Below are 288,358 nucleotides of genomic sequence, written 5' to 3'. Positions count from 1 at the left end.
GCACTCTATACTCCTCTGTAAACTGGCTATCTCTGTATACCTGGCGCAAGACCCACTAGTTATTGATGGTTAATTAGAAAACTATTTTAGGCCTCACTCCCCCCAATCTGAGATGCCTACTGCAACCCTCATCCTCCACACAACCACCGTTCTGCCAGTCACATTCTGTTAAAGGTCCCCAAATCACAAACATCGCTGGGTCCCTCCTTTTTTCAGTTCGCTGCAGCTAGTGACTGGAACGAGCTGCAAAAAACACTCAAACCGGACAGTTTTATTTCCATCAATATATTCGGAATCAATCATGGCCACTCTTGCTGACACTTGTGGCTGCTTCGTGTGATGTATTGTTGTCTCTACCTTTTTGTCCTTTGTACTGTTGTCCATGCATAACAATATTTGTAACAATGTTTGTGCTGCTACCATGTTGTTTTAGTTTCATGTTGTGTTACTGCCATGTTGTTGTGATGGTGTGTTGCTGCTATGTTGTGTTGTTGGCATATTGTGTTGCTGCCATGTTGTGCTGTCATGTGTAACTGCCATGTTGTGTTGCTACCATGTTGTTGTCATGTGTTGCTGCCATGTTGTGTTTTCATATGTTATTGCCATGTTGATGTCATGTTGTGCTGCTGCCATATTGTGTTGCTACCATGCTGTGTTGTCATGTGTTGCTACCATGCTGTGTTGTCTTCGGTCTCTCTTTATGAAGTGTTGTGGTGTCTCTCTTTATGAGTGTTGTGGTGTCTCTCTTTATGTAGTGTTGTGGTGTCTCTCTTTATGTAGTGTTGTGGTGTCTCTCTTTATGTAGTGTTGTGGTGTCTCTCTTTATGTAATGTTGTGGTGTCTCTCTTTATGTAATGTTGTGGTGTCTCTCTTTATGAGTGTTGTGGTGTCTCTGTTTATGTAGTGTTGTGGTGTCTATCTTTATGTAGTGTTGTGGTGTCTCTCTTTATGAGTGTTGTGGTGTCTCTCGTTATGAGTGTTGTGGTGTCTCTGTTTATGTAGTGTTGTGGTGTCTATCTTTATGTAGTGTTGTGGTGTCTCTCTTTATGAGTGTTGTGGTGTCTCTCGTTATGAGTGTTGTGGTGTCTCTGTTTATGTAGTGTTGTGGTGTCACTCTTTATGAGTGTTGTGGTGTCTCTCTTTATGTAGTGTTGTGGTGTCTCTCTTTATGTAGTGTTGTGGTGTCTCTCTTTATGTAGTGTTGTGGTGTCTATCTATATGTAGTGTTGTGGTGTCTATCTTTATGTAGTGTTGTGGTGTCTATCTATATGTAGTGTTGTGGTGTCTATCTTTATGTAGTGTTGTGGTGTCTATCTATATGTAGTGTTGTGGTGTCTATCTTTATGTAGTGTTGCGGTGTCTCTCTTTATGAGTGTTGTGGTGTCTCTCTTTATGTAGTGTTGTGGTGTCTATCTTTATGTAGTGTTGCGGTGTCTCTCTTTATGAGTGTTGTGGTGTCTCTCTTTATGTAGTGTTGCGGTGTCTCTCTTGTCGTGACGTGTGTTTTGTCCTACCAAGAGGCCTTTTGCATTTCATTGTAAATAAGAAGTTGTTCTTAATTGACTTGCCTAGTTAAATAAAGGTACAATATATATATATATAAAATAAAAAGACAGAATAAATGTGAGTGAAAGAAAAGCAGAAGAACAGTATTCAGTCATGAGGGTCAAGATAAAAAGAAGCAACACTAACCTATATATTCCCAGTTACAGTACATGGCTCTGATTTCAGATAGGTGCTGACACGCTCTGGCCTTCTTTCTGCTTAAGTTATTTTTCAGCCTATTTAAAGGCTAATGTGGCCCTGCTGTTCCGTTCCATAAGCCTGATGCCAAACAGTTTGCACAACTCAAGATCATAGTCTGATATAGCTAAGACATGTCAGGGTTTGAGGTAGTCAGATTTAGAGGCTAGGCCATTAGTCATGCGATAGCCTACAGCACTGTCCGTACCAAGCCAAAGTTGCTGACTTGCAAATCAAACTAGCTACTGTAATTCATTCTCAGTGATACATGGGAGGGATTCTTACACAACTGATTACACAGAGGAGAATTGAGATGAATGATAACATATCAACAGCGGTACATGTTTGGGAGGAGGTGGCTGAGGTAGCGCTGAAGGTAAAGTGCTGGGAGCGCGTGTAGGAAGAGGGGGAGGATAGATCAGCAACACAGACATGATTAATCGATTTGATCCACACAACAGTGAATAATGACCTTTATTAAAGTCATCGGTGCTGACTAAGGAATAATCACCTAACCTTAGGGGAACAATTAGTTTATATCTTGATTGAACATGGGGTGGTTCATTTCCTTATACTGTATATCCCTCAAACTCAACCTTTTTTGTATTGTTGCCCTCTAATCAAGAACTGATTTAGACCTGGGACACCAGGTGGGTGCAATTAATTATCAGGTAGAACATAAAAACAGCAGGTTCCAACCCTCGTTGGTTAAGAGTTGAATACCCCAGCTGTATATCACTGGACTGGCGCCACGACCAAGTTTGTAATGGAATCGGAAAATAAATCTAATTACCACATTTTTTACATTGACGTCATGTTGGTCCTTTGTTGCTCAGCTGGTAGAGCACATCGCTTGTAGTGGGTTTGATAAGTAAGCATTTCACGGTCAGGTTGTTGTATTCGGCACATGTGACAAATAACATTTGATTTGAATTGATTCCCAGGACTACCCATATGCAAAATGTAGGCAACCATGATGAAGTCGCTTTGGATAAAAGCGTCTGCTAAATGGTATATATTAGATAGCTGCTTTATAGCCCTATTTACTTTCAGCTAACTAAGAGGCCGCTTTGACATCACATTTTTCAAAAGGGCCAAATAATGACAGACAATCTCGATATTAGAAGACAGAGACAAACCAAACGGGACTTCAAAGCCAATTATGTGTTTAAGTGTTTTCAGGCGGCAATACTTAGGCCCAGTAGTTTTTCCCAGACATCTCCATCCAAGTATATTTCCAGGGTAAAATATCCAGCAACACCGGTGGGAAAAAAAAGTCAATACCCCCTAAAAGCCTTTCATTAAATGCATATCCATTTGTCTATGCAGGGCTGCCAGGGTGAAGTCAATGCTGGAGGGACTCCAGTCCAGTGGGTTTTAAAAGCCAACTGTGGGCCTTCATTTCCTGTGACCAAACCTGCTTCATTATCTCTGTGTGAGATTCCAAGCCATTAGCCTTGTTTCGATTCTCTCCGGCTGCTCACACGGATAACAGTACCTGACACACTTTAATCTTTCTCAGTAAAGCAGAGACAGAGAATTAATCATGAACCCTCTTTTGACAGACAAAAGAAAGCATGACATGATGTTTTCCTTATGTACAGATAATAGCCAAGGTCATATCGGACAACATGGCATGTTACTTTCAGTCTGACAGAAGAAACATTGGGTGCAACAGCTCTTTGTGTCAAGGCAGCATTGGTAAAACCATGTTACAAGAAAGGGCTGCCAGTTGAACCAAATTTTGTAAGCACTTTCTTTCAGATACAGTCATGTCCAAAATTATTGGCACCCATGATAAAGATGAGCAAATGTTACAGATGTACTCTCCATGCGTTGGGTTTTCTCAAAATAAATCACTTCGGCCAGTGGTCCCAGTTGAGCATAATTTATTTCTGTTGTTAAATGGGAAACAGCACGTTAGTTGTGCAGAGCTTAACGGTATTGATGACTGTCGATGGCAAAATCCCTTGCATCACATTTTCATACTGGGTGAACAAAATACAAAAATACAATACAAAATATAACATGTGTAAATACCTGTTGTTAAATAGGAAACAGCACGTTGGTTGTACAGGACTTAACGGTATTGATGGCAAAATGTAATGGTCACAAAATATGTGACCATTACATCGGTGTATGCTAGCTAACACACTTATTTACAGCAATCATATGCCAAAGCACATCCCAGAATGCCCCTCAAATCCCTAACAGGTACCATATACCCACACATGTATAAATGAGTAACGGACAGCAAACTTGTACACATAGTAAAATAGAAAATAAAAAACAGTATTCAGAACGTGACCTACCCCTTGCATCACATTTTCATACAAGGAAGACCTGACGTTCGCGATCTCCCCCTATCTGCAAGCGGGGCCAATCACAACACACCTTATTGTCCTCAGAGTTGAACTAACCAAAAAGAATGCTTGAACATGAAATACACATTTCTTTAGAGACAAGTGGAAACATAACCAACCCTGTTACACAAAAAATAATTAATAGAATTAATAATTTAAATACTGAGCTATATTGTATGCTCAAAAAAGTGAACAATTATATTATTTTATACTAATACAAATATTTTTCTTTCTTTTACATTTTTTTACCCCTTTTTCATGGTATCCAATTGTTAGTAGCTACTATATTGTCTCATCGCTACAACTCCCGTACGGGCTCGGGAGAGACCAAGGTTGAAAGTCATGCGTCCTCCGATACACAACCCAACCAAGCCGCACTGCTTCTTAACACAGCGCGCATCCAACCCGGATGCCAGCCGCACCAATGTGTCGGAGGAAACACCGCGGCAACCTTGGTTAGCGTGCACTGTGCCCGGCCCGCCACAGGAGTCGCTGGTGCGCGATGAGACAGGGATATCCCTATCGGCCAAACCCTCCCCAACCCAGACAACACTAGGTCAATTGTGCGTTGCCCCAGTCTCTGGTGGCACAGCTGGCGCTGCAGTACAGCGCCCTTAACCACTGCGCCACCCGGGAGTCCCTACAATTGCTACGAGAAATAGATTTAGTTTAACCAGTAATAATTTTGCCTTTCAATACTTCACCTTGCGAGGATAACGGCGCAGCCTTTTTCTAAAATGTTTTATGAGATTGGAGAACACAGAACACATTAGGATGGATCTTAGACCATTCCTCCACACCACAGGTTTTCAATGGGGTTCAAGTCTTTTGTGTTCAATTAACCATTTCTTTGTGGATTTTGATGTGCGCTTGGGGTTATTGTCTCGCTGGAAGATCCACTTGCAGCCAACTTTCAGCCTCCTGACAGAGACAATCAGGTTTTTGACTAAAATGTCCTGGTACTTGTTTACGTTCATGATGCCGCTGCCCCAGGACCACTGGAAGCAGAATAGCCCCATAACAACAAAGATCCACCACCATATTTTACAGTAGATCTGGGGATCTTTTCGGTATATACATCTTTCTTTCGACACCAAACCCTGTACTGATGTCCATGACCAAAGACCTATATTGTCATGACAAACGCCTGGAGTTTGCTAAACGTCATTGGCACTTGGATTGGAACTGGGTGCTATGGTCAGATGAGACGAAAATATAGCTCTGGCCACGCACACCAGTGGTGGGTTTAGTCTCGAAAGAAAGATGCATATGCAGAAAAGAAGCCCGTACCTGCTGTCAATGGCAAGACGGGCAAATAAATCAGGCTTTGTTGAATGAGTTGTCTTGCTGCCAGAATCTAGACACTTGGGCCCTAGCAGTTTATGATCAGTACTTTATAGGCTTTCTTGAGGTCTACAAACTGATGTAAACCAACGTGAGCCAGATCTAAAAACTAGGGAGTAGAATTTCTATAATCACTAAGCATGCTATGAATGTCAGGTTTTTTCAATGTGAAGGAAGTATCCATTGTGGTACAACATTTTGGGATTCATATACTGTTATGGTTATGTTATGGCTATATAGCCTACTACTATGATTATGTTATGGCCAATTAGCCTACTGTTATGGCTATATAGCCAACTGTTATGGTTATGTTATGGCCATATAGCCTACTGGTATTGTTATGTTATGCTATATTCAATTACATTTCTTATCAATGCTCCAAAGTGGATAAGGTTGTTTTTCAACTGCTACACACACTCTTGTGACTCAATCTTATTTACCATTCCTTAAATGTTGTTTAAAAATATTGCCTATACTCAAGCTACTTCTCTGTGACATCAGTTAAAGGGGCAATCTGGGATTACAACAAGTTATATTTTTCAAGAATCAATGGTCCACAAATCGATGTACCAATTGCAACTACTGACTAGCAAACGGACACCAAACGTACTGACACCAAACGTACTGACACCAAACGTACTGACACCAAACGTACTGACACCAAACGTATCACGCCTTTCTGGCATTTCTGAAAGAAAACAAATTAATAAACAGAAACTCAGAAAATATTCAGGTAGACCTACATAACTTCACATATGTTTAGACATGACAAGGTGCTTTACACATCATCAAACAAGTAGACGAGTAGTCAAATCAAATTTTATTGGTCACATTCACATACAGTACCAGTCAAATGTTTGGACACACCCACTCATTCAAGGGTTTTTCTTTATTTCGACTATTTTCTACATTGTGGAATAATATTGCAGAAATTATGAAATAACACATATGGAATCATGAAGTAACCAAAAAAGTGTTAAACGAATCAAAATATATTCTATATTTGAGATTCTTCAAAGTAGCCACCCTTTGCCTTGATGACAGTTTTGCACACTCTTGGCATTCTCTCAACCAGCTTCACGAGGTAGTCACCCGGAATACATTTCAATTAACAGGTGTGCCTTGTTAAAAGTTAATTTGTTGAATTTCTTTCCTTCTTAATGCATTTGAGCCAATCAGTTGTGCTGTGACAAAGTAAGGATGGTATACAGAAGATAGGCCTATTTGGTGAAAGACCAAGTCCATGTTATGGCAAGAACAGCTCTAATAAGCAAAGAGAAATGACAGTCCATCATTACTTTAAGACATGAACGTCAGTCAATGCGGAACATTTCAATAACTTTTAAAGTTTTTTCTAACGTGTAGTCTCAAAAACCATCAAGCGCTATGATGAAACTGGCTCTCATGAGGACTGCCACAGGAAAGGAAGACCCAGAGTTACCTCTCCTGCAGAGGATAAATTCATTAGAGTTAACTTCACCTCAGATTGCAGCCCAAATAAATGCTTCACAGAGATCAAGAAACAGACACATCTCAACATCTCAACTGTTCAGGTGAGACTGCCAGGCCTTCATGGTCAAATTGCTGCAAAGAAACCACTACTAAAGGACAATAATAATAAGAAGGGACTTGCTTGGGCCAAGAAACACGATGGAATGGAAATCTGTCTTTTGGTCTGATGAGTCAAAATTGTAGATTTTTGGTTCCAGCCACTGTGTCTTTGTGAGACGCAGAGTAGGTGAACGGATGATCTCCGAATAGGTGGTTCCCACCGTGAAGCATGGAGGAGGAGGTGTGATGGTGTTGGGGTGTTTTGCTGGTGACACCGTCAGTGATTTTGAATTCAAGGCACACTTAACCAGCATGACTACAACAGCATTCTGCAGCGATACACCATCCCATCTGGTTTGCGCTCAGTGGGACTATCATTTGTTTTTCAACAGGACAATGACCCGAAACACACCTCTAGGCTGTGTAAGGGCTATTTGACCAAGGGGAGTGATGGAGTGTTGCATCAGATGACCTGGCCTCCACAATCACCCGACCTCAACCCAATTGAGATGGTTTCGGATGAGTTGGACCGCAGAGTGAAGGAAAAGAAACCAACAAGTGCTCAGCATATGTGAGAACTCCTTTAAGACTGTTGGAAAAGCATTCCCCATGAAGCTGATTGAGAGAATGCTAAGAGGGTGCAAAGCTGTCATCAGAGCAAAGGTTGGCTACTTTGAAGAATCTAAGATATATTTGGATTTGTTTAACACTTTTTTGATTACTACGTGATTCCGTATGTGTATTTTCATAGTTTTGATGTTTTCACTATTATTCTACAATGGAGAAAATAGTCCAAATAAAGAAGAACCATTGAATGAGTAGGTGTGCCCATACTTTTGACTGATACTGTATATAGAAGATGTTATTGTGGTTGTAGCGATATGCTTGTCACATATCATAGAGGGGGACAGATGTTGACATTGTATCTGTAGTTGTAGTTGCAAAGAACAATAACAGAGCTCATGCTCACCAGCGAAACTGAAGAGACTTTGATCTATTTTTCATTAAACTCAGGACGTCGATTCAACAGTGCTCCACTGAGAATCATAATAAATACATTTGTCAGAGGTGAGCAATTTGTTGATGGATTTTTTTCTCTTTGCCCCGCAACCGTAATACACAATGACCGAGTCTAAGCGAACAGTAGTACTGACGCGAGGCCAACAGGCCCACAGAGTGAATCACTGCAACCCAGCTTCTGTGAGTGAGAGCTCAACGATAGCAAATGCAGAGCTTCTGCTGCGAGTGTGGGTGTATACTGCCTTGATATTGAGAGACATTACTTACATGGATTTGAGTTGGAGGAGAAAAGACTCTGCTCAGCCATTCTACCCTTCACTTAGTCTGGCAGAGATTTTTCCTCTTCCTCCTCTTTAAGACCCGTTTTCCCTCCCTACAGGCATCTTTGAAGCACTCGCCCGAGGGTTTCTCAACGTCTGTCCACAACACGCTCTGTTTCAGTTGGACGCTGTTTGCAAATGTTTAAATGCGTTAGGGGAATTTTCAAACTTTTTAAAGGGACATTAACACAACGAAATGCACATTTTGTCAGATGATTCCAGACCTCAAAAGTTGTCCAATGTCTAGATGAGTCCAAGTCCCACACCATCGATAATGTAGATTCAGCTACTGTATATACCTCAAACCCAAATGAATGGAAAATATATGTACTGAACATTAGCCAGATAGTCAGGGATGACTTCGATCATGATCAGAATATCACTTGAGGTCTAAGAATATTGGACAAACTTTGATTTTGGAGTCTAATGTCGCTTTAAGCTTTAAACACACTGCAACATTTCTGAAATTGCAGAGTTGCAATACTATCGACTCTGTGAGACACACCAGGGGTCCTCCTTGCAGACAAGGGGATAGAAGGAACATGATTTGCAGCACTCTATGGAATACATGTCTCTTTACATCGGTGGCTATCAAATATTAAAGGAGCTTAAAATATGGTCAGGATGTTGTCTAGGCACCACCGGTTCACAGAGAGTGCCCATAGAAGCTTTCACAATGTGTGGACCCCGGGAAGAGTTGCAGCTGATGGGGATCCTAATAAACAATACATGATTAGTCTTGGAGCTACATTTCCTCACTGCGAAACACTGCCAAAATACTTTTTTACTGTTGCATGAATGATCTTCTTTTATAATGTCCCTGGGAAGGTGGCAATTATTTTTGCAGATATTAAAGTAAACAGCAAGCAGACAGCTGCCGTATTCTAAACAAGTTATTAAGTGCCATCTTTTTTAAATATTCTAGTTATTGTAGGAAACTGTGAGGGCCGATGTATCTTTGGAGCGTTTTAGTTTCAGAAGGTTCCAAACCCCTCCAAAAGGCTTGATGTGTTGCTCATGCACAAATTAGACCTGTGGAGGTGAGTGGAAAAGTTGCTTTTGAGATGTATCAGAATGAGTGACATGCATCAGAGGGACTGTCCTCAGAGAGAGACCATCACCGTGTGTTGTGACGGCCACCACACCGGAAACGGGCTGCTGTGTTCATCTCAGCTGCAAACTGCTTAGTGACTCAATTTGATGCCGCCAGCAGAAACAAGTTGCCCATCAGCTGGAGTGTGGAGGAATATCAAGGCATACTGGACCATGCCCACATGAACAACATATGCTGTGGCAGTCAAAACCTCAATTTGTGATCATAGTTTACTCTACTGGGACATCTAAATTGAATACAACCAGGTTTGATTTAATGGGGCCCTGTTCAGCTTTAGGGCTATATTCTATTCAGTCTATTAGGACTCTATTCAATATATTAAGGCTCTATTCAGGCAGCTAGGGCTCTATTCAGTCAGGTGTGGCTCTATTCAGGTAGCTAGGCCTCTATTCAGTCAGTTGTGGCTCTGTTCAGTCAGTTAGGGCTCTATTCAGTCAGTTAGGGCTATGTTCAGTCAGTTAGGGCTCTATTCAGTCATTTAGGGCTATGTTCAGTCAGTTAGAGCTCTATTCAGACAGTTAGGGCTCTAATCAATCAGTTGGGGCTCTATTTCTACTATGTCTCACCTACAGTAGTAGTCTGGTTATATTTTTCATTCCCTTACAATCACTTGTCACTTATACCTTCTACTGAGGATATTGATCGACCTTGAGGATAGAATCAAGACATATTTCTGTAAACGTCAAGACTTATCACTGACATGGATCTTGGGGTGTGACATGGAGGCAATATCCTTCTCAACATTTCTGGCTCATAGAAAATAGAACTGCTGTCACCTGAAGATTCCTTTATCTACTTGCCTTCAGAATGATAAGCACCGCAGGCTAAATATGTTCTGATGTTCTGTTTTTTTTTTGTGTGAATGTGTGTGTGCGCACATGTCTGTGTTGGTGAGTGAGTGTGGATGTGTGAGTGTGTGAGTGATTGAACAGGAATAGCTTGTGTAGTTCAGAATACCGTTGCCAAGGCAAAGAATAGAGAAGTATACTACTTAGCTATTGGCGCTATAAGCTAGCAGGCTGAAATTAGTGTGCCTCTGCATTGAATCACTTGGAAACCATCCAATGGAAATCACATTCACGTCCAAAATGAAAGGCCAGGCGAGAAGCATCTTCAGTTGCACAGCTTGGGGAGAGCTACTCAGTGTATGGTAAACAGTAAACTGAATGAAGGAGAGTTCCATCACACAGATGGACAATCTCCTGAAACTCTTTATCTCTTTTTCAAGTAGATTTCATTTAGTTGTCCAGTCTAGATTTGAAATTGAATTCAATTTAGGCCAACATCCAGCCAATAAAATGTACATTTTAATCCATTTATACAACCCACCGTCACCACCCTCCACCCCCACGCTTATACACAACGATTTGAATACGCAGTAAATGATAGGTGCAACATGCAGTGAGTGACATGCCATGGCCAAACTCCAAGGCTATTTAATCTAATCGCTATACACCACACTTTGGCTCCTGCGCTGTCCTCGTGAATAGGTCACCGGCAGCAATGATGACTCATCAGCCATCCATCCTGTCGGCAACACTGAGGCTCAGTGGGAGATCAGTGGCCCAACATCCTCACCACCAGCCAGCTCTCCATGGGAACCCCTCACCTCCCAGCTACACTCTCAAACTTGGCCATCACTCAGCAATTAAAATCTTCTCCAAGGGGTGTCTCTGCCAGTGCTATCTATCTCCACTCCCTCTGCCTCCTTGTAACTAGGCTGAGCCTGGCCTGGGTACATGAGGATGCTGAGGTGGACGTTTTTTTCTCATGCTCAGTGGGAGGGATGACTACATCACAGGATGCCAAGTTCCATCTCTGAACTTCTCTGTCATGACCACTACTATGTTTAAGTGCTAAGTGTTTATCCGAGCTCCAAGCTAGTAAACACTTACAGTACTAGACCACTGGTGGCTATAAGGAGGAACAGCATTGTGGGCATGTATCGGACCTATGTGGACAGCCCATACCGCTAGCAGCCCAATAGCGCACCAACAGTGGCTAATGGATAACGAAAAAAGCTGCTGAGCAAAATGAGCAGTGGGCCATTATAAGCTTCCTATCAGGGATGTTTCCTGAGTATATCAGCAATGTTGCACGACAGCAGGCAATATTCTTATGCAACGAAACCCAACAGCAGAGGATATTGACTCTATCACTACTGTAAATGTCATACACACTAACCCAGCCTAAGCTGCCCTGTAAGTCAACCCGATTGTGAGGACTCTTATGTGTCTCATCACACTGTTTCCCAAATGGCACCCTTTCCCCTATGTGGTGCACTACTTTTGACCAGATCCCTATGGGCCCTGGTCAAAAGTGGTGCACTTAGTAGGATATAGGGTGTCATTTGGGACACACCCTCAGACTGGAGCATTGGAGAGCAAACATTGGCTCTTAGCACCAGGGTGAACAACACAACAAAGCACCAGCATCCACTGGAGGGTCTACAGATACAGCCAGACTATCACTCAGCCTGTCTGGTAGCCACACACTCCTCCTCTGTCTGTTCCCAAGCCTTATTCGGACTCTGTTGAAAGTGTATTTGCATTCAAACAACAAATCCGCCATGCGTTTCCCATGTCACTGGGCTTGGCTGAGAGACCACCTTTTGTCTGTTGCGCATAATAGCTGGAGTGGCATTAGCGACGTCTGGAACAGTGACATTCTGGGAGAAGAATTGCCCCTGTGGGATTAACATAAACATTGACGCCAGGGAGAGAATGTGATGGAGGTTGAGGCCGTTGGTGGTTCAACAGTGCATCTGATTAGCATAACCAATCCTAACTGCGGCGTCAATTGACTTGGTTAGCATGCATGTTGACTTGGTTAGCATGCATGTTGACTTGGTTAGCATGCATGCTGACTTGGTTAGCATGTATGTTGACTTGTTTAGCCTGTATGTTGACTTGGTATGTTTATCCAAGGCAGCCTTCATCACAAGTTGTTTTCCTTGATTGCAAGTTGACCCCTACTAAAGTAAGAAGAGGATTTTAAACCCATGATACTCAGGAATGTCACAACAAACTACTGCATCCTTTAGACACAACAACAACAGGCTCTGAGCATAATAACAGAGGTTGTTCTAAAATGGACACCATACATTGGCACCAAATGAAGGTGACAAAATCTCTACAAAGCAAGGATTAAATCGGAATGCAATGCAGACTATCATTATTTACTATTCATATGACAAGATGATGGTTGTTGCTTAGTGCCTGGTGCGGTCTAAAGGTCAAGCTAAAGCCCTACAACTGATATTGTCAACTTTTGGATAACCTTATTTAAGATTGACATACCATTAGATAACATTTGTGGTTAGCACTTTTACAAAAATCATATTTGTGTTTTTAATACTCTGTTTACTTTGGGAACATCTCATTTGTAATGTCCTAATTGTTGGTCATTTTAGTTATTACATTTCTATATCTATTGTGAATGTCAATTATTAAAATCATGCAAAACAAATGTAACAACAAACAAAATTTTTACCAAGCCAAACTACATCAAGCATTTAAGTTGTTTACAAATTCTATTTCTAAGAGCCAGTGAGACAAGACTAGAAATACAGGACTAACACCTATTTTAGTTATCTCCCTGCATTGGCAAATCTGATTCAACTACTCAAAGGATAGGTCATTTGTGGATTAGTCGTGTGTCAGTGCAGGGCTATAACACAAATATGGGGAGCAATCCCAAATGGGATCCTATTCCCTATATAGTGCACTACATTTGACCAGGGCCCATAAGGCCCTATAGGGTATAGGGTTCCCCAGGAGAGGGGTTGGGAAACACTGTCCCACTGCCATAGGTACTCTTTGAATAATGGTCTCAAGTAAAACAAAAGTAGAGTTCCCTAACAACAAAGGGCTTTCAGAATGTGTGAGTGGTCATCCAGGCATTGGGTCGATTAGGGCAGGCAGGCTAGACAGGAAGCCGTCTGAACAGGCACCAGAGGGAGACTCAAATAGAGAGCAACTTTTCGGTTGCTAGTTTCCGAGCTTCTTAGAGTGCTGCGTGGTTGAGAGGAAGCTTTTTTAGCCATGCTAGGCTGATAGCTCAAGCCCCTGACAGCTGTGTGATTGTAGAGTGGCTTCATCATGAGCTGTCCAAGGTCCTGAATGACTTGGGGTGGTGCTGAAGAACAGCTTTCCTCCTGCTCTGTAGTGCCTTCAGCTGCAGGGCTGGAGTGACCTGGAGCTGTCCATGGTCCTGAAAGGCTGGAGGGTGTTGCTGAAAGACAGCTCCTCTGTTCTCAACGGTCCTTCTGTAGAGGCTCAGCGGTTCTGAGAGACAGCTTCAAGGTTTATACCCTCTCACAGTGGCACTTGGGGTTGGGATAAAATGTCAATATCTAATGAAAATGTCTGACATGTCAAGCCGCCAAGCAGTTGATGTATATGAGTGTAAATATACTGATGTACATGGAGTATACAAAACATTGAGAACATGCTTTTTCCATGACATAGACTGACCAGGGGTATCCAGGTTTAACTCGATATTTGGATGATGTTCTTAATGTTTTGTACACTCAGTGTATATACAGTGGCAAGAAAAAGTATGTGAAATCTTTGGAATGACCTGGATTTCTGCATAAATTGGTCATAAAATGTTATCTGATCTTCATCTAAGTCACAACAATAGACAAACACAGTGTGATAAAACTAATAACACACCAAGTATTGTATTTCTCTTTTCTATATTGAATACATCCTTTAAACATTCACAAAGTAGGTTGGAAAAAGTATGTGAACCCCTAGGCTAATGACATCTCCAAAAGCTAATTGGAGTCAGGAGTCAGCTAACCTGGAGTCCAATCAATGAGACGATATCGGAGATATTGGTTAGAGCTGCCCTATAAAAAACATTCACAAAATTTGAGTTTGCTATTCACAAGAAGCATTGCCTGATGTGAACCATGTCTCAAACAAAAGAGATCTCAGAAGACCTAAAATTACGAATTGTTGACTTTCATAAAGCTGGAAAGGTTTACAAAAGTATCTCTAAAAGCCTTGATGTTCATCAGTCCACAGTAAGACAAATTGTCTATAAATGGAGAAAGTTCAGCACTGTTGCTACTCTCCCTAGGAGTGGCCGTCCTGCAAAGATGACTGCAAGAGCACAGCGCAGAATGCTCAATGAGGTTAAGACGAATCCTAGTGTCAGCTGAACACTTACAGAAATCTCTGTAACATGCTAACATCTCTGCTGATGAGTCCACGAGACTGCTTTGCTGCCTCAGGGTCTGGACAGCTTGCTACCATCGACGGAAAAATGAATTCCTGAGTTTATCAAGACATTTTGCAGGAAAATGTAAGGCTATCTGTCTGACAAATTGAAGCTCAACAGAAGTTGGGTGATGCAACAGGACAATGACCCAAAACACAGAAGTAAATCAACAACAGAATGGCTTCAACAGAAGAAAATAAGCCTTCTGGAGTGGCCCAATCAGAGTCCTGACCTCAACCCGATGTGGTATGACTTTAAGAGTATGGTTCACACCAGACATCCCAAGAATATTGCTGAACTGAAACAGCTTTGTAAAGAGGTAAAGAGGCTTTGTAAAGATGTTCTAAAAGTTCTCTTGACCGTTCTGGTCTGATCCGCAACTACAGAAAACGTTTGGCTGAAGATATTACTCTCAAAGGAGGGTCAACCAGTTATTAAATCCAAGGGTTCACATACTTTTACCACCCTGCACTGTGAATGTTTACCTGTGTGTTAAATAAAGACGTGAAAATGTATACTTGTTTGTGTGTTATTATTTTAAGCAGACAGTGTTTGTCTATTGTTGTGACTTAGATGAAGATCAGATCTAATTTTATGACCAATTTATGGCAAATTTTGGCAAATTGTGTTTATAGATTCAATATTCATTATGAAAGCTGATTGATGTAAATCATTACTGTCTATCTTCTGCTCTGACGAATTGGGAGACTAGAGAGAGATTATCTTTTGAGCTTTTCTCTTTCAGCTCCCCAAAACATGAACACTTCCCTCCAATTTCTACAGTGGGGGCAGCATGTAGTCTCCATGTGGGCCTAGATGAGCTCTGAGCTGGGCCTTGATAACTGTCAGCAGTGCAGCATAGACAATAGGTTGCTAGGCGACAGCATGTCAGACAGGCAGGTATCTCACCTCTGTGTGAGTGAGTGGGGTAGTGTCAGCACCCAGGAGAAAGCCTGGCTCTGGCAACTCTTTCTCGCTCTGAAAATTGGTTTTGGAGACGAAAAAGAGCTGTTGACTACGTAGAGACGAAACCTCCTCCAGTACTGGCATATAAGTCTCGCTCTCTCTCTCTCTGTCGTTCAGACTGTATATGTTTGGCCTCTATTCTGCTAACAGTGTAAGTTTTAAAGGAATGTTCCCAACAATGGACACCATACAACTATAAGGATACTGCAGTTATGAAAGAACAAAGGAGGGATTACTCAGTAGAGGCAAGGCACTTTAAAACTGGTAGACTGTCAGGTCATCCTCGGACAAGGTTGTTATATCAAGTATATGAATATTTGTTGACCCTCTATAACAGAGTCATTTTAGAAAATAAATGCCCTGTGTTGTGCATCTTTGTAAAAGTACATTTGAATGTAAAAAAAATTCAGGTGCAACACATTACATCAGGAAACTAGAGGAGTAATCCCTTCAGAGAAACACAAAAAGGCAGAACTGATCATGCTCATCACACAGTCCTCACAGAATGATCCTATTGAGTGATATCCCCAATGTCTTTGATGTAAACTGAAATGGAAAATACTATAGCATGTACTAGTGACATATGTGAAATCTGTATCAGTATCTCAGCCAAGTATTCTTTAGCTGTCTGGTAGCTCTTTACACGGGCTGGGGGTTGGTCAGTAAGATCATTTAGCATTTTTCAAACACCTGAAACACCCTTTTCCTATAGTAATAATCATTATGCTTAATTCTATGTCTGCATATCTAAGCATAGCTCTTGAGCTGTCTGGATCCTCCTAACTGGTGTTTTTTTGTTTTTCAAGAAAATAAATATGCTTCTCTGCAGCTGCTAAAACAGGGGTAAAAGATTTTAAGGAATGTGAGTCTTATTCAGTACATTTAGTAATTGCATGCTTTTCTTAAGTCTACCAACCTTCCCAGCAGGCATGCCAGCTAAGATAGTTAGACAAGCTAGCTACTCTAACTTCATTGACAGCCTGAAATGACTTCTTGGTAGCTAGTTATGAGTTTGGAAAAGTGGAAACCTTTCTGGGCTAGCTAAAGCCAACTTCATAAAATGACTAGATGTTTTTTTTTACACTATCTGAAGGGGTACGTGACCCTGTGACCCCTATGAGCATGATGCCTGTGCTTGCAAATCGTGATCCTAATTGCTTGGAAGCCCAAGACACACCTCCCAAGATTTTTGCTGGCTTGACATCTCCTAGACATTTTCATTGGATATTGACACGATATGGAGTCCGATATTCCCCTCGGTCTCCACTCCCATCTTTATCCACTCCCATCCTTATCATAATACAATATTTTATGTGAATCCAGACCACAGGTCTCCCAACAAAATGTGTGATTGAATTAATACTTATATAATCCTATTTCTGGTATTTCCTGAGTAATGTGGTAATATGATATATTGTTTGGTACTCTGAAGAATTCATCACAATTAGTAGTCTAACTGCCTGGTACCAGGCAATATGCAGTGCTTGTTTCAATGAATCCCAAAGAAAAAAGTAATGAATAGGTAATGATTATGTAATCACCATGTTCGCATAGAATCCATAGATGTAATACCATGGTAATTGCAGGCTGTGTAACCAAGATTAAAAAATACTGTTCCATAGGTTACACTTTGCATGGATCTGAATAGATCAGCTTATCTATAGGGACAGCAGCAGTAACCTGCTAAGCAAGAGCTCATTTAAAGCAAGACCTATAGCCCGAGGCTACTTCAAAACGTGTTTGATACAAAGACAGGTTCTCCAGTCTTAAAGTAAAACTCAAGTGTTTAACTGTGTTTAGATCCACCACCCTTACAAAGGCAGCCTTAGCCGATCAGTGTGGGAGGGCTCTGAGTCGATTAACCATCCTGATTTGAATGCCTTCCTATTTGCATACACCAATGTGTATGGTATAGCCTTTTAACATTCTTCAGGATAAATCCTTAAAAAGAAACCTTGATACATTTTAAGGAGGCAGACATTTTCCCATTGAGGTCTTAAAATGTAATCCAAGTAACACTCTCGGTAGCCGATGTGAACAAAACCTTTAAACAGGTCAACATTCACAAAGCCGCTGGGCTAAACGGATTATCAGGACGTGTACTCAAAACATGCGCGGACCAACTGTCAAGTGTCTTCACTGACATTTTCAACCTCTCCTTGACCGAGTCTGTAATACCTACGTTTCAAGAAGACCAACATAGTCCCTGTGCCCAAGGAAGCGAAGTTAACCTGCCTGTGTCTACATCACCAACAAACTATCATTGTCCAAACATACCAAGACAGTCGTGAAGAGGGCATGACAAAACCTTTTCAACCTCAGGAGACTGAAAAGATTTGGCATGGGTCCACAGATCCTCAAAATATTCTACAGCTGCACCATCGAGAGCATCACCGCCAGGTAAGGCAACTGCCCGGCATCTGACCGTAAGACGTTACAGAAGGTAGTGCGAACGGCCCAGTATATCACTGGGGACAACCTTCCTGCCATCCAAGACCTATATAATAGGCGGTGTCAGAGGAAAGCCCATAAAATTGACCAGTCACCCAAGTTATAGACTGTTTTCTCTGCTACCGCAAGTCTAGGACCAAAAGGCTCCTCAACAGCTTCAACCCCCAAGCCATTTGACTGCTGAACAACTCAAAAATCGCCACAGACAATTTACATTGACGACCCCCCCCCCAAAAGCCTACCAGTGTTCCTGCCTTTCTCTACTTCCTGTTTTTTAGTTTTCCCAGTTTTAACCATTCTGGCTGCCCTGACCCTGAGCCTGCCTGCTGTTCTGTACCTTTCAGACTCTGCTCTGGATTGCTGACCTCTGCCTGCCCTTGACCTGTCGTTTGCCTGCCCCCCTGTTTTTGTAACCCGGCTGCTGTTAGCAGCGTGGCCTCTCCGGCCACCCCGGTTTCCCGGGAACCCTACTGACCTCCCCTGGAATGCTTCGCTGGAGAGTCAGGAACCTATCATGCATTTCTCGCGCAGTGTTCTCTCATCATCGAGCTGCAGCCCTCCTCCTTCCCCTCAGACTGCTCGAAGATAGCGTACCTCATCATGCTGATACTGATGTCTGGGAGGGCTCTTGCCTGGGCTGCTTCTGTCTGGAGGAGATTGTGACAGAGGTGAAGAAGGTTTTCAATTCTCTATTGTTCGGGAGAGAGGCTGCCCGGAAGTTACTCCAGCTTCGGCAAGACTCCCGCAGTGTGGCAGACTATGCGGTGGATTTCCGCACATTGGCAGCTAAGATTGCCTGGAACCTGGAATCACTGTTTGACACGTTTCTGCATGGATTATCGGAGGAAGTTAAGGACGAGCTAGCAGCCGGGGAACTACCGACGGATCTCAACTCGCTCATTGCCTTAACCATCCGGACAGATGGGCGGCTACGAGAACGTAGGAAGGAGAGGAAGTCCAATTCCACTCGCTCACCCAAGGATTCCACCTTGCATCCGAGGCATCCCTGAAGTCCCTGACATCTCCGTGGCCGAGAGAACCCGAGGCTACCCGAGTTCCCCGGAGAGTCTCCAAAGTCTGCTGATTCACCTCCTCCCAAGCCGATGCAACTAGGCAGAGCTAGGATGTCCCCAGCCTAATGTCTCCACCAGCTTCACACTGAAGAGTTGCCTGTATTGCAGGACTACTGGTCATTTCATGTCCTCCTGTCCACTAAAAGACCAGGCTCACCGGTAGGGGCGAGTACTCTGGTGGGCCATACGGATAACTTTTCCTCTCCCCTTACTTGCACCCCTTCTGGGCCATCCTGCTGTTGGGAAACCAGTCAAAATCTCTCTGGGTTCCACCCTCAGTCCAATAGCCAGTCGGTGCAAGCCAATCAAGACCTGGAGATGACTCTTCGCTGCCTTGTCTCCGCCAACCCCATCACCTGGAGCCAGCAACTCGTGTGGGTTGAATAAGCCCGCAACACCCTCCCCTGCTCTGCCACCGGAATCTCGCCTTTCGAGGAGTCCCTGGGGAAGCAAGAGGAAGAGGTCGGCATACCCTCAGCCCAGATGTTTGTCTGCTGCCGTCACCGTTCCTGGAAGAGAGCCCGGTCGGCTCTTCTCAAGACTACCTCCAAGTATCTGCAACAAGCGGAATGCCACCGGACCCAGGCTCCCCGGGTATTGTCTCGGGCAGATGGTAAGGCTGTCCACTCAAGATAGAGGTAAGGCTGCCCCTCCGCGTAGAGTCCTGCAAACATTCCCCCCCATTCCCCCCGTTTTATCGGCCCTTTCCCAATCTCCAAGCATATTTAATAAAATGTGTATTTTTTATTTTATTTGTTATTATTCCTCGCATACCCTACCACCCCTCCCCCAATTGGAGTAAACTAGTAAACAATAACACTTAGGCTTCTACCTTCCGTTTATATATATTATACACATTTTACAGACACAATCTATTTTACAATAGTTATATTTTGTATATTTTTAATCCTTCCTCTATTTCTGATGTCCATCCAGTTTGATTTGTGTTCGTAACTGTGCTATTTAACAACATTTCTGAACCTATATACATTTTACAGACCCTGTATGTTTTACATTGGTTATCTTGTTATTAGTCCCACCCTTCAACTACATTCAACCCCTCCCATCTATCTCTTAACACCATCCATTTTGGATTTCTATTTGCCATATATTTTTCAACTGTGCTGTGATGCTTCACAAAAGTACTGAACCTTTCTATTTTCATATCTTCTACAGATTGTAAACTAAAGACAAACATTTTTGCAAAAATAATTATTATATTATTGATTGATTGACTATGACTTTTCAAATCACCCAGTATTGCTATCTGCAGCGTTAGTTCTAGGCGAATGTTGGAATTCTTCAGCCATTCCTGGACCTGTGACCAAAAACGAGCTACGTGTGGACAGTACCAAAATAAATTATCTAATGACTCTGTCTCCTCACAGCAAAATCTGCAGAGTTGGGAAGATATTATCCCCCCATAAAACGTTCTATTGGTTGCAAGAATTACGTATACTAATTTAAATTGAAAAATTAGAAGTTTTGCATCCGGCGTTGTTTTGCGTGTCAATTCATTAACCATGTTCCATGGAATAGGTACATCGAAAATCACTTCCCAAATATTTTGCAATTTATATGGCACAGCTGTCAATCTTTTTGTCCCTAAATGAAATTGGTATACATTTTTGTTTATCACAATTTTCTGTAACCATTTATGTTCTTTAATGCAGGGCCGACAAACAAGTTCCTTACTTTCCTTGCCTTCTACTTGCCTCTTCCATTTTTTTGTGGTAATGCTGCAATTGGTTGTAATTTTGGGTAGAGCAGACATGTTCATATGTCTGTGTTAGCTTCGTGTGTGACATAACTCCACCAGTCCTATTTATGGTATAATTTACAAAAATTGATTTATCGAAAAATCACTTTTTTTAAAAATCAGTTAGTATGTTTGAGTTTAACCATAATATTTGTTGTATTATTTGTTCTGTCTTTTCAGGTGGTTTAAACTGAAATTGCAACCAACTTTCTAAGGCTTGTTTAAAAAATAATTATATTTTGGAGATGATTTCGTTTTCAAATAACCGAAAGTGAGCAGTTGTAATCTGAATAAAGGGGAAAAAGGCCATTCTTGAACATTCCTACTGTAACGTTTCTCCTCTTCATCTGAGGAGGAGAAGGAAGGATCGGACCAATATGCAACGTGGTAAGTGTCCATGTTAATTTATTAGAACTGAACACACAAAACAAAATAACAAAGTGAATGAAAGAAACAAAACAGTCCTGTCAGGTGAAACAACACACTAAACAGAAAATAACTACCCACAAATCATAGTGGGAAAACAGGCTACCTAAGTATGGTTCTCAATCAGAGACAACGATCGACAGCTGCCTCTGATAGGGAACCATACCAGGCCAAACACAGAAATACAAAACCTGGAACAAAAACATAGAATGCCCACCCCAACTCACGCCCTGACCAAACTAAAACAGAGACATAAAAAAGGAACTAAGGTCAGAACGTGACACCAACCAATTTACTAGAGAACCATTTTGGATTTAAGTATAACCTTTGTATGACTGATACCTTTAGTGAGAGGTCTAATACTTTAATATTTAATCATTTCTGCCCTCCTTAATATTTGTTATATAAATAGGCCCTTTTAATTTTGTCTGACTTGCCATTCCAAATAAAATATAATATTTTTTGTTCATATAATTTAAAAAGCAGGTCACTAGGTGCAGGCAAAACCATAAGCAAATAGGTAAACTGGGATATGACTAAAGAGTTAATCAGGGTGATTTTTCCACAAATAGACAGGTATTTTCCTTTCCATGGTAGCAAGATCTTATCTATTTTTGCTCACTTTCTGTAAAAATGTATTGGAGTGAGGTCATTTCTTTCTTTTGGGACATGTATATCGAGTGTGTCCACATCCCCATCAGACCATTTAATTGGTTGGTAAACTACATGGTAATGTAAAATTTGCATTTTTTAGTGATCTAATACGTAATATACACTTAATATACACTTATCATAATTTAGTTTTAATCCAGAGAGGATAGCAAAAGTATCTAGATCCTCTATGAGGCTGTGGAGGGATTCTAATTGTGGTTTTAAAAGAAAACATGAATCATCAGCATTCAATGACACCTTTGTTTTTAAGCCATGGATTTCTAATCCCTTAATATTATTGTTGGATCTAATTTTAACAGCTAACATTTCGATGACAATAATAAATAGATATGCCGACAGTGGTCAACCTCTTTTTACTCCTCTTGACAGTTTAAAACTTTCTGAGATGTTGCCATTATTTACTATTTTACGCCTTGGGTTACTATACATAACTTTAACCCATTTTATAAGAGATTCTCTAAAATTGAAATATTCTAGGCATTTATATATAAACTCCAGTCATATTTTATCAAAAGCCTTTTCAAGATCAGCTATGAAAACCAGGCCTGGTGTCCCCCGATATTTCATAGTATTCTATTGTTTCCAGTACTTGTCTTATATTATCTCCAATGTTTGATTAGGATGAACAATATCTGACAGTACCTTTTTAATTCTATGCGCCAAGCATTTAGCTAGAATTTTTGCATCACAACACTGATGTGTAAGAGGTGTAAGAGGCCTCACATTTTTTAAGTGGACTGGATCTTTATATACACCACTTGGATCCTGTTTCATTAATAATGAAATTAGACCTTCTTGTTGCGTGTCCGATAATCTACCATTTATATAGGAGTGGTTAAAACATGCTAATAATGGTCCTCTGATTATATTTAAAAAAGGTGTGTATACTTCCACTGGTATGCCACCCAGCCCTGGAGTTCTCCCCGCCTTAAAGGCTTGATTTGCATCAAGAAGTTCCTCCTCTGTAATTTGGTCTTCACATGAGTCTTTCTGTACAGATGTTAATTTTTACATTATTAATAGGAAAAAATCCATACAATTACCTTCGGTTAGTGGAGATGGAGACTGAAACAAAAACATATTCTTAAAGGACTTTATTTCCTCTTTCAACATATCATTCGGTGAATCATGTGTGACTCCATCATTTGTAACAAGTTTCAATACATTGTTTTTGGTAGCATTTCTATGTTGAAGTTTGAAAAATAATTTGGTGCATTTTTCCCCATATTCCATCCAGTTCCCTTTATTTTTTATAATCTATTACACTGGATCTTTCTTGAATAAGTTCCTCCATTTCTTATTGTTTTTCCTCTAACTTATTCTGTGCCTCTATGGTACAGGTTTTATTGCTATCTAACTGTACTGTTAGTCCTTCAATTTCCTTTGTTAATATGGACTCTTTTGATCTAAATTGCTTTTGTTTTATAGATGAGTACTGAATTGCATGGCCTCTAAAGGCACATTTAAAAGTGTCCCATACAGTAAGGGGATCTGCTGTACCTATGTTATGTCGGAAAAAGTCAGATATAAATTATTCTGTCCTAGTTATAAACAAGTTATCATCCAGTAGGCTTTGATAAAATGTCCAATATCCTCACCCATGTGGAAATTCTGTAAGAGTAATATATATGCCAATTATGTGATGATCCGACCGCAATCTGTCCCCTATCAACTCTTTTTAAACTTTTGGTGCCAGAGAGAATGATAAGAAAGTAATCAAGATTATTAGCCCCTCTGCTGTTCGTCTTCTGTTGCGGTCTTCTGTTGCCCTGTACCCTCCGTATACATCCCACTTTTCATGTGTCTAGGATTAAACCTTAGTCTCACAGCCCTTTGTCTCCTGTTTCCAGCCTACTAGCATTTTTTCCAGTGCTCCCATCTTTCTCTAGTTCCTGTTTTCTAGTTTCCCAGTTTTGACCATTTTGCCTGCCCTGACTCTGCCTACCAATCTGTACATTGTCACACTACCTTGGATTACTGACCTCTGCCTGCCCTGACCCTGCCTGACATTCTGTACCTTTCAGACTGTGCTCTGGATTACTGATCTCTGCCTGCCCTTGACCTGACGTTTGCCTGCCCCACTGTTTTTGTAATAAACTTTTGTTACTTCAAAACTGTCTGCATCTGGGTCTTCTCCTGTACCTTGATCAAATCAAATCAAATCAAATCAAATTTATTTATATAGCCCTTCGTACATCAGCTGATATCTCAAAGTGCTGTACAGAAACCCAGCCTAAAACCCCAAACAGCAAGCAATGCAGGTGTAGAAGCACGGTGGCTAGGAAAAACTCCCTAGAAAGGCCAAAACCTAGGAAGAAACCTAGAGAGGAACCAGGCTATGTGGGGTGGCCAGTCCTCTTCTGGCTGTGCCGGGTGGAGATTATAACAAAACATGGTCAAGATGTTCAAATGTTCATAAATGACCAGCATGGTCGAATTATAATAAGGCAGAATAGTTGAAACTGGAGCAGCAGCACAGTCAGGTGGACTGGGGACAGCAAGGAGTCATCATGTCAGGTATTCCTGGGGCATGGTCCTATGGCTCAGGTCAGTTGAAACTGGAGCAGCAGCACAGCCAGGTGGACTGGGGACAGCAAGGAGTCATCATGTCAGGTAGTCCTGGGGCATGGTCCTAGGGCTCAGGTCCTCCGAGAGAGAGAAAGAGAGAAGGAGAGAATTAGAGAACGCACACTTAGATTCACACAGGACACCGAATAGGACAGGAGAAGTACTCCAGATATAACAAACTGACCCTAGCCCCCCGACACATAAACTACTGCAGCATAAATACTGGAGGCTGAGACAGGAGGGGTCAGGAGACACTGTGGCCCCATCCGAGGACACCCCCGGACAGGGCCAAACAGGAAGGATATAACCCCACCCACTTTGCCAAAGCACAGCCCCCACAACACTAGAGGGATATCTTCAACCACCAACTTACCATCCTGAGACAAGGCTGAGTATAGCCCACAAAGACCTCCGCCACGGCACAACCCAAGGGGGGGGGGGGGGCGCCAACCCAGACAGGATGACCACATCAGTGACTCAACCCACTCAGGTGACGCACCCCCTGCAAGGGACGGCATGAGAGAGCCCCAGTAAAGCCAGTGACTCAGCCCCTGTAATAGGGTTAGAGGCAGAGAATCCCAGTGGAAAGAGGGGAACCGGCCAGGCAGAGACAGCAAGGGCGGTTCGTTGCTCCAGAGCCTTTCCGTTCACCCTCCCACTCCTGGGCCAGACTACACTCAATCATATGACCCACTGAAGAGATGAGTCTTCAGTAGAGACTTAAAGGTTGAGACCGAGTTTGCGTCTCTGACATGGGTAGGCAGACCGTTCCATAAAAATGGAGCTCTATAGGAGAAAGCCCTGCCTCCAGCTGTTTGCTTAAAAATTCTAGGGACAATTAGGAGGCCTGCGTCTTGTGACCGTAGCGTACGTGTAGGTATGTACGGCAGGACCAAATCAGAGAGATAGGTAGGAGCAAGCCCATGTGATGCTTTGTAGGTTAGCAGTAAAACCTTGAAATCAGCCCTTGCTTTGACAGGAAGCCAGTGTAGAGAGGCTAGCACTGGAGTAATATGATCAAATTTTTTGGTTCTAGTCAGGATTCTAGCAGCCGTATTTAGCACTAACTGAAGTTTATTTAGTGCTTTATCCGGGTAGCCGGAAAGTAGAGCATTGCAGTAGTCTAACCTGGAAGTGACAAAAGCATGGATTAATTTTTCTGCATCATTTTTGGACAGAAAGTTTCTGATTTTTGCAATGTTACGTAGATGGAAAAAAGCTGTCCTTGAAATGGTCTTGATATGTTCTTCAAAAGAGAGATCAGGGTCCAGAGTAACGCCGAGGTCCTTCACAGTTTTATTTGAGACGACTGTACAACCATTAAGATTAATTGTCGGATTCAACAGAAGATCTCTTTGTTTCTTGGGACCTAGAACAAGCATCTCTGTTTTGTCCGAGTTTAAAAGTAGAAAGTTTGCAGCCATCCACTTCCTTATGTCTGAAACACATTCTTCTAGCAAGGGCAATTTTGGGGCTTCACCATGTTTAATTGAAATGTACAGCTGTGTGTCATCCGCATAGCAGTGAAAGTTAACATTATGTTTTCGAATGACATCCCCAAGAGGTAAAATATATAGTGAAAACAATAGTGGTCCTAAAACAGAACCTTGAGGAACACCGAAATTTACAGTTGATTTGTCAGAGGACAAACCATTCACAGAGACAAACTGATATCTTTCCGACAGATAAGATCTAAACCAGGCCAGAACTTGTCCGTGTAGACCAATTTGGGTTTCCAATCTCTCCAAAAGAATGTGGTGATCGATGGTATCAAAAGCAGCACTAAGGTCTAGGAGCACGAGGACAGATGCAGAGCCTCGGTCCGATGCCATTAAAATGTCATTTACCACCTTCACAAGTGCCGTCTCAGTGCTATGATGGGGTCTAAAACCAGACTGAAGCATTTCGTATACATTGTTTGTCTTCAGGAAGGCAGTGAGTTGTTGCGCAACAGCCTTTTCTAAAATTTTTGAGAGGAATGGAAGATTCGATATAGGCCGATAGTTTTTTATATTTTCTGGGTCAAGGTTTGGCTTTTTCAAGAGAGGCTTTATTACTGCCACTTTTAGTGAGTTTGGTACACATCCGGTGGATAGAGAGCCGTTTATTATGTTCAACATAGGAGGGCCAAGCACAGGAAGCAGCTCTTTCAGTAGTTTAGTTGGAATAGGGTCCAGTATGCAGCTTGAAGGTTTAGAGGCCATGATTATTTTCATCATTGTGTCAAGAGATATAGTACTAAAACACTTGAGCGTCTCTCTTGATCCTAGGTCCTGGCAGAGTTGTGCAGACTCAGGACAACTGAGCTTTGAAGGAATACACAGATTTAAGGAGGAGTCCGTAATTTGCTTTCTAATAATCAAAATCTTTTCCTCAAAGAAGTTCATGAATTTATCACTGCTAAAGTGAAAGTCATCCTCTCTTGGGGAATGCTGCTTTTTAGTTAGCTTTGCGACAGTATCAAAAAGGAATTTCGGATTGTTCTTATTTTCCTCAATTAAGTTAGAAAAATAGGATGATCGAGCAGCAGTAAGGGCTCTTCGGTACTGCACAGTACTGTCTTTCCAAGCTAGTCGGAAGACTTTCAGTTTGGTGTGGCGCCATTTCCGTTCCAATTTTCTGGAAGCTTGCTTCCTTGATAGTTTCACAAGATCAACTCCCAATAAACTGAGCCGTTACAGGTATTTAGGAAAACAAAAATGATAAAGATTATGATCTCAGATTATAATCTCAGATTATGATCTCTATCGATGGATCAGATTTGTCTGTCAGAGCAAACATTCCTTGACTAACTGCTATTCAATTCCTCATTGATTAATAGATTAGTATGTATAGGGCTTTGATGGTGTTTGGGCAGCATCTGAGCATCACTCCAATGCATTAATGAACTAAAGGGGGGAAAAATCTAATCTCAGTTTCCATTTATGGAGAAATTGCAGGACTTTCACAACACAACTTTTGTTACATCAAACTGAATAAGGATGCAGACTTCAAAATGGGAGACATAACATCATATACAGTAGTTATATAGTAGTTTATAATGGGAGACATCACATCATATACAGTAGTTATATAGTAGTTTACAATGGGAGACATTATATACAGTAGTTATATAGTAGTTTACAATGGGATACATTATATACAGTAGTTACACAGTAGTTTATAATGGGAGACATCACATATACAGCAGTTATACAGTAGTTTATAATGGGAGACATCACATACAGTAGTTATATAGTAGTTTAGAATGGGAGACATTGTATACAATAATTATATAGTGGTTTATAATGGAAGACATTATATACAGTAGTTATATAGTAGTTTATAATGGAATACATTACATTAAATAGTTGTTTCTAATGGGAGACATTATATACAGTAGTTATATAGTAGTTTATAATGGAATACATTACATTAAATAGTCGTTTCTAATGGGAGACATTATATACAGTAGTTATATAGTAGTTTATAATGGAATACATTACATTAAAAAATCGTTTCTAATGGGAGACATTATATACAGTAGTTATATAGTAGTTTATAATGGGAGAAATCATAAACAGTATTTATATAGCAGTTTATAATGGGAGTCATCGTTAGGTATATACATCAAGTACTGAGTCGAAACCCACTTTGCCTCCAGAACAGCCAGAGTTATTTGGGGCATTCTACGAGGTGTCGGAAATGTTCCACTGGGATGTTGGTCTATGCTGATGAGATGGCATCATGCAGTTGCTGCAGATTGGACGGCCGTACCATTCATGCTGCGAACAGCCTGTTCCATCTTATCCAAAATATGCTCTATTGGGTTGAGGTCTGGGGACTGCGCAGTCCACTTAAGTAAACTGAACTTTCTGTCATTTTCCAGGCAATGTTTTTCCAATCCTCAATTGTCCAGTTTTGGTGATCACGTGCCCACGAGACGCTTCTGCTTGTTTTTAGCTGATATGAGTGGAACCCAGCGTGGCAATTCTAAACGGTTTCACAGAAGTGATCACCAATGGGGCTGAGTTCTTACCACCATCATAAAGGGAGGGGTTAGTATAGATAGAGTTTCTCAGTGAATGTAAAGCCAGTGAAAGAGTAGATATGAGACCTGGCCTTTACATCATAGAAGGATACACGACCCTCCTCATAATGCACAAATACCCCCATCTTCTGGGGGTTTCTGATTGAGATAGACAGGGACACTGGGGCCATAAAAAGCTGTGTACTCTTCATGACACAGCCACACAGACCAGAATCCATTGTCAGGGCTCAGTGTTCAAATCAAAGCATCGTTTATTTGCCACGTGCGCCGAATCCAACAGGTGAAATGCTTACTTACAGGCTCTAACCAACAGTGACATTTTTAAGTTAAGAAAAAGGTATTAGGTGAACAATAGATAAGTAAACAAATAAATCAACAGTAAAAAATACATTCCTTTCCAGTTGACAGACTCCCGGGCCACTCCCACGACCAGCCAGTCTTCTCTTTAACCTGTACCTCACAGTAGAATCTCCCTGAGGAAGGAAAAGCCCTCTTTTCCCAGGACACAGCCATACTGATCAAACCTCTTTGGGTTGTCAGGAAGATTATGTCTGGTGTCTCCACCTTTCAGTTGTTTCCCATCACCTGACAGGATGAGATAAGAATTTTCTGTGTCGGGGTCTAGTCTCATCCACTGTAAAATAAGAAATGAGTGTGTGTGTATTGAAATATAAATGTTGAAGAGAGTGTGTATAGAAATGTGAACTTTTGTGACCAGAACGTACTGTACCTTCAGACTGCTGCATCCCCCTCAGTTCTGTGGACACAAAAGATACCATTCTAGTCTGATGATCAACTTTAAATGAACAAAAAAAGTATTATGTCATGAAAGTAACCTTACCAACACTTAGCAGCACTAGATACACATGAAGTCGGAAGTTCACATACACTTAGGTTGGAATCATTAAAACTCGTTTTTCAACCACTCCACAAACTTCTTGTTAACAAACTATAGTTTTGGCAAGTCGGCTAGGACATCTACTTTATGCATGACAAAAGTAATTTTTGCAACAATTGTTTACAGACAGATTATTTCACTTATAATTTACTGTATCACAATTCCAGTGGGTCAGAAGTTTACATACACTAAGTTGACTGTGCCTTTAAACAGCTTGGAAAATGTCAGAAAATGATGTCATGGCTTTAGAAGCTTCTGATAGACTAAATGACATAATTTGAGTAAATTGGAGGTGTACCTGTGGATGTATTTCAAGGCCTACCTTCAAACTCACTGCCTCTTTGCTTGACATCATGAGAAAATCAAAAGAAATCAGCCAAGAAAATTGTAGACCTCCACAAGTCTGATTCATCCTTGGGAGCAATTTCCAAACGCCTGAAGGTACCACATTCATCTGTACAAACAATAGTATGCAAGTATAAGGACCACGCAGCAGTCATACCGCTCAGGTAGGAGACGCGTTCTGTCTCCTAGAGATGAACGTACTTTTATGCGAAAAGTGCAAATCAATCCCAGAACAACAGCAAAGGACCTTTAGAAGATGCTTGAGGAAACAGTTACAAAAACATCTATATCCACAGTAAAACGAGTCGTATATCGACATAACCTGAAAGGCCGCTCAGAAAGGAAGAAGCCACTGCTCCAAAACCACCATAAAAAAACTGACTACGGTTTGCAACTGCACATGGGGACAAAGATCATACTTTTTGGAGAAATGTCCTCTGGTCTGATGAACCAAAAATGTAACTGTTTGGCCATAATGACCATCATTATGTTTGGAGGGAAAAGGGGGATGCTTGCAAGCCAAAGAACACCACCCCAACCGTGAAGCACAGGGGTGGCAGTATCATGTTGTGGGGGTGCTTTGCTGCAGAAGGGACTGGTGCACTTCACAAAATAGATGGCATCATGAGGCAGGGAAATTATGTGGATATATTGAAGCAACATCTCAAGACATCAGTCAGGAAGTTAAAGCTTGGTCGCAAATGGGTCTTTCAAATGGACAATGACCCCAAGCATACTTCCAAAGTTGTGGCAGAATGGCTTAAGGACAACAATGTCAAGGTATTGGAGTGGCCATCACAAAGCCCTGACCTCAATCCCATAGAACATTTGTGGGCAGAACTGATAAAGCATGTTTGAGCAAGGAGGCCTACAAACCTGACTCAGTTACACCAGCTCTATCAGGAAAAATGGGCCAAAATTCACCCAATTTAATGTGGGAAGCTTGTGGAAGGCTACCCAAAACGTTTGACCCAAGTTCAACAATTTAAAGGCAATGCTACCAAATACTATGAAAGAAAGAAACAAATGCTGAAATAAATCATTCTCTCTACTATTATTCTGACATTTCACATTCTTAAAATAAAGTGGTGATCCTAACTGACCTAAGAGAGGGAATTTTTACTAGGATTAAATGTCAGGAATTGTGAAAAACTGAGTTTAAATGTATTTGGCTAAGGTGTATGTAAACTTCCGACTTCAACTGTACTGCCTTGAATTAACTTAACCCAGACAAGAATCCTCTTTGTCCTCACGGACCGATCACTGTGAACACTGATATCAGACCATTCCTTGGATGGAAGACGAGAGAGAAAACAACTTTTGGCTGAAAGAGAGATGTCTATTAACTTATATCAATTGACCAGAGAGAGTGAGGCAGAGGGAGAGAGACACACACACAGAAATAACAACATTAGTCATGGAGAGGAATGTCTGTTTATACCAAGTGACCAGAGAGGGAGAGAGAGACTCACCTGCAGGAGGTGGAGGTGGTCTTCAGTGTGTGAAAGCTGCTCAGTGCATCTCCTCTGTAGCTCAGTCATTTCCTGCTCCAACTCCTCCTTGAGACCTTTGGTCCGTCTCTCTGCTGCTTCGTCTCATTCTCCATGAGTTCAGCGTAGTTTCTCTCAATCAAGAGCTTCAGATCACTACTGGACTGATCTCTATCTCTCTGTCGGCAGTTCTCTTATAGAATTGGGGGGGGGGGGGGGTGTTCTTTTTGTTGTGTTTCTTCTTGTGGTTCTTCTTCTTGTTCTTCTTCTTGTTGTTCCTGTTATTTGTCTTGTTCTTCTTGTTCTTATTTCTTGTTCTTGCTCTTGCTCTTGTTCTTCTTGGTCTTGTTCTTCTTGTTATCCTTCTTGTCTTCCTCCTTATTGTTCTTCTTGTTATTGTTGTTCTTCTTGCTGTTCCTCTTATTTTTCTTGTTCTTCTGCTTGTTGTTCTGCTTGTTGTTCTTCTTGTTCTTCCTCTTCATCTTGTTGTTCTTCTTGTTCTTCTTACTCGTCTTGTTATCCTTCTTGTTGTTCTTGTTCTTCTGCTTGTTGTTCTTATTCCTGTTCTTCTTTTTGTTGTTCTTGTGGTTCTTCCTGTAGTCTTCTTCTTGTGCTTCCTGTTGTTCTTCTTATACTTCTTATTGTTGTTGTTCTTCTTCTTCTCCGTCTTGTTCTTCATTTTGTTGTTCTTGATGTTGTTCTTGTTGTGGTTCTTGTTGTTCTGCTTGTTCTTCTGCTTATTCTTCTTATTCTTGTTCTTCATGTTCTTGTTCTTCCTTTTGTTGTGCTTCTTCTTGTACTTCTTCTTGTTGTTCTTCTTATTCTTGCTGTTCATGTTCTTGTTCTTATTGTTCTTGTTTTTCCTGCTCTTTTTATTTTCATTTTTGTTGTTCTTGTGGTTCTTCTTGTAGTCTTCTTGTTCTTCTTGTTGTTGTTCTTCTTCTTGCTGTTCTTGGTCTTCTTATTCTTATTCTTCTTGTTGTTCTTCTTGTTATTTGTCCTGTTTTTCTTCTTCTACATCTTGATCTTCTTTTTGTTGTTCTTGTTCTTCTTGTTCCTCTTCCTCTTCTTATTGTTGTTGTTGTTGTTCTTCTTCTTCATGTTTTTCTTGATCTTCTTGTTCTTGTTTTTCCTGTTCTTGTTCTTCTTCTTGCTTGTGTACTTCTTCTTCTATGATATTAAAACAGAGATACACAACAATGCCAAGCGTCGGTTGGAGTGGTGTAAAGGTCATCACCTATGGACTTGAGCTGTGGGAACGTGTTCTCTGGAGTGATGAATCACACTTCAACATTTAGCAGTCCAACGGACAAATCTGGATTTGGCAGATGCCAAGAAAACGCTACTTGGTGGAGAAGGAATAATGGTCTGGGGCTGTTTTTCATGGTTCGGGCTAGGCACCTTAGTTCCAGTGAAGGGAAATCTTAACGCTACAGCATACAATGGCATCCTAGATGATTCTGTGCTTCCAACTTTGTGGCAACAGTTTGGAGAATGCCCCCATGCACAAAGTGAGGTACATACAGAAATGGTTTCCCAGACAACCTAGAAGCCTTGCCAAACATGGCCTTGTTCAGTCTTAAGGAAACGCTAAAGCACAATAAAGGCACCACTGAAACTAAGTAGCTGATCTACTGGGATACCAAACAATTGATTGTCTCCTAATGGAGAAACATCCATCTGTTTAGGTGGGACTCAACTGAAAATACAGGCAAGTTTTGGAGTGAAGTGAATGACTACACGGACTCTTCCGGGTCAAATCCATTTGAAGAACTGTGCAGAGCTGCACTCGCTGCCCTCTCCTTGCCACACTCAAATGCGGAGGTTGAACGGCTGTTCAGCCAAATTAGTGTGGTCAAGTCAAAGTTAAGAAATAGAATGTCACTGCACACTCTCAACTCTATACTCCTGGTGCGGTATGGACTGAAGCTCGCTGGTGATACCTGTTACCAGCATAAAATACCAAGTGAAGTTCTGCAGCAGTTTGGCACCACAACAGCTTTAAGGACACTCCATCCTCTTCTGCTGGTTCCAGCTCTGTGACAATGCAGTTGGACAGTGAAGATGATTTCCTTGCCAATCTATGATTCATCATATTTACAGTATGTATTTAAGGAGTGGACTTTCTGGAACTAGCGAAGACACACAGCTGATGGTGACAGTGTGCACTGCAGTGTCAACGAGAACAGTGGCAATATCTGGAGGATACCGTTGAGCAGCTAGCCAGCCAAGCAGCACAACAACCTGGAGAGAGCTGGAGAGAGATGCCTAGCGCACACATCATTATTTGGGTTAAGTTGCTTGTTCAATAAGATAGCATTTATACCTTGTTATTAGCTTGTACCTATAATTGTTGATCAGTTAGGTAGCATGTTAACTAACTACCAATACACTGCTTCAAACTATAATTGTTCAGAATGCGTAGGTTTACTAGTTAAAAAGAAAATAATTAAAATGTAATTGTTCAATAATGTGTAATGTGTTAAAAATAAAAATATCTGATCATATAAAATATGTTGTGTTAATATCATAAAAATATGTGATAATAAACAAACAAATCTAAACTAACGCCAAATCATATTTTTCGCCGAGATGGCCAGTCAATTTGAGTAACGTTATTGTGTATTCTACGTAATGACGCAGTTTTAAGTTATTACGTAAGGACGTCATCATGCAATGACATCACAATGTAATTTAGCTACTTTTAGCAACAAATCGACCTGCCCCCTAGCAACTTCCCCTGAAAATTAGTTGGCAACACTGGCCAGAACAGGTCTTTTCACAGTCCCCAGGTCCTGAACAAAATCAAGAAAACCTACAGTAGTATCATACAGAGCTATGAGTGCATGGAACTCCCTTCCATCTTATATAATGCAAGTGAACAGCAAACCTAATTTTTTAAAACTAATAAAGCAACACAACGCCTCTCCCCTATGTGACCTACAGTACTTGTGGTGTGTATGTACTGACATGTACACTACTGTTCAAAAGTTTGGGGTCACTTAGAAATGTCCTTGTTTTTGAAAGAAAAGCACAATTTTGTCCATTTAAATAATATCAAATTGATCAGAAATACAGTGTAGACAATGTTAATGTTGTAAATTACCATTGTGGCTGGAAACGGCTGATTTTTAACGGAATATCTACATGGCGTACAGAGGCCCATTATCAGCAACCATCACTCCTGTGTTCCAATGGCACATTGTGTTAGCTAATCCAAGTTTATCATTTAAAAGGCTAGTTGATCAATAGAAAACTATTTTGCAATTATGTTAGCACAGCTGAAAACTGTTGTTCTGATTAAAGAAGCAATAAAACCGTCCTTCTTTTGACTAGATGAGTATCTGGAGCATCAGCATTTGTGGGTTCGATTACAGGCTCAAAATGGCCAGAAACAAAAACCTTTCTTCTGAAACTCGTCAGTCTATTCTTGTTCTGAGAAATGAAGGCTATTCCATGTGAGAAATTGCCAAGAAACTGAAGATCTCGTACAACGCTATGTACAACTCCCTTCACAGAACAGCGTAAACTGGCTCTAACCATTAGAGTACATTAGAGTGTCTAGTTTGAGAAACAGACACCTCACAAGTCCTCAACTGGCAGCTTCATTAAATACTACCTGCAAAACACCAGTCTCAACGTCAACAGTGAAGAGGCGACTCCGGGATGCTGGCCTTCTAGGCAGAGTTCCTCTGTCCAGTGTCTGTGTTCTTTTGCCCATCTTAATCTTTTCTTTTTATTGGCCAGTCTGCGATGACTTTTTCTTGCAACTCTGCCTAGAAGGCCAGCATCCCAAAGTCGCCTAGTCACTGTTGACGTTGAGACTGGTGTTTCACTCTGTACATTATCTGGAACTTATAAACTCGGGCAATACCAAGTCGTCCATTATTTCATGATAATGTAGAAAGCGTCAGTGTTTATCCCTTACATGTATGTGTGTATGGCGACTGTGCATCCGGAAAGTATTCAGACCCCTTCAGACTTGTTCCACTTTGTGACGTTACCGCCGTATTCAAAAATGGATTCAATCGTTTTCCCCCCCTCATCAATCTACACACAAAACCCCATAATGACAAAGCAAAAACAGGTTTTTAGATTTTCTTTGCAAATGTAAACTCATCAAAAAAAGAAACGTCCCTTATTCAGGACCCTGTCTTTCAAAGATAATTCGTACTAATCCAAATAACTTCACAGATCTTCATTGTAAAGGGTTTAAACACTGTGTTCCATGCTTGTTCAATGAACCATAAACAATTAATGAACATGCACCTGTGGAACGGTCGTTAAGACACTAACAGCTTACAAACGGTAGGCAAATAAGGTCACAGTTAGGGACACCTAGGACACTAAAGAGGCCTTTCAAATTACTCTGAAAAAGACCAAAAGAAAGATGCCCAGGGTCCCTGCTCATCTGCGTGAACGGCGAGTCGCGGTTTTGTTTCACCAGGGGTGATGGTTGGATTCATGTTTATCGTCGAAGGAATGAGCGTTACACCGAGGCCTGTACTCTGGACCGGGATCGATTTGGAGGTGGAGGGTTCATCATGGTCTGGGACGGTGTGTCACAGCATCATCGGACTGCACTTGTTGTCATTGCAGACAATCTCAACGCTGTGCGTTACAGGGAAGACATCGTCCTCCCTCATGTGGTACCCTTCCTGCAAGCTCATCCTGACATGACCCTCAGCATGACAATGCCACCAACCATACTGCTCGTTCTGTGTGGGATTTCCTGCAAGACAGGAATGTCAGTATTCTGCCATGGCCAGCGAAGAGCCCGGATCTCAATCCCATTGAGCACGTCTGGGACCTGTTGGATCGGAGAGTGAGGGCTAGGACCATTCCCCCCAGAAATGTCCAGGAACTTGCAGGTGCCTTGGTGGAAGAGTGGGGTAACATCTCACAAGAACTGGCAAATCTGAGGCAGTCCATGAGGAGGAGATGCACTGCAGTACTTAATGCAGCTGGTGGCCACACCAGATACTGACTGTTTCTTTTGATTTTGACTCCCCCTTTTTTCAGGGACACATTATTCCATTTCTGTTAGTCACATGTCTGTGGAACTTCTTGATTTTATGTCTCAGTTGTTGAATCTTCTTATGTTCATAGAAATATTTACACATGTAAAGTTTGATGAAAATAAACGCAGTTGACAGAGAGAGGATGTTTCTTTTTTTGCTGAGTTTACATAAAAAACATAAAAATATATATCACATTTACATAAATGTAAATGTATTTCATCAATTTTAGAATAAGGCTGTAACATAACAAAATGTGGAAAAAGGGACCTAAATCGTTATGCACTGTATGTTTGGCTCTGTTAGGGAAGAACAGTTCAAGTAAGGTCAACAAGCATTTACAATGTATTTCTTCAAGAATCAATGGTTATACTGTGCCTTGTGAAAGTCCACACATCCTTGAAGAGTTTTCACATGTGAGATTGACTCCTTTACTGTCCAGCCACACCAGCTCAGGCTCAGGGTGCCAGCCTTCAGATTCACATTTAGAGTATTTGGAGCTGAGAGTGGAGAGACAGAGTCTGCTGGTAGGAAGGCAAACAAGACATGTACTGTCGAGCACATCGCTTTACGTGGGGTTCAAATAAGGAATGGGATCAGCTGGAAACATTCATCATTCAACCTATAGAATTTTGTTTTACAATATAGCTTTTTTATTTTTTATAGATTTGCTTTCCAATGAAAGAAGACAGCAGCTGATTGACCCATTGACTGTATAGACTTTAAACGTATTGACTTAGCTAGTTACTATACCATTCCTCTACCAGTTAGCTAAGATAGCTAGCAAGCTAACATTAACTTTGGCTGACGTTAACAGATAAACTTTGACAACAACCATGACCAGTCCAGAAATGAAGACAAGTTAGCTACAATGTCACAAACTAATTAGTGACTATGATGAAATACACTACTACAACTACAATAGCTACAAATACCTATTTTTAACTTTTTGGTATCTTCTCCGGCTGTTAACCAACTGACTGACTCTCACAACGACCGTTTGAAAGTCAGGTGCCGAGGCAGGCTCACGCTGCAAGGCAGACGGCTCTATCAGCAGAGGCCAACGCTGCTTGGATCATGTGTTTTTGGTTTCTTTTGAGGTAATGCTAGCTCCCTATTAAGGATACTTCAGCAGGCATTGATGTGGGCAACTGACGATACATGTTTGCTGCTATTTACTATGTTGAAAATTACAATCACAGATTTGTAAAAAAGTAAATCAATCAAATGTATTTATATAGCCCTTCGTACATCAGCTGATGTCACAAAGTGCTGTACAGAAACCCAGCCTAAAACCCCAAACAGCAAGCAATGCATGTGTAGAAGCACGGTGGCAAGGAAAAACTCCCTAGAAAGGTCAGAACCTAGGAAGAAACCTAGAGAGGAACCAGGCAATGAGGGGTGGCCAGTCCTCTTCTGGCTGTGCCGGGTGGAGATTATAACAGAACATGGCCAAGATGTTCATAGATGACCAGCAGGGTCAAATAATAATGACCACAGTGGTTGTAGAGGGTGCAACAGGTCAGCACCTCAGGAGTAAATGTCAGTTGGCTTTTCATAGCCGATCATTCAGAGTATATCTACCGCTCCTGCTGTCTCTAAAAAATTGAAAACAGCAGGTCTGGAACAAGGTAACACGTCCGGTGAACAGGTCAGGGTTCCATAGGCGCAGGCAGAACAGTTGAAACCGGAGCAGCAGCACGACCAGGTGGACTGGGTACATCAAGAAGTCATCAGGCCAGGTAGTCCTAAGGCATGTCCTAGGTCTCAGGTCCTCAGAGAGAGAGAGAATGAGATAATTAGAGAGAGCATTCTTAAATTCACACAGGACACCGGATAAGACAGGAGAAATAATCCAGATATAACAGACTGACCCTAGCCCCCGACACATAAACTATTGCAGCATAAATACTGGAGGCTGAGCCATGAGAGGTCGGGAGACACTGTGGCCCTGTCCCCCCGGACAGGGTCAAACAGGCAGGATATAACCCCACCCACTTTGCCAAAGCACAGCCCCCATACCACTAGAGGGATATCTTCAACCACCAACTTACTATCCTGAGACAAGGCCTAGTATAGCCCACGAAGATCTCCCCCATGGCACGAACCCAAGGGGGGGCGCCAACCCAGACAGGAAGATCACGTCAGTGACTCAACCCACCCAAGTGGCGCGCCCCTCCTAGGGAAGGCATGGAAGAACACCAGTAAGCCAGTGACTCAGCCCCTGTAATAGGGTTAGAGGCAGAGAATCCCAGTGGAGAGAGGGGAACCAGCCAGGCAGAGACAGCAAGGGTGGTTCATCACTCCAGAGCCTTTCCTTTCACCTTCACACTCCTGGGCCAGACTACACTCAATCATATGACCCACTGAAGAGATGAGTCTTCAATAAAGACTTAAAGGTCTAGACCGCGTCTCTCACATGGATAGGCAGACCATTCCATAAAAATGGAGCTCTATAAGAGAAAGCCCTGCCTCCAGCTGTTTGCTTAGAAATTCTAGGGACAGTAAGGAGGCCTGCATCTTGTGACCGTAGTGTACGTATAGGTATGTACGGCAGAACCAAATTGGAAAGATAGGTAGGAGCAAGCCCATGTAATGCTTTGTAGGTTAGCAGTAAAACCTTAAAACCAGCCCTAGTCTTAACAGGAAGCCAGTGGTTTTAGTCAAGATTCTAACAGCCATGTTTGGCTATAATTGAAGTTTATTTAGTGCTTTATCCGGTTAGCCGGAAAGTAGAGCATTGCAGTAGTCTAACCTAGAAGTGACAAAAGCATGGATTCATTTTTCTGCATCATTTTTGGACAGAAAGTTTCTGATTTTTGCAATGTTACGTAGATGGAAACTGTTTTATTTGAGACGACTGCACAACCGTCACGATTAATTGTCAGATTCAACAGAAGGTCTCTTTGTTTCTTAGGACCTAGAAATAGCATCTCTGTTTTGTCCGAGTTTAAAAGTAGAACATTGCCATCCAATTCCTTATGTCTGAAACACAGGCACCCATGGAGGGCAATTTTGGGGCTTCACCATGTTTCATCAAAATGTACAGCTGTGTGTCGTCCGTATAGCAGTGAAAGTTAACATTATGTTTTTGAATGACATCACCAAGAGGTAAAATATATAGTGAAAACAATAGTGGTCCTGAAACGGAGCCTTGAGGAACACTGAAATTTACAGTTGATTTGTCAGAGGACAAACCATCTACAGAGACAAACTGATATCTTTTTGACAGAAAAGATCTAAACCAGGTCAGAACTTGTCCGTGTAGACCAATTTGGGTTTCCAATCTCTCCAAAAGAATGTGGTGATCGATGGTATCAAAAGCAGCACTAAGGTCTAGGAGCACGAGGTCAGATGCAGAGCCTCAGTCTGACGCCATTAAAAGGTAATTTACCACCTTCACAAGTGCAGTCTCAGTGCTATGGTAGGGTCTAAAACCAGACTGAAGCGTTTCATATACATTGTTTGTCTTCAGGAAGGCAGTGAGTTGCTGCGCAACAGCTTTTTCAAAAACGTTTGAGAGGAATGGGAGATTCGATATAGGCCGATAGATTTTTTTATATTTTCTGGGTCAAGGTTTGGCTTTTTCAAGAGAGGCTTTATTACTGCCACTTTTAGTGAGTTTGGTAAACATCCGGTGGACTGAAAGATGTTTATTATGTTCAACATTATAAACGGCAAAAATGTGGCATGCAACCTTGGGTTAGGACAAAGAAATACTTAGACAGGAAATAGTAACCTATTGTTGACTTGGTGATGTAAGATCTCAATCTTGAATGAAACTTTGTCTATGTTCAGGTTCAGCAAAAATGTGGCATGCATCCTTGGGTTAGGACAAAGAAATACTAATGTCAAAATTACACAGTTGGAGATACAATTCAGAATTTACCCGGTTTAGATAAGCAGTTTTACTTTCTTCTGTCTTCTCAGAATGCACAGGCAGCCCATAGCTACTGTCAAAAGAAAATGTTAGATGTCTCACAAATATGAGGTGTGCTAAAAATAATAAATGTGACATTATGGAGACGCTTTAATCCAAAGCGTCAGCATGCATTCATTTTCCATTCATGGCCCCTGGAATCGAACCCACAATTATGTATTATTTTACTATTTTAAATAGATAATAGACTAAATTTGTAACCGTTTAATAGGCTATTGCAGTAATTCAACATGCATGGTTGTAGGCTGCATCCTTCAGCCTTGGTGCTGTAGCAAACAATCAAATGGAAGATATAGGCCTACGTTTTTAGAAAATACAATTATTCTACGTCCTAGGCCACAACAACAAAGTGCAACGAGGAATGTATTATTGTTAGGACACAACTATTGTCTTGACTGTAAACTGCAGTGATGTAGGCTAATTTGAATGCTGAAATAAAGTCCTGATTGTACAACCATTTTGGATCAGTTATGGGGTTATTCTTGACAGTTTAGAAGGTCCAGAAAATTACATTGTGCTGTCTGTGGTGTATTTTGTCAGGATGTATCGGCGTTTACAGAAAGGCCTATCATAGAAAAATAGGCTATAGCCTATGACACTGAGATGGGATACATTATCCTCGACAGACAGCACAAGTCGTCCTATAATTAATGTTGCCACCAGCATATGCCTAAAAATCGCTAATGCCATTATATTAAGTCAGGATTGGCCAAATGACTGAAATTAACAGAATTAGTATGAGTGTGGTAAAAAACGAAATTCTGTAGTAAAAATCTATTCATGTATAGGGTCCTTCTCCATCTAACAGCCTAATAGGCCACATTTTTGCTTACAAATGACCAAGCAAATTCAAGTAACCTTGATCAGACAACAATGGGCTGTGTGTTATGGACTGGTACCCTAAACCGCTATCATAATGTGTAAAATTTCAGAGATCTGACAGAATTTCAAACATTTAAAATGTACAGCAAAGTGTCTGGAACTATTTTGGAATAGCTGCAGAAAGTATTGTCAGGAATGCAGTCATTTTGCACATTTCCACACTGTTTGGCAAGCAACCGAAAGGTTGCTGGATCGAATCTCCGAGCTGACAAGGTCAAAATCTGTTGTTCTGCCACTGAGCAAGGCAGTTAACCCACTGTTCCCCGGGTACCGAAGACATGGATGTCGATTATGGCAGCCCCCCGCACCTCTCTGATTCAGAGGGGTTGGGTTAAATGTGGAAGACACATTTCAGTTGAATGCATTCAGTTGTACAACTGACTAGGTATGCCACTTTCCCTTAACAGATAGAAAACGTCATCCATGAGGTCTGACCTGGATAGCTATCCAAATCCAAATTGGATGTAATATCTGTCAATTAAAGTGTATCTGATAGGTTCTGTTTAAATATCGAATGTGGAAAGTTTTTAGCTCCAGATACAGACAGAGGGCGGTGTGCCTCGAGATCTGACAGCTCAACTCTCGTGTCACCCTTCCACTGCTTATAAAATGGCAAATGCCCTAGATATAATACAATCCTGCGGAAACAGGAAATCTGAATTATTATCTGGATTATAATTTATGGAAATGTTTGTAGGGGTTGATACATTTTTCATAAGAGAAAAGGAAGTCTGAAATTACAAAGTGGAAATTACAAACTTCAGAAGCTTTTTTAAACCTCAAATACACTACAAGTTTTAAAATGTCCTGCTTTGCAGGAAAGTTCTCCTGCAACAGGGTGATCCAATTAAGATCCTACATCTGTAGCTAGGCTAGCATATCTATCTTTCCAGGAGACAATTCCTTGGTCACACACTGTTCCTCCGGCCAAAATTGCCTCTTTATCCTTTATCCTCCTGTGATTATGTCCCAGAAAGGCATAATGGCAAATTCGTCTTTAAATCCCATTTAATCGGAAATTGATCAAGTGCGGTGACCACGGTAATTCACAATCTGGGAAGCTTCACCTTTGTCTAATTCCTTTTTGCAGAGAGAACCCCCATCCGACACCCCTGGGCTATCAAAGTGAGTTTAAGACGTCCAACACATTCAATTACTAGCACTGGTTTGACAAGGGCACTCATTCTCCTGGTCGGGATTATGGCCTATTCAGTGTCTTCTGATGGCAGGCAGTCTCAATCCGGCCAGACTAACTTTGATTAGCAAGGGATCACCAATGAGCTGCCTTTCTGATTGGAGACGTGATTGGCTTAGCCTAGTCTATTGACAGGGGTCATGTCGTAGTGATGTGCTCAGTTCATATCAATGAGTAATTTGACCTGATCACGTTTATAGCAGAATATGGTAATAGAACAATAAAAATGTATTCACACATGAGAGATGTAGTCAAGGAGGTGAAGAAAGTTTCCCTATATTTTGCATGTACATCACCTTGCCTCCACTCTAAAAACATGCAGTGAAAGACAGTGTTAAAAAAAGGACCTAGCCAATGTTTTGTACACTACCTTTCAAAAGTAGCAGACTAGGTCCCATCCCTGTCACTAACTAATCACTACTTCAGGAGAGATTTCTTTTGGTAGAGGCACTATGACAGTTAATGGGTTATAAAACTAGCCATTAATCTCTGATAGCAGTTTGAAGCTTATTATTTTACCCAGACTGGCGGCTCACTTCGTATCCATGGATACCGGCGGATGTCATGCAGTGTTGGTTTCACCACCTCTGTGCTAACAATTTCATATTAAGCAACGAAATACATTGTCCTCGCCTCCTCTCACATTATACATAATTAGTAATGTGTTTCATTCTTGATACAGAAGCTGTGTCACTGATCCATTGTGGGAAAGGCAGATGCTGTATCTTGGTTAGCCTTTGTGGTTTGCAGTCCTACCTGAAATTCCCTTGGATGTTTTTCAAGCCATCAGAGCAGACCAAACAAACACTGTCCTGCTATTATGCTGTCAATACCTCTAACGTTAAGTGGTGTTGATTGTACATTGCTATAATGACAATATTAAGGGTAAAGAGCCTGTAAGGGTTGTACATTCCGGGATGTGGGTTGTGTACCAAATAACACCCTATTCCATTTAATGTGCACTACTTTTGACCAAAGCCTTATGGGCCCTGGTCAAAAGTAGTGCACTATAATGGTAATAGGGTACCATTTGGAACGCAGCCCTGTTTTTTCCAGCGGAGCTAAGAGTAGCATGTAGCATCTGGTAAAGTGGGAACCATATTTGGGAAAAGATTGGACGGGCACTCACTGTGCAAATAACTCTTTGTTATCAGAAACTTGACGAAACACATTGAATCAACGGGGATATAAAATGGTTGCTTTCTCCATCAGTCTTCAGTCTTTAAGGATGTGTGTCTATATTGGTGTGCAGGTTGTCATAGGGTATTACCATTTTATGAGGTCTACATTTGGTCTTTCCTACACACCGGGCACAGACGTCAGTTCAACGTCTGGTTTTGTTTATCATTTGATTTAGTTGTCAACTAATGTGAATTCAATGTGAAATCAAAAAAGATGTGAACCATGAAATTAGATTTAGGTTAAAAGTTGAGTGAAAAGAAAAAACAAATATTCCCAAAATTCCTTTATGTTGATAACTTTGATTCAACGTCATCACATTGAATTGTTTTGTAGGAATGACGTGGAAACAATGTTGATTCAACCAGTCTGTGCCCAGTGGGTATGAACATAGGTAATATAGTGTTTTCTGATGTATTCAATAGGATTTTTTAAATAAAATGTTATGAAAACGTTTTTTTAAATTTGTATATATAATGATGCAAGTAACGTGTGTTCTATCACTATAATTTTACTACTGCCTTTTTTTACTACTACATATTCATCTGTTGTTTGTATTACAGAGTACATATATTTATACATGTTGTCTGTAAGTATACTTACTGCAAAACAAAATGCTTCTCTGGGTAAAATTAGGACTAGTGTACTTCAAGTAAAGAGGCTTCCCTGTTCAATATGTGAATGATTTCAGGAAATGAGGCGTATGTCACACGTCACTACATCACAGAAGAGGCATTTGAACGTAGACAAACGTTTTTTTTAGCAAAATGCATTTTTTTGGCAGAAATGCCTTCTGGAACATGTGAACTTTCATGTGCTTTAATAACAAACTTGTATTCCATCTGTACATACAAATAAAATTGCTAAATTACGAGCCTAGTTGGTTTAGCCACAAAAAAGACAGGAAAACAACATGTTTCTACGTTCTCTAGTTCAAATTATAAGAAGACATTTCCTAAAAAATGGCACGATGTCATCAAAAGTACTTCTTAGCCATTTCTAGGTCTGTCCAAAATGGCAACGTCTGGTTTCTTCTCGTACCTTCTCATGGCCAGATGACCATCATGATCAGCTAATATTATATATTTTAAGGATGATGACCAATATAGAACAAAAAAGGATGGCATGATTGGAAACAGGAACTAGCTATTTCCAGCTAAAATCAACTCCAGACAATCTCACGGGTGTATGAGTGAACTATTACCTGGCTTGCCACTGGAAAAAACTCTTTGAATTCGCAAGGGGTTTGCTCAGAGTGGACCCGTGTGTGCAATGATGCAGAGAAGTGTGATCTTTAGCCATTGACAACTGCATCTACCTGGGGCCTGCTATTTTGGCAGGACTGGTTGGACAAAGAAGAAGCAAGAGAATTACCTGTCTTGCCGATCTGTCGCCTGACTAGCTGTCTCTTTGGTGCCTGACTGGCTGCCTCTCTGTCGCCTGACTGGCTGCCTCTCTGTCGCCTGACTGGCTGCCTCTCTGTCGCCTGACTGGCTGCCTCTCTGTTGATTCAACGTCATCACATTGAATTGTGCATCTCGAGTGAAAAAATAACATTTTAAATGTTCAGCTATGGGGACTTCTGGGGACTGCCCTTTTGTCACGGAGTGTCAACATGCTCAAATGATTTAGTTTTGCATGAGAATGATCACCGTCAGGCTGCATATATTAAAAGGTTAGAGCTGTCCCTCCTTATCACAGAACCACACACCAGCTGACTGGCGGAAGGAAGCCGAGCGTATCCCAATCTCCTCTTTGTCACACTGACGCCGTTCTCTCCGAATACCTGCGCAGGTTAACAGAGAGGTTCTGCACAGGAGGACGGTCGCTGACACAAAGACGTGTGGTAATCTACCTATATTCACATTTCTCTGTGTTTCTCTTTCCTAGTATTATTCCTGCTCCCTCTGGCTTATCAGTATATTACTGAACTCATGACTTATGTATGGCGACGAAGGGTTATAATGCCAATAAATCCAAATGTTGTCAGGCACCGAGGCACACCATAAATTAAATATGAACGCTGGGGATGGCAAGGGTAATTTGTTTATCGTGAAGTTCTATGGGTAGAAGTTTCAAGCATCTGCGTCTATATATTAAGAATGTCTTTCCTCCTACATGTTGGGTAACATTTCAACTTCTCTGTTTATTATTCGGTGCAATGCATCCACAATGCTTACTGATTGTTTAGGCCCAAGGGAAATCTAACTAACTGGGCTTGTTGCACTAGGACTACTTTCTAAATAAACAGTACTGAGTGTATCTTCAATTATTTATTATGCTGAATTGATAGATCATTGTAACCAACGAATGCATTAGGAACAAAATTACCTGCTGGAGAATATTCTTATTTACTTATTTATTTGAGTTTGTTTGGAATTTTCTGCCTTGTCATTAAATGTGTACTTCTATTACAGAATGTTTTCCAAAGTTATATAAATCATGGTTACACATGTTAAATGATGGCTACACATGTCAAATCATTGTTAGACATGTCAAATCATGGTTACACATGTTAAATCTTGCCTGACAAATGCAACTTGTGATTGTGGTGACAGTGTCATCTAAACTGCAACATGCAGTTATCAGGAGTCATTTACTGCACTGCGCTTCAAAAAAAAAAGAAGAGTAGGCACGTTCTCAAAAGTGCACTTATCAGGAGTCAACTGTATACTCTCAAACCTTGTGTTGTCTTCAAAACACCAAACCCAGACCCGGCAAAACCTGAAGCCTTCGGTTACACCTCCATATATATTTGACACCGTGCAATAGGCCTGCTTAACTGTCCTGACAGGTAATCAACTGCAATTTCATGCGCTATTCTAATGCAGTCGTCTGACTGAATCCTGATGCTTTCCTCCTCTGCCTTGGCAGACAGCCAGGATTAGTTTTCGGGTGAAGCGTCTCGAGCGAGCAGCTCTGGGAAAGTGACAGGGTCATGACCTCCTTGCCACCTAGCTTCAGCGTGTGAGGTAATACACTCTCTCGCTCTCTTTCACAGGCACAGCCCTTAAGTAACGGTAAACCTCTGACCTTGCAATGATGGCTGTCTATCAACTCAAAAGAGTTGTGTCTGTGATTCTAATTCCCTGTAAGATTGATTGGCCCTAAGCAAATACGTTTTTGTGTTGTCTCCTCTAGAGTTCGGTCTTTAAAGCCCCCCTCCAGTGAAAGTTCAAATGCTGATATTCTTTGATTATTCAAATGGCTTGAACTAAAGTTGCTGTTTTGCAGAAGTCACTGTAGGTAACAATGAAAATGCACAACACAACAACTCCCAGGAATTGCTAGATGATTTATCATGACTTGTTCTGGGTCTTCTCTGCATGATCTACAAATAGTAGATGAAGCAAGTCATCAAAGTCAATGGTCTTCAATAAGCACATCAAGATGACAGAGGAAGACTGGGGGCTGGGGGGAGAATAAAACTCCCATTAAATCTCAACATGGACTCCTCAGATCTAGCAACAGAGAAAACATGCCCCTAGATGTAGAGAGATTTGACAGTGAAGCCAAAAAAAAGACAAGCGATGAAAAAAGATCTATGTAAACAAACCATTAGAGGCAAAAAGCCTACAAAGTCCAGAGTGGCCCTGGAGTTTTAGTCTCCTTCAAAGTCAACCCCCTGATGCTTTCAATATGAGATCACAGTAAAAGTCCTATAGTGCTGCTGTATTGTACTGTTACAGCGATTGAAAAATACCCTGCTGGAAATGCTATTTCCGGACATTTGGATGCAGCTTCGATTAAAGCCTGGCTTATTTTTCACTTTTAAAGATGCCATTTTTTTCTCCAGACTTCTGAAGGAGAAAGGCTAAAATGGTTCTGTGGCTTTGTGTAAACATGACAAGGCTGTAAAGCCACAGCCACAGCGAAAGGGAGTCTTAATACTGGGCTTGAAAGCTAGCGCATGCTGTTCTTTGGGATCACACTGTTTTGAACCAAAGCTGTTTTGAACCAAAGCTACTGCAAAATACAAAAACACAATCACTATACACTACATATTTGAAATTACATGGTTACGTTCTCACAGTATTGACAACTAGGTGAATGCAGGGAAACTGTTAAATATTCAAGGCGTCTGAAAGTACATTCTTCTTCCAGTGATACTCTTTCATCATGCTGTGTTTGTGAACGGATCACGAGGGAGACAGGCATCATCTCCTCTTGAGAACTCTCCTCTCAGCCTCTACTCTCTCTCTCTCGGTTTACCTTCATTTCTGTTTCCTTGCCCTGTGAAGCTGGGTTGCAGGAATCCCCGGTGAAAGCAACAAGATGAAAGTCTTCAGGCAAAAGCAAAGCTCGGCCCAAAGTTCATTGGCAAAGCAAGGAGAAGAATGACGCAGACAGAGGGGTATTTTGCAAAGAGAGCTGAGCAAAAACCCTAGATAATTTAAAGGTAGACAATGTCAAATTGCGTCTATTTCTGGAATCAGACTCCAGCTGGATTCAACTCACAACCCTAATCAAAGCAGAGCTGAAAATGTTTCTACCTGCTAATTCGTTCTACACATTGATATGATAGGAGTATCAAATACAAACATATATATTGGGCCAGTATCAAGAGCATAACAATATTGCTGCCAAGTGAGTTTACCTTTTCAATTATTATTTTAAAAAAGTGGAATTTGTTGGTCAAGAATATGGTTGAGGTTGCTCACATTGTAACAGGTTGCAGATGAAATGTCTAGGAATTACCGGACTACATTTTGAACAAACCTTAAAAATATCTTGAGTTGCTTCTGTGTTTACAGAACAATTAAGTCCCCAGCCCATTGCGCTGGCTATGTGAAATAAAGCTTTTCATACAACTCCAAAAACGGGACAATTTCTGATCTTTAAGCGTGTGTTACATTGCTGTTTGATCATGTATTTCCTTTCCAAGAACAAAAACTGTAGGCTACTCACTTTCATTTCACAATCACTCCACACACAGAGAACGAAATTCAGGGATGTGCTCTGTCTAGACACACTAAACCCTCCCAAGGCACTCCCTCCCACTCACCCTTCAAACACACACACACACACACACCCTCCACCACCTTACATACACACACTAAAACAATCAACACACACCCATGCTCTCACATCACGCTTTCATGGCTGTTTTCATTTCAGAACCCATGTTTTTGTGTCTATCGAGTTTCCCCTCCGTCTGTGAAACGTAAACGATCGGGCGGAATGTTTCTGAGTGATTCAACAGTGCATCAGTGTCTGGGCCAAACTGGCAAAACCAAGCGATGCATATTGATCAGAGCAGTCACACCTGGAGGAGTCAGGGAGAGCAGAGCAAGCACACTGCTGCTACGGTGGTCGTCATGACAAAAACTATACTGGTCGCCATGACAAAAGCACAGAGGAAGCATCAAGTGGCCACAAGAATATCTAAGCTGTGTCCACAGCACTTCCTGCATTGCAGTCAACGTTCATGCCGGAAATTGGTGTATTCTGATAGATGCACAAAACCAATGGTAACACTTTACATGAAGGTAATTATAAACCCTTTATGAAACCCTTTATGAGATTGAGAGTTTTTTTTTTAGACAGAACATTTTACGACTGACAGCAACATGCTGAACTGGGAGGTCAACTTACATTAGAATCATGTTATGTATAAATGGCAACTGAATGCAAAAAAAACATTTTCTGGTTGAAAACGGCCTTTGTGGCATCCATAGTAGCCTGAAACATTTATTCCAGTGTCAAAATTAACAAAAAATTGTAAGTAGGATCATAATACTCAGTATTTTGCAAAACTGTAAGATCTGTGTAACTGAGATCATCACGACTTACATGAGGGTTGTAAGACTAGGGAGAAATAGCTGCATGAAGAACAAGTTACACGGTGTGCGCTCTATCCAATCATATAGCAGCAGATGCTCTAGACATTGAAACAGACCCACCCATTACACCATGCCTCGGACTCAGACTGGTTTACATAAAACAATACATCGCCAATATTATGTTGAAAAGAACACTTGGCCGCTCAGCCCTTTATGGAGAGGCCACTTGCTGATGTGTATTATAGGGATCACTTGAGTCTGCCACTGTTTTGGGAAAAATTCGCAAGCATCTAGTGTCCCCCGCGACCTGTTTTGTAACATGATGTTCCAACTCTGGTAATAGATCGTGTGAAAATTGGCACAACAAAACATCACTGAAGCACACACACGTTGCCACTCGCCAGTGACTTGATTAGCTGATTTAGCTATGTGGCCTGGCTGCTCAATGTGCCTACTAGCTAATACTAGCTAGCTTCATTGACAAACAGAGATGGAATGTAGCTAGCTAGCGATTTTAGGCACTAATAAACAGCGTGTAGATTATACGTTATTTACGATAGTTCAGCAGCTTGCTGATAATGAAGTTGTAGACAGCAGTGCTCTGACTAGTTGTGAAATGTTACTTGAGAAATCAAAACCTGTAAAAATGCACGACTAAATGTAAAATGTAAAAATGTCTTGATTTATCTTAGATTAATTATGACTATTTTAAGAATTAGTAGTGGCTATGTTGTTGCTACTGTGCCTCAAGAGGGACGAACAGTAACTGCCAGAGTACGATAGTGTACATAACACACCCACATCGAACCACACACCCAAGACTCAAATTTCGTAATTCTTAATGGGCAGCAGAAAAATGTGGAATCGGTGAGTTCAGCCGCTCTTTAATGTTAAGCGTTATCAAACCAATTTAGAGTCAGCGTTAGCTGGCTGGAATAAGCCTGTGTTTTACAGTCGGTAATATGTAATCTCTCGTGCATGTATTCTTGTGTACAGATGGAACGACGAGAATCTGTCAAGGCTCACATTGAATTGTGTGTGCAACAGTAGTTCCTGGTTTTAGTAAATTATTATTTGGACGAATCAAAAATGGGCGTAGGTGGTGCGTAAACTGGCGCAGAGATTTTTAAACCCAGATGATAAACGGTTTCCAAATGATTCCACAGCCACAAAGTCAAAATTAGATATATTGTAAAATATTTATGAAAACAAACAATTGGTATTGTTTTGACCATGATAAACACCGGTAAATTCCCCCCAGAATTAAAACAGGACATGACATTTTTGCAAGATAATTCTACTTCTGGGTAACCAAGATTAGGTAATATAAGATTTCCATAAATATCATTATTTGTCTTTATGATGACGTCATACAGTCTTTTGCTGCCACATGAGGCTTGGATAGATCTAGCAGGACCTAGCTCGGGGGATCTTTTGCTGCGGCATCAGGGCTGGAGTCAGTGTAGTGGGTGGGTGAGGGAAAATTGGGATTTTCTCCTCGGTACCACAACAGGAAAGGAGACAACCGGCATCCCTGTCTCAGCCCCCCAGTAAATACACATCTAAACACAGTTCTCCTAGAATGGGTTGCCCTCAATTGAAGGACATAAACTGGGAGGGAAGAGAAGCTGCATATAGAGGTGGCCTGGGAGAAGAGAGGTAGACCCCGCGGCAGGCCAAAACAAGCTGTCCATTGGATCAATACTTCATTCCGCCTCAGTATTTTTAGAACGAGCTCCTTCGCAGCTTTGCCTCCCATAAATTGTTTGGCTCTCTGCCAGCTGCCACTTGGCAGACAGTCAGCTCCTGGAGGATCAAAGGAGAGTGTGGAGAGTGAGGGGGGAGTGGCGCCGCTGAAGTAAGCTCAGCCTCAGAGACACAGCTGGATCTCACCAGGGTTGCACAGGCTAATTCCATCGGCCGCGATAGCAATTGGAGAGGCTGCTGCAGCACCTTTACAAACGCTCCCTGTATCGCTGATGGTGGTTCTAAATCATGAGCTAGTCATGATGTGTAGACTGCACTGGTGTCTGACACCGCCAACATTGGAAGATACTCGAGGGTGTCCTAAAATGGACACTTTAATTGTTCTGCCCTTACTCCTTCATAGCGGCCATGAGAAGAATAACCTGTTATCTCACTTCATGGAACTACAACCTGTACTGACATCATCCTCCACTTGGGCCCTTCATTCCAAAACTGACTGTGTTATCTGATCATTAGATTAGACTAGACTATTCACAGGGGGAGGACTGTGGGAGAAACAGTGTTGCTTATTAAAACAGTGACACATTATTGATAGAGAATAAGTCGGTGTCTTGATTAAAGTTCAACGAAGGAAAGGAGTTTGTTCAGAAGGTTTATACAGGGAGTTAGCTTTGAATATACAGTAGCAGTCAAATGTTTTTACACACCTACTCATTCAAGGGTTTTTCTTTATTTGTACTATTTTCTACATTGTAGAATAATAGTGAAGACATCAATACTATGAATTAATACATATGGAATCATGTAGTAACCAAAAAAGTGTTAAACAAATCTAAATATATTTTATATTTGAGATTCTTCAAAGTAGCCACCATTTGCCTTGACGATAGCTTTGACCACTTTTGGCATTCTCTCAACCAGCTTCACCTGGACTGCTTTTCCAACAGTCTTGAAGGAGATCCCACATATGCTGAGCACTTGTTGGCTGCGGTCCAACTCATACGAAACCATATCAATTGGGTTGAGGTCGGGTGATTGTGGAGGCCAGGTCATCTGATCCAGCACTCCATCACTCTAATTCTTGGTCAAATAGCCCTTACACAGCCTGGAGATGTGTTTTGGATCATTGTCCTGTTTAAAAACAAATGATAGTCCCACTAAGCACAAACCAGATGGGATGGCATAGCGTCTCAGAATGCTGTGGTAGCCATGCTGGTTAAGTGTGCCTTGAATTCTAATGAAATCACTGACAGTGTCACCAGCAAAGCACCATCACATCTCCTCCATGCTTCATGGTGGGAACCCCACATGCGGAGATCAGCTGTTCACCTACTCTGCGTCTCACAAAGACATGGTGGTTGGAACCAAAAATCTAAAATTTGGATTCATAAGAACAAAGGACAGATTTCCACCGGTCTAATGTCCATTGCTCGTGTTTATTGGCCCAAGCAAGTCTCTTCTTCTTATTGGTGTCCTTTAGTAGTGGTTTCTTTGCATCAGTTCGACCATGAAGGCCTGATTCACGCAGTCTCCTCTGAACAATGTTAATGTTAATGTTGAGATGTGTCTGTTACTTGAACTCTGTGAAGCATTTGTTTGGGCTGCAATTTCTGAGGCTGCTAACTCTAATGAACTTATCCTCTGCAGCAGAGGTAACTCTGGGTCTTCCTTTCCTGTGGCAGTCCTCATGAGAGCCAGTTTCATCATAGCGCTTGATGGTTTTTGCAACTTCAGTTGAAGAAACTTTAAAAGTTCTTGTAATTTTACGTATTGACTGACCTTCATGTCTTAAAGTAATGATGGACTGTTGTTTCTCTTTGCTTATTTGAGCTGTTCTTGCCATAATATCGACTTGGTCTTTTACCAAATAGGCTTATTTTCAGTATACCATCCCTACCTCGGCCCAACACAACTGATTGGCTCAAACGCATTAAGGAAATAAATTCCACAAATGAACTTTCAACAAGGAACACCTGTTAATTGAAATGCATTCCAGCTGACTACCTAATGAAGCTAGTTGAGAGAATGCCAAGAGCGTGCAAAGCTGTCATCAAGGCAAAGGGTGGCTACTTCAAAGAATCTCAAATATAACATATATTTTGATTTGTTTAACAGTTATTTGGTTACTACATGATTCCATATGAGATACTTCATAGTTGTGATGTCTTCACTATTATTCTACAAACGTAGAAAAGAGGCAAACAAAAAAGAAAACCCCTGGAATGAGGTGTGTCCAAACTTTTGTCTGGTACTGTAGGTTTACCCTCATCACATGGCAAGCTTAACCTAGTTTGGATTTCAAGGCTCTGGCAAGTTAGCTATCAGTAGAACACAGAAAGTAGACATTTCAAGTCCACATTTCTTTCACCATTTACACCCTCCTTTGTATTTATTCGGACAGTGAAGCTAAAACGTTTCATTTGGATCTATACACCAGCATTTTGGATTTGAGATCATGTTTCATATTCGGCAACTTTACAAAATGTCACGAAGGTCATGAATATCGTACTCCCCCCAAAATGCTAACCTCCACTGTTATTGGTAATACTGAGAGGTTAGCATGTTTTGAGGTGCATGATCTTTGTGCCTCTAACATACTCTCTTATCATTATTCACAATTCAGTCATAGTTACCCGTAATCATGGTAGCATCCACATTAATGTAGAACTGTTTAGAAACATATTCTATTCGGATTTACAATAAAAGTGACTCCAAAATGACACAATACATAACTCACCATTCAGTTCCTATTGGGAAAAACATAAACCGAAACACAACCAAAACAAACTGTATATGCATACACGTTTGCAGAGTCACAAGCTAAATGTAGTCATTGCGTGCTAGGAATATGGGACTAAATACTAAACCTTTGACTACTTTCATACACTGTAAGTGAATTTGTCCCAATACTTATGACACCTTGAAATGAGGGGGACTAGATGCATCAAGTGCTTTAATTTAATAGTTCTAACTGGTAAAACAGATATGTATGAAAATACCCTCAAATAAAAGGTGGCATTCTGTACTGTCGCCTCAAAACATTTTTTATCTCAAATCCAAAATTAAAAGTTTTAACTTCACTGTTCAAATAAATATGGAGTAGAGTGTGTTCTCTGTGATATTTGATATGGACTTCTCTCAGGATCCTCTTCGGAGCATTACAATGTCAATAGCCTACATTCTCATGTGTGTTCAATTCAATTCACACCATCATGCTCCTATTTGTTGAATATTCATAGGACAACGTGCTTCAATACAAAGTGCTAGGTGAAACCCTCAGAGGTGTAAATTACTTTATCCCATGTGACTAGTTCCAGTGGTGTGGCTAATCAAAAATTAGACATGAACCAGAAACCTACAAATACAGTGAATCACAAATTAAACAATTAAAATAAAATATTTTTTCCATCATAAATTAAAAAATTTAATAACAATATCGACAACCTTTTAGTGTCTGGACGATTGAACTGATAATCAGCATGGACCTTTCAGGGAATCTAGCTTATAGGCTTAATACCAGGGTTAAAAGAAAATCTGTCATTCTCCATATGCTGAAATTAGTGTCACACTTAAGTCTTTTTGAATAATAAAAAAAACAGGTGTGTAAGCATGAATGAGTGAGTCAGCAAGGCTAAATGAGCCAGCAAGCAATATTCTCCTGCATTGGCTAAATGACAAGATTGGGCTGTGAATTGTTGGCTGTATGAATGTAATATCTTTAATACATTGGCTGAAAATCTTTGTGGTAGTGTACAAAAACTCACACTCCATTCGCCAATTACTTGAAAATGTGTTTAGTCATTTGGAAATATTACATCTAAAAAGCCTGATTCATAGACTCTCTGATGCCAGAGTAAACAAGGCCTGAAAGACTTCAGGGCTGTGGACATCCAAGCACTGCATTGAGGCAGAAATCTAAACCAGTCCTCTTCCTCCCTTTCTCTCTAGCCCCCCCCTTCTTTCTCCATCCCCCTATCTCAATTAAGATGCAGACAGGAGCAAACCTCATAGGTGAGAGCGAGGGAAAGAGAAAATAAACCTTAGGTAACGTGTAATCCCTCAGGCCTTTTGTCCTGCATATTCATGACTTGTTCTGTACCCATCTCATTTTTCTTAGTTTCATACTTTTTTTCTTCCTCAAACTTTTTTTTCAGGCATGGAAAAAAGGACAGGTAGGGAATGTTTACTGAACTTCTGAAGGACACTCTTGAGGGAGATATGGCACACCTGAGGGTTCCCATTATCAGCGTTGCAGAAATGTGTGAACTATTAGAAAGAAATGGGATGACCGCTGCTGTATTGCTTTCACTCTCGAAGGGAAATATGTCCAGTATTTTGCTCTGCCTGTTGTGTGGGAGGGTTGAAGGGGGATTGTTCTCGGTCTCAAGTGGGAGGTGTTGAACCACCATAGAAGACAGGAGAAGAAGAAGGCTCAGTGTTAATGTCATCAGTTTAACTTCATTGCCAGCTTTAACTCAATCACACCTCTCTGGGCTTAGTCTTTTGGGCAGTGCACCACCCTAAATTTCGGCCCAGTTATGCTATGATTCCTTTGCCATAAACACAAACTCAATGAAACATTCACTTGGCTGTACAAGCCACAATTAAATTAGCCACACACTCTCGGGAATGTTGCTTTTCAGTCCAACTGTTGCTTAACATCATGGTCTGACCTGTGTTCATCTTTGTCAAAGTGATTTCAGAAGACCAATATTCTGATTTGGTCATAAGTGGTTTCAGAAGAGCTCTACTCTGATATGGTCATAAAGTGGAGCTCTATTCTGATTTGTTCATAAGCAGTTTCAGAAGAGCTCTATTCTGATTTGGTCATAAGCAGTTTCAGAATAGCTCTATTCTGATTTGGTCATAAGCAGTTTCAGAAGAGCTCTACTCTGATATGGCCATAAAATGGAGCTCTATTCTGATTTGGTCATAAGCGGTTTCAGAAGAGCTCTATTCTGATTTGGTCATAAGCAGTTTCAGATAAGATCTATTCTGATTTGGTCATCAGCGGTTTCAGAAGAGCAATATTCTGATTAGGTCATAAGCGGTTTCAGAAGAGCAATATTCTGATTAGGTCATAAAGTGGTTTCAGAAGAGCGATATTCTGATTTGGTCAGAAATTGGATTCAGAAGAGCTCTATTATGATTTGGTCATAAAGTGAGTTCAGAAGAGGTATATTCTGTATTATCTGTGTGTAGTCATATCAATCTACCATTGATCCACAAGTAGTTACACAAAAAACGACATGCTCAGGAATGGCAATCTATTTGAAGAGGGGTTAGGAGATATTTTTCTATAGCAAGATGGGAGTGACATGAAACATGAAGTGATACAGAACTAAACCTAAAAGGTAAAAAAACTACCTATTATTTGAAAGGGATCATCCTCTCTCCTTCACCTCTTCTGCCCACATGGCTTGAAACAAAATAATGTAACACAATAGCAAAACGGAGAAATCTTTGTTATCCACATCAGAAAACAATCTCTGGAGCTGTTGTGTCATATTCTATCATGTACAGGTTTAGAATTCAAGAGTGTATTAGAACATTTAAGCAAATATATTTCTCCCGCTCCCCATTTCTACCACACATCCACAGCCGAGGAGCTGAACTTTTACAACTTTTTTGTCTTCGCCAAGGTCGACAATGCAAACATTTCTCATCAAAATATTAGCATTCTCATTTTGAGATGAACGATTACTCTGGAAGATGAGCTTAGCCATGTGCAATAAGAACTGACGCAGGTACACAGTGTGCAGAGAAGGCTAGACGACACCACGGGTCGCTTACATTAAGTTGTTTAACTGTCGTTGTGCCCTGGGGAAATAGTATTTTTTATTTAACCTTTATTTAACTAGGCAAGTCAGTTAAGAACAAACTCTTGTTTACAATGACGGCCTACCAAAAGGACTCCTGTGGGGACGGGGGCCTGGGATTAAAAATCTAAAATAAATACAATATAAATATAAGACAAAACACACATCGCAACAACAGAGACACAACGCTACATAAAGGCCTAAGACAACAACATAGCAAGGCAGCAACACATGACAACACAGCATGGTAGCAACACAACATAACAACAACAACATGATAGCAACACAACATGGGAGCAGCACAAAACATGGTACAAACATAATTGGGCACAGACAACAGCACAAAGGGCAAGAAGTTAGAGACAACAATACATCACACAATGCAGGCACAACTGTCAGTAAGAGTGTCCATGATTGAGTCTTTGAATGAAGAGATTGAGATAAAACTGTCCAGTTTGAGTGTTTGTTGCAGCTAGTTCCAGTCGCTAGCTGCAGCGAACTGAAAAGAGGAGCGACCCAGGGATGTGTGCTTTGGGGACCTTTAACAGAATGTGACTGGCAGAACGGGTGTTGTATGTGCAGGATGAGGGCTGCAGTAGATATCTCAGATAGGAGGGTGTGAGGCCTAACAGGGGTTTATAAATAAGCATCAACCAGTGGGTCTTGCGACGGGTATACAGAGATGACCAGTTTACAGAGGAGTATAGAGAGCATTATGTGGGTAATAATAACATTTGAAAAAGAAATCTTCTGCAGTTCTTTGATCTTCCACAACTTATATCTGCAATAATGTCTGACAGTATCCAGATTACCATCAAACAGTTTTTACGTGATTAAAATCAGAACGTTTAAAAACTTAATGTAGAAATGAAGTCACAACTGTCACCAGAAAACAGCGAAATGGTTTCGAAAATGGTAAGTAAAACATTTATTAATTAACAATAAAGGAAAATGTATATATATATATATATATATAATTTATAATAATACAAATAAAAAAATAGATTCAAATGTATTTGACTAATTACGCACATTAATGGAATATTGTTAATTTTGATAACCTGACCAATTATGTGATGCTATGTCGTCCAGTGATAAAATGATGCGCCATAATGTAGAGGAAATGATCCTTGAACGTTCATCACTCCTCATTTAATTCCACTGTTAATGAGATCTCACGAGTACGTGTTGCCAGAGCTTCAGTATCAACTGTGCAAGTTGAAAAAGTAAATGTTTATACTTCAATATAAAAGTCTACATAATCTATACTTTATTATAATTTATAGTTTTATAATTTAATCTTTAACCTCTTGAGGATGTTCTCTTAAACAGTGCAATTGATAAAAACATTTGTTTTATTGTTCACCTAACAGAAATAAGGGGAAAATGTTAGCACAAAGCTTCTTTGAAAACCTGTTGGGTGAGGGAGGATGAGTAAGCAGAGAATGCTGTAGTGGTCTTGGCTGTCTCAAAATGTTAGTAATTATCGCCTAAAATAGTCCCCGATTTTTCTTAAACTAGAAATTCTAAAATAGTCCCCGATTTTTCTTAAACTAGAAATTCTAAAATAGCCCCCCATTTTTCTTAAACTAGAAATTCTAAAATAGCCCCCCATTTTTCTTAAACTAGAAATTCTAAAATAGCCCCCCATTTTTCTTAAACTAGAAATTCTAAAATAGCCCCCCATTTTTCTTAAACTAGAAATTCTAAAATAGTCCCCCATTTTTCCCCAATCTAAAGAGATTCCACAACCAAGATGCATGACTGAATGGCATATATTGTATCCACTACAGAATCAAGGCTGCATCTCTGTACATTTAGCCATAAATAAGACATACAGCAGCTTAGCCCATCACAGTGGTCACAGCTAACATAAGGAAAACACATTTGACCAAAAAATTAAGACAAAATAACTTAACACATACATAGCTATTAGATTAAGGTGAGTAAAACATACATAACAATCCCATCTAATATCATATATTAAAAGTTGTGTGACATGCTGCAATCTGCAACTTCATATGCTTATTTACCAGACATGTTATTATTGGACATGGAGAGTCCTTTATAAGCATATGGATCTCTGTTCAAGTTCTTCAAGTTAACCAATCAGATTGTGTCAAATTAACTAACCGCTTTATACATTGGAATTGCATTCAGTATTCACAGGGACATTTTCCTAGGGGATATCTTCATGAAAGAAAACAACTTTCATTTAAGTAAGCAATTTATTAGTTCATTTTGTAATCTAATTTGATTAGCGTGTTAGGGAAAGGGCTCCCAATTGCCAATGATTAGGTTTCACAGGTCTGGCAGAAGTAGGAAGACATCAAATTGTGGATTGGAGCACATTTTTAGATTAGAAATCAAATGAGCAATACAGAAATAGAAGTGAAATATGGCTTCAAACAAAAATGTATTTATAAAAATTAACCGCTTTTAGATATGGAAAATGTAACCCAAGAATTAAGCTTTGTCCCCACACAGCAGGTGAATTATCTTTAGATTATCTTTAGATTAACAACATTCACCAAGTGAATCAACTAGTAATAATCCACTGTATTCACAAAGCTTTCACTGCATTTCTATATATTCCCAGAGTAAAACATTTGACATAAACATACAGTTGAAGTCAGAAGTTTACATACACCTTAGCCAAATACATTTAAACTCAGTTTTGAACAATTCCTGACATTTAATCCTAGTAAAAATTCCCTGTTTTAGGTCAGTTAATGACTCGTGGTGGTCTACAACAAGTTTAATGACTGTTTACATACACTTAGGTTGGAGTCATTAAAATGTGTTTTTCAACAACTCCACAAATTTCTTGTTAACAAATTACAATTTTAGCAAGTCGGTTAGGACATCTACTTCGTGCATGACAAGTAATTTTTCTAACAATTGTTTACAGACAGATTATTTAACTGTATCACAATTCCAGTGGGTCAGAAGTTTTATGGGGGGGGGGGGGGGGTGTGGCAGCATCATGTTTGTGGGGGTGCTATGCTGCAGGAGGGACTGGTGTACTTCACAAAATAGATGGCATCATGAGGCAGGGAAATGATGTGGATATATTGAAACAACATCTCAAGACATCAGTCAGGAAGTTAAAGCTTGGTCACAAATGGGTTTTACAAATGGACAATGACCCCCCCAAGCATACTTACAAAGTTGTGGCAAAACGGCTTAAGGACAACAAAGTCAAGTTATTGGAGTGGCCATCACAAAGCCCTGACCTCAATCCTATAGAAAAGTTGTGGGCAGAACTGAAAAAGCGTGTGCGAGCAAGGAGGCCTACAAACCGGACTCAGTTACACCAGCTCTGTCAGGAGGAATGGGCCAAAATTCACACAATTTATTGTGAGAAGCTTGTGGAAAGTTACACGAAAAGATTGACCCAAGTTAAAAAATGTAAAGGCAATGCTACCAAATACTATGAGTGTGTATGTAAACTTCTGACCCACTGGGAATGTGATGAAAGAAATAAAAGCTGAAATAAATCATTCTCTCTACTATTATTCTGACATTTCACATTCTTAAAATAAAGTGGTGATCCTAACTGACCTAAGACAGGGATTTTTTACTATTTTTACTGCATATATATATATATATATATCTATCTATCTATATACACACATATATATCTATACATACATACATACACATACACACACACACACACACACACACACACACACACACACACACACACACACACACACACACACACACACACACACACACACACACACACACACACACACACACACACACACACACACACACCTAAAATAATGCATATTAATTTAGGGTATGAAATAGTTGAATAAAGTTTAAATAAAAATGTTTAATTAAAATAAACAGCTTACGACCTGTGTATCCTATGGCAGGAAGTGGGAGGGAAGTATGGCTTGCTATCAGCTTGGAACACATCTACAGTACATCATTTATATAACCTATATAATGGATATAAGTGTATGGAGGACTATTAGAAATATAATGCAACTGGGATACAGCACTACAGAGCCGGTGGTCAATAGAAGAACTTACTACTCTACTGGGATAGAGCACTACAGAGCCGGTGGTCAATAGAAGAACTTACTACTCTACTGGGATAGAGCACCACAGAGCCGGTGGTCAATAGAAGAACTTACTACTCTACTGGGATAGAGCACTACAGAGCCGGTGGTCAATAGAAGAACTTACTACTCTACTGGGATAGAGCACCACAGAGCCGGTGGTCAATAGAAGAACTTACTACTCTACTGGGATAGAGCACTACAGAGCCGGGGGTCAATAGAAGAACTTACTATTCTACTGGGATAGAGCACTACAGAGCCGGTGGTCAATAGAATAACTTACTACTCTACTGGGATAGAGCACTACAGAGCCGGTGGTCAATAGAAGAACTTACTACTCTACTGGGATAGAGCACCACAGAGCCGGTGGTCAATAGAATAACTTACTACTCTACTGGGATAGAGCACCACAGAGCCGGGGGTCAATAGAAGAACTTACTACTCTACTGGGATAGAGCACTACAGAGCCGGTGGTCAATAGAAGAACTTACTACTCTACTGGGATAGAGCACTACAGAGCCGGTGGTCAATAGAAGAACTTACTACTCTACTGGGATAGAGCACTACAGAGCCGGTGGTCAATAGAAGAACTTACTACTCTACTGGGATAGAGCACTACAGAGCCGGTGGTCAATAGAATAACTTACTACTCTACTGGGATAGAGCACCACAGAGCCGGTGGTCAATAGAAGAACTTACTACTCTACTGGGATAGAGCACTACAGAGCCGGTGGTCAATAGAATAACTTACTACTCTACTGGGATAGAGCACCACAGAGCCGGTGGTCAATAGAAGAACTTACTACTCTACTGGGATAGAGCACTACAGAGCCGGTGGTCAATAGAAGAACTTACTACTCTACTGGGATAGAGCACCACAGAGCCGGTGGTCAATAGAAGAACTTACTACTCTACTGGGATAGAGCACTACAGAGCCGGTGGTCAATAGAAGAACTTACTACTCTACTGGGATAGAGCACTACAGAGCCGGTGGTCAATAGAAGAACTTACTACTCTACTGGGATAGAGCACTACAGAGCCGGTGGTCAATAGAAGAACTTACTACTCTACTGGGATAGAGCACTACAGAGCCGGTGGTCAATAGAAGAACTTACTACTCTACTGGGATAGAGCACTACAGAGCCGGGGGTCAATAGAATAACTTACTACTCTACTGGGATAGAGCACCACAGAGCCGGTGGTCAATAGAAGAACTTACTACTCTACTGGGATAGAGCACTACAGAGCCGGTGGTCAATAGAAGAACTTACTACTCTACTGGGATAGAGCACTACAGAGCCAGTGGTCAATAGAAGAACTTACTACTCTACTGGGATAGAGCACCACAGAGCCGGTGGTCAACAGAAGAACTTACTACTCTACTGGGATAGAGCACCACAGAGCCGGGGGTCAATAGAATAACTTACTACTCTACTGGGATAGAGCACTACAGAGCCGGTGGTCAATAGAAGGACTTACTACTCTACTGGGATAGAGCACCACAGAGCCGGGGGTCAATAGAAGAACTTACTACTCTACTGGGATAGAGCACCACAGAGCCGGGGGTCAATAGAAGAACTTACTACTCTACTGGGATAGAGCACCACAGAGCCGGTGGTCAATAGAAGGACTTACTACTCTACTGGGATAGAGCACCACAGAGCCGGGGGTCAATAGAAGAACTTACTACTCTACAGAAACAAAACAAACAATAACACAACAAAAGGAAGGAATACAAATCCAATTTCAATAGATTGTGCTTTGACACATTCAAATGAAATAATTTATAAAATTTACTCCATTACCCATTTTCAGCCCTGCTCAATAAATATCTGAACAGACTTCAGTAGAACCCACCACCTTAAAATATCTAAATCTTACTAAAAAGTTGTGCTTTAGTCCATACAAGAGACAAAGTTCCATCTGAGAAAAGATATTGCGTACCAAAAGGTGAATTTGAAAATGTTTGTATTAATTTAGCAGACACTCTTATCCAGAGCCACTTACAGGAGCAATTAGGGTTAAGTGCCTTGCTGAAGGGTACATCGACAGATTTTTCACCTAGTCTGCTCAGAGATTCAAACCAGCAACCTTTCGGTTACTGGCCCAACACTCTTAAACATTAGGCTACCTGCCACCCAAGTGAATGCTGCAATCCTAGAAGTCCAGTGCAGTGGACAGTACATTCCCACCTTCTCCTTCAGAGTGTAGGAGTGGGGCATCCAGAAGTCAACTAGGACAGTATCAGGACCACCATTACCCATGAGTCTTTGCCCTTCTCCTTAACCCCTTCCTGAAAGTTGAGAGCCCTCTGAGCCGTGGGCTTCCTAGGGCCTGCGGCTCTGCTCCATGGTGGTGAAGAAGAGGCAAATTGCAGCGGTGAGCAGTGTGTGCATGGACTCATACAGCAGCTTGGGTGAGAAGACGCTCCAGATGAAGAGGTGGTAGCGCAGGGCCGTGACCAACACCACGTAGGCCGCCGCCGGCACGGACCGCAAAAGGGCCAAGCAGTAGCATCCATGGCCGACCGCCACTGAGCTCCTGGAGAGAGGAGGAGAAAAGGGAAAGATGGAGATGAGAGAGGGTGAAGAGAGATGATGGGAGAGAAGAAAGAGAGATTGAATATCTTTCAATCAGAAGAATGGAAAAACAGATGTCACCAGCAGTCAAAACAACAAATGCCTACTGTACCTGACAAAACAAATGGCATTCGGCATGAGACATCGCAGGATTGAAGGTTTGCATCTCATAGGTCACGTTTTAAAGCACAGATTTGAGTACACCACGTGTACATTCAACCTCCACATCTAAAGTATTTGATATAAAACAAATGCTATTGAACCGAGGCCTGGACTCAGACAAATCCTAATGCATCTCTCTTAGCCTTGAGGCACATGCTTTCAATCAGCCTTTCAACCTGAGAACTTGTATCTCGTCTGTCTCAATGCTTACGTTTGCATTAGCCTGACATCGACTCCTTAGTACCCCTGAAAAGAGCCTGACCTCATTGTCTATTTAGATAGGGCTGATAGATGTCAGCACATGTAGAAAGTACAGGATATGACCTTCGACGGCAGCCTTTCAATTCAAATGAAAGGCAGAGATGGAGAACAAGTTGCACACTCTTCAAAGGGTTGCCCACAGTCTCTCATTCGAAACAATCAGAAATACAGAGAACTGTACAAGCTGTTTGCACGTTGTCCTTTTATACTCGCTCTCTTTCACATTTGATCTCTTTCACACACAAGTACACATGTGCACAAACACACATTCAATCGCAGCATCTGAAAGCTCCTCTGAGTCATTTCAATGCCTTTGTCGGTCTGAACAGAGCCACAGTTCATCCCATATTCAGACAGGGATATTGCAGCCAGGTGAACCCAAAACTCTGGAGGAGGAACTGCAACCAGGTAATCTCAAAACTCTGGAGATGGAACTGCAGCCAGGTAATCTCAAAACTCTGGGGGAGGAACTGCAGCCAGGTAATCTCAAAACTCTGGGGGAGGAACTGCAGCCAGGTAATCTCAAAACTCTGGGGGAGGAACTGCAGCCAGGTAATCTCAAAACTCTGGGGATGGAACTGCAGCCAGGTAATCTCAAAACTCTGGGGATGGAACTGCAGCCAGGTAATCTCAAAACTCTGGGGATGGAACTGCAGCCAGGTAATCTCAAAACTCTGGGGATGGAACTGCAGCCAGGTAATCTCAAAACTCTGGGGATGGAACTGCAGCCAGGTAATCTCAAAACTCTGTGGGAGGAATTTCAAGCCTGGGAAATTATCCCTCCCAAACAAATAAAGGCTAGCTGAGAGCTGCACTAAGGCAGTGGGTGGTAGTGTAATTTAGGGTAGGTGTTGAATCAAACACCTGTGGGTTTGTTTGTCTGCGTGTTCGCATAATCAGTGAGCGTCCCCACACAAGCCCCCATGTAGGTGCCAACAGAAATGACTGTACTTAGCGACACACACTGAATGTGTCCTTCTATATCACTCTCACAAACAGCTATCAATGCACATAGCACACACATTTTGGGCCAGAAGAAAAGTATTGAAACAAAGGTCCGGACCTGAAATGTATGATGTTTTATCGCAAATCTCTTTAGCTCACAAACCATAACGTTTTTTATATCAACTAACATTCACATTTGTAGCATTTACTCTGACAGTGACAATGCTATATGAACAGCTAATCAATGGGGTTTAGAATCTAAACATGATCAAGCACTAAATACATTTTAAACTATGTCATCTGCATAGGTGTGGAAGCTGGCACAATATTCAAAGATGATTTTGCTTAGTGGGAGCCATGTATAAGAGAGAAGTGGACAAATAATAGATCCCTGTTGGACACTGGTAATACCTGTATATGAATTCTGCTCTGTATCAGAGAATTCTACAGGAGAATATCAGGCCATCCGCCTATGAGCTGAAGCTCAGCTGGGTCATGCAGCAAGACAATGATACCAAACACACAATCACGACTACATGAAAACGGCCAAAATCCAGACCTAATCCCAATTGAGATGTTGTGGTAGGATTTGAAACTAGCAATTGACGCTTGAAAACCCACAAATGTTGCTAAGTTAAAAGTAGTTACACATGGAAGAGTGGGCCAAAATTCCTCCACAGTGACACCTAAAGGTGGAACAACCAGTTAATAAGTGTAAGGGGGCAATTACTTTTTCACACAAGGGCATTGGGTGTAGCATAACTGTTGCATAATAAATATGTAATTGTTGTATTTTGTTCATTCATGTTCCCTTTATCTAATATTAGGTTTTGGTTGAAGATCTGTTAACATTTAGTATAAAAAATATGCAAAAGTAGAGAAAATTTGAAAGGCAAATACTTTCTCACAGCACTGTATGTGTGGGTTACAGAGATGAGGTAGTCATTCAAAAATCATGTTAAACATTATTATTGCACACAGAGCGAGTCCATGCAACTTATTATGTGACTAGTTAAGCACACTTTTACTCCTGAACTTATGGGTTGAATACTTATTGACTCATGACATTTCAGCTTTTCATTTTTTAATTAATTTGTAACCATTTGTAAAAACAGTCCACTTTGACATTATTGGGTATTATGTATAGGCCATTGACAAAATCTAAATGTAATCAATTTTAAATTCAGGCAAATTCAGGCTGTAACACAACAAAATGTGGAAAAATTCAAGGGGTGTGAATATTTTCTGAAGGCACTTTTTTCTGTTACTCCTACACCAGAGGCGTATGACGCAAGTTACTGTATTAGGTGTAGTGTACTCTTCAGAGACTATACCCTCAAGGCATGTGTTGCTGTTCTGCTCAAGCGGCCTATGTAGCAGGTAGCATTGACTGCACTGGGAGTGTGTGTGCTCAGCTGTGGCTCCGGTCTGCCAAGACACACACAGCTGGTGTAGCAAACCACAACAATGTAATTATTACAATGATGTTGCGATGCAGAACAGGCCACATTACTCACACATGGGGCCTGATTCAACAAATATGTAATTAATCAAGGGATCCAGATGAATCCAACTCATTTTATGCCTAATATTACGTTTTAATGGAATGCACAGGTGTCATGAATAAAACTACAGATGATTACATAAAAGGTCTACATAACCAGTAGAAAGACATTTGTCTTGTCTTTGTTGTGGTGATCACGTCTCTGCGCTCTATACATCCCCATTCCTTTACAGCAGGAGAGACCTGTCCGGCATCTGCCGAATTAGGTGTCTGTTCATGTCCTGTCCTAGGCAAAGGTCTCTAGCTCCCTGATGAGGTAGTAATTGAAGGGCATTCCCCTCTTTGGAAATGAGTTCAGGCATTAGTCAAGCACCTTCACGCCTGTCCCACACCCACCCACTCTCCCTTTACTTCCTGTCCTCTTCTTGGGCTGGCTTTAGTATTGATCCAGTGCGCTCCCTCTATCATGACCCAGGGAGCAGGACTAAAAAGGGATGACTGCCTGTAAAGGAGTGTGGGATACAGGATGTGCGTCAAGGGATACCACCTATAGAGCTCTGGAGCGTTTGAGAATTGTCCCATTTTGACACTCAAAAACACAGCCCATGGCACAGGCAATGCGTTTGCACCACATATATTTTCCCATTTCTGGGTGCAGTCTGCACAGATTTGACCAGGATATATGTTTGAACTGCAGTAGCAAATGTTGGGAAAAGGGGTTATTGAATTCTCTTTGTTTGCTTTGACTACTTTGGAGCACTTTTATCCTGGTGAAAACATGGCCCTAGACAGATCCTATTCAACAGCAATGAAAACTTTTGTTTTATCTTCCCCTGTGGTTTTAGGGTTTCCCGACAAGGGCGGTATTGATCAAAGCCCATTTCCAGTATTTGGTTCTGTAGTGTGGATGCTGATGGGGCATAGTGCATTATAAATGAGCTGCATTGTGTCAGACTACTTAAGAGGTTCATTTATCACGCAGACGTCTCAAACTGCACTTTGTGAGTGGGGTCATTCTGGTGGAAAACTGCAGAGCTGGATGGTGGGGATGGAGGATGTGGACATGAATAATGAGAATTTACAAATCTCGGTCTGCTCGTATTATGTATGAGATACTCAGAGGGGATGGATTGTGTGAGGCACGTTTCCTCAGATGAATCAATTGGTTTATGACAGTGTTACAAATATGGGACTTTACTTGAACTGGCTACCTGCAAGAGCATATGTAAGGGATAAAAAATGACAGGCTGTCGTAGGGGGTTTGATGAGGTCCCCGAGGCTGAACTTCACAGTTAACAAACCAACAAACTACCTGTCGTTAATATTATTGATTAAAATAAAGAAGAGGGCCGTCAACTGAGAAGGTGACCAGTCTCAACTTGGCCACAGTTACGATCTGACACAGACAACATCATCGTAGAACAAAAATTGTCAACATATCAGTGGCTCTTGTTAGCAGGGCACAACTGACTGTCCTTGACTTGACACCAGCACCACGGGTGGTCCTAAAAGCCACCCAGATATGCAAATGGTGACATTTCGTGACATAGCGGAACGCGACTCGGTGACATAGAAGCAGACTCCCAAGGGGCGAGACAGGGAGTAATGGGATTAGGAATGTTCTCCTGCATCCGCACTATGATGCTAAGTCAAAGAGGGGATGATGTGACAGACAATTCTACCCATTTCTCTGCTTTAATTAATGTGTGTGAATGCATGTACAGTACCAGTCAAAAGTTTGGACACACCTACTCATTCAAGGGTTTTTCTTTATTTTGACTATTTTTTACATTGTAGAATAATAGTGAAGTCATCAAAACTATGAAATAACACATATGGAATCATGTAGTAACCAAAAATGTGTCAAACAAATCTAAATATATTTTAGATTTTAGATTCTTCAAAGAAGTTACCCTTTGTCTTGATGACAGCTTTGCACACTCTTGGTATTCTCTCAACCAGCTTCATGAGGTAGTAAACCTGGAACGCATTTCAAATAACAGGTGTTCCTTGTTAAAAGTTAATTTGTGGAATTTCTTTCCTTCTTAATGCGTTTGAGCTGATCCGTTGTGTTCTGACGAGGTAGGGGTGGTATACAGAACATGGTCTTTTACCAAATAGGGCTAAGTCCATATTATGGCAAGAACAGCTCAAATAAGCAAAGAGAAATGACAGTGCATCATTACTTTAAGACATGATGGTTAGTCACGAGCAATGGACATTAGCCTGGTGGAAATCTGTCCTTTGGTCTGATGAGTCAAAATTTGGGATTTTTGGTTCTAACCGCCGTGTCTTTGTGACACGCAGAGTAGGCGAACAGATGATCTCAATGTGTGTGGTTCCCACTGTGAAGCATGGAGCAGGCGGCGTGATGTTGTTGGGGTGCTTTGCTGGTGACACTGTCAGTGATTTATTTAGAATTCAAGGCACACTTAACCAGCATGGCTACCACAGCATTCTGAAGCAATACTCCATCCCATCTGGTTTGCGATTAGTGGAACTATACTTTGTTTTTCAACAGGATAATGACCCAAAACACACCTCCAGGCTATTTGACCAAGGAGAGTAATGGATCAGATGACCTGGCCTCCACAATCACCCGACCTCAACCCAATTGAGATGGTTTGTGATGAGTTAGACTGCAAAGTGAAGGAAAAGCTACCAACAAGTGTTCAGCATATGTGGGAAGTCCTTCAAGGCTGCTGGAAAAGCATTCCTCATGAAGCTAGTTGAGAGAATGCCAAGAGTGAGCAAAGCTGTCATCAAGACAAAGGGTGGCTATTTTAATTATTTGTTTAACACTTTTTGGTTACTACATGATTCCATATGTTTTATTTTATAGTTTTGATGTCTTCACTATTATTCTACAATGTAGAAAAATAAAGAAAAACCCTTAAAGTAGGTGTGTCCAAACTTATGAGTGTAAGTATATGTGTGTTCACAATTCCCTTTTTCCCTCTCCAAGAGCAGGACTTCAAAGTGGTCGTTTTCATCAATTATTGAAACGCTGGCGTGCATTAGGAGAAGGGGTCCCCCTGTTGGACTAGGCTTTACGATCTGCTTCGGCTGCATTTCGGAGCTAGTTATCACTCAACCTAATTGGAATTAGATGCCAGTAACAAAGAAGCTTAGAGGCCCCTTTAAAGAAGAAAAAAAACACCCACCCACAAACAGCTTTTTGATATTAACCACATCCTCCACCCCTTCTTTTTTCCATTCCATAACTGTTAGCTTATAGTGCTGTGATTCATACTGTAATGTACATTCAAGACACGGGGTAGCAACACTTATCTCATGTATTAATAATCACGTTCTTTTATCTTATGCTCTTTGAATTGTGCTCTAGGTGGCTAACTTGTTGCCGGAATCAAATGAATTAATGAGACAATCAATTAGGGGTGCAAGCGTTAAAACGATGTACAAAGTGTTCCCGGATCAAGGCGATCTCTTGCATCTTTGATGATCACTTTTGCATTTCCAAATAACATCCAGGGGTAGCTTGCTGCGCTGCTGTTTTGAATCCAAAATAAATTGGCATGTGGCCAAGGCGTTGTCATCGCATTATGATCCTGTCCCAAAAATTACACACTGCAGTCTCATGCTAGACGGGAAGAATATACTGTTCTCTGTTAGGTTACTGTGCTCTGTTGGGTTAATGTCCTTTTTTGTCTTTATGTATTATGGTACGGTAGTGCTCAATCAGTTTCCATTCCAGTTCCGTAAATCAGTTGAAATTCCATTCATGAACAATTGAATAACTGGAAAGTTTCACCAGCCTCTTGTTTTAGGCCGAATCAATGTTGTGAGTACATGGACGCCCTCCCTGCACAATAAAAAAAAAAATGTAATTCAACCTTTATTTAACTAGGCAAGTCAGTTAAGATCAAATTCTTATTTACAATGAGGGTCTAGGAACAGTGGGTTAACTGCCTTGTTCAGGGACAGAACAACAGATTTTTACCTTGTCAGCTAGGGGATTCGATTTAGCAACCTTTCGATTACTGGTCCAACGCTCTAACTACTAGGCTACCTGTGAGTACATGGACATCCTCCCTGCACTAAATCATCATGTTGTGAGTACATGAACGTCCTCCCTACACTAAATCATCAGGTTGTGAGTACGTGGACGTCCTCCCTGCACTAAATCATCATGTTGTGAGTACATGGACATCCTCCCTGCACTAAATCATCATGTTGTGAGTACGTGGACGTCCTCCCTACACTAAATCATCATGTTGTGAGTACATGGACGCCCTCCCTGCACTAAATCATCATGTTGTGAGTACATGAATGTCCTCCCTGCACTAAATCATCATGTTGTGAGTACGTGGACGTCCTCCCTGCACTAAATCATCATGTTGTGAGTACATGAACGTCCTCCCTGCACTAAATCATCATGTTGTGAGTACGTGGACGTCCTCCCTGCACTAAATCATCATGTTGTGAGTACATGGACGTCCTTCCTGCACTAAATCATCATGTTGTGAGTATGTGGACGTCCTCCCTGCACTAAATCATCATGTTGTGAGTACATGGACGTCCCCCCTGCACTAAATCATCATGTTGTGAGTACGTGGACGTCCTCCCTGCACTAAATCATCATGTTGTGAGTACATGGACGTCCCCCCTGCACTAAATCATCATGTTGTGAGTACGTGGACGTCCTCCCTGCACTAAATCATCATGTTGTGAGTACATGGACGTCCTCCCTGCACTAAATCATCATGTTGTGAGTACGTGGACGTCCTCCCTGCACTAAATCATCATGTTGTGAGTACGTGGACGTCCTCCCTGCACTAAATCATCATGTTGTGAGTACATAGATGTCCTCCCTGCACTAAATCATCTGTTTCAAGGCTTTCAATCTACCAAATCTTCTACTTCATCATTGGTCTGCTACAGTAAGACAAACAAGCTCAAAAGATAAACCCATGGTTAGCTGGTACCTGTGCTGTGTATGTTCGAATGAATCAACTTATGAATGTATCATCACTAATGACACTTACTGGTGTGAGGGGGCTGAGTGTACAGTAACTGACCTCTTCTCTGAGCTGAGGTAGCAAACCAGGTGCGCAGCCCAGAGCAGGGGCCCGGCATACGTGCTGAGGGCGGTGAGGAAGAAAGCCGGGGCCTCTACGTAGCTCTCCAGTCCCACGAAGCCCACCGAGATGTCAACCGTGGCAATGCTGTTGGAGTTCCCCTACAGACAAACAGCCAGCCAAACAGAAGATGTCAATTTTATTAAGCTTCATTTTCACACCTAGCCTTAGCTTACTTAGCTAACGTAGTAGTTAAATAATGTAGCTTAGTTAGCTAAAGTAGCTAACATACAGTAGCTAGTGTAGCTAAATACATTAGCTAATGTGACTATTTAAGTTAACAAAATGTAGCTAAGTTGGGTAACGTAGCTAACTAAGTTAGCTAACGTCACTAACTACATCTGACTTAACATTGGGAAAAATTAATATATGAAGATTACGGAATACACTCAATGTTAACTTTCGAAAGGAGTCAGAAGCTGATACTATTAAAATGTGTCGGTCTCCTGCATGCTCCTCCACTTCGCAGGTAGCTATTCAGAGCTTGTCACCTCACTGGCCTTGTAAGGGCTGCAGTGATGGTGTAAAAACTCCCCTCCACCTCGTCTCTCCTCCCCACTGTTTTTGGCCCAGTCTCTCATTCCCCTTTCCATTTCCTGACGAGGGCTCAGGTGTGATGGAAGAGCTTTTGCGATTGCCGCGGGAGCTGAATTAATTCACCGGCTGATGAGGGCCACTAGCTCCCCTCTCTCTTGCCTGGAGGGGTGGATGGTTGGAGTGAGTGCATGAGTGCTCGTGCGTGTGAAAGGACCCATTCTGTCAAAGAGCCTGACTAAGCCACCCTCCAATGGACAAGCTCAACACCATATTTTAGTGGATCAATTAAACTATTGAATCATGTATGTTCCACAGGGGCGACCATGGAGTGGCTACAATAGGAGTTTTAGGACATTGGACTGCTCAGCTTGGCCTACAGTAGGGCTGGTTTACAGCTTTGTTGAGACTAACCATTACCCAGGGTCAATAATTTCACGCATGGGCACCTAAAGTGGTAATTGGTCCTTCCTGACCCCTTCATAATGATCTGAGAGTGGTAACAAAGTGACAAAATCAAGGGGTTGGAGGAATTCAGGGACGCCAAAATTGTTTTTATCTGGTGAACACTGGGGCTGTGTGTGTGTGTGGGTGTGGGTGTGGGTGTGTGGTGTCTCGGGATGTTAGGTATTGTGACAGCAAAATATAATTGTACACTTGATTATGTTCACTGAAACAGAACGACATGAGGAAATCTAGAATACCTCTTCTATCCTGCATGAAAAAGTGACCTACCTACACACACAGAGTTGAAGTCGGAAGTTTACATACACTTAGGTTAGAGTCATTACAACTCGTTTTTCAACCACTCCACAAATTTCTTGATAACAAACGATAGTTCGCAAGTCGGTTAGGACATCTACTTTGTGCATGACAAGTCACTTTTCCAACAATTGTTTACAGACAGATTATTTCACTTATAATTCAGTGTATCACAATTCCAGTGGGTCAGGCGTAGACCTCAACAAGACTGATTCATCCTTGGGAGCAATTTCCAAATGCCTGAAGGTACCACGTTCAGCTGTACAAACAATAGTATGCCAGTATAAACACCATGGGACCACGCAGCCTTCATACCGCTCAGGAAGGAGACGCGTTCTGTCTCCTAGAGATGAACGTACTTTGATGCGAATAGTGCAAATCAATCCCAGAATAACAGCAAAGGACCTTGTGAAGATGCTGGAGGAAACAGGTACAAAATGATCTATATCCACAGTAAAACAAGTCCTATATCGACATAACCTGAAAGGTCTCTCAGCAAGGAAGAACCACTGCTATAAAACCGCCATAAAAAAGCCAGACTACGGTTTGCAACTGCTCATGGGGACAAAGATCATACTTTCTGGAGAAATGTCCTCTGGTATGATAAAACAAAAATAGAACTGTTTGGCCATAACGACCATCGTTATGTTTGGAGGAAAAAGAGGCTTGCAAGCCGAAGAACACCATCCCAACCGTGAAGCACAGGGGTGGCAGTATCATGTTGTGGGGGTGCTTTGCTGCAGAAGGGACTGGTGCACTTCACAAAATAGATGGCATCATGAGGTTGGGAAATTATGTGGATATATTAAAGCAACATCTCAAGACATCAGTCAGGAAGTTAAAGCTTGGTCGCAAATGGGTCTTCCAAATGGACAATGACCCCAAGCATACTTCCAAAGTTGTGGCAAAATGCCTTAAGGACAACAAAGTCAAGGTATTGGAGTGGCCATCACAAAGCCCTGACCTCAATCTTATAGAAAATTTGTGGGCAGAACTGAAAAAGCGTGTGCAAACAAGGAAGCCTACAAACCGGACTCAGTTACACCAGCTCTGTCAGGAGGAACGGGACAACATTCACCCAACTTATTGTGGGAAGCTTGTGGAAGGCTATCCGAAATGTTTGACCCAAGTTAAACAAATTAAAGGCAATGCTACCAAATACTAATTGAGTGGATGTAAACTTCTGACCCACTGGGAATGTGATGAAATAAATAAAAGCTGAAATAAATTACTCTCTCTACTATTATTCCGACATTTCACTTTAAAATAAAGTGGTGGTCCTAACTGCCCTAAGACAGTGAATTTTTACTAGGATTAAACGTCAGGAATTGTGAAAAACAGAGTTTAAATGTATTTGGCTAAGGTGTATGTAAACTTCTGACTTCAACTGTACCTCATTCACAACTTCATTTAGAAAAGGACTTCATCTGCTGTGTCTGCTTTGCACTCAAAATAAGATATTTCATAGTTTTTTTCCTCATGCATTTAAATATTTTGGGGGGAGTGCAGATCCCCCTCATCTAACGGTCCCTTACCTGGAAGTAGAAGAAGGCCTGTCCAAACCAGTAGTGCATGATGGTGGTCTGTGCAGCGTCGTAGTGGAGCTTCTTCCAGATGAACTGGGCCATCAAAGTCTGGACCAGCAAACAGCAGCACAGCACCGGCAGGTTGTGGGCTCGGAACAACAGGGCCACCAACAGAACCATACCACTATAAGAAGATTACTTTATTGTCCAATAACTATGTTTAATGAGTAAATAAGACACATAAGTGATTCTAAGCTGACTTGCATGGTTCAATAAAGGTTGAATAAAACAATGTATACAGGATTCAAACTTGCCACCTACCGATTGCTAGCCCGCCTCTCTATTCTCTAAGCTATTTGCCATGTAGTCTACCTACCTGTAGATTTCCCATAAGCCCCTGCTCTTCAGCCTGGCATCGGCTGTGATGACCTGGGACCGCAACAGGTCCTTGGAGCCCGTGAAGAGGATGCCCAGGACGAAGACATACACAAAGCGTGCCTCCACGGTCCCCCTGAGGAGAAAAGAGATGAAGTGGTTAGCCCGTTTAAAACATTGTTCAAGGAACTCAAGTGTCCAAGGGCTGGCCACTCCATCTGAATGCTCAATAACCTGTTACTAGCCCCAGGTCCAGTTCAGATTTGAATTAGTTTCACTTTATTGTCTTACTTTGTTGATGTAACATGTTTTGTCAGTTATTTTTCTGCTGTGCTGCAGTTACAAAACTTTTAAAAATACAGAAACACCCTCAACCTGCATTGGCCAGCAGCATACCACACTGCATGCCACTGCTGGCTTGCTTCTGATGCAGGGTTGGTCCTGGTCAGTCCCTGGATGGGAGACCAGATGCTGCTGGAAGTGGTGTTGGAGGGCCAGTAGGAGGCACTCTTTCCACTGGTCTAAAAAATATCCCAATGCCCCAGGGCAGTGATTGGGGACACTGCCCTGTGTAGGGCGCCGTCTTTCGGATGGGATGTTAAACGGGGGTCCTGACTCTCTGAGGTAATTAAAGATCCCATGGCACTTGTGGTGGTGTTAACCGCGGTGTCCTGGCTAAATTCCCAATCTGGCCCTCAAACCATCATGGTCACCTAATAATTCCCAGTTTAAAATGGGCTCATTCATCCCCCTCCTTTCCCCTGTAACTATTTCCCAGGTTGTTGCTGTAAATGAGAACGTGTTCTCAGTCAACTTACCTGGTAAAATAATGGATAAAAAAAAATCTGCAGTTCCCCTTACAAAACAGCCCCATCTCGATAAAGAAGGCAGCCATTTCGTGCCTCACTAGACATCAGTTATCTCCATGGAGAGACGTGAGAAGTTTATTTATTTATGAGTGTTTTACTCTCTCGTGGGCCCACAGGAAAAGAACACGGATAGATAAGGTCAAGTCTCCATTTGACAGCATAAAGGGGAGGTGAGTAGAGCTAAGTATACTCTGCTCAAACCTGGAGAATGAGGCCCAGTAGAGGGAAAATATATGTTGACTTACTAACCCAAAACAATGTGTTGAGATCTTACAAAATGAGCTTGCACACTTCAGATAATAAAAATCCAGACTTTTCCCCAAGCTAACGGATACATTTTCAACACCTCAACCTTTCTTGTTTGCAGCAATTCTTGTGAGGAGATGACTGATTCATAGTTCATGTGAGTGCTGATGGTCAATTTTTTTATTGTTATAGTTGAGATGTTTTTGGTCTATCTTGCTAGGCATAGCCTATTTTCATACTGTATGTATCTACCTTGTATCCATGAAGTTCAAGAAGTCCAGACCTTCATCAGACTGTAGCATACAATTCCATACTTTTTAAAGTCTTGACAATGGCTATTTGCCCGTAGCTTTTTCACACTAAGACCTGAGCAAGCTCCCTGTACACAAGATACAATACATCTGGATTCTAGATAGGTTGGGGAGTTGAAGGGCAAGCCAATCTAGAAACTGATATGATGGTGGTAAGTACACAGACAGTCATCACACAGAGCCCCTCTTATTATGACAGAGAGAAGGGTTTCTCACTTCAGAAATTCAGACAAACACCACTAACCTGGTAAAAAAAAGTAAAGAAAGATCAATACAAAGTCAGCTCCCCGGGCTTTTGAGTCAAGTTAACGTGGATACACATACATATGTGTGTTAGACATAGCAGAAGACACAAGGACATGTGCTTTGACTAAAACCCATACGGGTGAATGATCCTGATTCCTGTGCCTGTTCTTATGGAACGCACAACATTTTCTATGTCTTCGCTCATTGGGAAAAGGTACGACAACAGGAGACGACACGTAGCCTCCTGGCACGTAACCATGGAGACAGGGTTGTGTGAACAGAAGTCAGGAGTTTTTAGTGTGAGAAGCCTTAGGAGAGAGAGTGCAGACAGTCAGTCTGCCAAACAGCAAACAGACCGCCCACCCCCCACCCCCCCTCACACCTTAGTACAATATCTGCCTCTCTTTGTGTGTGTGTGTGTGTGTGTGTGTGTGCGTGTGTGTGTGTGCGTGTGTGTGTGGTGTGTAAGAGAGAGAGAGAGATAGAGAGAAGCATGGATAAGAATATGAAAATGAGCACTGACAAACTACCAGCTAGTGAATAAACATGAACCTAAACAAACTAAAAATACCATGGATTTTGGTGCTGCAGCAGTTGTTACTGCTAGCTACTGTACCTAGGGAAGGAGAGGCAGAGGAGAATGAGGTTACAGCTCATTATCAATAAAACCATGCTTAACTAGCGGGCAAAACATGTTGAAATGACAAGAGCAAAACAGCTTTTATGATGTGATTTAAACCTGTTTTGCCCACTGGGAAAGCCGTCACCAGGTGAACCTCACTTCCTAAATGAACAAAGTGTCGATAAAAGTAAAACACTCAACCCCCATTAATTTAGACAAATTCAACAAGGAAATAGAAAAAAGAAGAAACCGTCAATCTTCCAGACACTAATCAGCCTTACAAACAGGGCCGCCTTCTCGTCAAATATGACTAGACTGACAGCGTGTCCCCCAAAGGGACCAAACATCCTTGAGTTTTAAGGAGCCTGGAGTGATAGGAGTGGAATAAGGGTCTAGTTCACTAGGAGAGGGAGTCAAGCAGGTGTTGCCAATGTATTATTAATTCAGTTTTTTTTTTATTGCAACCCTCGTCCCTCAGATGAATGGCAAGCAGTTCCTTCTAACCCTGGAGTTGTGCTAGCTACAGCTCTCGCGTTTATATTATTCACATTTTTTATCCACACACAATTAGATGTGGATAGAATCCTTCTTGGCTTTTATGCTAAGCATGACTGGAAATCCTCTTCTTGTTGGATTTATGCTAAGCATGACTGGAAATCCCAGTCTTGTCAGATTTATGCTAAGCATGACTGGAAATCCCAGTCTTGTCAGATTTATGCTAAGCATGGCTGGAAATTCCAGTCTTGTCAGATTTATGCTAAGCACGACTGGAAATCCCAGTCTTGTCAGATTTATGCTAAGCATGGCTGGAAATCCCAGTCTTGTCAGATTTATGCTAAGCATGGCTGGAAATCCCAGTCTTGTCAGATTTATGCTAAGCAAGACTGGAAATCCCAGTCTTGCCAGATTTATGCTAAGCACAACTGGAAATCCCAGTCTTGCCAGATTTATGCTAAGCATGGCTGGAAATCCCTGTCTTGTCGGATTTATGCTAAGCATGGCTGGAAATCCCTGTCTTGTCGGATTTATGCTAAGCATGGCTGTGGGACTAACTTGTTTAACTGCGAGGATACGGAGGAATCAAAGAGTGCGTGGTTTGACAGGTTGCTGGTTCGAATCCACACAAAAAAATCTGTCGATGTGCACTTGAGCAAGGCACTTAACCCTACTTGCTCCTGTAAATCACTATGGATAAGAGTCTGCTAAATGACTCAAATGTAAATCTGTGTTGGGATTTTCCACAGGCGTCTGTGTGAGGGCTTGAGTTAGATGATATTGCTCAGAGCAACACAATCAGCAAATGAAATGAGCTGGAAATATGACAAATAAATGCCATGCTGAGGCCAGTGTGTGTTATTTGGTATGAGTGGCACAGATGGGTAGAGAACGAGAAAATGCCGACATGATGCCAGCCCCCTCGCTCTCTCTCTGCAGTGAGGAGGCACATGCTCTCAGGGGAAACCACACACAGAAATGCAATCCTGGTATTTAGATGCTGGCAGAACAACCATGCTAATAATACACTTGAATAAACTGACCAAGTCCATACCAAAAACCAGGGGAAGATTCTGAAGGTTTCTGGAGACCATGGACTGCAGTCAGTCTGTCTGCCTGCCAGTATAACTGGTTATTAAACAAGGTGTGTATCCTCACTAGCTTGACTGATGACAATATCCCACGTGATGACAATATCAGTCATCAAAATGCCATAACTGCCATCTTAGAGAGTAGAGCACAATGGATCAGTCAACTCTGTGTTGTTGTTTGTGTCGAACTGCTTTGCTTTATCTGGCCAGGTCGCAGTTGTAAATGAGAACTTGTTCTCAACTAGAATACCTGGTTAAATAAAGGTGAAATACAAAAATCATTTAAAAAAAGAGAGGACGTGTCTCAAAACCCAGACACCTGCCAAGAGATCAAGCATTAATGTCACTGACAGATTGCAAAGTTTATTGAGTAATGATCATTTTGTGTCACTTTTTGGGAGAACAGTTTAACTAGACACCTGCGTTCATTATTTGCTCATGAGTAGCATGCGGTAAGAGGAAAACATGAGAAACTGACATTGACAAACAGTAGTATCCTGGGTGCTCAAAGGCCTCTAGACTTTGTTTTCAACAGAGGTCATAGCCACGCAAAAATGAAAATTTAGTGAACAATTGAACAAATACTGGAGAGAATGTAGAAATACAATTTGAACATGGTCCTAGTTGATTCTGAAGTAATCATATGGTTGTGACAGAGGGAGGCTTAGAACAGGAGATTGTGGAAAGGCTATAGGCTGAATGTGAGTATGAGCTAATGATAGTTTCATTCTTATCCAGGAATGTCTTTAGAGAGAGAGAGAGACTGAGCCGTTGCTTATCATACCCATGACACCTGCAATCACCTCAGGTGTGTATTTGAATGCTTTGTGTGTGCGTGTGCGTGTTCACGCACGTGTGTGTGCATGTGTGTACTCAAGAGGTTCTGATGAAAGCCTGGAATTAATTTGCAACTTCATGAGGGATCTGAATGAATAAATGTTCCCAAATGAAGTGTCAGCACAACAAACATCTAATCAGGATCAAATAAAGGGGCTGCTTTGGGGAGGTGTTGAGCACTGCAGGAACCAATTGAGATGGTACTAGAAAACAGCCACAAACACTAACAGCGCTTTGACAGAACACACTCAACAGAACTTGTAAGATATTTCAGTCATTTTTGACACCTCGATTGAAGTGGTGTGTAGGTTCCATGTGCTCAGCAGTACATGTATTTTGAGTCATTTATGGAAACTAACTCAGGTTTAGTGGCAACTCTTAGGCTTAGAAGCAAGTGTTCTTGTAATAAATTGTCCAAACTATCAAGCTACAACCTTGATCTCTCATTGAAACGTTCATCGCTACAGTACTCAGCCCCTCTCTGAACAAGGTGGTTCTCTAGCATAATGAGAAACATGACATTAGCCTGGGTTTGAAGGAGGGTCACCTTTGTTCAAGTATCTCTCAATCTTTACATTTCCTCACAGGAATGGCAACATAAAAGATGGGATATGAAAGAAAAACTCCAGAAGAATGGAACTGAATTAGCACCGGGAAGTGATGATGTTCTGGAGCAAACGCTATGACATCTCAGAGACTACTAATGTCACTATGCAATAATGCTATTTGGAACAATGAAAGCATCCTCTACATTGGTTACAATGTTTCAACTCTGGTGCTTCACTGCATTTGTGTGTGTTTTCTGGGGGTGTTGGAAATAGACCAGAAAATACACAATTCTATTCAGTATGGTGCTGTAACACAAGTCAAGTGTGTTCAGATAACACAGTAGCCTCCCAGGGTCTCTAGGAGATGTATTTAATCACCACTCCTGTAATTCACATTAACTGCACTGGGCTGAGATATGATTTCACGTTGCCATTTAACAAGGGGATGACTTAACAGCGGGGCAGATAACTGCTTGTCACAAAGACTGGATGGTCTTGCCTGTGACTGGAGTATTCTACAATCCAAAGACAGTCAGTATGTCACAAATGACATTTACATTGAAAGCCAATCACATTTCACATTCAGATGTGGGCATTCTGGGGCCAGGCAATGTATTGTGTGACACCTGATGAAGCCAGCAAAACATTTAGATTACATTTAGGATTAGCTGAGCTAGTATTAGTCAATGTGGTAACCTGCACTTGTCTTTTCCTACTAGCACTGTCTTTGCTGATAACTTATTTATTGAGGAAATATTTGCATGCAACGACTGTGATATGTGGTTGTCTCACCTAGCGATCTTAAGATGAAAGCACTAACTGCATGTCGCTATAGACAAGAGCGACCGCTAAATTACAAAAATGTTAAGTGATGTACAACAAACACACAACGGTTTTAATACTGGCCTACCAATGCTATAATGATGTGAGGTGAATTGTAACATAAAAGAACATGGGAAAACCAAAAATAAATAACTTGCAGAATGAAAAACAGCTAATAAAACGTGAATCTATTACAAAAAAAGCTGGACGATTCAAAGTGCCTCTTAAACCATCTAACAGTTTGTACATATTATTTCCCAGAATGGCTTTCCTTGCACCGGAGCTACATGGTGACAATTTTCCTTTTTTGAATGACAATAAAAATGGTCTGATTGATGACCCCATCTGGTGGGGAGGTGGGGGGGGGGGACTCGGCAGCCTCTGCTGGGCCACATAAATCATGGCCGTTCATCAGGCTGAGGACGGGCGGCACGATATCGAAACGTGAAACAGCGGGAGACCCATCAATTCCCAGGCCCTTTTTTCCCAACATTTTTACAGTCGACTCTACAATTGGAGAATTTGGTGGAACATTTCCTGATGCAGGAGGAGAAGAAAAAGTGAAGAAAGGAAAGAGAAGGAGGAATAGAGGAAGAAATAAATATGGCCATTAACTCGATCCCTACAGATGTCATATCTTAATTTGACCCATTTCGTCACAGGAGGACAATAATCCTGCAGCAGGAGGATTTGAATATCTGAAGAAATATTTAGAATCGCCGCCAAGGGGCAGGCGGAAGCGGTATTTGTGTACAATTCACACCATACCTTATGTAGGCTAGGTGCAGGCTACAGCGTGTCTTCTGTCAATTCTTATGTGGATTATAATCAATTGTAGGGGGTAGATATATTTGTAGGGGGTATATATATTTGTAGGGGGTAGATATAATCAGATTTTTTTTTTAGATCAGATTTATTATATGTTCAAGGCAAGCAATAGGCAGAATAAATAATTGGTTTCCTCAGTGTCTGTGTGGTCAAGCGGTCACAGCCACTGACTACAGCAGATATGCCAGAGCCGACATGTGTTCGAATCCAGCCCAATGCCCCTTGACTCATGGATGAACGTCTACTTTTGACGCATTAATTCCCCCTGGTTAAAGGGTTAATTCCACGTGGTTAAAGGGTTAATTCCACGTGGTTACACGGTTAAAACAGAAACAACTCAATGGGTAAAAGTGTAGGCATTAATTCAGAGTGTTTAAAGTTTGGGGAAGGCTTCAAATAAAATTATTAAAAAATGATGTGCCTATGTACAATACATTGAAAAACTATCAGCATACACTATATGAGCAAAAGTATGTGGACACCTGGGGCCATTTTACTACCAATGTTTGTCTTTGGAGATTGCATGGCTGTGTGCTTGATTTTATATAGCTGTTAGAAAAGCGTGTGCTTGAAATAGACAAATCCACTAATTTGAAGGAGTGTCCACATACTTGTGGTGTATCATCAGTATTCTTAGTTCTTGCTAGGGCCTAGTGAACTATCGTAGCGCAGTAAGTCTAAGCAGCGTGCTCCGGCTCCAAGCCTCATGAGGTTGCGGCAGTTCTGGGCAATCTAGTCACCAGCCTGAGCCTATATTATGCCCACAAGTTAACAGAATTTATTTCAATGTTTTCAAGACGTAAAAGAAATAGTATGATCATTTAAACATGAAAGAAAAGTGTCTCAGTTCAACTAAATGGTCTTTGGATAGGCTGCATAAACATCTTGACACCTTTATGAAATTAAATATTAAAGCCACACAATACAGGCTTTCAATCCACACCAAAGACCAGAACAATATTGTCAAATTATACTAATTAGAAAACGTGGACAAGCATCAATACTGGAGGAAAGTTTATCGTTCTACAGTAGGCCTACATCTGTCAATCAACTGATGGCACAAACTAACTCATCAACTTAGCCAGGGAAACAAACAGGGAAACACACACACACACAGAGAGGCTAATGGGTATTGGAATATAATCAAATAACAATGAGCCTGCTGCATCCATCGATGGCACTAGATTATCACCAGCTGATGTCTCATTGAACCATTGACAGGGGCTAAATTCCCCCGCATAGCTGATCTCAATTGCAACCACTATTGGTCAACCCATTATGGCTCCCTAAAATATGTTGGTATTACTTGTGTCCTGCTTGCAACCAAAGTCTTTCAAGATACAGTTGAAGTCGGAAGTTTACACATACTTTAAACAGCTTGGAAAATTCCAGAAAATTATGTCATGGCTTTAGAAGCTTCTGATAGGCTAATTGACATAATTTGAGTCAATTGGAGGTGTACCTGTGGATGTATTTCAAGGCTTACCTTCAAACTCAGTGCCTCTTTGCTTGACATCATGGGAATCTAAAGAAGCCATTCTTGGGAGCAATTTCCAAACGCCTGAAGGTAACACGTTCATATGTACAAACAATAGCAAGTATAAACACCATGGGACCATGCAGCCGTTACCACTCAGGAAGGAGACACGTTCTGTCTCCTAGAGATGAACGTACTTTGGTGCGAAAAGTGCAAATCAATCCCAGAACAATAGCAAAGGACCTTGTGAAGATGCTGGAGGAAACGGGTACAAAATTATCTATATCAACAAACAAGTCCTATATCGACATAATCTGAAAGGCCATTCAGCAAGGAAGAAGCCACTGCTCCAAAACAGCCATAAAAAAGCCAAACTACGGTTTGCAACTGCACATGGGGACAAAGATCGTACTTTTTGGAGAAATGTCCTCTGTTGTGATGAAACAAAAACTCTTTTTCAGTTCTGCCCACAAATGTTCTATAGGATTGAGGTCAGGGCTTTGTGATGGCCACTCCAATACCTTGACTTTGTTGTCCTTAAACCATTTTGCCACAACTTCGGAAGTATGCTTGGGGTCATTGTCCATTTGGAAGACCCATTTGCGACCAAGCTTTAACTTCCTGACTGATGTCTTGAGATGTTGCTTTAATATATGCACATCATTTTGTTTCCTCATGATGCTGGTGTAGCCTACCCTGCTGATTTATTATTTTATTAGTTTACTACTTATGTTATCCAAAGTGTCTGGTATGGTAATTTCTTATTAAAATCAGAGGTAAAATATCCCTGGATTGTCCATAGTTGAAAAGAGTAAATATATCAAGTCAATCGAGGGGATTGAGTTCTTTGTGCCAGAAGGGTGTAGGCCAGAATCGACCCAACGGCAACAAGGCAGGCCTATATGTGCACACTGAAGGCAGCAGCCCAAACAATTTAACTAAATTTTTACCTTAGCCGACACTTGCACGTCGTAGCCTAGTGGAGACTGATATCTATCTTGTTATTAAGCTATATAAAACAACAGTTGTTGATGTGGATGGCCTCATTTCAGATACATTTTTGTACATCTGAATGTTGAAGTAATAGGGCCTCAGACTAGAATTGGAGCGAGAGAACATTTGCCCTGATCCCAATGACTCGACTGCTCCTGCAATGAGAGAAAGAAAACTGCTGTTGTTCAGGGACTGACAAGGCTCATTTGAATTTGCGGATGCAGCAGAAAAATTCTCTGCGACAAGAGTGTTCAAGTTAAGATCCGACATCTGTACCAACCAACTACTTACAGTGAAGACCATAAAATGTCACAGGTGATTCTCCATGATTTTAAAGTTAAGGAAATGACAAGGATAATTATGTCGTCATTGGGAGAGAAAAACAATACTGCCTAGAAAGCTATACCAAGAACCATACCCCCCCAAAATCTAAATGTTATTTTTTTTTGCTGTCAGTCAAGCCCAATTGTCCTTTAGACTTTGACCTACGAAACACCAAAAAAAATTCAGCCTGAACTATCATAACAAGACAGTGTGGGAGACCCTCGTTCTGCTATTTAGGTCAATGTGATAAGCCACAAAGGGATGAAGGGGTCGCATGCTACCAGATTAGCCTGGCTGCGAGTGACTGAGCCGGGGCCACCACTGTTGTAGACACAACTTAATGGAAATGCCAGGAGGTTGCCGCGGCGCCAGCATAAACACCTTCCCGCGGTGATTAATGACTCGGCGACTTGACACGGCGGCGTTGTCAATTATATGGAGTGTTGGTGTGCGCCTGGTACTGTGCAACGAGGGGTAAGGGTGGGTAGGGGTGAGAGGTTAGGTGGGAGTAGGTAGGAGTAGAGACAATGTCAAGGAGAGCGTGGAGGGGGAGGGAACATGTCTAGTAGGAAATGAGGAAGGGGGGTAGGATAACTGGGCAGCAGCACCTGAACACTCATTATTATGCTCTCACAGTCAACGGGGCTGTGGACAAGATGCAGCTGGCTGGGTACTAAGGGTTGATTAGCTGGCTGGTGATAGGGAGGGATTGAGCCAAGTGGCAGAGCAAAGGAGCTCCACATTTGGTCATTAGAAATCAAAAGCACGGGGGTAAACAAAGCGATCAGCCTCTCTGATTGGACCATTAATCACCTTGATACAGAAGGGCCAGGCTAAGGACATGAGCACAATGATCTCTAATCAGACAGCAATAAGGGGTTTCAAAGCAGTTTTCCCCTTGGGTTACTTGGCTACAAATGATTGAAAGGTTGTTTTTTCCCCTCGTCTTTCTTCCTCTGTGGCCTTGCTGTGTACTTTATGCTGATGTAGGCCATAAGGTATAGCCTTCATTAACAAGCCATGATGTGATCACATATCAAATGGCTCGAAAAACAGGCAAATACAACAGCATTTCTATTTTTTATTTTAGATGTCTGGCACCTACTTCCATTCTCCGTTTAAAGGCACTTAAATCTTTTGTTTTGCCCATTCACCCTCAATGTCACACATACATGTCTCAAGGATTAAAAATCCTTCTTTAACCCATCTCCTCCCCTTCATCTACACTGATTGAAGTGGATTTAACAAGTGACATCAATAAGGGATCATAGCTTTCCCCTGGAAAGAACAGGTGTTCATAATGTTTTGTACACCCAGTCGGCGAAAACTTACTTGGACATGTTTCCACCACCACGTTGCCACGGAAACACAACGTTGCCCACCGCCGCCCGGTAGCTGTATACACCCAGAAGGCCAAGGGCCAGGGCAATCTTGGACACCCAGGAACATCTCCGCTGGACCAGGAAGTAGATCAGAGCCAATGACAAGGCGGCGAACAAGGATAGCACCATCTTGTGTTCGAAGCTATAGAGACAGAACAGATATACATTTAAACCACTTCAAACTGTACTAATTACACACTATAGTTAGTGTGTAATTGCACTAATTTCACAATTAATTTGTTACACATCTGTTTTAAAAAATGTATTTGACTTTGTTCCGATGAACATTCAAAAATGAAAACAATCAAATCAAACTTTATTTGTCACATGCGCCGAATACAACAAGTGTAGGGCTTACCATTAAATGCTTACTTACAAGCCCTTAACCAACAGTGCAGTTCCAGAAGAGTTAAGAAAATATTTACCATATAAACTAAAGTAAAAAATAATAAAAAGTAACACAATAACATAACGAGGCTATATACAAGGGGGTACCAGTACCGAGTCAGAGTGTGAGGGTGCAGGTTAGAGGTAATTTGTACATATAGGTAGGGGTGAAGTGACTATGCATAGATAATAAAACAGTGAGTAGCAGCAGTGTACAAAACAAATGGGGGGGGGGGGGGGGGGGGGTCAATGTAATAGTCCGGTGGCCATTTGATTAAATGTTCAGCAGTCTTATGACTTGGGGGTAGAAGCTATATTGTATGCATTAAGATATTTCTTGTGGAGTTTAGTGCCATTCCAGGTTATTTCCTTGGACTCACACCACAGTCATACATTGTAAAATTGGAGGGGGTATTAAGAATGGCACATTTACTAGGGACGTGCAAATTTTCCTTTTCAAGATGATTCTATACGTATCTAGATATATGGGCTCTAATACAATACAGGAATGATACATTTTAGTTTGAATCGATTCGGTGCGATTCGGTTTGATTAGAAGAATGAATCGATGTGATTCGGTTCGATGCACTAACATTTGTTGCATAAACACATTCATTTTAAATTCTAAATTCAAATCTGCTGCTGACGGAGCGCATGAGCTGGATTTGTCTGGGTGGAGGTGTGTGAACATGTTTAACTATACTTGTGGAGACCAGAAGTCCCCATAAGAATAGTAAACATACAAAAAATGGACCAACTGGAGACATTTTGTTTGTCCCCCCACAAGGCCAAATGCTATATCTAGAGGGTTTAGGTTTCGAATTAGTGTTACGGTTATGGTGAGGAGGTAGGGTTAGTTTTAGGGTTAGGAGCTAGGATTAGGTTAGGCTTTGGGGTGTTTGATTTTTGTCCTTATTCACAGGGACCAAAGAGAACATCTCAAGGACCAAAGAGAACATCTCAAGGACCAAAGAGAACATCTCAAGGACCAAAGAGAACATCTCAGGAACCAAAGAGAACACCTCAAGGACCAAAGAGAACATCTCAAGGACCAAAGAGAACATCTCAAGGACCAAAGAGAACACCTCAAGGACCAAAGAGAACACCTCAAGGACCAAAGAGAACATCTCAAGGACCAAAGAGAACATCTCAAGGACCAAAGAGAACATCTCAGGGACCAAAGAGAACATCTCAAGGACCAAAGAGAACATCTCAGGGAGGAAGAGAACATCTCAGGGAAGCAATAGAGTAAGAGAGTACAATAACTTGAAGGAACTTGCTTTGTCTCCTTTCCTCCACATTATCTACCCTGATGAGAAATAACTGGACTGGTGACAACAAAAGCATCTACTTTTGTGCTTTCATCTACCCTTCTTTGCATTCATATCAATGCATTTGAAAGAGAGGAAAAAAGGAAGAGGAAGCCACAATCAACTATTGAGATGCAGCCTAGATATGCCAGAAGGACAGTATAGCCCTGGTATCAGGGCAGGGGGTTGTGTTGGGTAAGGGGAACAGACAGGCACCTTGAAGGAGGAACGATGCCGGAGCTCATTACCCACACAGCATAGAGCAGGGGGAATATAGGAAAAGGGGGCAACGGCAGACAGGAAAAAGGTCAGCTAATTCTAAATCCACAATACTCTGAACCCAGTGCCCCCAGCACAAGGCATTCATCTTGTTACTTGTGGAGCTGTGAGAATGCTAATGGTCAGAAAAACCTTGGGTTCAACAATGAGAACAACGGGTTCGCTGAAGGTTCCGCAAACTTTCTGCCACACAAGGTTTTTTTGTACATCGTTGAGTGATTCCGAATGTACAGCGGTCCACTGATAATCTGATTTGGGCTCGGATTCAGAGGCTATCTAGGCTTGTTATCTTGGCCCTAAAATCTGCCTTGAGCTTTCTTCACTTTAGAATTACAGGGCAGCCGAAGAGAGGCTTTCAACATACAATAGAAAGGAACAGCCTAATGCTACCTGCAGAGACAGCCAAGGATATGACTCATTTCTTTTAGCTCCTATGGGAGTTACTCCACTTTTATTTATAACCTTGATGTGAGGAAACTAGCTACCATTATGGTGCTGCAGAGATAATAAGGTAAGGTAGCAGGCTCTAATGGATAACACTCTATGCATTTTCTCTTGGTCTAAACAAGGAATGTTCTTTCATTCACTAGCCTAGATCCTTTTCCAAGGTACTGGGGGGTTCACCGAGTTCTCTGTATGTTCAGAAGCTCACCCACTTTTTTAGAGCCACACTTTTGAATGTCACAATTTTATTGAAACATTCCTAACACCTTACTCAGAGACCATGAGTATAAGGCATTATGATGATGCCATACTGCATTATATGACTTGTCATATCCATGTACAGTATGATCACCTTATGTCTTAAGAGCCCTAAGGACTGCTTTACCAGGGCAACACTACAAAGAAGCTTGGTAATGATCTCCTAAGTTTTCTGGCAAGCTAAAACTTCACTATGTTGTAGCTGTTTAAAGGCACAGTGCAGTCAAAAGTGTGATTTTCCTATGTTTTGTATACATTTCCACACTATGAGGTTGGAATAAAATTAATTTTGAAAATTACAATAATGCCTTTTAGTGCAAGAGCTGTTTGAAAAGACCACCTGAAGTTTCAGCCTGTTTTGGTGGGATTGAGTTTTGGCCTGCCTGACAAAACAATGCACTGACTATTATGTGACTAAAGGGCCATCCACACCAAGGAATTCGATATGACTATTATGTGACTAAAAGGGCTGTCTACACCAAGGACAATAAACTAGACAAAAATAGCATCAAAAATGAACACTGTTGTTAAGAAGCTATTTTTGTTTATTGTTGACCATTTTAATTGAAAACAATCACAGTAATAGTCAGTAGCCAGTCAGACATAATAGTCAGTAGCTTCTTAACAACTGTGATTGTTTTCAATTAAAATGGTCAACAATAAACAAAAATAGCTTCTTAACAACTCGAATCCCCGAGCTGACAAGGTACAACATCTGTCGTTCTGCCCCTGAACAGTTAAGAGCAGTTAACCCACTGTTCCGAGGCTGTCATTGAAAGTAAGAATTTGTTCTTAACTGACTTGCCTAGGTAAATAAAGGTTCAATAAAAATACATCAATAAAAAGCCATCTGCCTGTGTGGTGGTACTGCAGCCTTGAGGGAGCTCCAAGGAGGAAGAATGACCGAGTGGATACAATACATGGCTAGACAATGAAGCAAGTTAACCTGACTCCTGAGTGAGTAAGATGCAGCAAAGACCACCAGATGAAAATGACCAACAGAATGGAGAGAAATCATGTTGGAAACAAGGAGGAGATAAGGAGCTGTCTCAGGGGGGCTAAGACAAGGTTGAGTTTTATGGAACAATACCATGAGCAGTTCCTTTTGTATACTGATCATAAATATAAACGCATGCAACAATTTAAACGATTTTACTGAGTCACAGTTCATGTAAGGAAATCAGCCCATTGAAATAAATAAATTAGGCCCTAATCTATGGATATCACATGACAGGGCAGGGGTGGAGCCGTGGGTGGGCCTTGGATGGCATAGGCCCACCCACTGGGGAGCCAGGCCCCGCCAATCAGAATACATTTTTCCCAACAAAAGGGCTTTATTACAGACAGCAATACTCCTCAGTTTCATAAGCTGTCCGGGTTGCTGGTATCAGACAATCCCGCAGGTGAAGAAGCCTGATGTGGAGGTCCTGGGCTGGCGTGGTTACACGTGGTCTGCGGTTGTGAAGCTGGTTGGACATACTGCCAAAAATGATCATGCATATTAGCTTCTTGATATGCCACACCTGTCAGGTGGATGGATTAGCTTGGCAAAGGGGAAATGCTCAGTAACAGGGATGTAAACAAATGTGTCCACAAAATTAGAGATAAATTAGCTTTTTGTGCATATGGAACATTTCTGGGCCCTTGAATTTCAGCTCATGAAACATGGGACCAAAACTTTTCATGTTGCGTTAATATTTTGATTCAGTATACAACAGTCAACCAACTCTGGGGCGACAACCTTAGTACTGCCTGTGAGTCAGCCCTCTAGAACACTTACTCCGACTTGGGTCCTTCACAAGCTGATGAGACTCTCTAGTGCTGTGTGCAACACATGAATGCTGGAAAAGAGGCCCGGGGTGTGGGGGGAATCACTGCCGATGGCCTTACAAAGCAGTGGGGTGCAAAATGTTTGGCGTGTGTACCCAGAATTTTTATTAATTGGGCAAAAGATATGAACAGGCAAAAAGCTAACTAAAAAAGGCTGCTGCAAATGAAGAACATTTTATATATTCAACTTGCACTACAGTATATAGTAGTGTATGGAGCTCTGCTTATGGCAACATTCATCCTGAGTGAAGTAACACACAACACAACAATACACAGTAAGTATCAAACTTCAGCACACCCACCTGTTGAGCCAGTGTCCCAGGTCAGGCAGGTGAGCCCACTGCACCCCGGTCTGGTTGAGCGAGCGCAGCAGACGACAACACGCCAGGGTGAGCGGTGGGGTAGCCAGGGCCAACCACTTCTCCGAACCTGCATCCGTCACCCCCAAATCAGCTAACGGTGAGGCAACCGCGTCCCCCTCATTGGAGGGGAGGAGGTAGTCTTCGTCCTCCAAGCTCCCAAAGTTGGCACGGCGCTCCCGGAAGTACTTGCGACAGACGTCTTGGAAGACGACCAGGCAGAGGGTGTTAAGCAGGAAGTACCAGACCTGGTGCTCCTCCTCTACGAAGCTGCTGGCCGACAGGCTGAGGGTGTGGCCAGCCGTGCCCGCCAGGAGAAGAATGTCCAGCTCCGACAGAGACCACCCACCACTGACACCACCATGGGATGGAGACTAGGGAAGAAAATTAAAGGAGAGAGGAAGGGAGATTGAGCATAATGTGATTCTCTCTCTCAGGCCAATACTGGAATATAAACAACTAATTAAACAAACACATTGGTCAAATTAAGAAAGGAAACAGAATAGAGATGACTTCACAACAAAGTGATACAATTAATACAGAGTCACCTGAACTTGCCAAAATGATCAAGTTAAAGGAGGTAATTAAAATCAGGTCCATATAGAGGAACACAAGTGAATGGAGAAAGATAGTATAGACAAGGTCCCTCTAACACGATAACATATCAAAAACACAGATGACTGTGAGTGTGAGATCCTGTGTGTGTGTGTGTGTGTGTGTGTGTGTGTGTGTTTTCACCCCACACTGAGTTGTAAAATACTCCCCCTGGTCCTGTGAACTGCATCTTGTTGTTGACTCAGTACTCAGAGGGGGCCTAACAGAGTAAGTAAGTGCACTACTCTGAACCCGCTAAGTTAACACTGTCACTGGAGGCAGCAGGTAAAACACACAGGGACAGAGTGTTTACTGTGCTTCAGGGCAAACATCTTAATAACGTCAAAAGGAAAGCTCATTACAGTAAATCTAATGACTGATTGTTGAAATCTATTTACTGTTTGCATTATAATATTCATTTTTCGCCTCTCAGTCTCCTTCCAACAGGTTCAACATGTAAGTTGCAGTGATCCCTTTCACACTTGTGTGCAGGACAGAGGGGTGAGTGACGGCTCTCTGTGGCTTGTCACGGTAACACGCTGCTCCACAGCGAGCGGCTCGTCCTCGCCAAGCGCAGCTCATCCATCAACGGGGAGGAACGCACCTCGCGGCGAGCTCAGTGGAGGGGAAAACGTAATATGTAAACAGAGTGCTGTTTGTGTAAACAAAGTTTGGGGGGAAAAAACTAAATAGTCTTAGTCATCCCTCTATCCTGCCTTGGTTTAAGGTCCCTAAGCTGAGGGCACTTGAATCCCAACAAGATTAGTCTGGATTGGCTGGGATTTAATGTACTAATTATGGTATCCTAAATGGCAAAAGTCTACACCTCCTTTGGATTTCTTTAAAAAATGTGTTACAATGTGGGATTAAAATTTATTTAATTGTCTTTTTTTTCAATAATCTACACAAAATACTTTGTCAAAGTGGAAGAATAGTTGTTATTTTTAAGATAAATAACAAATTTGATAACTAAAACATAGTCATTGCATAAGTATTCAGCCCCTTTGTTTAAGCAAGCCTAAATTAGTTCAGGAGTAAAACAAGTCACATAAATTACATGGAAATAATAGGGGTTGACATGATTTTGAATGACTAAACATGCACCTGTTAGAACTTAAGGCTCCGTGGATTGATGAGGAATTTAAAAACTGTATGGTTGAAAGAGATGGGACAAAAGGAGTGGCTAAGTCTGGCTGCACATCTGACTGGCTAACTTACTGCGAAATTGAGAAATGGTGTGACTAAACTCAACAAAAATAAGCCAAAACTGTATTATGAAGCCAATATCAATGATATAAAGAATGATGGGAAAAATATTGAGTACTTTAAATGAAATTATGGTCAGAAAGACAAATTGAACTCCAACTTTTATCGAATCAGATGGCTTCTTCATCACAAAACATTTGATGTTGCCAATTATTTAAATTATTACTTAATTGGCAAAGTGGGCAAATTTAGGCAAGGAATGCCAACAACGAACAGTGAGCCATCGTATTCATGCATAAAATAACAAATAATCAAAGAAAAGCATTGCAAGTTTGAATTTTGTAAAGTTGGTTCGGGAGATGTGGAAAAATTATTGTTATTTATCAATATTGACAAACCTCCTGGCATTGACAACTTAGATGGAAAGATACTGAGGATGGTAGCTGACTCTATAGCCACTCCTATCTGTCATATCTTTTATCTGAGCCTAGAGGAGTCTTTGTCCTCTGGCCTGGAGGGAAGCCAAAGTAATTCCGCTAACCAAAGAATGGTAAAGCTGCCTTTATTGGTTCTAACAGCAGACCTATAAGCTTGCTGTCAGCTCTTAGCAAACTGATGGAAAAAAATGTGTTTGACCAAATAAAATGCGATTTCTCTGTAAACAAAGTAACAACAGACTTTCAGCATGCTTATAGAGAAGGGCACTCGACATGTACTGCACTGACACAAATGACTGATGACTGGTTGAAATAAATTGATAAGAAGATTGTGGATTCATAGCTATCTAATAGAACTCAGATGGTTTTCTTTAATGGAAGCTTCTCTAATGTCAAACATGTAAAGTGTGGTGTACTGCAGGGCAGCTCTCTAGGCCCTCTACTAATTTATATTTTTACCAATGACCTGCCATTGGCATTAAACAAACCATGTGTGTCCATGTATGCTGATGATTCAACTATACGCATCAGCAACCACAGCTAATGAAGTCCCTGAAACCAATCTGGTAATGAATGGTGTGGCTGTTGAACAAGTTAAGGAGACTAAATTACTTGGCGTTACCTTAGATTGTAAACTGTCATGGTCAAAACATATAGATTCAATGGTTGTAAAGACGGGGAGAAGTCTGTCCGTAATAAAGAGATGCTCTGCTTTTTTGAAACTACACAAAGCAAGTCCTGCAGGCTCTATTTAAAAAAAAAATGTATCTTGATTATTGTCCTGTCATATGTTCAAGTGCTGCAAAGCAAGACCTAGTTAAGATGCAGCTGGCCCAGAACAGAGCGGCACGTCTTGCTCTTCATTGTTTTCAGAGGGCTGATATAAAAACTGTGCATTTCAGTCTCTCTTGGCTAAGAGTTGTGGGGAGACTAACTGCCTCATTTATTTTTATAAGAAACAATAGGTTGAAAATCACAAATTGTTTGCATAGTCAACTTACACACAGCTCTGACACACACACACTTACCCCACCAGACATGCCACCTGGGGTCTTTTCACAGTCCCCAAATCCAGAACAAATTCAAGAATGTGTACAGTATTATATAGAGCCATTATTGCATGGACCATTTTATTGTTTTTACAGATAAACAGATAAAGCTACACCTCACGGCACAATGCCTCTCCCATATTTGACCTAGATAGTTTGTGTGTATGCATTGATATGTTGGCTATGTGTGCCTTTTGAAAAAAATGTACAGTGGGGCAAAAAAATATTTAGTCAGCCACCAATTGTGCAAGTTCTCCCACTTAAAAAGATGAGAGAGGCCTGTAATTTTCATCATAGGTACACTTCAACTATGACAGACAAAATGAGAAAAAAAAATCCAGAAAAATCACATTGTAGGATTTTTTATGAATTTATTTGCAAATTATGGTGGAAAATAAGTATTTGGTCAATAACAAAAGTTTCTCAATACTTTGTTGGCAATGACAGAGGTCAAACGTTTTCTGTAAGTCTTCACAAGGTTTTCACACACTGTTGCTGGTATTTTGGCCCATTCCTCCATGCAGATCTCCTCTAGAGCAGTGATGTTTTGGGGCTGTTGCTGGGCAACACGGACTTTCAACTCCCTCCAAGGATTTTCTATGGGGTTGAGATCTGGAGACTGGCTAGGCCACTCCAGGACCTTGAAATGCTTCTTACGAAGCCACTCCTTCGTTGCCCGGGTGGTGTGTTTGGGATCATTGTCATGCTGAAAGACCCAGCCACATTTCATCTTCAATGCCCTTGCTGATGGAAGGACGTTTTCACTCAAAATCTCACGATACATGGCCCCATTCATTCTTTCCTTTACACGGATCAGTCGTCCTGGTCCCTTGGCAGAAAAACAGCCCCAAAGCATGATGTTTCCACCCCCATGCTTCACAGTAGGTATGGTGTTCTTTGGATGCAACTAAGCATTCTTTGTCCTCCAAACACGACGAGTTTAGTATTGGTTCTATTTTGGTTTCATCTGACCATATGACACTCTCCCAATCTTCTTCTGGATCATCCAAATGCTCTCTAGCAAACTTCAGACGGGTCTGGACATGTACTGGCTTAAGCAGGGGGACACGTCTGGCACTGCAGGATTTGAGTCCCTGGCGGCGTAGTGTGTTACTGATGGTAGACTTTGTTACTTTGGTCCCAGCTCTCTGCAGGTCATTCACTAGGTCCCCCCCGTGTGGTTCTGGGATTTTTGCTCACCGTTCTTGTGATCATTTTGACCCCACGGGGTGAGATATTGCGTGGAGCCCCAGATCGAGGGAGATTATCAGTGGTCTTGTATGTCTTCCATTTCCTAATAATTGCTCCCACAGTTTATTTCTTCAAACCAAGCTGCTTACCTATTGCAGATTCAGTCTTCCCAGCCTGGTGCAGGTCTACAATTTTGTTTCTGGTGTCCTTTGACAGCTCTTTGGTCTTGGCCATAGCGGAGTTTGGAGTGTGACTGCTTGAGGTTGTGGACAGGTGTCTTTTATACTGATAACAAGTTCAAACAGGTGCCATTAATACAGGTAACAAGAGGAGGACAGAGGAGCCTCTTAAAGAATAAGTTACAGGTCTGTGAGAGCCAGAAATCTTGCTTGTTTGTATGTGACCAAATACATATTTTCCACCATAATTTGCAAATAAATTCATTAAAAATCCTACAATGTGATTTTCTAGATTTTTTTTCTCATTTTGTCTGACATAGTTGAAGTGTACCTATGATGAAAATTACAGGCCTCTCATCTTTTTAAGTGGGAGAACTTGCACAAATGGTGGCTGACTAAATACTTTTTTGCCCCACTGTATGTAGTTCTGTCCTTGAGCTGTTCTTGTCTATTAATGTTCTGTATTATGTCATCTTTTGTGTGGACCCCAGGAAGAGTAGATGCTGCTTTTGCAACAGCTAATGGGGTTCCTAATAAAATACTAAAAATTACCCTTCCTCTGTCCCGCATACATACAACATCTGTAAGGTCCCTCAGTCAAGTATTGAATTTCAAGAACAGATTCAACTACAAAGACTAGGAAGCTTTTCAAAAGCCTCACAATGAAGGGCAGTGATTGGTAGATGTGTAACAATAACTAAATCAGACATTGAATCTCTCTTTTTTTTTTTCTCTCTTTAAGCATGGTCAAGTTAATAATTATGGTGTGTTCGGCGAGTGGCACAACGGTCTAAGGCACTGCATCTCAGTGCTAGAGTGGTCACTACAGACCCTGGTTCGATTCTAGGCTGTATCACAACCGGCCATGATTGGGAGTCCCATAGGGCGGCGCACAATTAGCCCAGCGTCATCCGGGTTAGAGTTTAGCCGGGGTAAATAAGATTTTGTTCTTAACTGACTTGCCTAGTTAAATAAAAGGTTAAATAACAACAAAAAAAATGAATACAAAAATGAAACCAACCAACCTTCTCTGTTATTGGGAATGGTGAGAGGTTAGCATGTCTTGGGGGTATGATCTGTGTGCCTTTGTACATTACTCACGATTCATTCAGGACTATCCGGAATCATGGTAGCATCCACATGAATGTACAGTCGTGGCCAAAAGTTTTGATAATGACACAAATATTAATTTCCACAATGTCTGCTGCCTCAGTGTCTTTAGATATTTTTGTCAGATGTTACTATGGAATCCTGAAGTATAATTACAAGCATTTCAAGTGTCAAAGGCTTTTATTTACAATTACATGAAGGTGATGCAAAGAGTCAATATTTGCAGTGTTGACCCTTCTTTTTCAAGACCTCTGCAATCTGCCCTGGCATGCTGTCAATTAACTTCTGGGCCACATCCTCACTGATGGCAGCCCATTCTTGCATAATCAATGCTTGGAGTTTGTCAGAATTTGTGGATTTTTGTTTGTCCACCCACCTCTTGAGGATTGACCACAAGTTCTCAATGGGATTAAGGTCTGGGGAGTTTCCTGGCCATGGACCCAAAATATCCATGTTTTGTTCCCCGAGCCACTTAGTTATCACTTTTGCCTTATGTCAAGGTGCTCCATCATGCTGGAAAAGGCATTGTTCGTCACCAAACTGTTCCTGGATGGTTGGGAGAAGTTGCTCTCGGAGGATGTGTTGGTACCATTCTTTATTCATGGCTGTGTTCTTTGGCAAAATTGTGAGTGAGCCCGCTCCCTTGGCTGAGAAGCAACCCCACACACAAATGGTCTTAGGATGCTTTACTGTTGCATGACACAGGACTGATGGTAGCGCTCACCTTGTCTTCTCAGGACAAGCTTTTTTCCGGATGCCCCAAACAAATCGGAAAGGGGATTCATCAGAGAAAATGACTTTATCCCAGTCCTCAGCAGTCCAATCCCTGTACCTTTTGCAGCATATCAGTTTGTCCCTGATGTTTTTCCTGGAGAGAAGTGGCTTCGTTGCTTCCCTTCTTGACACCAGGCCATCCTCCAAAAGTCTTTGCCTCACTGTGCGTGCAGATGCACTCACACCTGCCTGCTGCCATTCCTCAGCAAGCTCTGTACTGGTGCTTCCCCAATTACCGCAGCTGAATCAACTTTAGGAGACGGTCCTGGCGCTTGCTGGACTTTCTTGGGCACCCTGAAGCCTTCTTCACAACAATTGAACCGCTCTCTTTGAAGTTCTTGATGACCCAATAAATGGTTGATTTAAGTGCAATCTTACTGGCAGCAATATCCTTGCCTGTGAAGCCCTTTTGTGCAAAGCAATGATGGCAGCACGTGTTTCCTTGCAGGTAACCATGGATGACAGAGGAAGAACAATGATTCCAAGCACCACCCTCCTTTTGAAGCTTCCAGTCTGTTATTCAAACTCAATCAGCATGACAGAGTGATCTCCAGCCTTATCCTCGTCAACACTCACACCTGTGTTAACGAGATAATCACTGACATTATGTCAGCTGGTCCTTTTGTGGCAGGGCTGATATGCAGTGGAAATGTTTTTTGGGGATTCAGTTCATTTGCATGGCAAAGAGGGACTTTGCAATTAATTGCAATTCATCTGATCACTCTTCATAACATTCTGGGGTATATGCAAATTGCCATCATACAAACTGAGGCAGCAGACTTTGTGAAAATTAATATTTGTGTAATTCTCAAAACTTTTGGCCACGACTGTAGAAGTGTTCAGAAACTGATAATATTCTTATTTACAATAAATGTGACTCCAAAATGACAATACATTATTTACCATTAATTTCCATTGGGCACAAAATAATCGGAAATACAACCAAAACAAACTGCAAATGCATCCAACAAATGTGTAGAGTCACAAGCTTGAAGTAGTCATTGTCTGCTAGAATCTTTAGGGGTGTCAATGTTACAGCCTTATTCTAAAATTGATAAAATGTACACACAATACCACATAATGACAAAGCAAATACTGTATTTTGAAATATTTGCTAATTTATATGAATAAAAAAACTGAAATATCAGATTTACATAAGTATTCATACCCTTTAGTCAGTACTTTGTTGAAGCACATTTGGCAGCTATTACAGCCTCGAGTCTTCTTGGGCATGACACTACAAACTTGGCACTCCTGTATTTAGGGAGTTTCTCCCATTATTCTCTCCCATTCTTCTCTGCAAATCCTCTCAAGGAGGAATGGGGAGCGTCGCTACAAAGCTATTTTTAGGTCTCTCCCGAGATGTTCGATCGGGTTCAAGTCCAGGCTCTGGCTGGGCCGCTCAAGGATATTCAGAGACTTGTCGCGAAGCCACTCCTGCGTTGTCTTGGCTATGTGCGTAGGCTTGTTGTCCTGTTGGAAGGTGAACCTTTGCCCTAGTCTGAGGTCCTGAGCGGTCTGGAGCAGGTTTCGAGTCTCATAGCAAAGGGTCTGAATACTTAAATAAGGTATTTCTGTTTTTTAATTTGTAATAAATTTGCAAACATTTCAAAATATGTGTTTTCACACTTTGTCATAATGGGGGTAGATTGATTGTAGTGTGTAGATTGATGAGGAAAATGTTTTATTTATAATTAATTTTAGAACAAGGCTAAAATGTGGAACAAAATGTGGAAAAAGTCAAGGGCTCTTAATACTTTCCGAATGCACTGTATGTATAAATCTATATTCCAATACCAAACTGGCACACTGCCGGAGATCCCGTTTGATCATAATGCGTGTTTATCATCCAGAGGGCTGTTTGTGTTCACGCACTGTCACATAAGTCTTTGCCTGAGTCCTTAATGACACCCATTCCCCTATATCGGGCCTGGGAAATTATTTTCCATGGAGGGCCACATTAGAATATATTTTTGCCATCGCATGCCAGAATAATATTACATGATTATACATCATGTGTATGACTGTGTTGACAGGTATATCTACTGTAAATCACTTCCAGATATGCTACTTATTTTACTTTTTTAACATGCACAAAAATGAACCACATCCATGTTCTCCTTTTGGTAGGTATTTTAATTATTAAACATGCAATGAACTACACAGAAGGAAAAGTATACTGTGCATTCAGCACCACAGACAGAACTCGTTAATGGGTATGAACAAAAAGACAAAGAGAGAGATCAACATTACATTTAAACTACTCAATCAGGGTGAGGAGTGAAGTCTCTGATGGGCATTGACTAGAGCAGTGAAGTCCGGTATAGTTTCTGACATTGCTATGCGTAGGATTGCTGAGAGGTAAGAGTCAATAAGAGATGATCTGTGCCTTGAAATAGCAGGGAGAAACGTGGATAAACGTCTTATTCCACAGTGAGAGTTTGTTGATAAGGGCGGTTTATTAGTCTATACAGTACTAGCGGTTGGGAGGTTTTACAAAATCTCACACCAACATGTAAAGAAGCAGTTAGTTTGGTAACAGAGACATTTACACTTTAAAGTGAAAACTCAAACCCAAAATGTGTTGTCAAGAACACGTGCAGGGGCATGCAAATAATTTAAAACCACACGTTATAAATAAATATATGAAAAATATAACAGCAGGTAGCCTAGCGTTGGGCCAGTAACCGAAAGGTTGCAGAATCAAATCCCCGAGCTGACAAGGTAAAAATCTGTCGTTCTGCCTCTGAACAAGGCAGTTAACCCACTGTTCCCCGGTAGGCCGTCATTGTAAATAAGAATTTGTTCTTAACTGACTTGCCTAGTTAAATAAAGGTTATATTGAGAAAAAAAAAATGTAATCACTGAAAATGTCTGTTCACATACATAGGTTCCCCCAAACAGCACAAACATCTTCTGAGAATGACTCCTAATCTTTGGAATGTTTTGTTCATCGAGAGATGCATGGAACCTTGTCAGTGACATTGTTTTGAAAAGCTCTCCAATCACTGCCTCAGACTGAAGATCAATGAGCTCAAGTTGCAGGTCAGTGGAAGCGTTATTCACATTGAAGGTGAAAGTAGAGGAAACCAACATGTCATTTTCCAACACTTTGAAATCCTCAAAACGACAAGAAAACTCACCGTTCAAAGCACGCAGCAGCGATGTATACTCCCGCTGGTCATCCGAGAGGGAACAGACTAGTAGTGTCGCAAGGTAGGTGAGATTGTTGGCTTCTACTTGGCGGGTCAGGAGGAGTAATTTTCCCTTGAAGGCTTTTACAAGGCTGTACATTTGATGCGCATAAAGGCACTTTCCATTGTAGTTTGGAATTCAGTTCATTCATGACGACCATGATGTCCACGGTGAAGGCAAAATCAGCCAAACATTCTTTATCTTGCAGTTGATGGAAATCCACATATTTCCCTTTCATTTGCAAAAACTCAGCAATCTCTGACTTCAGGTCCCACACCCTTTTAAGCACCTTCCCCAAACTCAGCCATCTCACGTTTGTGTGGTAGGGGAGAGCTGCATGACTCGACTCTGTCTCTTCCAACAGTGAGACAAAATGCCTGTGGTTTAAAGATTTTGCTCTTATGAAGTTTACCACTTTAGTAACTATAATCACAACATGGCTAATTTTCTGAACACATTTACAGAGCACCTCCTGACGAATAATGCAATGCAGGAAAAACAATTCTGATCTGGGTTCAGCACAGCTACTTGATCTTCTATCCTTTTCAAAAGGCCAACGTTTTTTCCTGTCAAGTTTGGGCATCCATCAGTGGTCACACTGAGTAACTTTTCAAAATTCAGTCCCAGTTTTGCTACACACTTATTATCCTCCTCCAATAAATATTTACCTGTGGTTGTGCTCTTCATTGACTGCACTGAAGCAAGCTCCTCTGTAATTACTAAGCCTGGGGTTATGCCTCAAGAGAATATCAACAACTGCGCCGGGTCACGTGCATCACTGCTCTCATCCAGGGACAAGGAGAAATACTTTACCTTGTCTTTCACTGTTGTTCCATATTCTCTGCGATGTCCTCAATGCGCCATGTCACTGTGTCTGGACAGGGAAACATTTCAAACAACTCTTTTGTGTTGGGGCAAAGTATTGCTGGTGTGATGAAACAAAAATAGAACTGTTTGGCCATAATGACCATCGTTATGTATGGAGGAAAAAGTTGGAGGCTTGCAAGCTGAAGAACACCATCCCAACCGTGAAGCACGTGGGTGGCAGCATCATGTTGTGGGGGTGTTTTGCTACAAAAGGGACTGGTGCACTTCACAAAATAGATGGCATCATGGGGGAGGGAAATTATGTAGATATATTGAAGCAACATCTCAAGACATCAGGAAGTTAAAGCTTGGTCGTAAATGGGTCTTCCAAATAGGCAATGACCCCAAGCATACTTCCAAAGTTCCAAGGCAAAATGGCTTCAGGACAACAAAGTCAAGGTATTGGAGTGGCCATCACAAAGCCCTGACCTCAATCCTATAGAAAATGTATGGGCAGAACTGAAAAGGCGTGTGCGAGCAAGGAGACCTGACTCAGTTACAACACCCTAGGAAGAGTAGCTGCTGCTTGGGGATCCATAATAAATACAAATCTCTAGCTTTTTGCTAGACCGGGTTTTTAATCAGAAAAGGAATCCCGCAAGGCTCCCTTCTCTCCCCCCTTCGGTTTCCCAAGGCATGCTGAGACAGACACAAAGTAAACCTATCAAGACGTACTGAGTGAATAATTGGAAGCAATGCCTTGTTCCCCGCCAACTTTTTAATTGTATTTTTTAAGTTCACCATCAGTTGTGTGTGAAGACTAAACAAGCTAATGTAAAACATTTCCTGCGAATGCTTTTTTCAGGACTCCAATATGAAAGAAGCATGTTCTAATTATTGACTGGGCTAACACATCAAGTAAGAGAGCATTGAATGAACCTAATAATCAAAATATATATATATATATATATATATATATATATATATATATATATATATATATACTATATATACAAAAGTATGTGAACACCCCTTCAAATGAATGGATTCGGCTACTTCAGCCACACCCGTTACTGACATGTATATCAAATCGAGCACACATCCATGAAATCTCCATAGACAAACATTTCAGTAGAATGGCATTACTGAAGGGCTCAGTGACTTTCAACGTGGCACCGTCATAGGATGCTACCTTTCCAACAAGTCAGTTCGTAAAATGTATGCCCTGCTATAGCTGCCCCGATCAACTGTAAGTGCTGTTATTGTGAAATGGAAAAGTCTAGGCGCAAAGTGGAAAATCGTCTGTCCTTGGTTGCAACACTCACTACCGAGTTCCAAACTGCTCTGGGAGCAAAGTCAGCACAATAACTATTTGTCGGGAGCTTCATTAAATAGGTTTCCATGACCGAGCAGCTGCACACAAGCCTAAGATGACCATGCGCAATGCCAAGCATCGGCTGGAGCGGTGTAACGCTCACTGCCATTGGACTCTGGAACAGTGGATACGCGTTCACTGAAGTGATGAATAACGCTTCACCATCTGGCTTTGGCAGATGTGGATGCTAGGAGAACACTACCTGCCTGAATGCATATTGCCAACTGTAAGGTTTGGTGGAGCACGAATAATGGTCTGGGGCAGTTTTTCATGGTTCAGAATTGGCCCCACAGCATGATGCTGTCACCACCATGATGGTGTTCTCGGGTGATGAGAGGTATTGGGTTTGAGCCAGACATAGTGTTTTCCTTGATGGCCAAAAAGCCATCTGACCAGAGTACCTTCTTCCATATGTTTGGGGAGTCTCCCACATGCCTTTTGGCGAACACCAAAAAGGTTTGCTTATTTTTTTCTTTAAACGATGGCTTTTTTCTGGCCACTCTTCCATAAAGCCCAGTACGGCTTCAAGTGGTCCTATGGACAGATACTCCAATATCCGTTGTGGAGCTTTGCAGCTCCTACAGGGTTCTCTTTGTTGCCTCTCTGATTAATGCCCTCCTTGCCTGGTCCGTGAGTTTTGGTGGGCAGCCCTCTCTTGGCAGGTTTGTTCTGGTGCCATATTCTTTCAATTTTTTAATAATGGATTTAATGGTGCACCGTTGGATGTTCAAAGGTTCTGATATTTTTTTTTATAACCCAACGCTGATCTGTACTTTTCCACAACTTTGTCCTTGACCTATTTGGACAGCTCCTTGGTCTTCATGGTGCCGCTTGCTTGGTGGTGCCCCTTGCTTAGCGGTGTTGCAGACTCTGGCGCCTTTCAGAACAGGTGTATACATATATATATATATATATATATATATATATATATATATATATATATATATATATACACTGAGATCATGTGACACTTAAATAAAGTCCACCTGCTGCAATCTAACTAATTACGTGACTTCTGAAGGTAAATGGTTGCACCAGATCTTATTTCGGGGCTTCATAGCAAAGTGGGTGAATACATATGCACGCACCACTTTTCCGTTTTTAATTTTTTTGAAATAAGTTTTTTTCCTAATTTCTCTTCACCAATTTGGACTATTTTGTGTCCATTACATGAAATCCAAATAAAAATCCATTTAAATTATAGGTTGAATTGCAACAAAATAGGAAAAACGCAAGGGAGATGAATACTTTTGCAAGGCACTGTAGTTAGCCTAACAACTTACTAGTTAGACATTTTACGACTTCGGGTGTGCTCTTAAATTCAATATGGAGTGCCAAAGTGCGCTCGCAAATTCAGAGCGTTGTCAGATTGTCCGTTTGTAAATTTACAGCCTTTCACTCTCCAAGTGCACACTGGACGCTCAGGCCGAGGGGTAGGGTTGATTTGAGCGTTCTGACCTTACAACGGCAATCAACCACCCAAGCTAACTATGGCTAGCTTGCTAGCTACTTCCAGACACAAATGAGGCCACTCTGACCATTTTACTCGCCCTAGCAGAGCATGACTGCAACTGTGCTGCTGGCAACCATTTAAGTAAGTTTTTTTAGCCTTCGTTTACTGACACCTGCAATACTCAACCGGTGTTGAGCATTCGTAAATTCATTATTCTACGCTCTGGTACACTCAGACCAGAGTGCTCTGAAATCGGAGTAGGTAGCCAGAGAAAATTTACGAAAGCACCCGAATGTCCATTGAGAACGCACAACGACGATACTATACCATTTAGCTAAGCTAAGAATGACGGGAATAAGCAAGTCAATAAACGTTGGATAGATAGATAGCCTAAAGTTAATATACTGGCAAGTTTTATGTATAAGTAGCCAACTAACGTTAGGTAGCTAGCTAACATACCGGTACATACTGCTGTGTGATATGCTATGTGGTTCATAAGGACAGAATAGCTAACAAATTGTCAGCCAACATAACGTGTAAGGTAACGTATTTGAAAAGTCATTACATTGATAAATATTCTGAACATTGTCATAATTAGTTAAAACAATGAATTTGTATCCGCTCTCGTACTTCGGCTGGATATTTTCCGAAATTTTCTGAAAAAGATGTGAAGCCACGCCCATTTCCTGAATAAGTGCATTATGGGCCCTAAAGCACGTAAAACTTCATATCTTGGCGAATTTAGTACAACATCCGGGAACTTTTGGCATACTATGCCCATACTATGACCTATAAGCATTCTATATACTCAATTCACATCACAAATAGTATGTTTGTTTTTTTTAATCTGTTATTTTACCAGGTAAATTGACTGAGAACACGTTCTCATTTACAGCAACGACCGGGGGAATAGTTACAGGGGAGAGGAGCGGGGTGAATGAGCCAATCGTAAACTGGGGATTATTAGGTGACCGTGATGGTTTGAGGGCCAGATTGGGAATTTAGCCAGGACACCGGGGTTAACACCTCTACTCTTACGATAAGTGCCATATGACCTATAATGGCCCCAGAGAGTCAGGAGATCCATTTAACGCCCCATCGGAAAGACGGCACCCTACACAGGGCTGGGGAATTGGGATATTATTTTTTATTTTATTTTTTTTAGACCAGAGGAAAGAGTGCCTCCTACTGGCCCTCCAGCAGCATCTGGTCTCCCATCCAGGGACTGACCAGGACCAACCCTGCTTAGCTTCAGAAGCAAGCCAGCAGTGGTATGCAGGGTGGTATGCTGCTGGCATTAGTGCGGTTAGTATGAGTATTCGAACACTGCTATTGTCATGTTAGTACATAACTCCAGAATGTGATTGTCTCTTGGACAGAGTGAGCATCATTGGACAGAGTGAGCATCATTGGACACATCATCCAGCTAAAGGAGAGCCGACCACACAAGATGTCCACGTAGCAAAATATTTCAAACGTTAAAAAAATGTTTCTGACATCTGGTTAGGCAACCCTAACCCCAAATAACATAAACAAGACTCACACTCTATGGAGAGAAGACCATAACTGCAGTGATCAATGCATGTCAGACTGTATGGAGAAACTAACTTAAGTGATCAATGGCTTGTCAGACTCCCTATGTTTCACTGCACAACACGACCTCAACAAACAAGACGATATCTTCCTTCCAGCTCTTTATTTAGGTGCATGGGAAGGGCAATATTTTTTTCTCTGGAACAGACTCACTTATTAGCCTTTTCTCTCTCGACGTTCTTTTCACCTGTCAGCACTTTCTGTTAGTTCCCAGAAGGGGGAGAAGTGGCCACTTCTTCAGACATACTGTAATTGAGAAAGCTTGGTGACACGGGTGTTTCTAATCTCATTAGATGGAGAAAAATACTGGTTTGTCTTTAAAAACTTGTCTGCCTTTATCTAGCAAGGGTAAATGAATGTTCATTATTCACTTCTCTTTTTGTTGCATGCTTGAGGTGCAATTTTGAATTTTTTTATTTTATTTATTTATTTCACCTTTTTTACCAGGTAGGCTAGTTGAGAACAAGTTCTCATTTACAACTGCGACCTGGCCAAGATAAAGCATAGCAGTGTGAACAGACAGCAACACAGAGTTACACATGGAGTAAACAAGTCAATAACACAGTAGAATCTATATAAATTGTGTGCAAAAGGCATGAGGAGGTAGGCGAATAAGTACAATTTAGCAGATTAACACTGGAGTGATAATTGATCAGATGGTCATGTGCAGGCAGAGATACTGGTGTGCAAAAGAGCAGAAAAGTAAATAAATAAAAACAGTATGGGGATGAGGTAGGTAAATTGGGTGGGCTATGATCAGTGAGATACACCTGCTGGAGCGCGTGCTACGGGTGGGTGTTGCCATCGTGACCAGTGAACTGAGATAAGGTGGAGCTTTTCCTAGCACGGACTTGTAGATGACCTGGAGCCAGTGGGTCTGGCAACGAATATGTAGCGAGGGCCAGCCGACTAGAGCATACAGGCCGCAGTGGTGGGTGGTATAAGGTGCTCTAGTAACAAAGCGGATGGCACTTTGATAAACTGCATCCAGTTTGCTGAGTAGAGTATTGGAAGCCATTTTGTAGAGGACATCGCCAAAGTCGAGAATCGGTAGGATAGTCAGTTTTACTAGGGTAAGTTTGGTGGCGTGAATGAAGGAGGCTTTGTTGCGAAATAGTAAGCCGATTCTAGATTTGATTTTGGATTGGAGATGTTTGATATGAGTCTGGAAGGAGAGTTTACAGTCTAGCCAGACACCTAGGTACTTATAGATGTCCACATATTCTAGGTCGGAACCATCCAGGGTGGTGATGCTAGTCAGGCGTGCGGGTGCAGGCAGCGAACGGTTGAAAAGCATGCATTTGGTTTTACTAGCGTTTAAGAGCAGTTGGAGGCCACGGAAGGAGTGTTGTATGGCATTGAAGCTCGTTTGGAGGTTAGATAGCACAGTGTCCAAGGAAGGGCCAGAAGTATACAGAATGGTGTCGTCTGCGTAGAGGTGGATCAGGGAATCGCCCGCAGCAAGAGCAACATCATTGATATATACAGAGAAAAGAGTCGGCCTGAATTGAACCCTGTGGCACCCCCATAGAGACTGCCAGAGGACCAGACAACATGCCCTCCGATTTGACACACTGAACTCTGTCTGCAAAGTAGCTGGAGAAACAGGCAAGGCAGTCATTAGAAAAACCGAGGCTACTGAGTCTGCCGATAAGAATATGGTGATTGACAGTGAGTCGAAAGCCTTGGCCAGGTCGATGAAGACGGCTGCACAGTACTGTCTTTTATCGATGGCGGATATGATATCGTTTAGTACCTTTCGCGTGGCTGAGGTGCACCCGTGACTGGCTCGGAAACCAGATTGCACAGCGGAGAAGGTACGGTGGGATTCGAGATGGTTGTTGGCCGAGGTTAGAGTAGCCAGGAGGAAGGCATGGCCAGCCGTTGAGAAATGCTTGTTGAAGTTTTCAATTATCATGGATTTATCGCTGTTGACCGTGTTACCTAGCCTCAGTGCAGTGGGCAGCTGGGAGGAGGTGCTCTTGTTCTCCATGGACTTTACAGTGTCCCAGAACTTTTTGGAGTTAGAGCTACAGGATGCAAATTTGGCCTTTGCTTTCATGACTGACTGCGTGTATTGGTTCCTGACTTCCCTGAACAGTTGCAAATCGCGGGGACTATTCGATGCTATTGCAGTCCGCCACAGAATGTTTTTTGTGCTGGTCGAGGGCAGTCAGGTCTGGAGTGAACCAGGGGCTATATCTGTTCTTAGTTCTGCATTTTTTGAACGGAGCATGCTTATCGAAGATGGTGAGGAAGTTACTTTTAAAGAATGACCAGGCATCCTCAACTGACTGGATGAGGTCAATATCCTTCCAGGATACCCGGGCCAGGTTGATTAGAAAGGCCTGCTCGCAGAAATGTTTTAGGGAGCGTTTGACAGTGATTAGGGGTGGTCGTTTGACTGTGGACCCGTAGCGGATACAGGCAATGAGGCAGTGATCGCTGAGATCCTGATTGAAGACAGGAGGTGTATTTGGAGGGCCAGTTGGTCAGGATAACGTCTATGAGGGTGCCCTTGCTTACAGATTTAGGGTTGTACCTGGTGGGTTCCTTGATGATTTGTGTGAGATTGAGGGCATCTAGCTTAGATTGTAGGACCGCCGGGGTGTTGAGCATATCCCAGTTTAGGTCACCTAACAGAACAAACTCTGAAGCTAGATGGGGGGTGATCAATTCACAAATGGTGTCCAGGGCACAGCTGGGAGCTGAGGGGGGTCGGTAGCAGGCGGCAACAGTGAGAGACTTATTTCTGGAGAGATTCATTTTTAAAATTAGAAGTTCGAACTGTTTGGGAATGGACCTGGAAAATATGACATTATTTTGCAGGCTCTCTCTGCAGTAGACTGCAACTCCTCCCCCTTTGGCAGTTCTATCTTGACGGGAAATGTTATAGTTGGGTATGGAAATCTCAGAATTTTTGGTGGCCTTCCTAAGCCAGGATTCAGACACAGCAAGGATATTAGGGTTGGCAGAGTGTGCTAAAGCAGTGAGTAAAACAAACTCATGGAGGAGGCTTCTGATGTTGACATGCATGAAACCAAGGATTTTTCGATCACAGAAGTCAACAAACGAGGGTGCCTGGGGACATGCAGGGCCTGGGTTTACCTCCACATCACCCACGGAACAGAGGAGGAGTAGAATGAGGGTACGGCTAAAGGCTATCAAAACTGGTCGCCTAGAGCGTTGGGGACAAAGAATAAAAGGAGCAGATTTCTGGGCGTGGTAGAATATATTCAGGGCATAATGCGCAGATCGGGGTATGGTGGGGTGCAGGTACAGCGGAGGTAAGCCCAGGCACTAGGTGATGATATGAGAGGTTGTATAAATAAACTGTTCGGGCACTGATTTCGCAAGAAAGACTTGTAGGGACAGAAATAAGTAATTATAAAGAAAGGCCCGTGTAATTTAGAATACTTTTTGTCTCAATGGGTGCGCCTTTTTTTTTATCAACATGCTCGTTTTGCACTATGACGCTAATGCAATTATTTCATCTGTCTGCGCAATGATGCCGACGGCAGGGAATAGGCTACTGTGGTTGGGGATGGTCAGAGAAGACAATGCACCTTTTCAGACCTCAAAAGTGGTCTAATTTAAATGTAAGAGAAATGTCAGTGAAAGACAGTGTTACGATATGCTGTTATTAAATGGTTAAGAGGTGCTTGTTTTAATTACTTCAAAAGAACCCAAAACGTAACTACTACCATTAATTGCTAGGTTGTTTTTAATACACACAAGGAAAACAGCAGAGCGTAAAGTATGACCAGTCTTTAGAAGACAAAAAGCTACTAATGTCTCAGTGTCGATGTACTCACCTTCCCAGGGGGCTTTCCTCCCCTCCTGGCTGCCATGGATACCAGGATGCAGAGCAGGGCTGAGGAGAGGGCCACTGCCCCGAACACCAGTCCCCAGGAGAGGCTGCAGAAGTAACAGGAGCTCTCGGCCGAGGTGCACACCAGCACGTGCACGGAGGAGAGGAGCAAGCACAGCAGGTAGAAGGGCAGCGAGAGCAGAGCAGAGGACACAGGGAGATCCACCTCTGAGGCACTGCTCAGTGCCTCGGGCATGGCCAGCAGCAGGAGGAGAAGGAGCTGGAAAGAGAAAGGGGAATGCACACACACTCAGAAAATCCTGGAATTAAATAAAAACAGACTCAATGGTGTATTTACATATGCATGCAGATACAGCACTAACACCAGACAGACCAAGCTCATCTCTATTGTTGCAACTGTTGTATGAGTCAAACAGTAAAGGAAACAGCAGATGGAAAGAGATGGATGGATAGATGGGCAAGCTATGAGGTAACACTTGAGTCAAGGGTCCGCAAGTAGAGTGTGAGGGTACAGAGAACAGACATTTGTCAATCCGTGGTTGATGTGGCTTGGATTGAGTCAAAGCTAAAGCATAATTTGTGTGCTTCTCGATATTTGCATTTGGATTGACTAAAGTCTTTCAACTGGAACCTTTGAATGTGCCATCTTGGAAGCAAATATGCAAGCTCTTTCTTTTCAAATTAAACACCAGAGACACGTGTTCCATGTCCTTTGCTACGCAGTTCCCTTTTTCGTCCCATCTCTACGGACTAAATCTATCAGGGACGGTGCACTAGAAAGATGACTAGTTGCTTTGTCCTTGAGTACTGACTGTAACAAAATGCTGACAAGTCCAACTTTTTCTTTTGAAAACAGCCTCTTTTCTCTCTCTTTGCATCTTTCACTTCTTTCTTCCAGATGGGAGGCAGTCACCTCTGAGGGACACTTCTTAGTTTCAATTCAGAGTTAGGGATATTTTTTATCAACTTTCCCCACTGCTCCCAATAATGCTCACTGGGGAGTCTATACAGAGCGTTCTATGTCATGCTAGAATTAGCATTTTTATCTCTGATAAGAAATAAGTAACTTGAAGGAAAACAGTCTAAAAGCGTGAACATGACAGCAAAGCCAGTGAATTCAAATGGAAAACAGTACAAACTGGAATTATGACTTGTGAGTACAGTATTTACCATTTCTAAGCAAATTCTAAAAGTGGATGCAAACGTATATATTTTTTTAATCGACAGTTAAATATCCCAATATTATTTTGGATGATATTTTATTGATACTTTGACGCAACCTATTGTTTTGTAAAAGCCAACGCTACGTGACTGTACCTACGCCAAAACTATTTTTCAACCTATAGCTTGTTCTCCATCTTCTTTTTAAATAGTGGGCCAACATGTTTTCAGGAATTTTATCTCCCTGACTGATCAAAACTCGCTTTCTCATGGCTCTCTTGTCTCTCTGCAGCAGATATATGGTGAGCAATATGTTTGGAACATCAAATCGCAATACATTTAGAATCGTGAGAATTGCAATAAGTTATCGTATTGACAGTATGGTGATAATATCATGAGGTCCCTGGCAGTTCCCAGCCCTATTCTAAACCCATGAGGTTATAACATACAGTATATTTTATAAAAACAGCTCTACCAATGATCCAAAACAGTCCTACGTTAAGTCAAACCCTTACACAAGGAATGCAAGGGAGCAGTTGCCAACACGTTCTGTGATTGTTACAATTATTGTTTTCAGCTTCTACCGCAAAATTACCTTTTTGCATATTAAAGCCTCTTCTCCAAGATTAAATGATCAAAACAAATTGAAATGCACATTAGTTGTGACTGCAACAGTCAGTGCGGCAGATTTAGCTTTGTTAATTTGTTTTGAAGGGAACGTGTGGGGATTGCCCCATTCAATATCGTTCACGTGGCGTTGTACAAGCCAAGGAATGTTGTAAAGTTGTACAGTTACCGCGAGCCCCTTCGGCCCCAGAAAAAGTTTACTTGGAGAAATGCTTGCTCAACAAAGAGCAGTAGAGATCTGTTCCAACTGTCGAATTCTTCTCACACTAGCTCAAGGTCATTTAAATAATTGAAGGCTATATCAACACTATGTAAACCATGGGCTTTAATAAAGTGAAGCGTAATATCAACATTACATTTGTTTCATTAATATTGATTGTGTTCTATGAATATGCCTAGTCTAGATTTTGGGTCTCTTCAGGAGCAAAATTGGCATCTTAAAATGCTAATATATTTGGATGTGGGATCTTTATGGATGTAGGTACCTCATCCCAACAGTTTAGAATGCTAAGTGCTTATTTAGGCCAATGCCATACAACATAGAAACCATCAGCAATATAACACCATGGTCACACACCATACCATGCACTGGCATGCATATATACTGTACTTAACAGTTTGGGTATGTAGAAAAGTGTCCCTAATCATGATGCGTTTCTCAGGAATGCTGAAATGTCTGTGTTGCTCTCAACAACCCCCATTCTGTCACACCTCTGGGAAGCTGTTGTGATGACATCCTTTAGGTCTGATATCTGATTGGAAGCTCCCAGACATTTCTTGATAGTATTTTCCTGTAACTCAACAGTCCTGCTTGCACAGTGCTAAATTGTCCATATACACATATGGAGTCAGATAATATATGAATAGACTTTGTTAATATAGAAATTGCATAGTGTTATTACGGGTCACATGTGAGGTATATATACACAAGATATTATTCACTACAGCCTCACCACCACCACCCTCATCAGGAAAGTTCCTGCCCCCTGATCCTTGGCCCACTCCCAGCTCCGGGGTGTTGTTTCCCCTGGGTACAGATCTAGGATCAGTTTCCCTTCAAGCCTAACCTTAGCAATTTGTGAGGAAAATTACAAACTGACAAGCATCTAGGGGCAACACCCCAATACCCACCTGGAAGACAAGGACCATGCCCACCACCATGGAATATATGTCATATTTGCCCAGCTGCTTGCTGAGGGCTTCGCTCATGGCCCTGAGGGCCTCCAGGTACTGCTTGAACACTTTCTTCCCCATGTTGGTCAGCACCTCTGATGTGTTGCCCTCCACCACCAGCTTCACCCAGTTACCATGGGACTTCTCTGCCACACGGAACTGCTCATAGCCCTCCTCTGTGGGAGAGATATGAGAGGAGGGAGAGAGAGATGAGAGGAGGGCGAGGAATGGAAGGTGTAATGACAAAATGTGGGTTTGTGATATAATATGCATATTAATAAATCAATCAATTACACATCATGAACAATAAACAAACTACTACTGCAAGTCGCACACGTAGACAAAACATAACTAAATGTATCACCTTTAAAGACTATTGTATATATTTAAAATTACACAATGACATGCTAATAGTTAATCTTGTGGTAGAAAAAAAACACAGGTAATCATTTACACATTTACGCTCAAATAATTTGCGATGGAGACTTGGAGTAACGCATAATCAATCAACTGTACTTAAATGAAGTGGGCCAACAGTACATTCACTCCATATCATTTGTATGCAGGTGTATAGCTCCATTAGCATTGAGGTTGCCAACTCGGATCCAACTCATAATGGTCAGGATTAGGGTTGCACATTATGGGGAATATTCAGGAGGTTGAAACTTTCCGTGGGAATTAACAGGAATATATGGGAAAATATGCAAATTAATATTCATGTTTTTTGCATTGGATATATTTACCATATCATATTGAAACAGAAACATAAACCTTTTACCTCATCATAATTGCAAATGATGAAATCCTTCCAATAGAAATACAAAACAACAATTTCCAACATACATCTGTAAAATGAGAGTCTAAAAACTAAAGCTTTAGTTGTCTTCCTTTCAGGCTCCCATGTCTTCTCCCTGGACCTCCTCAATGTCCACCACTTGAACAGCAGACTCTGAGGCCTCATCTTCACTGTCACTTTCCAACCTTGTTGAGGATGGCTTGTTATCAGGCTCAAAAAACATCAAACAAGCCCACATGGCCACCAATTTTTCAACTCTTGTATTGGTCAGCCTGTTGCGTGGCTTGGTGTGCGTGTTCCCAAACAAGGACCAGTTGCGCTCTGAGGCGGCTGATGTTGGTGGGATTTGGAGGATGATGGAGGCAACAGGGGAAAGAGCCTCAGATCCACCAAGTCCCTTCCACCAGGTGGCTGATGAGATATCTTGGCATAACTGCAATATTGCATCTCCATCCCAAAGCCCTTGCTTGGAAGTGTACTTCGCCAGACTGCCAAGAACCTTGCCCTCATCCAGGCCAAGGTGGCGAGACACAGTAGTGATGACACCATAGGCCTTGTTGATCTCTGCACCAGACAGGATGCTCTTTCCAGCAAAGTTGGGGTTCAACATGTACGCTGCGGCGTGAATGGGCTTCAGGCAGAAGTCTTCACGATTTTTGATGCATTTCAGAACTACAGTTTCCTCTGCTTGGAGCAACAGCGAAGTGGGCAGGGCAGTACGGATTTCTTATCTTACATCTGCAAGCAGAGTCTGAACATCAGACAGGATGGCATTGTCTCCCTCAATCCGTGCAATGGCTCCTGCTATATGTTTCAGGAGTTTCAAGATGCTTACCAATCTCTCCAAAATAAATCATCCCCTTGATGGGGCTGTCCATATCGGCAGACTGTGATATGGCCACTTCTTGGAGAGACTGCTTCCCCTCCAGGAGACTGTTAAACATGATGACAACTCCACCCCAATGGGTGTTGCTGGGCAGTTTCAATGTGGTGCTCTTATTCTTCTCACTTTGCTTGGTGAGGTAGATTGCTGCTATAACTTGATGACCCTTCACATACCTAACCATTTCCTTGGCTCTCTTGAGGAGTGTATCCATTGTTCTCAGTGCCATGATGTCCTTGAGGAACAGATTCAATGCATGAGCAGCACAGCCAGTAGGTGTGATGTGAGGGTAGGACTCCTCCAATTTAAACCAAGCAGCCTTCATGTTCGCAGCATTGCAAATACCTTCTATGGTCCAAGGTCATTGATGTTTGCCTACAGCTCATCTGCAATGGAGAGACCAGTGTGTCTGTTGTCCCTTGTGTCTGTGCTCTTGTAGAATACTGGTTGAGGGGTGGAGACGATGTAGTTAATTATTCCTTGCCCACGAACAGTCGACCACCCATCAGAGATGATTGCAATGCAGTCTGCTTTCTATTTGATTTGCTTGACCTTCACTTGAACTCAGCTGAACTCTGAATTCAGCAAATTAGTAGATAAAGCATGTCTGGTTGGAGGGGTGTATGCTGGGTGAAGAACATTCAGAAATCTCTTCCAATACACATTGCCTGTTAGCTTCAGAGGTGAACCAGTTGCACACACAGCTCAAGCAAGACATTCATCAGTATTTCTCTGACTATGTTCCTTCATTCAGTCAAAAAAAACTTCTGATTCCAGGAGGACCATGAGCTGTTCCTATCGATAAGGTATCTGATTCATCATTTTCACCTCTAAAAGAAGTAGAGAGGTTGATTGTTGTGAGTGCTGAGCGAACTTCATGCACTTGGCCAGATGATTCTGCATCTTTGTTGCATTCTTCACATATCATTTGGCACAGTATTTGCAAATGTACACAGCCTTTCCTTCTACATTAGCTGCAGTGAAATGTCTCCACACATCAGATAGTGCCCGTGGCATTTTCCTGTAAAGATTAGATAAAATTAGTTTAAAAAAAAAAAAAAATACAATTTTATGTACAGATAAATAGTTAAGCAGTTAGATTAAACAACTCCTTTGCAAGATACATGTTTTAAAATTAAACATGTATGGAATTAACACTCCTCAGTTAGCAGGCTCAAGCAAGCTAAAACCCACATGGTAGTGTTATATAAATATTCATACACATAGCTCATATAAACAAAGACATTCCGTCGTAAGAACACATACACCCAGCCATAAGACTGACCCCCTCTTCCTTATATAAACACACATCTCATCTCCCTCTAACTGGCCGGTCCCAAGAGCAAAGAACTTTTGCTGTGCACCAATGGGGCCCGCTCTGGCTAGAGCAAGGCCCGCCTCCAACCCTCCGACCAGTCAAGAAGACCGAAACGACAAGACTCCACCTACTTTATTCTATGTATAAAAATGTATGTAACCATTGTATAGGTCTCTTTTTCACCTGGCTCCTTGCCGAGTTATGTGAACTAGGTCCGTGCACGTAAAACTGCGGGACAAGATATCTCTGACTCATTAAAACTGTCTTTTGTTACAACTGAAATCCACTCTGTCCAGCGTCCGTGATTTGGTCTCAACTCTCCAGTATTTGAACACTAATAAATTGGTAGCAGAGTTTGGTTGTTCTTGAATTCGATCTATTATAAGTTAGTGTGAGAGGACGAGACTGATCACGGCTAAAAAATCAGACGGAGGAGTGACTTTGGGGCGGCAGGGTAGCCTAGTGGTTAGAGCGTTGGACTAGTAACCGGAAGGTTGCAAGTTCAAACCCCCGAGCTGACAAGGTACAAATCTGTCGTTCTGCCCCTGAACAGGCAGTTAACCCACTGTTCCCAGGCCGTCATTGAAAATAAGAATTTGTTCTTAACTGACTTGCCTGGTTAAATAAAGGTAAAATAAAAAAATAAAAAAAAATTCCCCAGCCATTCATCTTGCCTCAGGAAATCTGATCGGAGCGCTCTATATAAAGGTGAGCAGAGCCCGTTATATCGAAATCTGCATATTGTATTATAGCCTAAACCAAATTTTGATCAGAAAGTACTGGGCGTGAGTATGAATCGGTGCCCAAATTTTTTACATAAGAACCTAAGACATTGATTAAAGATATCTTGTTTTGTAAAAAAATATATATATATATTCTTATTAATGGGCCTATACTCAGTTATTTTAATAGGAATGTGTGAATTGTGATTGACCAATGTGTTAAATTCCTCCAGGGACCCTATTTGTTCTGAAATCTGCATAGAAAACTGTCCTAATTATATATGTATTGGGTTGTGTATAGAGGTGACGTTAAATAGTGGCTGTGTTTTAACACGTAAAGGACACAATTATGGATGTTGGAAATTCAATGAGAATTTCATACGAATGAATGAATGATAGATGAACCGAATCTGCAAGTAAAAATGTTCTGTACTATCGAATAAGGTCTTGTGGAGGTGTGGTTATAGATGAACCGAATCTGCAAGTAAAAATGTCCTATTTTTGATACGTTCTATACTATCGAATAAGGTCTTGTGGAGGTGTGGTTATAGATGAACCGAATCTGCAAGTAAAAATGTCCTATTTTTGATACGTTCTATACTATCGAATAAGGTCTTGTGGAGGTGTGGTTATAGATGAACCGAATCTGCAAGTAAAAATGTCCTATTTTTGATACGTTCTATACTATCGAATAAGGTCTTGTGGAGGTGTGGTTATAGTTGGTTATAGATGAACCGAATCTGCAAGTAAAAATGTCCTATTTTTGATACGTTCTATACTATCGAATAAGGTCTTGTGGAGGTGTGGTTATAGTTGAATTATGGATGAACCGGATCTGCAAGTAAAATCTCCTGTTGATACATATAACATCGAATAGGTCTTGTGGAGGTGTGGTTGGATTGAATGAATCTGCATGAAAAATGCCCTATTAAAAAAGCTGTGTATTATTTAATAGGTTTTGTAAGAGGTGTAGTCGAGTAGATACAGGATATGTAAGTTTGGCATTCCACAAGACAGAGATCGGGAATGAGGTGGCTATTGCACATCAAACAATAAACATAATATGAACCAGAGTTGACATTCCATGATTTGGAGATGGGGGAAATTAAATTGAAAGAAACGTTTGTCGCGGAGTAGGTTGGGATACGTAACTGGGCTATTATGCACACGTGCTGGTAGACAAAGCCACCTTAGTATCGAATGGCCGTGCAATTTTGATTGACAGCAGCCGGGCTGGAATACTGATTTTCGTTTTTTTTCATTCCTGTTGATATTGCCTAAAGTTTAAAATTATTCTGACAATTGCTATAGAATCGCTGGAATTTACTGATATAAGTTCATAAAGGAACTTACTGAATTGTTTCTAGAAAGTATTTAAATAATTCACTGAACAACTCTTAGTTGTCTAGAAATTCTATCTATATTTCCTAAAGAGCTAGAATTACTCTGAAAATTGTTATAGAACCGCATATATTCACTGATATATTGTTCCAAAAGGAAATCGCCGAATCATTTTTAGAAAATACCTAAACGAATCGCTGAACAAATTCAAATAAAATACGGGAGAAACAGACACGTGGCGGGCGTCACATACTGATAACCCCCTTGGTATGCGAGGGTGGGGGTAGAAGAGATAAGCCATTGCCAGTACAGCAGTATATCTAAGCATACAACGATAGAAATAAACACCACATAGTAAGGATTGAATATACCTAAATAACGCATTATACACATTATCAGACGAACTAGATAAAATGTCTGCAGCAACCACGCCCAAACTAAAATTCAATGAATATTTAGATCAGAGTATGATTGATAGAGCGGGAGGTAAAGAACAGTATGGGAAAGTGGAGAAAGTGTGGAAAGGATTACGGATAAGATGGACACAAGCAGGTTATTTTAGCGGAGGACCACCTACAGGGGGGAAACTCCAAGATATGCAGACAGAATTAGAGGACGCAGTAGAACATGCAAAAGCGAGTGAGGCGGAGAGAAACAAGATACACAGGTTCAAAAAAGTAGGTACAAGAGAGAGAGAGAGAGCGGAGGGGGAGCTCAAGATAGGTACATGGGCCATACAGGAGAGTAGGAGGGTGCTACCCAAAAACACACCAGACATGATGTGCGTGGCTATTGTGGCGTCGGGGGATGTTAAAGCTCCGCCTGAGAACTTGCCCACGGCTCCCCCTGTGGCCGTTTCTCCCTCACTATATCCACAATCGACAATGGAGGCAGTTCAGCCCCAGCCATACTCAAAGGGACAAAATCACCGGAGCCCGTCACACAACCCATTCCTGCCCAGGGCACCTCCCACAATACAGGCTCCAGTTCTGAGAATAGACCAAGGGGAGTTAAAAGGGGAAATTACCCTGGGGATAACGGCTGGCCATATGGTATGTGAACAGTTCGAAACTGGGATTCCAGGAGCAGGAGACCTCCCCCAGGAACGGAGGCCGCAATGCTCCTCTGTGAACTCTCTCACCTCTGAAACCAGAGGACACCTACAAACAAGATTAGATTCAAACCACTTCTATCAGACGGATAGGGAGGACTGTCATCAGAACATGGATATCGAAAACGAAGAAGAAATTGACATGGTGCTCACCCCAGCTCCGATGGGAGCTCCAAACGTGACTAAGATGCAGGAGCTGCTGAAATCATCAATAGCTCGAGCTAAGGAACTCAGGGAGCTAATAGCTAACCAAGATAACAACAGAGAGGGAGCCTACCGTGTGGAAGACATAATGAGAGGAACAGTAACCAAAGTTACCGAATCAATGGGGTCCGAAACACTCCGTCGATCCTCCAGAATTGCTGATAGAAGAGAGCGAGAGCAGGAGATGGCAGGACAGTACCCCCTGCGACCGACACCAGGTGATGCACACACTGTGGAGTACCAGCCCTGGAAAATGACTGATTTAACAACACTGATGGGACAGATGCCTAGCCTACATGGAGGAGCTTCAGCGTGGCTACTTCAACTGCAGACACTTACGTCAGGCCTGCAACTCTGCCTAGGAGACATGAAAGCACTTCTAGCAAGAGCCACCGACCACGGAACCATGGAGGCCCTCATGACAGCAGCTGACCTTGGATGGCGGGCCCCAACACTGCCCATAGACCACTTCCGTACCAGATTATGGGAAGTTCTACGGAGAGCATACCCTACAGAAAGAAACCATGCCACCTTATCCTCCTTCACAATCAACCCAGGTGAGCAACCTGCAGCATACCTGGACAGGGCTAAGACCACATGGAGATCGGTCCACGAAGAACCATTCGATCACACTGATACCACACTCAGCATGTGGAAGGAAATGGTGGTCAACGGGTGTCCTGGAGATGTTAAAACCAAACTCAGAGGAATGGTAGGGTTGATTGCACTTCCTCTGACCCAATTCAATACGCATGTGCACCACCATGTGACCCAGCACAACAAGGAAAGAGGGGGTGCTGAGAGCCAGGTGCAGTCCCTCCAGGTACAACTCGTGAAACTCCAATTGAAGGAAGCACAACAAGGAGAAAAACCTAAGAAACAGATGGTGGCGGAAGAAACGAAGGAGCCGGGAACCAAAACAGACATCTCCCAAATAGTGGCCCAGACTGTCGCTCAGATGATCCAACAGCAGGCAGCCTCACTCACGGCCACTAGGGGGGCCCAACCACCCCAATACCCTCCCCCACAGCAGTATATCCTGCAACAACAACACCCAGTATGGGCTCGACGGGGTCCCTACACTGGACAACACAGAGGGGGAAACTACCAGTGTTTTAACTGCGGAATTACCGGTCATTTTGCCAGAGATTGCATGAAACCACTCTCCCCGCAGCAACAGCAATGGAGAGCAAGAGGAAGTGGGGGAAACCCACCTCTGCAACATCAGCAACCAGGACCCACACCCATGCATCAGCAACAGCCAGCATACAACCACCCAGAATCTAGCCACATGCAGCAGGAGCAGCAAGATTACAACCAACCCTCCCACTTCAACACCTGATCACCCAGTAAGAATGATGAGGATGCCACTCCTGCCGATGACCACACTGTCTGAAGCCCAAGAAGTGTACTGGCTAAAATGCCTACCCACAGGGCCTGCCACCCCTCACATCCAGTTTAAGTTCAACCAACTGAAAGCTCAAATCTACACTCTGCACCCATATAAGACTCCCCAAGCTGAGATCCATTGCACACTCAATGCAACAGAAACTGATGACTGCCTCTACACTGCAGACTGGGACGAAGACATGATGCACCTGACCCCACCTATCAGGTGTTGTACCATTGGGTGTGGCCCAGAGGGGGTGGCAGCACCGGTCATCCTACGATCAAGGAACCTCCATGCACCCCTGGCCTGGACGGCTGAAGCATCAACAGCCATAGCACTCCTGAAAACAGATCTATCAGCGGCAGCAGCTCTGACTGCACCTGACTACAAGAACAAGTTCCATTTGGATGTTTCTGGAAGGGAAGGATTCACCTCATCCGTCCTATTCCAGAAACAAGAGGGGGAGAGAAGGGTCTTGATGTACTACTCTTCAAACTTGACCACATTGAGGTAGGACAGTCAACATGCTCCAGATACGTTGCTGCAGTAGCAAAAGCTATTGAAAAAACAGCTCACCTCGTGATGTCACCCTTCAATCAGCCATCATCCCTCAACCAGCATCGGCCAAATTAGCTGAAATCATCGGATTGACGCAGGTCCTCATCAGAGGAAAAGGAAAGACTGAATATTTATACAGACTCAGCCCATGCCCATGAAGCAGGCCACACTGATGGACCCAGAACTTTTATGAGAAACACATGGCCCCACACACGAAGGCAAACTAAAGACCCTCCAAAAAGGCCTCGCACATCTGGTGGCACCCTCACATAAAAAATATGACTGACTTATTTTATGACGATGATTTATTTTGTGACGAATGCAATGGTTGTGACAGACACAACCCAAAGACACCATATCAAACACCAATGGGCTCATACGTAATACCTAATGCATGTTTTCAGGATATTAGTATAGACTACACCGACATGGGCCCCGAAAATGTATCTAAAGGCAAACTCTATCTCCTAGTCATAGTAGATAGGTTCTCCAAATGGGTAGAGGCAATAATAACAAAAGGGGAGGATGCTAGGTCAGTCTTTAAGTGGCTACAAACCAAACTAATACCCAGGTATGGCATCCCAAGACAAATCAAATTTGACAAATGGCTCACATTTAACAAACACCTGAGACAGGTGGAAGAAAGATTTGGCATAACCCACAGATTTGGATCTAAGTACAGGCCCCAATCCCAAAATCTGGTGGAACATCAAACCAAAAGCAAAAGCTAAGATAGCTAAAGTATGTGCCTCATGGGATAATGACTGGTAGAGTCATGCATGGTCCACCAAGGGAGGGAGGTCATATGCCCGCCCTTGATGTACAACAAATTGTAATGTCTAATTATGTGAAAAAACTGACGGTTCTCGCTGCAGCACTCTCTACCCAGGTTCACAAGGTCCAGGAGGGGGAGCTGCCGGGGGACACGCCACTACTGAAGGTAAAGGTTGGTGATGGGGTGAGGGTTACAGTCCACAAGAGAAAGTGGCTGGAACCCAGGTGGACTGGACCGTACGAAGTGAAGGAGGTTACTTCACACTCAGTCCAGGTCAAAGGTAAATCAGGCACACCTTGGCACCGCCTTACACATTGCACCCCAGCCCCAATTCCTTCTAGAACACTGACTGAAGTCAGAGCTGATTTGAGCGGCCTAAATTCGATTCCAAATGAAGACACTCCTTCCTCAGGTGATGCGGCATCAAACTCCGCCTCCCCTGAGAAGGGAACCTCGCCCAGTTAGAGGGAAATTTCTCCCTCTCTGGGTGAGGCTGGGGATATCTGGTCCCTTATTTGTGATATTCATACTGATATTTGGAGTAACCCTAGGACTTTCACATGGTTAATTGAACAACTATTTCACCCTGCCACATCACATACACCAACCCCTACACATGTCCCTAACTCCTTTCCTGATATCACTCCCTCCAATCACTCCCGTCCCAAACGTAGCACTACACCTACAGACCCACCATGCAAACCAGACAAGGTTAGGAGCACCACCTTATGTATACCCACGATTGCAACCGCCACCTTTCTGCTATAGTTTTCACGTCTAATAGACGTGAAGAGGGGGATTTGTTATATAAATATTCATACACATAGCTCATATAAACAAAGACATTCCGTCGTAAGAACACATACACCCAGCCATAAGACTGACCCCCTCTTCCTTATATAAACACACATCTCATCTCCCTCTAACTGGCCGGTCCCAAGAGCAAAGAACTTTTGCTGTGCACCAATGGGGCCCGCTCTGGCTAGAGCAAGGCCCGCCTCCAACCCTCCGACCAGTCAAGAAGACCGAAACGACAAGACTCCACCTACTTTATTCTATGTATAAAAATGTATGTAACCATTGTATAGGTCTCTTTTTCACCTGGCTCCTTGCCGAGTTATGTGAACTAGGTCCGTGCACGTAAAACTGCGGGACAAGATATCTCTGACTCATTAAAACTGTCTTTTGTTACAACTGAAATCCACTCTGTCCAGCGTCCGTGATTTGGTCTCAACTCTCCAGTATTTGAACACTAATAGTAGCAAAAACTAACTAGCAGAAATTGTTAAGTTAAAAATGATTTAAACACACTTTGCCATAGGCTACTATTCACTAGTTAACAAAAAATAATGTATGTCATATAAAATATATTCACCCCACCCAGTATTGTAATTAAAAATTACCAGAAAGCATGTAGTCCTTGGCTCAGACAGCATAGTAGTGTGGGCTCAATAGCATCTCATTAGTGTGCAAGATCTTGAGAATCAGCTGTACATGTGATGGAAGAATGCACTGTGCATGCAGAGTGCAAGGTGGACAAACAAAAACCCACAAATTCTGACAAACTCCAAGCATTGATTATGCAAGAATGGGATACCATCAGTCAGGATGTGGCTCAGAAGTTAATTGACAGCATGCCAGGGCGGATTTCAGAGGTCTTGAAAAAGAAGGGTGAACACTGCAAATAGACTCTTTGCATCACCTTCATGTAATTGTAAATAAAAGCTTTTGACACTTATGAAATGCTTGTAATTATACTTCAATATTCCATAGTAACATCTGACAAAAATATCTAGACACTGAAGCAGCAAACTTTGTGGACATTAATATTTGTGTCATTCTCAAAACTTTTGGCCACGACTGTATATATCCTTGTGTTATTATTAGCGGCTTGGGTCTTTTAATATCAAAGAATACTTCACTTTCTCTGTTCATAGGAGTAACATTGTTTTTTGCATGATACAGTTGAAGTCGGAAGTTTAAATACACTTAGGTTGGAGTCAAACTATAGTTTTGGCAAGTTGGTTAGGACATCTACTTTGTGCATGACACAAGTCATATTTTCCAACAATTGTTCACAGACAGATTATTTCACTTATAATTCACTGTACCACAATTCCAGTGGGTCAGAAGTTTACATACCCTGAGTTGACTGTGCCTTTAAACAGCTTGGAAAATTCCAGAACATTATGACATGGCTTTAGAAGCTTCTGATAGGCTAATTGACATAATTTGAGTCAAATGGTGGTGTCCTGTGGATGTATTTCAAGGCCTACCTTCAAACTCAGTGCATGACATCATGGGAAAATAAAAATAAATCAGCCAAGACCTACATTTTTTTTTTGAAGACCTCCACAAGTCTGGTTCATCCTTGGGAGAAATTTCCAAACGCTTGAAGGCACCACATTCATCTGTACAAACAATAGTATGCAAGTATAAACACCATGGGACCACGCAGCCGTCATACCGCTCAGGAAGGAGATGCATTCTGTCTCCTACAGATGAACGTACTTTGGTGCGAAAAGTGCAAATCAATCCCAGAACAACAGCAAAGAACCTTGTGAAGATGCTGGAGGAAACCGGTACAAAAGTATCTATATCCACAGTAAAACGAGTCCTATATCGACATAACCTGAAAGGCCACTCAGCAATCCAGGCCCTGCAGTGCCTAGCTCCACTCCTATTCCCCAGGCGCTCTCTTTTGACGACTTCTGTAACCGTAATAGCCTTGGTTTCATGCATGTTAACATTAGAAGCCTCCTCCCTAAGTTTGTTCTATTCACTGCTTTAGCACACTCTGCCAACCCGGATGTTCTAGCTGTGTCTGAATCCTGGCTTAGGAAGACCACCAAAAATTCAGACATTTTAATTCCAAACTACAACATTTTCAGACAAGATAGAACTGCCAAAGGGGGCGGTGTTGCAATCTACTGCAAAGATAGCCTGCAGAGTTCTGTCCTACTATCCAGATCTGTACCCAAACAATTTGAACTTCTACTTTTAAAAATCCACCTCTCTAAAAACAAGTCTCTCACCGTTGCCGCCTGCTATAGACCCCCCTCTGCCCCCAGCTGTGCTCTGGACACCATATGTGAACTGATTGCCCCCCATCTATCTTCAGAGCTCGTGCTGCTAGGCGACCTAAACTGGAACATGCTTAACACCCCAGCCATCCTACAATCTAAACTTGATGCCCTCAATCTCACACAAATTATCAATGAACCTACCAGGTACCTCCCCAAAGCCTTAAACACGGGCACCCTCATAGATATCATCCTAACCAACTTCCCCTCTAAATACACCTCTGCTGTCTTCAACCAAGATCTCAGCGATCACTGCCTCATTGCCTGCATCCGTAATGGGTCAGCGGTCAAACGACCTCCTCTCATCACTGTAAAACGCTCCCTGAAACACTTCAGCGAGCAGGCCTTTCTAATCGACCTGGCCGGGGTATCCTGGAAGGATATTGACCTCATCCCGTCAGTAGAGGATGCCTGGATATTTTTTTTAAATGCCTTCCTAACCATCTTAAATAAACATGCCCCATTCAAGAAATTTAGAACCAGGAACAGATATAGCCCTTGGTTCTCCCCAGACATGACTGCCCTTAACCAACACAAAAACATCCTATGGCGTTCTGCATTAGCATCGAACAGCCCCCGTGATATGCAGCTGTTCAGGGAAGCTAGAAACCATTATACACAGGCAGTTAGAAAAGCCAAGGCTAGCTTTTTCAAGCAGAAATTTGCTTCTTGCAACACTAACTCAAAAAAGTTCTGGGACACTGTAAAGTCCATGGAGAATAAGAACACCTCCTCCCAGCTGCCCACTGCACTGAAGATAGGAAACACTGTCACCACTGATAAATCCACCATAATTGAAAATTTCAATAAGCATTTTTCTACTGCTGGCCATGCTTTCCACCTGGCTACTCCTACCCCTGTCAACAGCACTGCACCCCCAACAGCAACTCGCCCAAGCCTTCCCCATTTCTCCTTCTCCCAAATCCATTCAGCTGATGTTCTGAAAGAGCTGCAAAATCTGGACCCCTACAAATCAGCCGGGCTAGACAATCTGGGCCCTTTCTTTCTAAAATGATCTGCCGAAATTGTTGCCACCCCTATTACTAGCCTGTTCAACCTCTCTTTCGTGTCGTCTGAGATTCCCAAAGATTGGAAAGCAGCTGCGGTCATCCCCCTCTTCAAAGGGGGGGACACTCTTGACCCAAACTGCTACAGACCTATATCTATCCTACCATGCCTTTCTAAGGTCTTCGAAAGCCAAGTCAACAAACAGATTACCGACCATTTCGAATCTCACCATACCTTCTCTGCTATGCAATCTGGTTTCAGAGCTGGTCATGGGTGCACCTCAGCCACGCTCAAGGTCCTAAACGATATCTTAACCGCCATCGATAAGAAACATTACTGTGCAGCCGTATTCATTGATCTGGCCAAGGCTTTCGACTCTGTCAATCACCACATCCTCATCGGCAGACTCAACAGCCTTGGTTTCTCAAATGATTGCCTCGCCTGGTTCACCAACTACTTCTCTGATAGAGTTCAGTGTGTCAAATCGGAGGGTCTGTTGTCCGGACCTCTGGCAGTCTCTATGGGGGTGCCACAGGGTTCAATTCTTGGACCGACTCTCTTCTCTGTATACATCAATGAGGTCGCTCTTGCTGCTGGTGAGTCTCTGATCCACCTCTACGCAGACGACACCATTCTGTATACTTCCGGCCCTTCTTTGGACACTGTGTTAACAACCCTCCAGGCAAGCTTCAATGCCATACAACTCTCCTTCCGTGGCCTCCAATTGCTCTTAAATACAAGTAAAACTAAATGCATGCTCTTCAACCGATCGCTACCTGCACCTACCCGCCTGTCCAACATCACTACTCTGGACGGCTCTGACTTAGAATACGTGGACAACTACAAATACTTAGGTGTCTGGTTAGACTGTAAACTCTCCTTCCAGACCCATATCAAACATCTCCAATCCAAAGTTAAATCTAGAATTGGCTTCCTATTTCGCAACAAAGCATCCTTCACTCATGCTGCCAAACATACCCTTGTAAAACTGACCATCCTACCAATCCTCGACTTTGGCGATGTCATTTACAAAATAGCCTCCAATACCCTACTCAACAAATTGGATGCAGTCTATCACAGTGCAATCCGTTTTGTCACCAAAGCCCCATATACTACCCACCATTGCGACCTGTACGCTCTCGTTGGCTGGCCCTCGCTTCATACTCGTCGCCAAACCCACTGGCTCCATGTCATCTACAAGACCCTGCTAGGTAAAGTCCCCCCTTATCTCAGCTCGCTGGTCACCATAGCATCTCCCACCTGTAGCACACGCTCCAGCAGGTATATCTCTCTAGTCACCCCCAAAACCAATTATTTCTTTGGCCGCCTCTCTTTCCAGTTCTCTGCTGCCAATGACTGGAACGAACTACAAAAATCTCTGAAACTGGAAACACTTATCTCCCTCACTAGCTTTAAGCACTAACTGTCAGAGCAGCTCACAGATTACTGCACCTGTACATAGCCCACCTATAATTTAGCCCTAACAACTACCTCTTTCCCAACTGTACTTAATTTATTTATTTATTTTGCTCCTTTGCACCCCATTATTTTTATTTCTACTTTGCACATTCTTCCATTGCAAAACTACCATTCCAGTGTTTTACTTGCTATATTGTATTTACCTTGCCACCATGGCCTTTTTTGCCTTTACCTCCCTTCTCACCTCATTTGCTCACATTGTATATAGACTTGTTTATACTGTATTATTGACTGTATGTTTGTTTTACTCCATGTGTAACTCTGTGTCGTTATATCTGTCGAACTGCTTTGCTTTATCTTGGCCAGGTCGCAATTGTAAATGAGAACTTGTTCTCAACTTGCCTACCTGGTTAAATAAAGGTAAAATAAAAATAAAAAATTTAAAAAAGGAAGAAGCCACTGCTTCTAAACGGCCATAAAAAAAGCCAGACTATGGTTTGCAACTGCATATGGGGACAAAGATCGTACTTTTTGGAAAAATGTCTTCTGGCATGATGAAAAAAAACAGAACTGTTTGGCCATAATGACCATTGTTATGTATAGAGGAAAAAGGGGGAGGCTTGCAAGCCGAAGACCACCATCCCAACCGTGAAGCACAGGGGTGGCATCATCATGTTGTGGGGGTGCTTTGCTACAAGAGGGACTGTTGCACTTCACAAAATAGATGGCATCATGAGGTAGGAAAAACTATGTGGATATATTGAAGCAACATCTCAAGACATCAGCAAGTTAAAGCTTGGTCGCAAATGGGTCTTCCAAATGGACAATGACCCCAGGCATATTTCCAAAGTTGTGGCAAAATGGCTTAAGGACAACAAAGTCAAGGTATTGGAGTGGCCATCACAAAGCCCTGACCTCAATCCTATATAACATTTGTGGGCAGAACTGAAAAAGCGTGTGTGAGCAAGGAGGCCTACAAACCTGACTCAGTTACACCAGCACTGTCAGGAGGAATGGGCCAAAATTCACCCAACTTATTGTGGGAAGCTTGTGGAAAGCTACCCAAAATGTTTGACCAAAGTTAAACAATTTAATGGCAATGCTACCAAATACTAATTGAGTGTATGTAAAATTCTGACCCACTAGGAATGTGATGAAAGAAATAAAAGTTGAAAGAAATCTCTCTCTACTATTATTCTGACATTTCACATTCTTAAAATAAAGTGGTGATCCTAACTAACATAAGACAGGATATTTTTACTAGGATTAAAGATCAGCATTTGTGTAAAACTGAGTTCAAATGTATTTGGCCTACGGTGTATGTAATCTTCCGACTCCAACTGTACATACATAATGTGGTGAGACTCGAGTCGCCCCATCAGCTGGAAGATGGTGTCCCTTTTTGGTCAGTGTCAGTGGAGGAATGGGAGAGCGGAGGGATGTTGAGAGGCGAACCCTCAGTCTGCTGCTCTCTCCCTCCTGTGAGACTGACCATCAGATGCAGGCACCATCAGCCCATGATCTATTACCGGTGTGACCATGTAACCTACCTCAAATTTGGAAATATAATATAAAACAATGGCCCGAACAACAATGGATTGGAAGGGCAATTCAAGCAAAGCCAATATGCGGTCATAATGTATTGGGCCTATGACTTACTGCACAAACCTCATTGCTACAGTACTGTTTGTATTTGGTTAATGTTGCATAGGCTTATGTTTAAATGATGCATTTTGACTCAGAAAAGGTTTGTGGCCACTGTTCTAGAGTTTTTCCTGTTAACACTATCAACGTTTCCCTTTACTGTGGCAATTGTGATCGAATCATTGTAATATTAGCCACCTTGAATGCAACATAACAAAACAAAATTAATTATTGAAGAGATTTTGCTGTAGGCAGAAAGCATCAGAGTAGGATTCTTTTACATAGACAAGCACAACTCAGACAATACTCTACACAGACCAGTGCGGCATAAACAAATCCAAGCTGCAGGAGGCCTATACGCAAATAGACCTTTGCCATATATGGATCTGTGCCATTTACATTGAACTGGACTGTGTTCACAGCATTAGCTGTCATGAGTAGATGCACTTGTTTTGAGATCAAAGTGAAAGCTGCATGTAGCCACGTGTGCACATTTAGTTCATATCCTTTGCTCGTTAGTGAGTTATTAGCCCAGTTATAGATCATTTGTAGTCAGCAATAGGGGAGTGATTGCTTCCTACAAGAGCACAAAACGTGTACATTTCTACGCATCTTTGAAAAGCGAGTCAGGTAAATAACTTTTTTTTAGTCTTAACGGGGCAGTGTTGTATTTTGAGACAGGATTGAATAAGCTAAGTAGCCAATATGTAGACGGTATCATATGTTGTCTGGTTCTCTGTAATAATGGTATGGGACTAATAATGCATTTTCATTTTGTAAAGTGGCTTCTTGCATAAAACAACACAATGACATATTCAGTCACCTCCTTGGTCTGAAGGACAAATGGATGAACAGGTTAATGTCAAGCCCTGCATGTTTTTTTTCTGAAGTCTCATGGAATGTAGGCCTAGATTGAACACCACACATTGGCTTCTACTGTAGGCTGAATGATAGTACAGCTATTTCCAGGTTAAAATGTTATGGGATGCATTTTCTCTATTGTTTTTTTATGTTAGGCCACTCTGGTAGGTCTAAATTATGATCAAATAGCCACAGAAGCCTACATCGCCACTGTTAAAACTAACTTAACTGGATACAGCCTCAGTGTTCACAGTAAACGCACGCTGAGTTTGCACAACATTTTCACAACATTCAAGCTTGCTCTTAGCAGACCTGAAATTAGCTCGGTGATGAAGAAATGACAGGGAACATTGACAGTGACCATGGTCATTTGGCTGACAAATAACAGTTATCCAAAATTGCATGACCATCACAGCCCTAACTTTGGGAACAATGACATTCAAAAGTAGAGTATAATATCGAACAGCCTTTCTTCGTTTTGGCTTTATTCTAATGTTCTAGAATTCACACTACTTGACTTTTTCCTGATCTGAATAATATGAGCATAACTATGATAAATGGTGATTGTGATTATGTCAGACACAGGAATGGAGGTGGAAATATTAGAGCCTTCAGCAATGGGCATGAATAAAACAATACAGATGGCCCTCTGTCAGAAAGAAAAGGAAGAGGGATGGGTCAGAAGATAGCTGAAGGCCACAAGATGCCGGAGGTTATTAGCAAACCAAAGATAAATTAAAAAGACAGAGTGAGAGACATAGGCTGTATACTCTAATGTGAACTTTCATTACCCTATAGTAGTGCTGAGCGATTAACTGACATTTGGGTGGTTTTTAAACAACTAATGACGATGTCAGTTTAATTATTTGAATTCCATTTTGTTCTGTTTTTTTTCTGTGAGCTCAATGAGCAGTTTAACTAAAGATAAATCAGATCCAACCTGAACTGTTCAATGATGGTATTCAGCAGCCATAAAAGTATTCCCTTATTTACTTTGAAGAACTTCTAAAATAGTGATTTTGTCAGACAGCATAGGCAGCAGCTCTATAGAGGTGAGATGACTTAGAATGAAATAATAGCCATCAAATAAAACAAATGTGATATACACATCAACTGATATATTTTATTAAAGTAATGTAACCAGTTGTACTGCTAAACACCAATTACACAAAACAATAACAAAATCATTAAATGTACTCATTCAGTTACTGTACACTACACAGGGCCCACTTTTGGTCCTGCTCTGGATTTCCCCAACAGAGAAGCGAAGATGACACACCATCCATTTGGCGCCCTTCAACTTTCATTTAATTCATTGATCATGGGCTAGGAGAGATGAATGCCCTAGCCTGGCATGGCCCAGGTTTTTTATTCCCTCTCCACTGTCTCCTAATGGGACTATTATGGCCCTTACTTTCCTCATCGGGCAGCCAGCTAATTGCTGCAGCCAGGCTCCACTCAGAATGGAGAGGGCAGAGAGAAGGCAGGAAGGAGAAGGACAGAGAGAGAATGAACATCTACAGCCTAGAGAGAGAGTGAGAAATAGAGAGATTACTGGAAACGCAGACAGCTCTCTCTAGGCTGTAGATATTAATTATCTCAATGTCGTCCTCCCTCCCTTCTCTTGTAAGTAAGCATTTCACGGTAAGGTGTACCTGTTGTATTCGGCGCATGTGACAAATACAATTAGATTTGACTTGAGAAAGAAAAAGAGAGAGAGCAAGGGAGAAGGAAAGCAAGAAACAGGGAATAGGACAGAACGGCAGAGGCGATCAGGGAGAGAGGGAACAATTAGACCTTGAGAAGTCAGTATAGGTACAGGCTATACAACCCATGGCATACCATTAGTCTCTTCTCCTGAGCAGTATTTAAAATGGACAACATCTATTTTGTATACTGCACAGCCAAACATATTTCATGTACTAGCCTTTCGTTAGTCTCGAAATAACCATTTTGTACATTGATAATGCCTACTATTAATAATTAAATTCTTCAGTTATCCCAATTTTGGGAAATGTACAGTTCATTACAGCATATTTGAATGAAACAATGGTTTAGCTTTAGCTGAATCCACAAAAGATGAGACAAGTCAAACATTCTTTGAAAAACATATCAAAAGAAGTGGGACTTGTCAATGAGGCCGAGGGCAGCCCTTCACCTGTAGTAGGTTACATCATTCCAACCAGTGGCGTGTTTCTTCAATAATCAATCCAGTCATATTGCTGAGTCATGAAACCATCAGTGTTATTTTTGCCCTCCCACTGAGGTGGTTGGCAAAGTTTTTAGAGAGGGGATGCCATGGCACTTAGGACAGAAATGAGCCTCGTCAGCAAGAAACCAAACCTCTGGTGCCCTCCTCTTCCCCTCATCCATAGCTCCGTACCTCCACTCCAGAGAAACAAATAAATAAGCTCAATCAATCAACCACCAGCGAGACAGATTCCTGCAGACAACGGAAAGAGGGGGAAGTGTTGTATTGCAATAAGAAGTACAGGTTCAATGGACTGATGGCTGGGCTAGGTAAAAAAACAACAACATTCAACTAACTTTAAAATAACATTATTTCCGCACAGGGAGAAAGCATGTTTGAACTCGGCCTAATGTGTAGGAGAGATTTTCTTTGAATCGCACTGTATTTTAGATTAACTGTCTTCAAAGTAATGACTCGGGGACGTCGGGTTTGATATGAAAGCTTCTTTTAGTAATAATACTTGTTCACGTTACATTTAACAACTTTAGATTCTACAGAGCAATGCAGGTGAGATGCTAGCGGAAAGGTCAGCTTAATCACTTTGCACCTGCACATAACTGGCGCGTTAACTCTCTCATTCCTGTCGCAAAAGCGTAATTCAATACTAACCAATACAATTACATATGTAAATAACTGTAAAGAAATGTCTTTAGATACAGCTCAATTAATTAACTTAAACATTAACTCTGTAATACATTAAAGTTACAACACTGTAAGCGTTGGTTTTGTTGAGCATGTGAAGAATTCAAACGTTAATCTCCCCCAAAGTAAGAATACATTTCAGTTCCTTAAATAGGACCCTGGATTGTGGTGGTTGTTTCAACTCCTAATCTAAAAATGTAGATTCCAACACCTCTGTTCTATCCAGCATGAGTATTGTCATGACTTTGGCCTGGGGGTTGGTTTATGACTGTCATAAATATCTCTTCCCCCCTTTTTCCTCTCTCTACCCTACTAAGGTTACATTTGCAAAACCCCTTGGTTAACATAGAGATTCTGGGAACGTCAGAATGTGGGGGGAAATTAACTATATTCTGGTAATCCGAACAATTGAACATATGCAGTGGTACTTAATGAATATGATGTCAGTTCGGTTGTCATCTGAGACATTCTCATCAATGATAAGATGACAAACTCCACAGTGGAAAGTCAATTTAAATGTTTGAATATGAAATTATTTGTGATGGGATGAAATGTGATTTTAGCTTCTAAAATGGGAGATTTGAATTTTCATAAGATAGGGCTGCTCAATCAGTGGCCCTCCCCTGTGAAGGGACAAAGGCTATAAAACTTTTCAAACACACCCTCCTCTTCCTTCCTATATAAGTTCTTGACTACAACATAACTATCTGTTCCGCGGATGTGAGATGACGATCCCATGTCAGAATGGTTCAGATAATAACTACAGAACGAAGCTAACATCAGCATGAGCTTTGGTTGCGAATGGTATTAACTTTGAACTCTTATTCACGACAGAAGTGATACCTCCTAGCCGTTGAGTTAGCGACCGCAGCTGCAAACGCAGGTTAGGAAGGAACAGACAGAGTATCCCTTCTACCACACAACGACGTTACTACAACTTATCCAAGTGGCCACCAGAGACATTCTTCAAAGGACAGAGGACTCGGTTTGGCAACACGGCCTTCCACCTACCACCAACCTACTGAAGCGCAGCTCAGAGTAAATATTTATTGCATTTTCCTTTTCCAATTGGGCGGTAATTTAGAAAGCATAAGATACTGTATTTACGATAGAACAGCTTCTTCCCTTTGTTCCCCCAGTCTCCCGCTCTTTCACTCAAACCCCGCCCCTTTTCCTTATGACAGCACAAGCTGTCATATCTGTTCCGCCCGCTAGGGACGTTTCCTATGACGTAAAGAATTATCCAGGTATAATTCATTCTTTGTATATGTAATTCTGTTTGATTAGTTAGGTATTTAGTAAATAAATAATTAAACCCAATTTTGTATTGCTGATTCAACTTGTTAGCCAGGATTCTTGTAGATATCCAAAAATGTACAACTTTCAGAATATGAGACTGAAGTAAGATGACGATTAATGTTGACTGCTATTGATGTAAAATATTGCTAAATCTTTAAGAGTTTATTCAGAAGATAACAGCTCTATAAATATTATTTTGTGGTGCCCGACTCTCTAGTTAATTACATTTACCTGATTAGCTCAATCAGGTGATATTAATTACGGAGAAAGTATTTTATAGAATAGCATGTCATAGCAATTAATCCGGCATAGCCAAAGACACGACAGTATCAAAAGTAAAACTACTGTCTTGGTGAACACAAAATTAAGTACTGGTAGTAACGTGCATCTGATACTTTCAATATGGGGGCAGCTTTTACACATTTGGAAGTGCCATGGACTGGACACTACTTTCCCTCATATATACTATGTGGTGACTGGGGATATACTATTTTAAGTAAAAGAGGTCATCTACAGCTGCTATATCCATTTTTGGACTTGTAAATTAATCATATGGACCCATTGATTCTTGAAGAAAATAACTTATGTAGTAACGTCACCTCATGATCTAAGTTCAACTGTCGTACCCCATCAGAACCCATAAGCTTGTTTTACTCTAATTTTTGTATACAAAACAAACCATATATAGCATAAAAACATGGTTAAAACCATCATTTTGATATCATGGTCAGTCTTTGCATCCATAGCTCTGTCTATGAAATTGAGCATGGTTACATTCCTCCAGCCCAATCCCATATATTTTTTTCCCAAAACAGGGACGGGGATCGCTTTGCTATCGTCTCTACTGCTGATTGCGGCTATAAGGGCTCTAACACGGTGACCCTGAAGCAAGACGCCCTTAATTCATCATACTCTGCCAATAAAAATACAAATTTGTGACACACACAAGTCAGAGGTCATAGCCTTGGGGAAATCACAATGTCCACCCATCAAATATGAACACCAAAAATGTGTACCAGCACCGTTCTTTATTCCAGCACTATGTAATTGTTCATGTACAGCGCCTTCGGAAAGCATTCAGACCCATGAACTTTTCCCACATTTTGTTAGGTTACAGCCTTATTGTAAAATGTATTAAAATAGTTTCCACCCCCTAATCAATCTACACACAATACCCCACAATGACAAAAAAACAAACAGGTTTTTAGAAAAACTGAAATATCACAATTACATAAGTATTTACATAAGTATTCAGTCCTGTTTACTCAGTACTTTGTTGAAGCAACTTTGACAGAGATTACAGCCTCAAGTCTTCTTGGGTATGACACTACAAGCTTGGCACAGCTGTACTTGTGGAGCTTCTGCCATTCATCTCCACAGATCCTCTCAAGCTCTGGGAGGTAGGATGGGGAGCGTTGCGGTAAAGCTATTTTCAGGTCTCTCTGGAGATGTTCGATCGGGTTCCAGTCCGGGCTCTGGCTGGGCCACTCAAAGACATTCAGAGATTTGACCCGAAGCCACTTCTGCATTGTCTTGGCTGTGTGTTTAGGGTCTTTGTCCTGTTGGAAGGTGAACCTTAACCCCAGTCTGAGGTCTTGAGCGCTCAGGAGCAGGTTTTCATCAAGGATCTCTCTGTACTTTGCGCCATTCATCTTTGCCTTCGATCCTGACTAGTCTCTCAGTCCCTGACGCTGAAAAAAATCCCCACAGCATGATGCTGTCACCACCATGCTTCACCGTAGGGATGGTGCCAGGTTTCCTCCAGATGTGACGCTTGGCATTCAGGCCAAAGAGTTCAATCTTAGTATCAAGGTTCTTCCATCTCCACAGAAGAACTCCGGAGCTCTGAGAGAGTGACCCTTGGGTTCTTGGTCACCTCCCTAACCAAGGACCTTCTCCACCGATTGCTCAGTTTGGACAGATGGCCAGCTATAGGAAGAGTGTTGGTGGTTACAAACCTCTTCTTTTAAGAATGATTGAGGCCACTGTGTTCTTTGGTACCCTTCCCCAGATCTGTGCCGCGACACAATCCTGTCTTGGAGCTCTACGAACAATTCCTTTAACCTCATGGCTTGGTATTTGCTCCGACATGCACTGTCAACAGTGGACCTTATATAGACAGGTGTGTGCGTTTCCAAATCATGTCCAATCAATTGAATTTACCACAGGTGGTCTCCAATCAAAGCTGTAGAAACATCAAGGATGATCAATGGAAACAGGACGCACCTGAGCTCAATTTCCAGACTCATATCAAACGGTCTGAATACTTATGTAAATAAGGTATTTGTTTTTTATTTCTAAATAAAAACCTGTTTTCGCTTTGTCATTATGAGGTATTGTGTGTAGATTGTTGAGGATTTTTTATATATTTTTTAATCGATTTTAGAATAAGGCTGTAACGTAATAATTTGGAAAAAATCAAGCGGTCTGAATACTTTCTGAAGGCACTGTATGATCACCTTGAGATGGACGTGTTAGGTCAAAAAGGGAAAGGTGCGAGCCGCCTTGACATAGGCACCACCGTGTCAGTCTAATAGTGATTTGTTTGGTATTGCCACTTTGGTTGAACTTGGAACCACATTGCTTGCTTGGTCCTTGGCTGGATGTGACCTTGACATGTATTAGGGCTGTCTTAATCAGTGACACTGACTAGGACAGCAATAACCTGAACCTTGCAGAGTTCACTTTAAGAGCAGCCACTTTCTCCAACTTCCTCTATCTAAGGTTTATGTCAGATTGAATAGTCTATCTGGTTCCCTGTTGCTTTTACTGCAGAAAAATTGAAAAGCCACTCAAAGGAGGTCCCAGTAATTGAACTACTGAATGTAGGAAATACAAGGTAATGAAAAAAAGAAACAGAAAGATAGGAGGTACGCCACTGATTGACTTTAGCATTTCATCATGTCTTGTCTGTGTTTGTCAAGAAAGAAGGCTAATTTAGTGAAGGTGGATGCTTGCGTAGATGTCTAGGCACATGCGGCGTGAGATGGCTGTTTGCGTAGTTGTCTAGGCACGTCCGGCGTGAGATGGCTGTTTGCGTAGTTGTCTAGGCACGTCCGGCGTGAGATGGCTGTTTGCGTAGTTGTCTAGGCACGTCCGGCGTGAGATGGCTGTTTGCGTAGTTGTCTATGCACGTCCGGCGTGAGATGGCTGTTTGCGTAGTTGTCTAGGCACGTCCGGCGTGAGATGGCTGTTTGCGTAGTTGTCTAGGCACGTCTGGCGTGAGATGGCTGTTTGCGTAGTTGTCTAGGCACGTCCGGCGTGAGATGGCTGTTTGCGTAGTTGTCTATGCACATCCGGCGTGAGATGGCTGTTTGCGTAGAGGTCTATGCACGTCCGGCGTGAGATGGCTGTTTGCGTAGTTGTCTATGCACGTCCGGCGTGAGATGGCAGTTTGCGTAGTTGTCTATGCACGTCCGGCGTGAGATGACTGTTTGCGTAGTTGTCTAGGCACGTCCGGCGTGAGATGGCTGTTTGCGTAGTAGTCTATGCACGTCTGGAGTAGGATGGATGTTTGCGTTGATGTCTAGGCACGTCCGGAGTAGGATGGATGTTTGCGTTGATGTCTAGGCACGTCCGGAGTAGGATGGATGTTTGCGTAGTTGTCTAGGCACGTCCAGCGTGAGATGGCTGTTTGCGTAGTTGTCTAGGCACTTCCGGAGTAGGATGGATGTTTGCGTAGATGTCTATGCACGTCCGGTGTGAGATGGCTGTTTGCATAGATATCTAGGCACGTCCGGCGTGAGATGGCTGTTTGCGTAGTTGTCTATGCACGTCTGGCGTGAGATGGCTGTTTGCGTAGTTGTCTAGGCACGTCCGGCGTGAGATGGCTGTTTGCGTAGTTGTCTAGGCACGTCCAGCGTGTGATGGCTGTTTGCGTAGAGGTCTAGGCACGTCCGGCGTGAGATGGCTGTTTGCGTAGAGGTCTAGGCACGTCCGGCGTGAGATGGCTGTTTGCGTAGTTGTCTAGGCACGTCCGCTGTGAGATGGCTGTTTGCGTAGTTGTCTAGGCACGTCCGCCGTGAGATGGCTGTTTGCGTAGTTGTCTAGGCACGTCCGCCGTGAGATGGCTGTTTGCGTAGTTGTCTATGCACGTCCGGTGTGAGATGGCTGTTTGCGTAGTTGTCTAGGCACGTCCGGCGTGAGATGGCTGTTTGCGTAGTTGTCTATGCACGTCCGGCGTGAGATGGCTGTTTGCGTAGAGGTCTATGCATGTCCGGAGTAGGATGGATGTTTGCGTTGATGTCTAGGCATGTCTATTGTGAGATGGTGTTTGTGTAGATGTCTAGGCATGTCCATGGTGTACACAGGTATAACAAGGATGCTTTGAGGTTACTATCTCAGAGTTGTAATAGCATCAGGAACTAGACTTAGGTCCGCTGCTTGTAAAGGAGATGTCCCAGAATCACTATGGAAACTGGCAAATTAATAATTTGCTGAATAGGCTGCAGTGTGGACAAGGGCCTTTGTGGCAGCCATTTTAGGTTGAAATCAGAACAGTAATTTAAGACCTGTGAGTTATCATCTCTCTTGGCAGCAGCTAATGGGGATCCTAATAAATACTAAATACTCTTGAGCTACTCTACTGCAATCTAAATTTGCTTTAAATTACAGTTGCACTAAGCAACCACTGATTGATTAGCATGCATTTTTCTACTGTAATCAGCATTCATCACTCAGAGGCCCATGGGGTGACCTAAGAACAGCTGAGTCCTGAAATAAGAAGAAGGAGATGAAGGGGAGAGGGTGGCGGTGAATCGATAATCAGATTGACTTGATTCAAATTTTAACAGCTGTGAACATAGATGATAATCAACGCTGACTTAGGGAGTTGAAGATACACACTTGGTAATTAATAAGCTAAAACTCACTTTACGGTACATCAGTGCTCAAAATTCTCCAGTTCATCTAGGATGATTATACTCTTCTTACAAGCTAAATCAGTGGAAATCTTCCACAATGCTGTCATAATATCACTGAATAGGGAATATAAGCTGAATAACATCACATCTGTTTAGGGCAGTGTTCAACGTACCTGCAATATATTGAGAAATACTGCTTTACAATTAAGTCTGCCAGGTAACACAGACAAAGTGATTAGACTCTCATGAAGTTGTGGTGTATGTGGTGTTGTAGTCAAAATCAATAATGAATAACTTTACTCACGGTTCAATGCATGTCATTTATCGAAATACTCAGGTAATGCAAATGTCTTGAACTGTGGCATGTAGAACTGTGTCTGCGTGCATGCGTATGTGTGTGAGTGTATGTCTATGTTTGCCTGTGTGCATCTATGCGTGTGGTATTTAGATGGCGTAGCGCATGGCGAGCACATAGAGGGCATGTTCTGACCTGACCTCATAGTTTCACTTTTGAATTTGACGTAATTGGATGAAAGTCAATATTTTACCAATTCATATCACGTGGTTCCAGGGTTAATTCCGCGTGGTTACAAGGTTAAACATAACCTGAAAGGGTTAAGTTTAGGTATTTGTTATGAGTGCTTAAGGTTAGGGCTAAGGCTTGGTGAAGGCTTAAAACAAAATAATTAAAAACAATGCGCTGTTTACATGAAGTATCATCAAGTACCCTCCCTGCTTGCTAGAGAATGGTGAACTGCCGTGGCAGAGTGGTCTAGGCTGCGCTCTGATTCTGAGTGGCAAAGCGATCTAAGCAGCGCTCTGGCTCCGAGCGGTGCGGCGGTCTAAGCAGCGCTCGGGCTCCGAGCGGTGCGACGGTCTAGGCAGCTCTCTGGCTCCGAGCGGTGCGACGGTCTAGGCAGCTCTCTGGCTCCGAGCGGTGCGACGGTCTAGGCAGCTCTCTGGCTCCGAGCGGTGCGACGGTCTAGGCAGCTCTCTGGCTCCGAGCGGTGCGACGGTCTAGGCAGCTCTCTGGCTCCGAGCGGTGCGACGGTCTAGGCAGCTCTCTGGCTCCGAGCGGTGCGACGGTCTAGGCAGCTCTCTGGCTCCGAGCGGTGCGACGGTCTGGGCAGCTCTCTGGCTCCGAGCGGTGCGACGGTCTGGGCAGCTCTCTGGCTCCGAGCGGTGCGACGGTCTGGGCAGCTCTCTGGCTCCGAGCGGTGCGATGGTCTAGGCAGCTCTCTGGCTCCGAGCGGTGCGGCGGTCTAGGCAGCTCTCTGGCTCCGGGCGGTTTAGGCAGGTCTCTGGCTCTGACTGGTGCAATGGTCGAGGCAGCCTCTGGCTCCAAGTACTACAGTGGTCAAGGCAGCTCTCTGGCTTTGAGCCTTGTGAGTTCCAGCCCAGTGCTATGCCATAATTGTACATTTTTGGGGGGTGAGCGCCGTCGATGGCATATATCGACATCCTCCAAACGTTCTCAAATGTCTGAATTTGACGTCTCTTTGTGTCCAGCCCGTGTTTTGACACACATTCACCGATACGAATCTGCATTGTGAGACTTGACGTTGATCAGGTTCAAGTACTCTGAGGAGAGACACACTCACGCGCCCACACACAAACACTCACTAACTCACGTCCACACACACACTCACACACGCACGCACCCACACACACACACACACAAACACTCACTAACGCCCGCGCACGCCCACACATCATTCTGAAGCCAGCTAGATCAACACATCATTCTGAAGCCAGCTAGAACATCATCATTCTGAAGCCAGCTAGAACAACACATTCTACAGCAGGAACAAACCCTACCTCAAAATGAATATGGAATATGTTCCTGTACATTTCTATATAGTTGGAACACCAGCAGAAAATCATCAAGGGATTCTGACATACCACAGTGCTAAACTTTACATATTCAACATGGGAAACCTGGGGAAATCAAACTCACAAACCTGGAATTGTAGGCTCCATGTTCCAAACTAGTGAGACCTCAGAACCACTATTAACTCAGTGTAAATTTACAGAAGTAAACGTTGTACAGAATGTACAAAACATTAGGAACACATTCCTAATATTGAGTTGCACCCACTTTTGCCCTCAGAATATACTCATTTAGCCGGACTATGGACTCTAAAATGTGTCAGAAGCGTTCCACAGAGATGCTGGCCAATGTTATCTCCAATGATTCCCACAGTTGTGTCAAGTTGGCTAGTAGTGGATTTCTACTACGAAAAGCTTGTTCCATCTCATCCCACAGATACTCAAATTGTATTGAGATCTGGCGAATGGGCAGGCCACTGCGGTAAGCTGAATTCACTGCCATGTTTGTGGAACCAATCCTAGCCTTGTAGCATGGGGCATCATCCTGCTGAAAAATCTAGTCGCACATGAACGGATGTACCTTATTGGCAAATATGCTGTGACATTTAAACGTTGCTCCAATTTTATCACTGGGCTCAACGTGTGTCATGAAAACACACCCCGCCCCACCACCACCACGATGGATGCATATACTCATGTGTTTTTCATATACTCACGAGTCACCCACCAGCAGGAACCGGGATTCATCAGTCCAGGCAATGTTTTTCCAATTCTCCAGTGTTTTCATTCCTTAGCCCAATGCATCCACAGTTTATTTTTTGCTGAAATAAGTAGAACTCTGTAAGGTCGTCGGCTGCCATACCCCATTCGTGTCAAGGTATGACGAGTTGTGCATTATTTTGGGCGTTAATGTTGTACTGGACTGTCAGTTGACTAACTGTAGCCCATCTGTTGCTCTGCACAATGCGTCAGCTTCCTTTGTCCTCTTTCATCAATGACCCGTTTTCGAGTACTGGCCTGCCGTTGCCTGGATGTCCTTTGGGTGGTGGACCGTTCTTGATATACACTAGAAACTGATATACACTGGAGCGTCAAAAACCCAGCAGCATTGCAGTTCATGACACACTCAAACAGGTGCGCCCAGTTCCTACTACCATACCCCGTTTAAAGGCACTTACATCTTTTATCATGCCCATTCACCCTCTGAATGGCACACATAAATGTCTCAATTGCCTCAAGGCTAAAAAATAATTTAACCTGTCTCCTCTGTTTCATCTACACTGATTGAAGTGGATTTAACAAGTGACATCAATAAGGGATCATACACTATACAGTACCAGTCAAAAGTTTGGACACACCTACTCATTCAAGGGTTTTTCTTTATTTTATACTATTTTCTACATTGTAGAATGATAGTGAGGACATCAAAACAATGAAATAACACATATGGAATCATGTAGTAAACAAACTAAAAAAGTGTTAAAACTTATATTTTTTAGATTCTTCAAAGTAGCCACTGTTTGCCTTGAGAGCTTTGCACACCACTGGTATTCTCTCAACCAGCTTCACCTGGAATGCTTTTCCAACAGTCTTGAAAGAGTTCCCACATATGCAGAGTACTTGTTGGCTGCTTTTCCTTCCCTCTGCGGTCCAACTCAATCCAATCCATCTCAATTGGGTTGAGGTCGGGTGATTGTGGAGGGCAGGTCATCTGATGCATCACTCCATCACTCTCCTTCTTGGTCAAATAGCCCTTACACAGCCTGGAGGTGTGTTGCGTCATTGTACTGTTGTAAAACAACGATGGGGTGGTGTATCGCTGCAGAATGCAGGGGTAGCCATGCTGGTTAAGTGTGCCTTGAATTCTAAGTAAATCACACAGTGTCACCAGCAAAACCCCCCACACCATCACACCTCCTCCATGCTTCACAGTGGGAACCACTCATGCTGAGATCATCCGTTCACCTACTCTGCTTCTCACAAAGACACGGCGGTTGGAACCAAAAATCTCAAATCAGACCAAAGGACAGATTTCCACCTGTCTAATTTCCATTGCTCGTGTTTCTTGGCACAAGCAAGTCTCTTATTATTATTGGCGTCCTTTAGCAGTGGTTTCTTTGCAGCAATTCAACCACGAAGGCCTGATTCACGTAGTCTCCTCTGAACAGTTAATGTTGAAATGTGTCTGTTACTTGAACTACGTGAAGCATTTATTTGGGCTACAATTTCTGAGGCTGGTAATTCTAATGAACTTATCCTCGGCAGCAGAGGTTACTCTGCGTTTTCCTTTCCTGTGGCAGTCTCCATGAGAGCCAGCTTCATCGTAGCAACTTGTGGTTTTTCCGACTGCACATAAAGAAACTTTCTCATTTTCTGCATTGACTGACCTTCATGTCCTATAGCAATGACGGACTGTCGTTTCTCTTTGCTTATTTTAGCTGTTCTTGCCATAATATTTGGTATTTTACCAAATAGTGCTATCTGTATCTGTATACCAACTAGAGGTTGACCGATTATGATTTTTCAACGCCGTTACCGATTATTGGAGGACCAAAAAAAAGCCGATACCGATTAAATCGGCTGATTTCTATATATATTTATATGTGTAATAATGACAATTACAACAATACTGAATGAACTATAAAAACTTTTATTTTAACTTAATATAGTACATCAATAAAAATCAATTTAGTCTCAAATAAATAATGAAACATGTTCAATTTGGTTTAAATAATGCAAAAACAAAGTGTTGGAGAAGGAAGTAAAAGTGCAATATGTGCCATGTAAAAAAAGCTCATGTTTAAGTTCCTTGCTCAGAACATGAGAACATATGAAAGCTGGTGGTTCCTTTTAACATGAGTCTTCAATATTCCCAGGTAAGACGTTTTAGGTTGTAGTTATTATAGGAATTATAGGACTATTTCTCTCTATACTATTTGTATTTCATATACCTTTGACTATTGGATGTTCTAATAGGTACTTTAGCATTGCCAGCCTAATCTCGGGAGTTGATAGGCTTGAAGTCATAAACAGCGTAATGTTTGAAGCATTGCGAAGAGCTGCTGGCAAACGCAGGAAAGTGCTGTTTGAATGATATCATTAATATGGTCGAATCCGAAAACAAAATGTTTATTCTTTCAGTGAAATACGGAACCGTTCCGTATTTTATCTAACGGGTGGCATCCATAAGTCTAAATATTGCTGTTACATTGCACAACCTTCAATGTTATGTCATAATTATGTAAAATTCTGGCAAATTAGTTCGCAACGGCCCAAATTAGTTCGCAGGCAGCCCAAACTGTTGAATATACCCTGACTCTGCGTGCAATGAACGCAAGAGAAGTGAGACAATTTCCCTAGTTAATATTGCCTGCTAACATTCATTTCTTTTAACTAAATATGCAGGTTTAAAAAAATATACTTCTGTGTATTGATTTTAAGAAAGGTATTGATGTTTATGGTTAGGTACATTCGTGCAACGATTGTGCTTTTTTCACAGATGCGCTTTTGTTAAATCATCCTCCATTTGGCGAAGTTGGCTGTCTTTGTTAGGAAGAAATGGTCTTCACGCAGTTCACAACGAGCCAGGCGGCCCAAACTGCTGCATATACACTGACTCTGTTGCAAAGACCGCAAGAGAAGTGACACAATTTTCCCTAGTTAAAAGAAACGTATGTTAGTAGGCAATATTAACTAAATGTGCAGGTTTAAAAATATATACTTGTGTATTGATTTTAAGAAAGGCGTTGATGTTTATGGTTAGGTACACATTGGTGCAACGACAGTGCTTTTTTCATGAACGCGCTTGTTAAATCACCCGTTTGGCAAAGTAGGCTGTGATTCAATGATAAATTAACAGGCACCGCATCAATTATATGCTACGCAGGAAAAGCTAGATAAGCCTAGTAATATCATCAACAATGTGTAGTTAACTAGTGATTATGTTAAGATTGATTGTTTTTTATAAGATACGTTTAATGCTAGCTAGCACTTTACCTTGGCTCCTTGCTGCACTCTCATAACAGGTAGTCAGCCTGCCACGTAGTCTCCTTGTGGAGTGCAATGTAATCGGCCATAATCGGTGTCCAAAAATGCTGATTACCGATTGTTATGAACACTTGAAATCGGCCCTAATTAATCGGCCATTCCGATTAATCGATCAACCTCTAATACCAACCCTACCTTGTCACAACACAACTGATTGATTCAAACGCATTAAGAAGGAATGCAATTCCACAAATTAACAAGGCACACCTGTTAATTGAAATGCATTCCAGGTTACTACCTCATGAAGCTGGTTGAGAGAATGCCAAGAGTGTGCAAAGCTGTCATCAAGACAAAGGGTGGCTACTTTGAAGAATCTCAATTATAAAATCTATTTTGATTTGTTTAACACTTTATTGGTTACTACATGATTCAATGTGTTATTTCATATTTTTGATGTCTTCACTATTATTCTACAATGTAGAAAATAGTAAAAATAAAGAAAAACTCTTGAATGAGTAGGTGTGTTCGAACTTTTGACTGGTACTGTATATACAAAAGCATGTGGGCACCCCTTCAAATTAGTGGATTTGGCTATTTCAACCTCACCAGTTGCTTACAGTTGGTTAAAATCGAGCACACAGCCATGTAATCTCAATGGACAAACACCTGATACAGAACATCCACTGTAATAGACGAATGACAGGCCTCACAGCCACACTCTGACATGTATACAACATAGCCTAAACAAAGGTGTGTGTGATTGAACCCCAAAGGTGGATAATCTTCTCCTTTCTTTGACAGTGACTCAGTAAGATAATAGGAGAGAGTAAAACCCTGCAAAGGGTGTGTGTGTGTGTGTGTGTGTGTGTGTGTGTGTGTGTGTGTGTGTGTGTGTGTGTGTAAAGAGAAGGATGATTGTCTTCTTAGAGAGGCAACCAAATGCAATCTTTGTAACTTAGACCGGTTGAATCCTTTGCGGTTGTCAATACATCTATTTACAGACATAAATGGTTGTAGGAACATATGTGCATGTATGCCACACATACACATTACTTGAATTGAGCCACTTATCTTGGCTTTATCCGAATAGCTTTGTACACACTAGAGGTCTTCACGTGTCCAACAAACCTGAAATTCCGAGACCATAAATTCTGACTTTTGTCTCAGATTTGGGTGGGGTCTTATATAATTGCCACAGGTCTCAGGTAAGTGCAATTATAATTGATTTACCAACTGGATCTGTCCTCTGTTAATTTAATGTGCGAGGTGATCAGAACCTCGCCAATTGCAACTCAATAAAACATGTAGTTCATGTCCAGCTGAAACTGGTTCCGGCCACTCACCTCACGTGCACCTGCTGCTGAAGAGAGAGAGAGAGAGCACGAGTGAAAGGAGCTTTGGCCTAGACTCTAGGCTACTGTTGATTGCAAAGATGGAGGCCTTTTTCATTTCATTCTGTGAGGACAAGTTCAAGGGATAACAATGAGAAGAACATTGGTGCGGCCAAATGGAATGTGTGCAAACTCGCTATTCAGGTTTGATGCAATTTTCAAACTTTTATTTATTTGTTTTAGTATTTATTATAATTTGTTTTATCATTATTATTGTAAGCTTTTTTAGAATCTAAAACATTTCTTTAAATATGCTAAATTAAGTTGTCTTTTAAATGTTGTGCTCTGTATTTAAATTTAAGATAAAAGTTTAAAGTAAACCGGATGTAAAATAAATATCAGCCTATTGCTGTCATTTGTTGGGTAGGCATACGGTTCATATTTTACCTAAAAACAATGACTTGACTTACTTTGATATTACCCTAATCAAGTTTAGAAACTTTTGTGAAGGTCTGGTGTGGTACTACAGGCCTATGAAGGCAGTGCGCACCAGAAGTCCAACTGACTCAGTTGAACTTGAGGTGAGGAAGAATGTTTTAGGCCTACCAAAGTTAGATTAAAGGAGTAACAATATAATGCTCATCTTTATTTAAAAAAATATTATGCACGCCGAATTCATCCTCCTGTATAGTACGCCTACATCTGTATAGCAGTAGAAGCCTATCTGACAAGGATTAAGAACGCATGTTGGTGTCTTTCTCTCTGGGCTAGGCCTAAGCTTCTCTTCCTTTATATATATATATATTTTTAAATATCAATATCATACAGTGGAGCCTAGGCCTATAGACTAGAGGTCAACCGATTATGATTTTTCAACGCCGATACCGATTATTGGAGTACCAAAAAAGCCGATACCGATTAATCGGGCGATTTCTTCATTTTATTTGTAATAATGACAATTACAACAATACTGAATTAACACTTATTTTAACTTAATATAATACATCAATAAAATCAATTTAGCCTCAAGTAAATAATGAAACATGTTCAATTTGGTTTAAATAATACAAAAACAAAGTGTTGGAGAAGAACGTAAAAGTGCAATATGTGCTATGTAAGAAAGCTAACGTTTCAGTTCCTTGCTCAGAACATGAGAACATATGAAAGCTGGTGGTTCCTTTTAACATGAGTCTTCAATATTCCCAGGTAAGAAGTTTAGGTTGTAGTTGTTATAGGAATTATAGGACTATTTCTCTCTATACCATTTGTATTTCATTAACCTTTGACTATTGGATGTTCTTATAGGCACTTTAGTATTGCCAGTGTAACAGTATAGCTTCTGTCCCGCTAGTTAGCGCGCGCTAACTAGCTAGCCATTTCACTTCGGTTACACCAGCCTCATCTCGGGAGTTGATAGGCTTGAAGTCATAAACAGTGCAATGCTTAACGCACAACGAAGAGCTGCTGGCAAAACGCACGAAAGTGCTGTTTGAATGAATGTTTACGCACCTGCTTCTGCCTACCACCGCTCAGTCAGATACTTGTATGCTCAGTCAGATTATATGCAACGCAGGACACGCTAAATAATATCTAGTAATATCATCAACCATGTTTAGTTAACTAGTGATTATGAATGATTGTTTTTTATAAGATAAGTTTAATACTAGCTAGTAACTTACCTTGGCTTACTGCATTCGCGTAACAGGCAGTCTCCTTGCGGAGTGCAACGAGAGAGAGGAAGGTCGTTATTGCGTTGGACTAGTTAACTGTAAGGTTGCAAGAGTGGATCCCCCGAGCTGACAAGGTGAAAATCTGTCGTTCTGCCCCTGGACAAGGCAGTTAACCCACCGTTCCTATGCCGTCATTGAAAATAAGAATGTGTTCTTAACTGACTTGCCTAGTTAAATAAAGGTATAAAAAATATACATATATTTTTTTAAATAATTTAAAAAAATAAATATATATATATATATAAAAAAAAAAAATTGGCAAATCGGCGCCCAAAAATACCTATTTCCGATTGTTATGAAAACTTGAAATCGGCCATAATTAAATCGGCCATTCCGATTAATTGGCCAGCCTCTACTATAGACATAAATGCATGCAACACCCTGATACATTGAGCGCTCAAATCTCCAACATCTGAATCGTGAGGTAAACAAATTACTGTTTTAGGAAAGTAAAAACCAATAAAACAATAAGCTACAATGTTTTGATTATGCGACACATCGAAATATAATTTTCTTCTGGTTTGTTTTATGTCATTTAGCAGTTTTTAAGGATTGATAATTTGGCCAATATCACTCGTTTATTGATGGCAGAGGTTTCTTTCCCTCTCTCGTTCTACTCTCGGATCCGAATAGGTCTCTCAGATCAAACCAGCATGGGTCCGTTTGCGCCTGTTTTTCCACAGGCCATTTCGGAATGGTTCTGACCGTCCTTGGGTCCATTCGGAAACCGGTCTCCTTTAAAAAAAAAAAATGTTTTATGCATGTTGGGTTGGGTGGGAAAGCCACGGATTCATTTCGGAACGGGTGCAACATTTTGGACCCGTAAAGGACTTATAGTACACATTGACTTTGGGAGGCTGGAAGCTGATTTAGCCTTGCTCTGATCTGGCACTACCCCTGCACTGAACCACACTATTCCCGCTTACCTTTCTCATAGGCTGGCATGCTGTCCTTCAGCAGGTAGCTCAGCTGGTGGCCGTTGAGGTGCAGAAAGCGCAGCTGGTCCCTGAGCGAGGCCTCGTCAACCACGGGCTGGATGAGTCGGCCCACACTGTTCTGGGAGATGGGCAGGCCCAGACCAAGAGCCAGGGTCGGGGTCAGGTCCACCTGCTCTACTGTTGATGGTTTCTCCATCCCTACTGTTTATAAGGAGTAGAGAGAGTATCTCAGGATATAGAAACAAGAGGAAGCAAGGAGGCACACATGCACAAGACAGACAGAAACGCGTACGTACATTCACACACGTATACAGTTGAGAAATTAGGTGAAAAGTCACAGGAGCAGAACATATGTACCGCATCTCTAATCAAACCCTACTCCTCTACATCATACATTAATAACAACGATTCATTCACTTTGTGTAGCACACTTTAAAATAAAACCCATTCTAAAATAAATACATAAATTGTATTGAACTTTGCGACCTTTTTCCACATTTCAGGCTTCAAACATAAAGATATAAAACTGTATTTTTTTGTGAAGAATCAACAACAAGTGGGACACAATCATGAAGTGGAACGACATTTATTGGATATTTCAAACTTTTTTAACAAATCAAAAAATGAAAAATTGGGCGTGCAAAATTATTCAGCCCCTTTACTTTCAGTGCAGCAAACTCTCTCCAGAAGTTCAGTGAGGATCTCTGAATGATCCAATGTTGACCTAAATGACTAATGATGATAAATACAATCCACCTGTGTGTAATCAAGTCTCCGTATAAATGCACCTGCACTGTGATAGTCTCAGAGGTCCGTTAAAAGCGCAGAGAGCATCATGAAGAACAAGGAACACACCAGGCAGGTCCGAGATACTGTTGTGAAGAAGTTTAAAGCCGGATTTGGATACAAAAATATTTCCCAAGCTTTAAACATCCCAAGGAGCACTGTGCAAGCGATAATATTGAAATGGAAGGAGTATCAGACCACTGCAAATCTACCAAGACCTGGCTGTCCCTCTAAACTTTCAGCTCATACAAGGAGAAGACTGATCAGAGATGCAGCCAAGAGGCCCATGATCACTCTGGATGAACTGCAGAGATCTACAGCTGAGGTGGGAGACTCTGTCCATAGGACAACAATCAGTCGTATATTGCACAAATCTGGCCTTTATGGAAGAGTGGCAAGAAGAAAGCCATTTCTTAAAGATATCCATAAAAAGTGTCGTTTAAAGTTTGCCACAAGCCACCTGGGAGACACACCAAACATGTGGAAGAAGGTGCTCTGGTCAGATGAAACCAAAATTGAACTTTTTGGCAACAATGCAAAACGTTATGTTTGCAACACAGCTCATCGCCCTGAACACACCCTATCCCCACTGTCAAACATGGTGGTGGCAGCATCATGGTTTGGGCCTGCTTTTCTTCAGCAGGGACAGGGAAGATGGTTAAAATTGATGGGAAGATGGATGGAGCCAAATACAGGACCATTCTGGAAGAAAACCTGATGGAGTCTGCAAAAGACCTGAGACTGGGACGGAGATTTGTCTTCCAACAAGACAATGATCCAAAACATAAAGCAAAATCTACAATGGAATGGTTCAAAAATAAACATATCCAGGTGTTAGAATGGCCAAGTCAAAGTCCAGACCTGAACCCAATCGAGAATCTGTGGAAAGAACTGAAAACTGCTGTTCACAAATGCTCTCCATCCAACCTCACTGAGCTCGAGCTGTTTTGCAAGGAGGAATGGGAAAAAAATTCAGTCTCTCGATGTGCAAAACTGATAGAGACATACCCCAAGCGACTTACAGCTGTAATCGCAGCAAAAGGTGGCGCTACAAAGTATTAACTTAAGGGGGCTGAATAATTTTGCACGCCCAATTTTTCAGTTTTTGATTTGTTAAAAAAGTTTGAAATATGCCAGTTGAGTTGACAGGACAATCCAGAACACAAGCTCTGTGTCCATCATGTGTCTGAGGTCCTACAGTACAAGTTAGTGTACCAACTTGTCCATCATGTGTCTGAGGTCCTACAGTACAAGTTACTGTACCAGCCTGTCCATCATGTGTCTGAGGTCCTACAGTACAAGTTACTGTACCAGCCTGTATCTGCCAACGCTTAACTTCTCAGCCGGTCTCTCAGTAAAATCTGATCCACCTGAAATAAACCTATGTAGATGAGAAGTTATCTAGAAATACACGTAGCAAATAAAGAAACAATTATCACATTCACACCAACGGCCTCGAACACGTTTGTCACAGAGCGGCGAAACGTTAATGAGCTCCTCTTCACACAGTGCCAAGATGTCACCGCTTCTCAGTGTGAGAGCTCAGCTGAGAGACAGCCGTGTGTGTATGTTTGTGTGTGCATTTTTTGTAGCCTTTATTTAACCAGGCATGTGCGTGTGTGGCACAGACGCTCTGGAGTAGGCCCTTACCTATCAAAAGTCATGTTAATCCTAACATTTTTCCTAGGTGAAAACAAATGTAAATAGACATATTAGTGGTGGGCCGTAACTACAATATTTTCACTATACTGTTATGGATAAGTGTTGTGATAAGCATTTGAACACCGGTGTGCATGTGCCTACTTCAGCAATGACACCAAGACAGACTGACAAACAGACAGAGGGATAACAGGAAGGCCAATGCTTACCTTTCTTCTTGAAGGCGGGGCTGATGAGCACCAGGGGTGTATTGACCTCATGCTCAGACGAGCCCCCGTGGCTGCCCGTCTCGGACATCCCGTGGTCCCCACACAGCACCAGCAGGTAGGGCAGCGCCCCCTCTGCCTCCTAAGGGGACACGGGACATGGCAGATAGGTCACATAAGCGGACCAAATGTTAATATAATGGTCGATTCACTGCAACTTACATTTAAAGTAGCATCTCATTTTAACAGCTCATAATCCAGGGACTACGGAGTGGCTCAGCGGTCTAATGCATCACAGTGCTTCCGGCATCACTACAGACCTGGGATCAATCCCAGGCTGTGTCATAACCGGCCGTGACCGGGAGTCCCATAGGGCAGAGCACAATTTGCCCCCGTCGTCTGGGTTTGGGGAGGGTTTGGCTGGGGGGCTTGAACTTGGCTCATCGCGCTCCAGCACCTCCTTGTGGCGTGCCGGGCACCTGCAGGCTGACCTCGGTCATCAGTTGAACGGGGTTTCCACCGACACATTGGTGCAGCTGGCTTCTGGGTTAAGCGGGCTGGTGTTAAGAAGCATGGTTTGGCAGGTAATGTTTTGGAGGACGCATGACTCGAAGTTGCAGCGATGATATAAGATTGAAATTGGGGAGAAAGGGGGGTAAAATATTTTTGGGGGAAACAATCTGTTAACTCTTACTCAAATAATGTTATTGACTTGTCCTATACTTGTATTTGTTAACATGGCATACATTTCAGAGAAGAAAAAAAAAACTCAGACCCCCACCTCAAACAGACCGTTTCAAAAATCCTTGCCATTTCCTCAGAGGATGACGTCATGTTTTAGGCTGAGACATCCAGAAGAGGGGATTTATCAGGAAGAAAGTGTGGTATTCAACAGGCAATAGAATTGCACAGACAGGGCAGGAATAAGGGTTGTGGAAATATGTGTTTGAAATAGAGTCCTGCTGCTGGAAGAAGTAGCCTCGCCTCATGTCCTCCCTTCACTGGAGCGAAACAGTGGAGTTTCCAAACAGCTCCTGAGGGGCTAGGCTCACTCTCTAGCTCTCTCCTCTGGGAATGAAAGGTGGTTAGCTCCGTTTCACTTCAAAGACCCCCTCAGCCACTCTCTTCCACGCTAGCCTGCATCCTTTAGCAGCCAGCGCAAGCTAACAAAAGCCTGAATCTCTGCCAGTTTAGCTGGTTGCCCTAACAGAGCCAGCTAACTTCTTCAACTCATTGGCATTTCATGTTACAGATGTAGGATCTCATTGGCATTTCATGAAGAGGAAAGAACTTATCCCAGCCATGAAAGCTGCCAGAGTGCATAGGGACATTGCTTACATCCGCTATGACAGGCTCTTTGTCCACCCTCCCTCCCAAAAGCATAGAAGAGATGAGAGAGCCAAGACTATGTGTTACTAGCTTCAACCCTACAGCACCCCCCCCCCCCCCCCCCCCCAACTGATTCATGGACTGCTGAATGGGTTCTTTTCTCTTGCTTTGTATATTATTTTCCATATTATGTCGATCTCTGATAAGCTACCGAAGAAAGGGCTAAAAATAGTCCATGATAGGCCTGATATTCATAACATTAACATATTAGCCATTTCTGAGACTCACTTAGATAATTAATTTGATGATACAGCAGTAGCAATACAAGGATAACACCTACAGAAGAGACAGGAATGCTTATGAGGTGTTGAGATGTAAACGTCCTCTCACTGTCAACTGCGTTTATTTTCAGCAAACTCTACCTTTCTTAAAAACTACAAAGAGTCACTCATTGGCCCCATTACTAAGGTCACCAACACATCTATTGGTCTCGGTGTGTTTCCAAGGGTATGGAAGTCGGCCATAATAACGGCAATCTTTAAATCAGGCGACCCTGCTGACGTGAGTAACTACAGGTGTCAAAGGTTGTTGAAAAGTGTGTAGCAGAACAACTGATTGCCCACCTCAACAACAGCCCCTTCACATTACACTCCATGCAGTTTGGCTTCAGAGCGAAACACTCCACAGAAACGGCCAACTGCTTTCTTCTGGAAAATGTGAAGTCCAAGATGGACAAAAGGGTGTTGTGGGGGCTGTGTTTCTGGACCTAAGGAAGGCTTTTGATACTGTTAACCATGAGATTCTCATCACAAAATTGTCCAAGTTCAACTTTTCCCCTGATGCCTTGAGATGGATGAAATCATACCTTGAAGGCAGAACTCAGTGTGTCAGAGTGAGCAATGAGCTGTCGCCCACTCGTAGCTATGATGTGGGCGTGCCCCAAGGGTCAATACTGGGGCCCCTCCTGTTCAGCCTGTACATTAATGATCTGCCTTCTGTCTGTACTGGGTCTGAAGTTCAAATGTATGCAGATGATACAGTGATATATGTGCATGCAAAGAGCAAACAACAAGCTGCACAAGAACTCACTACTGTAATGGTCCAGGTTACAAAGTGGCTCAGTGACTCGTGTTTGCATCTCAATGTGAAAAAAACTGTTTGCATGTTCTTCACAAAGAGGGCAACAGATGCTACTGAGCTAGATGTCTATGTGTCAGGGGAGAAGCTCCAGGTGGTATCCGATTTGAAGTACCTTGGCATCATACTTGATTCCAACCTCTCTTTTAAAAAGCATGTGAAAAAAGTAATTCAAATAACCAAATTCAACCTAGCTAATTTCCGATTTATACGAAATTGTTTGACTACAGAGGTAGCAAAACTGTACTTCGAAACTATGATACTCCCCCACTTAACATACTGCTTGACTAGTTGGGCCCAAGCTTGCTGTACAACATTAAAACCTATTCAGTCTGTCTACAAACAGGCTCTCAAAGTGCTTGATAGGAAGCCCAATAGCCATCATCATTGTCACATTCTTAGAAAGCATGAGCTCTTGAGTTGGGAAAATCTTGTGCAATACACCGACGCATGTCTTGTATTCAAGATCCTTAATGGCCTGGCTCCCCCTCCACTCAATATTTTTGTTAAACAGAAAACCCAGACATATGGCAGCAGATCCACAAGGTCTGCCATGAGAGGTGACTGTATAGTTCCCCTAAGGAAAAGCACCTTTAGTAAATCTGCATTCTCTGTGAGAGCTTCCCATGTCTGGAATACACTGCCATCAGACACACATAACTGCACCACATATCACACTTTCACAAAATGCTTGAAGACATGGCTAAAGGTCAATCAGATTTGTGAACATGGTCCCTAGCTGTGTGTTGCCGCTTTCCATGTTGTCTGTTGTCTGTAGCTTGTGAGGTGTGGAAACACTTTGTTGCTTTTATGAATTTTGTCTTGCTGCTTTTTGTTTTATGTTGCTCTGTCTGTATGCTACGTCTTGCTTGTCCTATGTTGCTCTGTATGCTATGTCTTGCTTGTCCTATGTTGCTATGTCTTGCTTGTTCTATGCTGCTATTGTCTATATTGTAATTTTTTTTAATAACCTGCCCAGGGACTGCGGTTGAAAATTAGCCGGCTGGCTAAAACCGGCACTTTTACTGAAACGTTGATTAATGTGCACTGTCCCTGTAAAAATAAAAATAAACTCAAACTCAATATACACACATACACACATATATACACACACATTCTTATCTATACACATACATCAACTCAGCAAAAATAAATTTCCCTTTTTCAGGACGCTGTCTTTCAAAGATAATTCGTAAAAATCCAAATAACTTCACAGGTCTTCATTGTAAAGGGTTTAAACACTGTTTCATATGCTTGTTCAAGAAGCTGTTTAAAAGGCACAGTCAACTTAGTGTATGTAAACTTCTGACCCACTGGAATTGTGATACAGTGAATTCAATGTGAAATAATCTGTCTAACAATTGTTGGAAAAATGACTTGTGTCATGCACAACCGACTTGCCAAAGCTATAGTTTGTTAACAAGAAATTTGTGGAGTGGTTGAAAAACGAGTTTTAATAACTCCAACCTAAGTGTATGTAAACTTCCGACCTCAACTGTACATACATAAAATCTATTTAGTCTCAAATAAATAATGAAACATGTTCAATTTAGTTTAAATAATGCAAAAACAAAGTGTTGGAGAAGTGAAAGTGCAATATGTGCCATGTAAAAAAGCTAACGTTAAAGTTCCTTGCTCAGAACATATGAAAGCTGGTGGTTCCTTTTAACATGAGTCTTCAATATTCCCAGGTAAGAAGTTTTAGGTTGTAGTTATTATAGGACTATTTCTCTCTATACCATTTGTATTTCATAGACCTTTGACTATTGGATGTTCTTATAGGCACAATAGTATTGCCAGCCTAATCTCGGAAGTTGATAGGCAAACGGAGGAAAGTGAGGTTTGAATGAATGCTTACGAGCCTGCTGCTGCCTACCACCGCTCAGTCAGACTGCTCTATTAAATATCAAATCATAAACTTAATTATAATAAACACAGAAATACGAGCCTTTGGTCATTAATATTGTCAAATCCAGAAACTATCATTTCGAAAACAAAAGTTTATTCTTCCAGTGAAATACGGAACCGTTCCGTATTTTATCGAACGCGTGGCAACCCTAAGTCTAAATATTGCTGTTACATTGCACAACCTTCAATGTTATGTAAAATTCTGGCAAATTAATTACGGTCTTTGTTAGGAAGAAATTATTTTCACACAGTTTGCAATGAGCCAGGCGACCCAAACTGCTGCATATACCCTGACTCTGCTTACACTGAACGCAAGAGAAGTGCCACAATTTCAGGCACCGCATTGATTATATGCAACGCAGGACAAGCTAGTTAAACTAGTAATATCATCAAACATACAGTGCCTTGCGAAAGTATTCGGCCCCCTTGAACTTTGCGACCTTTTGCCACATTTCAGGCTTCAAACATAAAGATATAAAACTGTATTTTTTTGTGAAGAATCAACAACAAGTGGGACACAATCATGAAGTGGAACGACATTTATTGGATATTTCAAACTTTTTTAACAAATCAAAAACTGAAGAATTGGGCGTGCAAAATTATTCAGCCCCTTTACTTTCAGTGCAGCAAACTCTCTCCAGAAGTTCAGTGAGGATCTCTGAATGATCCAATGTTGACCTAAATGACTAATGATGATAAATACAATCCACCTGTGTGTAATCAAGTCTCCGTATAAATGCACCTGCACTGTGATAGTCTCAGAGGTCCGTTAAAAGCGCAGAGAGCATCATGAAGAACAAGGAACACACCAGGCAGGTCCAAGATACTGTTGTGAAGAAGTTTAAAGCCGGATTTGGATACAAAAATATTTCCCAAGCTTTAAACATCCCAAGGAGCACTGTGCAAGCGATAATATTGAAATGGAAGGAGTATCAGACCACTGCAAATCTACCAAGACCTGGCCGTCCCTCTAAACTTTCAGCTCATACAAGGAGAAGACTGATCAGAGATGCAGCCAAGAGGCCCATGATCACTCTGGATGAACTGCAGAGATCTACAGCTGAGGTGGGAGACTCTGTCCATAGGACAACAATCAGTCGTATATTGCACAAATCTGGCCTTTATGGAAGAGTGGCAAGAAGAAAGACATTTCTTAAAGATATCCATAAAAAGTGTCGTTTAAAGTTTGCCACAAGCCACCTGGGAGACACACCAAACATGTGGAAGAAGGTGCTCTGGTCAGATGAAACCAAAATTGAACTTTTTGGCAACAATGCAAAACGTTATGTTTGGCGTAAAAGCAACACAGCTGAACACACCATCCCCACTGTCAAACATGGTGGTGGCAGCATCATGGTTTGGGCCTGCTTTTCTTCAGCAGGGACAGGGAAGATGGTTAAAATTGATGGGAAGATGGATGGAGCCAAATACAGGACCATTCTGGAAGAAAACCTGATGGAGTCTGCAAAAGACCTGAGACTGGGACGGAGATTTGTCTTCCAACAAGACAATGATCCAAAACATAAAGCAAAATCTACAATGGAATGGTTCAAAAATAAACATATCCAGGTGTTAGAATGGCCAAGTCAAAGTCCAGACATGAATCCAATCGAGAATCTGTGGAAAGAACTGAAAACTGCTGTTCACAAATGCTCTCCATCCAACCTCACTGAGCTCGAGCTGTTTTGCAAGGAGGAATGGGAAAAAATGTCAGTCTCTCGATGTGCAAAACTGATAGAGACATACCCCAAGCGACTTACAGCTGTAATCGCAGCAAAAGGTGGCGCTACAAAGTATTAACTTAAGGGGGCTGAATAATTTTGCACGCCCAATTTTTCAGTTTTTGATTTGTTAAAAAAGTTTGAAATATCCAATAAATGTCGTTCCACTTCATGATTGTGTCCCACTTGTTGTTGATTCTTCACAAAAAAATACAGTTTTATATCTTTATGTTTGAAGCCTGAAATGTGGCAAAAGGTCGCAAAGTTCAAGGGGGCCGAATACTTTCGCAAGGCACTGTATGTAGTTAACTAGTGATTATGTTAAGACTGATTGTTTTTTATAAGATAAGTTAAATGCTAGCTAGCAACTTACCATGGCTGTTCAAAAGTTTGGGGTCACTTAGACATTTTCTTGTTTTTGAAAGAAAAGCACTTTTTTTTGTCCATTAAAAGAACATCAAATTGATCAGAAATACAGTGTAGACAATGTTAATGTTGTAAATGACTACTGTAGCTGGAAACGGCTGATTTTATGTAATATCTACATAGGCGTACAGAGGCCCATTATCAGCAACCAGCACTCCTGTGTTCCAATGGCAAGTTGTGTTAGCTAATCCAGGTTTATCATTTTAAAAAGCTAGTTGATCATTAGAAAACCCTTTCACAATTATGTTAGCACAGCTGAAAACTGTTGTTCCGATTAAAGAAGCAATAAAACTGGCCTTATAAGGATGTAGTGCTTACAGAACATCTCATGTCAAGTGTTACTGAAGTGCTGTCGTTGCAGGTTCACCTGCCTCATCTAAAGTATATTATTATAGGGTGTTGAAATATGAAATGATCACATTTTTACTAACACTATAGAACTTTGTTCTAAAGCTGTATTTGGACCCATTGGATCCAGTGATCGCAATATAGTGGATATATCCAGGAAAGCCAAAGCTCTAAAAGCTGGGCCTAAAATAGTGAATAAGAGAGCATACAAAATATTCTGCTGTGACTTATGTGGATGACGTTAAACATAATTTGTTTGTCTGATGTGATTAATAAGGAGCATCCAGACGCTGTACTTAATACATTTTTGAAATTGCTTCTTCCAATTATTGATAAACATGCACCTCTTAAGAAACTGACTGTTACAACTGTTAAGGCTCCATGGATTGATAAGGAATTGAAAAGTTGTATGGTTGGGGCAAAAGGAGTAGCAAATAAGTCTGGCTCTACATCTGACTGGCTGACTTAGTGCAAATTGAGAAATTATGTGACTAATCTCAACAAAAATAATAAACTATATTATGAAGCCAAGATCAATGATATGAAGAATGATGGGAATAACTTTGGAGTACTTTCAATGAAATTATGGGCATAAAGACTAATTCAAATCCATCTTTCATCGAATCAGATGCCTTATTCATCACAAAACCATTTGATGTTGCGGATTATTTAAATTATCACTTCAATGGCAAAGTGGGCAAATTTATGACAACAATGAAAAGTGAGTCATCGTATTAATGCATTAAAAAATGTATATAATAAAAGAAAAGCATTGTAAGTTTGAATTTTGCAATGTTAGTTTAGGAGAGGTGGGGAAATAGTTTTTGATCAATAATGACAAACCTCCTGGCATTTACAACTTAGATGGAAAGCTACTAAGGATTCTAGCTGACTATATAGGCACTACTCTCTGTCATATCTTTAATCTGAACCTAGAGGACAGTGTCTGTCCTCATGCCTGGAGGGAAGCCAAAGTAATTGTGCTACCCAAGAACGGTAAAGTGGCCTTCACTGGTTCAAACAGCAGACCTATCAAATTGCTGCCAGCTCTGAGCAAACTATTGGAAAAAATGTGTTGGACCAAATTAGGGCTTTTGGTGGTCATGACATTTTGTCAGGCGGTTATTGTCATGCAAAAGACTGCCGGTCTCAAATCAAATCTCATTGGTCACATGCAAATGTTAGTACGAGGGTAGCGAAACGCTTGTGCTTCTAGTTCCGACAGTGCAGTAATATCAAACAAGTAATCTAACAATTCCACAACAACTACAAAATACACACAAATCTAAAGGGATGGAATAAGAATATGTATATATAAATATATGGATGAGCGATGAAGGAGCGGCATAGGCAAGGCGCAATAGATGGTATAAAATACAGTATATAGACATATGAGATGAGTAATGTAAGGTACGTAAACATTATTAAAAGTGGCATTATTTAAAAAGTGACTAGCGATCCATGTATTAAATTCGTAAATGATTTGAGTCTGTATGTAGGCAGCAGCCTCTCTGTGTTAGAGATGGCAGTTTAACAGTGCGATGGCTTTGAGATAGAAGCTATACTTGTACTGACTACGCCTTCTGGATGTTAGCAGGGTGTACAGGCAGTGGCTCAGGTGGTTGTTGTTCTTGATGATCTTTTTGGCCTTCCTGTGACCTCGGGTGCTGTGGGTGTCCTGGAGGGCAGGTAGTTTGCCCCAGGTGATACGTTGTGCAGAACGCACCACCATCTGGAGAACCTTGCGATTGAGGGCAGTGAAGTTGCCGTACCAGGCGGTGATACAGCCTGACAGGATGCTCTCAATTTTGCATCTGTAAAAGTTTGTGAGGATTTTAGGTGACAATAAATATTTCTTCAGCCTCCTGAGGTTGAAGTGGAGCTGTTGCGCCTTCTTCACCACACTGTCTGTGTAGGTGGACCATTTCAGTTTATCAGTGATGTGTACGCCAAGTAACGTCAGAATGTTCAGGACCCAATTGCACAGGGCGGGGTTGAGACCCAGGGCTTCAAGCTTAATGATGAGCTTGGAGGGTATTAACGTGTTGAATTCTGAGCTGTAGTCAATGAACAGCATTCTTGCATAGGTAATCCTCTTGTCCAGATGGGATAGAGCAGTGTGCAGTGTGATGGCGATTGCATCGTCTGTGGACCTGTTGGGGTGGTATGCAAACTGAAGGTGATATGCTCCTTGACTAGTCTCTCAAAGCACTTCATGATGACAGAAGTGCGTGCTACGGGGCGATAGTCATTTAGTTCAGTTATGTTTACCTTCTTGGGTACAGGAACAATGGTGGCCATCTTGAAGCATGTGAGGACAGCAAAGCGTGCAAAGAATGTGTTTAGTTTGTCTGGAAGCAAGACGTCGGGTGTGACATAGCTGGTTTTCTTTTTGTAGTCTGTAATTGCCTGTAGAATCTGCCACATACGTTTCGTGTCTGAGCCATTGAATTGGCTTTGTCCCTATACCGACATTTCGCTTGTTTGATTGCCTTGGAGGGAATAACTACACTGTTTATATTCTGCCATATTCCCAGTCATCTTTCCATGGTTAAATGCGGTGGTTCGCGCTTTCAGTTTTGTGCAAATGCGGCCATCTATCCACGGTTTCCGGTTAGGGTAGGTTTTAATAGTCACAGTGGGTACAACATCTCCAATGCACTTCCTTATAAACTCACTCACCGAATAAATCAATGTTATTCTCTGAGGCTGTCCGGAACATTTCCCTGTGCGCGTGATCAAAACGATCTTGAAGAGTGGATTCTGATTAGTCAGACCAGCGTTGAATGGTTCTTCTCACGGGTACAACTGTTGAGTTTCTGCCTATAGGACGGTAGGAGCAAGATGGAGTTGTGGCCAAATTTTCCCGAAGGGAGGGTTGGGGAGGGCCTTAAATGCATCACGGAAGTTAGAGTAGCAGTGGTCCAGTGTATTGCCCGTACGGGTGCTACAATCAATATGCTGATAGAATTTCGGTAGCTTCGTTCTCAGATTAGCTTTGTTAACTTCTTGATACTACCCTTCCCGGATCCGGGAAAGTAATCAACGCCTGAAACTAATTAGCATAACGCAGCGGACATAAATATCCCTATAAAATATTCCTATTCATGAAAATCACAAATTAAATATATTGAGACACAGCTTAGCCTTTTGTTAATCACACTGTCATCTCAGATTTTCAAAATATGCTTTACAGCCAACACTAGACAAGCATTTGTGTAAGTTTATCGATAGCCTAGCATAGCATTATGCCCTGCTACCAGCAGGCAACATTTTCACGAAAATAAGAAAAGCAATCAAATTAAATCATTTACCTTTGAAGAACTTTGGATGTTTTCACTCAGGAGACTCGCAGTTAGATAGCAAATGTTCCTTTTTTCCAAAAAGATTTATTTTTGTAGGTGAAATAGCTCCGTTTGTTCTTCACGTTTGGCTGAAAAATCGACCGGAAAATGCAGTCACTACAACGGCAAACTTTTTTCCAAATTAGCTCCATAATATCGACAGAAACATGGCAAAGGTTGTTTAGAATCAATCCTCAAGGTGTTTTTCACATATCTATTCGATAAAATAACCGTCGGGACAATTGGTTTCTCATAAGAAGCGATTGGAAAAATGGCTACTTGTGTACTTTACGCAAGATTTTCTGCAGGAGCCATCATGTGACCACTTGCTAAATGTGGTCCCTTACGGCTATTCTTCAACATAAATGTGTAAAAAGACGTCACAATGCTGTAAACACCTTGGGGAATACGTAGAAAACGTAAGCTCATTCGTAGCTCATTCACAGCCATATAAGGAGTCATTGGCATGAGCCGGTTTCAGAAAAATGCGTCACTTCCTGATTGGATTTTTATCTGGGTTGCGCCTGTAACATCAGTTCTGTTGCACTCACAGACAATATCTTTGCAGTTTTGGAAACGTCAGAGTGTTTTCTATCCAAAGCTGTCAATTATATGCATAGTCGAGCATCTTTTCGTGACAAAATATCTTGTTTACAACTCGTGGAAGTGACTTATGGAAATTATTTTTAGCTTTCAGAGAGCAGTTTTTCTTGCGTTTTTCAATGAAACACACGATCTGTTATAGTCACAGCCGTGATTTAACCAGTTTTATAAACTTCAAAGTGTTTTCTATCCACACATACTAATCATATGCATATACTATATTCCTGGCATGAGTAGCAGGACGCTGAAAAGTTGCGCGATTTTTAACAGAATTTTCGAAAAAGGAGGGGGTAGAAGTAAGAGGTTAAAACGGGAACGTTTTTTTATCCAAAAATGAAAATACTGCCCCTAGAGTCGCAACAGGTAAAAATCCCCAGCTACAATAAATGCAGCCTCAGGATATATGGTTTCCAGTTTGCATAAAGTCCAGTGAAGTTCCTTGAGGGCCTTCGTGGTATCTGCTTGGGCGGGGGATATACACGGCTGTGACTATTATCGAAGAGAATTCTCTTGAGAGATAATGCGGTCAGCATTTGAGTGTAAGGAATGCTAGGTCAGGTGAACAAAAGGACTTGAGTTTCTGTATGTTGTTATTGTTACACTATGAGTCGTTAATCATGAAACATACACCCCAGCCCTTCTTCCCAGAGAGATGTTTCTTTCTGTCGGCGCAACACATCTAGAAACCCGGTGGCTTATCCGACAGCATATCCCAAGAGAGCCATGTTTCCGTGAAACAAAGAATGTTACAATCTCTGATGTCTCTCTGGAAGGCAACCCATGCCCTAATTTCATCTACCTTGTTGTCTAGAGACTGGACATTGGCGAGTATTATACTCGCACACCACCCACCGTTTCCACGCCTTCGATAGTCTGACCAGGAGGCGACTTTGTTTTGGGTTGGCCTCTGGGATTAGATCCAATGTCCTGGGTGGTGGTCTGGACAAAGGATCCGCTTCGGGAAAGTCGTATTCCTGGTCGTAATGTTGGTAAGTTGAAGTTGTGCTTATATTCAATAATTATTCCCGGCTGTATGTAATAGCACTTAAGATTTTCTGGGCTAACAATGTAAGAAATAATACATAAAAAAAAAAAATACTGCACAGTTTCCTAAGGACTCGAAGCGAGACAACCAACTCTGTCAGCGCCATCTTGCTTATTTCTCAAGGTAATTGACCGATAATGAACAAACACGTTTAGCATCTCCAGGCATCAACGCATACAAGTCACTGATGTGCACCTTTGGAACATCTACATTTTAAAAAGTAAATTTAATATACACCATCACAATAAATCCATTATTTATTTGAGTTATTATAAGAAACATTATGAAATGAAGAAAATGTAATTCAGAAGAACAGAATATGAGTTGGCCTACTGTATGTTACCTGGCTGTGTGCCATGCCATAGGCTGTAGGCTAGTTCATTTAGCAGACAAGAGACTGTATGCTTAATGACATGCCATTACTTTATATTATATGATTGTATAGTAAGAAGAATATAATTGAACTTAGCTGGAAAAAAATTAAGGATATTTTTCCCATTGCGGAGCGGGTGCACATATGAAGTGGCTATGCTGAGCGTAAAAGTGATTATTTGAAACAGGTCCTATATGCTAGATTTAGAGTTATTTGGCTACTTAGAATGTCTTAGGGGCTGCAACTATAGGCTACTGATGATTTCAAAAAGTCGCAATAAAAGCTGTGCTCCGTTCCTTGCCTCAGGCTGCACATGGTGTTCTCTCATCAAGTGATCTTATCTTCACTCATCAGACTATTCTCAATTTAATCTAGTCTTTACAAATTATTTTGTATTTAGATTGTCCATTATGAAACGGGCAGGAACACGGGCAGGGGAAAAAAATACATGTCAGCAGTATGCACTGGAATAGCTGACTCATGACTTTTGGTGTGGTGGTAATAGGGTCACCTCAGACCAAATACAACGCTGTTTCTCTGTAAACAAATTAACTAACTTTCAGCATGCTTATAGATAAGGGCACTCAACATTTACTGCACTGACACAAATGACTGATGATTGGTTGAAAGACATTGAATATAAGATTGTGTGAGCTGTACTCTCAGATTTCAGTGCAGCCTTTGATATTATTGATCATAACCTGTTGTTGAGAAAACTTGTGTTATGGCTGTTTAACCTCTGCCATATCGTGGATTCAGAGCTCTCTATCTAATAGAACTCAGAGGGTTTTCTTTAATGGAAGATTCTCTAATGTCAAAAATGTAAAGTGTGGTGTACCGCAGGGCAGCTCTCTTGGCCCTCTTCTCTTTTATATTTTTTTACCAATGACCTGTCACTGGCATTAAACAAAGCTTGCGTGTCCATGTATGCGTCAGCAACCACAGCTAGTGAAGTCACCGCAAACCTAAACAAAGAGTTGCAGTCAATGTTTGAATGAGTGGCCAGTAATAAACTGGTCCTGAACATCTCTTAAAACTAAGAGCATGGTATTTGGTACAAATCATTCCCTAAGTTGTAGACTTCATCTGAATCTGGTAATGAATGGTATAGTTGTTGAGCAATTTTAGGAGACTCAATTACTTGGTTTTACCTTAGATCACAGGTGTCAAACTCATTCCACGGAGGGCTGAGTGTCTGGTTTTTGCTCTTCCCTTGTACTTGATTGATGACTTAAGGTCACTAATAAGTTAGGAACTCCCCACACCTGGTTGTCTAGAGCTTAAATTACAGGAACAAACTAAAACCTGTAGACTAGGCCATTCATGGAATGAGATTGACACCCCTACCTTAGATTGTAAACAGTCATGGTCAAAATATACAGGTTCAACAGTTATAAAGAAGGTGAGTGGTCTGTCTGTGAAAGATGATCTGCTTTTCTGATACCATACTCCACAAAGCAAGTCCTGCAGGCTCTAGTTTTATCTGGATTATTGTCCAGTCATTTGGTCAAGTGCTGCAAAGAAGGACCTAGTTATGCTGAAGTTGGCCCAGAACAGAGCAGCAATTATTGTTTTTCATTGTAATCAGAGAGCTAATATCAATACTATGCATGTCAGTCTCTCTTCGCTAAGAGGAAAGACTGACTGCATCGACTGACTGCATTCCAAATTGTTTGCATAGTCGACTTACACACAGCATTGACAGACACACACTTACACCACCAGAAATGCCACCAGGGGTCTTTTCAAAGTCTCCAGGTTCAGAACAAATTCAAGGAATTTGCTACCGCACGGCAAGCGAGAGGTACCAATGCACCAAGTCTGGAACCAACTGGACCCTAAAAAGCTTCTATCCTCAAGCCATAAGACTTCTAAACAGGACTGCTAAATAGCTAATCTAATGGCTACACTGAGTATTGATCCTTTTTTGCAGACTATGCACACACACATACTTGCACTGACACTCCAACACAAACACTTCATATGCCCACACACACACTGCAACTACTGTCTATTATATATCCTGTTGCCTAGTCACTTCACCCTTACATATATGTACAGTACATAGCTAACTCAATTACCTCGTACCCCTGCACATCAACAAGTATTGGTACTCCCTGTATATAGCCATGTTATTTTCTACTCTCAGATAAATAAATATTATATATATATATATATATATATATATATATATATATATATATATATATATATATATATATATATATATATATATATATATATACACACACACACATATATAAATTGAAGTCTCTGTCAGCGCGTTTACATACACTTAGGTTGGAGTCACCAAAACTTGTTTTTCAACCACCCCAGAAAATGTATTGTTAACAAACTATAGTTTTGTCAAGTCGGTTAGGACATCCACTTTGTGCATGACACAAGTAATTTTCCCAACAATTGTTTACAGACAGATTATTTCACTTATAATTTACTGTATCACAAGTCCATTGGGTCAGAAGTTTACATATACTAAGATAAACAGCTTGGAAAATTCCAGAAAATTATGTCATGGCTTTAGAATCTTCTGATAGGCTAAGTGACATCATTTGAGTCAATTGGAGGTGTACCTGTGGATGTATTTCAAGGCCTACCTTCAAACTCACTGCCTCTTTGCTTGATATAATGGGAAAATCAAAAGAAATCAGCCAAGTCTTCAGAAATAAAATTGTAGACCTCCACAAGTCTGGTTCATCCTTGGGAGCAATTTCCAAAGGCCTGAAGCTACCACATTCATCTGTACAAACAACAGTACGCAAGTATAAACACCATGGGACCACGCAGCCGTCATACTGCTCAGGAAGGAGATGCGTTCTTTGGTGCGAAAAGTGCACATCAATCCCAAAACAGCAGCAAAGGACCTTGTGAGGATGCTGGAGGAAACAGGTACAAAAGTATCTATATCCACAGTAAAACGAGTCCTATATCGACATAAGCTGAAAGGCCGCTCAGCAAGGAAGAAGCCACTGCTCCAAAACGACCATAAAAAAGCCAGACTACGGTTTGCAACTGCACATGGGGACAAAGATCGTACTTTTTGGAGAAATGTCCTCTGGTCCGATGAAACAAAAATAGAACTGTTTGGCCATAATGATCATCATTATGTTTGGAGGAAAAAGGGGGAGGCTTGCAAGCCGAAGAACACCATCCCAACCGTGAAGCACGGGGGTGGCAGCATCATGTTGTGGGGGTGGTGCACTTCACAAACTAGATGGCATCATGAGGTAGGGAAATTATGTGGATATATTGAAACAACATCTCAAGACATCAGTCAGGAAGTTATAGCTTGGTCGCAAATGGGTCTTCCAAATGGACAATGACTAGAAGCATACTTCCAAAGTTGTGGCAAAATGGCTTAAGGACAACAACGTCAAGGTATTGGAGTGGCCATCACAAAGCCCTGACCTCAATCCTATAGAAAATTTGTGGGTAGAACTGAAAAATCTTGGGCGAGCAAGGAGGCCTACAACCTGACTCAGTTACACCAGCTCTGTCAGAAGGAATGGGCCAAAATTCACCAAACTTATTGTGGGAAGCTTGTAGAAGGCTACGCGAAACGTTTGATCCAAATGAAACAATTTGTATGTAAACTTCTGACCCACTGGGAATGTGATGAAATAAATAAACCTGAAATAATTCACTCTCTACTAAGACTGGCTGTCGCCATTGGTGTTGTCTAATGGGGATCCTAATAAAATCAAAAATCTATATATTAATTTGAGCCAGTTTGCTACAGCAGGATAATAATCCTGCAGCAACAGGAAATGTGAATTATTTTGTGGATTATAATTAATTGACATGGCTTCTTTTTTTCCAAAGCCAGCTTCAAACTATGGGGGAAAGGTGGGAAATTCTGTCTTTGGGTCTTCAATAGAAAGTAATTTAAGATTTTGTAAACCCATTGTCGGGCTCTTCCGAACTCACCAGGAAGCTAGTAGCACTGCATCAGTACACCCTAGTATTTGAACAAGCCACATTTCACGAAAATGTCTAGGCATATTTATTCATTCAAGAAACAATACTGAACCACAGAAACAGTATAAACTGCAAATGTGAAGACAGTAGGGCTTTAAGTAATAATCATTGGCACTGCGTGGAAAAAGGGGCAAATGCTAGCGCTGAGGCCTCAACCCCCCAAAACGCTTGCTCGACTTTGATTGTTGTTTAATCAGTGAGTCTAGGACCTGCTTGCTGCCACAGCTCTGTGAGGTGTCCTGACTGCCGGGCAATTTGTATTTCTGATTAAACAACCCTAGGGCCTCTTCAAGCGGGGTGTTTAGCACCAGCAGGAAAGTGTCAATCTGCCAGACATCACAAGTTGCAGGTGCAGTCTGTTGGAAAGCAAGGAGACAAACATTGAAGTCTATCAGAGATGAAGATCGATGATAATGTCCTTATCATCCCAGATTGGGTTATTTGTTCTGTTGAGTCTATAAGGAGGCAGAGCAAAAGTATTTTATTAGTATCCCCATTAGCTTATTAGTTGCCAATTAGCAGCTACTCTTCCTGGGGTCCAAACATAACAGGGGAGATATACAAAGTATCCTTCCCCTCTCCTGCAATGAGGCAGCCATTGTGATTTACGATGCGGTACTGCCAGTGTGCTCATTTGTAGCTTACCAAATACATATGTTGCCGTGCCCTATTCCGATTGATTTATTAATGCCATGCTGCTGGGAGTAATCCACAAATTGTAAATGTTGCATATCTCGGAATGAACAAGAAAAACACAAACTAAAAGTTTATTTTCCACAAAACAAAAAAAAACTCCTCTTATCCCAGCTTCAACAAAAGACAATTTGATATGAGTGTTCAACTTTTCACACAGCAAGTTCTGTGGGTGACGGGGAGTGCAATATGCAGCATCATAACAGAGTTTAGGTCCTTTACATTTTTTTTTTTTACATTTGAGTCATTTAGCAGACGCTCTTAACCAGAGAAACTTACAGGAGCAATTAGGGTTAAGTGCCTTGCTCAGGGGCAAATCGGCAGAGCCTTGACAGCTCAGGGATTCGAACCAGCAACCTTTCAGTTACTGGCCCAACACTAACCACTAGACTACCTACCTCACGTCATTCCCAGATTGTAACGTGGGAGAGTGATGTGCTAGGAGAATAGGGGCTGACCCTGAGGCAAATTGTTGCAAGAATGAAAAAGGTAAAAGGATGAGAGATGGCAGTGTCCTGCATGTCACCCTCCTATTACCAAGGCCAGCACTGATCAGAGCTTTAAAAATGGGAAGAAAATCTATACTTTCAAACCAAATGACAAACGTTCTGAGCATCTTTGCTGAAAAGTTGATTGCACAGATGCCCACACTGAAAGAGAGAAAAATAAAGAACTGTAACTCTCATGCCTTTGAATGTCATAGTGACATGAAATGTCATACCAAAATGGATAAACGCATGGAAGTTCTCTGGGTAGTCGCACAAAGAGGATGTTTTTATGGATTCTTCTGTGGCTTGAAACAGACTATTCAAAGTGGTTCGACTCACAATTGAAGTCTGAAATATTCTGGTTTCACCTTTTAAAAATTCACAGTATCTGTAAACATCCTTTGGGGGCTTTGTAAGGAAAATGTTTTACCTGCCCAAAACAATCCCAATCACATTCTTTGAGGTTCCCTTAGAGGCCTTAGGTCATTTCCACGAGTGACGAGAGACCGCTTTATCAGGCAAAGCTTTCTGTGAAGACCTTCTACTTTTAAGAGGTTCAGCTTTGACTTTCTACATTCACATGCTCAAAACATGACATTTCAAGTAGTCATGGTATAATTGTATTCTATTTGTTAATTATAATATGGATAATGCCTTGCATCAGCTGTTCAAGAATTGATCCATACATTATTATATGGGTGTGCATCTTTCTTTAGTTATTCAATCCACATATTGATACATGTGCTTCAATATGATAGAGGAACCATTTAATACAATAACATGGTGCAATGTCTGGCTTGGCCTAACGGTAATAAACATCATAAATGTGTTGGATTAAGGATAAGACCAGAGTGACTGTGGGAAAAGTATTGTCCTGTATGTGTAAGGGAACATCCTGCCCTTTAAGACAGAAACACCAATCACTTGAGGCTGAGACCAAAGGTTAACTTGCAGCTGTGCTTTAGAGACATACTTGTCTTAACTTTCTCATTTCTGCTATGAAATACCTGTCTGTACAGAAATCTACACCAAACCTGTCTCTCTCAGCAACCACCCCACCTTCTGCATGACATGCCTCCAACCGATCCTGCCCGGAGTGCAACGCTAAGATCAGGGGCAGAAGCTTTCAGATCAACAAAAATCTGAAGAACTTGGCAGAGCAGCTGAGAGAAGAGGCGAGACAGGAAAGGGCCAAAGTTAATTGGTGCCCAGACCAACACCAGGAACTGAGCCTGTTCTGCAAGCTCATCTGCCTGGTGTGTCGGGATGGAAGCGAGCACGTCAGCCACTCAATCAGGCCTCTCAGAGAACAGGAGAATCAGGTGAAGAGGGAGGTGTTGGTTTGTTGGTTCTCTTGTTATTGCGGACCTCAGGACAACATAGAATAACACAACCACCACTTACAGAAAGAGGAATCTTCTGCTCTGAACTAAGATTAACTCCTGGGATGCAGGCTGACATGGACATGGCTGAGTTTGGGGGGTTTCTAAATTGATGGATACCTAAACCACAAGGTGATGTAATCTGCAAGACTGATACTCCATCCTACCCTAGAAAACTAATGGTTTATTCTGTTTGTAACAACATTCCAGAGATCATTGTAACAAATTCGTATGAATGTTTTAACCATTTTTATCGCAGTATTTAGGTAACCCTCGTACTTGAATTGCTTTGTATAAATATACTAGTAAACACATAGCACATCCTGAAAAACGATAACAACAACGAACACATTCATCTGAAAAAAAACACTTACATTCTTTCCAAAATAACAAATAGAATTGATAAAGTGATTATGCATGTGAAAGAAAGTGTGAATGGCTGGTCATTTAAAGCAGCGGTTCCCAAACCTTTTTGGTGGGAACCACACATGCGGAGATCATCCGTTCACCTACTCTGCGTCTCACAAAGACACGGCGGTTGGAACTAATAAACTCACATTTTGACTCATCAGACCAAAGGACAGATTTCCACCGGTCTAATGTCCATTGCTCACGTTTCTTGGCCCAAGCAAGTCTCTTTTTCTTATTGGTGTCCTTTAGTAGTGGTTTCTTTGCAGCAATTCAACCATGAAGGCCTGATTCACACAGTCTCCTCTGAAGAGTTGATGTTGAGATGTGTCAGTTACTCTGTGAAACATTTATTTGGGCTGCAATCTGAGGTGCATTTAACTCTAATGAACTTATTCTCTGCAGGAGAGGTAACTCAGGGTCTTCCTTTCCTGTGGTGGTCCTCATGAGAGCCAGCTTCATCATAGTGCCCTTTGCGACAGCAGTTGACGACATTTTCAAACTTCTTGAAACGTTCGTATTGACTGACCTTCATGTCTGAAAGTAATGATGGACTGTAATTTCTCTTTGCTTATTTGAGCTGTTCTTGCCATAATATGGACCAAATAGGGTCATCTTCTGTATACCACCCCTACCGTATCATAACAACTGATTTAGCTCAAACGAATCAAGGAAAGAAATTCCACAAATGTAACTTATAACAAGGCACACCTGTTAATTGAAATGCATTCCAGTTGGCTACCTCATGAAGCTGGTTGAGAGAATGCCAAGAGTGTGTATAGCTGTCAAGGCAAATGGTGGCTACTTTGAAGAATCTGTTATGATATGTTTTGATTTGTTTAACATTTTTTTGGTTACTACATATGTGTTATTTTATCATTTTGATGACTTCACTATTATTCAACAATGTAGAAAATAGTACAAAGAAAGAAAACCGCTGGCATGAGTAGGTGTGTCGAAACTTTGACTGGTACTGTATATCAACCTCCGAAATCGAGAACCAATTATTTCGATACATTGAATGGTTGCATACACTGAAGGACGAACATTCAGTGTATACAAGAAATTGGTTCTCACTGGTAAACATACTTCTAAATTCAATTGATTACAAGTTCTGTGTGATCTAGTTCCTGTGTGTGTCCTGGCTTTTCCATTTAAAATGTGTGTACTCCACAGTGCAGTTCTACATCCGAGAATATGAGCTGAACTGAATGCATTATCAAAGAAGTCTAAAGTACAAGAGGGATGTTGTTGATGTTCATGATGTTGTTTCATGGCTAATGCTCTACTGCTTTGTGTGAGAATTGGCCCCCTGCCCCTCTTCTAAAAAGTGAAGTCTTCTCGCTCTGGATGATTGAGATTGACCTTGGGATGATGAAAACCTGTAAGGATTACACTCGTTCCTCTCTCTTCCTCTCCGTTTAACTGGGATATAGTCACTCCTGTTGTCTGTAGACAACATGATATCCTTCCTTAGGGAGCTTTTTAGTCATTCAGTTTTATTGTTATTCTTTTGTTTTTTATCCTCATATGTTTGTTGTGTACTAAATTTTTTCATCGTTTTTTCCATGCATTCCATGTCTGAAATGTGCTGTATAAATAAAGCTTGATATGATTTAATGGTAGAACATCAGTCCTTTGTGTAAAGACAAGGATTAAAAAGGCCTAGACCATGGCTGGTCTGGAGCTATGCTACGCGGTTCCTAGAGATGAAAGGATTTTTAGTTAGACTATCTTCAATAGATTAGCCTTCATAAACTGACAGTAACTATCTTTGGTACCTTAATTATATTATTTCCTTATTTTCTGGGGAGAGTGTTGCCTTCAGCAGCCATTACACAGAGGGGGAAAGAGAATCATCTAAACCTCAGTGGACCAGACAGTTTAAATAAGTGGGGACAGGATGTTGACACTAGCAGATATGGCAGATTGTGCCCGCAACGTTTCCTCTCTTGTTGTTTCGGGGATCGGTGGATTCAGCAGTGGCAGGGAACAGACTCACAACGTGGCTGGTTTAAGGGAGTTGACATATCCTGATCAATCCCGGATTTTCTTTGCCTCAATATTCCCTTGCATCGAAGGCTGTGAGAACCCAGAAGCAGGAGTATATTTGACAGGGCTGCTTTCAGCACCATGGAAAAACATGCTTAGAAATCAAATTGTGCACATGAGAAAATACAACAGAAGATGTGCCAGAGTGGAGTTGGCCTTCTGAGCAATCCATTTTGTTACAGATTGTTGTTTTTCCTCTAAAAATGAAGAGGCTGCAACTTGGAAAGCTTCAACCCAAATCCTGTTTAGTTAAGCTATACAACAAAAATACACCTTTGATGGTCAGGACAACACCAATTCAAGTAAGCATATTGTCAAACATGAACTTAAACCATTTAAGTAGCAAGACTAATGGTTTAGAAAAGCCTGCCCTAGTAAGAATGACCATCTTCAATGATGTCCAGAGTCCCTCCACCTCCGTTTTTAGAAGTAGCCACTGCCCAGTAGCTTGTCCATTAACAAATGTCAGTCCTATTGTATTGTGTGAACACTAAAAATAGCAATTGAATCCCTCCCCCTCCAGAAACTGTAGCTCAGAATGCATGTTGTTCCGCAGTGCAGGTACTGGCTTCTCCTTTATAAATCAGGGCAGGACAAAGTAGGCCAGAAGCTCAAACTACCTTTTTACCGGCGGAGCCAAGGAAGCCTGCGTTTGATTGTCTCCCAGACGACCACTATGCACGATGCCTCATTTATTTTATCACAGCACTGGCACAGCGTGAAGAAACAGGATATCGGTAGTTCTGCAAGGTAATGAAAGTCACTGGAATGTTTTATACCTCAAAACCCATTGAAAGTCTACCCGTTATCTCAGTCATCTAAGGGAACATACTTTGTGGGTTTTTCACAGAGCTCTAAGAGAGACTCAATGGGACCACAATAGAATATATTCACATTTACACAATGGTACTGTGTAAAGAACAGTAGAGGCAGCAGCAGCAGGCTTCCACTGGGAGAGTTTGGAGCCTTTGAAGCACAATTCATTCAAAGAGCTCCCTGCTGAATATGCGCAAGAGTTAAAAAGCTTGCATGGTTAAATATGCACAAGAACACCGTTTTCAGTCAAGATCCTATTAAAAACAGGAAAAGGACTGTTGAGCGCTTCAAACGCATTTATCAAAACAGGACATTCTCCCAGAAACAAATGATGATACTTGTCATTATTTTCCAGCCGCATTACAAGAAGATGAAAATAAACGGGATCTTTCCGGACATGCAAGTGATTTGTAAATGAAGTTTAACATTTTTTTTCTTAGAATATTGATTAGAACAATATATACACAGACTATATCTTTCAATTCCTCTCTGGCAGTGAAATGGACTGCCTGAATATAATGCAAATGTGCTTTTTAATTTCACAAAACAACCCATTGAGAATGAAAAGGCAACATCTGAACTCCAAAGTAAATACAGTGCCTTGCGAAAGTATTCGGCCCCCTTGAACTTTGCGACCTTTTGCCACATTTCAGGCTTTAAACATAAAGATATAAAACTGTATTTTTTTGTGAAGAATCAACAACAAGTGGGACAATATCATGAAGTGGAACGACATTTATTGGATATTTCAAACTTTTTTAACAAGTCAAAAACTGAAAAATTGGGCGTGCAAAATTATTCAGCCCCTTTACTTTCAGTGCAGCAAACTCTCTCCAGAAGTTCAGTGAGGATATCTGAATGATCCAATGTTGACCTAAATGACTAATGATGATAAATACAATCCACCTGTGTGTAATCAAGTCTCTGTATAAATGCACCTGCACTGTGATAGTCTCAGAGGTCCGTTAAAAGCGCAGAGAGCATCATGAAGAACAAGGAACACACCAGGCAGGTCCGAGATACTGTTGTGAAGAAGTTTAAAGCCGGATTTGGATACAAAAAGATTTCCCACGCTTTAAACATCCCAAGGAGCACTGTGCAAGCGATAATATTGAAATGGAAGGAGTATCAGACCACTGCTAATCTACCAAGACCTGGCCGTCCCTCTAAACTTTCAGCTCATACAAGGAGAAGACTGATCAGAGATGCAGCCAAGAGGCCCATGATCACTCTGGATGAACTGCAGAGATCTACAGCTGAGGTGGGAGACTCTGTCCATAGGACAACAATCAGTCGTATATTGCACAAATCTGGCCTTTATGGAAGAGTGGCAAGAAGAAAACCATTTCTTAAAGATATCCATAAAAAGTGTCGTTTAAAGTTTGCCACAAGCCACCTGGGAGACACACCAAACATGTGGAAGAAGGTGCTCTGGTCAGATGAAACCAAAATTGAACTTTTTGGCAACAATGCAAAACGTTATGTTTGGCGTAAAAGCAACACAGCTGAACACACCATCCCCACTGTCAAACATGGTGGTGGCAGCATCATGGTTTGGGCCTGATTTTCTTCAGCAGGGACAGGGAAGATGGTTAAAATTGATGGGAAGATGGATGGAGCCAAATACAGGACCATTCTGGAAGAAAACCTGATGGAGTCTGCAAAAGACCTGAGACTAGGACGGAGATTTGTCTTCCAACAAGATAATGATCCAAAACATAAAGCAAAATCTACAATGGAATGGTTCAAAAATAAACATATCCAGGTGTTAGAATGGCCAAGTCAAAGTCCAGACCTGAATCCAATCGAGAATCTGTGGAAAGAACTGAAAACTGCTGTTCACAAATGCTCTCCATCCAACCTCACTGAGCTCGAGCTGTTTTGCAAGGAGGAATGGGAAAACATTTCAGTCTCTCGATGTGCAAAACTGATAGGGACATACCCCAAGCGACTTACAGCTGTAATCGCAGCAAAAGGTGACGCTACAAAGTATTAACTTAAGGGGGCTGAATAATTTTGCACGCCCAATTTTTCAGTTTTTGATTTGTTAAAAAAGTTTGAAATATCCAATAAATGTTGTTCCACTTCATGATTGTGTCCCACTTGTTGTTGATTCTTTACAAAAAATACAGTTTTATATCTTTATGTTTGAAGCCTGAAATGAGGCAAAAGGTCGCAAAGTTCAAGGGGGCCGAATACTTTCGCAAGGCACTGTATGTGTCATTTTGCTATTGAAAAGTAGGCTGCTATACCTTTAAGATGAGGGAGCCATGAATCTTCTTGAGGATGTCGTCCATCTCCATTAGTTTGGGCTGGATGAGGGAGCTGTGGGGTCCACTGATGTGGCCGATGTGGTCCAGGCCCAGGTAGTGCAAGATCAGAATGTCCCAGTCGTCTCTCTTCAGGGTGCTATCCAGGTGACGCGTCACGTTGTTGTCAACCTAGGAAAAGTCAGGGCGGACATACAGTATCAACACAGAAAACTCCTGATTGTATCATTGTTTCTGAATCTGACGAACTGTGTACAGTATAGGGGTGTGACGTTTAAACTAATTTAGGATCGTTAGTGTTTAGAAAAAATCTGTTAAGGAAGCATTATTATTTTTTACAAAATCAAAATCACAGTGCAGTTATAGCAAAACTACTATTAACGGTCCCAGTCACGATCATAAAGGCAAAAACTTTAGTATTACAAATACCTAATGCAACAATGCTGTAAGTAGTAAATTATTTGCCATGGATATAAAGCGCTCAGCACGTCATCGTCATTAACAATTGGAAAAATAGTGAGACAGGGAAGTGACAGCAGCAAAGTTCTGTATGGCAATTCTTTGAGAAGTTAAATGAGAAGGCGATGAAACGCTAACTCTGCGAGGTGGAATTGAGCTACAGTGGCAGTACAGGTGCAATGCTGAAAGAGAGGCACCGTGAGACCCAACCCATTGCTGGCAGCAGTTCGATAAGGGGCGGAGTGAGGAATTCACAGCGCTGATTACAGAAATAATTGCAGTTGATATGCAGCCATTGTCAATGGTAGAGGAAGCCGGCATCAATACCCTAATGGCATATCTAGAACCAGACTAAAAGATGCCAGAAATCTGACATTGTACAATGATAGCTCTGCAAGTATAAAGCACGAGCTCTCAAACACCTTACGTGGCGATAACAGCAGATTGTGGGACGTCTATGAACACGCTGTCATACATCACTGCAACTAGCCATCATACTGATGATAAGAAGCACGTACTGACAACTTGGAGGAGAGGCACACAACAGAGAACCTAAAACAGCATCAATACAATCATTGCTGAGTGGGTGAGGACAGCAGTAAGGTGAGCACTGTCTGGTATGGTTTCCACAAGTTACCACAGCCACAAATGTAGGGATGTATGTAAAAATGTATGAAAACAAGAAGTATATTTTTGGTTTTAATTTAAAGTTAGGGTTAGGCATAAGGTTAGCAGTGTGGTTAAGGTTAGAATTAAAATCACATTTTAAGAAGAGAAATTGTATAAATAGGCTGGGTTTGACTTTCTTGCAGTGGTAACTAGTGACAAATGGTAGGCATATGGGGTCATATTCATATTTTTTTACATTTGTCACATCCCTAGTAGAGTATGTTTGAAATATTACATAATATAAAAAGATTCAACTTCAGTCAATATGACCCTGACCTTCAAACAGATAACGACCCTGACTGACCTCGGTGTAGTCGGACACGAAGAAAGAGGTCGTGCCATCGTACTCCATGAAGTGCTTGGGGAAGAGCTTCACCCAGGTGTCGTCCCCGTAGAACACCATCCGCTTGCCCGCTGCCTTGGCCTGCCAGATGAGGTTGTCCTCCAGCAGCGCTGGGGAGTTCAGGTTCATCACCACGTCGATGAAGCCCGGGATACTACCTGTGGTCAGGGCCTAAAGAGGGAGCAGAAGGGGAAGGGCCAAGGGAGTTTGTCAACCTAAGCTAGCAATAGGCTAATTATGCAACATATTACCAGATGTAAAGGGTAAAAATCATTGTCTCTGTGTAGCATATCAATGTTAAAGAAAGAGTAAAAATAATTGTCTGTGTAAACTATCAATCAGTGGTGTTGTTTGAGACCACCTAAAGTGAGACTGATTGAAGACCAAGACTAGAGCAAATCGAGTCCGAGTTAAGACCAAGACCGGAGTGGGGGCACGACCGAGTCAAAACCGATAAAGAGGGGATCAAGGGGTCTGAAACAGAGTCGAGACCAGAAAAATGTGAGTCCAAATCAAGACCATGATTTAATTTTGTCAAACACCACATAATAGGAGTTCAAAATGTCCAGTATTTCTGTGTTCCTATTTCATAACAACATATGGATACTTTAGGCATTCAGAAGTAAAAACAAATGCAGGCTGAGGGAAAATAGAGCCACTCTACAAATTATTACTAACCCAAACACAGTGGGGAACAATGGGCCTTCCACACCTTCAGAGAAGGGCTAAGGATTTATAAAATAATTATTATAATAATCAGTTTTTGTTGGAAAGGAAATGGTTAACACTGCTAGTCTCTGGGGAGATACATCTAGCTAGCTAAGTCAGCCATTGGCTAAGGTGGCCATCAGAAGCTAGATAAAAGGCATCAGCCAACTGTATTAGGGCAACATTTTGGAGTGACAGTGGAATCAATCACTCAACATTTTGACTTACTGGGTGGAGCTGTTTTACAAAAACGTATGGAAGCGTCTGCCTTCTTGAAGGCCAACAGGTCACTGTTGGTCACTCACTGTTCAATAGCGAGCAGTAGCTTTCCCACGGTCAAGTAGCTAGCTTTTGTTGTCGGCTAGTTTGCCGCTGATGCAGCAGGTGTTATCAAAGAGAATGTTGTTGCTAATTTGTTAGCTTCTCTCTTTTAAAGAATAACTTTCAACAAGAAGTTAAGTTTCAAATTAAGATTATCTGGTTAGTGGAACTGTGTTTTTTATTGCAGCGCGCTTGCTGTTAGCCATCTCTTTGAGAATAACTTTTGTGTGAACCGTTGTTGCATTTAAAGTGGAACTGAAAGCATTTTAGCATCACACCGATATGGTCATTTTCACGTTTTCATAAATTCATAATGTTTGGGGTTTGGCGTATACTAAGGCATTTGTGAAAATTATGTAGTAATATAGAAAGGGAGAGTGGTAATGTATTTGGACAATTAGACAATGCAGTAAATAAAACATTGGTCTTGTCCAGGACCAGAGTCTATACAGACCGGTGTGCTATAGTCAATCACAGCTACACAAAACACACCTGAATGGATTTCTGCAAATATTGCATGTAAACACCATGGGAGTCCTCTTACATTTGGGAACTTTACACTCCTATTGATCAAACAACCATGAAAAGGTAGGCTCTCTCTAACTCAGTTATGCATATCAACAACAAGATCAACAACTAATGCTAGCCAAAGCAAGTTGAGCTAATGTCTAACGAAGGAACATTAGATAAACCCTCTCAAACATTTTCAGCTAGTTGGCCGTCAAAATTGCACTGATAAACGTTGGGGAATTTTAGCCTCCTTGTCCTTCTTCAGTTTGAGAATCCCCCCCCACCCCCCCACTGACTGTTTTACTCATCGTAGCAGAGCTGGTTAGGCTGCCTATATGTTATCTAGAGCGTTCTTGACTAACTATGACTTTTTTGCCTAGGTTTACTGACACCGGCCATATTAAGTGGGTGTTGCGCGTTCGTAAATTAATTCTTAGTTCTCAGACGAGAGTGCTCTGAAATCAGAGGAGATAGCGAACTCAAGAGATATGCTAACTGGATAACAGTCGTTCAAGTTCTTGCTAGCTAACCAAATGACCGTTTTTGTCCAGAATATTGAGTCATTGAAACTGAAACATGGCAGCAAACAATGTCCCAAGCCAGCTGTGATTTACAACCTGATAGCAATACTTCCTGCACTACCAAGAAATGTATTGGTTAATTATATTAATCATGCATTGAACTGCATCCATCTCTTCTGCCAAATATGCCTTAGTGTACGTCATGGAAAGTTGAGTCAAATTTATTTTATTTTTATATTTTTTACTGATATAATGATATTATTCTATTTCATATGTGTAAAGTAGTTGAAACACTATCAGTTAGACTTTAAGTCACTGTTTACTCTGTGTGCTAAACATGAAAAGTGTTTTTGGAATGGGAAGTAATAGTTGTACATTTCAATTGGATAATGCTTAATGGTTGTTTTTTTGTATTCTTATGATTGGGACCTACTGGCTAATTATGTCCAAGTCTATGGACTGCTTATACTTTAACATCATGCTGTGTGTGACTGCTGTCTTTCCATCAGCCCTATGCAGTGGTGCCTGGAGAAGTGGGTATACTCTAATTTTGCCAAAAAGTTCCCAAATGGCCCGCCCAGCGAAGAAAAGGCACGTGTGTGAAAAATGTTTTTGTATGGTTTTTTTGTTTTGTTTATTAAAGAGTTTTCCTATAGATCTTTCTGATTTTCACTTAAAAAATATATTTTTTAAAAGAAGAACTTTAATCGTCTAAGTCTTCAACAGTGCTCAAACCACATCAATCTGATTGGGTGGGCCTGTCAGGGCCTAGCTCCCCAGTGGGTGGGCCTCTGTCCACCTAGGCCCATCCATGTCTACCCTACAAACAGCACATGATGACAATTGCACATCACAAATAGCCTACTAACCAACCCTTAGAAGTAAACTTTTTCAATACCTGGTTTGCATACCCATTGTTGCCTTTGTTAGCATTTACTGTTAGATCTTATGAATTGAAACATATTTCCTACCATACCAGCTACCGATTGAGCTGGTATGGTAACCAGTTGAGAGCTGCACACTTGCTGCCTGCAGATGATTTTCCGCTGAAACTAGGCTGTGTGTGCAGTGCGCATTTGAATATATTTCACAGGCTTTGCGATTGTGTAGGCTACTTTGTGCATGACTTCTCTATTGTACTACATAATTGATAAATCATATACCTCCACTACACTACCATGATATGCAGTAGAGATTAAGAAGTGAATATACGCAATGCCCACAAACAAAAGTGGGTATACGGCTTATAACTGCATATACCCTCCACTGCACCACTGGCCCTTTATACTTTACAAAAAGTGCACTTTCCTACAGTGTGCGCTGGAATTACGATTGCTGTCCTTTCAGAATCATGAACCTGTCACACACTGAAGGCCTATAGGTTTGCCAGTGCACAAACGTGTCTATAATAAAGGCTGTTAATTAAGATATTAATGTTTTAATACATAAGTAAATATTTGGCCTGAAGAAGCACTTTTATGCGCCCTCTGAATGAAAGCTGATAACTATGAGTGTTTTACTCTGCTGGTCTCGGGAAGAAATTACGAGTCCTTACTAGAGGTCGACCGATTATTCGGAATGGCCGATTAATTAGGGCCGATTTCAAGTTTTCATAACAATCGGAAATCTGTATTTTTGGGCGACGATTTGCCAATTTTTTTTATTATTTAATCTTTATTTAAGTAGGCAAGTCAGTTAAGAACACATTCTTATTTTCAATGACGGCCTAGGAACGGTGGGTTAACTGCCTCGTTCAGGGGCAGAACGACAAATTTTCACCTTGTCAGCTCAGGGGACCCAATCTTGCAACCTTACAGTTAACTAGTCCAACGCAATAATGACCTGCCTCTCTCTCGTTGCACTCCACAAGGAGACTGCCTGTTACGCAAATGCAGTAAGCCAAGATAAGTTGCTAGCTAGCATTAAACTTATCTTATAAAAAACAATCAATCATAATCATTAGTCAACTACACATGGTTGATGATTATTACTAGATATTATCTAGCGTGTCCTGTGTTGCATATAATCTGACTGAGCATACAAGCATACAAGTATCTAAGTATCAGCAGCTCTTCATTGTGCATCAAGCATTGCGCTGTTTATGACTTCAAACCTATCAACTCCCGAGATGAGGCTGGTGTGACCAAAGTGAAATGGCTAGCTAGTTAGCGCGCGCTATTAGCGTTTCAAACTTCACTCGCTCTGAGCCTTGGGGTGGTTGTTTCCCTTGCTCTGCATTGGTAACACTGCTTCGATGTGGTGGCTGTTGTTGTTGTGTTGTTGGTTTGAGCCGAGGAAGGAGCGAGGAGAGGGACGGAAGCTATACTGTTACACAGGCAATACTAAAGTGCCTATAAGAACATCCAATAGTCAAAGGTTAATGAAATACAAATGGTATAGAGGGAAATAGTCCTATAATAACTACAACCTAAAACTTCTTTCCTGGGAATATTGAAGACTCATGTTAAAAGGAACCACCAGCTTTCATATGTTCTCATGTTCTGAGCAAGGAACTGAAACGTTAGCTTTCTTACATAGCACATATTGCACTTTTACGTTCTTCTCCAACACTTTGTTTTTGCATTATTTAAACCAAATTGAACATGTTTCATTATCTACTTGAGGCTAAATTGATTTAATTGATGTATTATATTAAGTTAAAATAAGTGTTAATTCAGTATTGTTGAAATTGTCATTATTACAAATATATTTTTTTTATTTAAATTGGCCGATTAATCGATATCGGCTTTTTTGGTCCTCCAATAATCGGTATCGGTGTTGAAAAATCATAATCGGTCGACCTCTAGTCCTTACTGTCCGAGACAGAGTACAAATGTATCCGAAACAAGACGGAGACACTCAATGTGGTCTCAAGACCATACTCGATTACTACAACACTGCTATCAATGTTATAGAAAAGGTCAAAATCATTGTCTCCCCGACTACCAATGTTATTTCGTTACGCTAGCATCAACATTTACTCAAGTGTAATTTGCAGTAGAAATAGGCTAACACCAGAGCTACTGCAATTACAATGGGAAATGGGTGTAAGACTGTTCCAAACAATCACTGAATGACCAACTGTTTACCATAAACAATTCAAGTAGCATTGTATCACATGCTTTTGTGTCCTCCTCAGCTAGTTAAAGCCAATGAAGCAACTCACATAGGCCTGGATGTTGTTGGCAGTATCTCACTACTCAGTCACATGCGATGCATATCAGCATGTTTTCACACTGCAACGCCTTGCATAATCACTGTGATTTCTCACAATCAGGCATTCTGGGGCAATTAACCTTCGGTCAGCCTCACAGAAGGAAGCAGAAAATGGTGTGAAATCTAAACCACGTGATGGATTCCATGCTTTGTTTTCCTCCACATGGTTGTGCAGGTGCTTTAGTCCATTAGTGCAGTGGAGCTAGCAGTAGTTGGGAGGGCCTGCTGGCATTTGGAATTCAAGCAAAACTACCAGAATTATCTACATTTAGGCTAGGCCAAAACTAAATGTCTGAATGACTGCAAGCATGCTTGCCTAAATTCACATACTCAGTGCATACTACTCAACACTGCCAGAAAACCTTAGCACTCTAGCCTAACATATCTCACACTAGCCTAATTGTCAAAACAACTCCACTCAAGGATTGACCAAAGAATAGCAAGCCTAGGGGGACGGATGGCAGTGAGCCAAACACAGATGTGAAGATACGGTGGTGAATAAAATCCTAAAACCAAACACTAATTGTTAATCATTATTTTATCTTTTGTACTATTGTGTTTTATTATCTCGTGGGAAAAAAGGTCTGCTAAATCTGGCTCTGGCACCATTTTAAAGTTGATGACGCTGTTGCCCAAGTCATTAAAGTCTTCGGAAATAAATTATTTTGGTGCTTTAGTTTGGGAAGTCATCATGGATATGCAGTTTTTTAAACTCCCCCAGATTAAAATAAAAATACGTTTGAAGTCGGCGGCTGGGGACAATGCCCCCCTACTCCCCCAGTTTTACTCTCCAGTGACACTTCGGTTCTCTTAAGAGATGTATTTTTACACAAACTTCAAAAGGAGGTAGGGTATCATTGAAAATAAATTATATCGCTTCAATGCTGCATGTCATTAGATCATGAGAGGAACAAGATGTGATAAAGAATCGATGTGATACGCTTGACAATCACCTACCTATCAACTGCATCACGAACATGATCAAAAGCTAGACTAAAAAGGGGGGTAAACTGTCAATCCAAGGGAAAAGGAACTCCTAAAGCAGACATTTACAGTGTGCTGAAAGTACAAATAGCCTACCTCAGATAAAGTCATTTACTTTACCTTGGAATACTAGCCAGAATATTTGTTCATGGAAGCAATTGTTAAAACTACAGTGCTAGCATTTTTCTAAAGATGAATGATCTACTATTCAGAACCCCAAAGTGGTCCAAATGGATATCTTTAGATCACTACTCTGCCACAGCGTCAAACCCTGATTGGAGCCAACTTATTCATTTTCAAGCTAGGCCTACATTTCCAAAGTCAGCAGAAACTTTAGATCAATACTTGACTTTTGATCTTAAGCAGGCTCTCTACACAAACTCTAGAGCAGCAGTTCCCAACTATTTCTATTCCGGGAACCACCATTTGTGAATGTAACAAATTAAAGGCCTATTGTTATTATAAAACCTTAGCATTATGAAAAGTTATGCAAAATTGCCTAGAATACTATTAATACTCCCAACTGTTATCTTTGGAAGACACAAATCTAAAATAAATGAAACAATGTGGACCACCTGTAGGTTGAAAACCACTGCTCTAGGGACAACACCAGTCTATCCATCCATGATGGTTCTGCTCACACAAACAACACAACCCTCCATCTGTGAGAGAGAGAACTCAGTTGAAGACTGCACCAGCTTGTTCTTAGATGTGGTGGGAAAACACTCAGATGCAGGAGAAAAGCTTGTATCAAGCAGGGTTTCTACCGATTTCATCATTGGGAGGCTGGGGAAACACAGGATATTTGTTGAGGCTCCTCCTGCATAGGATGTGACTGGCAGGCAAAATAAATATGTTTGTTGAGCATTGGAGTCGATGGAGAGAAGATCTAATGTTGGGGCCTGGTGGAGGAACAGAGGAAACCAAGGGAAGCCTTGTCTGAGCTCTGGAAGAAGCAAGGACCAGACACAGAAGCATATTAGTCTGTGTCAGAAACAAAGTAATCATCACTAGTATGTTCAGGGAACACGCTGAAACGCAAAATGCATTATTGAGACTTAGCACTAAGGAGGGCCTCAAAAATGCAACTAGCATTGCATAAGAGTTATAATGGGGGAGGCAGGTAGCCTAGTGGTTAGAGCATTGGACTAGTAACCGAAAGGTTGCTGGATCAAATCCCCGAGCTGACAAGGTAAAAATCTGTCGTCCTGCCCCTAAACAAGGCAGTTAACCCAATGTTCTCTGGGATGCCGTCATTGTAAATAAGAATGTGTTCTTAACTGACTTGCCGAGTTAAATAAAGGTTCAATTTAAAAAATACAAACATTAAAATAAGCTAGGTTCATTACAAATGAGGACAGAGATATGAGCATGTCCTAAAAAGGACACCACTGGTGCCTTTATATCAGCAGGCTTATTATACTTTTCCCCAGAGTCTTAGTAATGCAGATTATCTGATTGCTTTGTTCTTTTCCCAGGGCATTTTATTTTAGTCCTACATATTGTCCAGAAACCAATATTCTAAACTCAGCAAAAAAATAAACTTCCCTTTTTCAGGACCCTGTCTTTCAAAGATAATTCGTAAAAATTCAAATGACTTCTCAGATCTTCATCGTAAAGGGTTTAAACACTGTTTCCCATGCTTTTTCAATGAACCATAAACAATTAATGAACATGCACCTGTGGAAAAGTCGTTAAGACACTAACAGTTTACAGACGGTAGGCAATTAAGGTCACAGTTATGAAAACTTAGGACAATAACGATGCCTTTCTACCTACTCTGAAAAACACCAAAAGAAAGATGCCCAGGGTCCCTGCTCAGCTGCGTGAAAGTGCCTTAGGCGAGCTGCAAGGAGGCATGAGGACTGCAGATGTGGCCAGGGCAATACTTTGCAATATACGTACTGTGAGACATCTAAGACAGCGCTTCATGGAGACAGGACGGACAGCTGATCGTCCTCGCAGAGGCAGACCACGTGTAACAAGGATCGGTACATCCGAACATCACACCTGCGGGACATGTAGAGGATGGCAACAACAGCTGCCCGAGTTACACCAGGAACGCACACTACCTCCATCAGTGCTCAGACTGTCCGCAATAGGCTGGAGAGAGGCTGGGGACTGAGGGCTTGTAGGCCTGTTGTAAGGAGGTCCTCACCAGACATCACCAGCAACAACGTCGCCTATGGGCACAAACCCACCATCACTGGACCAGACAGGACTGGCAAAAAGTGATCTTCACTGACGAGTCGCGGTTTTGTCTCACCGGGGGTGATGGTCGGATTCTCGTTTATTGTTGAAGGAATGAGCGTTACACCGAGGCCTGTACTCTGGAGCGGGGTCGATTTGGAGGTGGAGGGTCCGTCGTGGTCTGGGGCGGTGTGTCACAGCATCATCGGACTGAGCTTGTCATTGCAGGCAATCTCAACACTGTGCGTTACAGGGAAGACATCCTCCTCCCTCATGTGGTAACCTTCCTGCAGGCTCATCCTGACATGACCCTTCAGCATGACAATGCCACCAGCCATACTGCTCGTTCTGTGAGTGATTTCCCACAAGACAGGAATGTCAGTGTTCTGCCATGGCCAATGAAGAGCCCGGATCTTGGGAGAGAGCTTGGGCCATTCCCCCCAGAAATGTCCCAGGAACTTGCAGGTGCCTTGGTGGAAGAGTGGGGTAACATCTCACAGCAATAACTGGCAAATCTGATGCAGTCAATGAAGAGGAGATGCACTGCGGTACTTAATGCAGCTGGTGGCCACACCAGATACTGACTGTTTCTTTTGATTTTGACTCCCCCTTTTTTCAGGGACACATTATTCCATTTCTGTTAGTCACATGTCTGTGGAACTTGTTCAGTTTATGTCTCAGTTGTTGAAACTTGTTATGTTCATACAAATATTAACACGTTAAGTTTGCTGAAAATAAATGCAGTTGACAGTGAGAGGACGTTTATTTTTTTGCTGAGTTTATATCCTCCTCCCTGAGCAACTGTGATCTTCATAATTTACTGAAGAGGATGACTAACCACCCACACACACACACACATCACTATGGGTGAACACAACATTCAAGGGAAAGGTACATTGAGATGAAAATGTATAATGGATCTAAAGCAGAACTGAAAGAAACTCCTCATTCTTCCTATTATAATGGAATAAAAAAGGCTAATGTCTGATTTATTGATTGATTTGTCAAAACATCTTTCTCATAAACCCAATGATCCTGATTGGCATTTCACAGGTGGATGAATCCAAATGCTGCAAATCCTTGAAACCCTCATGGAAGTCGTGTCCAATTTAGGGTCATCATGAGCAGACAGGTCTACACGATTTCGGCCCGGTTTCCCATACCCAGAGTAAGCCTACACAACTGGATATTTACACTGCTGCTACTTGCTGTTTGTAATCTATGCATAGTCACTTCACCCCAACCTACATGTACAAATTACCTTCACTAACCTGTACCCCCCCCCCCCCCCCCCGCATTGACTCGGTACCCCCTGTATATAGCCTCGTTATTGTTATTATATTGTGTTACTTTCTATAATTTAGTTGAACTCTTTCTAGAACTGCACTGTTGATTAAGGGCTTGTAAGTAAGCGGTAAGGTCTAGCTAGATATGTTGCATTCGGCACGTGACAAATACATTTTGATTTGATATTAAACATGCTTGATGAAGATTCTCAATTTAAAGTGCCACTCCTGGAAATTTTGAGATGCCTTGTCTAAATGTTGAGAGCGGATAGCCATTTACTATACATGGTGTGATAGCCTAATTCCCTTTACTGTAACACATAGGCCTATTCAGGCAAGACATTTCATTTGGAAGAAGTCTACCGAATTCCTTTACACTTTCTTCCCTCTTCCCTCACCAAAACATCTTTCTCCTAGCAGTATGTTCTTGTTACAGTGAAACTGACGGTTTAGAAATTATACACCGGCAACAAAAACATTTTCCTATGTGTCCATTCCAATGAACGGATATGGATGGGAAAGGCAGAGCTAGAGCTGAGAGGTAATTCTTCAGAAGCAGGAATTTCCTACTGGGAACGGGCAAGTCTTTGGAATGCTAATGAGTTCAATTTGTGCATGTGTAGAGCAAGTTGTCAATCTGAGAAAAATAAAGTAAATATTTCCTTCACACAAGTGTTTTTAACAGTGCAACCTGAGGGCATGTGTGAAAGCGTTCGTCCCTGATAAGTAGAGATTAACTTTAATTTCCCAATTTCTGGACCAAAGCAATGAGCAAAAGGGTCATTGTCGATGATGAGTGCAGTGGCAAACATTTATCATCAGGGAATCATCAAGTACCACTAGTCCTGTGATGAGCTCATGTTCACTCACTGGTCTTCGCTTAATAACATAGGCTTCACCTCATTTCATTGTTATTAAGTCTGGATCACACACTACGAACTGCAGTATTTGAGACAGCATAGCCAGTAAAGTATGGCAACCCTGAGAAAGACATCCAAAAATAGACAGAGACAAAAATACAGGCTTGGTCTTTACCTCGACAACCATATTTTTTTTCAAATGGCCCCAATTTCACCTTTGTCAAAGGAATAAACCATATACAATCTAACTCATAAGAGAACTCCCTTTCTGCAAAGGTCTTCTCAACTCTGATTGGGTGATTTCTGAACACACCGTTGCTTTACCTGCAAAGGCATTATTCTGTCCTGAAAATACTTTCTCTTATCACTTAAGTGGGTAGGAGAAGTGAAAATAATCCAGGGAAACTAATTGGAATGGGCCTGTGTGAGTGTATGCCTATTATCAACAACAGGAAACTGGGCCACAAAAGCCTTTCCTATGTGCCTCACAACACAAGAGCAGCTCTGCCCAGAGTACAATTCTGGCAATATGTACAGTACTAGTCAAAAGTTTTGGCACACCTACTCATTCAAGGGTTTTTCTACATTGTAGAATAATGTCGAAGACAAGAAAACTACAAAATAACACATGGAATCATGTAGTAACCAAAAAAAATGTTAAACAAATCAAAATATACCCTTTGCCTTGTTGCCAGCTTTGCACACTCTTGGAATTCTCTCAACCAGCTTCACCTGCAATGCTTTTCCAACATTCTTGAAGGAGTTCCCACATATGCTGAGCACTTGTTGGCTGCTTTTCCTTCACTCTGCCGCCCAACTCATCCCAAACCATCTCAATTGGTTTGAGGTCAGGTGATTGTGGAGGCCAGGCCATCTGATGCAGCCCTCTATCACTCTCCTTGGTCAAATAGCACTTACACAGCCTGGAGGTGTGTTGGGTCTTTGTCCTGTTGAAAAACAAATGATAGTCACGCTAAGCGCAAACCAGATGGGATGGCGTATCGCTGCATAATGCTGTGGAAGCCATGCTGGTTAGGTGTGCCTTGAATTCTAAATAAATCACTGAAACTGTCACTAGCAAAGCATCCCCACACCATTACACCTCCATGCTTTTATGCTGGGAACCACAAATGTGGAGATCATCCGTTCACCTACTCTGCGTCTCACAAAGACACAGCGGTTGGAACCAAAAATCTCAAATTTTCACTCATCAGACCAAAGGACAGATTTCCACCGGCCTAATGTCCATTGCTCGTGTTTCTTGGCTCAAACAAGTATATTCTTCTTATTGGTGTCCTTTAGCAGTGGTTTCTTTGCAGCAATTCGACCATGAAGGCCTGATTCACGCAGTCTCCTCTGAACAGTTGATGTTGAGATGTGTCTGTTGAACTCTATGAAGCATTTACTTGGGCTGCAATCTGAGGTGCAGTTAACTCTAATGAACTGCAGCAGAGGTAACTCTGGGTCTTCCTTTCCTGTGGCAGTCCTCATGAGAGCCAGTTTCATCATAGCGCTTGATGGTTATTGCAAATGCACTTGAAGAAACTTTCAAAGTTCTTGAAATGTTCCTGATTGACTGACCTTCATGTCTTAAAGTAAAGTAATGATGCACTGCTTATTTGAGCGGTTGTTGCCATAATATGGACTTGATCTTTTACCAAATAGGGCTATGTTCTGTATACCACCCCTACCTTGTTACAACACAGCTGGCTCAAACATATTAAGAAAGAAAGAAATTCCACAAATTAACTTTTAACAAGGCACACCTGTTAATGGAAAAGCATTCCGGGTGACTATCTCATGAAGGTGGTTGAGAGAATGCCAAGAGTGTGCAAAGCTGTCTTCAAGGCAAATGATGGCTACTTTGAAGAATCTCAAATATAGTTTTGATTTGTTTAACACTTTTTTGGTTACTACATGATTCCATGTGTGTTATTTCATAGTCTTTTCATAGTCTTTATTCTACAATGTAGAAAATAGTAAAAAATAAAGAAAAACCCTGGAATGAGTAGGTTTGACTGGAACTGTATATCCAATGAAATATTTATTTTCCTCAACGATTCTCTCAATTACATCCTTCCCCAAACAGCCTTTTCTGGGATCGTTCCTGTCAGACAGCCAGAGGCTGGCTGGTGTACTCCTAATGAATGGGCTGGTTCTCTGGGTGATTCTGATTTGAGTTAGTTGGCTGTGTCATACCAGTTGATTGGGTGCACTGCAGTGATTTGGGAAGACGCAGTATTCCATGACTGCAATCTTGCACTGCCATCTTCTGGTAGGAATGAGAACGTCTCAAAGTTCTGCTGATTCTTCTTTACTGCTTATTCAGTATAGGCTATTTGTGGCAGCTGTTTGAATCAAAGTTTACATTGAAAATCTAGAAATGATCTATTAGGCCTAATTAGCCTACTTGGTGCTAGATCCATGTTGACATTTTAAAGTAGAGTAATGTAATCAAATGTCTTCAGAATAAGGTGGTAGAGTACAACTTTTCTGTGTCTCTTTGAACCACATAACCTATAGATTTAATGACCTAAGTGGTGACTAATACGAGAGATGTCAAAGGTTCAGGCTGCTACACAGTCACTATGGAAGCTCTAGTCTAGAGTGGTTGGTTAAATTGTGTTTAGGAACTTTTTAAACTCCATGGTTAAAGTAGTGAGAAATATATGTAATTGTCGTAAAAATCTGCGAGAGTGCTTAATTTACTATCATCCTAAATCTTTAATTATTTTGACATTATGAATTATTTAAATGGTGGTTTCGGCCCTGAATTCTGATTGGCTGACAGTCGTGGTATATCAGACCCTATACCACGGGTATAACAAAACTTTTATTTTGAATACTCTAATTACATTGGTAACCAGTTTACAATAGCAATAAGGCACCTCTGGGTTTATCTTATATGGCCAATTTACCATCGCTAAGGGCTGTATCCAGGCAATCTGTGTTGCGTTGTGCATAAGAACAGCCCTTAGTTGTGGTATATTAGCCATATACCACACCCCCTCGGGCATTAGTGCTTAATTATGCTAATTTCCCTATGGTGAACAGGACATGTTACTAGAGACTTAACGTTTTTACCCCACAACAATTAAAGGAAATACACATCCTTTTTACCTCAAATTGGTGATATTAGTATTAAAATGTATAGTCATCACGATCTCCAAAATCGATTGCTTATAACAGGTCAGTATCCCTGGTTTAGTATCGGTGTTCGTGTTGGGACTTAACCCAGCTGTCATTTTCAGACTACGGTGGCTAGAAAGAAAAATAAATGAGGCTCTCCTCCCTTAAACATCTCTGGCCTCACATGAATTCATGGGTTGGAGGTTACGCTATCATTCAAATGAAAGCCATCCGCCATCGCTATTTAGAAACCGACCTGAGGTGTCTATTCATTTACACCTTATGGGACAGCGGGGACTAAGAAGCAACACAAACATAGGCATACAAACACACGATAGCATACGCACTATACACACACACACATAGACTGTACTGTATATATATGTGGTAGTGGTGGAGTAGGGGCCTGAGGGCACACAGTCTGAATGTAATGTTTTTAAAATTGTATTAACTGTCTTTATTTTTCTGGACCCCAGGAAGAGTCCATAATAAATACAAATACACAAACTGTTCACCTTGTTGGCGGACAGAACATTTTGCAGGTTTAAAGCTTATTTCCTGCAATTATACAATTTTTGGCATGGGGTAAGGAGAAAATGTTGCCGTTTTAAAGCAATTTTATTTTGCAATTCTATACATTTTGTCACGTCTAATGTGTACTCATGTGATATTTGAGTCACTCAAACATTACAACAAAATCTATGGGCTAAAAAAACATAGCTATAAAACGTTAACTGACATGGGCTAGATGAGCTGGACATTTCTGAAGTTAAAAATAGCTCTCTAAGGTATGCAACTTTCAAGAGTAAGATGAAAGACGGACTGATTTCCACAGCTTTGAGCCTCACACTGTTGTGGAAATTGACCCACTATGCTGTTTACTTTTTTGCATCGACATCATATCGCTGAGTCTACCTTTAATCAATACAGCAAATCACTTGGGTTAGTTCTCTAAAAAGACATCAGTTCACACAGGCTCACATTTTGAATTAGAAAAACAAACATTTTAGGACTTTTGTGTTTGGTCTGCTGACGGAGTTCATAATGGTTTACAACTCAATCAATGAATCAATAGAAACTGAGCCCAGTTGGGTGGGTGAACAATCATCATGCAAGGTTAAACACTGAACATATGACAACCAATGAAAGGTATACCTGACTGTGTCACAATCACAAAGCAACATATTCACTGTAGAAAACCCCTGCACACTCCATATTACCTCTGCATATTTATTGTAATATCATGAGTGAGGGAGTTTTCTATAATTAAGATGTAAAGGGCTATAATTCCCATACCACAATTTATTTGTATTTTTTTTCTTTAACCTTTATTTAACCAGGTAGGCCAGTTGAGAAAAAGTTCCCATTTACAACAGTGACCTGGCCAAGATAAAGCAAAGCACTGTGACAAAAACAACAGTTACACACAAACAAACATACAATAACACAAAATAAAAATATAAATATCTATGTACAGTGTGTGCAAATGTAGAAGAGTAGGGAGGTAGGCAATAAATAGGTTATAGATGCAAAAATAATTACAATTTAGCATTAATACTGGAGTGATAGATGTGCAGATGATGATGTGCAAGTAGAGATACTGGGGCGCAAAAGAGCAAGACGCTAAGTAATAATATGGGGATGGGGTAGTCGGGTGCGCTATTTACAGATTGGCTGTGTACAGGTACAGTGATCGGTAAGCTGCTCTGACAGCTGATGCTTAAAATTAGAGAGGGAGATATAAGACTCCAGCTTCAGAGATTTTTGCAATTCTTTCTAGTCATTTGCAGCAGAGAACTGGAAGGAAAGGCAGCCAAAAGAAGTGTTGGCTTTGGGAATGACCAGTGCAATATACCTGCTGGAGCGCGTGCTACAGGTGGGTGTTGCTATGGTGACCAGTGAGCTGAGATAAGGCAGGGCTTTACCTAGCAAAGACTTATAGATGACCTGGAGCCAGTGGGTTTGGCGACATATGTAGTGAGGGCCAGCCAACGAGAGCATACAGGTCGCAGTGGTGGGTAGTTTATTGGGCTTTGGTGATATAACAGATGGCACTGTGACAGACTACATCCAGTTTGTTGAGTAGTGTTGGGGGCTAATTTGTAAAGGACATCGCCGAAGTCAAGAATCAGTAGGATAGTCAGTTGTACGAGGGTATGTTGGGCGGCATGAGTGAAGGAGGCTTTGTTGCGAAATAGGAAGCCGGTTCTAGGTTTAATTTTGGATTGGAGATTCTTAATGTGAGTCTGGAAGGAGAGTTTACAGTCTAACCAGACACCTAGGTATTTGTAGTTGTCCACATATTCTACGTCAGAACCGTCCAGAGTAGTGATGCTAGTCGGGGGGAGGGTGCGGGCAGCAATCGGTTGTAGAGTATGCACTTAGTTTTACTAGCATTTAAAAGCAGTTGGAGGCCATGGAAGGAGTGTTGTACGGCGTTGAAGCTCGTTTGGAGGTTTGTTAGCAGTGTCCAAAGAAGGGCCAGATGTATACAGAATGGTGTCGTCTACATAGAGGTGGATCAGAGAATCACCAGCAGCAAGAGCGACATCATTGATATAGAGAGAAAAGAGTCGGCCCGAGAATTGAAACCCTGAACTCTAAATTAGAGTTAGTTATGCTGGCATTTCACATTCTTACCTTGATTCTGGGCATTGTAACTGTAGGAGGTCTTGCCTTGGCCACAAAGCTGTATGTGGAGCCCCTCTCCACCAAGTGCCTGATGTAAGGCATGTATTTTCTCCCATTTGGACCAAACACAAAGTCCTCCCTGAGAGCATCGATCAACACTATCACTACTCTCTTGAAAAGGGCGTCCGGGACTTTGGAGGAGTTGAGGGATCTTCCTGCAATGCCAAAGAAAATGCCAGTTACCAACACATTATAGCCATTGTAGACAACACCGAGGAACAAATGGGTAGGAAAGCATTTATTCGGTGTGCAAAATAATGACTGTATTACCTTGTCATTCAAGCAATTACCTAGCTAGCTATCCAATGCACAACATCAACATAGCTAGCTGAGAGCATAGTATAACAATATCACAATAATTGGGAGTATAGCTAGATAATGTCAACACAACACACCGGTAAAGGGTTCAGGCGGAACATCTGACAACTTGCTCTTCGATGAAAAAGAAGATTTGATAGGGACTGGGAAAAATCCCCTAAGAAACAAGGCAATGCCTAATACCTCCAGTATGAGACAAAAACAGGCAAAAACAGACGAACGTATCCTCATTTTGCTGACTGGCTGGCTTGCTAGCTGACTACTATGATATGAAAGGATACACGTTTTCTTGACAACAGCGTTTGAATTAATCCTCTGACTCTTGCACTAGCTACACTGATAGCTAACGTTAGCTAGCTAGAGGTTGCTTGCTAGCGGTTAGCTTGCTGTCATGAATGGCTCTCTCACAGACTAGTTCGCTAACTCGCCCCAATTTTGCTAAATAATTTTTTCTTTACAATAACAAACAAAACATTTTGTGGCATATTCATCACCACTGCAAAACATGTGTTTACACCAGTTGAAAAATTATTTCAGGAGCTGAAGCTATCAACTGGTGTTTTGACTCATGTCCGTGTTGATTTAAACCAGCTACGGGTAGTCGAAGCAGTCAAAAAATGTACATGAAATTTGTGTAAACTTCGAGAATAATCACAATACGTCCAATGATTTATATACACAACAAATGATTTATATACACATCATTGAGTGAAACATGTTTGGAAAAGATTCAAGCTATTGTCGATATTTGTGATTTTTTAAATAAAGACAAGTTAAATGTATTAGATGTTTGTGATAAACTGAATGGTCAAAAGAGAGATTTCTGGGTAAAATACAGTAGCTAGGCCAACCTTTTTGGATACAACATAAAACAGCTTGTGGTTTGCTGTAATGATTTATTTTGCAAAGCTCTGAGGTGAAGGTTCCCCTGGGTACAAATCTAAAATCAGCTCCCTCCCCCAATTCTAACCTTAATGTCCTACTCCGGTCTCCTTTTCAGCTCATTTATCACCTGATGTATTTAGTAAAAGTCACATCTCAATAGCGAATCCAGTTATCCTCATGACACAGCACAAGTGGGGGAGTGGGCCTTTCCTCTTTAGATTTTTTTTACCCTTTAGTGTGTGTACTTTACTGTATTTATACTTGGGATTTTCAATAGTAAAGGCGCCCGCATAAATAGGTTCAGTTTGCTCCTTTCAGAACTTAGCTAGGCGAAGCGAACTTCTGCACTTGCATACTCCCTAAAGAGTATGTTCCCAGAAGCTAAACTTCTGCACTTGCATACTCCCATACTCTCTTTGCTTAAAAAACAAGAAAAAAGCAGCAATATTATTGTTGTTTGTCCCTCTTGAGCCACTGTAGCAACAACATAGCCATAATGAAACCTTTCCCCCAATCGGATAGAAGGCTCATGCTCTCATAATGTCAGTGCCCGGAGAATACACGTTTTCGAGGTGAGCAGGATGATTATGAGATGGCGTTAACTCAGATGCCACCGGGCCGCAAGCAAAACCAGGAGAATAGGAATATTGGGACAGGGACACAGAAAGATGGATTTCTGAGGAGGAATGGAGGGGAAAAAGTGGAAGAAGAGATCGAAGAGAATGAGGAAAGCAGAGGTTGGATTTGAATTTAAAGAATATGGCAATAAAATGGAGATGGGGTTTCAAAGAAGATTGGTGTCAAGTGCAAACAGAGTGATCCGAGCGCCAGACCAAGTTCTGGAGGTGAAATGGAAGTGAATGAGGGCGAGTTAAGTGAGGTGGAAGATGTGGTGAAGAGCTCGGAACCCGAGCCAGGGATCAATGGACATGATACAGAAGAATCTGGTCCAGTAGGAGTGACACTTTTGGAGAAAGTGGATCCTTGCCTTTTGGCAGATTCATTTGTGGTTTCAGGATGGGTGGGAAAGGCGTTGGGTGCAGTTGAATCAGTGAAGGTAACCTGTAGTGGACTTGTGATATTTGTTTGTGTTTCCTCTGACCAGAGGGAGCAGGCACTACATGTCACGCAACTTGGGTCAAGATCTGTTGCGTGCTTTGCTCTTCAGAAACAAGGCACCATTGAAAGAAGTGATTTCTGAGGTCGTGTTACATTTGGAGGTGGAGCAATTGAAGTTGAATATTCCTGGTGTTTGTGATGCCTGCCGTTTGGTGCGACACAGACCCGGTGGTGAGCGTTTGTGAAATAGAGGAGTCACTGTCTTTTAGAGTTTTTACCCAACAAAGTAATGTTAGGATATATCAGTTATGGGCAGCGATCTAAGTGGTGCAGCGATCTAAGGCACTGCATCGCAGCAGTCTAAGACACTGCATTTATACAGCCCAGTCTGTGTCACAGCTAGTCGTGACCTGGAGACTCATCAGGCGGCGCACAATTGGCCCAGTGTTGTCCGGGTAGGGGAGGGTTTGGCCGGCTGAGATTTCCTTGTCTCATTGTGCTCTAGTGACTCCTTGTGGCGGGCCCGGGCACCTGCAAGCTGACCTCAGTTGTCAGTTTGACAGTGTTTCCTCCGACACATTGGTTCAGCTGACTTCTGGGTTAAGCAAGCAGTGTGTCAAGAAGCAGTGTGCTTGGCAGGGTCATGTTTCGGAGGACGCATGGTTCTCGACCTTCGCCTCTCCCAAGTCCATAGGGGAGTTGCAGCGATGAGACAAGACTGTAACTACCAATTGGGGAGAAAAGGGGTAAAAGTAGAAATTTAAAAAATAAACAAAAAAAGTATATATCAGTTATCCTGTCAGAGCTTTTGTGTCGAATCCACTGCGCTGTTTCAAGTTTATGGTCATATTGCAGCAGTTTGTAGGAGGGAGATTCCAAGATGTGCAGGGAGGGCATGTGTGCAGGGAAGGCATGGCCTAGAGGATTGTGTAGTTTTGGTGGATAAAGTTGTGTGTGTCAACTGTAGGTGTGCCCATTGTAGGTGTGCCCATGTTGCTGGGGATCAGAAGTGTCCAGAGCGAAGGAGACAGGTTGAGGTGGCTAGAGTCAGTTTAGTGCAAAAGGTGTCGTTTGCTGAGGCAGTGAAGAAACTAGAGGAAGATGGGTCAAGGGTGAGGGATCCTGAGAGGATGACTGTGGGTAGGAGGTCTGTGCCAGCACAGAGTGTTGCAGGTTTAGGTTTTTCCATTTATGTTTTGAGGTTGGAATTGAACACGTAAAATACATTAGCACATAGGGCGCACCGATTGGTGTCGCTTCATTAGTCAATATGTGTTGCACCTGTGACAGTTGCCATCTTGTTAGTGGGAAGGTGTTTTAACTGTGCTGGCCCAGGTGCTATTTAAAAGTGGCTGACCCAGCGCTCCAGTTATTTTTTTGTCATCTGGCAGGCCGACTGGACCTAGCTATCTCGGCTGCTGGCCGGACCTACAATACCAGTCAAAAGTTTGGACAGACCTACTCATTCAAGGGTTTTTCTTTATTTTTACTATTCTCTACATTGTAGAATAATAGTGAAGACATAAAAACAATGAAATAACACATATGGCACATATTGTGTAGTAACCAAAAAAGTGTTAAACAAAGCAAAGATTCTTCAAAGTAGCTAGCTACCTGTTGCCTTGATGACAGCTTTGCACACTCTTGGCATTCTCTCAACCAGCTTCACCTGGAATGATTTTCCAACAGTCTTGAAAGAGTTCCCACATTGTCACGTTCTGACCTTAGTTCCTTTTTTATGTTTTTATTTTAGTTGGTCAGGGCATGAGTTGGGGTGGGCATTCTATGTTGTTTTTCTAGGTTTTTTTCTGTTGTTATATTTCTATGTGTTTGGCCTAGTATTGTTCTCAATCAGAGGCAGGTGTCAGTCGTTGTCTCTGATTGGGAGCCATATTCAGGTAGCCTGTTTTCTATTGTGTTTTGTGGGTGGTTGGGGTGGACATTCTATGTTGTTTTTCTATGTTTTGTTCTGTTATATTTCTATGTGTTTGGCCTAGTATGGTTCTCAATCAGAGGCAGGTGTCAGTCATTGTCTCTGATTGGGAGCCATATTCCGGTAGCCTGTTTTCTATTGTGTTTTGTGGGTGGTTGGAGTGGACATTCTATGTTGTTTTTCTATGTTTTGTTCTGTTATATTTCTATGTGTTTGGCCTAGTATGGTTCTCAATCAGAGGCAGGTGTCAGTCGTTGTCTATGATTGGGAGCCATATTTAGGTAGCCTGTTTTTTTTATTGTGTTTTGTGGGTGGTTGTATCCTGTGTTAGTGTTTTCACCATACGGGACTGTTTCGGTTGTTTGTTTGTACTTTTGTGATTTTGTTCAGTGTTCTGTTGATTTATTAAATATATAATTATGGATACTTACCACGCTGCACATTGGTCTGATCCTTGCTACTCCTCTTCTGAAGAAGAGGAATTCCGTTACACACATGCTGAGCACTTGTTGGCTGCTTTTCCTTCACTCTGCGGTTCAACTCATCCCAAACCATCTCAATTGGTTTGTGGTTGGGTGAGTATGGAAGCCAAGTCATCTGATGCAGTACTCCGTTACACTCCTTCTTGGTGAAATAACCCTTACACAGCCCGGAGGTGTGTTGGGTCATTGTCCTGTTGAAAAAAAAATTATAGTCCTACAAAGCGTGAACCAGATGGGATGGCCTATCACTGCAGAATCGTGTAATAGCCATGCTGGTTAAATGTGCCTTAAATTCTAAATAAATCACTGACAGTGTCACCAGCACAGCACCCCCACACCATCATACCTCCTCCTCCATGCTTCACGATGGGAACCACACATGTGGAGATCATCCGCTCACCTACTCTGCGTGTCACAAAGATAAGGCGGTTGGAACCAAAAATCTCATTTGGACTCAACAGACCACAGGACTGTTGGGGGCCGGTAATGCAACTTATTGGCTGCTAACTGCCACTAAACCCCCCAAAAGACACAGCCATAACACTTCCTGAAAAAAGTCTGAATAAATATAAGATATATCAAGAAATCTGTCATTTTTACATTTTTGACGCACAATTTTACATCTAGCTCAGATGTTTACAGTACAGTTTACAGTACTTCTCAAGTTAAAACATTTGCATGAAAACTAGTAGTTGGAAACTATTTTTTCCCTGTTTATCAAAAGTGTTGGAAAAACTTGTCAATAATGGCTTTTTTTATGTCTATAATATTCTCTCTGGTATGTAATCTGGTTTCTGCTCATGTTTTGGATGTGTCACCGCAACCTTAGTTTTTGGGTGTGTCATTTTATGAGAAAATTTTAAAAAAGGGTGGATCCTTAAGAGATCCTAAAGAATGTCACCATTGTCACTTTAAGCAATGTTGTGCTGCTATTTTTATTGACTTGGCCAAAGATTTTGATACAGTAGAGCATTCTATTCTCGTGGGCCGGCTAAGGTGTATTGGTGTCTCTGAGGGGTCTTTGGCCTGGTTTGCTAACTACCTTTCTCAAAGAGTGCAGTGTATAAAGTCAGAAAATCTGCTCTCAGCCACTGCCTGTCGCCAATGGAGTACACCAAGGCTCAATCCTAGGCCCCACGCTCTTCTCAATTAACATCAACAACATAGCTCAGGCAGTAGGAAGCTCTCTCATCAATTTATATGCATTTATATGCAGTCTTATACTCAGTTTGCCCTTCCCCATATTTCTTAGTGTCCAACAAGCTTTCTCTGCCCTTAGCCTTGTTCTGAACACCTCAAAAACAAAGGTCATCTGGTTTGGTAAGAAGAAGTATCTCCCCACCGGTGTGATTACTATGTCTAAGGGTTTAGAGCTTGAGGTACTCACCTCATACAAGTACTTGGGAGTATGGCTAGACAATACACTGTCCTCGTCTCAGCATATATCAAAGGTGCAGGCTAAGGTTGAACCTAGACATGGTTTTCTCTATCATAATTGCTTCTCTTTCACCCCAGCTGCCAAACTAACCCTGATTCAGATGTCAATAACAGCTGGTGCGCGATGTCTAATGTTAAAGAAGTCTTGAGGTATTGCTCGCCTGAGGTAGAGTACCTTATGATAAGCTATAGACCATCTACCAAGAGAGTTCTCATATATATTATTCATAGCCATCTATTTACCACCACAAACGGATGCTGGCACTAAGACCGCACTAAACCAGCTGTATAAGGCCATAAGCAAACAAGAAAATGCTCATCCAGAAGCGGCGCACCTAGTGGCCGGGGACTTTAATGCAGGCAAACTTAAATCTGTTTTACCTCATTTCTACCAGCATATCACATATGCAACCAGAGGGGAAAAAAACTCTAGACCACCTTTACTCCTCACACAGAGACGCATACAAGCTCTCTCTCGCCCTCCATTTGGAAAATCTGACCATAATTCTCCTGATTCCTGCTTACAAGCAAAAACTAAAACAGGATGTACCAGTGACTCGCTCAATACAGAAGTGGTCAGATGACGCAGATGCTATGCTACAGGACTGTTTTGCTAGCACAGACTGGAATATATTCCGGGCTTCATTCAATGAGATTGAGGAGTATAACTCCTCAGTCATCGGCTTCATCAATAAGTGCATCGACGACGTAGTCCCAACCAGAAGCCAAAGATTACAGGAAACATCCGCATCGAGTCTACCAGATGAGCTAAATGCCTTTTATGCTTGCTTCGAGGTGGGCAACACTGAAGCATGCATGAGAGCACCAGCTGTTCTGGACGACTGTGTGATAACGCTCTCGGTAGCCGATGTGAGTAAGACCTTTAAACAGGTTAACATTCACAAAGCCGCGAGGCCAGACGGATTACCAGGACATGTACTCAAAGCATGCGCAGACCAACTAGCAAGTGTCTTCACTGACATTTTCAATGTCTCCCTGACCGGGTCTGTAATACCTACATGTTTCAAGCAGACCACCATAGTCCCTGTGCCCAAGGAAGCGAGGGTAACCTGCCTAAATTATTCCCGCTCCATAGCACTCATGTCTCCATGAAGTGCTTTGAAAGGTTGGTCATCAACAGCCTCATCCCGGAGACACTAGACCCACTCCAATTTGCATACCTGTCCAACAGATCCACAGATGACGCAATCTCAATCGCACTCCACACTGCCCTTTCCCACCTGGACAAATGTAACACCTATGTGAAAATGCTGTTCATTGACTACAGCTCAGCATTCAACAGCATAGTGCCAACAAAGCTCATCACTAAGATAAGGACCCTGGGACTAAACACATCCCTTTGCAACTGGATTCTGGACTTCCTGACGGGCCACCCCCAGTTGGTAAGGGTAGGCAAAAACACGTCTGCCACGCTGATCCTCAACACTGGGGCCCCTCAGAGCTGGGTGCTTAGTCCCCTCCTGTACTCCCTGTTCACCCACGACTGCGTGGCCATACACGACTCCAACACCATCATTAAGTTTGCTGACGACACAACAGTGGTAGGCCTAATTACCGACAACAATGAGACAGCCTATAGGGAGGAGGTCAGTGACCTGGCAGTGTGGTGCCAGGACAACAACCTCTCCCTCAATGTGAGCAAGACAAAGGAGCTGATTGTGGCCTACAGCAAAAGACAGGCCTCCATTAACATCACAGGGGCTGTAGTGGAGCTGGTTGAGAGTTTCAAGGTCCTTGCTGTCCAAATCACCAATGAACTATCATGGTCCAAACACACCAAGACAGTCATGAAGGGGGCATGACAACACCTGTTCCCCCTCAGGAGACTGAAAAGATTTGGCATGGATCCCCAGATACTCAAAAGTTATGCAGCTGCACCATTGAGAGCACCCTGACCGGTTGCATCACCGCCTGTTATGGCAACTACTCGACATCTGACTGTAAGGCGCTACAGAGGGTAGTGCGTATGGCCCAGTACATCACTGGGGCCAAGCTCCCTGTCATCCAGGACCTATATACTAGGCGGTGTCAAAGGAAAGCCCAAAAAATTGTGAAAGACTCCAGTTACCCAAGTCATAGACTGTTCTCTCTGCTACCGCATGGAAAGCGGTACCGGAGCACCAAGTCTAGGTGTCTAGCGCCAAGTCCAAAGGCTCCTTAATTAACAGCTTCTACCCCTAAGCCATAAGACTGCTGAACAATTAATCAAATGGCCACCCGGACCTAATTACCTCGACTAACCTGTACCCCCGCACATTGACTCGGTACCGGTACCCCCTGTATATAGCCTTGTTATTGTTATTTTATTGTCATACTTTAATTATTTTTTGCTTTAGTTTCTTTGGTAAATATTTTCTTAACTCTTTCTTGAACTGCACTGTTGGTTAAGGGCTTGTAAAGTAAGCGTTTCACGGTAAGGTCTACACTTGTATTCAGCACAGATGACAAAGTTTGATTTGATTTGATCCTCCCAAAGCTAGATTACAGAGAAGTAATTTATAGATTGGCAGGTAAGGGTGCTCTCGAGCGGCTAGATGTTCTTTAACATTCAGCCATCAGATGTGCCACCAATGCTCCTTATAGGACACATTACTGCACTCTATACTCCTCTGTAAACTAGTCATCTCTGTATACCCATCGCAAGACCCCCATGCTTATTTATAAAACCCTCTTAGGCCTCACTCACCCGCATCTGAAATACCTACAGACTGGACAGTTTTATCTCCATCTCTTCATTCAAAGACTCAATCATGGACACTCTTACTGACAGTTGTGGCTGCTTCACGTGATTTATTGTTGTTTTTTCCTTCTTGCCTTTGTGCTGTTGTTTGTGCCCAATAATGTTTGTACCATGTTTTGTGCTGCTACCATGTTGTGTTGCTGCCATGTTGTGTTTCTACCATGTTGTTTTCATGTGGTCTTGCTACTATGCTGTGTTGTAATGTGTTGCTACAATGCTATGTTGTTGTCTTAGGTCTCTCTTTATGTAGTGTTGTGGTGTCTCTCTTGTCATGATGTGTGTTTTGTCCTATTTTTAAAAAATCCCAGCAGACGTCCCCGCAGGAGGCCTTTTCTCTTTTGGTAGACCGTTATTGTAAGGAAGAAGTTGTTCTTATCTGACTGACCTAGTTAAATAAAGGTTAAATAAAATAAATAGTGCACTGCAGAAAGTAGGGCCTAGCTGCTGTTGCACTCTCTTGTTGAATGAAGGCAAACCCTCAATTGAATTGTCCCATCCTTAGTTCCCACCACTACTAGTTGTCCAATCTCCAATGAAGGGACATACACTTCGGCTAACGAACTTTGACTTTCCCCAAGAAAAAATGTAGTGTCTGAGAACAGCCGGGAAAAAAACCTGCCGAACACCAAAATGAACAAAAACATAACCCAATTTCATCAGGAAAGCATGCGACAGGCTTAACATTTAGGTCAAAATGTTTCAAGTTGACCCCAAAGGACTACTGTATGCTAGCAACCTGACAAAGTAAAAACATACAAAAAACTACAGAAAGCAACAGCATGCTGTCTAGGCCTATGCATGACCACCGCACTTGCCATGTGTGACCACAGCTCTTGGCTCAAGTTTACCATATGCTTCCCAGTCTAAACAGTTTGCGGCATAGACAATATGGTAAGGACATTTTGTGATGTTTTGGTGTTTGGCAGCATTCTGCTTTTTTTTTGAGAAGGGTATAATTGCATTCCCTAATTAGAGGTGTTTCTGATGTCAAGTTACAGCCCGTTGATGCTCGCCATTGGTCCCTGGTCATTTCTTTCGAGTCGGGGACAACTGTTGTTGACAACTGTAACATTGTAGCAAAGCTTAATCTCAACCTTTTCATAACCTTAACCTGCAGTCTCCTAACCTGCCAAGCTAATTCACCTAACCTGCCACGCTAATTCAACTAACTAACCTGCCACATTAGTTATCCTAACCTGCTATGTAAACAAATCATTTGTGTCAAGAATCCATTAACACCGGAACTGACCAATGCCAGGTATCAATGGACGTTTTCTGATGTCAGGGAACACCCACTTCCAGAAATGAACTGAATTGCGGTCTGCAATTACACCATATTGTCAGTGTTGTCAACTTAGCGACCTCGTCGCTATATTTAATGAATATTCAGACCCCTCTAGCGACACATTTTCAAAAAAGCGACTAGCGGCAAATCTAGCGACTTTTTCTGGTGTTATTTGAGAATTTTGGAGACTCTGATGTGAAAGCATGTATTGTTCTTACTCTTCTCAACGAGCAGCGGGTGCTGCTGTGGGCCCCACCCCTGTCCCAAAGCACTCACAGGCGGCAGCCCCTCCCAGCTGCAGTCAGAGCAGGAGATGTTCACCCCTCCGCATCCAGACTACAAATGAATCTCGCATGCGGGAAGCCGCCGCTGGCTGATCACGCCCTGGCTTACAATAAAAAAAACAATTAACCTGAAGAGCCAGACAAGTTACCATACTTTTCTCACATTGCCATTGACAGTTTTTTCTATTGTCTCTTTTTGGTCCATTTAGATTGTTAATGTAGATTGTATATGAACAAATGTAAAAAAATGTATGGTTAAAAATGTTCATGTTTTACTGTAACTTGTTGTAGGCTCCTAAGTGGACCATACGGTTAAAAACCAAACCAAATTAAGAAAACTAAACTATAAAAAAAAAATAAAAAATTAAAATCTAATTAAAAACTAAGTCCGCCAGAGTGTCTCTTTTGGGTCACTTTTGCCTGTCCTAAGCCCGGATAAAGGAGGAGGGTTGGAATTGTGACATTAAAAAAAAGCAAGAATCGACAGAAGAAAGTTCATTTGTAGTTCTAAACATATTTAGGGTGTTTTCTACTCACTTTTTGTCTCTCCCACAACATTATTCCTCTCTCCTACAGCGTCCATTATAATTACATGCACATGGCCAATTATGCAAATTAGGCAATGACGTCATTTAGCGACTTTTAGGACAGCCAATAGCTACTTTCCTTACTGAGGAGTTGACAACACTGACAACACAAAGTCTACGCCCCTTCATCAGCGTTTGGCAGAAGGGAAACATTCTGCCGATATTGAAGCATTGCATCAACAAAGTGGCTCTGAGAATTTTTTAACATTTTGTATCAACAAAATCGAGAATATTAATATTGTAACATAGTAGCCAACGAGGCGGCAGCCCGTGCAAAATTGCCCTGGGCCAGTTTGTCTGTCTGACTATTGTGTTGCCTACACAGCAGTTGCACTATCTGGGTGCTCATTATATATAAAAACAGCCAAACATCCACACTACAGCTAAATAACTTAGCAATATCTAACAATGTTTTGCCAGCAAGATTGATATGTTAGAATGTTTCATTTGAATTCAGGGAGCTGGACAACAAGAGTGATTGAAAGGTGGAAATACATTATACCAGAGGGAAGTAGGCTACAGGTAGAGATTAGGGATGCAGGCAGAGGATGATGATGATGATGATGATGATGATGATGATAATGTAGGCCTACAGTAAGAAGTAAAAAAAAAAAAAAAAATTGTCCAACTAACTCAACTAACTAAGGAATCATTAATGATTTGCGTTATCTCAATTATCATTCTGTCAGTGCATGACAATGCACATTTGCAGTGTGTTTAGTGTGAAGTGAACATGATGCCATTGACTGCCATTGCAAAATTTCTCCAGTAAATGGAGCTATTGCTCTTTGAGTCAGCTCTGTCATTCTGAGTCAGAAAGATTTCTCCTGAAATCCCTCTGATACACATTTTCTTGGACCTCAGTCACTGGCTTATCACCCCCCCCAGATACAGTATATTGTTTGGTCATTGTGCTGCCACAGAATGAATTGTGAGAGCAAGGCCTCAAAAGTGCTTTATATACCAGAGCTGTGAGAAAAGTTATATATATTATTGAACGATGTTGCGATTGTTTGTGAGAATGCCAACAAGTGTGGTTCCTGTGGGGGAAATATTCTATTGGGGAAAGGTTCCCGTGGGGGTTTCCATGGAAGCCAAGAAGGGGAGTGAGGTGTGTGTGTGGGAGTCTGGGAGAGGATGTGTGTCCATCTGATGAATGGGCATGTGCCTGAACTCAATTGTATACACTAATTGTAGTCTCACCCATTAATTTCTAATGACTGGTAATTTTTGACCGGGAACACCACAGGTGTACAAAAGTTAAGTAAAACACCCAAAATGTAATGTAAATCATCAAAATGTATTTTGTGTGTTCAGATGCCCTGTGTGGACAAAGTCATGGAACCTTATGACACTCAGATTAAATGAAGTATATCCTTCCTTTCGCTCATAGACTGTTGAGTAGCCAATCATCCCAGCACGCATATGAGACAGGTTGGATTTAATGTGTCAAGAGCAGGTCATGTGTAAACAGAACATGGACGCTCTTTAAAACTGCAAGTCTGTCTACTGTATGTAGACGATAGCACAATGTCTCACACAAAAGAGATCCTCAAAGTGCCTAATGTAAGAATCTAAAGGGCACTCAAATGCCACGTCGACCTTAGAAAAGGTTATTACAAGTGACCAGAATTGCATAATACATTGACGTTGCTATACAACACCTAGTGTATGTGTTATGCCCACGCAGAAATACTGTCACGACTTCCGCCGAAGTTGGCTCCCCTGCCTGTTCGGGTGGTGCTCGGCGGTCGTTGTCACCGGCATACTAGCCGCCACCGATCCCTTTTTCGTTTTCTGTTTGTTTTGTCTTATTAGTTGCACCTGTGTCTATTTGTGTGTGCTTGATGGGCTTCCTTATTTAAAGTGTGTATACCCGCCCTTGTTTTGTGCGGGATTATTCTTGTGTTACGTGTGTGTGTTATTAGGTGTGTTCGTGTTCTGGACCTGGTACCCTGTGCTTTGGGTTGGTCCATATTTTTCCGCGCCCTGTGTTGTGGGCATTGCTTTTTGTGCCGTATTAAAGTGCACTTCTTCCTGTGGAACTCTCTGTTCTCTGCGCCTGATTCTTCCTCACACACCTAGCCCCTTGTGACAAATACAGTACAGTTGAATTGAGACCATGATTATCATGCAGCCTGGGAGAAAACCCCAAGCCAACACTGTTATACCTGGATACACCATCTGAAGACTCTATACATTAGGAACAATGGGAATTGATTGGTTCCCAGAGGATTGGTGCTATTATCTACTGTTCCATAATAAGAGACATAATATTGAAGGGAATGCATCTATGGTTCACCTTTCTTACCTGATATTTTTCAAATACTCGGGGAAATGACAAAATGTACTCCAATGTAAGCAGTCAACAGTATGAAATAGTACAACAAGATTAATGGCCATTTAATGGGTTTTGTCTACTAGCCACATAGTATCCTTTAACTCCAATTTGATAGTACACACATCCTAGCACAATCCCTGAGAATATACAGCCCCAGTGTTATGGAGCAGCAGGTCGGTCAGACTCATCTAGTTGCCTTCCCATGCCGTCCTTCTAATGACTCATCAATGGCCCCTCTGTGCCTTCCACCACGGTCCATGGTCCTTTTCTCCCTGGGGCTGCCATTTAACTGCCTACTCACTCACCCACCCTTTGCCAGATAATGCCTCGCAAACACAGAATTGACATTGAAGCTACTTAAAGGGATAATTTGAGATTTTGGCAATGACTGGAAGTTTGTGGGTATCTACTATCATGTTAGCAGATACCCATAGACTTCCAGTCATTGTGCTAAAGTTAGTTAGTATTGGCTTGTGAAACTACCTCTAATTTCCTTCATACTGGACACAGATACACAAAAGTGGAAATGTGACTCTGGGTATACAAAGGGCCTTGTTGCCAAAATCCCGAAGTATCCCTTTAATATCCACATTTGCGAAACATTGAGGAAATGGAAATATGATGAGCCACATTTATATTCAAATGGCCAATTTGGTGCAATTACATTTGAAATTAGATGTGATAAAGCATAGGGATGTGGCCTAACATGCTCAAACTAAAGTAAAGATAGGCTATGGAGGAGGACTATGGGTATGTGTTTTCCTTTTGGATCAGACAGGAGGCTTTCTGTATCTTGGCTTGGATGCCAATTATTGACCAATATATAAAAAAAATATGAAATGGTGTTATTGCAACATACTAACAAAATGAAGGCACGACGTGTGATTATTTGAAATTATATTTATTCTTTTACATTTAGCAGACAATTTCCCTGGGAAATGATTGCCTCCAAAAGGGGGGCTGAACAGCTTAAATATATCAAGAACAAAGCTTGTTAAAAGTGCTGAAAATCCTTAAAGTGCATTATGTATAGTAAGTACATTTAATGCACAGACACCAGTGTGGTGCTTTTAGGAAAATATTTGGATACAGAAGGAATACGTGTTTGGTGCTTCACTGCCAAAGAGTTTACATAGCTTCAGTTTCTACAGTCTAACTGATCTGTTTCTCGGTTCTCATGACATGGCCCTCTTATTCACACACAGCCACGAGCCAAGGCCTTCTGGAACTATATCAACCTGGAGGCATGTCATATCGGTTGTGTGTGTATGGGATATCACCACTGCCTCACTGTCTAGGTTGGCTCAAACCGTATTAGTAACTACTTTGATACTACACATTGGAAGTAGACAAGGTCAGGTTCCCTACAATCGAAAGGCCCTTTGGCACCAGGAATAGTGAATCCAATCCCTTGTTGATGTTGTTATTATTATTCATTAGCAGTATGGGACATGGTCTTCTATAATCCAGTGAGACTGTCAACCAACCTTTTCAATTGATCATTCAACAGCAAATATGTGCCAAATGCTTTGTGTCACATTGGATTTTAGAGTGGTATTATTATACATATCCACTGTACAAATATTTTACTCAGTGTAATCAGCCACATCTGTGCATAGACATACTGTGTATATCACACACCCAAAATGCAATTAGGTAGAAATATTAAGATTAAGCCTTCCCGACAGTAGTCTTGTAATCCCAAATGCATAGTCCACATGGGCTGTTGGCTCAGGTGTGGTTCATTCTGGGCTAACTGACTCAGCAAGCAGCCAATGAGGCCACACATGAGTTCCCTGTAGCCATCTGCTGGCCAGTACAACTCCAATTAAGATACACCACACTGCAGCCTTTATATGTTACACTGTACCATGTTTAGCCACGGTACAAGATCTCAAATGATGGGCAGTTGAAAATCATGGACAAGAGTGGAAAATGAGAGTTGTGGTCACCTCTGGGTATATGGCTCTTGATGTGTGCAGATTGAGTTTGATTTTGGGATTGCCTGAATCAATCAGACCTGTCGTATTCTCTGGGTGATGACGTACTGAGATGCTGGCTTCCACTTTCTCTGATTTTTCTTCTCTCCTGTCCAATACAAATGACTGTGGATGTTGATGGATTGTGTGTCTTCTGTATCGAAGATGCTCACAGTGTGTGGATCCTGTAGGCTGGTCTACGATGATGCTAATATGGTGGCAAGACAATCGGTTACATATGTGTGTCCCATAAGGCAATAAACCGCTCTACAGTGCCTTGCAAAAGTATTCATCCCCTTTGGCATTTTATAGTATAGTCCAAATCGGTGGAATGAAATATTAAAAAAAAAAACTTGTTTCAAAAAATGATTTAAAAAAAGACAAGTACATTTGTGTGTGCGCATGTATTCACCCCCTTTGCTATGAAGCCCCCAAATAAGATCTGGTGCAACCAATTATCTTCAGAAGTCACATAATTAGTTAAATAAAGTCCACCTGTGTGCAATCTAAGTGTCACATGATCTGTCACATGATCTCATTATATATACACCTGTTTCTGAAAGGCCCCAGAGTCTGCAACACCACCAAGCAAGTGGCACGATGAAGACCAAGGATCTCTCCAAACAGGTGAGGGACAAAGTTGTGGAGAAGTACAGAAAAATATCCAAAACCTTCAACATCCCACGGAGCACCATTAAATCCATTACTAAAAAATGGAAGAATATGGCAATGCAACAAACCTGCCAAGAGAGGGCCACCCACCAAAATTCACGGACCAGGCAAGGAGGGCATTAATCAGAGAGGCAACAAAGAGACCAAAGATAACCCAGAAGGAGCTGCAAAGCTCCACAGTGGAGATTGGAGTATCTGTCCATAGGACCACTTGAAGCCGTACATTCCACAGAGCTGGACTTTACGGAATAGTGGCCAGAAAAAAAGCCATTGCTTAAAGAAAAAAATAAGCAAACACATTTCGTGTTCGCCAAAAGGCATGTGGGAGACTCCCCAAAAATATGGAAGAAGGTACTCTGGTCAGATTAAACTAAATTGAGATTTTTGTCCATCAAGGAAATGCTGTGTCTGGAGCAAACCCAACACCTCTCATCACCCCGAGAACACCATCATGGTGGTGGCAGCATCATGCTGTGGGGATGTGTTTCATCAGCAGGGACTGGGAAACTGGTCAGAATTAAAGGAATGATGAATGGCGCTAAATACAGGGAAATTCTTGAGCGAAACCTGTTTCAGTCTTCCGAGATTTGAGACTGGGATGTAGGTTCACCTTACAACAGGGCAATGACCCTAAGCATACTCCTAAAGAAACACTCAAGTGGTTTAAGGGGAAACATTTAAATGTCTTGGATTGGCCTAGTCAAAGCCCAGACCTCAATCCAATTTAGAATCTGGTATGATTTAAAGATTACTGTACACCAGCGGAACCCATCCAACTTGAAGGAGCTGGAGAAGTTTTGCCTTGAAGAATGGGCAAAAATCCCAGTGGCTAGATGTGCCAAGCTTATAGAGACATACCCCAAGAGACTTGCTGCTGTAATTGCTGCAAAAGGTGGCTCTACAAAGTATTGACTTTGGGGGGGTGAATAGTTATGCATGCTCAAGTTTTCTGTTTTTTTTGTCTTATTTCTTGTTTGTTTCACAACAAAACATACTTTGCATCTTCAAAGTGGTAGGCATGTTGTGCAAATCAAATGATACAAACCCCCCAAAATCTATTTTAATTCTAGGTTGTAAGGCAACAAAATAGGAAAAATGCCAAGGGGGTTGAATACTTTCGCAAGCCACTGTACATTCTCAGTCTACCTCCGGTGTGATGTTTGATCTCCCCACGGTACTGGGGATGAAGGTGTACTTCCAATCCTGATGAGCTATATCCCCAGGGGAGTGTGAACACCCTGGGACAAACGCTTCCTCACAACATGTTGTGTCAGTGATATGTGACTAGGCATAAAAGCACAGTAGAAAAGATTCTTTGTAGCAAAAAGACCCTCACGCAACTGAATTTTACAAGGTATACCACAGAGGCACCTACCATGACTATCTGCCCCCTTGTGGTAATTAAACGTCCCCTATGTGAGTTGTTCCTGGGGCCAGTCCTAGTTGGAAAAAAAAGTTACTTAATTCTCCATTTCATTATCCCAAAATATACGGTTAAATGCTATTATCAAACATTTTCACATTTTCAGAAGTGGAAATATTTATTTTGATTCATGGGCATGTCGCCTATTTTCTCAAGCTTTATCTCAAAGGAAAGCAGTGACTTAAACCAGCCACATAGTTTGCCTAACGTCTGATAACAGTCCAGTGTTAATCACCGGCAGGCAGCTCGGTATGGAAAAGCATCCACAGCCACTGCACGGAAATTAATAGAAAGATCTATTGGTCTCAGCTGTGCTACTCAGCATATAAGCTCCTCATCAGCATGTGCATAACAGAAAATCCTCTCTGGGCAGTTTTTACACAGCTTTGACACAGAATGTCTGCCTTCCCTCATTCTAGCAGGTGTGGAGATGTTTTTTTAAATGTATTTTTTATTTTACCTTTATTTAACTAGGCAAGTCAGTTAAGAACAAATTCTTATTTTCAATGACGGCCTAGGAACAGTGGGTTAACTGCCTGTTCAGGGGCAGAACGACAGATTTGTACCTTGTCAGCTCGGGGGTTCCGGTTACTAGTCCAACGCTTTAACCACTAGGCTACCCTGTCGCCCCCAGGGTAAGCCCAAAGCAAGAAAAAAACATATTTCTAAAGGGTCTCGAAATAATCTTAAATATTTTTTTGCATGTATGTATGTATGCAGTATATGGCATGCTTAGGACATCCATGCTTTAACCAATAAGTAATGTATGAATGTAGCCATTGTATTGTTGTATTAATTGCATGCCTCCTCCTAGAATACTATCTACTATCTAGTTGGAGGGGTCGCACACATTGACAGCCATACTGTCTAAAATTATTGTCAGACCCCATCTACAAGATAAGAATTGTCATAGTAGACATAGGCTGTCCCTCAAGGCCATGTTTTCCAAGCTATGATCGTCACATGCTCTGTCAGTGCAAATACAACCATGGCTAAGAGAATGTTCAAACTGTCACATTACATTTAGGGTAGGAGTGACATAACGCAAGTGGCTATTTTAGGAACAGCTTAAGGTATGATCCAAAAGCTAAAGTGATCATAAAAAAAAGAAAGGAACAGGAAAAAGGAAGGTACAGCCATGAAAATAATCCCCTGATAAGGGCTGAAAAGAAAATAATATCAGTCCAATTGTATATTTCCCTAAACTACCCCAGTGAGCCAGACAATTGCGAAGCTAATTTTCCATATATTCCTACGTCCGCGTTTGCTTGTTTAATAGCATTTCTCATGGGTACTGGCATGATTGAATCTGTATCTGGCTCTGGCATAACTAAGATTGGTATATGCAGTCTTTCTAAAACGCCTGTGTGTGTTCTGAAGCCAAATGCCTTGCTTGCAGCCCCTTACTCAAATGGCTGTCTGGATGCAGAGCCAAATCTCTTCATTAGATGCTAATGAGCAATTACTCAGCCAAGAGTGGTCTTTGCATATATCAAACTGGAAGCACACAGAAATGTGACTCCAGGATTGAGTAGAGTCATTTTCATTTCACCACCATACATACCCCTAGTAAATAAACTGACTAAGGCAACTCATGCGTGTCCTCTGTTTAAAAGATTTCCATGCACCTTTAATTTGGATTGCTAGGCTTAAATGGTTTGTCAGAAGAAATTAAGCAAAAAGTTGTACATATAGTTAAAGTCGGAAGTTTACATACACCTACAAATTCCCTGTCTTAGGTCAGTAAGGATCACCACTTTATTTTAAGATTGTGAAATGTCAGAATAATAGTAGAGAAAGTGATTTATTTCATATTTTATTTCTTTCATCACATTCCCAGTGGGTCAGAAGTTAACATGCTACGAAATACTAATTGAGTGTATTTCTTTTACATTTTTTGGGTCAACTTGGGTCAAATGTTTCAGGTAGCCTTCCACAAACTTCCCACAATAAGTTGGGTGAATTGTGGCCCATTCCTCCTGACAGAGCTGGTGTAACAGAGTCAGGTTTGTAGGCCTCCTTGCTCAAACATGCTTTTTGAGTTCTGCTCACAAATTTGCTATAGGCTTGAGGTCGAGGCCTTGTGATGGCCACTCCAATACCTTGACTTTGTTGTCCTTAAGCCATTATGCCACATCTTTGGAAGTATGCTTGGGGTCATTGTCCATTTGGAAGACCCATTTGCAACCAAGCTTTAACTTCCTGACTGATGTCTTGAGATGTTGCTTCAATATATCCACATAATTTTCCTCCCTCGTGATGCAATCTATTTTGTGAAGTGCACCAGTCCCTCCTGCAGCAAAGCATCCCCACAACATGATGCTGCCACCCACGTGTTTCACGGTTGGGATGTGTTCTTCCTCCCCCCTTTTCCTCCTAACATAACGATGGTCATTATGTCCAAACAGTTATATTTTTGTTTCATCAGACCAGAGGACATTTCTCCAAAAAGTACAATCTTTGGCCACATGTGCAGTTGCAAACCGTAGTCCGGCTTTTTTATGGCAGTTTTGGAGCAGTGGCTTCTTCCTTGCTGAGCGGCCTTTCAGGTTATGTCGATATAGGACTCGTTTTCCTGTGGATATAGATACTTTTGTACCGGTTTCCTCCAGCATCTTCACAAGGTCCTTTGCTGCTGTTCTGGGATTGATTTGCACTTTTCGCACCAAAATACGTTCATCTCTAGGAGACAGAGCGTGTCTTCTTCCTGAGCGGTATGACGGCTCCGTGGTCCCATGGTGTTTATAATTGCGTACTATTGTTTGTACAGATGAACGTGGTACCTTCAGGCGTTTGGAAATTGCTCCCGAGGATGAACCAAACTTGTGGAGGTCTACAATTGTTTTTCTGAGGTTTTGGCTGATTTCTTTTGATTTTCCAATGATGTCAAGCAAAGAGGCACTGAGTTTGAAGATAGGCCTTGAAATACATCCACAGGACACCTCCAATGCACTCAAATTATGTCAATTAGCCTATCAGAAGCTTCTAAAGCCATGTCATAATTTTCTGTAATTTTCCAAGCTGTTTAAAGGCACAGTAAACTTAGTGTATGTAAACTTCTGACCCTCTGGAATGGTGATACAGTCAATTATAAGTGAAATAATCTGTCTGCAAACATTTGTTGGAAAATTCACAAAGTAGATGTCCTAACCGACTTGCAAAAACTATAGTTTGTTAACAAGAAATTTGTGGAGTGGTTATTATACGAGTTTTAATGACTCCAACCTAAGTGTGTGTAAACTTTCGGCTTCAACTGTAAATCAGTATTCCCTCAGGGTATTTTGCGGTGATGATGAAATAAATTAGCTGCTAAGACCCTGTGTGAAACCCTGTGTGAAAACCATTGTACAATATGTAAATCTCCAACTTTTAGAACTTGCAATTTATTCCCTCTGTGTAAAATATTCCCCAAAGTTCCGTTGTTATTTAAATGTGCTTTATTAATGTAATCACATGGCATCTGTTGGTTGAATGTTCTAAAATTCATCAACATACAGTTTGGCACATTGTAACTTAATTTTGACCACAACATTTTCAACATTAATGTTTCTTCACAAATGAATCAATATCAACCCAAATTGTATGTTGATCTGATATTGTGTGGCCTGGAGGGTTAATTACATTGCAATACAAGCACAACAGCTATTCCAGGCAAGATTTGAATCAAAACATTGAATTAAATTCAGCAACAGTACTTTGTTGTGTTTTTGGAAATAAGACAAAGGACAGTAAGCGCTGAAAGGCTGGAATAACATTGGCACCACATGATGGCTTATACAAATCTCATCCTGCTAAGACTGGTCCAACCATGTATTTAATGATGATGAGTAACAATTTGGCCCAGTACCTCTGCCCAGAAACCAACACCAGTGGTATCAAGTTGATCTGTCAAGACTTACTTGATAGTTTCACTTCAGCAGTAATAAATTCATGAACTTCTTTGAGGAAAAGATCATGATCATTAGAAAGCAAATTACAGACTTCTTTTTAAATCTGCGTATTCCTCCAAAGCTCAGTTGTCCTGAGTTTGCACAACTCTGCCAGGACCTAGGATCAAGGGAGACCCTCAAGTGTTTTAGTACTACATCTCTTGACACAATGATGCAAATAATCATGGCCTCTAAACCTTCAAGCTGCATACTGGACCCTATTCCAACTAAACTACTGAAAGAGCTGCTTCCTGTGCTTGGCCCTCCTATGTTGAACATAATAAATGGCTGTCTATCCTCCGGATGTGTACCAAACTCACTAAAAGTGGCAGTAATAAAGCCTCTCTTGAAAAAGCCAAACCTTGACCCAGAAAATATAAAAAACTATTAGCCTATATCGAATCTTTCATTCCTCTCTAGAATGTTTGAAAAAGCTGTTGTGCAGCAACTCACTGCCTTCCTGAAGACAAACAATGTATACGAAATGCTTCAGTCTGGTTTTAGACCCCATCATAGCACTGAGACTGCACTTGTAAAGGTGGTAAATTACCTTTTAATGGCGTCAGACCGAGGCTCTGCATCTGTCCTCGTGCTCCTAGACCTTAGTGCTGCCTTTGATGCCATCGATCACCACATTCTTTTGGAGAGATTGGAAACACAAATTGGTCAACACGGACAAGTTCTGGCCTGGTTTAGATCTTTTCTGTCGGAAAGATATCTATTTGTCTCTGTGTGTTCCTCAAGGTTCCGTTTTAGGACCACTATTGTTTTCACTATTTATTTTACCTCTTGGGGATGTCATTCGAAAACATAATGTTAACTTTCACTGCTATGCGGATGACACACAGCTGTATATTTCAATGAAACATGGTGAAGTCCCAAAATTGCCCTCGCTAAAAGCCTGTGTTTCATACATAAGGAAGTGGATGGCTGCAAATGTTCTACTTTTAAACTCGGACAAAACAGAGATGCTTGTTCTAGGTCCCAAGAAACAAAGAGATCTTCTGTTGAATCTGACAATTAATCTTGATGGTTGTGCAGTCGTCTCAAATAAAACTGTGAAGGACCTCAGCGTTACTCTGGACCCTGAGGACAGCTTTTTTCCATCTAAGTATCATTGCAAAAATCATAAACTTTCTGTCCAAAAATGATGCAGAAAAATTAATTCATGCTTTTGTCACTTCTAGGTTAGACTACTGCAATGCTCTACTTTCCGTCTACCCGGATAAAGCATTAAATAAACTTCAGTTAGTGGTAAATACGGCTGCTAGAATCCTGACTAGAACCAAAAAATGTGATCATATTACTCCAGTGCTAGCCTCGCTTCCTGGCTTCCTGTTAAGGCAAGGGCTGATTTCAAGGTTTTACTGCTAACCTACAAAGCATTACATGGGCTTGCTCCTACCTATCTTTCCAATTTGGTCCTGCCGTACATACAGTAAAATGCAAATTAATTACTTAAAAATCATACAATGTGATTTTCTGGATTTTTTTAGATTCCGTCTCTCTGAAGTGTACCTATGGTTAAAAAATTACAGACCTTTACATATTTTGTAAGTAGGACACCTGCAAAATCGGCAGTGTATCAAATACTTGTTCTCCCAACTGTACCTACACGTACACAAGACGCAGGCCTCCTAATTGAATTTCTAAGCAGGGGCCTCCCGGGTGGCGCAGTGGTTAAGGGTGCTGTACTGCAGCGCCAGCTGCGCCACCAGAGACTCTGGGTTCGCGTCCAGGCTCTGTCGTCCAGGCGACGCACAATTGGCCTAGCGTCATCCGGGTTAGGGAGGGTTTGGCCGGTAGGGAAATCTCATCGCGCACCAGCGACTCCTTTGGCGGGCCGGGTGCAGTGCGCGCTAACCAAGGTTGCCGGGTGCACAGTGTTTCCTCCGACACATTGGTGCGGCTGGCTTCCGGGTTGGAAGCAGTGCGGCTTGGTTGGGTTGTGTATCGGAGGACGCAGGAGGAGAGCCTTCGTCTCTCCCAAGCCCGTACGGGAGTTGTAGCGATGAGACAAGATAGTAGCTACTAAAAACAATTGGATACCACGAAATTGGGGAGAAAAAGGGGTAAAAAATATAAAACATTTAAAAAGGAATTAAAAAAAAGAATTTCTAAGCAAACAGCTGGAGTCACTGGCTTACTGGTGCTCTTCCATGCCGTCCCTAGGAGGGGTGCATAACTTGAGTGGGTTGAGTCGCTGAAGTGGTCTTCCTGTCTGGGTTAGCGCTCCCCCTTGGATTGTGCCGTGGCGGAGATCTTACTCATCAGCCTTGTGTCAGGATGATAAGTTGGTGGTTGAAGATATCCCTCTAGTGGTGTGGGGGCTGTGCTTTGGCAAAGTGGGTGGGGTTATATCCTGCCTGTTTGGCCCTGTCCGGTATCATCGGATGGGGCCACAGTCAGCCTCCAGTATTTATGCTGCAGTAGTTTATATGTCGAGGGGCTAGGAGTATTTCTGGAGTATTTCTACTGTCTAATCCTTATTCTTTCTTTCTCTATTTGGGAGGACCTGAGCCCTAGGACCATGCCTCAGGACTACCTGGCATTTTGACTCCTTGCTGTCCCCTGTCCACCTGGCCATGCTGCTGCTCCAGTTTCAACTGTTCTGCCTGCAGCTATGGAACCCTGACCTATTCACCGGACGTGCTACCTGTCCCAGAACTGCTGTTTTCAACTCTCTAGAGACAGCAGGAGCAGTAGAGATACTCTGAATGATCGGCTATGAAAAGCCAATTGACATTTACTCCTGAGGTGCTAACTTGTTGCACCCTCGACAACTACTGTGATTATTATTATTTGACCATGCATTTATGAACATTTGAACATCTTGACCATGTTCCCGGCACAGCCAGAAGAGGACTGGTCACCCCTCATAGCCTGGTTCATCTCTAGGTTTCTTCCTAGGTTCTGGCCTTTCTAGGGAGTTTTTCCTAGCCACCGTGCCTCTACACCTGCATTGCTTGCTGTTTGGGGTTTTAGGCTGGGTTTCTGTAGAGCACTTTGATATATCAGCTGATGTAAGAAGGGCTATATAAATACATTTTATTTGATTTTCCTCTCCTTACACTATACAAACTAAATGCATGCACAAACACAAACCGGTCTGGGCAAAGAATATATATATATACAGTGCCTTGCGAAAGTATTCGGCCCCCTTGAACTTTGCGACCTTTTGCCACATTTCAGGCTTCAAACATAAAAAACTGTATTTTTTTGTGAAGAATCAACAACAAGTGGGACACAATCATGAAGTGTTGACCTAAATGACTAATGATGATAAATACAATCCACCTGTGTGTAATCAAGTCTCCGTATAAATGCACCTGCACTGTGATAGTCTCAGAGGTCCGTTAAAAGCGCAGAGAGCATCATGAAGAACAAGGAACACACCAGGCAGGTCCGAGATACTGTTGTGAAGAAGTTTAAAGCCGGATTTGGATACAAAAAGATTTCCCAAGCTTTAAACATCCCAAGGAGCACTGTGCAAGTGATAATATTGAAATGGAAGGAGTATCAGACCACTGCAAATCTACCAAGACCTGGCCGTCCCTCTAAACTTTCAGCTCATACAAGGAGAAGACTGATCAGGGATGCAGCCAAGAGGCCCATGATCACTCTGGATGAACTGCAGAGATCTACAGCTGAGGTGGGAGACTCTGTCCATAGGACAACATGCACAAATCTGGCCTTTATGGAAGAGTGGCAAGTAGAAAGCCATTTCTTAAAGATATCCATAAAAAGTGTTGTTTAAAGTTTACCACAAGCCACCTGGGAGACACACCAAACATGTGGAAGAAGGTGCTCTGGTCAGATGAAACCAAAATTAAACTTTTTGGCAACAATGCAAAACGTTATGTTTGGCGTAAAAGCAACACAGCTGAACACACCATCCCCACTGTCAAACATGGTGGTGGCAGCATCATGGTTTGGGCCTGCTTTTCTTCAGCAGGGACAGGGAAGATGGTTAAAATTGATGGGAAGATGGATGGAGCCAAATACAGGACCATTCTGGAAGAAAACCTGATGGAGTCTGCAAAAGACCTGAGACTGGGACGGAGATTTGTCTTCCAACAAGACAATGATCCAAAACATAAAGCAAAATCTACAATGGAATGGTTCAAAAATAAACATATCCAGGTGTTAGAATGGCCAAGTCAAAGTCCAGACCTGAATCCAATCGAGAATCTGTGGAAAGAACTGAAAACTGCTGTTCACAAATGCTCTCCATCCAACCTCACTGAGCTCGAGCTGTTTTGCAAGGAGGAATGGGAAAACATTTCAGTCTCTCGATGTGCAAAACTGATAGAGACATACCCCAAGCGACTTACAGCTGTAATCGCAGCAAAAGGTGGTGCTACAAAGTATTAACTTAAGGGGGCTGAATAATTTTGCACGCCCAATCCACGCTCTATCCTCACAATTCAGCTTTGTGAACTCAAGTTTATGTCTGTTGTTAAAACTCAATTCTTCTCTTATTCTTCACTCATAAATTCAGATTTCTATACTCAAATAGGCATCAACACACACATTCCCACATCCATATCTGCTAGCATTTCCTATAAATTAATTTATTCATAATTCGTAATCCGTTAATTTCTAATGCATTAATAACCAAAGCTGAGCAAATTGTCCTGTTGAATTGCATGCTTTTCTATTGAGTAGCTAGTCACAATAGTCCCTCACCACAGCCATGGGTCTTAGAAGCATGTGTCATGACGTTGGCCTGGGGGGAAGGTTTATGACAGTCATAAATACCTTTTTCCCTCTTTTTCCTATCTCTACCCTACTGAGGTTACATTTGCAAAACCCTTGGTTAACATAGAGATTCTGGGAACATCAGAAGGTGGGGGGAAATGAACTATATTCTGGTAATGCGACCAATTGAACGTATGCGGTGGTACTTAATGAATATGATGTCAGTTCGGTTGTCATCTTTTGTATTGCTGATTCAAATTGTTAGCCAGGGTTCGTGCAGATAACCAAGATGAGACTGAATTAAGATGATGATTAATATTGACTGCTATTGATGTAAAATATTACTAGGTTTTTAAGAGGTTGTTCGGAAGATTACAGCTCTATAAATATTATTTTGTGGTACCCGACTCTCTAGTTAATTACATTTACATGATAAGCTCAATTAGGTAATAATAAATAATTAAATTATTTTATAGAATAGCATGTCATATCACTTAATCCGGCATAGCCAAAGACACGACACATGGTAATGGCACTTCAATATGCTTTAGTCCAATGTGACAAATGAGTGTTAGGCTAGCACTGAGAAATACGTTTGAATGTTCTAACATTCACCATAGTCACCAAGTCACCATGTTGTTAGGACAGCTGAGATTCAGGCTCTTCCTAGAGTACTACAATCCCCCAGACTGTACATCTCCAACCACTTTGTTCTATTTTCCTGTACATACATACATGATCTTGGGTGAGTTTAGCATTTTCCTCTCTAATGATTAAGGTTAGGCTCAGGGAGGGGAAGCTGATCCGAGATCTGTACCTAGGGGAAACCCTGGAGCATTCCACGAAGGAGGGCCAATCTAATGGTCTCTGGTATATTTCAAAGGACACAGCTAATGAATAAATCAGTGAAGAAACACCCAGACATGGTTAGTTAATGTTATCATTTTATTAGACCTCCCTTTGAAAATCCAAAACAAGTGCCTGTCACAGATGTTAGCCTGTTGCCCGTGATCGTTTATGAGTAGCTGTGTTTAAAAAAAATATTTTTTTACAAGGAATGTTGTGATATTTAAGCTTTTAATCTGAGCCTTTTGATGAGATCATTCTAAAAATAACAAATCAAATAAAAAACTGTCACCCTGGTTCGGCCGTCAAAAGCCTATCTCAATGGTTCCCAGCACCAGGGACTTTGAGTGAAGGAATGAGTAGTGAAGCAACCTTACAACACCTAGCGAGCTCCTCAAGATGTTTGGACCTCTTGGCATAGTGGTTAAGGTGTGACTGACAGTTGCAAGGACCCCAGTTTGTGTTCCGGTCGGGCACTTCTCCAGGATACTATGTTCTTTCCTAAATCCTGGAAAACTGGGGATTTTATTTTGCATGTCCAGACATTCAGTTTCACATCTACAGGTTGCGTATAGCCAACTAATGTTGCTTCGTTTGTTTTTTGAAACCAGGTTTGCTGTTCAAATTAAATCTAAATCAAATGTTTCCCCCAGTCTGAGGATCACATCCCATTTTGGATGCATCTGTTGGCATGGCGGCGGAAAGAACACAAAGGTTTTTGAAATGAGAGGACAGACGAGGAGATAGATGAGCAGGATTAGAGGGCTCTAGGAAGGCATTTACGCCAAATACAGGCCCATCTACTGAATTAATGGTCTGAAACAGATGGAAGTGGATGGATAGATGGGTCACAATGACGCTGTATCCCCATATCGCCAGCTGTTCGGCCCCATAATGAGTTATGATGAATAGAGATGCAGCAAAAGTTGAAGTTCACACATCGAGTCGGATGCCAGATCAGCATTTGGGGCCCAAGCGGGGAGGGTAAGTACTCTTTACATAATAATATCTAGAGCAAAATGACTGAGACTGACATCATTTAGATACTCTGCCAAACGACTCACTTACTTCAATGTGTTACTTAGAAACATTAAGCACCATCAGTGACATTAAAGCCTAATGTACACTATATCAATGGGTGTTGAATCAACTGACCGGCCCCTATCAGGATGGATATTTGGCCATTTTAGGGAACTGCTGTTTTGGAGTCCCACACCAAAGCTGCTGACTGCTGGCTGGGGATATCAAGGACGTCTGAAGGTGATATCTAGAAGCAAAAAGGTGTTTTCGACTTTCCCCATAGGAGAACTCTTTGAAGAACCCCTTTCGATTTTAGGTTCAACCCTTTTGCTTCCATGTAGAACAGAGGGTCACTACATGGAACCCAAAAGGGTTTTCCTATGGGGACACCCGCAGAACCCTTTTGGAAGTGTAGGATCGGAGTCCTCGCCATCTGAACCCTCACCCCGTCATTGTTTCCCTTTTAGCAGGGGCTGCTATCTGAACTGTACAAAGTAGCATATATAGTGCATTCGGAAAGTATTCAGACCCCTTGACTTTTTCAGGATTTTATTATTCTAAAGTGTACAAAAAAAAAAGATCCTCATCAATCTACACATAATACCCCATAATGATGAAGCAAAAACAGGTTTTAAGAAATGTCGCATTTACATAAGTATTCAGACCCTTTACGCAGTGATTTCTTGAAGCATCTTTGGTATCGAATACAGCCTTCAGCCTTCTTGGGTATGATGCTACAAGCTTGGCACACCTAAATTTGGGGAGTTTCTCTCATTCTTCTCTGCAGATCCTCTCAAGCTCTGTCAGGTTGGATGGGGAGCGTCGCTGCACAGCTATTTCAGCCGGGCTCTGGCTGGGCCACTCAAGGACGTTCAGAGACTTGTTCCGAAGTCACTCATGCGTTGTATTGTCTGTGTGCTTAGGGTCGATGTCCTGTTGAAAGATAAACCTTCGCCCCAGTCTGAGATTCTGAGCGCTCTAGAGCAGGTTTTCATCAAGGATCTCTCTGTACTTTTCTCTGTTCATCTTTCCATTGATTCTACCTAGTCTCCCAGTCCCTGACACTGAAAACATCCCCACAGCATGATACTGCCACCACCATGCCTCACCGTAGGGATGGTGCCAGGTGTCCTCACGCTTGGCATCCAGGCCAAAGAGTTCAATCTTGGTTTTTACCACAGGTGGACTCCAATCAAGTTGCAGAAACATCTCAAGGATGATCAATGGAAACAGGATGCGCCTGAGCTCAATTTCAAGTCTCATAGCAAAGGGTCTGAATACTTATGTAAATATGCTATTTCTGTTTTTTATGTTTAATACATTTGCAAAAAAAAATTTAAACCTGTTTTTCGCTTTTTCATAATGGGGTATTGTGTGTAGATTGATGAGAAACTTTTTGAATATACTGTAACCTTATCGGAGTGAAAGTTGACCCCTCCCCAAAAGGGACTATCTTTTGGTGTTCTTCAATGTGAGTGTGACGCAATAAAGATGTTAACAAGTGCGCATGCTCACCTCCTGATGTTTCCCTGCAGCAAGGTAGCAGTGACGTGATCTGGGTGACGCGGTGTCTTGAGTTCGCCACCTCCATGGGGTTTCATCCATGAAAGCGACACCTATTGACGTTAGACCTTCACTCTGGTTCACTGCATTCGACACATGCAGAAATTGTATTTCTTTTGATAGTGGTGTACTTTTATGGGAGTCAACTTGTGTCACATCTTTATATTGTAGGTGTACATTTGTTTTTGTCAAGTTGTGTGGACAGTGTCACCACTTGGCTTGCCACATCTCATATTGCTTGCCGGTTGTTTGAACACAGCAAATATAGTATATGTTTTTGGAGTTTTTCCTGCTTGATTTGTATATACTAAGATTGCCCTCATGGTTTTGATTTGATTTTAGGATCCCCATTAGCCAATGGCGACAGCTAGTTTAACTGGGGTCTTGACACATAACGAAAAAGACATTACAGAAAAAATACTTTACAACTTACATATATTTAAAAACATTAACTTGGTGTGTGTGCATCTATCAGTTACACACACGTCAGTATATACACATAACAAGCAGGTCACATGGGGAGAGGCGTTGGCCATGAGGTGTTGCTTTATTTGTTTTTGAAACCGGGTTTGCTGTTCACTTGCGCTATATAAAGTGGAAGGGAGTTCCATGCACTCATGGCTCTGTATAATCATGTACGTTTTCTTGAATTTGTTCTGGACCTGGGGACTGTGAAAAGACCCCTGGTGGCATGTCTGATTGGGTAAGTGTGTGTGTCAGTGCTGTATGCTAACAATTTGGAATTTCCAACACATGAATGGTTCTTTTAAAAACAAGAAGTGACGCAGTCCGTCTCTCCTCAACTCTTAGCCAAGAGAGAATGGCATGCATAGTATTAACATTATCCCTCTGATTAAAATGAAGAGCAAGACGTGGCTTTGTTCTGAGACAGCTGCATATTATCTACGTCTTTCTTTGCAGCATTTAACCATATGACTGGACAATAATCAAGATAAGATAAAACTAGAGCCTGCAGGACTTTGTGGAGTGTGGTGTCAAAAAATCAGAGCATCTTTTTATTATGGACAGACCTTCCCCCATTTGTACAACCATTGAATCTATAAGTTTTGACCATGACAGATCGACAATCTAAGGTAACACCAAGTAATTTAGTCTCCTCAACTTGTTCAACAGCCACACCATTCATTACCAGATTCAGCTGAGGTCTAGAAAATTATTTGTACCAAATAAAATAATTTTAGTTTGAGGGATGTTCAGGACCAGTTTATTACAAATCAAATAAAATGTTATTGGTCACATACACGTGGGTGTAGCATTTTTTTTTTGTGTGTTTCTAGCTCCAACAGTGCAGTAATATCTAACAAGTGATAACGAAAAATTTCACAACAATACAAACAATACACACAAATCTAAAGTAAAGGAATGGAATTAAGAATATATAAATATTTGGACGAGCAATGTCAGAGCGGCATAGACTAAGATAGTAGAATAGAATAGAATACCGTATATACATATGAGATGAGGAATGCAAAATATGTAAACATTAAAGTGACTACTGTTCCATTATTAAAGTGGCCAGTGATTTCAAGTCTATGTACAATATATAGGGCAGCAGCCTCTAATGTGCTAGTGATGGCTATTTAACAGTCTGATGGCCTTGAGATAGAAGCTGTTTTTCAGTCTCTCGGCCCCAGCTTTGATGGGAGGTGGAGGTGCAAAGTGGAGGTGTTTCCTACCTTCACCACCTGGGGGCGGCCCATCGGGAAGTCCAGAGACCAGATGCACAGGGTGAGGTTCAGACCCAGGGCCTCGAGCTTAATGATGAGCTTGGAGGGTACTATGGTGTTGAATGCTGAGCTGTAGTCAATAAACAGTATTCTTACATAGGTATTCCTCTTGTCCAGATGGGATAGGGCAGTAGGCATTGCAATGGCAGTTGCATCGTCTGTGGATCTATTGGGGCGGTAAGCAAGTTGAAGTGGGTCTAGGGTGTCAGGTAAAGTAGAGGTGATATGATCCTTGACTAGTCTCTCAAAGCACTTCATGATGACAGAAGTGAGTGCTATGGGGTGATAGTCATTTTGTTCAGTTACCTTAGATTTCTTGAAGCATGTGGGGACAGCAGACTGGGATAAGGAGAGATTGAATATGTCCATAAACACTGGCCACTCATTCCAAAACAGACTGCATGCCTTGTTAAGGGTTTCAGTGACTTCATTAACTCTGGTTGCTGATGAGTATATGGTTGAATCATCAGCATACATGGACACATATGCTTTGTTTAATGCCAGTGGCAGGTCATTGGTAAAAACAGAAAAGAGTAGACGGCCTAGAGAGCTGCCCTGCGGTACACCACACTTTACATGTTTGACATTAGAGAAGCTTCCATTAAAGAAAACCATCTGAGTTTTATTAGATAGATAGCTCTGAATCCACAATATGGCAGAGGTTGAAAAGCCATAACACATACGTTGTTTCATCAACAGGTTTCTTTCAACAAATCATCAGTCATTTGTGTCAGTGCAGTACATGTTGATTGTCTTTCTCTTTTTGTGTGCTGAAAGTCTTGTTAATTTGCTTCCAGAGAAATAGCATTGTATTTGGTCAAACACCATTTTTTCCACCAAAACAATGAGCAAGCTGAAAGGTCTGCTGTTAGAACCAGTAAAGGCCGCTTTACCACTCTTGGGTAGCGAAATGACTGACAACCCTCCAGGCCTAAGGACAAATACTTTCCTCTAGGCTGAGATTAATGATATGACAGATAGGAGTGGCTATAGAGTCAGCTACCATCCTCAGCAGCTTCCGTCTAAGTTGTCAATTCCAAAAGGTTTGTCATTATTGATGGATAACAGTAATTTTTCCATCTCTCCCAGACTGACTTACAATGCTTTTCTTTCATTTAGTTTTTTTTATGCATGAGTACGATGGCTAACTGTTCATTGTTGGCATTTCCTGCCTAAGTTTGCCCACTTTGCCTGTGAAGTAATCATTAATTTAATTGGCAACATCATTGTTTTGTGATGAATAAGCCATTGTATTCGATGAAAGATGGAGCTGAATGTCTTTCCGCCCGTCATTTCATTTAAAGTACTCCAAAGTATTTAAAAAAAAATAATTCTTTATATCATTGATCTTGGCCTCATGATATAGTTTCTTCATCTTTTTGTTGAGTTTAGTCAAATAATTTCTCAATTTTGCAGTAGTCAGCCAGTCAGATGTGCAGCCAGACTTAGCCACTCCTTTTGGCCCATCTCTTTCAACCATACAGTTTTTCAATTCCTCATCAATCCATGGAGCCTTAACAGTTCGAACAATCAGTTTCTTAACAGGTGCATGTTCATCAATAATTGGTAGATCCAAAGTCATAAATTCATCAAGCACAGCGTCTGGATGCTCCTTATCAATCACATAAGACCAATAAATATTTTTAACATCTGCCACATAAGAGTTGCAGCAAAATCTTTTAAATGATATCTTACAAACTAGACCGGGCACGCACGTGCGCCATCGCATGCATGTGGATTTTGTCAATCCAAACCAGACGTGATCAGGACACACAGGTTGAAATATCAAAAGAACTCTGAACCAACTATATTAATTTGGGGACATGTCATAACGCATGAAACAGTCATGGCAATTTAGCTAGCTAGTTTGCTGTTACTAGCTAATTTCTACTAGGATATCAACATTGGGTTGTTATTTTACCTGAAATGCACAAGGTCCTCTATTCCGACAATTAATCCACAGATAAAAGGGTAAACCTAGTTAGTTTCCAGTCATCCCTCCTCCTTCAGTCTTCTTCTTCTTTGGACTTTAAATGGTGGTTGGCAACCAACTTTAAGGTGTATTACCACCCCCAACTGGACTGGAGTGTGGACCTCAGTTCGTCTTTCGATCACCCACGTGGGTACATTTTCCTAAAAACAACGAGGAGATGGGAGAGGCGAGACTTGCAGCATGTCAAGCATAAAAAATGCTTAGTTATATTTTAGCACCTGGCTACGCAGACGCTTGTTGACGCGTGCAAGCAGTTTGGATGAAAGAACCAAGACTTCCTATTGTGTCACTCTTCACTTGCTCTGCATCAATTTCTTGCTCAGAGAAAATGAAGCTATATGCATTTGCTTTAATTTCACTGTGCTTCTGTGTTTATCCTGGGGTTCAGTGAAGCTTTATTGGATGTACAAAAGAGATACTTGCAGTATACATAGTTGATAGCCTTCTACAGATGTATGATCTTCATTTAATCACTCTTGTTGCTGACTATTTTCCTGCACCACAGATGAGCTTCAGGATTTACATAAATTCACAGAAAACCCATGGTTATATTTTATTTAACTAGGCAAGTCAGTTAAGAACAAGTTCTTATTTACAATTACGGCCTACCGGGGAACAGTGGGTTAACTGCCTTGTTCAGGGGCAGAACGACAGCTCGGGAATTTGATCCAGCAACCTTTCGCTTACTGGCCCAACACTCTAACCACGAAGCTACCTGTCACGCCATATTAACAGTATTGCACTTTTCATGCAGCCTACTAATATCCTAACCACCGATCAAGCAACATTATAGACTAAACATTCAAATCCTGTTGCTGCAGGATTATTTTGCTCTGACAATACTGGTCAAATTAAGATCCTGCATTTGCCATCTGTACTTCCTCCTATGACATCATCCAGTAATCACTAGTCAAATTACTTTTAGTTCGATCAATTCTGACTTCATCAATTCAACTAAAGTCTCAGTCAACCCCTCTTTATTTGGGATGGTTATCATTTTCGTGAATTGCAAATAAACAATGGCTTACTGGCGTCCATTGTCTAAACAAATGACACAACATCCCAGATGGCAAAAGCAATTATTCTGCAATGCCCTCCTTTGAAGCACAACAGAGATTTTACAACCTGTGGCTGGCTGCTAGGAAGAAATTGGCTAATCGAAAAGAGACAGAAGTCAGCACGCACCAAAAACCACCCATCCATTTTTTTGGAGGCACTGACAGGAGGAGAAAAGGGAAAAGTAAATGGATGACAGATTAAATGTTCAATAAAATTCCCAAACCAGCGAAAATACACTTTCTCAGCTGAAAGATGATATTCAGAGTTTACCTGTGATGTTGCACTAACGATTTAAGTCAAGTCATCGTTTTAGTCAAAGTATGATATTTGGACTTGAACAGGGAAATCCTAAATGAAATGTAGGATTCTTTCGCGTCAATATAGTGTTTCGTGATAAAATGACGTACATTTCAATCTGACTGTAGGTGACTCGTTTCAGGAAACTAGGCATACTGTATGTCGCGTGTCACTACTAAACATGAGAGCCATTTGAACATAAACATTTTTATCAAAATGTGCTTTGGGCCAGAAATGCCGTCTGGAACATGTGAACTTTCATGTGCCTTAATAACAAATGTGTATGCCATCTGTAAATACGAGCCTAGTTGGTTTAGCCACAGAAAAAGCCAGCAACCTTCTCGCTAGCCATGATTGGCTGAGATAATGAGTGGGCTGGACATACCGAGAGATGAGTTCGGATTGGTCTGCTATGTAGCATGCTTCTGTCTATTTGAGCTTGTCAGTATGTGTAGGTAATCCTTTCTAACACAGCTTTTTTGAAAGATATTGCCTAGTAGAATTGCGTAAGTGTTGCTTTCCACTTTCTGAAGGACCGAGTTTTAAATTCAGTGGAATTAGAGTATGATAGCTAAAGAGATTATTGTGTTTGATTGCAATTATGCAGACGGGGTGTTGTGGGTGAAATTACAAGATTATGTGATAATACTGTTTTGCATCAAATGGTTGCTTTATGCAACAGAATAGGGTTCTTAGAACTATATTGTGTCTATACTTTTGAAATAGGCGTGTTTCTGTGCTGTGAGGTACCAGGGATGAGATTAGAGCCTTGATTTAGGGGCCAAACTCTGGTTTTCTTACAATAAGAACAGTCTTCACAACAAATGCTATCTGTCTGGGGGATACTCCTTTCTCATTTATCAAGTCTCACCTTGTGACCCATTCCATACATCTGTTTTTTTCATGAACATTCAGGAGGATGTACTTTGCTATAAAATTATGTGGCTCAAATCCGTTCGTTGGGCTCTCAACTAACCATCTAAGGGTGGTTCGTTGACCAGCTTCATTATTGCAATAATTAATCAATGTTATTAATATGTTTTGAATAAAGTAATATCCTGATTGGTTATTGACCTTGTCACTCCTCATTATTGATTTGTATTTCTACGATAGGAGTCAAAAAAAGAACACACAGAAGTCTGTTGTATAAAACACCTGTTACCGGAGTACATCTTCAAACTAAGGGCAACCATGGCATCCGTGACAGAGAGGGAGAAGCATCCATCCATGTATGTGGGCAAGATAGTCTAGCTGGCTAAATTTTCAGATATTACACATTTTAATTTGGTCAGAAAGTCATTTTCATTTCAAATGAAAGTGTATTGTTAGCTAGCTAGCTAGCTGGCTCACTAGCTAACATTACGTGTATGATCTGTGTAATTATATTATTCATATCTCAGAGCCATTTGCATTGCTAGTTATTGCCTAATGTTAGCTAGCTAACATTGAACCTGGTTGGTTAGCTACCTGCAGATTCATGCAGGGTAGTAACGTTATAATTTGGGATTATGGTTCATTGTTTAGCTATTTAGCTACATGTCTAAACAAAAGACTCCACTATACAAGTAACCATTTCAATAGAATGTTCATGATGTCACTGTGACAACTGTCAATAGATGTAGCTGGCTCTGGCGATCTACTCCGATTTCAGAGCACTCTCGTGTGAGTGTGCCAGAGCGCAGAATAACTGATGAATTCACGGACACTCAACACCCGTTGAATATGGCCAGTGTCAATAAACATTGCCAGAAAAGTGTAATTAAATTGTTGCCAGCACTCTGGATAACATAAAAACTGCCTAACCAGCTCTGCTAGGGCGAGTAAAATGGTCAGAGGGAGCCGTTCTCTCATTTGTGTCTGGAAGTAGCTAGCAAGCTAGGAAAACTTAGCCAGTTAGCTTAGGTGCTTGACTGCTGTTGTTAGGTCAGAACGCTCGGATCAACCCTACTCCTCGGCCAGAGTGTCCAGTGCACTCTGAATTTACAAATGGACAATCTGACAACGCTCTGAGTTTACGAACGCACTCAAGATTACATTTATGAACACACCTGTAGTATAAATCAGCCTTAGTCTTGAAATCTTTGGTTGTTTAGTACATGGCCTCACATATAAATCCTTAGAAAGATGGGTGGGGCAAGCACTTTAGAGGGTGTGAATGATGCAACCTGGTGCTATGGCTTACTGCTGTCTGTAATGCACTCGATCTGGAGCTGTTGGATGGGCTGCCGGGGAAACGGTGAATAAGAAAAAAGCTAGTATTGTGATGAACTACTGACATTCACTTGGCTATAGTAAGCAGCCTCGCAAGGCACAGGTTACCCAAACAATTTATCAGAGGCCTAGCTAACATTAGCTAACATTAGCTGGATAGCTAGCTAGTGACATCAAGTGGATGAAGACGTTGATAGGTGAAATGTCAACCCATCTGGGATACAGTGCATTCGTAGTATTCAGACTTTTTCCACATTTTGTTACGTTACAGCCTTATTCTAAAATGTATTAAATATCCCCCCCCCCCCAACCAGATCAATCTACACACAACATCCCATAATGACAATGTGAAAACGTTTGCAAATGTATTAAAGATTAAAAAAAATAAAAAAAAACGTATTTACGTAAGTACTCAGACCCTTTTCTATGAGACTCAGAATTGATTTTAGGTGCATCCTGTTTCCATTGATCATCCTTGAGATGTATCTACAACTTGATTGGAGTCCAACTGTGGTAGATTCAATTTATTGGGCATGATTTGAAAAGGCACACACAGTTGACAGTGCATGTCAGAGTAAAAACCAAACCATGAGGTCGAAGGAATTGTCCATAGAGCGCCGAGACTGACAGACCTCCAGAGTTCCTATATGGATATGGGAGAACCTTCCAGAAGGACAACCATCTCTGCAGCACTCCACCAATCAGGCCTTTATGGTAGAGTGGCCAGTTGGAAGCCACTCCTCAGTAAAAGGCACATGACAGCCCACTTGGAGTTTGTCAAAAGTCACCTTTGGCTTGAATGCTAAGTGTCATGTCTGGAGGAAACCTGGCACCATCCCTACAGTGAAGCATGGTGGTGGCAGCATCATGCGTTGGGGATGTTTTTCAGTGGCAGTGACTGGGAGACTAGGCAGGATCGAGGGAAAGATGAACAGAGCAAAGTACAGAGAGACCCATGATGAAATCCTGCTCCAGAGCGCTCAGGACTTCAGACTGTGGCAAAGGTTCACCTTCCAACAGGACAACAATCCTAAGCACCCAGCCAACACAACACAGGAGTGGCTACGGGACAACTCTCTGAATGTCCTAGAGAGGCCCAGCCAGAGCCCGGACTTCAACCCAATCTATGGAGAAACCTGAAAATATCTGTGCAGCAATGTTCCCCATTCAACCTGACAGAGCTTGAGAAAATCTGCAGAGAAGAATGGGAGAAACTCCCCAAATACAGGTGTGCCCAGCTTGTAGCGTCATACCCATGAAGACTCTATGCTGTAATCACTGCCAACTGTACATACAAATGTATGTGGATACGGCTATTTCAGCCACACCCGTTGCTGGCAAGTATATAAAATTGAGCGCAGAGGTCTAAGGCGCTGCATCTTAGTGTTAGAGATCACTACAGACCCTGGTTCTATTCTAGACCGTATCACAACCAGCCGTGATTAGGAGTCCCATAGGGCGACACATATTTGTCCCAGCGTTATCCAGGTTAGGGATTGGCCGTGGTAGGGCATCATTGTGAATAAGAACTTGTTCTTAACTGACTTGTCTAGTTAAATAAAGGTTAAATAAAACAACAAAATAAATAGACAAACGTTGGCAGTGGAATGGACTTACTGAACAAGTCAGTTTGTCAAATTTCTGCCCTGCTAGAGCTGCCCCAGTCTACTGTAAGTGATGTTATTGTGAAGTGGAAACATCTAATGTGGTAGGCCACACAAGCTCACAGAACTGAACTACCGAGTGCTGAAACGTGTAGCCCATAAAAATGGTCTGTCCTATGTTGCAACACTCACTACTGAGTTTCAAACTATCTCTGGAATCAACGTCGGCACATTAACAGTTTTTTGGGAGCTTCATGAAATGGGTTTTCATGGCCGTGCAGTCGCACACAAGCCGAAGATTACCATGCGCAATGCCAAGCGTTGGCTACAGTGGTGTAAACCTCACTGCCATTGGACTATTGAGGAGTGGAAACGTGTTCTCTGGAGTGATGAATTGTGCTTCACCATCTGGCAGTCCAACGGTTTGGCGGATGCCAGGAAAACCCTACCTGCCCCAATGCATAGTGCCAAATTTAAAGTTTGGTGGAGGACGAATAATGGTCTGGGGCTGTTTTTCATGGTTCGGGCTAAGCCCCTTAGTTCCAGTGAAGGGAAACCTTAATGCTACAGCATACAATGACATTGTAGACGATTCTGTGCTTCCAACTTTGGGGAAGGCCCATTCTTGCTTCAGCATGACAATGCCCCTGTGTACAAAGCGAGTTCCATACAGAAATGGTTTGTCGAGATTGGTGTGAAAGAATTTGACTGGCCTGCACAGAGCCCTGACCTCAACCCCATCGAACACCTTTGCAATGAATTGGAACACTGACTGCAAGCCAGGCCTAAACCACCAATATCAATCCCCGACCTGCCTAATGCTCTTGTGGCTGAATGGAAGCAAGTCCCCGAAGCAATGTTCCAACATATAGTTTAAGGATTAGGATTAGCCCCTTTTTTTCAATTTTCGCCTAAAATGACCCAAATCTAACTGCCTGTAGCTCAGGCCCTGAAGCAAGGATATGCATATTCTTGGTACCATTTGAAAGGAAACGCTTCGAAGTTTATGGAAATGTGAAAGAAATGTAGTAGAAGTTAACGCAATAGATCTGGTAAAAGATAATACAAAGAAAAAAACAACCATTATTTTGTCTTTTTTTGTACTGTCATCTTTGAAATGCAAGAGAAAGGCCATAATGTATTATTCCAGCCCAGGTGCAATTTAATAACTTTTCATGTTCAAAATTGTGCACTCTCCTCAAACAATAACATGGTATTATTTCACTGTAATAGCTACTGTAAATTGGACAGTGCAGTTAGATCAACAAGAATTTAAGCCTTCTGACAATATTAGATATGTCTATGTCCTGGGAAATGTTCTTGTAACAACTTCGTGCTAATCGCATTAGCCTATGTTAGCTCAACCGTCCCGTGGAAGGGACACCAATCCCGAAGAAGTTTTTAAAGCCAACCCAGAAAAGTGGGGACCAACTCCAAATTAATGTCCATGAATTTGGAATGAGATGTTTGACGAGCACATGTCCACATACTTTTGGTCATGTAGTGTATCTGCTTGGAAAGAGAACAGCGAAAAAGCCACTGACTAATGGACGTAATCCACAACTTAAACGCTCAACTGCCACTCATATTTGGCCTAAACTATATATCTACGTTTGGCCTTGTCATTCTTGGGACAACTAATGTTATGTCACCATGAACGACTCCTGGGTTTAGCCTGACTGACTCAAAACTGTTGCTATTAAAATACTAGACCCATTATACTTAGACAAGGAACTTGATACATGTACTCCATTCCCCCTTTTTACTTGATATTGCATTTCAGTCTCTTGGAACTGCTTGAATTCCATCAAACTATCCCCCTATCCCCCTATACCCCGTAATGTAATATTTTCAGCCACATTTGAGCCTGTGGAGACATTTAATCTAGAGGCCATTTCCCCTAAATTAGCTAGTTTAATTTGTCCATAAAGTGATTTTCATACTGTAAAGGCTCTGCTGACAAGTAAATTATCCTATCTTCCCTTCAATGTTTCAAGTTAAGTAATTCATTTCAACTCATGCACGTTTAGATTAACACGGATCAGCACAATTCTTTTTCCAATGTGAATCAATTAGCTGTGGACTGTTTTTAGGAACTGACAAATGTCTGATGGACGGTGATAATGAGCGCTGCACATACCACCAAAGCACATCAAAGACCATTGGAGAGTTTCAATAATAAGGTTTGGGCTCTGCTAAAGTAATTGTATGGTGGCACTGCAAGTCATTAAATAAGAAATCTAATTGACAAGTTAGCTCGGGCCAAACGTGTTGCTGTGTGTTGCACTCAAAGAATTTGTTCCACATTATGTTTGGCAGCGTGCTGCAATTCTGAATTAATTAAAAAACACAACTGAATGTGTATGGTTGGTGGAGAGAGGTGAACCAACCCGTACAGTGATTTCCAGTCCCTCTGACAAGCACAGGTGTATTTAGCTAATTACCAGAACTGCCATAAAATAAAAACAAATAGCGCAGATCATTCACACATTCAGGGATACAATCAGCACAAAGGAGCAACAACATGGTCAAATTTAAGAGGGTGAGGGAATCAGGGAATCACCACCTCAACCTTCTCAGAAACTCCAGATTTTTTTTCATTTTCTAAAAGCCTTGTATTTGCTGCAGGGTGGTATGCTCAATATTGTATACAAGACCTTATCCTTTCCCCTAATTTATGCAATACACTGTTAGCTAAGGAATAGTTAGTAGAGCAGCAGTTTTCAGAAGCATTAAGCTCTTTACAGTAAATGCAATCCCTTTCTAAAAGCAGGCTGAAGAAGTGTCATTCTACAGAAGGTTAACAACATTCACTACTTACTGGAAGCAGAACTACAGTATTGCTTTAGCATGTAGTATCGCCTAATTGAGCTTGTTGGGCCGCGTGATCACATATTTGAAGTACATTTTGAATGATTAACAACATGTAGTTTAGTTCACAGACAAATAAAACAGTCATACTCAGAGAGCTTTGAATGTTAAAAGCTCCGTATTCCAGTCCATCATCATATTTACATACTGAATATAAATATACTGTATATAAATATGAACTATCATTGTACAAATCACCCTCTGAGTGACTGTCTGAAATGTAAAGAAAGAAAGATATTTTAGTAACCATGGTTTTATCTGATAGTCCCCACATCTGAGTCCCCACAAGTCCTTTTTTCAGGATGCGGCCACCGTGAGTTAAAGAACAACCTCCCTCGACCATAAAATGGATGAAAAATACGACCTCAGCTTCCCATGCAGCCTGCTCAGGGATCTAAATGCCAAGTTCATTAGGGAGTGTTTTGAAGTGCCTTACAAACACAACTGTCTGGGCCTTTGTAGTCTCCAAGTGATATATTTCTCTGCTTCTTAATTCACCTTGTGTGCCACCTCAAATGCGGTTGCATTAATATTAAAGAACAATTGCAGCATTGGAGTATCTTTATTAAGATACTTGAAAGTGTTCAGACAGTTGAGTGGAACCACTGCCAGTGATGAATTACTTGCGGATGTGTTTCAATGGAAGAACACAAGAATGCACATTTAACCAATGGAAGAACACAAGAATGCACATTTAACCAATGGAAGAACACAAGAATGCACATTTAACCAATGGAAGAACACAAGAATGCACATTTAACCAATGTAAGCAATTTATTGACGATTGAGCAAAGGTAAAAAATATATCTACTAAATTTTCCAGTCTTGTTTCAGCTGGTATTTAGTATTTAGCAGGAAAGTATATGGTAACAACCCACTGGGCGAAAACTGGTTAAAATAACATATCGTGACGTGGAATCGACGTTGAAAATACGTTGGATATGAAAAAGGTTTTGATGGTAAAACTTCTACCACAGAATCATGTCATCATGGAAACCAATTTTCAACATAGACAAACCTTGTATAAAATATGTTGAATTTGTAACTTTGAGAAAAAAGCAATAGGCTGGGCAGTACCTCCTACTGGAGAGTTCATCTATCTACAGCTATCCCTTCGGTCTCCCATCCAGGGATTCAAACAAGCCCTGCTTAGCTTTGAAATGACTGACTATAACTAAAATCTCCACTTAATAGATTCACTGTTGCTATCGAAGTCAGGTTCAACAGAGCAAATCATTTTTTACATTTTCTTATCAATCATTTATCAATAAAGAATGATATTTAAGGCGATATAGCATTCTGGAAGTCATCAAAGCTATTGTTTAAATTCCACCCAGGATTCAACAAAAAATAGACAATACAATATTAAAGGCTAGAGTTGCCGCTTTCAAGGAGGGGGACACTAATCCGAACGTTTATTAGAGCTCCCGCAATGCCCTCAGACAAACCGTCAAACAGGCAAAGTGTCAATACAGCGTTAAGATTGAATCCTACGACACCAGCTCTAACACTCGTCGGATGTGGCAGGGCTTGAAAACTATTATGGACTACAAAGTGAAATCCAGCCGTGAGCTGCCCAGTGATGCCAGCCAACCAGACGAGCTAAATACCTTTTATCCTCGCTTCGAGGCAAGCAACACTAAAGCATGCATGAGAGTACCAACTGTTCCGAATGACTGTGTGATCACACTCTCCGTAGCCAATGTGAGTAAGACCTTTTAAACAGGTCAACATTCACAATGCCGTGGGGCCAGGTGGGATGACCAGGTCATGTACTCAGAGCATATGTGGACCAACTGGCAAGTGTCTTTACTGGCATTTTCAACCTCTCATAGTCCCTGTGCCCAAAAACGCTAAGATAACCTGCTTAAATGACTACCACCCTGTAGCACTCACGTTTGTAGCCATAAAGTGCTTTGAAAGGCTAATCATGGCTCACATCCACACCATCATCCCGGAAACCCTAGACCCACTCCAATTCGCATACTGCCCCAACAGATCCACAGATGACTCAATCTCAATTGCAATCCCCACTGCCCTTTCCCACCTGGACAAAAGAAACACCCATGTGAGAACGCTGTTCATTGACTATTGCTCAGCATTCAACACCATAGTGCCGACAACGCTCATCACTAAGCTAAAGACCCTGGGACTAAATACCTCCCTCTGCTACTGGATCCTGGACTTCCTGACGTGCCGCACCCAGGTGGTAAGGGTAGGCAACAATACATCCGCCGCGCTGATCCTGACCGTGGACACCTCAGGGGTGTGTGCTTAGGCCCCTCCTGTACTCCTTGTTCACCAATAACTGTGTGGCCAAGCACGACTCCAGCACCATTAAGTTTGCTGACGACACAACTGTGGTAGGCCTGATCGCCAACAATGATGAGACAGCCTATAGGAAGGAGTTCAGAGACCTGGCAGTGTGGTGCCAGGACAAAAAGCTCTCCCTCAACGTGAGCAAGACAAATTAGCTGATCGTGGACTACATGAAAAGGAGAGCAAAACTAACCAAGACAGTCGTGAAGAGGGCACGACAATGCCTATTCCCGCTCAGGAAACTTGGCATGGGTCTACAGCTGCACCATCGAGAGTATCCTGACCGGTTTCAGAAGGTAGTGCGTACGGTCCAGTACATCACTGTGGCCAAGCTTCCTGCCATCCAGGACCTCTATACTATCAGAGGAAGGCCCCAAAAATTGTCAAAAACTCCAGCCACCCATGTCATAGACTGTTCTCTCTGCTACCGCACGGCAAGCAGTACTTGAGCACCACGTCCAGGTCCAAAAGGCTCCTTAACAGCTTCTACCCCCAAGCCAATAGACTGTTGAACAATTAATCAAATGGCTACCTGGACTACTTGTTTGGAATGTTCAAGTTAATAATAAATATGTTGGATTCACGTCTTCTTCTCAACCAAAAATCTAAGTTAAAGAATAGGATCAAATGAACCTTATTTAAAGTTTTTGATTTTGTCCTATTCTTTAACTTTAACTTCAACATGAATCCAACATATCAATTATTAATTTGTAGACAAACTGGAATTAAAGCCAGACTCAGTGGCACAGATCTCAGTGTCTATCTAAGAAACATCTCCTTCAAATGTTGATATTTGGTTGTCAAACAAACACAATTCAATATCACTTTTGCAATATGGTAAATGGCCTAATATAAAGGCTATCTTACAAACTAATGTAACAGTATTTATTAAACCTTCAAATGAGTAACACATCCATGGCCACATTGTGAGGTTACTGTACAAATAAATGTCTTCCTATGTAATCATAGAAAGCGTGCACATTCAGGGTCGCAGGTCTGTGGAAGTCTTCACAATTGCTATAATAATCTTCACAGAATCTCAAGCGGTATTTACCACGTGCACTATGTACTTTAATGTAATCTCAATTGCAATCCAGATCATTTGCTTGTGCTATTAGATTCAGCACAGGGATAACACATGAGCTTGTTGTATAAATAAACAAAATATCTGACATTGTATTCCCATTCAAACTTTCTTGTGCTTTTAAATGGTTGAAAGCACAGTGATAACACATGTAGGTGACAGCTAAAGCAAATATCAAACATTGATTTTCCATTGGAATTTGGTTGTGCTTTTAGATGGTTGAAGGCATAGTGATAACACATTGGGAATTCAACAAAATAGGTTGTAATCTCATTGGTCAATGTATCTACCAAATATGAATCTTTAAGGAATGTCATAAAAAAATGAAAGCACGGAATGATAGTTGTGGACTAGAAAATAAAGCCCTCGGAATGTCCTGCAAAATCCAAGTCCACGGTATGGGCACACAGGAAGTTCTGCCAATCACACTCGCACTTCTTAATCCGAGCCACAAAGACTGCAATGTTCAGCCCACAGAGCTGTGAAATCACCCCCAGGATATCTATGTATTTCCATTTTCAGAGGGTCAAGACTTCTGGAGAGGCAAAACATTGAGGAAATTGTTTGCAATATCAGTGCTCTTCAATGCAGGTGTCTGTAAAAAATGACAATTTTATAGTGTTTCGATGAATCCATATTATCTGTAGGCTGCAGGTGCTTTCTGACTAATTGTTACCCATGACCTTAACATGTTCTGATTCTGAAGGCAGTTTGGACTGTGGTAATGGCAACACATGTTAGAAAAACAGCCATATCGACCTCTAGAAGAGGTGTGACATTGTAGCTCAGTCGCAAATGTCTTGATCAAAGATATAAAGAGTGAAACTGATTCATATTCAGGAATTCAGTACATTTTCTGACTTTATAATTACATTTTTGGGGGTATGAGAAATGTACCTGCATATTTAGTCAGATGCACTTATTTATCCACTCAGAATTTTCTCAGTGTGAACTCATGTGGACGGCTACTCGGCTAGCTTAGATAGAGAATTTTTATTTGCTGGATGGGGAGACATGAGCTTCCTTGTCAGTCTGGGGCAGATTTTCTCAGTCTGCTGGCAGAAGATTAGAAATCTCCCTTAGCCGTGAAAAGCTCTTAATCCCATCCCAACATGTCACACAAAAGAAGCTTTTATTTATTCACTCAGATGTCTCGCACAGCACAGGAAACTTCTAGCATTCACTGTTAGTTGTCCCAAAATTCCAGGTACTAGACACTGGTTGCTTGTTTTTACTGTGACATACAGTATGTAATGCATGTACAGAGTTATACATATTTAACTTTTTTGAAAATGCAGATTATTCCAAAGCAAACTTTCGTAATTCACGAAACAGAAGTCGTCCAGGGAATTTTGGAAAGAATGCTTTTATCTTCCTGGTTCTTTGCCATGAGGACATATGCAATGCATGTAATCTGTGTTTGATATATTTTCCTTCATGGTGTAGTGCGATATATAGGCAGGCATCAATGGGCTCTTCTCCATGCTTTAACATCAGTCGTCCCTGTTATTATGGAACTAGGTTCTATCAACGTAACTGTGTTATTCTCTCTCTTCTTATGAATTCAACATGATCTGGTATTCACAGTTGATGCTAACAAGTGCAGTTCATTGAACCATGAGTTAACCGATAGCGATAGTGTTTTTTGACAACCTGAGTAGCATTATTAACAGTCTACTGGCTGCCAAGTGTTGCCTTTTTGAATTGGTAATCCTTTACTCAGTGGCAACCCGACATTCAGAGCAGGCGGGGCATGTTATTTTGGCATTAACGCGTATCACATATCAGTTTGCAAACAATGTCATTTTTTAAATAATTGAGTTAATTAAGCCGCATACAGACACGGTCTCTTTTTTGCTTTCTTGAGTAAGGCAGCTCCAAAATGCAGGTGTTTCAGCCTAGCTCAGTGCTTTCTGTGGTAGTGAGGCAGCCACTTGAAAATATAGAGCGTAGGGGTTGGTAATGTTCTCTAGTTGCACCATGATTGGCTCAGTGTTCTGTCGCACATGGGGCACTACATCACCGCAAAATCTACGGGAAGAGCTTGAAAATTCAAGCCCTTTGGGTGCTGCCATAGAATAAAATTTGAAGTGCCCATCCAAGAAGGCTCAAGTTCATTGGCTACAGATAACATTACGTCAAACCACGTTACATCTACCGTAGCTTTGATTGGACTGATCATGTCAACATCATACTATCAAAATCTTAGCAAGCAAGCAAGCTAGCGGTCATCATCATGAATCAATTTGACAGTCTACTGGCAAATCCTTTTCAAACCTTGTCATATGAAGAGAAATGATAGATTAAACAAATCAGTGCTCATCAGCCATTGGACATAAACTTTATACAACAAGTTGGAAATCGCAAATTCAACAATGAGTGTTTTGGAAGGAATTAGTGGCTAACTGCAAGCGTTGCAAAACAATCACTAGCTTGCTATTCAGTGGAGTGGGTGTGGTTCAAGTCTGGGTTTAAGGGTCTCTTTTCCAAGCTTAAAAGGATAAATATTCAACACTATGGGCCATAAAAGGTTGAATACATTGGCCATACTGTTAATCCAGCATGACTTCTGTCGTGTTCAACACATCTGGAACTGGGAAATCTCAGACTTAATAGAGTTCAAGATGACTGGGAAAATACAGTCATCCAACTTGGAATTCTAAGTAGGGAACTCCAACCTTTTTCTAGAGCTCCGAACTGAAGATCACTGACGTCATGATTTGACTTTGTTTTTACCGAGTTCGCAGTTGTACCCCCGCACATTGACTCGGTACCGCTACCCCCTGTATATAGCCTCGTTACTGTTATGTACATTTCTTGTGCCACCTTTTGATTGATTCCATTTTTTTTATTTAGTAAATATTTTCTTAACTCTTTCTTGAACTGCATTGTTGGTTAAGGGCTTGTAAGTAAGCATTTCACTTTGGGCTTGTAAGTAAGCATGCCAGACTTTGATGACAAAATTTGCCAAAGAAGGATCGTCGCGCCACCTTCCTGTTCAAGTGAGCACAGCACAACAAGGTGAGTCCCAAATGTCTTGTTGTCACAGGTGCTTCCTCTCTGGCCTCGAGGTCACCAGGATGCTCATTATGGCGCACACCTGTCACATTCGTTACACGCACCTGCGCATCATCACTCACCTGGACTCTTCCTTGATTACCTGCCCTCTATATGTCACTCCCTTTGGTTCCTTCTCCAGGCGTTATTGTTTCTGTTTCTGTTTAGGTGGGAATTACGTTGGGTCCGGGAGCCGCTACTGGCTCTCATGCCTCAGCCGGGTTGACAGGCTCCCCTGCCTCAGCCCGGCTCTTCGGGCTGTCATGCCTTCGCCGAATCGCCAGGCTCCCCTGCTTCCACTGGCTCATCAGGCTCCTACGGCTGGAGCCGCGTGTCGAGGAGGGTGTACTGTCACGTGTGCTCCCTCTCCGGCCTCTAGGTCACCAGGCTGCTCGTTATGGCGCACACCTGTCACCTTCGTTATCACTCACTTGGACTCCATCACCTCCTTGATTACCTGCCCTCTATATCTCACTCCCTTTGGTTCCTTCCCCAGGCGTTATTGTTTCTGTTTCTGTTTCCTGTCTGTGCGTTGTTCGTGTGTCTTGTTTTGTATTACGTTTCATTTATTTATTGAAACACTCACTACCTGAACTTGCTTCCCGACTCTCAGCACACATCGTTACACTTGTATGCTGCTGCATGAATGATGTAATATGCCAGTGAGATATGTATATTGTAGTTAAGAAAGTCATTCTAAGTGTATGTTGTGTAGCAGTTAGCAGCCCATGTGCCTCACCCTAATAATGTGGTCCCTTTCCCCGTCATAATTTAGCTTTCTGTTCTGACTTGGTGGTGCACATGTAGCCTATAGCCTGTTTTTGAGAAATGTAATCATTGAATATTGTAAGAGCTTTCATTGTCTGCTTATATGTGTCACGACTTCTGCCGAAGTTGATGTCTCTCCTTGTTCAGGCGGTGCTCGGCGGTCGACGTCACCGGTCTTCTAGCCATCATTGATCCATTTTTCATTTTCCATTCCACCAAGTTTGATTCTCCTGCGCCTGACTTCCCTGCCACCTATACACACGACTCTGACAGAATCTCTGACACAACATGAAGTCAGCAGGAGAAGGTACCCTGGCCATGGAGGTGGAGGAGCGCGTCATGGAACATACGTAGATGATTTACAATCTGAGCACCGCCATGGATTGCGTTGTCCAGAATATGGATCGCTGGGAGACACAGGGAGTTTTTCCAGCGCCTCCACCAGCACAACTGAGTTCTACCCTGAGCGCCCCTTTCCCGCCTGAACCCAGCAGGATCCATCTATCCATGCCACAGGGGTACGATGGAGATGCTGCCGGCTGCCAGGGTTTCTTCCTCAAACTAAGCCTGTACCTGGCCATGGTCCACCCAGCTCCATCGGACTGTGAGAAGAGTTTCGTCCTCGTCTCGTGCCTCACCGGGAAAGCCCTGGAGTGGGACAGCACTGTGTGTGGAGAGGGGAAATGCGGCATTGGACCATTTTGAGGAGTTCACTTGCCGTTTCCGGGCAGTATTCGACCACCCACCCGAGGGCAGAGCGGCGGGTGAGCACCTCTACCATCTGAGGCAGGAGACGAGGAGCGCCCACGAGTTTGCGCTGGAGTTTAGGACCCTGGCTGCCGGTGCTGGATGGAGCAACAGGGCCCTGATCTCCAGCGCAAACTCCTGGGCACTCCTCGTCTCCTGCCTCAGATGGTAGAGGCGCTCACCCGCCGCTCTGCCCTCGGGTGGGTGGTCGAATACTGCCCAGAAACGGCGGGTGAACTTCTCAATGGTCCAACGCCGCATTTCCCTCTCCACACACAGCGCTGGCCCACTCCAGGAGGCTGAAGTGCGGGATGTTCCTCCGCCCCCTCTAGACATTGAGAGGGTCCCGGCGTACTCTGTTCGATCCATCTTGGATTCGAGACGTCGGGCGAGGGGCCTTCAGTACCTTGTGGACTGGGAGGGGTACGGTCTGGAGGAGAGATGCTGGGTTCCGGTGGAGGACGTGATACGGTGTCGACGCGCTGCTGGAGCCTAGCATCATCGGGGGGGGGGGGGGGGGGGGTACTGTCATGACTTCTACCGAAGTCGATGCCTCTCCTTGTTCGGGCGGTGCTCGGCTGTCGACGTCACCGGTCTTCTAGCCATCATTGATCCATTTTTCATTTTCCATTGGTTTTGTCTTGTCTTCCTGCACTCCTGGTTTCATTCCCATTCATTACATGTTGTGTATTTAACCCTCTGTTTCCCCTCATGTCTTTGTCAGAGATTGTTTGTTGTTCAGTATTCGTGTTGTATGTATTGGTGCGCGACGGGTCCTCGTACCCACTTTTTTAAAATTGTATTCATAGTTTTGGAGTTGTTGTTTTTTTAAAGTTATTAAACTACTCCATTCCACCGAGTTTGATTCTCCTGCGCTTGACTTCTCTGCCACCTATACACATGACTCTGACAATATGCCCCCTTTACTTATCCTACGGTTCTGACTTGGTGGAAATGAAGAATACTGTAAGAACAGCCCATGTTCTGAATTCTGTTGCTGTACATTTCAAAAGTGCTGAACAAATAGTTATATTGACTATGTCTGTCCTAGCTCGATCATTAATGTCTTAATCTAAATAACGTATTGCCTCTTATGCGCTCGTAATCCTCTTATGCCATAGTTTGTACATCTCAATTGTTTAAGCAAGTCAGCCTTATCAGCTATGTTATTTTAAAAGGCAGTAAACAAGGCTGAATTAACTGTTTCTCGGCCCGACAAGGCTCCGATGATAGCCAGGTGTAGCAGTGGTAAGGATTCACTCCATGGTGCTGAAAAGAAAGCTCTGTTGGGACAACTTTATGTAGGCCCTAACAGTTTGTGGGCACCGTTTGTCACCACTATAGTGCAATTAATGTATTGTTTAGTGTTTTGTTGTGTTGTGGCTTTGCTGGCATTCATACATTTTTGGGGTTTGACCCACCAAGATTTACATGCTAAAATCGCCACTGCCAATACTATAGCTAGGTAAGTAGTAGTGTGTATTCAGAAACAGGGGAGCAAAACAGTTGTGTACATCAAGCAAATTGTGTCCCTGCTGTTATGCTTTACATAGCATAATGCAATGTTTTACCTTGCAGCAAATTTCAGAGAAATGTTCAGAGGTTCATTCTTCTTCTGCTGTTCTGAGGCAGACCAGTCCGAGACCGAGGAGAAGTGTGATAAGTGGCAGAATAATTGCCGTTCTCTTTTTTTCTTTGATGGAGGAAAAATAATACTGCACACCACACACACAATTTTCTACCAATTATTTCTCACAGATGAAAGTGTGTCCCTCTGAAGTCTGACATTGTGCTACAAAGGCGAGGTACTGGTGACTTCTTATTTCCTATAACTAACTACAGAAAAAGCCCTGCAGTACCGATTTCTCTGCAATGAGCACTGTGAAGGCTCTCACTTCTTTGATAGGAAGTAAGACAATAATAGGAAATATACAGTAAAAACTCAAAGTACATTAACACTACCATGTTAAGAAGTAGGAGCTTCAGTTAACACTACCGTGTTAAGAAGTAAGAGCTTTAGTTAACACTACCATGTTAATAAGAAGTAGGAGCTTCAGTTAACACTACCATGATAAGAAGTAGGAGCTTACATTTTAAAAGTTGCCTTAGTACCAAACAATGTAACCTTTAGATAATATATACTGTAAAAAAATATTTGATTGGATTTTCTTCATGATCCCCGTAAGTCGACGCCAATAGCTACAGCTAGTCTTACTGGGGTCCGACACATAACGAAAAAGACATTACAGACAAAAGACTTGACAATTTACATGTATTTAAAACATGAACATTTGTGTGTGTGCATCTATCAGTTACACATACATGTCAGTACATACACACAACATGTAGGGATATATCATCATCACATTGATATGCTTAGATGAACACAGCCTTCATAGTACTTTTCTGTTTGCCTCGAGATTCCTTCCTCAAGATTCCTTCCTCGAGATTCTTCCTTCCTTGAGATTCCTTCCTCTAGACTCCTTGCCCTAGACTCCATCCTCTAGATTCCTTCCTAGGAGGATTTTGGGGTTGAGGAGATTTGAAGAGAGATTCTCAGGGCCGGACTCTGTCAAACCTATCGTAGCTATCTAGGCCTATTGAACAGTAGTTATGTATTAAGCAGTAAATGTGTTTACAAACTAGGACAAAGATGTAGAGAACAGAAAGTAGGGATAAAACTTGTTTTTTGTTGTTACAGAGTAAAATCAGATCAATGAGAATACACTATGAAACTGACTGGTTCTCCACTAACATCATAATCTGGTAGGTACGGCTATCACATACAACTATCCATTGTTTGGGTTTTTGGTACAGTAGTTCATAGTATGCTAGCTTATAAAACTGTGTAAAACATCTGCTTAGGTTACAGTAGCAACAGTAACTTCATGCTACAGTACTGTGGGCAATGTGGGTTGAGTTCTACAGGTTATCCCATATGTGTGACCACTGCACTGTCACTGAAGTGCGAAGGTGAAATAAATAGCTAACACAATGAAAGCAAGGGGGGAAGTGAGTGTCCTGTAATCTGCAACACTGTGCCTTTACGTCCCAATGGATCGAATGGACCACTTCAGGCAGATTTGTTGACAGTGCACCTCGGGAACACCGACTTCATCTACTTCTCTCCACTGATCTCTGCTGTCTGTCTCACCAGATCAATACCTGTTTGTTTGCATTTTGGTCTGACTGGAGGACAGGAGTGAGTGACCGTATCAGTGAGTCAAAGAGCTCTAAAAAGATTAGATGTACTGTAGTTTGTCATTAAACACAATCTGTGACTAGGCAAAACTAATACTACTCCGTTGTATTTATGGTATGCTTTTCTTTCCCCTCAGTCATTTACCAGCTATAAATAATCAAAAGACATTATTTGAATCTATCCACAAAACCAAGAAATTGATACTCAAAGCAAAGATCTACTGATGTAATCGTAATATTTCTTCTAGTTAGAGTGGACACATCTCTTCTCCTAGAGAAGGCTGCTTTCAACATCACCGTTGTTAGTCCATTGTCTGGGTTTTTTCAGTCATGTTCCCTCTTCAATTCACCTAATGATTTTGTCCGTCTCTGGAGGAGGAAGATTACCATTGGCACAGATAGTGGAGGCAGGATGTGAATGCCAAACAGGGAATGGCGTTGGAATGTCAAAATGTTGGATCTATACTGTAAATGCAAAAAAAAAACTTGCAGATAGATGCCTTGCTGCTATGCCAAGTGGTTTGTGGCGAAGACAACAAACACAACTATTTTATAACGTTAACATCTATGACAATATCATACAATCTCTGCATGTTCTGAACGTTCCAATGTAATTTCCTTGTGTTCCAATTGGCTTGTACACTTTGCTAGTTCTTCAATGAAAGCCAAACATGTTTTGTTTTCTCAAAATGGAACCCATTGTAATGCTACTGTATTTACTTTGTCTTTTGTTTAGTAATCACATGTAAGAGCTGTCTGGAATGGAATTCTATGCAACTGGCTGAATCGGTATTATAATACAAGGCGCTCTGGATGTCATAAGTAGGCTTGGCAATCTGGGTGACAGCAGCCCTCACTCGACATTGCTTTAATTCCGCCGAGTCTACAGGGGGAAGCTGCCTCCTGGAATTATTTGCAGAAGAGAATTAGCATTGGCACAATGGTCAGACCTTTTATGGAAGCTTTGGTGAAGAGAATTTAGGTCGAATATGGTCTCTTTTAGAGATCTTATTGTTGCCATTGGAGAGACCATTTGTTATAAATGTCTTAAGCAATCAAATGGTAATATGTGGTAGATGTTTACATAAAATGAATTTTAAACAAAAATAGATGGATCAATAAGCTCCCGATGGAGGTATGAAAAAAAAACAGATTGATTTGATGATATAAAATATGTCCAGCTGATTCCCTGCTCTTGACACATCTTGTCGTGCTAAGGGTCATCATTACAGAGTCACTGAATGTGATTCTGTCATTGTAATGCTAAAACTGATCAATTCCTATTACCGGTAACCTCGTTATATGATCTTAATGAGCATACAGTAGAGCAAGAAAGCCTCCATAAAGACACGACCCATCCCATCTGTCCAGAATGCCGCTTCAGAAAGGAAACACCACGTTTAACCATTTAGTAGAAAAGATTACAATGCATGTCATGGCGTTAAGGCTCTGCTCATAAGAAGATGATACAACAGATCATCCTCATTGCTTGTAGTTATATCAAATCCCCTGAAAGAAGAAACCCAGAACCCAGACAGGTGGAGGCTGGGGTGGTAGTGGGATGACATAAACAGTGAGCATGGTGAGTAAAAGCTAGTTACAGCGACAAGGCAGCAAGAATCACCAGCACATGTGAACATGTGACATCCTGCATTGAGGAAGCAAGTGTAGAACTGGACAACTAAATATATTGCATGTACAGTAAGTAGAGTGTGAATCCAATTGTTGCAATATCTGCTGATGGAATGAGCTGATGCCACCACACTGGGGTTCTCCTTCTGAACTGGCTCCACTTTATTCACGTGAGAAGCATGTCTAAGACTGCGGAAAGAGGTTCTGTCAGGACCTGTTGAGGATGAGGAAGTCACCACCGTCTGTGACCTTTTCTGACAGGAGTTTGGTCATTATGAGGCTACAGAGGCAACATGTTAGGATAGGAACCGTGTGATATATTCAGTTATGTAATTGAATACATGTTGAGAATGCAAAAAACAAGAGCAACACAGGACTGACTTGACTAAGAAGTCAGCACTGGAAAGATGACTCCTCACAAGTCTTTTATTTTTCTTTACCTATATAGGACTCTTCTAAAGTTTGTTCTTGCCAGAAACTTCAGAAGTCCAACCAATGAGGAGAATTTATTTTGTTTTATTTATGTCACCTTTATTTAACCAGGTAGGCTAGTTGAGAACAAGTTCTCATTTGCAACTGCGACCTGGCCAAGATAAAGCAAAGGATTTTGAAAAATACAACAACACAGAGTTACACAATATACCAATTAAACACTGGAGTGATATATGTGCAGAAGATGAATGTGCAAGTAGAGATACTGGGGTGCAAAGGAGCAAGATAAATAAATAAATAAATAAATACAGTATGGGGATGGGGTAGTTGGATGGGCTATTTACAGATGGGCTATGTACAGGTGCAGTGATCTGTGAGCTGCTCTGACAGAGCAGAGTGTTGTAGCCAAATGTTACATGTCTCGATCAATATCTACAAATCAAACTTAATCCAAAGAATTTCTGTCTTCCAAGAGGCTGTGTAGACATGAAGGTAGTTTAGATATGAAGGTAGTTTAGACATACTGGAGGAAAAGCGCTTCATCACTTTGTCTTCTACTGTGCTTCTCTGACCCTTTCTGAGTCCCTGATGAACCATTCAATGCACAACAGAAAAGATTTCTGAACAATGTTCTGCTGTGGAAATGGACCAATTGAAATGGCCACACTAAAGTTCCATTGTCACTCCATTGTCATTCCATTGTCACTCAAAATTCCTTTTCCTTTTGACATATGAGCATACTAAAGAAGACCCAGAGACTGCTTTGTTCGCCACCGAAATGTCAAAGCATTTTAGAGAGATGGAAAGGAAACTCACAGAAGCTTGTATGGACATCTGCCTACCAGTGAGGCATATCTCAACACATCCCAACTGAGAGAACCCACTGCCTGATGGTTGCTGCTCTTACATAATCAACTTCAAGCTTTCCTCCTCTACCATAACAATCCCATATGGCAGCGGTACGCAACTGAGTTCTGCAGAACTGCTGATTGCATTTCTCCCCTGCATGGCACTTCATAGATGTATTCCTGCTTAGTACTTAAATGGCATTTCATTGAAGTGCTTGGCACTTAATTGATCACTTGACATGACTAATTGGCTGGATAGTACACACACACCTTGGCCTTGTTCAGTAGGGCAGGGGTTTCAAACTGACTTTTTTTTAATTTTCTGAATATCGCTTGCTGCAACAGAATACCTTCGTGGATCAGATTTTTATGTCTCTGCGTCCAGTATGAAGGAAGTTAGAGGAAGTTTCACGAGCCAATGTAAATTAGCGTTAGCGCAATGACTGGAAGTCTGCAGAAATAGTTAGCTTGCTAGCTGTTCCTGTTCATCCAACTTTGGGGAAGAAGATACAGCGCCTTGCAAAAGTATTCGGCCCCCTTGAACTTTGCGACCTTTTGCCACATTTCAGGCTTCAAACATAAAGATATAAAACTGTATTTTTTTGTGAAGAATCAACAACAAGTGGGACACAATCATGAAGTGGAACGACATTTATTGGATATTTCAAACTTTTTTAACAAATCAAAAACTGAAAAATTGGGCGTGCAAAATTATTCAGCCCCCTTAAGTTAATACTTTGTAGCGCCACCTTTTGCTGCGATTACAGCTGTAAGTCGCTTGGGGTATGTCTCTATCAGTTTTGCACATCGAGAGCCTGAAATTTTTTCCCATTCCTCCTTGCAAAACAGCTCGAGCTCAGTGAGGTTGGATGGAGAGCATTTGTGAACAGCAGTTTTCAGTTCTTTCCACAGATTCTCGATTGGATTCAGGTCTGGACTTTGACTTGGCCATTCTAACACCTGGATATGTTTATTTTTGAACCATTCCATTGTAGATTTTGCTTTATGTTTTGGATCATTGTCTTGTTGGAAGACAAATCTCCGTCCCAGTCTCAGGTCTTTTGCAGACTCCATCAGGTTTTCTTCCAGAATGGTCCTGTATTTGGCTCCATCCATCTTCCCATCAATTTTAACCATCTTCCCTGTCCCTGCTGAAGAAAAGCAGGCCCAAACCATGATGCTGCCACCACCATGTTTGACAGTGGGGATGGTGTGTTGCTTTTACGCCAAACATAACGTTTTGCATTGTTGCCAAAAAGTTCCATTTTGGTTTCATCTGACCAGAGCACCTTCTTCCACATGTTTGGTGTGTCTCCCAGGTGGCGTGTGGCAAACTTTAACCAACACTTTTTATGGATATCTTTAAGAAATGGCTTTCTTCTTGCCACTCTTCCATAAAGGCCAGATTTGTGCAATATACGACTGAGAGTTGTCCTATGGACAGAGTCTCCCACCTCAGCTGTAGATCTCTGCAGTTCATCCAGAGTGATCATGGGCCTCTTGGCTGCATCCCTGATCAGTCTTCTCCTTGTATGAGCTGAAAGTTTAGAGGGACGGCCAGGTCTTGGTAGATTTGCAGTGGTCTGATACTCCTTCCATTTCAATATTATCACTTGCACAGTGCTCCTTGGGATGTTTAAAGCTTGGGAAATCTTGTTGTATCCAAATCCGGCTTTAAACTTCTTCACAACAGTATCTCGGACCTGCCTGGTGTGTTCCTTGTTCTTCATGATGCTCTCTGCGCTTTTAACGGACCTCTGAGACTATCACAGTGCAGGTGCATTTATACGGAGACTTGATTACACACAGGTGGATTGTATTTATCATCATTAGTCATTTAGGTCAACATTGGATCATTCAGAGATCCTCACTGAACTTCTGGAGAGAGTTTGCTGCACTGAAAGTAAAGGGGCTGAATAATTTTGCACGCCCAATTTTTCAGTTTTTGATTTGTTAAAAAAGTTTGAAATATCCAATAAATGTCGTTCCACTTCATGATTGTGTCCCACTTGTTGTTGATTCTTCACAAAAAAATACAGTTTTATATCTTTATGTTTGAAGCCTGAAATGTGGCAAAAGGTCGCAAAGTTCAAGGGGGGCGAATAATTTCGCAAGGCACTGTACATGGCTTCATTGCCAACATCTCAAACTAGATAGAAAGCATGCCGAAAATATATTGAACTATATATATTTTTAAATAATACCATTAGCTAAAAGCAAGAGAGTCAAAATTCCCAAACTGGGCATTCAGGGCACATACCAGTTTGATTTTATCACAATGTTTGAGCAGAGGAACACAGCATTAGCCATGGCATAATGCATAGATTTGCAGGAAATTAGCATTAAACGCCTGTGGGCGTGACGTAGTTTTTGGCTGGAGATAAAGAGTCTGGGTAGCCAGGCAAAAGGACTGGAGCTGTACAGCCATGAATGGCAATGTGAATGGCATGACACTAATGAGATTGACAGACCTTTATTAAGCCTAAAGCTCTCAAATAACCTTACCCATATCATCTCCACAAAGCTACTGTACATACCTTTTTGCATTCAAAATCTGTTCATGCTGAGCTGTCAACGAACATAACACACTATTAAGGAATGTATCAGTAAAAGTGAAAACACTTTTAGAGATAATGGTAAACAGGTATTTGGAGAGAGGATGCATGTGAAATGTCATTTACTCCAGAGCCCAGATGGATTGTGACTAGAACAGCAAGGACACATCAGCTGTGTGGAACGGTGAAGCACATTAAAACACTGACTTCATTACAGATTGGCCAGGGAGAGGAGGTATGCATATACAGGGCATGTGCATTAGCGTAGCACCATAGAACGAAGGCTGGGATGCGGGGATGTGCCTAGGTGCACAACGACTTACTCTATTGGAATAAACATTAGAAAACTCACATGGAGCTCAGTCAATGGAAACACTAAAGGAAGAACCACACTGAGAAATAAGGGATAGGCTTTTTCGCTCAGTTTGTTATCATCTAGTGCAATCTGGAGGGCTTCTCTAAAAATACCAAAACCCATTTCAAAGGGAAGTGAAAACAACCCCTAGAAGGGACGTCTTGAGGCGAACCAAATCATCGCTATCAGACAGTTGGTTTAAACTGAGTGATTGGTAGCATGTGTTTCTCGCCCCGTGTCTAGATAGTAGTGAGTCAAGCATGAAGCAAGGACAGCTCTATTACACTGGCCTCCTCTCTACTGCTGTGATAGTCAGGTAGAGAGTGTGCCTGGCTGCATGGCACTCATTTAGGCCCAGTGGCGCGCACAAGGGCAAGGTGCTGTGGCTACTCTAATGGTTACACCTCCCGCGGTGGTGGTTTCAGGGCATAGGCCGCATATTTTACACCCACGCCAAGCCCCAAGACTCCAACTGGGTCTCATATCACGTTGCCACCACATAAAAGCAGTGCAATGCTAAACGGGCAGGTTTCCGGCTACTATTGTTATTTTGTGGAAACTGACTGTCCAGACTTTGTATGAGCCCTTATAAAACAGCGGCAAAACTGATCTGTAACAAGAGCTCAAGATAGATTAGTATTTCAAAATATATTTTTTTAACCTTTTGTCATGCAAAGCCCCTGTCATGTCAAGCCAATCTCAACAAAATGGCAGATTATAGGTCAATCTAAAATAAATCCACTCAGACATGCAAGAATCAACTAATACCTTTATTAACATTTGTTTTAGTGCTACTCACTTTATTCATTTTGGTTTGACTTGACTTGGACAACAGATCTCACATTGTAAACACATATGCCAACTATTTTCTCCATTGGTTTGCTGTCATATCATAGATTACGCTGCAAAAACAACTCAATGCAGAAAAGTACTGTTCACAATCTTGAATAATGATGTGCGGCCCATAAGAATAGGATGCGGTGCCACGTTTTGTCATGAGGGAACATAATTTCAAGAAACTGCACTTTTGCTTTGCTTTATTGCTGACTATTTAGACAATTGTAAAGTGCTGAGAAAGATCAGGCTTTCATCATTATATTTAGAAAGATTTATGACACCACATAAATTAGTTATGTTGTCACAATGTTTAATACAGGGTTACTTGTCATCCTACCATTGTAGGTCAAACATATAAACTTCAACCTGATTTGAACCATCTCACTGCCATTAACATAGAAATGCCATCAAAAACCAACCTCTGATGAGTATGTACATCTAGACTTTCAATAGAAAGTATTTGCTTGGTTTTCAGAAGAGCTGAAAAGCACAGGAGTACAGGATGTCACCAGCAAATGAGTAGTAATTCTTATATGTCAGATGCAACATCTGACACATTAATCAAGAATTTACAGCAAACTTGCAAGCGTCAATTCAGCTCAACTCAACTCAGGTGATGCAATGCTGATAATCAATAGTCCATCAATTACCTGGCTAAATCTTAAGGTTGATCCTATGTTAAAGTATCCTCAAAGGATTTATTTTCCCTGCTGCATTTTCCCCTTTGATCTCTCAATAAATTGAATGGCAAAAATATTGATTTCCGCCTAAATAGACATACCCAAAAGGAACTGCTTTTAATTGCATCGTTGTATCATTATAACACTGCAGTAGTAGTATGCATGCTTTCAGGATAGGATAAGGCCAGGTCTACCTTGGTTGATGAAGTCATGTATTTCAAGGGACGACTGAGGTTAAACCTTCAGGTCTCTGAAGATCAGCTCATTTTCCTGTGCTTTTTTAAATATGCAGATATATAATATCAAAATCCATCAACCATAATGTACTGCAGTCTCATTTGGCAGGTGCACGTACCCTCTTTGATGTCCACACTCAAGATGTGAAAATGTCCATTTCCTTGTAGTTCCAATTCTGCTTCCAATCTGTTACATGTTGTTTTCAGTAGAGTGGTTGGCTGAGCTATTGGTACAAAAGAACCACTCCGAACTAATTGAGAAAAGATCTATCGGTTTGTGTTATGGTTTAACATTATGGTTTGTTGTCACCATCATGTCCATACAGTTTTGGATGACATTTTGCCCCAAGGCAGCTTGTGATGGCGTTTCGTTAGAGTCATGACCATGTTATCTGTAGAACACCCGATATGGCTTGTCTTCTTGAAGATTAACAATTCCATCATCAAAATATGGGAAGAATGTTTACATTTCCAGGACTATTTTGTTGTTGTGTGTTTGCTGCCCTCAGGATAAGATTTACTAAGGAAAACTGTGTTTACAATAAGCTGTGTATTCAATAAAACAGTGTTAACACAATTTAGAATGACGAGAAACTCAATTGCATCTTAATTGAAAGATTTACTCTCACTAAGTGGAAAAACACATTATTGTTCAGTAGACATTTATAACAAAGACATTTGTCATGTTTATTTCCATCTGATTGAAGTAAGATGGTGCATTGTCATACAGGCACATGGGACATGGACATTAGGTCAACGTCCCAACAGGTCAAATAGTTTAGACCAGGGTTTCCCAAACTCCGCCCTGAGGCCCCCCCCCCCCCCCCCTCCGTCCCCTGGGTGCACTTATTTTTTTCTCCTAGCACTACACAGCTGATTCAAATAATAAACTCATCATCAAGCTTTGATTATTTGAATCAGCTGTGTAGAGCTAGGATAAAAAAACTCAAAGTACACCCAGGGAGGCCCCAGGACTGAGTTTGGGAAACCTTGGTTTAGAGGGCCTCTCAGTCTCGTCTAATAGCCAATCCTCCATTGACAGATTCCTAAAGTATATGCCCTGTGACCACTAGATTTGCAAAAAGCAGATAATGGTTCTTATCACAGGCGCTGTGATGAATAATACATTTCACTAGGACTTGCTCATGCTTTGTCAGTCACAATGATAGATGGATTCAAGAGAGACTCATAATTACTGCTGTGGTTCAATAATGTCTTCCTGTGGTTCAATAATAACTATTGTGTCAGTTGACATGGACTTCTGAATGTAAGATAACTTACTTGCCTATGCATGCATCACACGCCTCTATCTACCCGAGTGGCTGTCATTGTGTTTGGAGGACCCATCCACATTCAGCATTACCATGGCAACAATATTAACACTGGCAACAGATTTTTTTTTTATCCCAAGGGATGGACCATGGCTGTTTTGGAGGAAGTCCTCCAACATTGCCCATATTGGTTTCTGATAAATACAGCACATCCGACCGTTTCAGATTCAGTTTCTCTTCAACCATCAGTGAAATAATCAATTGTCTAAAAACGTTGTGCACATTTCCATTTTCAAACGTTTGGTCCCTGGCAGAAGACGGGAAAACATCACTTCTTCAATCCTGTTGTGATACACCTGCAATCTCATTTGAGACTAAGAGATGATCATTTCAGCACCTTGGATAGGGACAACTCAGACTAGTGGGGTTAAACTCAGTGGAGCATGTTCAGTCTCTGAAGCTCATTATCTTCTCATTCAAATAGCAAACGTAAAACAGTCAAAGTGTTTATGTAATCGCCACCATATTTCCATCTGTCAAAGCAATTTGTTGAGTAAAGTGTTTTCTTAAATTCACTAAGCATGGATTTGTTTTAGATTTTTGCCTTGTGGTGTAATTCGTTGAGTTCATAACATGTCATTTTATTGAATGTCTTTAAAACAAAACCTCTCACCTTGGCAATAAAAAACTGACAAAATAACTGGTGTATAAAAAGCCAGCGGCTTTTTCATCTTTACTCAACGCTTTTATTAGATAAATGATTTTCAACAAAGAGGGAATGACAGAAAACAGACTTTTCCATTGCTCGGTAATCAGCTTTTTTTTAGTCAATTCCATAAGTTATTGGGTGAGCAAGAGAAAGCGGCTTGGAGTTAACACTGTATAAAAAAGGCTTGGCCCTCAGCACACAATATTATCTATCTAGAGTGATTGTAAGAAATCATCTTCACCGTTCTTAGCCCGGCACTGAAGGATTTTTACATGAAGAGATGGTTTCCTTGACACTGATCAAGCCTGTTCCTGGACTGAAAAGTGTCATAACATTATATTATATTTTATTGTAGAATTATTCACAAAAAAAATCAATAAACCTTGCTACTCACACATTGACCATGGACAACAACAGTAAACACACCAAAGGACATCCATGGTAGATACTGAATGGACATATTCCACTCTTCCCACTATCTGGAAATACAAAACTTTTTAAACAATTCACATGTCGAACACATATAATTCTCTCTCTGTAGATAATTCAATAAATTGTAATTAAGTCTTTAGTGGTATACAGTATATCAATTTTTTCTTATTCGTTAACAACATTCATCTACATTCACAACTATGTGAATCCATTCCAAAGGGAGGGCAGTGGGAATGTCACTGAAGGTGTCAAAGAAAGAAATTAGCCAAAATACTTTTCACATAGTCACACAGTTTTTACTTTTGAGGCTTGTATGAGAAATCTACATTGCAATTTAGAATTTAAGAGACAACATACCAGAAAAGGGGATATCCGCTGTGCTTATTTTAACATGCCCCTGAAATGCATGTGCTTACCAACCTGGCCTCCCTTCACAAAAACAACAGTTGGTTGATGATCCTTTTAACTTAATTTGTACTGTCAGACATTTTAGAGGAATCATAGCACTTAAAACCAGACAAAATGGAGGGAATCCAAACAAAGATGGCTACCACATGTGGAATGGGGATGGGAATAGAAAGTGGCCCCTATAGACCGTACTTTTGGAGTAGTTCGGACTGCCACTGCCTCTTGCGCTCAGGGAAAGCCTGTGGGATTTTGATGTTGTTAAAGTCCTGGATGCACTGCTTCATCTCTTCCTCTGCACTGGGTCTCTCCGTGTTCTTCTTCCTACTCAGGCCGCCCTCACGCCCCATCAGCGACTGGAAGAGCTCGCTGTTGCGTCGCTTATCCGGCAGCTGCATCCACTGCACTGACGAGCCCTTCTTGGAGGGTCGCCCCAGGGTGAGAGTGCTGGGCTGCCGGGAGACGGACTGGAGGGCTCCACAGGGGGCCACGGATCCCCCGCCGCCTCCCCCACCCAGGTTGGGACCATCCTGGGGTGAGGTGGCCTCGGAGTGGGTCTCGGAGCTGGAGGTGGAGAGCTCGTTGAGGGACGTGCCGCTCTCGCTGCCCTTGTCAGTGCCCAGTTTGTCCTGCTTGCGCTCCTCACAGTCTTGCTTGGGGGAGACGGTCTTGAATGCCGGCCCTGCCAAACAAACAGCAGAGAAACAAGGTCAGTCACATCTTGAGACACCGAGTGGGAGCACATGTGTATGACATGCTGCTGTTTTCCCCTAATTTCTCCATGAGTGCCCACAGCTTTTCCACTTATTTGAACTATTACAATACAGTAGAATACAATACAGTACATGCACACCTGATTCATCTTGTTAATTTGTTGACCAGTTGAATCAGGTGTGCTACAGTATTACTGGAATAGATCAAATAAGTGGAACAGCTGTGGCTAAACCATGATAGGTTAAGGAAACACTGTCAGAAATGCAGCTATCCAAGGTCTTGACTATTTGGCATACATTCTATCTATGCACAATCTTTCATATTTTCCATAAACTACTTAAATCAATGTATGCAAATACATTTCAGAAAAAAAAGATCTGAGTGAGAGACAAAAATAGTGAGACACAGACATGACTGTACGACGTAGATAAAAGTATCCCCCAAAATACCTCCTCTGCTATCTGAGAAAAATACATGATTGTACGATGTAGCTGCAGTGTCCCCCATAATACATCCTCTGCTATCTGAGAAAAATACATGATTGTACGATGTAGCTGCAGTGTCCCCCATAATACATCCTCTGCTATCTGAGAAAAATACATGATTGTACGATGTAGCTGCAGTGTCCCCCATAATACATCCTCTGCTATCTGAGAAAGAGACATGATTGTACGATGTAGCTGCAAAGTGTCCCCCATAATACATCCTCTGCTCTCTGAGAAACAGACATGATTGTACGATGTAGCTGCAGTGTCCCCCATAATACATCCTCTGCTATCTGAGAAAGAGACATGATTGTACGATGTAGCTGCAAAGTGTCCCCCATAATACATCCTCTGCTATCTGAGAAACAGACATGATTGTACGATGTAGCTGCAAAGTGTCCTCCATAATACATCCTCTGCTCTCTGAGAAACAGACATGATTGTACGATGTAGCTGCAAAGTGTCCCCCACAATACATCCTCTGCTATCTGAGAAAGAGACATGATTGTACGATGTAGCTGCAAAGTGTCCCCCATAATACATCCTCTGCTCTCTGAGAAACAGACATGATTGTACGATGTAGCTGCAAAGTGTCCCCCATAATACATCCTCTGCTATCTGAGAAAGAGACATGATTGTACGATGTAGCTGCAAAGTGTCCCCCATAATACATCCTCTGCTATCTGAGAAACAGACATGATTGTACGATGTAGCTGCAAAGTGTCCCCCATAACACATCCTCTGCTATCTGAGAAAGAGACATGATTGTACGATGTAGCTGCAAAGTGTCCTCCATAATACATCCTCTGCTATCTGAGAAACAGACATGATTGTACGATGTAGCTGCAAAGTGTCCCATGGGGAAAAACAAAACAAACAAAAACATCCTCGATAGATTTCTCCACACAATAGTAGTCGTTATGGGGGACACTTTTCACAACTTTAGTGGGCTTTTGTGTTGGCTATCTTAAATCTTCCAGTCTTGCATTGTAAGAACATGAGATAATATGTGCCCATTCTTCCACTAATATTCTCATGTTACATAATTCACCCCCAAGGTAGAACAGTCAGAGTTGGAAACACGACCACAACAGTTAGTCAGGCAACAAGCTAATGTAATGAGAAATGCTCTTAGCTGAGCCAATCTCTCTCCCTCTCTCTCCGCACGCTGCAGACCCAAGGCATTAACAAGAACGGTTACAGTAAGAAGGCTAACGGCTCTCAGCACCCAGCATGAAATCCCTGTCAGTGGAGCACTAAAAAGTGCACCCAAGTGTTAAGTCAGTATGTTAAACTAAAAGGAGTTCAGCTGAGTTGCAAGCAGTGAGAGCAGTTGGCCTTTGCTCCCTGGCTGTGACAAACAGCTTCCTCAGCAACAACTGCTAAAGATTGAACCAGGAACTATGTTCTCCATCATTTGCAGTTACTCTATACTGCATGAATCAATTGATGCATTTTGAAGAAGTCAACCATTGAGGAAGGACCATTGCTTTAAAACCATTGAAGCATAGTACAGTGCATTGCAAAATAATTGCCTACCCATAGTACGTTGAAATGTTTTTGACCAAAACATCACAGTTGCAGAAAATAATAAATAGATAATGTCATGCAGCATTTTCATTGTCAGCTGATTATGCACTGTAATTTACTGTAAAAACATTGAAATACACATTTGTAGAAAATAAATAAATCACTTAAATAACATTGTTTGTTGTTTATTTTTCCTAAATAGTATCCGAGAGCTGCCCAGTTCTCCGGTTGGCCTGTCAATAAAACACTGCCTCTGATTGGTGATAAAATTGCAAGTTCCAGGTCTGAGGGTACCAGGAGTCCATTAGACCTCAGCAAGCACGCCCCTTACTGGGTTCTAAATCAGCTCAGCGTGACATAAGATTTGCCGGCTAGCTGACTACATAAGATGATCCTGGGAGCTAGAAATGAGCCACTCATTAATACTGTTGACTATTGATTGCCATACATAACCATACATACTTACTGCTTGTTAATGTGTTATAGGCCCCCAATGTAAACATCCATAAAGCCTTTATAACAGTTTTATAAGACATACCAGCATTTGACAACAGATGTGCCTGTCATCTATAGCACACATCATAACAAGCTTCATAACATCTTTTGCCATTGTTCATAATATTAATTCCAGCCTATGGAAGATAAATGTCTTATGTTGCTGCTATAAAGGCTTTATGAATGCATACATAGGGGGCCTATGAATCTCTGGTCCCACTTTGAAGGACGTTCAGCTTATAAAGGCTTCATAAAACCTTCCTAAGCACTACATAAATGTGCTGCAAAGCATCTATAACTGTATGTCATGCTTTATAAAGGGTTCATAGTCACATGACACCTAATCTCGTTCCCAGACACTTCTGCCCAAATGTGCGGAAGGTCTGGTTGACCAACACATCAAACAAGGTCTTCATGAGTTAGGGTTAGGTTTAAAATAACATTTTAAGAAGATAAATTGTTGAAGTGGGCAGGGTTTAGCAATAATTATGACTTTTTGACTGTGTTAAGTAGTGACAATGACAAATACTTTACTCAGTAAGGTCACTCCTACAGAATTCAATGGTCACTCTCACTATGGTCAACTTTGAATGGTTGATATCCAAGGCTTATAGTATCTACTGTGTGTGCAATAGCCTGGAGACGACGTTACACCAAGAAACACTTACCTTGATGAAGGCCCCTAATCTAAAATAATTTGTAAGTTTCTTCTGGAACCAAGTTACATGTTCCTCAGCACACAAACACGCACAAAACAAAAACGAGCCATACTGTGCACTACTGGACCCAGTCAGGTCTTTGACAACAATATAACAAGCCCTACCATGGAGTGTTGGACCCAGTCAGGTCTTTGACACAACAATATAACAAGCCACACCGTGGGGTCCTGGACCCAGTCAGGTCTTTGACACAACAATATAACAAGCCATACCGTGGGGTCCTGGGCCCAGACAGGTCTTTGACACATTCACCCACTCCCCCGCTGAAAGATCAGCCACAAACTGTTGGCACCATTGTTAACGGGTTGTAATCAAGCCCTGGTCTCCAGCATGGGAACAGCAGAGGAATACCTGGTGAGGTAGTCTCAGATTGGACTGTTCAAATCATCTTGGTTCTGAAACACACACATACACACACACACTTTGCAGGTCCATCAACCCATCTAAATACCTCTCACACACTACAGTAACCTGTTGATCATGAGAGAACCTTCAGAAATCAGCAGAACGTTAAAAGCCTATTTATCGACACTTTACGTGGTGTCCATTAATACTTTGTTTGAAATGAGACACATTCGGTCATTCATAACACATCCATAAAGATTCTATATCACGTGGCACTGTGCTTACTATAAAGTCTAAAGGAATTATCATTAACTGCTCAAATAAATAAATATTAAAGACCAGTTTAAACCATATTTCCTTTTATTTCTTTTTTTTTAAACAATACAAATACATTAAGTTTTAAAAAGTCCAGCAATGCAATTACATTGAATATTACACTGTGAATAGTGTAGCTTGTCCCTGAGCTGGCTGACAATTGGTTCTTGCTTCTCTGCCTGCTGGAGGTACTGCATGTTGGTTCCAACCTAACAACAAAGAAAGTTGTCAGGCCTGTTAGCTAGCTAGCAATTGCTGTGAAGTCACCGAAATGATTTGATCTAACGATTGAGGTAGCTTTGTAATCTAACTCAACGCATATAAATACTACAAACAAATTTAAATGACAACAAATAAAGGTTTATTTACTAGTTTGTCACTGTCCAGTGGCACCACAAGTGGGCATTTGATTTGCTAACTCATTATATGTGAGTTTACTGCGCTATCGAAACACCGCTAACCAAACAGGGCATGCACACTGAAACAAAGGCAGCTACAAGCAAAAATCAACGTTTCTTAGATTTTTCCCAGAACTCAAAAGTGGTCATCTGTTTTGATTTAAATATTGCTGTGAACACAGAAAATCCAAGAATATCCAAATATGTTGTTTTTCTATTAAAAAAAGTGTGAAAAAAATGGAAAAAACTGAAAATTCGAAACCTGGAAAAACAAAAGGAGAATATGGGAAAAAACGGAATTATGCAAAAGATAAATACAGATTTGAAAGGGCCCTACCAATGTTTTTTGCTGTGCATGACTGCACTTTAGAGTATGTGTCAAACTGCCGCGCAGCATTTTGTTGTAAGTTGAGGTCAAGTCCAATATTGACTATGCACCCAAGAGGGAAAGAGGTTGGGCCAACCTAGAAAGGGTTTAGAGTAATACAATTACATTTATCCAAATCGACTTACAGTCAAGGGTGCATACATTTTTACACATGGGTGGTCCCGGGAATCTAACCCACTATCCTGGTATTGCAATGCTTTACCAAGATGCATGACAAGGTAATAAATGCTTTGTGAAGCATCAGTTTAATATGATTTATAAAGCCTTTATTAAGCAGTGGGTTATGTCACATTTGACATTGATGGTTATGTCACACATTTATTCCACATTTATAAACCTTTTATAGAGCATGACCTACTGTACGGTTATAGATGCTTTGTAACACATTCATGTAGCACTTATGAAGGCTTCATGAAGCGTTTAAAACCTGAACGTCATTTAAAGCTGAACCAAATCTCGTAATGGTTACCAAAGCTTCATACTGTCGCGGCAGTTAGCGACTCCCACCAATTTAACACAGTGAAAGATGATTGACAGTAAGATGTGAGAGAGATGGATGGTTATCTTGCTGCAGCTTTCATTTTATAGGATGTTGTCAATCATGACAGTCTCTGAGATTGCCTATCAGAACATAACATCAGGTGGGCAGGCCTAGCTATTTCATCAACTGGATTCTTCTGCTGAAGCTGTTGCTATGGTCAAACGAGGAGTTTATTAGGCAAATGTCATCAGAGCTGGGCTAAAAATCAATCCCATTTTCACAGCAGGAAAATAGAAATGTTACTGAGCCTCATATTTCGCTAATTAGCTTAATTGTGATAAATTAGAGCATGTTTATGAGGTGAAATAACTAATGCTGACAGTAAAAGGGTGTCTTTTTGTAGCATAGGTATTTTGTGATGTCCCACAGAGCAGGTTTGTTGTAGAATGGTTTTGATTAAATACAACTCCTGGTTTTATAGCATCAGAACATGAGGCAGCATTTCAGCAATCCCAATTATGTCTGTGTACAGTATGTCTCAAATATTAAACATACAGAGATAACGCTACTACACCCCCGCTACCCACTGCACATCTAAACAAAAACAACACAACAATTATCTACATAAACAACAGCAGCGGTGGCTTGTGTTCAAATGTCAGCCACCCTTGGGGTTTGTGTGGGTCACAGCATGCCCATATTAGAAAACACATGCAGGCTGCGAATCAGTGATTTACCTCAAAGGCATCGTAATGCAAAGGCTTCCAATTTGGTTTACTATCTCACTAATAGGAACAGCAGCCCAGCTCCCAGGGACGCCACACATCATGGAATTCTGAGTGACTACAATTCACAAAGACTGCCTCTGCCACAGAAACGCATGACATAGTATTTAGATCCTAGATCACTCATCCCACAATGTAGTTTCTTTGTGTGGAGAGAGATGTTTCTACCTCAAGAAAAACTGGTAATTACAGCTCTCTTTTTCTCTGATACACACGCTAATGCAGGGGCTTTCTCCCCCCAAAAATTACTGTGGATTAAATTGTATCACAAGAACATAGAGGTAACTACCAAAATAAAGGGAACACCAAGTGTCTTAATAGGGTGTTCGGCCACCACGAGCTGCCAGAACAGCTTCAATGAGCCTTGGCAAAGATTCTACAAGTGGCCTTAAACCATGCCAGAAAATGCACCCCATTCCATAACATATACTTTGTATCCTTAATGTACTCAAGTCTTTCCTTTATCTTGGCAGTCAGCAGTATGCCTACAGTTGAGAAGGCTGCAATTTGGGAAGTAGGCAAGCCAAATATAGAACAGCTTGCTGTGTTGTGGCTATAGAGATATAATCCATAGAAGGATTTGTAACCTCTTACCCTGGCACATTGACTGTTAAACTCATGGGTACACGAGCAACGCCTGCCAGTCTTGATTTGAATGGGAACTGCCATCTATGGATTATATGTGTATGGTCGGTTGTGGCTGCAGTTTTCCTTTTGTAAATTTCTAAATACAATTGTGCGAAAAACATAGTTTTAAAAGCAAATGCTGCTGAATAGAGAAGACTAATAATCGAACCAATGGAAACAATTTTGAATCAACAGCAGTACTGTTTTTCAAAGTAGCTTATTTTGAGTTAGGCTATTGCCATGATGAGGACATCGGTGCCTATGGCTTCATCTTCATCATTAGGTGAGTCAGTGTGCCACCGGAAAATGTATTTAGTAGCCTACTCTATATACACTGCTCAAAAAAATAAAGGGAACACTTAAACAACACAATGTAACTCCAAGTCAATCACATCTCTGTGAAATCAAACTGTCCACTTAGGAAGCAACACTGATTGACAATAAATTTCACATGCTGTTGTGCAAATGGAATAGACAACAGGTGGAAATTATAGGCAATTAGCAAGACACCCCCAATAAAGGACTGGTTCTGCAGGTGGAGACCACAGACCACTTCTCAGTTCCCATGCTTCCTGGCTGATGTTTTGGGCACTTTTGAATGCTGGCGGTGCTTTCACTCTAGTGGTAGCATGAGACGGAGTCTACAACCCACACAAGTGGCTCAGGTAGTGCAGCTCATCCAGGATGGCACATCAATGCGAGCTGTGGCAAGAAGGTTTGCTGTGTCTGTCAGCGTAGTGTCCAGAGCATGGAGGCGCTACCAGGAGACAGGCCAGTACATCAGGAGACATGGAGGAGGCCATAGGAGGGCAACAACCCAGCAGCAGGACCGCTACCTCCGCCTTTGTGCAAGGTGGAGCAGGAGGAGCACTGCCAGAGCCCTGCAAAATGACCTCCAGCAGGCCACAAATGTGCATGTGTCTGCTCAAATGGTCAGAAACAGACTCCATGAGGGTGGTATGAGGGCCCGACGTCCACAGGTGGGGGTTGTGCTTACAGCCCAACACTGTGCAGGACGTTTGGCCTTTGCCAGAGAACACCAAGATTTGCAAATTCGCCACTGGCGCGCTGTGCTCTTCACAGATGAAAGCAGGTTCACACCGAGCACGTGACAGACGTGACAGAGTCTGGAGACACCGTGGAGAACGTTCTGCTGCCTGCAACATCCTCCAGCATGACCGGTTTGGCGGTGGGTCAGTCATGGTGTGGGGTGGCATTTCTTTGGGGGGGCCGCACAGCCCTCCATGTACTCGCCAGAGGTAGCCTGACTGCCATTAGGTACCGAGATGAGATCCTCAGACCCCTTGTGAGACCATATGCTGGTGTGGTTGGCCCTGGGTTCCTCCTAATGCAAGACAATGTTAGACCTCATGTGGCTGGAGTGTGTCAGCAGTTCCTGCAAGAGGAAGGCATTGATGCTATGGACTGGCCCGCCCGATCCCCAGACTTGAATCCAATTGAGCACATCTGGGACATCATGTCTCGCTCCATCCACCAACGCCACGTTGCACCACAGACTGTCCAGGAGTTGGTGGATGCTTTAGTCCAGGTCTGGGAGGAGATCCCTCAGGAGACCATCCACCACCTCATCAGGAGCATGCCCAGGTGTTGTAGGGAGGTCATACAGGCACGGGGAGGCCACACACACTACTGAGCCTCATTTTGACTTGTTTTAAGGACATTAAATCGAAGTTGGATCAGCCTGTAGTGTGGTTTTCCATTGATAATTTTTGTGTGATTTTGTCAGCACATTCAACTATGTAAAGAAAAAAGTATTTAATAAGAATATTTCATTCATTCAGATCTAGGATGTGTTATTTTAGTGTTCCCTTTATTTTTTTGAGCAGTGTATATACACTACCGTTCAAAAGTTTGGGGTCACTTAGAAATGTCCTTGTTTTTGAAAGAAAATCAATTGTTTTGTCCATTTACAATAACATCAAATTGATCAGAAATACAGTGTAGACATTGTTAATGTTGTAAATGACTATTGTAGCTGGAAAAGGTATATATTTTTATGGAATATCTACATAGGCATACAGAGGCCCATTATCAGCAACCATCACTCCTGTGTTCCAATGGCACGTTGTGTTGGCTAAGTTTACCATTTTAAAAAGGTCTAATTGAGCAATAGAAAAGCCTTGGCTAAGTTTACCATTTTAAAAAGGTCTAATTGAGCAATAGAAAACCCTTTTGCAATTATGGTAGCACAGCTGAAAACTGTTCTTCTGATTAAAAAAGCAATAAAACTGGCCTTCTTTTGACTTGTTGAGTATCAGCATTTGTGGGTTTGATTATAGGCTCAAAACGGCCAGAAACAAAAACCTTTCTTCTGAAACTTGTAAGTCTATTCTTGTTCTGAGAAATGAAGGCTATTCCATGCTAGAAATGGCCAAGAAACTGAAGATCCCGTACAACGCTGTGTACTACTCCCGTCACAGAACAGTGCAAACTGACTCTAACCAGAATAAAAAGAGGAATGGGAGGCCCCGGTGCACAACTGAGCAAGAGGACAAGTACATTAGAGTGTTTAGTTTGAGAAACAGGTGCCTCACAAGTCCACAACTGGCAGCTTCATTAAATAGTACCCGCAAAAAACACCAGTCTCAACGTCAACAGTGAAGATGCGACTCCGCAATGCTGGCCTTCTAGGCAGAGTTACAAAGAAAAAGCCAGAGGAACTCTGTCTAGAAGTCCAGCATCCCGGAGTTGACTCTTCACTGTTAATGTTGAGTTTCAGAAGAAAATTATTTGTTTCTGCTCATTTTGAGCCTGTAATCGAATCCACAAATGCTGACACTCCAGATACTCAACTAGTCTAAAGAAGGCCAGTTTAATTTATTCTTTAATAATCAGCAGCACAGTTTTCAGCTGTGCTACCATAATTGCAAAAGGGTTTTCTATTGATCAAATAGACCTTTTAAAATTATAAACTTGGATTAGCTAACGTGCCACTGGAACACAGGAGTGATGGTTGCTGAATATGGGCCTCTGTACAACTATGTAGATATTCCACAAAAAAATCAGCCGTTTTCAGCTACAATAGTCATTTACAACATTAACAATGTCTCCACTGTATTTCTGACCAATTTTATGTTGATTTTTTACAGCTGATTTTTAATGGAATATCTACATAGACGTACAGAGGCCCATTATCAGCAACCATCACTCCTGTGTTCCAGTGGCACGTTAGCTAATCCAAGTTAATCATAATATACCCCCCAAAAATTGGACCCTGCTAAAATAGGTTCCCCATATGCAGGGTTGGGGAGTAACGGATTACATGTAATGGAATGCAAAAAAACGGTAACTGTAATCCGTTAAATTACCAGCTAAAATATTGTAATCAGATTACAGATATTTTTTTTAAACTAAATGATTACTTTGAGGATTACTTTTAAATTCCGATTTTTTTTTTTATTACCCTTCTCTGTTTTCTCAATGACATTCAAATCAGCATTCAAAAAAGGCGCAAGTTTAAGTTTGTTCCAACTGAGCGAGTCTGACCACAAGTCAGGGACCACTATGATGACACACCAAATGTGTTTGATGGATCACAGGACAAGAGCAGGTATAGGCTTTTGTAGGCTACAGTCCAAGCTATGTCTTCCAATGGTGCGAATGCTGTCGGCATCCAAAGATTATCCAATTTGAATAAACACTTAGAGGTAAGGATGACAGCAGTGGTTTAGTCTACGGCGACAGGGATATCACTTATTATTGATATCTACATAGTGCATTAATGTGAATCACACTGCTGATCTTTCATTTCGCTTTTTGCGCCTTACAGATTGTGGTTGTAATCTAAAAGTAACGGAATGTAATCAGATTACGTTACTGAGTTTGGGTAATCCAAAAGTTACGTTACCAATTACAATTTTGGACAGGTAACTGTAACGAATTTATAAATTGTAACGTTTATAAAGTAATCTACCCAACCCTGCCCATATGTGGAAATCCTACAAACGCATCTGCTCAACTATAGCCTATGGCACATGGTTAATCTCTCTCTCTCAGCAATTTTTAAATTGAATCGAATCGTTGCCAGATTTGGTTTTACCGTCTTTCTCTGCTCTCACTGGTACCAACGGGAAAATAATACAATAGACTGCAGAGAGGGTCAGTCGATGTAGAACGTTCCCTGGGCCTTTAAAAAAGCAGAGAATGTTCTGTCCCACTATCTCCCATCTGATGTGAAAATAGAGCATAAATAACTTACTCTCAATGCTTAGACAACTAAAGTCAAGCTAATAGAGTGTCCAGTAGAGTTAGAGAGCCAGTACATCAGAGGAGAAAATGCAACTCCATTAGACTAATAGCATGTCATAAGAGGAGTAAGGCCCTCCCTTTGAGTTCTTCTTCACCTCTTCCATCTTGTTTGACAAAGGCTTCGTCAGAAATGGCACCCTATGCCCTATGTGTAGCCCATAGGGCCCCTGTCAAAAGTAGTCCACTATGTAGGGAATAGGAAGCCATTTGGGTGACATACAAAATTATCCCTTCAGAAAATGTGCCGTCCTCGCTTTTCAATAGGGACAAGTGGAGTTCAGGTGAATAGAGAAATCAAGGTTTACTACCTCACTAAGAGAAAGCCTCTATTACTGTACAGCCAAGCAGTCATCAATGGGCTTTTGTGTGGGATGGTTCTTGAAGGATCTTGGCACACTCTCTGAAGCAGATGGTAGTCTATCTCGATAAGGCTTAGGGATGCTGTTCAATCAAAACCACATTACAGTATTAAATCAGGAACATACCGTGAGTGTTAACATACCGTCATATAACTCAAATAAAAATGCAGAATGGTTTGTGGTACTGTAATTAATAGCAAGTAGAGCACTCTACGGTAGATGTTCCAGTTTTCTGAACAAGAGTAGTATGTGCATAGGCAGTAGTGTTATTGGATAGCAGCTATTGTGATTCAAGTTTTTATTAAATGATTGTTTTACCTACTGGCTACTGTGGTTGAATGCACCTCTGGATAAGAGCATCTGCTAAATGACTGAAGTGTAAAATAAAAGATAGGGCATGTAATCAAAGACGCATAGATATTTCTGTAGCAGGTTTGATAAAACTCAGCCATAAGAATAATATTTTGGGCCAACTGACACATTTTAGCTACTTCTGTAACACTTGATATGTTTGCATGTGGCTTTCCTAACACTGTCAATAAGGTAATACAACACCTTGGTAAAGCTTGCATAACACATAGTAAAACCTAATAACACTACCACAACCAATGAAAACAATTATTCAACTGTTTATTTAGTCTTATGCTTTAGGACATAGGGTTATCTTAATAGGAAAGGACAGCTGTCATGTCAATCAGAACAGTGTTGCAGCAATACGTACAAAACCACACCTAAATCAAAGTGTCCGAGATTCACATCCAAGGACAAACTGGTGATCTACTATTGTCCAATCTCAACCCTCCCAATAGAGGGTCTTGTTTCCTATAGCTCTCCCATATAACTCCCTGCTGAGTCTTCGTGTTTCAGATCGATTCTCTGGGACAGTCTTTGTCAGGGTTGCGCAATAATCATTGAGCCCTGGGGACAGTGGAGACAGGCTAACCAGGTGGGTATCAGTCAGTATTGAAATAGGACAACTGATGCCACCGCCCTTCTCCGATGACATTGGGACATTGAGAATGTAAAGGACATAAAAATAAAATGGTAGGCCAATTTGTTTTGTAACTTTGAGGAACAGCACTGACTCAGCTAATTATGGGCCAAAGGTAGATAAAAGGTTGGTGAAAGGTTTGCTAATCACATAAGTACAATAATACAAGTCCGTGATTCATAGTACAGATGTAGGATCTTAATTTGATCCCTTTTGTTACTGAGAATTTTACTGCACAGCGGGAAATGCAAACTTGTAGTATATTCTAGGTTTAAAAAGTCTTCTAAAGTTTGTAATTTCCACTTTAAAATGTCATTCTTGATTTGAATATAATGCATATAATACTTGATTTGCATATAATGACAGCATGATTCCTTGGTTAAGAAGCACTTGACACTTTAAAAACCTTTCAGACCAGCTTCTACAAATGGACACCGCATCCAAAAATAGCCCCGGTGACAAGTGAGATATGCGAGAAAGCACACCAACGGCTAAGCAAGACATCTATTATCTAATCAAGTGTTGAACAAATCATTATATAAGTGCTCCCGATAACGCTTCATTGAGTGCACAGCTAAGAAATGGAGGCAAATTACAGTACTTGTAGATGTGCGCTAAGAATGAAAGGTGCAATTATGTTGAAAAGCCAGTGGTGAATCTTAATAAGAAGGTAGGAAAGCTTAGCTGAATGCTCTCAGTACAACAGTTGGCCATCCTGAGAGATGTAAAATAATAATAATAATAATCTCTCAAGCAAATAGTGAAGTGAAAAAGGAAAAGCACATAATTTGAATGCAATTCCCTATTCGACACTGGCCAGCAGCAGACACCCCTGCAGCCAACTGCTGGCTTGACTCTGAAGGTAAGCAGGGTTCGATCCTGGTCGGTCCCTGGATGCTGCTGGAACTAGTGTTGGAGGGCCAGTAGAAGGCACTCTTTCCTCAGATAAAAAAAAAGATCACAATGTCCCAGGGCAGTGATTGGGGACATTGCTCTGTGTAGGGTGTTGTCTTTCAGATGGGAAGTTAAAGGAGTGTCCTGACTCTCTTTGGTCACTAAAGATCCCATGGCACTTATCGTAAGAGTAGGAGCGTTAACCACTGGCTAAATTCCCAATCTGACCCTCATACCATCATGGCCACCTAATCATCCCTAGCTTCCAATTAGCTTATTCATCTCCCCTCGTCTCCCCAGTAACTATTCCCTAGGTCGTTGCTGTAAATGAGAATGGGTTCTCAGTCAACTAAGGGTAAAATATGGGTTAAAATAAATAAAAAAATTGCGTTTGACATTTGGGATGAAGTGAATGTTTTGAAAGAAATATTGTGGATAATATATCACAGTAATTACATTTGCGTAATGGTTGAAATAAAGAGATATGACATGAAAAAATTGTAGATAACAGACTTCTATAGCAGGAATAAAGAACACAAATATAGAGATATAACGATTTTAAAGATGGTCAGAATGTTCAGTCCACCTGACTAATTCATTGAATAGAGGCAAAGTATCAAAAGGGCCTCATCTAGAGACTGAAAAAATGGAGCAGGTTTTGGCCTTTGTCAAGTGAAAAGGGATTTGAGAAAAGAAGGAGTTGAGTGTGATACCAATCTATAATTGAAATGCAGGTCTTCCTATCTCTCAGCGGGTGAGTTGGGGAAAGAAAGGAAGTGTATGGAATAAAAAAAAACGGATGAAGATTCTGTAGCGGTGATGGCCATGGGGAAATGGCTTTAGCCTAAACAGAGACAGAGCAGGAGCATGGCCAAGCCTTAGGGCACAACATACAGGTTGTTTCTGTACTTCAGCACAATAGACATTATGTTGAATACATGTCTGTCAGTGAAGACTGGTGTATTGAGGAAGAGGAGGATGGTTTTATCCTCCTATTTGAGAATTTGAATTTCACTTGCAGTACATTCTCAGCAAGGTGTTTCCAGACAGGTACTTTTTAAGTACTATGGTCCAACATTCATCTTACACAGATTAAAGACTAAAGCCGCCTGCAATCTGTAAATCAATGTGCACATGTACTCTGTAGTAGCAATGGCTATCGAAACAAGTTCAAATCCTGCTAGTAAACATCCAATTCCAATGAAAGCACTAATGTGTTCACGCATAGGCTCACAACCTGTGTTGTAGTGGAAGTCTGGGGGAGCAGATGGCCTCACAAGCTAGTATTCTCTCTGGGGGCAAAACAATGTCCTAGAAATAATGCACATGGAAATGGTGTAAACATATTGTGTTCACTCATGCTTCCCTCTCCTAATCTTGCACATGGAACATCCCCATCTGTGTCCATTTTCATGGTCCGGTAGAGTCCACAATGACTCTACTACTTGGTCATGACTACTTAAATTCCTGGTGTCTATCTGGACTTAAACGACAGGCAAAGTGGCTGCCGCCACTGTCATTATCTTTCAGGCGTGTTATCGGACAGCTTTCTGCCTAATTAATGAGACTTAGGCGGATAAAGACCATCGTAGTCGACTGGCATTTGCTTGATAAAAATCTCCAGCGCTTAAAATTAGAATTTGGTATTTCGTTGTTCAGCAAAATGGCAGCTCCGACACTTGTTTTGGTATGCAGCTGAGAACTCTCCTGTTGTTCTCTCTCTCAATTCCATGGTATAAACGATCCTATTGTTCTCCTTCTCTCTTTCAAGGACAATTCCAAAGGACAACAATAGCTAATCAAATGAGCTGTTGGGAATTGGGATTATTTGTTTTGCATGGAGAATCAACTACCTGTCTCAGAGCCTACCCTGAATGCTTATCTAAATTAATGAAAGGGATTGCAAGCCTTATTTAGTTGAGAAACCGCATTGCCACACAAAGCAGGAAAAACCCTGTTGGTTTGTTATCTACAGAAGACGGCCATATAATCTCATTCAACGCTTGGGAGAATGCATCATTCACTTCGCAATGTTGATGAGCGGGGGAAATGGTGTGAAGTTTAGGGAGTGAGCGAACGGAAGAGAAAGCCAACTTCCCACCCGGTGGCCTGCCCGCCTGTCACCTGACCTCAGACGAAATCCATCATTTGGCTAGTCGTGCCGGGAGTCCCACCACATTTGTCATTGTCCCAGGGTTGCATCTGTGACATTTAAACGATTACCCTCTCAATCAATAACGGTTATGTTGAAGAATGTCACTGCATAAAACAACCTTCTCTGTCATGCCTCTAGGTCGGTGTTTGTTGGCGTTTTGCTTGGCATGGCAGAAAAAAAATGAGTATCAAAATAAAATCTGCATGCAAATCGTACTGTGTCACGACAGTTCTAGGATGCGCTCTGCAAAACTCAGACCATAAGGCAATAGATTAACATTTTGGTTTTCTGTTTGTCTTAAATCGACTTAACAGTCCAAAATCACAGTTTGTAAGATGCTTTTAGACCCCAAAAGTAGTCTGCTGTCATGATGAACCCAGGTCCCATGCCATCGTGATGAACCCAGGTCCCATGCCATCGTGATGAACCCACATCCCACGTCATCATGACGAACCCACGTCATCATGACGAACCCAAGTCCCACGTCATCATGACGAACCCACGTCCCACACCATCGTGATGAACCCACGTCCCACGTCATCATGACGAACCCACGTCAAACACAATCATCACGAACCCACGTCCCACGCCATCATGACGAACCCACGTCCCACACCATCATGACGAACCCACGTCCCACACCATCATGACGAACCCACGTCACACACCATCATGATGAACCCACATCCCACACCATCATGATGAACCCAGGTCCCACACCATCATGATGAACCCACGTCCCACACCATCATGATGAACCCACGTCCCACACCATCAATAGTGTAGATGCAGCTATGCACCAAATAAAATCTGGAGATATGTGGTGCTCATCTTTTCCATTGATTTGGGGATTGAGCATATAGCTGAATCAACACAACACATGGCCTGGAACGTGGGCCTATCTCAAAATGTTTAAGGTCTGAAAACATCTGGTGCGTCATTCCTCCTTTAACTGACATCTCTGATGTGAGGGAATTATTTTTTCTTCTTGTTGAAACTTTGCTAGCAGACTCTTCAGGACTATGAATCAAACAAGAACTCTAACCACCCAAACTGTATTGAAAAGAAATGTGTTGAAGACATATCAATGATAAAATGTAGGACATTAATATAGCTGAAGAACATAGGCCTAATGTGCAGTACATATTTGAGAACAGATTTGAGAACTGTTCGCAGTGTTCAGTATATGTAGGGTTGTAGATAACAATGGGCTGTGATAGGGACCGACTAGGGGTTTTCACTCCCTGTATGTCCCTGGCAAAGATGTTTACCTCCTTAGAAGTAATTGAACATGATGATTTGTTGAGCAAAAGTGTGTGTGTGAGTGAGTGTGTGAGTGTGTGTGTGTGTGTGTGTGTGTGTGTGTGTGTGTGTGTGTGTGTGTGTGTGTGTGTGTGTGTGTGTGTGTGTGTGTGTGTGTGTGTGTGTGTGTGTGTGTGTGTGTGTGTGTGTGTGTATGTGTGTGTGTGTGTTCGTACGTGCAAAGTCTCTGTGAGATAGCAGAGTGTATGAGGAAAATCTACAACCAAATAAAGGGGAGCTAGACTAAACGGTTATGTCTGCAAAAAGATGAGCCTAAGATAATTGTCTTTAAAATTCCAAACCCTCATTGGTTTGAATGGTGTCAGCTATTTTTATATATTATTCTTTTGACCTTAATAACATCAATTGGGGTATTTAGAGTACTATATAGGTAGAGAACATAGAACAGAACGAGGCTATGTCAGTTACTAAATGTTGACAAAAATGCAGATAGAACCAAGCTCTTGAAAAGCCTATGCGTTTTATCTAAGAATACAATGTCAAGAATAAGTTTGCATTATGCTGGAGCATGGAACATGATTCAAAATAAAACAATATGGCACAAATATTGCAATACTGCACACAAAATATTGCACAATTTCACATATGTATTCTAGTTTATTGCCAACGTTTCTGTCTATTGACCTTCTTCAGACCAGAGACATCAATATTTTGGGCCTGAGAAACAAATTGTGAAATTGCTAAACCATAACAGCATGTATAATGTATTAATGCATGGTAAGGTGCTTGGAAAGGGACATGGTAAGAGTCATGGTAAGGGGCATGGTAAGAGTCATGGTAAGGGGCATGGTAAGGGGCATGGTAAGGGGCATGGTAAGGGGCATGGTAAGGGGCATGGTAAGGGACATGGTAAGAGTCATGGTAAGGGGAATGGTAAGAGTCATGGTAAGGGGCATGGTAAGAGTCATGGTAAGGGGCATGGTAAGAGTCATGGTAAGAGTCATGGTAAGGGGCATGGTAAGAGTCATGGTAAGGGGCATGGTAAGGGGCATGGTAAGGGGCATGGTAAGAGTCATGGTAAGGGGCATGGTAAGGGGCATGGTAAGAGTCATGGTAAGGGGCATGGTAAGAGGCATGGTAAGGGGCATGGTAAGGGACATGGTAAGGGACATGGTAAGGGACATGGTAAGGGACATGGTAAGGGGCATGGTAAGGAGCATGGTAAGGGGCATGGTAAGAGTCATGGTAAGGGGCATGGTAAGGGGCATGGTAAGAGTCATGGTAAGGGGCATGGTAAGGGACATGGTAAGAGTCATGGTAAGAGTCATGGTAAGGGGCATGGTAAGGGGCATGGTAAGAGTCATGGTAAGGGGCATGGTAAGAGTCATGGTAAGGGGCATGGTAAGGGGCATGGTAAGAGTCATGGTAAGGTGCATGGAAAGGGACATGGTAAGAGTCATGGTAAGAGTCATGGTAAGGGGTATGGTAAGGGGAATAGTAAGGGGAATAGTAAGGTGTTGCAGTCTGATTCAGGAATAAAGGTTACAAGTCTATAATGCCTGATTTGGGATGGATGTTTCAGTGTTGGAAAAAGCTTTCTTATTGAATGCTTTCAAGTCTGGTAAATGCTAAACTTAATGGTTTGGAAAATGTAAAGCTTTTAAAGCGATACTGCGATATTCTGGCAATTAAGCTTTTCTACTTACCTAGACTCAGATGAACTCTTGGATACTATTTGCATGTCTCTGGGTGCAGTACGAAGGAAGGTAGAGGTAGTTACACAAGGCCATGCTGACTAGTGTTAGCGAATGGACGTCCACAGGTACGGTGGGGTAAGCTAGAGGCTAGGTTGCCAGAATCTCGCAGTATCTCTTTAACATGGTTAAATGGAGCTGTTCGACATCATGGTCAATGCTTCCTAGTTTAATTTTACGTTTAGCGTACAAAACATGAAGAAGACCTGCTCTTTCCACATAGACTGACCAGGTGAAAGCTATGATCCCTTATTGATGTCACTTGTTAAATCCACTCCAATCAGAGTAGATGAAGGGGAGGAGACAGGTTAAATAAGGATTTTTAAGCCTTGAGACAATTGAGACATGGGGTGTGTATGTGTGCCATTCAAAGGGTGAATGGGCAAGACAAAATATTTAAATGCCTTTTAACAGGGTATGGTGGTAGGTGAACACACTGGTTTGTGTCAAGAACTGCAATGCTGCTGGGTTTTTCACACTCAACAATTTCCAGTGTGTATCGTGAGTGGTCCACCACCCAAAGGACATCCAGCCAACTTGACACAACTGTGGAAACATTGGAGTCAAAATGGGCCAACACCTTGTAGAGTCACTGCCCCAATGAATTGAGGCTGTTCTGGTGGCAAAAGGGGGTGCAACTCAATATTAGGAAGGTGTTCTTAATGTTTTGTATGGTCAGTATATATCTTAGACAATATTGTCTCTCTTGTCTTTTTAGACTTTTCTTGCCATTAAATGTCAAGCTGGAAATGGACCAATCACCACCTTTTCCATAAATGATCTATACAGAGCAAGTTTAGAGCTAATACAGTGCATTAGGAAAGTATTCAGGCTCCTTGACCTTTTCCACATTTTCTTATGTTACAGCCTTATTCTAAAATGGATTAAATTGTTTTTTCAATCTCATAATTCTACACACACCCCATAATGATGACTTAAAAACAGGTTTTTAGAAATGTTGGCAAAGTATTCAGACCCTTTACTCAGTACTTTGTTGAAGAAACTTTGCCAGCGTTTACAGCCTCAAGTCTTCTTGGGTATAATGCTACAAGCTTGGCACACCTGTATTTGGGGAGTTTTACCCATTCTTCTCTTTTGGGGAGTTTTTTCCATTCACCCACACCTTGTGGGTGGGGGCAATGGTTAAGAAAATGGAAGAAGACTAGTATTTTGTAGTAGAATTCCTCATTGTACAGTTTATAGGAATATTTCACGATGTTGCCAAAAATGTTTAAGACTTATTGTTTCCCTTCAATAAAATGCATTCAAAACGACTTTCTGCACATTTCTGCTACTTTCTTAGGCTATACAAGTGCTACAAAAAAAAATTATGTTTACACCTATGCCGTACCTTTAGCAATAATAATAATAATAATAATAAACCTCTACTTTAGTAAAGAAAACAATTATGTCAGATGTGTTGTAATAAAAATTCATGGTGTCCACTAATTAAATGCAGTCTTTCCGCATTGTGAAGAGGGAAAACCCAGATATTCACAACGTTTGTGATGAATGACAGGTTGTTTCTTCATGCAAAATAGATTTGGGGTTTAAAATTAAATTTAGCTGCTTCATTTTAGGGGTTTAGTGTAGGCTGATCATTGTTGTACCCTTAAGACAAGGGGAGTATACAGAATGTTAAGACTACACAAGGGTTAATGTGCCTTTTGGCAAACTTCAAGTGGGCTGTCATGGTCTGTCATATGTCTTTTACTGAGGAGTGGCTTCCATCTGGCCACTACCATAAAGGCCTGATTGGTGGAGTGCTGCAGAGATGGTTGTCTTGCTGGAAGGTTCTCCCATCGCCACAGAGAAACTCTAGAGCTCTGTCAGAGTGACCATCAGGTTATTGGTCACTTCCCTAATCAAGGCCCTTCTCCCACGATTGCTCGGTTTGGCCGGGCGGCCAGCTTTAGGAAGAGTCTTTGTGGTTCCAAACTTCTTCCATTTAAGAATGATAGAGGCCACTGTCACTGCACTGTCAACTGTTGGAGGCACACCTTTCCAAATAATGTCCAATAATTTGAATTTACTACAGGTGGACTCCAATCAAGTTATCGAAGCATCTCAAGGATGATCAATGGAAACAGGATGCAAATAGGATGCAAACAGGATGTAAATTAGATATCTCCGTTTTTTCAATTTTAGAATAAGGCTGCAACGTAAGAAAATTTTGAAAAAGTAAAGGGGTCTGAATACTTTCTGAATGTGCTGTATATCTGTGTTGAATTGGATATTGTAGTATAGAATACATTTGAAGCATAAATACGGTATATTACATGGTTAATAAAATATAAATATAATATAAATGATTCATTTTTATTACGCTATTGTTGTAATTTAATATTCTGTAACATGCCACTATGGTACCTATAGGCTTATCTAGCATTTTCTTGTCGTGAAAAGTGTATCAAATGATCTTTAGAACAACAACAGAATGCAATTAACACACATGTTGAGGAGTTAGCTGATCTTTAAGCATAATAGCAGCTCAATGCTCATACTGTATTCAACAGGGGGAAAATCTGCTTGTTATGGCAGTGATGTTCCAACATCGCACAGGAATTAAAGCTTGATCCCTCATAAATATCAATACAATGCCATGTTGCAGAGAAGCTAATGAATTATGCAAGACCCAAGCAAGATCACACAGGCGGATCACCTTCAGCAGAGAGAAGTGAGAAGTGTGTACAACACTGCCAACACGTCCATCGAGAGGAGGAAAAGTTTAGATGAAAATAACCCAATCGAAACAGCCTCCTCAACCTCTGAGCCAGACAGGCATTTGTCAGCGGCTACCGTTGACCTCGAGTTCCTCGGATGCACTTTTGCTTCGTCACCCCATCCATTACCCCCCTGCATATTCACACCCTCTAGCACTTTCAAAAGTGTTAAACAGTACCATGTGCCTTCACAGGGAGTGGGGTAAGATACATTGATATGTCAGATATGTTGCCCCCCACCAATGGAGTGTTCTCGCATACTCTCCATGTGTTATGTTGGCATCTGTGCTTCCTTCAAAATAAAACACCTCCCATGGAAGATTTTTAGACGATGCCTCTGAGCCCTCTCTGCCATATCTTGGCATGATAGAGCTACTTTTCACAAACTATCTTTTTTATTGAATGTTAGCAACGGTTTGGACTCATTCCCCATTGGTCTATTTCAAGAATTTTACTCCATAAAAAAATCTAACTGTGTATTCTGTTGTAAATGTAATTGATCTTGTACTGACTCCATTGCTTGAAAAGGAAACAAAATAATATCTTGGTGGTGTATTAACAAAACTGAAATATATTCTGTGCTTCTTCATCTCGTCTTAGAATGAACAGACAAAATCAAGCCTCCCCCTCTCCTGTCAAAGCCTTCACGTCCAAAGGGACTAAATTCTTCGTTACCAGCAGGGACATGTGACCGGGAGAGTGAAAAAGGGTGACAAGTCAGGGAGCAAAATGTCTTGAACTGTATACGGTCAATATATAGACTGGCCATTTTGTCTTCATTAACACCTGTGCAGGCATAGAAACACACATGCAGACTCAAAGACACACACACACACACACACCTATTTGTCATGATTTATTTGTATTGATTAGACTGTTCCAATCTGTTTAGATTTGCCTGACCTTATGCACTTCCTTGGTTGTTTCCCCCCCCATTTCATTCCCTATTCCCCAGACACACCTCACACCTCACCCCCAGACACACTATACCAAAACGTTGACTTTTCCACATTTTGTTAAGTTAATCTTATTCTAAAATGTATTAAATTGTTTTTTTCCCCCCTCATCAATCTACACACAATACCCCATAATGACAAAGCAAAAAATGTTTTTTATACATTTTTGCAAATGTTTTACAAATTAGAAAACAAAAATACCTTATTTACATACAGTGGCTTGCAAAAGTATTCACCCCCTTGGCATTTTTCCTATTGTGTTGCCTTAGAACCAGGAATTAAAATAGATTTTTTGGGGGTTTGTATCATTTTATTTACACAACATGGCTACCACTTTGAAGATGCAAAATATTTTATATTGTGAAACAAACCAGAAATAAGACAAAAAAAGTACAATTAAAGCAATTACAGCTACAAATCTCTTGGGGTATGTCTCTATAAGCTTGGCACATCTAGCCACTGGGATTTTTGCCCGTTCTTCAAGGCAAAACTGCTCCAGCTCCTTCAAGTTGGATGGTTTCTGCTGGTGTACAGCAATCTTTAAGTCATACCACAGATTCTCAATTGGATTGAGGTCTGGGCTTTGACTAGGCCATTCCAAGACATTTAAATGTTTCCCATTAAACTACTCGAGTGTTGCTTTAGGAGTATGCTTAAAGTCATTGTCCAACTGGAAGGTGAACATCTGTCCCAGTCTCAAATCTCTGGAAGACTGTAACAGGTTTCCCTCAAGAATTTCCCTGTATTTAGAGCCATCCATCATTCCTTCAAATCTGACCAGTTTCCCAGTCCTTGCCGATGAAACACAGCATGATGCTGCCACCACCATGCTTCACTGTGGGGATGGTATTCTCGGGGTCATGAGAGGTGTTGGGTTTACACCAGACACAGCGTTTTCCTTGATTGCCAAAAAGCTCAATTTTAGTCACATCTGACCTTTGTACCTTTTTCCATATGGTTGGGTAGTCTCCCACATGGCTTTTGGCGAACACCAAACATGTTTGCTTATTTTTTTTCTTTAAGCAATGTCTTTTTTTCTGGCCACTCTTTCGTAAAGCCCAGCTCTGTGGAGTGTACAGCTTAAAGTGATCATATGGTCAGATACTCCAATGTCCGCTGTGGAGCTTTGTAGCTCCTTCAGGGTTATCTTTGGTCTCTTTGTTGCCTCTCTGAGAAATGCCCTCCTTGCCTGTCCTGTGAGTTTTGTTGGGCAGCCCTCTCTTGGCAAGTTTGTTGTGGTGCCATATTTTTTATCAATGGATTTAATGATGTTCCGTGGGATGTTCAAAGTTTCGTATATGTTTTATAACCCAACACTGATTTGTACTTCTCCACAACTTTGTCCCTGACCTATTTGGAGAGCTTCATGGTGTCACTTGCTTGGTGGTTCCTCTTGCTTAGTGGTGTTGCAGACTCTGGGACCTTTCAGAACAGGTGTATATATACTGAGATCATGTGACAGATCACGTGACACTTAATTAAAGCCCACCTGTGTGCAATCTAACTAATTATGTGACTTCTGAAGGTAATTAGTTGCACCAGATCTTATTTCGGGGCTTCACAGCAAAGGGGGTGAATACGTATACACACACCACTTTTCCGTTTTTTTTTCATTCCACTTCACCAACTTGGACATTTTTTAAAATGTCCATTACATGAAATCCAAATAAAAATCCATTTAAATTACATGTTGTAATTCAACAAAATAGGAAAAGCTCCAAGGGGGATGAATATTTTTGCAAGTCCCTGTAACTATTCAGACCCTTTCCTATGAGATTCAAAATTGAGCTCAGGTGCATCCTGTTTCCATTGATCATTCTTGAGATGTTTCTACGACTTGATTGGAGTCCACTTGTGGTAAATTCAATTGATTGGACATGATTTGGAAAGGCACACACCTGTCTATATAAGGTCCCATGGTTGACAGTGCATGTCAGACTAAAATAAACAAGCCATGAGGTTGAAGGAATTGTCCGTAGAGCTCTGAGACAGGATTGTGTCGAGGCACAGATCTTGGGACAGGGACCAAAACATTTCTGCAGCATTGAAGGTCCCCAAGAACACATTGACATCCATAATTCTTAAATGGAAAAGTTTGGAACCCCCAAGACTCTTCCAAGAGATGACCGCAGTCAGGGAGGTGACCATGAACCTGATGGTCACTCTGACAGAGCTCCAGAGTTCCTTTGACCATGAACCTTCCAGCAGGACAACCATCTCTGCAGCACTCCACCAATCAGGCCTTTATGGTTGACTGGCCAGACGGAAGCAACTCCTCAGTAAAAGGCACATGACAGCCTGCTTGAAGTTTGCCAAAAGGCACCTAAATGACTCTCAGATCATGAAACAAGATTCTCTGGTCTAATGAAACCAAGATTGAACTCTTTGGCCTGAATGCCAAGCGTCATGCCTGGAGGAAACCTGGCACCATCCCTACAGTGAAGCATGGTGGTGATGGCAGCATCATACTGTGGGATGTTTTTCAGTGGCAGGGAGGGATAAACTAGTCAGGATCAAGGGAAAGATGAACAGAGCAAAGTGCAAAGAGATCCTTGATGAAAACCTCCTCCAGAGCTCTCAGGACCTCAGACTGGGGCAAAGATTCACTTTCCAACAGGACAATGACCCTAAGCACACAGCCAAGACAGCGCAGGATTGGCTTCGGGACAAGTCTCTGAATGTCATTGAGTGGCCCATCCAGAACCCGGACTTGAACCCGATCGAACATTCCTGGAGATACCTGAAAGTAGCTATGCAGCCACGCTCCCCATCCAACCTGACATAGCTTGAGGGGATCTGCAGAAAAGAATGGGAGAATCTCCCCAAATACAGCTGTGCCAAGCTTGTAACATCATACCCAAGAAAACTCGAGGCTGTCAAATTGCTGCCGAAGGCATATCAAAAAAGTACTGATTATAGGGTTTAGTTTAAAATGTTTAATAGATTTACAGAAATTTCTAAAAACCTTTTTTTGCTTGTCATGGGGTATTGTGTATAGATTGATGAGGAGAAAAAAATAACAATTGAATCCATTTCAGAATAAGGTTGTAACGTACCAAAATGTGGAAAAAGTCAAGGGGTCTGAATACTTTCCAAATGCACTGTATCTACAGCCCTCAAGAAGTTTTTGGTCCTTCAATCATTCTTCTTACAATGAAACTGTATGTTACTCTCACACACCTTTCCATTTAATCTATTCTCTCTTTTACCTACCTGCTGTGATTTGGAAAACATTTCCAACTGATGAGAGAACCAGGGAGGGTGGGGCAGTCCCACATTCTTTACGTAATTTATGAGCTTTATTGAAGAGATAGAACAGTGTTTGAAAGACGGGGAAGGGTGAGTCAAAGGGCAGTGGGCCCGTGTTCAAACCCATGCTGACTCTAGCATCCATGTTTGCCGGGGTCAGGGGCCGTCATTGCTGGACCACACAGGAAGGGTATTCTCAAGGAAAGTGCAGAAGCTGGTAATGGGATTACTTTGAACCACAGAGCGTGAAGACTATTATTTACCTTCAATAGCATGTACAATCCAAGTCAGAAAAGGTAGGCAATTCGTTCAATCTTTCCAAATGTAAAGAAAAATGTTACACAATACTTCTAAAACCTGAGAAAACATGTTGGACCCACCTATCCAATATGTATGTTAATGAATGGGTGAGAAGTCACTTACTGAAGAAGATGTACTCCGTGTAGCTGCTCCAGATTTTGTCGTCCCTGTACTGGTTGACAAAAGCGGCTGTTCCCGTGGAGTTACACGCCACCATTGTAAAGCCCACCTCAGAAAGCCGGTCAAATGCCTGCTCCAGGTAGGTGAACTTGAGGTAAAACCGCGAAGTGTACTTCTCCGGCGGCCTGTCGGGGTCCCGGCTCTCGTTCAGTGTTTCCCCAAACACCTCTTTGGCCAGGGCGATGCGTCCGCACACCATGATCCGTGCCACGCGTCGGAACTTGGCGTCGGCTTGGTTGTCTCGCACTGTAGTGTAGGAGCCCCTGTAGCCGATGGTGATGAACCCTGACCTCTTGTCTGAGGAAGTCGAGGTTCGACCTGTGGGGTACTCGCTGCTTTGCGAGCTCTCCTCGATGTCGCTGTGGCAGCCCTCATCGTTCATGGAGCCCTGCTTGGAACCTACGCGGGGCCCCAGGAGGCGCAGCAGCTCGCCCAGCTGGAAGTGCTCAGCCTCCCGCTGCAGACGCTCGCGCTCGGGAAAGTGGTCGGGCAGCACCAGCTGGCGGTCTCGCAGGAAGTCCAGCACGTAGCGGAACAGGAAGCCATCGCGGTCGATGAAGAATCGACCTCGGCTGTCCCTCGGCAGCTCCAGCGGTGGGCACCGGGCGAACATGGCATGCAGGGTGGTGTCGGGCACACTGACCAGGGTAGAGCGCTTGGTGACGTACACCTGGCCACCCACATTTAGCTCCACCACCTCTGGGTTCGGGGGCGGGGCCGGGGCGGACACCTCGGTGATGGGCAGAATGGTTTCCTTCATGGCCATGGTCCCGTAGTTCCACCAGGTTATAGAGCGAAATCAAACACCTCCCCTTCCAAACTCATTAAGGTATAGATCCTCTCAAACAAGCTCAGTGAAGAGCAAGAGAAGAAAAAGGTCCCAAAAGAATCAACAGCGGTCACCAAGGAGTTCACAGCATAGCCGGTGCTGAAGTTTGAAAGAGACAGAGGACTACATCCCTGCTGTTAGAATTAGCTGAGGAGAGAGAGAGAGAGAGAGAGAGAGAGAGAGAGAGAGAGAGAGAGAGAGAGAAAGAAAGAGAGAAAAGATGGAGACAGTGCATCCGTTCCCCCAGCCACTGTCACCTCACTAATGGAGAGAGCAAATGCCAGGAGAGAGCGATAGAGGAGAAAAAAATCCCTCTGAGCGACTCCCAGCATCATTTGTCCAGAGTCTGGGGGAAACCATGATGACATAATCCTCTGTGTGAAAGGGGAGGTGCTGCAGTTCCAGCCTTTTAAAGGGGCAGTATTATAAATATTTATACAATACAATATTACCTAACTTCATCTAGTCTTAAAGTCTGAAGATGATCTGGAAACAAAAAGTATATAAAAAAAAATATTATATACAGGTACAAACATTCAGACATTAATGAATCCCAGCATTTTAGAATGTTGATTCCAGAATAGTGTCAATGACAAATTGACATATGTTTACATATTTCACTTAATTTAAAGTGTTTTTTATAACAAAGGTGCCAATGTATTAAACAACCCTATCTCCGACACAATATGTATTTTTGTTTGATTGGAAATGCACCAATACTGTGATGGTGGCAAATATCCAACAAACATTTCCATATTTCAACAGTGCCATCTGTTGGAATGCTGCAAAACATTTAACAGAAACCCATGATCTAAAATGTTCTATATCGAATTACTACAAACATGATTATGAGGTCTTGTTTTGAATATTTTTAAATGTAGAAATGTTTAACAAAATCGTCATCATTGATATTGTTGAGGAGACGATCTGAATATGAACAGTTGACAATAGGGTATAGTATTCATTACGTTTAGCTAAATAATCAGTGTAATGAATAATGAATACACCCCGGTAGACGCACACCCAAAATAAATGGTGGTGTAGGAATATATAAACACACTAATCACAACAACAAAAATCCTGTAGCTCTGTGAAGATATTTGTGTATTGATGTACATGTCTATTCAAAGATAATCCAATCGTCCCCCAAGCATTTACTGATCCAACTAACTAGCTCAATCAAACATATTCCCAAAACTTTTCTGACTATATCACTTTTTCTGACATCCCTGAAGCAACAAAAAAAATACTACGGTTCTGCACAGATGCTGACAGGTCATTGAGCACAATGACACGTTACAAGGCTACGCCATTAATCAACGTCAGGCTACCAGCAGCCTCTTGTCTCAAAGGTACTTCACCACTGGGAACAGCCGACAACTAACAGCAAACACCTTGTCTTTCCAATCTCCACAGGCCTCTTGATTGAATGAGCTTCCAAGGTTATTAAACCTTTTCAATATCCGCATGCGATCAGTAAACTTTCCCCAATCTACTTGGACGTAGAGCATCCTTGAATATGCTTACCACTGGAGAAGGTCCAATGCAGCTGTTTTTATTTCAATATTTAATCATTTCTGAGTAACAATTAAGTACTTTACTGTGATTGTTTTCAATTAAAATGGTCAAAAAGAAACCAAATTAGCTTCTTAACAAAGAGCAATTTCTCAAACAATAGTTTAGCTTGGACTGCTGGTAGTGGTTTGTTTGGGGAAGGGAAAACCAAACATTTGCTGTTATTTGGTAGAGAGCAGTGGTTGGAACCAAAATCATTTTCCTTTTGTTTAGTTCTGAACATAACCATTATTTTGGGGGTTCCGTTCCATTGTTCTGACCTGCAAAAGAAAGTTCTTAATGCTTTGAACCAAACAAAAATATTTGTTTATATTGTTAATTTCTCTTCCTTGTTAAACTTCTGAAATCATAATTTTGTATTTATTTAACTCTACATTTAATTACTTCACCAAACTGTGTGGATAGAGCAGCTTGCTATGGAGCGTACTAGAGCTAGCTAGCTAACACGCTTGTGTGTGCAGAGCAGCATCAGAATTAAAAACACATCTTACTGTTTTGTAGTTAATAAATCCAATGTGAAATGTGATGAATGTGTATCCTTAACTAGTATTGAAAAAGTTTGTGTATTACTCTCTAATTAAACATTTCTGAATCATGCTTGTAAAGTTGAGAGGCTACAGTAGCCTATGCTTCGGAGGATGGGGTGGTGGTGCAGGTAGCCTACATGCGCACACACTGCCAGGAAGACACTGGAATATGTTTCTGAGTGACAGAGAAAAGGCCCGGGAAGTAAAAGCGTGTTATTATTAACCACTTCCCAGGCTTTTAAAATACGATTCTGTTCCAGAACAGAATAGATACCTTCCGTTCCCGGTTCTGATTCTGAATATTTCGTTATTTTCTGGTTTCCTGTTGTGTTCCCTGAATCAGTTCCAATCCCTGGTAGAGGTTGGGAACTCGCTTTCTTATTGGTCTGTTAACTAATTTACCACATGGTGATGTCACCATGGCAGGACAAACTCCATCCCACCAAAACAGGCTGAAATTTCAGGCGGTCTTTTCAAACAGCTCTTACACTAAAATGGCATTATCATTATTTTCACAATTTCACTGAATACTCAGTGTGGAAAGATATATAAAACACAGGTAAATCACGTTTTTGACTGCACTGGGCCTTTCATTTATGTCTAATGACCCATGATGCTTTGCTGCACTGGGTCATAGCCAATGTGCTGCCTCTGCAGAAACTTTGGGCACGTTTGAGTGGTAAGCCAAAGCAACCGACTGTAGATGAAAGTCAATGAATGAAGTCAGGAGAGGTGCATCTGCAACAGCTGAAAGTCGGACACTAATGTGGTGTTTCAAAGACAAGGCTCAGATCCACATGGCAGTGTTGCCATTGTTAATCAAAGTTTTTCTTTATAATGTCGAAATAAACATGGCTCTAACCTTCATATCACACATTCACAAACTGAAATCATATGTGTGTTCAACGCACAATCAATTACTGAGAGAGAGCTCCAAATATCACATTCATTTGTATATAGCCTATCCACTGTATAGCTTACATAAAATTGGTTCCTGTTTCAGTCATGTCTTTGGTCACGTTCACCACGGGTATCATGCACTATCAATGCATTTTTCAAGGACCTAAAACAGATTTTTCCTGTAATCTAGAACCATAACCCTAATCACAATTGTTTGACTTATTAAGACATGTAACACCTTCATCGGCATTCCAGCAGTGTATTTGATTTGCGCATGTGCTAGAGCCAGCCGAACGAGCCTCCATCTTTAGCACCGGTGAAGTGAGTTCGGGAACAACTTAACATAATGTATGAGTCTTATAAGTAGTTTTCACACACAAACTTTGTATGTCCGAAATCAGAATCAAATATGCTTACCAAAAATAACATGGTCACTGTGGTATAACTTTCATTTTGATTGGTGATTTTCTGCATTTATCAGACTGCCATCAGGTAGCTCTATTTCAGATGTGTCCATGTAAACAGGATTATTAGGGAAATCGTTTATTAGGGAAAGCATGTAAACATTTTAATCCAACTATTATATTAATCTGATTATCCACAATAATCACTTTATTGTGTACATGTAACTGTACTCAATGCAGCCCAATTCCTGCTTGTGATTTGTACCGCATACAAGGTAAAGTATTGGATTCTTTACACCACATTAAGACATTATCCCATTGCACTACCCTTTTCAAGCTTTTTTTCTTAAATGAAGCTAGCTTTGCTTTTGTACATACCATCAGGCTTTATTGAGTGAGCTGTTTGTACTGTAGCAATCGGTACCTGCCTGTATTTCCTTAACATTTTGAGAGAAAAAAAAACCCATCATAATTTGTTTGGGGTCAGTAGGTGCCCAACATAACAACACGACACAGTATCTCAGATAGATAGAGCCTGTCTGCATTCCTGATTTCTGTAACTGTTATCTTACGTGTAATATGGACATAAGCTTAGAAACACTTGTTTTACTAACATGGTCCTGTTTTATCAATTGCTGTGCTGATCAATGGACAGTTCATTACCTCTGAAATGAATATAAAGTCTAACATTATGTTTGTATTTGTATTTATATTTGCAATTAAGATGGTGATGCTACAATAATACTCATTTACAATAGGCCTATAGAAATACATACAGCCTAATGATATGTATAATAATCATGTTACTGAACATTACTGAAAATACACAAATAATCAACATGTTACTGAACAGTTTAGAAGGCCTAGTTGTAGTACTAAAAATATCTAAGCATAACTCTTGAGCTGTCTGTATCCTTGTGACTGGTGGTTCTTTTTCAAAAATAAGCTAAATATGCTTCTTTGCATCCCTGCTAAAATCTGGGTAAAAGATAGACAGGAATGTGAGTCTTATTCAGTACATTTAGTTATTGCTTGCTTTTCAATGTTGCCAGCAGGCATGCCAGCTAAGATAATTAGTTAGACAAGCTAACTACTTTAACTTGATTAATAGCCTGAAATGGCTTATTGGTAGGGCTAGCTAAAGCTAACATCATAAAATAATAAAAGAAGTGTCTAGTCATTTTACAAAAAGAGAAAAAAATGTTTGTTTTTTATTTATTTTTATTTTTATTAAGGGCATGTGCCCCCTATGGGCATGATGTCTCTGACGTTCGCGTGGGTCAAACAAAAAACACCCCAATGATTGTCTCCCACAATGCTGGCGATGGCTGATGTTTTGAGTATCTGAGTACCTTCACTGATGGCTAACAACCTTAAGATTTTTTGGGGTCAATATTCTGAAAAAATATATTGTCCCGTCTTTCAAATCCCCCTGAGCTCTAAAACAGCAACATTTTCTCTCAGCCTCATGGGGGCAAAATCTGTAAAATATCATGAGATTAGCTATAGAACTGCACATTTTTCTCTCTGCCCCATGGCAGAATAAATAAATGTCCAGGGGTTGGTGCCCTTGCTCAGACCTAGCAAGGGGGCCCCGCGAAACTGCG

At 41.6% G+C, this 288,358-nt stretch overlaps 2 protein-coding genes and 1 pseudogene across 2 annotated transcripts; all 3 read right to left on the bottom strand.

Annotated features, from left to right (window-relative positions):
• Positions 1 to 62,529: 62,529 nt before the first annotated feature.
• On the bottom strand, positions 62,530 to 194,198 carry LOC139366377 (GPI ethanolamine phosphate transferase 2-like). The gene is made up of 14 exons (XM_071103802.1): positions 193,681 to 194,198; positions 193,235 to 193,440; positions 176,831 to 177,040; positions 175,381 to 175,569; positions 151,063 to 151,201; positions 148,397 to 148,609; positions 112,384 to 112,601; positions 109,448 to 109,723; positions 90,613 to 91,043; positions 85,753 to 85,944; positions 74,713 to 74,847; positions 74,346 to 74,520; positions 71,455 to 71,615; positions 62,530 to 63,505 (listed from the first exon to the last, which is right to left on the bottom strand). The coding sequence occupies exons 1-14, from the start codon at positions 193,832 to 193,834 to the stop codon at positions 63,292 to 63,294; spliced, it is 2,913 nt and encodes a 970-aa protein (XP_070959903.1). The 5' UTR covers positions 193,835 to 194,198; the 3' UTR covers positions 62,530 to 63,291.
• LOC139365772 (general transcription factor II-I repeat domain-containing protein 2B-like) lies at positions 99,478 to 101,091 on the bottom strand (annotated as a pseudogene).
• Positions 194,199 to 256,224: 62,026 nt separating the features above from the next.
• LOC139366018 (BTB/POZ domain-containing protein KCTD8-like) lies at positions 256,225 to 283,415 on the bottom strand. Its single transcript, XM_071103097.1, has 2 exons — positions 282,460 to 283,415; positions 256,225 to 256,823 (listed from the first exon to the last, which is right to left on the bottom strand). Exons 1-2 carry the CDS (start codon positions 283,280 to 283,282, stop codon positions 256,324 to 256,326), a joined length of 1,323 nt encoding a protein of 440 aa, XP_070959198.1. The 5' UTR covers positions 283,283 to 283,415; the 3' UTR covers positions 256,225 to 256,323.
• Between the last annotated feature and the right edge of the window lie 4,943 nt (positions 283,416 to 288,358).

Source organism: Oncorhynchus clarkii, chromosome 14 (genome assembly GCF_045791955.1).
Source record: "Oncorhynchus clarkii lewisi isolate Uvic-CL-2024 chromosome 14, UVic_Ocla_1.0, whole genome shotgun sequence".
In the NCBI taxonomy this organism is placed as follows: Eukaryota; Metazoa; Chordata; class Actinopteri; order Salmoniformes; family Salmonidae; genus Oncorhynchus; species Oncorhynchus clarkii.
Note: the sequence above shows the minus strand (reverse complement) of the source record. Positions and strands in the feature narration are given on the sequence as shown.

Excerpts from the sequence above, each read along its gene's own strand:
- LOC139366377 (XM_071103802.1), bottom strand. The coding sequence starts at position 193,834 with ATGAGGATACGTTCGTCTGTTTTTGCCTGTTTTTGTCTCATACTGGAG. Across the intron at positions 91,044-109,447 it reads GAGGAAAGCCCCCTGGGAAG|TCTCCATCCCATGGTGGTGT; the intron begins GTGAGTACATCG and ends TTTCTTCCCTAG. Across the intron at positions 63,506-71,454 it reads TACCTCAGCTCAGAGAAGAG|GAGCTCAGTGGCGGTCGGCC; the intron begins GTCAGTTACTGT and ends TCCTCTCTCCAG.
- LOC139366018 (XM_071103097.1), bottom strand. The coding sequence starts at position 283,282 with ATGGCCATGAAGGAAACCATTCTGCCCATCACCGAGGTGTCCGCCCCG. Across the intron at positions 256,824-282,459 it reads CACGGAGTACATCTTCTTCA|GGCCGGCATTCAAGACCGTC; the intron begins GTAAGTGACTTC and ends TTTGTTTGGCAG.